The sequence below is a fragment of the Bubalus kerabau genome, chromosome 10, assembly GCF_029407905.1.
Source record: "Bubalus kerabau isolate K-KA32 ecotype Philippines breed swamp buffalo chromosome 10, PCC_UOA_SB_1v2, whole genome shotgun sequence".
Lineage (NCBI taxonomy): Eukaryota > Metazoa > Chordata > Mammalia > Artiodactyla > Bovidae > Bubalus > Bubalus kerabau.
In genome coordinates, this window is record NC_073633.1 from 90,012,070 (window position 1) to 90,221,401 (window position 209,332).

At 43.9% G+C, this 209,332-nt stretch overlaps 6 protein-coding genes across 10 annotated transcripts; 4 read left to right on the forward strand and 2 right to left on the reverse strand.

Moving 5' to 3' along the window:
• Positions 1 to 32,847: 32,847 nt before the first annotated feature.
• On the forward strand, positions 32,848 to 46,166 carry LOC129620663 (acyl-coenzyme A thioesterase 1-like). The gene is made up of 3 exons (XM_055536437.1): positions 32,848 to 33,310; positions 42,980 to 43,182; positions 44,655 to 46,166. Exons 1-3 carry the CDS (start codon positions 32,854 to 32,856, stop codon positions 45,258 to 45,260), a joined length of 1,266 nt encoding a protein of 421 aa, XP_055392412.1. The 5' UTR covers positions 32,848 to 32,853; the 3' UTR covers positions 45,261 to 46,166.
• A 9,018-nt stretch (positions 46,167 to 55,184) lies between these two features.
• On the forward strand, positions 55,185 to 58,767 carry ACOT4 (acyl-CoA thioesterase 4). The gene is made up of 3 exons (XM_055536438.1): positions 55,185 to 55,938; positions 57,049 to 57,251; positions 58,058 to 58,767. Exons 1-3 carry the CDS (start codon positions 55,482 to 55,484, stop codon positions 58,646 to 58,648), a joined length of 1,251 nt encoding a protein of 416 aa, XP_055392413.1. The 5' UTR covers positions 55,185 to 55,481; the 3' UTR covers positions 58,649 to 58,767.
• Positions 58,768 to 68,110: 9,343 nt separating this feature from the next.
• On the forward strand, positions 68,111 to 73,172 carry ACOT6 (acyl-CoA thioesterase 6). Of its 2 annotated transcripts, none has more exons than XM_055538602.1 (3): positions 68,111 to 68,752; positions 70,685 to 70,887; positions 72,523 to 73,172. In XM_055538602.1, exons 1-3 carry the CDS (start codon positions 68,296 to 68,298, stop codon positions 73,126 to 73,128), a joined length of 1,266 nt encoding a protein of 421 aa, XP_055394577.1. In that variant the 5' UTR covers positions 68,111 to 68,295; the 3' UTR covers positions 73,129 to 73,172. The 2 variants fall into 2 exon arrangements, with proteins under 2 accessions (XP_055394577.1, XP_055394578.1); XM_055538603.1 differs by having other exon boundaries at positions 68,620 to 68,752; positions 70,803 to 70,887.
• Positions 73,173 to 87,310: 14,138 nt separating this feature from the next.
• Positions 87,311 to 122,854, forward strand: DNAL1 (dynein axonemal light chain 1). The gene is made up of 8 exons (XM_055538609.1): positions 87,311 to 87,559; positions 94,858 to 94,896; positions 99,674 to 99,783; positions 102,704 to 102,759; positions 110,754 to 110,809; positions 118,399 to 118,525; positions 119,359 to 119,499; positions 122,556 to 122,854. The coding sequence occupies exons 1-8, from the start codon at positions 87,557 to 87,559 to the stop codon at positions 122,594 to 122,596; spliced, it is 573 nt and encodes a 190-aa protein (XP_055394584.1). The 5' UTR covers positions 87,311 to 87,556; the 3' UTR covers positions 122,597 to 122,854.
• Positions 122,855 to 128,288: 5,434 nt separating this feature from the next.
• On the reverse strand, positions 128,289 to 132,546 carry PNMA1 (PNMA family member 1). Of its 2 annotated transcripts, XR_008699679.1 has the most exons (2): positions 130,599 to 132,546; positions 128,289 to 128,598 (listed from the first exon to the last, which is right to left on the reverse strand). XR_008699679.1 is itself a non-coding variant. In XM_055538608.1 (1 exon), exon 1 carries the CDS (start codon positions 131,729 to 131,731, stop codon positions 130,670 to 130,672), a length of 1,062 nt encoding a protein of 353 aa, XP_055394583.1. In that variant the 5' UTR covers positions 131,732 to 132,546; the 3' UTR covers positions 129,892 to 130,669. The 2 variants fall into 2 exon arrangements, 1 of the variants encoding a protein (XP_055394583.1); XM_055538608.1 differs by lacking the exon at positions 128,289 to 128,598 and having other exon boundaries at positions 129,892 to 132,546.
• A 1,160-nt stretch (positions 132,547 to 133,706) lies between these two features.
• Positions 133,707 to 205,878, reverse strand: MIDEAS (mitotic deacetylase associated SANT domain protein). 3 transcript variants are annotated; one of them, XM_055538604.1, is made up of 13 exons: positions 205,651 to 205,861; positions 153,482 to 155,170; positions 151,996 to 152,292; positions 146,834 to 147,179; positions 144,814 to 144,880; positions 144,205 to 144,347; positions 143,984 to 144,087; positions 143,451 to 143,526; positions 142,687 to 142,775; positions 140,264 to 140,413; positions 138,847 to 139,059; positions 137,160 to 137,356; positions 133,707 to 136,777 (listed from the first exon to the last, which is right to left on the reverse strand). In XM_055538604.1, the coding sequence occupies exons 2-13, from the start codon at positions 154,928 to 154,930 to the stop codon at positions 136,600 to 136,602; spliced, it is 3,309 nt and encodes a 1,102-aa protein (XP_055394579.1). In that variant the 5' UTR covers positions 154,931 to 155,170; positions 205,651 to 205,861; the 3' UTR covers positions 133,707 to 136,599. The 3 variants fall into 3 exon arrangements, with proteins under 3 accessions (XP_055394579.1, XP_055394580.1, XP_055394581.1); XM_055538605.1 differs by lacking the exon at positions 205,651 to 205,861 and adding an exon at positions 173,964 to 174,337; XM_055538606.1 differs by lacking the exon at positions 138,847 to 139,059 and having other exon boundaries at positions 205,651 to 205,878.
• Between the last annotated feature and the right edge of the window lie 3,454 nt (positions 205,879 to 209,332).

Consider the following 209,332-nt stretch of genomic DNA (forward strand, 5'->3'; position numbering starts at 1 on the left):
ATAAGCAGGGTGACAATATATGGCCTTGACGTACTCCTTTTCCTATTTGGAATCAGTCTGTTGTTCCATGTTCAGTTCTAACTGTTGCTTCCTGACCTGCATATAGGTTTCTCAATAGGCAGGTCAGGTGGTCTGGTATTCCCATCTCTTTCAGAATTTTCCACAGTTTATTGTGATCTACACAGTCAAAGGCTATGGCATAGTCAATAAAGCAGAAATAGATGTTTTTCTGGAACTCTCTCTTCCTTTTTCCATGATCCAGCGGATGTTGGCAATTTGATCTCTGGTTCCTCTGCCTTCCTATGGACTGTAGCCACTGATTTTCTCTATCCAGGGGATTCTTCAGGCAAGCCTACTGGAGTGGGTTACCATGCCCTTCTCCAGTGATCTTCCTGAACCAGGGATCAAACCCGTGTCTCTTAGGTCTCCTGCATTGGCAAGCAGTTTCTTTACCACTAGTGCCACTTGTGAAGCCCCAATTCTTAGACATTCCCATTCAAAAACATGGCATCTGAGACACACAACAATTGCTGGCCCCACCTACCTCTTCTGAAATCCAACTGAGAATGTGTTGCCAATTCTTTCATTGCTGCTCAGATTACCCTCTGAGTTGTTCTCTGTATCTCTTGGTTCTATCCTCTGAGTTGAAACCTGTGTTTCCCATAAAAATAATTAAATTAGGAAAAAAGCCTCCAGGGTCTGTTTTCTGGGCAAAATATATGAAGCATCTAAAGGTCTCTGGGAGAGTTGGACTATAAAGAAAGCTGAGCACGGAAGAATTGATGCTTTTGAACTGTGGTGTTGGAGAAGACTCTTGAGAGCCCCTTGGACTGCAAGGAGATCCAACCAGTCCATTCTAAAGGAGATCAGTCCTGGGTGTTCATTGGAGGGACTGATGTTGAAGCTGAAACTGCAATACTTTGGCCACCTGATGCAGAGAGCTGACTCATTTGAAAAGACCCTGATGCTGGGAAAGATTGAGGGCAGGAGGAGAAGGGGATGACGGAGGATGAAATGGTTGGATGGCATCACCGACACAATGGACATGGGTTTGGGTGAACTCCGGGAGTTGGTGATGCACAAGGAGGCCTGGCGTGCTGCGGTTCATGGGGTCGCAAAGAGTCGGGTACGACTGAGTGACTGAACTGAACTGAAAGGTCTGTTTTTAGACACAAATGTAAAGAACAGACTTTTGGACTCTGAGGGGGAAAAGGCGAGAGTGGGATGATTTGAGAGAATAGCATTGAAACATGTATATTACCATATGTGAAACAGATCATCAGTCCAGGCTTGATGCATGAGACAGGGTGCTCAGGGCCAGTGCACTTGGATGACCCTGAGGGATGGGATGGGGAGGGAGGTAGGAGGAGGGTTCAGGATGGGGAACACATGTATACCCATGGTGATTCATGTGAATCTATGGCCAAAACCACTATAATATTGTAATTAGCCTCCAATTAAAATAAGTTAAAATAAAAACGGGCAAAACTAATATATGGATATAGAAGTCAGGGTAGTGTAGTGGATGGTCTACAAGGCAGGAGTTTTGTTTTTGTTTTATGATATTGGTGCGTTCACTGTGAAAATACATAGAGATGCACTTTAAAAAAATAAATAAATAAAGGTCTCCTTTTGTTTTGCACTCTTTCTCTTTTAAACTTACTGTGCTTCCATCAGAACCATTTTAAAAACTATGTGGGTTTTCTAAAAATATTAGTGGAGTTCACTGTATTAGGCAATACACCAGTATAAACCTGTTTGAGATAAGAATGTCTCTATCTGGGGCTTTCTGGGAGAATGCTGCAGGAAAACATCCTTAAGATTCTCATAAATTCTCTTATTTAATAGGATTTTTTAGGCATACCTTAAAATGTTTAGAGGGACTTTTGTCATCCTGAAATAGTCTGTGAAGCACTACCTTGAATCTTTGAGGTCTTTACAAAGGATCTTCCATAGACTCACTCTGGGCTTGACTTTGCTTTGAGATTCTGTCTTACTTATAGAATAATTTACTATCTGGAGAAGGTGGAAAGGAGAAACAGTATTACTGTCAAACTTGGCAAGTCCTGGTTGCTTTCTATTTAGAAGTTCATTAAAAAATTATTTTATATTGGAGTACAGTTGTGTTAATTTCAGGTGTACAGCAAAGCGGTTCAGTTACACACATATCTATTCTTTTTCATATTCTTTCCCATACAGGTTATCACAGAATATTGAGTAGGTTCTCTGTACTGCTCAGTAAGTCCTTGTTGATAACAGCCGATTCTTTAGTTCACCTTCTCTTCTTGTATGTTTTATAATAGGCAGCAAGAAGAAGCCAGATGGCACTATCAGTACTCTGCCGGGAAATCATTTTAGCTAGAGGATTGAATTAATTAGGTATATTTTCCTTTTTTCATATTATTACAGATGTCAGTGTTTCCTCTGGCTTCCAGTGAATTTATTTTGCTTTCCTTTAGGCCTTCATAAGTCTCTGTGACTTTAACTAATGGTCTCCCTGGAGCCCTTCCAGCTTCCACCTGCCATTCAGTCCTAAAGCCAGTTGTGATTCTCATGCGCGTGAATTTCTGCATGGACTGCTGAGCTTCCTCACAGTGTGATATATGGATTTCAAAAATGTGAGACCAGACCCTACAAAACTATTAGAGGAAAAACATAGGCAGAACACTCTCTGACATAAATCACAGCATTAACCTTTTCAGTCTGTCTTCCAGAGTAATGGAAATAAAAACAAAAATAAACAAATGAGACTTAATTAAACTCAAAAGCTTTTGCACAGCAGAGGAAACCATAAACAAAACAAAAAGACAACCCATTGAATGGGAGAAAATATTTGCAAATGATGTGACTGGCAAAGATTGGGCTCCAAAATGTACCAACAGCTTGTATGGCTTAATATCAAACGAACAACCCAATAAATAAACAGGCAGAAAACCTCAATAGACATTTCTCTAAAGATGACAAACACATGGCCAGTGAGTGAAAAACTGAAAGTCGCTCAGTCATGCCCAACTCTTTGTGACCCCATGGACTGTATAGTGAATTCTCTAGGCAAGAATACTGGAGTGGGTAGCTGTTCCCTTCTCCAGGGGATCTTCCCAACCAGGGATCGAGCCCAGGTCTCCTGCATTGCAGGTGGATTGATTACCAGTTGAGCCACGTGGGAAGCCCAAGAATATTTGAGTGGGTAGCCTACCCTTCTCCAGCAGATCTTCCCAATCCAGGAATTGAATTAGTCTCCTGCATTGCAGGCAGATTCTTTACCAACTGATCTATCAGGGAATTCCAATATGGCCCAGAGGCACATAAAAAGATGTTCAGTATTGCTAATAGAGAAATGCAAATCAAAACTACAATGAAATATCATATCAGTCAGAATTGCTATCAGAAAATCCACAGATGGGCTTCCTTTGTCGCTCAGTGGTAAAGAATCCACTTGCCAATGCAGGAGACACAGGTTTGACCCCTGATCCAGAAAGATTCCATGAGCCATGGAGCAACTAAGACTGTTCACCACAAATATTGAACCTGGCCTCTATAGCCCAGGAGCTGCAACTACTGAGCCTATATGCTACAGCTACTGAAGCCCACCTAGAGCCTGTATTCTGCAACCAGAGAAGCCACTGCAAAAATAAACCTCATACTGTAAGTGAAGAGTAGTTCCTACTCATTACAACTAGAGAAAAGCTCAAGTGACAATGAAGATCTAGCACAGCCAGAAAAGAGAAACCCACAGATAATAAATACTGGAGAAGGGAACCTTCCTACACGGTTGATGAGAATGTAAATTGGTGTGGAGAGGTTCCTAAGAGAACTGAAAATAGAGTTACCATATAATCCAGCAATCCCATTCCTGGGCATATATCTGGAGAAAAACCAAAATTTAAAAAGATACATGCACCCCAATATTCCTTGCACCACTGTTTACAATAGCCAGGACATGGAAGCGAACTAAATGTCTATCAACAGAAGAATGGATAAAGATGTGGTACATGTACATAATGAAATATTGCTGTTGTTCAGTTACTAAGTTCTGTCCAACTCTTTGCAACCCCATAGACTGTAGCATGCCAGGCTCCTCTGTCCACTGTCTCCCAAATTTTGCTCAAATTCATGTCTACTGAGTTACCATCTCATCCTCTGTTGCCCCTTCTCCTATTTCCTACAGCCTTTCCCAGCATCAGGGTCTCTTCCAGTAAGTTTGCTCTTCACATCAGATGGCCAAAATATTGGAGCTTCAGCTTCAGCCAACACTCCTTCCAATGAAATTTCAGAGTCGATTTCCTTTAGGATTGATTGGCTTGATCTACTTGCAGTCCACGGGACTCTCAGGAGTCTTATCCAACACCACAGTTTGAAGGCATCAGTTCTTCAGCACTCAGCCTTCTTTATGATCCAACTCTCACATCCATACATGACTACTGGAAAAACTGTAGCTTTGACTATACAGACCTTTGTCGGCAAAGTGATGTGCCTACTTTTTAATATGCTGTCTAGGTTTGTCATAGCTTTCCTTCCAGGGAGCAAGCATCTTTTTAATTTCATGGCTGCAGGCACAGTTTGCAGTGAGTTTGGAGCCCAGGAAAATAAAATCTGCTGCTGCTTCCATTTTTTCCTCTTCTATTTGCCATGAAGTGATGGGACCGGATGCTATGATCATAGTTTTGATTTTTTTTTAATGTTGAGTTTCAAGCTAACTTTTTCACTCTTCTCTTTCACCCTCATCTAGAGGCTCTTTAGTTCCTCTTCACTTTCTGCCATTAGAGTGGTATCATCTACAAATCTGAGGTTGTTCATATTTCGCCAGGCAATCTTGATTCTAGTTTGTGAGTCATCTGGCACAGCATTTTGCATGATGTACTCTGGCAAGGTGACAATATACAGCCTTGACATACTCCTTTCCCAATTTGGAACCAGTCCATTTTTCCATGTCCAGTTCTAACTGTTGCTTCTTGACCTACATATAGGTTTCCCAGGAGGCAGGAAAAGTGGTCTGATATCCCCATCTCTTTAATAATCTTCCACAGTTTGTTGTGATCCACACAGTCAAAGGCTTTAGTGTAGTCAATGATGCAGAAGTAGATGTTTTTCTGGAACTCCCTTGCCTTCTCCATGACCCAACAAATGTTGACAATTTGGTCTGTGGTTCCTCTGCCTCTTCAAAACACAGCTTGTACATCTGGAAGTTCTTTGTTCATGTACTGCTGAAGCCTAGCATGTGAAATGAGTGCAATTATATGGTAGTTTCAACGTCCTTTGGCATTGCCCTTCTTTGGGATTGGAATGAAAACTGACCTTTTCCAGTCCTGTGGCCACTGCTGAGTTTTCCAAATTTGCTGACATGTTGAGTGCAGCACTTTAACAGCGTCATCTTTTAGGATTTTAAATAGCTCAGCTGGAATTCTGTCACCATATTTAGTTCAGTTCAGTCAGTCAGTCGCGTCTGACTCTTTGCGACCCCATGAATCACAGCACACCAGGCCTCCCTGTCCATCACCAACTCCCGGAGTTCACTCAGACTCACGTCCATCGAGTCAGTGATGCCATCCAGCCATTTCATCCTCTGTCGTCCCCTTCTCCTCCTGCCCCCAAGCCCTCCCAACATCAGAGTCTTTTCCAATGAGTCAACTCTTCGCATGAGGTGGCCAAAGTACTGGAGTTTCACTTTAGCATCATTCCTTTCCTTCCAAAGAAATCCCAGGACTGATCTCCTTCAGAATGGACTGGTTGGATCTCCTTGCAGTCCAAGGGACTCTCAAGAGTCTTCTCCAACACCACAGTTCAAAAGCATCAATTCTTCGGCGCTCAGCTTTCTTCACAGTCCAACTCTCACATCCATACATGACCACAGGAAAAACCATAACCTTGACTAGACAGACCTTTGTTGGCAAAGAAATGTCTCTGCTTTTGAATATGCTATCTAGGTTGGACATAACTTTCCTTCTAAGGAGTAAGCATCTTTTAATTTCATGGCTGCAGTCACCATCTGCAGTGATTTTGGAGCCCCCAAAAATAAAGTCTGACACTGTTTCCACTATTTCCCCATCTATTTCCCATGAAGTGATGGGACTGCATGCCATCATCTTCGTTTTCTGAATGTTGAGCTTTAAGCCAACTTTTTCACTCTCCACTTTCACTTTCATCAAGAGGCTTTTTAGTTCCTCTTCACTCAGCCATAAAAGAAAAACGAAATAATGCCATTTGCAGCAACGTGGATGGACCTAGAGATTGTCATACTGACTGAAGTAAGTCAGACAGAGAAAGACAAATATATTGCTTAGTTGTGGAATCTTAAAAAGCAACAACAACAGAAAGCTGATGAGAGAAATTGAAGATGATACAAACAGACCAAAAGATATACTGAATTTGTGGATTTTAACCCTTGTCCAATGTTCGTGGGAATGTAAATTGGTGTAGCCTCTATAGAAAACAGTATGGAGGCTCATCAAAAAATTAAAACTAGTTCTAGTAGATGATTCAGCAATTACTCTCTGGGATACATACCTGAAAAAACAAAAACACTGATTTGAAAAGATACATGCACCCTAATGTCCACAGCAGTATTATTTACAATAGCCAAGATACTGAAGCAACTCAGTTTTCCATCAATAGACAAATGGATAAAGAAGAGGGTGGTATATATTTATAAAGGAATACTACTCGATTCTAAAAAGAATCAAATTTTGCCATTTGCAACACCATGGATGAACCTGGAGGATATTACTTAGTAAAATAAGTCAGACAGAAAGACAAATACTATATGTTACCACTTATCTGTGGAATACAAAAAAATAAATATAACAAAACAAAAACAGACTCACAGATACAGAGAACAAACTAGTGGTTACCAGTGGGGAAAGGGTATGGGAGAGGGGCAAGATAGAGGTAGGAGATTAAGAGGTATAAAGTACTATGAATAAAGTATAAGAATTTATTTACAGCCAGAGAAATACATGCAATATTTTCTTTTCTTTTTTTGGCTGTGCTGTGCAGCGTACGGTATCTTAGTTCCCTTGGACCAGGGATCAAACCCATGCCCCCTGCAGTGGAAGCATGGAGTCTTAACCACTGGACTACCAGGAAGTCCCTCCAATATATTATAATAATTTCATATGGAATATAGTCTTTTCAAATTTTGTATCAGTGTATTATATACTTGAAATTCATAATATTGTAAATCAACTATACCTCAATTAAGAAAATATATGTGTATGTCTAAATTAATTCTAAAGACCGAATTCAGAGAGGTAGTGGCTTTTGATATATGTCTTTTTTTTTTTTTGATATGTGTCTTAACTGATAGGATTTCTTTTTTATGAATCTAAAGTAATATAAATTCATAAAAAATTTGGAAAACAGAGAAAATTATTCATTAAAAAATGAGTTTCATATAATCCATTCACTTTTTTAACATGATTTTTTAAAAATTATTTATTTTAGTTTTGGTTGTGCTGGGTCTTTGTTGCTACAACTGGGGACTACTCTTTGTTGTGGCTCACAGGCTTCTGACTGTGGTGTTTCTCTTATTGTGCAGCACAGGCTCAAGGCACAAGGGCTTCAGTAGTTGCAGCACATGAGCTCAGTAGATGTGGGTCCCAGCCAGAGTAGGGGCTTAGTAGTTGTTGTATATGGGCTTAGTTGACCCATGGCATGTGGAATCTTCCTGGACCAGGGATTGAACTCATCAACTCTGTATTGGCAGGTGGCTTCTTATCCACTATACCACTAGGGAAGTCCAGAAACTAGCACTCTTAACATTTTAGTATATATCTCTTTTCCTTCAGACTTTGATTTTCTATTTATGTATGACTATTTTAGGAAACTGGGATTTTTGTGTATACTGAGATTTTAATCAATTAAGTGTACATCCTTGTTACCTTAACATTATATGATGATTATTTTACCATATTTACATTCTTCAAATGCATGATTTTTAAAAACAGTAGCTTATACTCTATTGGTGCCACTATCCTTCATCTAAACAATCCCTGATGATTTTTCATTATGAAGTCTGGTGCTGGGGTAATGGGACATGTACATGTATTAAGTCTGTGTGTCACTGATTTTCTTCTTAATTTTTAAATTTGGCTGTGCTAGATCTTAGCTGAGGCAATGGGATCTTCAGTGTCGCATAAGAGATTTTTGTTGTCGCATGCAGGATCTAGTTACCTAAACAAGGATCAAACCCATGCTTCCTGCATTGGGAGCACAGAGTCTTAACCACTGGACCACCAGAAAAGTTCCCTGGTTATGTCTTGAAGACAGATTCTTTGAAAAGAAATTATGGGGTCAAACTTGTAAACAGGATTCTTTACTATACATACCAGAAACTGTCAATTACACCATCAAGGACACTGTGAGACAGCCAGCCATGCTGCATTGCTAACACTGGTGCAATGTGGGTATGCATGTGTGCCCGTGTATCTGATTTTTATAATTTTATAAATTTTATGGTTTGAAAAGAGAATCTCATATTGTTGTGCTTTTCTGTTCTTGTTGTTACTGAGGTTGAATATTTTCCTCTCTTATCAGGAAAATATTTGTTTCCTTTTAAACTACATTTCCCATTCCTTCAGAATGTTCATCTATGTCTTCATGACCTATAGCAGCATTTCATTATGTATTACAGAAGTAAATAATTCTAATATATTTTGGCCACATTATATCAGCTTGTTATTTGCCATTTAAACTATGTGTATGTGTGTGAATATATATATATATATATGTGTGTGTGTGTGTGTGTGTGTGTGTTAGTTTTGCAAGATGAGGTGAAGATGGATGGTGGAAATGATAAGAAATATGTATATTGATCTCTGCCTGTATCTTTCTCCTAACTTCCAGCACAGAGCTCCTAAAACCCTAAATTCCTATGTTTATACATTCCTAATATACAAGCACTAGTAGCATCTTTTGTTCTATTAAGGTGACTCTGGGTGGGCTCCTTGGATGGGGACTAGTAACCAGAAAGACCAATCCATGATTAGAAGCTTGGAATTGTCAGCCTGCTTGCACTATTCTCCAGAGGAGAGAGGGGCCAGAAACTAGTAAATAATTCATCACGCCTATGTGAGGAAGCCTCCATAAAAATCCCAATAGAATGGGGTTTGTATAGCTTTCAGGTTCAGATCAGATCAGATCAGTCGCACAGTCGTGTCTGACTCTTTGCGACCCCATGAATCACAGCACGCCAGGCCTCCCTGTCCATCACCAACTCCCAAAGTTCACTCAGACTCACGTCCATCGAGTCAGTGATGCCATCCAGCCATTTCATCCTCTGTCGTCCCCTTCTCCTCTTGCCCCCAATCCCTCCCAACATCAGAGTCTTTTCCAATGAGTCAACTCTTCTCATGAGGTGGCCAAAGTACTGGAGTTTCAGCTTTAGCATCCTTCCTTCCAAAGAAATCCCAGGGCAGATCTCCTTCAGAATGGACTGGTTGGATCTCCTTGCAGTCCAAGGGACTCTCAAGAGTCTTCTCCAACACCACAGTTCAAAACCATCAATTCTTTGGCACTCAACCTTCTTCACAGTGCAACTCTCACATCCATACATGACCACAGGAAAAACCATAGCCTTGACTTGACGAAACTTTGTTGGCAAAGTAATGTCTCTGCTTTTGAATATGCTATCTAGGTTGGTCATAACTTTCCTTCCAAGGAGTAAGCGTCTTTTAATTTCATGGCTGCAGTCACCATCTGCAGTGATTTTGGAGCCCAGAAAAATAAAGTCTGACACTGTTTCCCCCATCTATTTACCATGAAGTGATGGGACCGGATGCCATGATCTTCATTTTCTGAATGTTGAGCTTTAAGCCAACTTTTTCACTCTCCACTTTCACCTTCATCAAGAGGCTTTTTAGTTCCTCTTCACTTTCTGCCATAAGGGTGGTGTCATCTGCATATCTGAGGTTATTGATATTTCTCCCGGAATTCTTGATTCCAGCTTGTGCTTCTTCCAGCCCAGCGTTTCTCATGATGTACTCTGCATATAAGTTAAATAAACAGGGTGACAATATACAGCCTTGACGTACTCCTTTTCCTACCACACAATTTGCACTCATCTCACACGCTAGTAAAGTAATGCTTAAAATTCTCCAAGCCAGGCTTCAGCAATATGTGAACCGTGAACTTCCTCATGTTCAAGCTGGTTTTAGAAAAGGCAGAGGAACCAGAGATCAAATTGCCAACATCTATTGGATCATGGAAAAAGCAAGAGAGTTCCAGAAAAACATCTATTTCTGCTTTATTGACTATGCCAAAGCCTTTGACTGTGTGGATCACAATAAACTGGAAAATTCTTCAAGAAATGGGAATACCAGACCACCTGATCTGCCTCTTGAGAAATTTGTATGCAGGTCAAGAAGTAACAGTTAGAACTGGACATGGAACAACAGGCTGGTTCCAAATAGGAAAAGGAGTACGTCAAGGCTGTATATTGTCACCCTGCTTATTTAACTTCTATGCAGAGTACATCATGAGTAACGCTGGGCTGGAAGAAGCACAAGCTTTCAGGTTAGAAAGTCACAAAACAAGTTTATTAATTTAAAATTACTGAAATTATACCAAGCATTTTTTTACTACAATGTTGTGAGACTAGAATTCAATTAAAGGAAAAAAAATTACAAAAAAACACAAACACATGAAATCTAAACAATATGCTACTAAGCAACCAATGGGTCATGGAAAAAATCAAAGGTGATATAAAAATAAATACCTGGATACAAGTAAAAATGGAAACAACAACCCAAAATCTATAGAATGCAGCAAAAGCAGTTTTATGAGGCAAGCTCAGCTGGATATAAACCTACCTCAAGGAACAAGAAAAATCTTAAATAAATAACCTAATCCTTTCACCTAAAGGAAATTTTTTTAAAAGGCCAAACAAAACTGAAAATTAGTAGAAGGAAAGACATAATAAAGATCACAAGAGAAATAAATTTAAAAGAGAACAAAAAAAAGGTGGGGGGGAAGGTCAATGAAACACATTGCTGCTTCTTTGAAAAATAAATAAAATTGATAAATCAGACTCTTCAAGAAAAATAATTTAAATGACCCCCAAAAAATCAGAAAACAAAAAATAAAGAAGTTATACTGACACCACAAAAATACAAAGATCATAAGCAACTACTACAAATAATTAATGTCAATAAAATGTACAACCTAGAAGAACTGGATAAATTATTAGAAACATACACTCTATCAAGGCTGAATCAAGAAGAAATAGAAATAGAAAAACACAGATTACCATAATGAAATGAATCAGTAGTAAAAATTCTACCAAACATTTAAAGAGTTAATACTTCACCTTTTAAAACTGTCCCCAAAATTTGAGAAGTACAAAGTGAAGGCTTATGAACTCATTCTATAAAAACAGCATCACCCTAATACCAAAATCTGGCAAAGACACTACAAAAATACAAAAGAAACAAACAAAAAATACCTAAAACCAATGTCATTGATGAAAGTAGATATAAAAATCCTCAACAAAATACTAACAAACTCAGTTTAATAATACATTAAAAAGAAAATACACCATGATTAAGAAGGATTTATCCCCAGGATGCAAGGATAGTTCAATATTCAGAAATCAATGTGATTAATTAACTGAAGAATAAAAACACAATCATCTCAACATATGCACAAAAAACTTTTAACAAATTTGACATCCATTTATAATAAGAACTCTCAACAAAGTGAGAAGAGAAGAAATAGACCTCAACATACTAACAAGCACATATAACAAGCCTATAGCTAGCATCATACTCAATGGTCAAAAGCTGTGAGCGTTTCCTTTAAGATCAGGAATAAGACAAGGATTCCCACTCTCTCCACTTTTATTCAACCGTGTATTGGAAGTCCTAGCCATAGCAATCAGACAAGAAAAAGAAAACAATGCATCCAAACTGGAAAGGTAGAAATAAAACTCAGTGTAGGTGACATGATACTATATATAGGTAACCCTAATGACTCCCCTAAAAGCTCTGGGAGTTGGTGATGGACTGGCATGCTACAGTCCATGGGGTTGCAAAGAGTCAGACATGACTGAGTGACCCAATTAAACTGAACGACTCTGCCAAGAAATTATTAGAACTAATAAATGAATTCAGTAAAGTTTCAGGATACAAAGGTAATACAGAGAAATCTGTTTCTTCTCTACATACAAACTATCAGAAAGAGAAATGAAGAAAACGATTCCATTTACAATGCATCAAATAGAATAAAATATCTAGGAATAAATATAACTAAGGAGGTCAGTATCTGTACTCTGAAAACTATAAACCATTGGTGAAAGAAACTAAAGACAAAAAAAAAACAAATGAAATGATATGCCATGCTCATGGGTTGGAATATTTAATATTATTAAAATGAATGTACAACCAAGGAAATCTACTGATTTGGTACAATCCCTATCAAAATCCAATGGCATGTTCACATAACTAGAATAAATAATCCTGAAGTTTATATGGAAGCCCAAAGGACCTTATATATCCATAGCATTCTTGAACAAGTATAACAAAACTGGAGGTATCACACTCTCTGATTTCAAACTATACTACAAAGCTGCAGTCATTAAAACAGTATGGTACTAGTATAAAAACAGATATATAGATCAATGGAACATAACATACAGTCCAGGAATAATCCCATGCTTATGTGGTCTACTGATTTATGATAAAAGATGCAAAAATATGCAAGGAGGAAAAGATAGTCTCCTCAATAAATGGTGTTGAGAAAACTGGTCAGCTACATGCAAAAGAATCAAAATGGGTTACTTTCTCACACCATATACAAAAATAAACTCAAAATGGAGTAAAGACTTAACTATGAGACCTGAAACCATAAAACTCCTGGAAGAAAACCTAGACAGTATGCTCTTTGACATGGTCTGAGCAATGCATTTTTGGATATGACTCGTCAGGCAAGGGAAAACAAAAACAAAAATAAAAAATTCTAAGTACATCAAACTGAAAAGCTTATTAATGGAAGATGGCGGAGGAGTAGGACGGGGAGAACACTTTCTCCCCCACAAATTCATCAAAAGAGCATATAAACGTCGAGTAAATTCCACAAAACAACTTCTGAATGCCGGCAGAGGACATCAGACACCCAGAAAAGCAACCCAACTCTTCGAAAGGAGGTAGGAAAAAATATAAAAGACAAAAAAAGAGACAAAAGAGGGAGGGACGGAGTTCCGTCCCGGGAAGGGAGTCTTAAAAAGAGAGAAGTTTCCAAACACCAGGAAACCTTCTCACTGCCGAATCTGTGCCGAGCTTTGGAAGCACAGAGGGCAACATAACAGGGAGAAAAAAAATAAATAAACAATTAAAAATCTCAGATTGTGAGCCCTACGGTAACTCCCCCAGCGGAGAAGCAGCGCAGACGCCTGCACACGGCATTAGCAAGCGGGGGCTGGGCAGGGAAGCGCGGCGCGGGCTGTGTCCCTTAGAGTAAGAATCGGCCCGAATGTCCTGAGCGCTATCTGAGCGAAATAATTTGGGCTAGCAAACCAGACTGTGGGATATCTACCACGCGAAAAGCCAGCCCTAACCTAAGACACCACCAGGTTCGCGCACAGAACAAAGGACTGAACAGAGATAGCCGGCTGCAGACCCCCCCCTCTGGTGACAGGCAGCCAGAGCTGGAAGGGGGCAATCGCAGCCCCAGAGAGACACTAACTATAAAACTGTAAGCAGGCTTCTTTGCTAACTAAAACTTCTTGGGGGTCTGGACGGTCAACATCTGCCTGAGAAGGTGCGCAGGTTTTACACCCAGATAACCAAGTGGCGGGGAGGCGATAAGTCGCAGCATTGGCGCTCGCCAAACACCTCATCACCTGAGCTGCTTGGATCTGGGAAGAGCACAAAACGCAGGCCCAACCGAGTCTGCGCCTCTGAGGACTACCCGAGTGCCTGAACCTGAGCGGCTTGGACCTGGGAGCTCAGCCCAAGGCCGGCCTCTGATTGTTCCCGGCGGAACAACCTAGAGCCCGAGCAGTGTGGGCAGGGAGGCTACACGCGCCGTGAGCGGGGGCAGACCCAGTGTGGCTGAGGCACTGCGAGCGCACGCCAGTGTTATCTGTTTGCAGCATCCCTCCATCCCTCCCCACAGCGCGGCTGAACAAGTGAGCCTAAAAAAAAAAAATAGTGTCCTCCACCGCCCCCTTTGTGTCAGGGCGGGAACCAGACACTGAAGAGACCAGCAAACAGAAGAAGCTATAACAGAGGGAAACGCCTTGGAAGCTACAGGCCATAGATTAAAACCCTGTGGTTACTACGGATTACATAGGAAGGGGCCTATAGATCTTGAGAAATGTAAGTCGGACCAAGGAACTAGCCAAAAATGAACTGAACCCACAGTACTCACAACAAAACCAGAGAAAGACCTAGATATGTTTTTACTATTTTTACAATCAATCTTTCTTTCTTTTTTTTAATTTAAAAAAAAATTTTAAGTCCTCTATTGTCCTTTAATTTTCACTTTTATAACTATTACTTTGCAAAAAAAAAAAGACCCTATTTTTTTTTCTTCTTCAGAAAACTTCATATATATATTTTATAATTTATTGACCTTGTTTTGCTTTTTTTTTTCTTTTTCTTCTTTTCTTTAACATTGTATTTTTGAAATTCCAAACTCGACTCTAGATTTTTAATTTTAGCCTTTTGGTATATGTTATCAATTTTGTACCTATAGTTTTTTTCATAATTTCTGTGACGTTTTTTTTTTCCTCTGTTTCTTTCTCTTCTTCTTTTATATAACATCATATATCTGCAATTCCAAACTCTACTCAAGATTTTTAATTTATGCTTTTTGGTATTTGATATCAATTTTGTACCTGTATTTTCTTTATAATTTTTGCGACATTGTTTTTGTTGGTTTGTTTGTTTTCTCTCTTTATTTTTCTTCTTCTTCTTTTTTTTTAACATTGTATTTTTGAAAATCCAAACTCTACTCTAGATTTTTAATTTTTGCTTTTTGGTATTAGTTATCAATTCTGTACCTGTAGTTTCTTTATAATTTTCGTGACCTTGTTTGTTTTTCTTTGTTCGTTTTTTCTCTTTCTTTTCCTTCTTCTTTTCTTTAACATCGTATTTTTGAAATTCCAAACTCTACTCTAGATTTTTAATTTTAGCCTTTTGGTATATGTTATCAATTTTGTACCTATAGTTTTTTTTTAATAATTTCTGTGACTTTTTTTTTCTTTTTTTCCCCTCTGTTTCTTTCTCTTCTTCTTTTATATAACATCGTATATCTGCAATTCCAAACTCTACTCAAGATTTTTAATTTATGCTTTTTGGTATTTGATATCAATTTTGTACCTGTATTTTCTTTATAATTTTTGCGACATTGTTTTTGTTGGTTTGTTTGTTTTCTCTCTTTATTTTTCTTCTTCTTTTTTTTTTTTTTAACATTGTATTTTTGAAATTCCAAACTCTACTCTAGATTTTTAATTTTTGCTTTTTGGTATTAGTTATCAATTTTGTACCTGTAGTTTCTTTATAATTTTCACGACCTTGTTTGTTTTTCTTTGTTCGTTTTTTCTCTCTTTCTTTTCCTTCTTCTTTTCATTAACATCGCATTTTTGAAATTCCAAACTCTACTCTAGATTTTTAATTTTTGCTTTTATGTATTTGTTACCAATTGTGTACCTTTAAGAACCCAATCTTCAGGACCCATTTTTCACTAGGGAACGAGATTACTGGCTTGACTGCTCTCTCTCCCTTTGGACTCTCCATTTTCTCCACCAGGTCGCCTGTATCTCCTCCCTAACCCCTCTCTACTCTACCCAACTCTGTGAATTTCTGTGTGTTCCAGACGGTGGAGAACACTTAGGGAACTGATTACTGGCTGGATCTGTCTCCCTCCTTTTCATTTCCCCCTTTTATCCTTCTGGCCACCTCTGTCTCCTGCCTCCTTCTTCTCTTCCCTGTATAACTCCGTGAACATCTCTGAGCGGTCCAGTTGTGGAGAGCACATAAGGAAGTGACTACTAGCTAGCCCACTCTCTCCACTATTGATTCCACCTCATCTCATTTGGGTCACCTCTAACTCCCTCCTCCCTCTTTTCTTCTCCATGTAATGCTGTGAACCTCTCTGAGTGACCCTCACAGTAGAGAAACTTTTCATCTTTAACGTAGATGTTTTATCAATGGTGCTGTATAGAAGGAGAAGTTTTGAAACTACTGTAAAAATAAGACCAATAACTGGAAGTAGGAGGCTTAAGTCCAAACCCTGACTCCAGGGAACTCCTGACTCCAAGGAACATTAATTGACAGGAGCTCATCAAATGCCTTCATACCGACACTGAAACCAAGCACCACACAAGGGCCAACAAGTTCCAGGGCAAGACATACCAAGCAAATTCTCCAGCAACAAAGGAACACAGCCCTGAGCTTCAAGATACAGGATGCCCAAAGTCACCCCAAAACCATAGACATCTCATAACTCATTACTGGACATTTCATTACACTCCAGAGAGAAGAAATACAGCTCCATCCACCAGAACATCGACACAAGCTTCCCTAACCAGGAAACCTTGACAAGCCACCTGTACAAACCCCCACACAGAGAGGAAATGCCACAATAAAGAGAACTCCACAAACTGCCAGAATACAGAAAGGACACCCCAAACTCAGCTATTTAAACAAGATGAAGAGACAGAGGAATACCCAGCAGATAAAGGAACAGGATAAATGCCCACCAAACCAAACAAAAGAGGAAGAGATAGGGAATCTACCTGATAAAGAATTCCGAATAATGATAGTGAAATTGATCCAAAATCTTGAAATTAAAATGGAATCACAGATAAATAGCCTGGAAGCAAGGATTGAGAAGATGCAAGAAAGGTTTAACGAGGACTTAGAAGAAATAAAAAAGAGTCAATATATAATGAATAATGCAATAAGTGAAATTAAAAACACTCTGGAGGCAACAAATAGTAGAATAACAGAGGCAGAAGATAGGATTAGTGAATTAGAAGATAGAATGGTAGAAATAAATGAATCAGAGAGGATAAAAGAAAAATGAATTAGAAGAAATGAGGACAATCTCAGAGACCTCCAGGACAATATTAAACGCTACAACATTCGAATCATAGGGGTCCCAGAAGAAGAAGACAAAAAGAAAGACCATGAGAAAATACTTGAGGAGATAATAGTTGAAAACTTCCCTAAAATGGGGAAGGAAATAATCACCCAAGTCCAAGAAACCCAGAGAGTCCCAAACAGGATAAACCCAAGGCGAAACACCCCAAGACATATATTAATCAAATTAACAAAGATCAAACACAAAGAACAAATATTAAAAGCAGCAAGGGAAAAACAACAAATAACACACAAGGGAATACCCATAAGGATAACAGCTGATCTTTCAATAGAAACTCTTCAAGCCAGGAGGGAATGGCAAGACATACTTAAAATGATGAAAGAAAATAACCTACAGCCCAGATTATTGTACCCAGCAAGGATCTCATTCAAGTATGAAGGAGAAATCAAAAGCTTTTCAGACAAGCAAAAGCTGAGAGAATTCTGCACCACCAAACCAGCTCTCCAACAAATACTAAAGGATATTCTCTAGACAGGAAACACAAAAATGGTGTATAAATTCGAACCCAAAACAATAAAGTAAATGGCAACGGGATCATACATATCAGTAATTACCTTAAACGTAAATGGGTTGAATGCCCCAACCAAAAGACAAAGACTGGCTGAATGGATACAAAAACAAGACCCCTACATATGTTGTCTACAAGAGACCCACCTCAAAACAGGGGACACATACAGACTGAAAGTGAAGGGCTGGAAAAAGATTTTCCATGCAAATAGGGACCAAAAGAAAGCAGGAGTAGCAATACTCATATCAGATAAAATAGACTTTAAAACAAAGACTGTGAAAAGAGACAAAGATGGTCACTACATAATGATCAAAGGATCAATCCAAGAAGAAGATATAACAATTATAAATATATATGCACCCAACACGGGAGCACCGCAGTATGTAAGACAAATGCTAACAAGTATGAAAGGAGAAATTAACAATAACACAATAATAGCGGGAGACTTTAATACCCCACTCACACCTATGGATAGATCAACTAAACAGAAAATTAACAAGGAAACACAAACTTTAAACAATACAATAGACCAGTTAGACCTAATTGATATCTATAGGACATTTCATCCCAAAACAATGAATTTCACCTTTTTCTCAAGCGCACATGGAACCTTCTCCAGGATAGATCACATCCTGGGCCATAAAGCTAGCCTTGGTAAATTCAAAAAAATAGAAATCATTCCAAGCATCGTTTCTGACCACAATGCAGTAAGATTAGATCTCAATTACAAGAGAAAAACTATTAAAAATTCCAACATATGGAGGCTGAACAACACGCTGCTGAATAACCAACAAATCACAGAAGAAATCAAAAAAGAAATCAAAATTTGCATAGAAACGAATGAAAATGAAAACACAACAACCCAAAACCTGTAGGACACGGTAAAAGCAGTCCTCAGGGGAAAGTTCATAGCAATACAGGCACACCTCAAGAAACAAGAAAAAGGTCAAATAAATAACCTAACTCTACACCTAAAGCAACTAGAAAAGGAAGAAATGAAGAACCCCTGGGTTAGTAGAAGGAAAGAAATCTTAAAACTTAGAGCAGAAATAAATGCAAAAGAAACAAAAGAGATCATAGCAAAAATCAACAAAACCAAAAGCTGGTTTTTTGAAAGGATAAATAAAATTGACAAACCATTAGCCAGACTCATCAAGAAACAAAGGGAGAAAAATCAAATCAATAAAATTAGAAATGAAAATGGAGAGATTACAATAGACAACACAGAAATACAAAGGATCATAAGAGAGTACTATCAACAATTATATGCCAATAAAATGGACAACGTGGAAGAAATGGACAAATTCTTAGAAAAGTACAACTTTCCAAAACTTGACCAGGAAGAAATAGAAAATCTTAACAGACCCATCACAAGCACGGAAATTGAAACTGTAATCAAAAATCTTCCAGCAAACAAAAGCCCAGGTCCAGATGGCTTCACAGCTGAATTCTACCAAAAATTTAGAGAAGAGCTAACACCTATCCTGCTCAAACTCTTCCAGAAAATTGCAGAGGATGGTAAACTTCCAAACTCATTCTATGAGGCCACCATCACCCTAATACCAAAACCTGACAAAGATCCCACAAAAAAAGAAAACTACAGGCCAATATCACTGATGAACATAGATGCAAAAATCCTTAACAAAATTCTAGCAATCAGAATCCAACAACACATTAAAAAGATCATACACCATGACCAAGTGGGCTTTATCCCAGGGATGCAAGGATTCTTCAATATCCGCAAATCAATCAATGTAATACACCACATTAACAAATTGAAAAATAAAAACCATATGATTATCTCAATAGATACAGAGAAAGCCTTTGACAAAATTCAACATCCATTTATGATCAAAACTCTCCAGAAAGCAGGAATAGAAGGAACATACCTCAACATAATAAAAGCTATATATGACAAACCCACAGCAAACATTATCCTCAATGGCAAAAAATTGAAAGCATTTCCTCTAAAGTCAGGAACAAGACAAGGGTGCCCACTTTCACCATTACTATTCAACATAGTATTGGAAGTTTTGGCCACAGCAATCAGAGCAGAAAAAGAAATAAAAGGAATCCAAATTGGAAAAGAAGAAGTAAAGCTCTCACTGTTTGCAGATGACATGATCCTCTACATAGAAAACCCTAAAGACTCCACCAGAAAATTACTAGAACTAATCAATGACTACAGTAAAGTTGCAGGATATAAAATCAACACCCAGAAATTCCTTGCATTCCTATACACTAATAATGAGAAAACAGAAAGGGAAATTAAGGAAACAATTCCATTCACCATTGCAATGGAAAGAATAAAATACTTAGGAATATATCTACCTAAAGAAACTAAAGACCTATATATAGAAAACTATAAAACACTGGTGAAAGAAATCAAAGAGGACACTAACAGATGGAGAAATATACCATGTTCATGGATTGGAAGAATCAATATAGTGAAAATGAGTATACTACCCAAAGCAATCTATAGATTCAATGCAATCCCTATCAAGCTACCAACAGCATTCTTCACAGAGCTAGAACAAATAATTTCACAATTTGTATGGAAATACAAAAAACCTCGAATAGCCAAAGCGATCTTGAGAAAGAAGAATGGAACTGGAGGAATCAACCTACCTGACTTCAGGCTCTACTACAAAGCCACAGTTATCAAGACAGTATGGTACTGGCACAAAGACAGAAATATAGATCAATGGAACAAAATAGAAAGCCCAGAGATAAATCCACCCACACATGGACACCTTATCTTTGACAAAGGAGGCATGAATATACAATGGATTAAAGACAATCTCTTTAACAAGTGGTGCTGGGATATCTGGTCAACAACTTGTAAAAGAATGAAACTAGAACACTTTCTAACACCATACACAAAAATAAACTCAAAATGGATTAAAGATCTAAACGTAAGACCAGAAACTATAAAACTCCTAGAGGAGAACATAGGCAAAACACTCTCCGACATACATCACAGCAGGATCCTCTATGACTCACCTCCCAGAATATTGGAAATAAAAGCAAAAATAAACAAATGGGACTTAATTAACCTTAAAAGCTTCTGCACATCAAAGGAAACTATTAGCAAGGTGAAAAGACAGCCTTCAGAATGGGAGAAGATAATAGCAAATGAAGCAACTGACAAACAACTAATCTCGAGAATATACAAGCAACTCCTACAGCTCAACTCCAGAAAAATAAATGACCCAATCAAAAAATGGGCCAAAGAACTAAATAGACATTTCTCCAAAGAAGACATACAGATGGCTCACAAACACATGAAAAGATGCTCAACATCACTCATTATCAGAAAAATGCAAATCAAAACCACTATGAGGTACCATTTCACGCCAGTCAGAATGGCTGCGATCCAAAGTCTACAAGTAATAAATGCTGGAGAGGGTGTGGAGAAAAGGGAACCCTCTTACACTGTTGGTGGGAATGCAAACTAGTACAGCCACTATGGAGAACAGTGTGGAGATTCCTTAAAAAACTGGAAATAGACCTGCCTTATGATCCAGCAATCCCACTGCTGGGCATACACACTGAGGAAACCAGAAGGGAAAGAGACACGTGTACCCCAATGTTCATCGCAGCACTGTTTATAATAGCCAGGACATGGAAGCAACCTAGATGTCCATCAGCAGATGAATGGATAAGAAAGCTTTGGTACATATACACAATGGAGTATTACTCAGCCATTAAAAAGAATACATTTGAATCAGTTCTAATGAGGTGGATGAAACTGGAGCCTATTATACAGAGTGAAGTAAGCCAGAAAGAAAAACACCAATACAGTATACTAACGCATATATATGGAATTTAGAAAGATGGTAACAATAACCCTGTGTACGAGACAGCAAAAGAGACACTGATGTATAGAACAGTCTTATGGACTCTGTGAGAGAGGGAGAGGGTGGGAAGATTTGGGAGAATGGCATTGAAACATGTAAAATATCATGTATGAAACGAGTCACCAGTCCAGGTTCGATGCACGATACTGGATGCTTGGGGCTGGTGCACTGGGACGACCCAGAGGGATGGAATGGGGAGGGAGGAGGGAGGAGGGTTCAGGATGGGAAACACATGTATACCTGTGGCAGATTCATTTTGATATTTGGCAAAACTAATACAATTATGTAAAGTTTAACAATAAAATAAAATTAAAAAAAAAGCTTATTAATGATAAAGGAAACTATGGACAAAATGAAAAGGCAGCCTATTGAATGGAGAAGATATCTGCAATCCATATGTCTGATAGTGGTTAACATCCAAAATATACAAAGAACTCAAAACTCCCTTATGATTATACAGTGGAGGTGACAAATAGATTCAAGGGATTAGATCTGGTAGACAGAGTACCTGAAGAACTTTGGATGGAAGTTTGTAACATTGTATAGGAGGCAGTGGCCAAAACCATCCTCAAGAAAAAGAAATGCAAGAAGGTATAAAGTGGTTGTCTAATGAGGCTTTACAAATACCTGAGGAAAGAAGAGAAGAAGACAAGGGAGAAAGAGTAAGATATACCCAACTAAATGCAGAGTTCCACAGAATAGCAAGGAGAGAGAACAAGGTCTTCTGAAATGAACAATGCAAAGAAATAGAGGAAAACAATAGAATGGGAAAGACTAGAGATCTCTTCAAGAAAACTGGAGATACCAGAGAACATTTCATGCAAGGATAAGCACAAGATAGAATAAAGGATAGAAATAAAGGGTATAAACGGTAAGGACCTAATAGAGCGGGAGAGACTTAGAAGAGGTAGCAAGAATACACAGAAGAACTATACAAAAAAGGTCTTATGACCCAGATAACAATGATGGCGTGGTCACTCACTTAGAGCCAGACATCCTGGAGTATGAAGTCAAGTGGGCCTTAGGAAGCATTACTACGAACAAAGCCATAAGAGGTGATGAAATTCCAGCTGAGCTATTTCAAATCCTAAAAGATGATGCTGTTAAATCCTAAAAGATTATGCTGTTAAAGTGCAAGGTCAGCCATTCTGGAAAACTCAGCAGTGGCCATAGGACTAGAAAAGGTCAGTTTTCATTCCAGTCCCAAAGAAGGGCAATGCCCAAGAATGTTCAAACTACCATACAATTGCACTCATTTCACATGCTAGTAAGGTTATGTTCAAAGTCCTTCAGGATAGACTTCAGTGGTATATGAATGGAGAACTTCAGACGTACAAGCTGGGCTTAGAAAAAGTAGAGGAACCAGAGATCAAATTGCCAACATTTGTTGAATCATAGAGAAAGCAAGGAAATTCCAGAATAAAACATCTACTTCACTGACTATGCTAAAGCCTTTGACTGTGTGTATCACAACAAACTGTGGAAAACTCTTAAAGAGATAGGAGTACCAGCCACCTTACCTGTCTCCTGAGCAACCTGTATTTGAGTCAAGAAGCAACGCTTAGAACCAGACATGGAACAACTGGTTCAAAACTGGGAAAGGGATATGTCAAGCCTGTATATTATCACCCTGCTTATTTAGCGTACATGCAAAGTATATCATGAGAAATGCTAGACTGGATGAATCACAAGCTGGAATCAAGACTGTCAGGAAAAATATCAAACTTCAGATATGCATCACCCTGCTTATTTAACTTATATGCAGAGTACATCATGAGAAACGCTGGACTGGAAGAAACACAAGCTGGAATCAAGATTGCAGGGAGAAACATCAATAACCTCAGATATGCAGATGACACCACCCTTATGGCAGAAAGTGAAGAGGAACTCAAAAGCCTCTTGATGAAAGTGAAAGTGGAGAGTGAAAAAGTTGGCTTAAAGCTCAACATTCAGGAAATGAAGATCATGGCATCCGGTCCAGTCACTTCATGGGAAGTAGATGGGGAAATAGTGGAAACAGTGTCAGACTTTATTTTTTTGGGCTCCAAAATCACTGCAGATGGTGACTGCAGCCATGAAATTAAAAGATGCTTACTCCTTGGAAGGAAAGTTATGTCCAACCTAGATAGCATATTCAAAAGCAGAGACATCACTTTGCCAACAAAGGTCCGTCTAGTCAAGGCTATGGTTTTTCCTGTGGTCATGTATGGATGTGAGAGTTGGACTGTGAAGAAGGCTGAGCATCAAAGAATTGATGCTTTTGTACTGTGGTGTTGGAGAAGACTCTTGAGAGTCCCTTGGACTGCAAGGAGATCCAACCAGTCCATTCTGAAGCAGATCAGCCCTGGGATTTCTTTGGAGGGAATGATGCTAAAGCTGAAACTCCAGTACTTTGGCCACCTCATGCGAACAGTTGACTCATTGGAAAAGACTCTGATTCTGGGAGGGCTTGGGGGCAGGAGGAGAAGGGGACGACAGAGGATGAGATGGCTGGATGGCATCACTGACTTGATGGACGTGAGTCTGAGTGAACTCCGGGAGTTGGTGATGGACAGGGAGGCCTGGCGTGCTGTGATTCATGGGGTCGCAAAGAGTCAGACACGATTGAGCGACTGAACTGAACTGAATGGCAGAAAGTGAAGAGGACCTAAAGAGCCTCTAGATGAGGGTGAAAGAGAAGAGTGAAAAAGCTGGCTTAAAACTCAACATTCAAAAAACTGAGATCATGGCATCCAGTACCATCACTTCATGGTGAATAGAAGGGGGAAGAGTGGAAGCTGTAACAGATTTTATTTTCTTAGCCTCCCAAATCACTGCAAATGGTGACTGCAGCCATGAAATTAAAAGATGCTTGCTCCTTGGAAGGAAAGCTATGACAAACCTAGACAGTGTATTAAAAAGCAGAGACATCACTTTGCCAGCAAAGGTCTGTCTAGTCAAAGCTACGATTTTTCCAGTAGTCATATATGGATGTGAGAGTTGGATCATAAAGAAGGCTGAGTGCTGAAGAATTGATGCCTTCAAACTGTGGTGTTGGAAAAGGCTCCTGAGAGTCCTGTGGACTGCAAGTAGATCAAGCCCGTCAATCCTAATGGATCAACTCTGAATATTCATTGGAAGAACTGAAGCTGAAGCTCCAATACTTTGGCCACCTGAGGCAAAGAGTGGACTTATTAGAAAAGACCCTGATGCTGGGAAAGATTGAAGGCAAAAGGAGAAGGGTGCAATAGAGGATGAGATGGTTGGATGACATCACCAACTCAATGCACATGAATTTGAGCAAGTTCCAGGAGATAGTGGAGGACAGAGGAGCCTGGCATGCTGCTGTCTATGAGGTCAGCTAGAGTTGGACAGGACTTGTTGACTGAACAACATAAAACTCAACATCAAAAAAATAAATAAACAACACAATAAAAATTAGGCAGAGGAACTGAATAGATATTTCCCAAAGAAGACATAATAGATGGCCAACTGGCACATGAAAAGATGCTTAACATCACTAATCATTAGGGAAACAAAAGTCGAAGCCACAATGAGATAGCACCTCACATTTGTCAGAATGGCTATTATCAAAAAGACAACAAATAACAAGTGTTTGGGAAAATGTGGAGAAAAGGAAACCCTCTTGTACTGCTGGTGTGAATGTAAATTGGTGTAGCCACTCTTGGAAAACCATACGGAGGTTTTTCAAAAACTTAAATATAGAACACTCATATGATCCAGTAATTCTACTTCTGGGTACTTTTCCAAAGAAAACAAAAACACTAATTCAAAAAGATATATGCACCCCAACATTCATAGCAGCATTATTTACAACAGCCAAAATATGGAAGCAACCTAAATGTCCATCAATAAGTGAACGGCTAAAGAAGATGTGTTACATATGTACAGTGGAGTATTGTGTGCTCAGTCACTCAGTCATGTCCGACTCTCGCGACCTCATGGACTGTAGCCTGCCAGCCTCCTCTGTCCATGGGATTCTCCAGGTAAGAATATTGGAGTGGGTTGCCATTTCCTTCTCCAGGAGATCTTCCTGGCCCAGGGATTGAATTCAGGTCTCCTGAATTGCAGGCAGAGTCCTTACCAACTGAGCTATGAGGGAAGCCCTACAGTGGAGTGTTACTCATATATAAAAAAAGTGAAATATTGCCACTTGTGAGAACACAGATGGATCTTAAAAATTCATTTAAAAAAGTTAAAAAGTTTTAAGTGGTTGAAACTGAAAATAGTACAAAAACATATGACATGTTTTTAAACTTAAGAAAATCAAAGATTAGCAGTATAGCACGTTCATACTGGTATATACTTACCTACTGTAAACATTCAAAAGAAAAATTTAGTTGGATGCTCCCATCCTTGGGGGAAAGTGGTCACTGGAGGGAATATAAATTCTATCACATCACATCATAAACTTTTAAGTATTGCTTACATCTGTTTTTGGAAAATACATAGTTTTCCTTTAAGGAACCTATGATTTTTCCTTATAAAGAAATCTAAAAAGCAATATGCATACCTGGAGACCATGAGAAACAAAACATATCAGCTCACTCTCTATTATGAAATCAATCATTACATTTTGCTTTCCAGTATTTTTCTAAGACTTCCAGATACACTATCATGTTTGATCCCTATATGGGGGGTCTTCTGTCATGTTACACACAAGAACTGTTTACATCCAGGGAATTAACTTTCTTAAGGCTATAGAACTACTGAGTGCTGAGGCCAGAACTAGAACTCTGATTATGGTTCACCAGCGTGGCTGCTCACGGTTGAGTTCCACATTTGGAGTTAGTCAGGGTTCTGACAGGTAGGGGTTGATCTTCAGCAGCTTACCATTCACTACATCTCAGGATTCTCCTTTTCAATATTTGAAAAATATTGCCAGTGTTTTATGAACTTGTTAAATAGTGTATGTAACACAGATGGCACATTGCTAAACAGTAGCTGTTACTATACTATATATCTAATAAAATGCTAGACATCCCTGACATTATACATTAACATTGCTTTCAGGATCACATTCAAAAGGTTGACATTTAGTATCTACTAAGGCTGAACATTCTTATTCCCTGAAAGTGAGGTGAAAGGGTTAATTGCTCAGTCGTGTCCAACTCTTTGCGACCCTATGAACTGTGTAACCCGCCAAGCTGCTCTGTCCATGGAATTCTCCAGGCAAGAATACTGGAGTGTGTTGCCATTCCCTTCTCCAGGGATGAGAGGTCCCTTCTTCTCGACCCAGGGATGGAACCTGGGTCTCCTGCACTGCAGGCAGATTCTTTACCGATTCCTTATGACACAGCAATTCCACTCCCAAGCATTCACTCCACTGAAACACACATATATATCCATCAAAATGGACATTAGTTTATTGAATTTTCAGAGCACTAAACCTAAGAGTCCCAAACTGGGAACTACAAAATGCCCAGACTCAGTAAAATTTGACAAATACTTCTATGATCACAAAATGGAATACTATTTGGCAGTGATAATGAGAACTCTACAACTACTCCCAACAATAGCAATGAGAAAAATCAAACAGACACTTTAGTTTGCCTTCTTTAGAAGGCACAGCGATGATTCATCACCATAAAATGCAGAGTTGGGAAAAATGAACCCATTTTAATGGAATAAGAATGGAGTATCTTAAGGAAGGGAAAAGTGCCTGTGAAACCAAACAAAGGTTGTTTGCCCTATGGGCAGCCACCCAACCACTGAGAGACCTAGGTTTGCGGCTGAGAAATTGTTCATTAACAAAGCAACCAAATGAGGAGACTGGAGAGCAAGTCTCAGATCAGTCTTCCCATAGATGAGGGCATTGGGATAGCAGTGGTGCAAAGTGATTGGAGACAGGGAAAAGGTGAGGTAATGGATGCTCTCTGCAGCCATACCTGGATTACATGCTTCTGCATATTCAAAAGTGGAGGCCCTTAGGATAGGCTGAGTTTGGATTTTCCTGGCCCTCTGACATCAAAAAGGACTGGAAAAGGTCAGTTTTCATTCCAATCCCAAAGAAAGGCAATGCCAAAAAATGCTCAAACTACTGCACAATTGCACTCATCTTACACGCTAGCAAAGTAATGCTTAAAATTCTCCAAGCCAGGCTTCAACAGTACATGAACCATGAACTTCCAGATGTTCAAGCTGGTTTTAGAAAAGGCAGAGGAACCAGACATCAAATTGTCAACATCTGTTGGATCATCAAAAAAGCAAGAGAGTTCCAGAAAAACATCTATTTCTGCTGTATTGATTATGCCAAATCCTTTGACTGTGTGGATCACAACAAACTGTGGAAAATTCTGAAAGAGATGGGAATACCAGACCACCTGACCTGCCTCTTGAGAAACCTGTAGGCAGGTCAGGAAGCAACAGTTAGAACTGGACATGGAACAACAGACTGGTTCCAAATAGGAAAAGGAGTACGTCAAGGCCGTATATTGTCACCCTGCTTATTTAACTTATGCATCATGAGAAACGCTGGGCTGGATGAAGCACAAGCTGGAATCAAGATTGCCAGGAGAAATATCAATAACCTCAGATATGCAGATGACACCATTCTTATGCTAGAAAGCAAAGAACTACACAGCCTCTTGATGAAAGTGAAAGAGGAGAGTGAAAAAGTTGGCTTAAAGCTCAACATTCAGAAAGCTAAGATCATGGCATCTGGTCCCATCACTTCATGGCAAATAGATGGAAAAACAGTGGAAACAGTGTCAGATTTTATTTTTTGGGGCTCCAAAATCACTGCAGATGGTGATTGCAGCCATGAAATTAAAAGACGCTTACTCCTTGGAAGGAAAGTTATGACCAACCTAGACAGCATATTCAAAAGCAGAGACATTACTTTGCCAACAAAGGTCTGTCTAGTCAAGGCTATGGTTTTTCCAGTGGTCATGTATGGATGTGAGAGTTGGACCAATCCAAAGCTGAGCGCCAAACAATTGATGCTTTTAAACCGTGGTGTTGGAGAAGACTCTTGAGAGTCGCTTGGACAGCAAGGATCCAAGCAGTCCATCCTAAAGGAAATCAGTCCTGAATATTTATTGGAAGGACTGATGTTGAAGTTGAAACTCCAATACTTTGGCGACCTGATATGAAGAACTGATTTATTTGAAAAAACCCTGATGCTGGAAAAGATTGAAGGCGGGAGGAGAAGGGGACAACAGAGGAAGAGATGGTTGGATGGCATCACCGACTCAATGGACATGAGCTTGTGTAAACTCCAGGAATTGGTGATGGATAGGGAGCCTGGCCTGCTGCAGTCCATGGGGTCCCAAAGAGTCAGATATGACTGAGTGACTGAACTGAACTGAACAGACCTCAAACATCCATTCATCAGACACCTGTGCAGGCTCAGTTTTAGGGGTGATGGATGGTCCCAACCAGCCTGAGCCATCCCCCACTGGACAAAAGCTGCCTTCAAGTTCCTATGAAACAACTAGACCTGGGAAGATACGCAATTAGAGTGGCAGAAAAAAAGAAAAAAACAACTAGAGCAGCTTAATTAGTGAAGGCAGTTTACAAGTACACTGGTTTTAACAAGCTGTTCCCCAATCTGTTGCTCTATGAGATAAACTCAAGAACTCCTGCTAGCCATCACATTCTGTTAATACTATTGGGCCACTGCTTCACTTCATTCATTTGGAACTGGAATGAGCACGGCTTCCAGAATGCTTGTAATGATGTTTCTGCATTCCTCTGCTCAAGTGTATACTTTGATGAATTTCCAACCTGTATGTTCTGGTTGTGAAATTCATCAAACTATATATACATAAGATGTATGCAATATTTTATAAAGATTTTTTTCAGTGTGGACCATTTTTAAAGTCTTTATTGAATCCATTACAATATAGTTTCTCTTTTTATGTTTTTGGTTTTTTTGGCCCCAAGGCATATGGGATCTTACCTCTCCCAATAAGGGATCAAACCTGCACCCCCCTCATTAGAAGGTAAAGTCTTAATATTGGACCACCAAAGAAGCCACTTTTTTGTATATACATTCAGTTCAGCTCAGTTGCTCAGTCATGTCTGACTCTTGGTGACCCCATGGACTGCAGCATGCCAGGCTCCCTGTCCATCACCGACTTCTGGAGCTTACTCAAACTCATGTCCAACAAGTCAGTGATGCCAACCATCTTATCCCTCTGTCACCCCTTCTCCTCCCACCTTCAATCTTTCAGCATCAGGGTCTTTTCCAATGAGTCAGTTCTTTGCATCAGGTCGTCAAAGTATTGGAGTTTCAGCTTCAGCATCAGTCCTTCCAATGAATATTCAGGACTGATTTCCTTTAGAATGGACTGGTTGGATCTCCTTGCTGTCCAAGGGACTCTCAAGAGTCTCCTCCAACACCACAGTTCAAAAGCATCATTCTTCGGCACTCAGCTTTGGATTGGTCCAACTCTCAAATCCATACGTGACTACTGGAAAAACCAAAATCACTGCAGATGGAGATTGCAGCTTTGACTAGATGGGCCTTTGTTGGCAAAGTAATATCTCTGCTTTTTAATATGCCATCTAGGTTGGTCATAGCTTTTTTTCCAAGGAGCAAATGTCTTTTAATTTCATGGCTGCAGTTACCATCTGCAATGATTTTGAAGCTCCCCAAAAATAAAGTCTCTCACTGTTTCCAGTGTTTCCCTATCTATTTGTCATGAAGTGATGGGACCGGATGACATTATCTTAGTTTTCTGAATGTTGGAACTTTAAGCCAACTTTTTCACTCTCCTCTTTCACTTTCATTCAAAGGCTCTTTAGTTCTTCACTTTCTCTCATAAGGGTGGTGTCACCTGCGTATCTGAGGTTATTGATATTTCTCCTGGCAATCTTGATTCCAGTTTGTGCTTCATCCAGCCCAGTGTTTCTCATGACTTACTCTTCATAGAAGTTAAATAAGCAGGTAACAATATACACCCTTGATATACTCCTTTTCTGATTTGGAACCAGTCTGTTGTTTCATGTCCAGTTCTAGCTGTTGCTCCCTGACCTGAATACAGATTTCTCAGGAGGCAGGTGAGGTGGTCTGGTATTCCCATCTTTTGAAGAATTTTCCAGTTTGTTGTGATCCAGCTTATTTAACTTATATGCAGAGTACATCATGAGAAACGCTGGGCTGGAAGAAGCACAAGCTGGAATCAAGATTGCCAGGAGAAATATCAATAACCTCAGATATACAGATGACACCACCCTTATGGCAGAAAGTGAAGAGGAACTCAAAAGCCTCTTGATGAAAGTGAAAGAGGAGAGTGAAAAAGTGGGCTTAACGTTCAACATTCAGAAAATGAAGATCATGGCATCTCGTCCCATCACTTCATGGGAAATAGATGGGGAAACAGTGTCAGACTTTATTTTTGGGGGCTCCAAAATCACTGCAGATGGAGAGTGCAGCTATGAAATTAAATGACGCTTACTCCTTGGAAGGAAAGTTATGACCAACCTAGACAGCATATTCAAAAGCAGAGACATTACTTTGCCAACAAAGGTCTGTCTAGTCAAGGCTATGGTTTTTCCAGTGGTCAAGTATGGATGTGAGAGTTGGACTGTGAAGAAAGCTGAGTGCCGAAGAATTGATGCTTTTGAGCTGTGGTGTTGGAGAAGACTTGAGAGTCCCTTGGACTGCAAGAAGATCAAACCAGTCCATCCTAAAGGAGATCAGTCCTGGGTGTTCAATGGAAGGACTGATGCTGAAGCTGAAACTCCAATACTTTGGCCACCTCATGTGAAGAGTTGACTCATTGGAAAAGACCCTGATGCTGGGAGGGATTGGGGGCAGGAGGAGAAGGGGATGGCAGAGGATGAGATGGCTGGATGGCATCACCGACTTGATGGACATAAGTCTGGGTAAACTCCGGGAGTTGGTGATGGACAGGGAGGCCTGGTGTGCTGAGATTCATGGGGTCGCAAAGAGTCAGACACGACTGAGGGACTGAACTGAACATAGTCAAAGACTTTGGCATAGTCAATAAAGCAGAAGTAGATGTTTTTCTGGAACTCTCTTGCTTTTTTGATTATCCAACAGATGTTGGCAATTTGATCTCTGGTTGCACTGGCTTTTCTAAATCCAACTTGAACATCTGGAATTTCACAGTTCTTGTACTATTGAAGTCTGGCTAGAATTTTGAGCATTACTTTGCTAGTGTGTGAGATGAGTGCAATTGTGCGGTAGTTTGAACATTCTTTGGCATTGCCTTTCTTTGGGATTAGAATGACAACTGACCTTTTTCAGTCCTGTGGCCACTGCTGAGTTTTCCAAATTTGCTGGCATATTGAGTACAGCACCTTAACAGCATCATCTTTTAGGATTTGAAATAGCTCAACTGGAATTCCATCACCTCCACTAGCTTTGTTCGTAGTGATGCTTCCTAAGGCCCACTTGACTTTCCATTCCAGGATGTCTGGCTTTAGGTGAGTGATCACAGCATCGTGGTTATCTGGGTCATGAAGATCTTTTTTGTACAGTTCTTCTGTGTATTCTTGCCACCTCTTCTTGATATCTTCTGCTTCTATTAGGTCCATACCATTTCTGTCCTTTATTGTGCCCATCTTTGCATGAAATGTTCCCTTGGTATCTCTAATTTTCTTGAAGAGATCTCTAGTCTTTCCCATTCTATTGTTTTCCTCTATTTCTTTGCATTGATCACTGAGGAAGGCTTTCTTAGCTCTCCTTGCTATTCTTTGGAACTCTGCATTCAAATGGGTATATTTTTCCTTTTCTCTTTTGCCTTTAGCTTATCTTCTTTTCTCAGCTATTTGTAAGGCCTTCTCAGACAACTATTTTGCCTTTTTGCATTTCTTTTCTTGGGGATGGTCTTGATCCCTGCCTCCTGTACAATGTCAGGAACCTCCATCCATAGTTCTAGGCAGAACTACGAACTAAAGTCAGCTCTAATCCCTGGAATCTATTTGTCACTTCCACTGTATAATGGTAAAAGATTTGATTTAGGTCATACCTGAATGGTCTAGTGGTTTTCCCTACTTTCTTCAATTTAATTCAATGATTGATTGTTTTTTAAAGCTGTCCTTTCCCTTTTGTTGGAATTTTGCCTAAATCCACTAATCTCTGATTTCACAAACGAACCAGTTTAAGGCAGAGAAGAGGCGTCGGTGGGCGGGCAGATTCGTGTTCTGGACAGCAAGACATCCCTGTGGGTCCTGTCCTGGCCCGGGTGAACGATCTGGTGCTTTTAACCTCAGACGACTTGGGCGCACAAGGTCCACAGACCCGACGCCCCGGGACGTTCCAAAGGCGGCTCAGTCACGAAACTTAACTTGGCTCCAGACCACGCCTGATCTCGTCGTGTCTCCGGGCGCGCTCCAGTCGCCCTGAGACAAAACTCCAGCAGCCGTCCGCACGTCCCCATTTAGAGTACGGACCGAGGCTGTGCGTCTGGAATGACAGTGACCGTGATGCTGGAGCCGGCCGGCCGCTGCCGCTGGGACGAGCCAGTGCATATCACCGTGAGGGGCCTGGCGCCGGGGCAGCCGGTCACGCTGCGCGCGTCCCTGCGCGACGAGAAGGGCGCGCTCTTCAGGGCCCACGCGCGTTACTGCGCCGACGCCGCCGGCCTGCTGGACCTGGAGCGCGCGCCCGCGCTGGGCGGCAGCTTCGCGGGGCTCGAGCCCATGGGGCTCTTCTGGGCTCTGGAGCCCGAGAAGCCCTTGCTGCGCCTGGTGAAGCGGGACGTACAGACGCCCTTCGCCATGGAGCTGGAGGTGCTCGACGGCCACGAGCCCGGGGCCCAGCGGCTCCTGGGCCGGGCGGTGCACGAGCGCGACTTCCTGGCGCCCGGGGTGCGGCGCGAGCCGCTGCGCGCGGGCCGGGTGCGCGCCACGCTCTTCCTGCCGCCAGGTAAGCCGTCAGTATCCCTAACTGTTGATCTGTCCCTGTGCGAGAGGAAGGCAATAAGTAGGTAGCTCCCAGCATTCCAAAAGTACGTGGGGCCTGAAACTTTGCAGGAGACAGGACTGGACCGTTCGTTCGCTGTGGAGGTGATTCCGCTGTTCCAGAACAGAGTCAGGAAAGAGATCACAAGGAAAGGGAGAAAAGATAGTTGTGATGAAAAAAAAATTTTTTATATACGTAATTCCCAGTTTTTAAAGTTTTCTTTAACCAAATCTCTCAATTTTACAACTTTGCTTCTTAACTCCCACCATATATTAAAAGATTTAAGAAAATTAGGGGCCTTTCCTGGTGGCTCAGTGGTAAAGAATCCACCTGGGGTCACAAGTTCGATCCCTGATCGGGGAAGATTCCATATGCCTCCAGAGCAGCTGGTTCTGTGTACTACATCTATTGAGCCTGTGTTTCACAAGAGAAGCCACCACAATGAGGGGCCAGCGTACTAGAGATTAGACCCCACTCACCACAACTAAAGAAAAACCCACCCATCAACAAGGACCCAGCACAGTCCAAAAAAAAAAAAAAAGATTTAAGAAAATTAGCATGAAGGAGGAAAGCCTCTTGTTATCCACTGGAGATCTTTTTATATTGTTTAATTTGACCATTACATAAAAACAACCAGTGAAACTGTTAAAAGATGGTTATCTTCATTAAGAATCAGGCAAATGCATAATAAAACTGATCTCAGTGGGAGGGCAGTGAGCTTTCTTGAAGAGAGATCTTAGTGCCCTGCCCAGGAACTGACCCTGGGTAACTTGGATGAAAGCCAAGAGTCCTAACCACTAGACTACCAGGGGCTAGAGGCAAAGTGGCCCTCCCTGGCTCTTGCCACTGTTTGAAAGCAAGAATGTTTCAAGGAGACAAAAACTGTAAAGACAGGTACAAAGGTTATTAGAGACACAGCACAAAGTATGGAAGAGCACAGGGAGAAACAGATTGTTTATTTAAGACAGAATCAAGGCAGAAATGCACACTCGAAGAGGAGTGTGGGCATCCTGAGTGAGGTGCACACTAAGTCAAAAACTAGGCAGAAATGTACACCTGGAGAGAATCGGTATCGGTGTCCTCTCTAAAGAGGAAGCACGCAGTGAGTCAGAAGTCAGAAGCTCAGCAGAGATACACACCAAGAGAGGAATGTAGACGTCCTGAGTAAGGAGAAGCACAGTAAGTTACAATTTAGGTAGAGATGTACACCCAAAGAAAAAAGGGTATGGGCATCCTGAGTGAGGAGCATAGTATAGAGCTGATGTAAATCACTTATGTAAGACAGTCCTTCCTGTTCATTGTTTCCCTTTGGTCAATTGTCTCTTCGCTTTAGTAGAGCTCACCTTCTGCCACTTGCTTTGTCTGTGGAGTGTCTGGTGAGAACAAAGCTCGAATTTTACTCCACTTGACAAACACCAGGTGTCCAGTCCAGAGACCCTCTGTCTCCTACCTCAGAACTGCACACTACATTTCACACCCTCATAATTTAGAAGTCTAACATTACCAATATTTGACCAGTATGTGGAGGAAAAGGAACTTCCATGTACTGGTAAGAGAAATACAGTTACTTATCTACTCTGGAAAAAAATTGCTTTTACTTAGTAAGTTGACTATGTCATTCTACTCCTGGTACACCAGTAGGGATTTATGTTTCTAAGAGCAAATTCAACAGAAACAGCCCAAATGTCCATCAATAATAAAACTGATGCATAAATTGAGATATATTTATAGCACAAAAGTGACTGAACTAGAGTCACAGGAACCAACAGGATGAATCTCAAAAACAGTGCTGAATGAAACGTCAAGTTCCCGAAGAACACATTCAGTAGCATTACATTCAGATAACATTTTTTAAAGGGCAAACCAAACAAACTGCCACTTAAAATGTGCTTCCAAGTGGTAAGAATGTAAAAAAATCAAGAGACTGATAAATTTAGAATAGTGGAAAGTGAGGGAAGAGAAACGGGAACTCACAGGGCTTTGATGGTTAGAACTGAATTATTTCTTAAAGTTCTGGGTATAAACTACTTGCTTTATAATTATTCCTTAAAAATTGCACATTACATACAAACTTTTATGTAAATAATTAAAATGTGAAATAACTAGAAGCATACACAGTAGGTAGCTTTTTGAGTCTAACATAACACACTTGAGATTCATTTATGTTGCTCCATGCGTTTGCTAGTTCCTTCTTGTATCTTACACGTTTCCATTATATGGATATGCCACAGTTTGTTAATTCATTAGCCAGGTGGAGGACGTTTGAGTTTTGAGTCTTTGGAGATTATGAATAAAGTCACTGCAAACACTTGAATCCATGTTTCTGTGTGAACACAAGCTTTCATTTTTGGGGGTAAATACCTGGAAGTGAAGTTATACTGGGTCATAACCTAAGTGTATGTTTAAATTTATAAGAACTTGGTCAGTTGTTTTCCAGGGTGATTGTTTCATTTTGCATCCTCACTGTCGCCCTTAAAAATAAAAGTTAGTTACTGGACTAGCAAAAACTGGGTTAACTTGGGAATAACAGAGAATTGTAATTTGGAAGAAGCATGCTATGGCAAAAACTGTAGGCAAGTCCAACAGAACAAGGAGAGGAATTGTATTTTACAGAGAAAAAGAAGGAAGTTGGGAGCTGTTGTTTTGAACAAAAATCCATCAAAGAAGAGTTTGGGGTGTCGACAATTTTTCATTGCTGAATTGCTGGGGTAGTCAATTTCTTGGAGGGGAGGCAATATACATCTTTTTCTGTTGGGGCCTGTAATTGATGATTCTTTCCTGTTGATGATCCTTCTGTTGTGATCTATAAGGGACAGTTATTCCTACAATTGATGTGGAGTGGTACTGCATGGCAGTTCTCCAGTTCTGTCCTCCTGACTCCATTTTGGTGAGGTTTCCCTTTATTAATTTTCACATTTCTCCCTTTTAATTAAGATTTTTCTCCAAAAACACCACCGATCAAGAGTCAGTGGTCTTTTGTCCTTCAACGTCTGGAAGAACCTTTCCTAGCTGTCACGTCCCTTGTTAGAAACTGCACAAATTAGAAACTTACTGAGGTCACATTTGAGTAACAAGGAGGTGTAGAAGGGAGAACTTTCCAGCACTTTGCATCTATAGTCCATATTTATCAAGACCCTAAGCAATAGGGTACATACACCATTTGGGGTACATTGTTTTTACAAAGGTCTAGTGGGCAACAAGTACAGAATCAAAAATAACAGGACAATTCCAAACTGTAGGCTGAAGGTAGCCAGCTGAACAAATACTTGTCTTTGTTCAGTTACTAAATCATGTCTGACTCTTTTGCAACCCCATGAACTATAGTCTGCTAGGCTCCTCCGTTTATGGGATTTCTCAGGCAAGAATACTGGAGTCAGTTGCCATTTCTTTCTCCAGGGGAATCTTCCCAACCCAGGGATCACACCCGGGTCTCTTGCATTGATTCGCAAGTGGGTTCTTTACCACTGAGCCGCTAGGGAAGCCCCAGGCACTTATTCTGATTTCGAGGCAAAAAGTTCTCCCTATGGAAGTGAACCTAGAATCATAGAGGTCTCCTGGAAGTCCCCATTTAAAACAGCCATGAGAGCAAAATAGAATAGTGAATACAATAAGAGCACACAAAATCTAAAAGAATTAACCCAGTGCATTTGGGAAGATATACTGCAGGTATAAACACAAAGCAATAGCTAATGAACTCTTCATGAAGACAGCAAAACTTCAAAGATATTTTAAAAACAGTAGTGTAATCTCAAAAGAACTCTTTGGAAACAAATATGTTATCAGTAAGTAGCATGGTATGTAAGGTTGCAAGTTCAGTTATCCTGAATTCGGATAAGAATCCAGTCAGTTATCAGTCCAGATAAAAAAAAAGACATGTGAATCTTGAACTTTCTAATAGTCTTGTCCCTGACATTTTGGCAAAGATGTCTGGTTAGATGGTATCTGCTTCGGTTCTGGGAAGTCTTTGCTTTCAGGTCATCCTCTGGTGTAAGGTTCAGTCAGGGTTTGGTGCCCTCTTGAGATGTGTCATGTGAAATGAAGAGCCTGTTCCCTGGAGTTTGGCAGCACAAGGATTGGTTAGCAGAACCTGAAAGTGGCCTTTCCAGTGAGATTAAATGAGACTTTTTGGAGGTATCTTTTCCAGTAAATGAAATCTCTAAAGTACAAGATATGATGCTTAAGGTTTTCATCTCCTGGGAGGGTTCTGTGACAAGACTGCTCTATCAAAGCATGTTTATTTTTAATGGAAGCAACTAGGCCTTTACACTACGATGTATACTTTTTTTATCAGCTGTGAATCAAAAGATGCAGGGGTCAGGTATATTGGATGTCTTGTGACTTTCTCAAAGGGTGAGAGTTTTTGAGTTCCAAAGGGGATGGAACTGAGATTTAGAAGGACCAACAGCAATGCTTTTGGCCAAGGTATTTGGAGGGTTTTACAAATTTTGCCAATTGAGTCTTAAAGTGCCCTTAGTTTGTTTGACTTACCCTGAGGATTGAGAATAAGCACAGTGAAAGTGTTGTGAAACCAGCCAAACAGCACAGACTTATTGAAGTACTTGATCAGTTAAACAGGTTCCCTGATCTCTAGGCAGTTCAAGAGGGCTTCCTCAGGAAGGGATAATCTTTTACTAACAGAATTTTAGGAATTTTCCGACAAAGGTCCATCTAGTCAAAGCTATGGTTTTTCCAGTAGTCATGTATGGATGTGAGAGTTGGACTATAAAGAAAGCTGAGCACCGAAGAATTGATGCCTTTGAACCGTGGTGTTGGAGAAGAGTCTTGAGAGTCCCTTGGACTGCAAGGAGATCAAACCAGTCAATTCTAAAGGAAACCAATCTGGAATATTCATTAGAAGGACTGATGCTAAAGCTGAAACTCCAATACTTTGGCCACCTGATGGGAAGAACTGACTCATTAGAAAAGACCCTGATGCTGGGAAAGATTGAAGGCAGGAGAAGGGACGACAGAGGATGAGATGGTTGGATGGCATCACTGACTCAATGGACATGAGTTTGAGCAAACTCTGGGAGTTGGTGATGGGTAGGGAAGCCTGGCGTGCTGCAGTCCATGGGGTCGCAAACAGTTGGACATGACCGAATGACTGAACTGAACAGAATTTTAGCTATAGAAGAAGCAGTGACCTGTCTACAGGGGAAAGTTTCACTCCAGTGAGAAGAATACAAACCATGACTAAAACATATTTAGTTTCGTGAGACAGAGGAAGCTGAATGAAATCCATTTGCAAAACTCCCATGTTCCATCAGACAATTCAGTGGCCAGGAGTTGTGCAAACAGGTTTTCCTGGATTCTAGCTTGAACAGGTTGGACAAGTGAGGTGCAGGCACTTTTTGTGGCCTTATATTTCCCCACTGATATTTGCTTGTGAATGCTATCATTTTGCCAGTAGACTAATGGTTTAATGTGTGCACAGAGGTAAGTAGTGGCAATTTTTGAATTTCTGGTAAGACCAGATTGTTGGCTTTTTTTAAAGTTAAGTATGTAGAGACTGGGCCATAAGAGAAGTATTTGGAATCCATTTTTGACAGTGGGCAGCTAGCTCAAGAAAACCTCATAATTGGCACTTAATTATAGATTTCCAGATGTACAGGATGCCCCAGATCTACCTAGAACCAAAAGGAATCTGTTTTCCATAATCAGATGCCCTAAATACCCAACTTGCATTAGAGGAACCTGTAGTTTTTTTTAGAGACTTTCTGTCCTTTGAAGACTGAAAGTTTTAAAAGGTGGATGCTCTCTTGCCATGAAGAGTTTTACAGAGAGCAGAGAAGCAAATCATTCATGTACTGTGACAAAGTAAAGCCTGGAGAAAGGTTTATATCACCCAAATCAGCTTTTAAGACTTGTAAAAAGTAAGAAGAACTGTCTGTGAAAGCCTGGGACATTGCTGTCCAGGTGAATTGCCTTTTTTCCTACATGAAAGCAAACATGCATTCACTCACCTCATCAATTAAAATACTAAAGAACGCACTGTATAAATCAGTTATGGTGAAAAAGTTGCTTTCATTGGGACTAGATATCACTCGTGTTTGGGGCGTAGGAACAACAAGGCGACAAAGGATAACCATGTTTTTTTGCTTATAACTCTTGGACAAACTTCTCGCCCGATGTATTAGGTTTTCTCATAGCGTAAATGGGCTTCTCAGGTGGCACAGTGGTAAGGAACCTTCCTGCCAATGCAGGAGACCTGAGTTCAATCCCTGGGTCAGGAAGATCCCCTGGAGAAGGAGATGGCAACCCACTCCAGTATTCTTGCCTGGGAAATGCCATGGACAGAGGAGCCTGGCAGGCTACAGTCCATGAGGCTGCAAAGAGTCAGAAGCAACTGAGCACACACAATCTAAATAGCAGTGTTCCAGGGACTAGTACAGGTGATAATGAGGCCCTGAGAATTTTAATCCTCTATTATAGGTTTGATGCCTTGCAGGAATTCTTTATTTCTAGGATACTGATTGACTTAGGGAGAAGTTTGAACGTTGTTTGAATTCAACATTCAACATCTGTTTGAATGTTGATAGAAGTTGCATTGTGGATTCCTCTAATATCAGCTGCAGATTTTGCCTGTAAAGAGGATGATGGTAGCTGTCAAACAGGGACAATTATCAGTGTTCTCCAGATTCAGCTACAGTGCCATCAAAAATGGAGCTAATAAAATATGTCAAAGTGAAACTATTAATTGCTCAGTCATGTCCAACTCTTTGTGACTTCATGGACTATAGCTCACCAGGCTCCTCTGTCCATGGAATTCTTCAGGCAAGAATACTGGAGTGGGTTGCCATTCCCTTCTCTAGGGGATCTTCCCAACCCAGGGGCAAACCCACATTGCAGGCAGATTCTTTACTGTCAGAGCCACCAGGAAAACCATCAGAAATGGAGTCAATAAAAGATGTCAAAGGGTTACTTAATTTACTTGGTTGGCTATTCTGATTGCTACTGTCAGATTCCAGAATTATCTCTCTGTTTGGGGAGAGAGAAATTCCAGCATGATATTTTTCTAAGTCTCAGTCTAATAAATGAATAGGGGCAGAGGAACTCAGGAGAAAAGGGTGTATTCTGTGAAGGAAACAAAAGGAAATAGGTTCAGAGACAGGAACTTCTTGAGATTCATTAGAGATTCCAACTAATTGAACTATTTTAGAACTCCAAAGCAGGGGCTGCTTTACAGAAGTGGGGTTGAGTACTAGGAGTGTAGCTCTGGTGTCATTAAGGATAGAAAGAGCTTCATCCTTAATCTGGAGAAATGTTTCCGCAGGTGGATCAAGACGGAGGATTGGGAAGAGCCCCTGTAGTTCCTTGAAGCTCCATCATTCGAAATTAAGAGGACACTGGAAAGGCTGGCTAGAAGGCTGAAGGCACCTTGAGTGCTAAAATTCTTCAGTGTCCTGTGTCTTCCCAATAATAGGAGCAACTAGAAGGTTTGGGGCTCTATACCTTCATTTGCCAGAATTGAAAATTAAGAAATCTAGTGATCTTTCTTATCAGTTGACTCATCTACCTTGCAAGTGAACTGATGTGCCAAATTAAATCTGGAGTGGACACAGTTTTCTCATTCCACCCTGCTTATTTCAAATAAAGAGGAACCTCCTGGCTCAGCACATAAACAGAGTTAAAGGTTACCAGAGTGGATTCACCACCTGAGGGAAAACAGGAACTTCCTTTGCAAACAAATGAGAATTTGTCTGCTTTGCAAACATTCCGAGAACAATTCTAATTGTCATGAACAGGTTCATCAGATTTTTGTGTCCAAGTCTGAATTTTGTTTCAATCAATAGTTTTAGGAAAAGCTACTGTAACTGCTCAGTAGAGGTTTCCAGAAAATATTCTAGCATTTGGCCAAAAGTTAGGGGTTTTTCTAAATTCTGTTTGGGCTGTTCCCATCAGACAGCCTTAATCACATATTTGGGTTGACCCTCACCAATAAGCAGGTGGGCTAACTGATAAAACTCTAAGCAACCAGGTTGGGAAGTTTGAATAAAATGTGTTAGACTCTTCAGCAAACCTGTGAGGGTTCTCGGTTACTCTGGGAAACTCTTCAACTATGACTCCCAATTCAGCCTTAGTCTAGGGAACATAAGAAAGAAAAGGTTTATCTGGGTGCTCGGAAGACATAATTTTAGAAAGGCAGGTTCTAACAAGTTCAGAGGAGTAGGGAGTGGAGAGAAGTGCCAAGAGAAACAGAAAGTCAGTGAGAGCATTGGACTGGGGAAACTGAGGGTATAGAGGAGACGGAGACAGTGCAGCAAGGGAGGAGGCGGTGGCACTGGAGGGGGTGCCCGAGTACAGTAAGTGGCTGAAGGGAGAGGGAAAGAGAGGCCTCAGAAGCATTTTGACTCCTTCAGTTGTTCGTTTACCTCAGTTAATTTCGAAAGTGTAATTTGCAGAGAAGTAATTCAAGATTGCCAGTAATGATCGGAAGCCTCAGAATGCCAGTTAAACAGATGTCTAATTCAATTTTAAGAAAAGTAAGTTTGGGGAGCTCAAATGTTCCTCATAATGTTGATTGGTGTTCTCAAATATTTTTCAGTCCATTTAATTAGAAATGCACATGAGAAAAAAAAAAAAAAAAGAAATGCACATGAGGAGGGACCAAAGTTTTTAAACGTAAAACCAGCCGGGGTCCCAGAAAGGAGGGGGGCATTGTCAAAGCATTTTGATGACAGGGATCCCATTTCTTAAAGATTTTTCTCTAGAGCAAAAAGAAAAATTCCTAGACAGCAGAGTTCCAACAGGCACAGCCCAGTACCTAAAGAAATCAGACCAAAGACCAAAGGAATACTCTCAGAAAGGACAAAGCCTTTAAATAGTCGCAAATAAAGATTGGAGAACTCAAAATGCAGGCAGTGGAGCTTGAAATCAGGACAGACTTACCCTCAAACTCCAGGCTTGGCTAGAAGGCAGTGAGCACATGGACTCTGTGGGGATGAGCACCTGTGTCCTCACCAACCTGGGAGTTTGGAGGAGATCTCTTAGGATCCCACTTCTGAGCACCAAGTAATGCTGACCTTAAAACAGTTGTTTTACCAGCAGAAATGGGTTAATTCTAGAACACCAGAGAAGTGCAATTCAGGACAAGCAAGCCATGGCAAAAACCATAGGCAAGTTCAACAAATCAAAGAAGGGAATGTTACTTTATAGAGAAAAAGGAGGAAGGTGGGAGGGGTTGCTTCCAGTAGAAGTCTATAGGAGGTAAGTGACAGTTTAGGGCCATGATGGTTTCTCATTGGCTGAATTCCTGGGGTAGTCAATTTCTTGGAAGGGATGCAATGTACATCCTTTTTGTTGTTGTTGTTGAGGCCTGTGATTGATGATTCTTTCCTGTTGATTCTTCTGTTGTGATTTGTAATTGAAAATTCTTCCTATAATTGATGTGGAGTGGTACTCATAAAAGTAGTACATGTTCTTTGCAAAAATCTGTGGGGCTTTGAGGCCCTGGGTGTAGAGGGGAATGTGGGTTTAAACTATGCCACAGTCTGGACCTTTGAAGACCAGAGTTGTTTAGCATTTCTGATCATCAACGGAAAACTGTGACATCACCAAAGAGGCAAAAATGGCTTTTGACACCACGGCAAAGAGTTTCAAGTATAGTTTAACTCTATGTTTTTTCTTCCCAAGAACCTGCTCCCTTTCCTGGGATTGTGGACATTTCTGCAGCTGGAGGTGGCTTTCTGGAATATCGAGCTAGTCTGCTGGCTGGGAAGGGTTTTGCTGTGTTGGCGCTGGCTTATTATAACTATGAAGACCTCCCCAAAACCCTACGACATGTCCACCTGGAGTACTTTGAAGAAGCTGTGAACTACTTGCTTAATCACCCTCAGGTTGGAACTTCTCTAGTTTCATGTTCTACATATCAGTTCTCCTTCTGAAATGCTCTTGGTTTTCACAGAACTTGACAAATTCATGACAGCCACTATCTGCCCCCAACACACACTACCTTTTCATAGTCACTTCTCCCAGACAGTTTCCATGCAATTAGATGTTATTGTTAGATTTCCTGCTGGTAAAAGTCCTAGTTGAAATTATGGAATTTTAAACTCCAGTATTTTATCATATTTCATTAAGAGCTCAACACATTGAGAACCCTCGGTTTGACCCAGGAAGTAAGAGGGGAAGGGGAAGTAATCACTCCCTCCAGAAGGCTGTCTCATTTAAATGTTTGTGTTTTACAATCCTCTGTTCCATGTGACCATCTGAGAGCAGAGTACTCACTTTTAACAAATCACCTAGTGGTAAAGGACCTGGGTAGTAGGAAATGTTTGAGGGTTCAGTACATCAGAGGATTAGAACATATACCTTGCTCAGGATATTAGAGGATTAATAGGATTGTTTATTTTATAATTCAATCAGAGCTCAAGGTAGATGAAAGCCTTGGAGCTCCTAAAGAAGGTGATGGGGTGTAGTGGAACCACTATAATAGTGTATTTGATAGAGAAAAGTTAAATTTGAGGTTTGATTTTGCCAGTTACTAGCTCCTTGACCTTGGGGCTTCTGTATCATACTCTCAAAAATTGGGATCACTATAATATCCCATTCCTAGTACCTTTATAAGGAATAAATAGTTGAAATCAGTCAAGAGTGCTATTGTAGAAACCATGATCCAAAAAAATAGCTGTTGATAGGTCAATCAAAAGGCCATTTACAGCAGAAGAATTCGGTAATTGACGAGAACAATCTTTCTGGAATAGGGCAAACTCAAACTACACTGGAGGGGACTGAGCAGAGAATTAAGACAAGAAAGTGAATAACTACAGACAAAATTTCCCACAAGTTTTGCTGTGAAAAGGAGTATAGACTAGGGCAGAGTGGATTTGAGGTCAAGGGATTGTTATTAAGGGCTTCCCAGGTGGTGCTTTTGGTAAAGAACCTGCCTGCCAATGCAAGAGATATGAGATGGGGCGGGGGGGGTGGGGAGCGGCTGGGGGGCTCAGTTCCTGGGTCGGGAAGATCCCCTGGAGGAGGACATGGCAACCCACTCCAGTATTCTTGCCTGGAGAGTCCCATGGACAGGGAGAGAGGAAAAGACCATTGGAGGTTTGGTGGTCAAGGAACTTCAAGGCCAAAGTATTTCGTTGTCCTCCACTTGGCTGTTGAAGACACTAGGAATGGTGATGGAGAAATTGTGGGAAGCAAGGTACAACGAAAGGTTAAGTCAATATCCCAAGGCTGCAGACCTTGATAACTGGGAGAGCCCAGATTCAGGCACAGTTCCCCGACTCTCAAGTCCAGGCACTACTGGCCACACTGCACTGTTCATGGACTCATTCTCCTTCTCCCTTTGACCTTTTCTCAGGTGAAGGGTCCAGGAGTTGGGCTGCTTGGGATTTCAAAAGGAGGCGAGCTCTGCCTCTCCATGGCTTCCTTCCTGAAGGGCATCTCTGCGGCCGTCATAATCAACAGCTCTGTGCACAATGTCTGGGGAACCTTACACTACAAAGGTGAGACTCTGCCGCCTGTGGGTTTCAACCAAAATCGAATCAAGATGACCAAAGATGGCTTTGTAGACATTGTGGAAGTCCTGAACAGCCCTTTGGAAGGACCTGACCAGAAGAGCTTCATTCCTGTGGAAAGGGCTGAGTGCCCCTTCCTGTTTCTTGTGGGTCAGGATGACCACAACTGGAAGAGTGAATTCTATGCTAACGAGGCCTCTAAACGCTTGCAGGTCCATGGGAAGGCAAAACCCCAGGTCATCTGTTACCCAGGCACGGGGCACTACATTGAGCCTCCTTACTTCCCCCTGTGCCTGGCTTCCCTGCACACCATAGTGGGCACTCCTGTCATCTGGGGAGGGGAGCCCAGGGCTCATGCCAGGGCCCAGGTAGATGCTTGGCAGCAGCTCCAGACTTTCTTCCATAAACACCTGGGTGGGGCAAAGGGGACAATTCCAGCCAAGCTGTGATCAAGGGAAGGACAGAACAGCTAGGAACAGCTGCCACAGTTAGTGTATACCAGTGTAGGTTTCTTCTGTTCAATAATTACTTAGAGTTCTTCCTCTTCAGTGTTAAAGTGAACTTACCAAGAAGCTTTTTAGATTTTTATAAATTACATACATTTTCAGTTGTTTGAGTGGAGAGTGATTCTACAGAAAATGAAACAAATGGCCAAAAAAACATAATTGACAAGGCTTTAGCTCTGAAAGGGAAAGGTATAATACCCAGTTAATAGTACCTAGTACACAATTAGTGCTCCATAATTATTTGAATTATTTATTATTATAATTTAGTTTTTAATGAATAAATGATTACCTATTGTGGAAAAAAGAATACAAAATATCAAAAACATTATCAGATTTGAGTTTCTAATTTAAGAATGGAAGTGAACATCATAGCTGTAAATTAGTATACTAGTTAGATAACTACTTAGATGAAAACTACTAAAAATTTTCAAAGCAAATATGTTTTTAGTTCTTGAATCTTCTTGAATGAGGAAGAAGTCTCCTAGTGCAAATGTATTTTAATTACTTTTTTCATTTTCACATATGGACTTTATGATTTAGTTGTTTTGAAAGCTGGTATAACATCATTTAGATGAATTTCATAAGTGACTTTAATATTGATTAGCATACAAATGAATGATTTGGTTTTGTATTACTTGATATAAATACACATTAAACTTACTAAACTTTTCTAAAGCTGAATGTGTTTAAAATAAAAGATACTTTAATTTATGATCATGGTATTTTGGTTTCTCAACTTTCTTTTTCAATAAAGCATCTTCTGACAGATGTTTTCTCTTGAAACTCAAAAACAGTGCTCCTTTTGCTTAGTCAGAGTTTTCTTCTGTCCCACTGTGAGGCAGGTGTCATCTCCATTTTACAGATGAAGAAACCAAAACTCAGAAAAATTTTTGCATGGTACCTGTAGAGCTGGGGCTCAGTCTCCCCACATCCAGTTTCTTCTCTCTTTGTTAAGCTCATCCATGCTCTCTGCAGGATAACAGCCCCAGCCACAGGGAAAGGAAGTGGCTCTTCTTCTACCTAAGTTTTCAGTGGATTTCCTGAACTTGTAGTGTGAGGGTAGGGGTGGTTTCAGGGCACTAATGTTAAAAGTATAGTTCTGGAACCATGTTTAAATCCTTGCCTTTACTTAGTAGTATGGTTTTGCCGGAGCTGACAGGCAACTTAAAATGCCTACACCCCCTTCCCTTGATTATTAACAATGTGTATGTGATTTGCCCTCCTCCCTTCCTCTTTCCATATTTCTCTTTCCACCACTTTTTGTAAATAGTTGATGGAATCTCCCATCAATCAAGCTGGAGAGTCAGGCTTCTCTAGAGATTCTGGGGCTGATCTTGAGGGATAAAAGGCAGCAGCAGCAGAAATTTGGGGGCCAATAAATGACCAAGTGAAACTGCAAACCATATGTTTCAAAAGACACAAAGATGATTTCCTCTTTAAATTCTTGTTAGTAGGAGAATCTAACAAAAGGGGACTAGAGATGCCATAGGCTTATGTTCTGGAGGGAGATGTGAAATACTATGATGTGAAGATTAGAAAAGAATTCAGATAGTGGCGTTTGATATGGGTCTTAACAGATAGGATCTCTCTTTTTCTAAATCTAAAGTAATAAAAATTCATAGAAAACTTGGAAAATAGAGAAAATTATTCAGCAGAAAAGGAATTGCATATAATCCATTCGCTAGAAACTAACATACTTAACATGTCAGAATATTTCCATTTCCCTCTAGGCTTTTTGTTGTATGTATTGAGTTTTTACTCAAGTGTGCATCCTTTTTACTTTAATATCATATGGTGATTATTTTACCATGTTAGTATTATATTCTTCAAACACATGACTTTTTAAAAACAGTGATGTGTATTCTACTGATTGGTGCTACTACCCTTCATTTAATCAATCCTCTGTTGTTAGCTCTTGACATTGTTGATAGTTTTTCTTTATAAATTCTGTTCTGAGATGAAGGGACATACACATGTATAAGTCTGTGTGTGTCACTGAGTATTTCTTTAAGAAAGATTCTTTGAAAGGAAATTACTATGCATACCAGAAATGACCAACCACACCATCAAGGACACTGTATGAAACAGCCGTGTTGCCAACATTGGTGCAATATGTGTGTATGTGTGCCTTTGTGTCTAATCCTTTATAACTTTATAAATTTTATGGTTTGAAAAGATAATCTTGTATTACTGTACTTTTTTTGTTGTTGCTGTTAGTAAAGTTGAATATCTCCCCCTCTTATTGGGAAAATATCTGTATTCCTTTTAAACTACATTTCCCATTCCTTCAGAATGTTCTCCTATTTCTTTATGACCTACAGCAGCATTTGATTATGTATTACAGAAGTAAATAATTCTCATATATGTTGACCACATTACATCATCTTGTTAGCTGCCATTTAAATTATGTGTACGTGTGTTAATATATGTATGTGTTAAATTTTGCAAGATGAGTTGATGATGGAAGGTGGAAATGATAAGAAATATGTACCTGCCTGCACCTTTCTCCCAACCTCCAGCACAGAGTTCCTAAAACTCTTATAAATACCTAAGTGATAGCAGCACTCGCTGCATCTTCTGTTCTATTGAGGTGACTCTAAGTGGGCTCCGGGAGGCGGGACTGCGTGGGCACCCGTAACCAGAAAGACCAATCCATGATTAGAAGCTTGGAATTTTCAGCTGTCTCTCCCAATTTTCCAGAGAGACAAGGGGCCAGAAACTGAGTTAATAATTGAGCATGCCTATGTGAGGAAAGGGCTTCCCTGGTAGCTCAGCTAGTAAAGAATCCTCCTGCAATGCAGGAGACCCTGGTTTGATTCCTGGGTCGAGAAGTGCTCCTGGAGAAGGGATAGGCTACCCACTCCAGTATTCTTGGGCTTCCAAGGTGGCTCAGACAATAAATAATCTGACCCCTATGTGGGAGACCTGGGTTAGATCCCTGGTTTGGGAAGATCCCCTAGAAAAGGGCATGGCAACCCAGTTCAGTATTCTTGCCTGAAGAATCTCCATGGACAGAGGGGCCTGGCAAGCCACAGTCCATGGGGTCGCAAAGAGCTGGACATGATTTAGCAACTAAGCATATGTGAGGAAGCCTCCACAGAAATCCCAATAGTACAGGGTTTGGAGAGCTTTCAGTTTGGTGAACACATCCACACTGCTAGGGAGACATACCTCAGCTCCACAGGGACAAAAGCTCCTGCACTGGGACTCTCCCAGACCTCGCCCAGTGGAACTCTTCATCTGGCTGTTCCTCTGTATCCTTTATCATATTCTTCAATAAGGTAGTTGATGTACGGGTTTCCCTGAGTTCAGCAAGCTGCTCTGGCAAATCAGTAGAACCTGAAGAAGGGATTGTAGAAACCTCGGATTTATAGCCTAATCACACAGAGATTGTGGGTAACCTGAGGACCTACTACTTGCAATTGGCACCTGGGGTGGGGTGAGAGCAGTGATGTGGGACTGAGACCTTAACCTCAGGGAACTGACACCATCTCCAGGTAGACAGTGTTAGAACTGAATTAAATTCTAGGACATCAGATGGTTGTCTCAAAGATTTACACCACACATATGGTGACCAGAAGTGTCAGAAATGCAGTGTTCTGAGTAGTAAAGGAGTCACACAGAAAAGAGACACAGGAGGAGAACAGTAGGTTTTTCCTAATATACACAAGGCATTTTAGGAAGCGGAAATGATTGCTGAGATACACAATTCAGTTGATGAGCTCAAAAACAAAATAGACATGGCTAGCAGTCAAATTAGGATTCATAAGAAGACTTAAGAAATCTCTCACAATTTCCAGAAATAAGAGGTAGGATATGTATGAGAAAAAAATTAAGGCATAGAAGACTGTAAACCACAATCTGTTCTACTAGCAGCAATGGTCTTGGTTTTGAATTAACAAATAACAGAATAGGCTTCACCAAGCACCAAGTTTACTTAGATTTAAAAATTCAGGATAAGAGAAAACACAACCACAGTATAAAGTCATCATGCTCTCAGGAAGCATGTGCTCACACAAGATGAGGCTGAATATTGTGTAGGCAACTTTTGGCTTCAGATTAAAAGGCTCTATACAGAAGTGAATAGAAAGTCATTAAAAATTTCCAACGGTGTACTGAAGAATTAATACTAACAAACAAGAGCCTGGCTTTTACTCTTGGCCACCAGAGGGCTTCCCGGTGGCTCAATGGTAAAGAATCTGCCCGTCAGTGTAGGAGACTCTGGTTCAATAGTGGATCAGGAAGATCTCCTGGAGGAGGGCATAGCAACTCACTCCAGTATTCTTGCTGGGAAAACCCAGGGACAGAGGATCCTGGCAGGTTAGAGTCCATGGGGTCGCAAAGAGTCAGGCACGACTGAGCAGCCCTGGCAAACTAACGTACTGCAAATTGATCTACAGATTCAATCTAACCTCCATCAAAATTCCACCAAGTTTCTTTGCAGAGACCGGTATGTTGGTCTTAAAATTCCTATGGAAACTCAAGAAACCCATAATCTTGACAAAGAATAATAAAACTGGAAAACTCACAATGACCAATTTTAAAACTTGCTAGAAAGCAACACTAATTAAAACAATGCGGTACATGGCAAAAGAATAGACAAAAAGATCAATGGAATAGAAATGAGATTCCAGAAATAAATCCTGACATTTACCACACTTACAGTCAATTGATTTTTGACAAGAAAATTCAAGGGAGAAAGAATGGTCTTTTCAACAAATTGTGTTGACACAATAGAATATCCATATGAAAAGAATGAATTGCAATCCTACCTCACAGCAAACACAACTCAAAATTGATTAAAAGTGTAAATGTAAGAGATATAGACACAAATCTTTGTAACTCTGGATTAGATAATGGTTTGACATCAAAGCATAAGCAAAAACAGAAAAAATAAATGAATTGGACATCAAATTTATGCACCAAAGGATACTGTTAGGTAGTGAGAATATGAAAAAGGAGTCCAAAATGATGGCGGCTAAAAGACAAGGAAGGGAAAAGCCCGCGAAAATAAAATAAAGGAAGGTCCGAGGAGAGGACCAGAGGACCTCAGGTAGAACAAACAGCACTCCCGGCTAGCCCAATTTACATAGGGCAGGCCCAGGGGGAGGAAAAAACATAAAAAGAGGAGCCAAAGTGCCTGGGCTCTCTCTCCCGCGTGCGTGCGCGCACTCTCTCTCTCTCTTTCTTCACGTCTTTTGGGTCAGCATGCCCTCACGCCTCGAGGATGTATTTTCCTTTTATTTTCTAAATAAAACTGACCTGTAACATGGAGCTGTAACACTGATCTATCTGAGAGCTGTGACACAGTCTGTCCGAGAGCTGAGATATGTTCTGTCCTAGGGCTTTAACGTCCATCACTTCAAATTTTTGTTGTGATGAGACAGAACCGAGGAAATTACACACTCCCCTGACAATACCATTAAAAACCTGAAAAGACATCTCACACAGTGGTAAGAAATATTTCCAAATCACATATATGTTAGAGACTTGGGCCTAGAACATATAAAGAACTCTTTCAATTCAATGGTAAAAAGCAGCAAGAGAAAAGCAACTAGAAACATACATAAGAATTCCCATAAAAATTTCAGCTGAGGAACTTCCCTGGTGTCCAGTGGTAACGAATCCACCTACCACTGCAGGGGACATGACTTGGATCCCTGGTTCAGGAAGATGTCACATGCCAAGGGGTAATTAAGCCCCTGAGCCACAGCTGCTGAAACCTATGTTCCCTAGAACCAGTGCTCCCCAACAAGAGAAGCCACCACAATAAGAAGCCTGCACACCTCAACTAAAAAAGCCCACACAAGCAGCAACAGAAGATCCAGAGCAGACAAAAATAAAGATACAAAAATTATTTTTTTTTAACTGCCAGCTGACTTGCAGCAGAAATGGCTTACCTGGTAGCTCAGACAGTCAAGAATCCACCAAAATGCAGGAGACCCAGGTAGATGTGGGTTTGATCCCTGGGTTGTGAAGATCCCCTGGAGAAGGGAATGGCAACAATGCATTCCAGTATTATTATCTGGGAAATCCCATGGGCAGAGGAGCCTGGTGGACTACAGTCTATGGGGTTGCAAAGAGCCAACACGACTGAATGACTAAGCACAGCAGATAAGAAGGGAACAGCATGATATATTTTAAATGATGAAAGGAAAAAATCTACAACCAACAACACTGTACTCAGGAAGGCTATCACTCAGATTTGAAGGACAAATAAAGAATTTTAAAGATAAGCAAAAACTGAAAAAAGTTCAGTATCACTAAACTACCTGAGAAGAAACGCTTTAAAAAATTCTCTAAGTAGAAAAGAATAGGCCACAACTAGAAATATTAAAAGTATGAAAAAAAAAATCTCACTGGTTAAAGGCACAAAAAAGGTAGTATAGTTCAACCATTTACAAAGCAAGGTTAAAAGACAAAGTAATCAAATCATCTATATCCACAATAAATAGGTTAAGATATACATAAAAGGATGTAAAATATGATGTCACAAACAGTAAACGGTGGGGTGGGGTGGTGAGGGTAGAAATGCAGGGTGGTTAAAATGTGTCTGACATTAAGAGATCAGAAACTTAAAATAATCAAATATATATCCATAAATAAACCTCCTGGCCAGCACAAACAGAATCACATAACAGACAAACAGGAAAGAAAGGAATCTAAATATTAGACTAAATATAGTCATCAAGTCACAAGGGAAGAAAGAAACAAAGAAGAAAAGAAAAGTACAAAGACAACCAGAATATGGCCAAAAAAATGGCAATAAGTACACACCTATCAACATTACTTCATTTTTGTTTTCCTGGCAGCACTATAAGATTTGCAGGACCTTACTTTCCTTATCACAGATCAAACCTGGGGCCACATGGGTAAAAAAGCCCCAAGTCCTAACCACAGCACCACCAGGGAATTCCCTCAATAATTACTTTAAATGTAAACAGATTAAATACTTCAATCAGAAGACACAGAGTAGCTGAATGGGTCAATAAACAAGACCCATCTAGAGGTTGCCGACAAGAGGTTAACCTCAGATCTAAAAAGACACACAGACTGAAAGTGAGGAGATGAAAAAGGCATGCCATACAAATAGAAAATAAAAGAAAACTGAAGCAAAAATAAATGTATCAAATACATTTAAAAATAAAGCCTACAAATATTTTAAAAATTAAAATTTATATTAAACAAAGTGGTTGAAGAGAGAAAATAATACAAAAAATATGTAACATGTTTTTAATTTTAAAAACCAAAGAACAAAAAAGACTAGTACCATAGTGTGTTTACTACTTTAAATATTTATCAAAATCTAGATGGATGTATTCATCTTTGAGAGAAAGTGGCAAAAGGACAGAGAAAAGACTCATAATTTACCACTGTAAACTTGTCATTATTGCTTATGTATGTGCTTAGTCACTGACTCATGTCCAACTCTTTGCAACCCCATGGACTGTAGCCTGCCAGGCTTCTCTGTCCATGGGGATTCTCCAGGCAAGAATACTGGAGTGGGTTGTCATGCCTTCCTCCAGGGAAGCTACCCAAACCAGAGATCTAACCCATGTCTCCTGCATTGCTGGTGGATTCTTTAAGGTCTGAGCCACCAGGGAAGCTGAAGAATACTGGAGTGAGTAGTCTATCCCTTCTTCAGGGTTACTTCCTGACCCAGGAATCCAATCGGGGTCTCCTGCATTGCAGGCAGATTCTTTACCAGCTGAGCCACTGGGGAAGCCCTTGCTTACGTATGCTTTGGAAAAAAAATTTTTTTTCCTTTAAGAAGAATTTGAAAAGCAGTATGCAAACCTATAGCAAATATCTGGAGACCATGAGAAAAAAAAACACACATAGGCTCAATGTCTATTACAAAATGAAGCATGAATTTTGCTTCCTAGTCTTCTAAGAGTTTCATACACACTGTCACCTTGGATCCCCTTATAGCAGACTTCCATCATGCTACACACAAGAACTCTTAAACCCCAAAAGATATAAACTTATTTGAGCCTGCAGAACTAGTCAGTGATGGAGCCAGAGCTAGAACTTTAATTACATTTCACTGCAATGCTGCGGCTCACTGTTGAGTTCCACATTGGAGCTGGTCAAGGCTCTGACAGTTATTAGAGGCTACTCCTTAGCAGTTCTACATTTGCCAAGCCTCACGTTTCTCCTTTCCAATATTTGAAAATTATTCCCAGTGTTTTATGGACTTGTTAAATTGTGTATGTATAATAGATGGGACATCGCTAAAGAGTAGCTATTACTATACTATATGCAAAATGCTGGGTATCCTTAAACACTATACCTACATTGCTTCTAGGATCACATTCAAAAGGCTGACATTTAGTATCTACGAAGGCTGAACATTCTCATTCTCTAAGTGAAGTGAAGTCGCTCAATCGTGTCTGACTCTTTGCAGCCCCATGGACTGTAGCCTACCAGGCTCCTCTGTCCATGGGATTTTCCAGGCAATAGTACTGGAGTGGATTGCCATTTCCTTCTCCAGCGGATCTTCCCGACCCAGGGATCGAACCCAGGTCTCCCGCATTGTAGACAGACGCTTTACCGTCTGAGCCACCAGGGAAGTCTCATTCTCTACGATACAGCAATTCCACTCCCAGGTATTCACTTCACTGAAAGGCACATATATGTCAATCAAAAGATATAGTCTTGAATATTCAGAGCACTATACCTAGGAGTCCCAAACTGGGAACTAACAAAAGCCTATAGTCAGTAATATTTGACCAATACTTTAATGATCACAGAATAAAATACTATTTGGCAGAGATAAAGAACAATCTACAACTACACTAAAAAACAGAAATGAAGCTCACAAATGTAATGTTGAGCCAAATTAGACAATAAAAACGGCACATTGGAGGATTCATCACCGTAAAATACAGAGTTGGGAAAAACTAACCTGTTTTGTTCATTGGAAGGACTGATGCTAAAGCTGAAACTCCAATACTTTGGCCACCTCATGCGAAGAGTTGATTCACTGGAAAAGACCCTGATGCTGGGAGGGATTGCGGGGAGGAGGAGAAGGGGACGACAGAGGATGAGATGGTTGGATGGCATCATCAACTCGATGGACATGAGTTTGGGTAAACTCCGGGAGTCGGTGTGGACAGGGAGGCCTGGCGTGCTGCAGTCCATGGGGTCGCAAAAAGTCGGACACGACTGAACGACTGAACTGAACTGAACCCGTTTTGTTGGACTCAGGATAGAGTAAGTTGGGCAAGGGAACGTGCTACTGGGGTGCTGGCAATGATGTTTCTAGACCCTAGAGCTCGGATGCCCAAGTACATTCGGGTTACGAAATACATTGAAATATACACTTTGGATTTATGCAGGGTTTTGTGTGTGTTGTGTGTGGTGTTGGAGAAGACTCTTGAGAGTCCCTTGGACTGCAAGGAGATCCAACCAGTCCATTCTGAAGATCAGCCCTGGGATTTCTTTGGAAGGAATGATGCTAAAGCTGAAACTCCAGAGTACTTTGGCCACCTCATGCGAAGAGCTGACTCATTGGAAAAGACTCATGCTGGGAGGGATTGTGGGCAGGAGAAGGGGACGACAGAGGATGAGATGGCCGGATAGCATAACCGACTCGATGGACGTTGAGTCTGAGTGAACTCCGGGAGTTGGTGATGGACAGGGAGGCCTGGCGTGCTGCGATTCATGGGGTCGCGAAGAGTCGGACACGACTGAGCCACTGAACTTGTGTGTGTGTGCGTATTTGTCTATAACTCATTAAAAGTTTTAGAAAAAAAAAGTTGGGAGAGGCTAGAATTCTTGGAATTCTGCCTAAAGGCATTCAGCTCCGGTTTCACCACGAATCCATATCCAACACGCTTCACTCCCAACAAGCGAGGGATGTTTGAGGCAAAAAAGAGGCGTCGGCGGGGCGGCTTCCGCTCCACATTATAGACAGCAGAAAATCCCTGTGCGCCCCACCCTGGGCCAGAAGAAAGACCCGGTGCTTTAACCACCAACGAGCAGGGGTCCGAGACCTAAAGGGACGCCTCCAGAGGCGGCTCAGCTACAGATCTCTCTCGGCTCCAGGCGACGCCTGACACCCTCGGACGTCCGAGCGCCCTCCACCCGGCCTGAGACGAAAACTCCAGTAGCCGCCCGCGCTTTCACGCTCAGGGTCCAGACTGCAGCTGTGGGCCCGGGATGGTGGCGACAGTGACGCTGGAGCCCGCGGGCCGCTGCCGCTGGGACGAGCCCGTGCGCATCACTGTGCGCGGCCTGGCGCCGGGGCAGCCGGTCACGCTGCGCGCGTCCCTGCGCGACGAGAAGGGCGCGCTCTTCAGGGCCCACGCGCGCTACTGCGCCGACGCCGCCGGTCTGCTGGACCTGGAGCGCGCGCCCGCGCTGGGCGGCAGCTTCGCGGGGCTCGAGCCCATGGGGCTCTTTTGGGCTCTGGAGCCCGAGAAGCCTTTTTGGCGATTTCTGAAGCGGGATGTACAGACGCCCTTCGCCGTGGAGCTGGAGGTGCTCGACGGTCACGAGCCCGAGACCCAGCGGCTTCTGGGCCGGGCGGTGCACCAGCGCGACTTCCTTGCCCCCGGGGTGCGGCGCGAGCCGGTGCGCGCCGGCCGGGTGCGCGCCACGCTCTTCCTGCCGCCAGGTGAGCCCGGGGTGCTGGGGCTGGCGATCGTGTTCTCTAGGCCGTCTCGGTTTGTGATACCGCTTCCTGGGAAAGGTGGCTTGGGATCAGGGTCAGAGAAGAGGATGTTGACTAAATCAGTGGCCTCACAGCCGCAATGGAGGCTTTTGATTTGTTCTGCACTCTGTTACGCGGTTTGCTTGCATTATCTCATTTAACCTCTGTATCCCAAAGAGGTGGATACTGTTATTATGAAGATTAAAAAAAAAAAAGGACTGGATGGGGTCCGTAGGTTCACTTTGCTATGAATAACTTCAGCTCTGACACAGTATGATGCTGCTAAGTCACTTCAGTCGTGTCTGACTGTGTGCGACCCCAAGACGGCAGCCCACCAGGCTCCCCCGTCCCTGGGATTCTCAAGGCAAGAACACTGGAGTGGGTTGCCATTTCCTTCTCCAATGAGTGAAAGTGAAAAGTGAAAGTGAAGTCGCTCAGTCGTATCCGACTCTTAGCGACCCCATGGACTGCAGCCTACCAGGCTCCTCCGTCCATGGGATTTTCCAGGCAAGAGTACTGGAGTGGGGTGCCATTGCGACACAGTATGATGGCCTTACACGATATGATGACAGCGGAGGAATCTAGTGCCTCGTCACTCTTCTCGAGTGTCCTGCGTACACTGGGCCCCTTACCTACTTTTTCATGCTCCTCTCTACCACAGATCACTTTTCAGACTTCACGGCCTTCCTCACCTAAAGCCTCACAGGATCTCTCTTTTTTTCCCTCTAAGCAGACATCTGAACCAAAGGTATCGCCAAGGATTTTGATTTGCTTTTGAAAGCTTCGTTTTGATTCTCAATTCTGTGCCCAATCCTATAAAAGAAGACTGCAAATCAACTGTCTAAAATCCTCCTTCCATGATATAGTATTAGACTCCTTCACAACTAAAGATTCTCCAAATACCTTGGAAATAATTTGGAATTTGTATCCCTTGTTCAATAATGACTCAGAGAGCTCTTTTCTTTCCTCTGATTCACAGGCACCCACTAAATACTTTAGAAAGATTTCTAAAAGGAAATAAAATTCTTTAATAAATTATATAATACATTCTCTTTATAATATTGACTTCTTTAGGATCTGGACCTTTCCCAGGGATCATTGACATCTACGGTATTGGAGGAGGCCTGTTGGAATATCGGGCCAGCCTTCTGGCTGGCCATGGCTTTGCCATATTGGCTCTAGCTTATTATAGCTTTGAAGATCTCCCCAAGAAATTCGATACCATAGACCTGGACTACTTTGAAGAAGCCCTGTGCTACATGCTTCAACACACCCAGGTTCTCCTAATGTCCTTTATCATTCTCTCTAGAATCTGCAGAGAGGGTGTCACTTTGCACTCACCTATGCCAAGTGCACTGATGCTGCTCTACTCTTCTTTCACAGACATTTCTTTTGGAGACTTCCTTGGTTTTAGGTACCTTTAGGTACACTTTCTCTGTCAGATGGGTTAAAATTGCCGACTTCATTGTAAAATTCATGTGAGCTTTTATTTCAGGGAATTATGTAGTAATATTAAAATTTCTTCAAGTGGAGTTTCTAATTTTTTTAGCTTTGCATGCTTTTTAATCTTTATATTTCTGATAGCAGAATATGTTCTCAGACTTGATCGAAACTTGTCCACCCATTTCAGAAGCTAAGAACTACTTAATTGGACTCTGAAGTCTTACTTTGTTTCTATAAAGCTAAGCATTTTTCAGTATATATTTAGATGTGGTCTGATAATGATTCACTTCTTGGGACAGACTTTCCTTTCACAAGTTAGATACCCAAGAACATTGATGCTATAATTCCACCTGAGTGAGGCTCTGAACTCAACAGGCTCCATGGCTCAGCATTCTCTAGTGCATGACTCTCTGGAAGTTTGCAACCAGTTCCCAAATTTACCAGTGAGGTGAGTTTTTAAGATTTGTTTGCCACGTGTCCAGGAAGATAGTCTTTACAAGGAAAGAATCTCCTCTGTCAGCTGAGGTTGAATGTCTTGTGAGCAGTTCACAAGTCAAAGCTAGCAGCATCTCTAGTTGCATTTAGAAAAATGTTTTTCTCTGGAGTAGGTTTTTGACTTTTGTCTCTTCTTTTCTTGCAGATAAAAGGCCCAGGCATTGGCCTTCTGGGCATTTCTTTAGGGGCTGATATTTGTCTCTCCATGGCCTCATTTTTGAAGAATGTATCAGCCACAGTGTCCATCAATGGATCTGGATTCAATGGAAACAAAACTATGTACTACAAAGAGAACTGCATTCCACCACTGGGCCATGACCTGAGGCGAGTGAAGGTAGCTTTCTCTGGCCTCGTAGACATTGTGGATATAAGGAATGATATTGTAGGGGGATGTGAGAACCCCTGCATGATTCCAATAGAGAAGGCCCAGGGGCCCATCCTCTTCATTGTTGGTCAGGATGACCATAACTGGAGGAGTGAGTTTTGTGCCCAGATAGCCTCTGAACGGTTACAGGCCCATGGAAAGGAAAAACCCCAGATCATCTCTTATCCTGGGACCGGGCACTACATTGAGCCTCCTTATTTTCCCATGTGCCCAGCTTCTTTGCACAAATTATTGGACAAACCCGTGATGTGGGGTGGGGAGCCCAGGGCCCATTCTAAGGCCCAGGTAGATGCGTGGAAGCAAATTCTAACCTTCTTCACCAAACACCTTGGACCTTCCCCCAAATTGTAATGCACTGCTCTGCTACTGACAGGAGAGAGAGATTCAAGGTTGGATTTTAGTGTTTAATAATCTTATGTGAATCATTTGTACCCTGGGTAACATTAAATTCATGTCATTGTTATTAATGATATATTGTAGGAAACTTTTTGGAGTTTTATTTTGTAATGAATTTTTCTAATGTAACACATAGCTCTTGTAGAAGATTGGATTAAAAGTATACAATACAAAATAGTAAAAAGTATCCCCACTATTAAAATTTGTGTTTTCATGTAGGTGTTTTTACTTAACACTTGGAGGCACAGATGAAATTTAAAGCTGAACAAATACTAGGTTACTTTTTCCATCATTGGGAGAGAATGACCATTCAGCATTTGCTACTGGTTCAACTACTACTGACAGAAGAATTTTCATTGGCTAAAATATACACAGAGGTGTTGATAGAAGGATAGCCAGACTGACCTTTTTCTCATAGAGATTAGAGAAGAATCCCCTGGGAGGAGGAGTGATGGTAAGAAGGGGAGCATCTGGCTCTAGAACGGTTTAGTCAAAACTCTGATACAAAGGAGCGTGACTATGACCTATTTTCCTTCTTGCTTCCTGGTTCTAAGAACAAACTTTGGAAACTCATATTGTGACATTCCTAGAGGCATCATCTCTTTCCCTAGCAACAAAGCTACAAAGCATTACGTAGGTATATTTAAGAGATAATGGTTGAGAATTTTCTAAAACTGACAAAGACATCAACCACATAGTCTGGAAGGACTATGTCTTAGCTCAGGCTTCTCTAACAAAATACCATAGATAGAGTGGCTTAAACAACACACATTTCTCACAGTTGTGGAGTCTGAGAAGTCCAAGATCAAGGTTCTGGCAGATTCAGTTCCTGGTGGGGGCATTTTCTGGCCTAGAGACAGCTGCCTTCTCCCTGTCTCCTCACCTGGCAGGGAGAGGAGAAACCACCTCTGGTTTCTCTTCCTCGGTTCATAAGGACACTAATCCCTTCATGGGGGCCTCATTTGAACCTGACAAACTCCTAAAAGCCCTACCTGCAAATACCATTACACTGAGGTTTCAGATGTCAACATTTGAGTTTTGAGGGGACATAACACCCATAAACTTCAAGTCAGTTAATACAAAGAAAATCATATTTAACATATCAGAGAAAAGTTGGTTCTTAAAAAACATTTATTTATTTGGCTATGTTGGGTCTTAGTTGCAGCATGCAGGCTCTTTCTTGTACCATGTGGGCTTCTCTCTAGTTGTGGCATGTAGGCTCAGTAAGTTGCAGTACATGGGCTTAGAGGCCCCATGGCGTATGGGATCCTAGTTCCCTGACCAGGGATCAAACCTGCATTCCCTGCACTGGAAGGTATACTCTTAAGGACTGGATCACCAGGGAAGTCCCAGAAAAATTGTTCGTAACATTAATTCTTTGCTACTTCTGGCACCAAGAGGCGGGAGGTCTACGCCCTCTCCCCTCAATATGGATGGGTTTCTGACTGCTTCAGTTAGTACAGGAGGGCTGAACTGATGCTTTGTGACTTTGGTCATAAAGGCCATGATGATTCTGCCTTGTTTGCTGGGAACACTTGCTCTTGGAGGGCTGAGCCACCCGATGAAGCTTGACAAACTTGAGGCTGTGATGCTGTGAGGAAGCCCCAAATACACGGAGAAGCCAACTGTAAGCACTTCCTGTGATCGTCCCAAATGACTGTGAGTCATCTCAGCTCAGGTAATAGATACATGAGTGAACAAACCTCTAGATGATCCTAGCCCTAGCCATTGAATCTTCCCAGTGAAGGTCTTAGATATCCTGAAACAGAAGAGTTGTCCCAGTCAAGCGCTGTCCAAATTGTGGATCTATGAACAAAATATTGTTTTATGCGACTATATTTGGGGTGTATTTCAGTTATCTATTGCTGTGTAACAAACTACCCTAAAACATAGCAGCTTAAAACATAGACCATTCTATTTTTGTCACTCACCAGGCAGGGAAGTTGGTATTGGCTGTCAGCTAAGATCTCAGGCAGGGCTGTGGGTTCACAGGGTCTCAGTTCTCTCCATGTGGGCCTTTACAGTGGCTAATTTGGCTGGCTTCCAAGAGTGAGCATCCCAGCATATCAGGGCCGAATTGCATGGCCTTATCTTTGACCTAGTCTTGGAAGCTACATAGTGTATCACTCCTGCCATACACTATTGGTCAAGGTAGGCTTCCCTGGTGGCTCAAATGGTAAAGTATCTGCCTGCAATGGAGTAGACCTGGGTTCAATTTCTGGGTTGGGAAGATCCCCTGGAGAAGGGAATGGCTACCCACTCCAGTATTCTTGCCTGGAGAATTCCATGGACAGAGGAGCCTGGTGGGCTACTGTCCATGGGGTCATAAAGAGTCAGACACGACTGAGTGACTAACACTTTCACTGACCAAGACAATCACAAAGACCCACAAACTTTAAGGAGAACATAGTAGTCTACCTCTCAAAAGGAGAGTGCAAAGTCTCTAGAAAAGCATGTGGAATGGGAAACACTGTAATCACCTTTTAAAATCTGCCTTCTAAGCCACACTATTCACATTCCTCCCACATGTAAAATACACCCATCCCTCCTTTGAGGCCCCCCCTCCCCACTCCTGACAAGCCAGCCTGGACTTCCCTGGTGGCTCAGATGGTAAAGTGTCTGTCTACAATGTGAGAGACCTGGGTTCAATCCCTGGGTTGGGAAGATTCCCTGGAGAAGGAAATGGCAACCCACTCCGGTACTCTTGCCTTGAAAATCCCATGGACGGAGGAGCTTGGTGCAGGCTACTATCCATGCGGTTGCAAAGAGTCCGGCATTACTGAGCGACTTCACTTTCTTTCTTTCACTTTCTTTCTCCCCACCAGAGTTTCATTCTAGAATAGCACCACGCTCAGGCTCAAAGTCCAACACTGCATCAATTATATCAGGTTCAGGTACAGAGGAAGCTCCTCAGGTATAGTTCCTTGGGTATAGCTCCTTAAGCATCTTCTCAATCTTAAGACCTGTGAACTAAATAAGGAAGTTAACTGTACGTACACATACATCAGGATATAGTGGTGGTAGTATAATTCTTAGACATTCCTGTTCAAAAATGGGGAATGTGGGAGGCACATAACAGCCCCTGCTGCTGCTGCTTAGTCACTTCAGTCATGTCTGACTCTGTGCAACCCCATAGACGGCAGCCCTGAAATCCAGCTGAGAACATGTTGCCAATTCTTCCATTGCTGCTCAATTTATACTCTGAATTGTTCTCTGTAGCTCCTAAATGAGCGAAAAAACCCTCCTGGATCTGTTTTCTGGACAAAATGGATGAGACATCCGTCTCTTTTTATTTCGCTCTGTCTTTTGTTCAGTTGCTAAGTCATGTCTGACTTTTGGTGAAGCCATGGACTGCAGCACACCAGGTTTCCCTGTCCTTCACCATCTCCCAGAGTGTGCTCAAACTCATGTCCATTGAGTTGGTGATGCCATCCAACCATCTCACCCTCTGCTGCCCGCTTCTCCTCCTGCCCTCAATCTTTCCCTACTCAGGGTCTCTTCCAATGATTCGGCTCTTCTTATATTCTCTCTTTTAGTATACTTCATATACTGTCTCTTTAGTTCAGACTCTGCTTCCACCAGAACAATTCTCTTAAGAATTATGCAGGTTTTCTGAAAATTATTAGTGGGTTTCACTTTCTTAGATAATACACCACTGCAAATCTGTTTGAGATAATAACTTCTCTATCTGGGGGTCCTTGGAACGATGCTGCAGGCAAGCATCCTTAAGGTTCCCATAAATTCTAATATTTAATAGACAGGATATGCTAGGTACACCTTAAAATCTTTAGAGGACCTTTTGCCATTCTGAAATGTTTTATGAAGGACTACCTTGAATCTTTTCTTCACAAAGTCTCTCACACAGATCCACCCTGGGTTTGAGTTTGTTCTGAATTCCTGTCTTAATTATGGAGTAATTTACCATCTGGAGAAGTTGTAAGAAGAAACAGTATTATTGTTATATCTGGCAAGCCCTGGTTGCTTCCTATTTAGCAGTTCGTTCTTTAGCTCACCTCTTCCTCTTCCATTTTGTCATAGTTAGCAAGGAGAAGCATAGCTGATGATGTTCTTTAGTAGTGTGCCTGTGTTGCTTTTAGTTTTTGTGTGTCTATTGTAGGTTTTTTATTTCTGGTTACCACAGGTTTCATATATGATGACCTATATCTATATCTACTTGTTTTTAACTAGTAATCATTTAGTCCTTTAAGTTCAAACACATTCTAAAAGATCTGCATTTTTTATTCCCCTCACCTACATTTTGTATTTTTGATGTCAGATTTTACATTTTCATGTTTACCCTTAACTGTTTATTGTTGTTATAGTTGCTTTTTTGTCTTTGAATCTTACTAGCTTCTTTAAGTGGTTAATCTTCAACCCTTACTACACATTTTCCTTTCTTAGTGCAATTTTCCCTTTCCTAATGAATCTTCTTTTCCACTTAGAGAGGATCCTTTAACATTTAACCAGGGAAATGAAGCACCTATACTCTAAAAACTATAAAAACACTGATGAAGAAAACTGAAGACTACAAAAAAAAAGGAAAGATATCTTGAGTTCTTGGATTGAAAGAATTAATAGTTAAAATGGCCATAGAACCCAAATAAATCTAGAGATGTACTGCAATCCCTATTAAAATACCCATGACATTTTTCACAGAAGTAAAATAAATCCTAAAATTTATATGGAAATACAACAGGTCCTAAACTGCCAAAACAATCTTGAGAAAAAAAAAAAAAGAGAGAGAGAGAACAAAGTTGGAGGTATTATGTACCCTATCTTCAGACTATATTACCAAGTTATAGTCATCAAAGCAGCATGGTACTGGCACAAAAACAAGTACATAGGTCAATGGAACTGAATAGGGAGCCCAGAAATAAATCCATACACCTTTGGTCAGTTAACCTATGACAAAGAATATGCAATGGCAAAATCATAGTCTCTTCAACAAGCTGTGCTGGAAAAACTGGATAGCTACATGTAAAACAATGAAATTAGAATATTTTCTCATACCATATACAAAAATGAACCAAAGATAGATTAAAGACCTAAATGTAGGACTTAAAGCCATAAAACTCCTACAAGAATATATAGGCAGAACACTCTTTGACATGAATCATAGCAACATTTTTTTTTTAATCAGTCCCCTAAGGCAAAAAAAACATGAGCAAAAAAAATCAAATGGCACCTAAGTAAACTTAACAGATTTTGCACAAAGGAAACCATCAACAAAACAAAAAGACAACCTACTGAACTGGGTAAAATATTTGCAAATGATATGACCAATAAGGGGATTATATCCAAAATAACAACTCATACAACTAAATATCAAAAAGAACAGAACAATTAAAAAATGGGCAGAAGACCTGAATAGGTATTTTTCCAAAGATGGTGTATAGATGGCTAACAGCCATATGAAAAGATGCTCAACACTGCTCATCAATGCAAATCAAAACCACAGTGAGATATCACCTCACAGAGTAGGGTGCTAACAATGCAGGGGATGAAAAGTGGTCAGATGCAGGATACATTCCAAAGTACAGCAGCAGAGTTTGATGATGGGATGGAAAAAGAGAACACAAGAATGACTCCAAGCTGTCTTTTTTTTTTTTTTTTTTTTGGATTCCTTAAACTAATGGATGAATTGTTGTTTGTTTGTTATTGAGTTGCTAAATCCTGTCTGAGTCTTTTGCAACCCCATGGACTGTAGCCCTCCAGGCTCCTCTGTTTCCCAGGCAAGAAAACTGGAGTGGGATTACTCCCTTCTCCAGAAGATCTTTCTAACCCAGGGATCAAACCCATATCTCCTGCATTGCAGGCAGATCCTTTACCACTGAGCCATCTGGGAAGCCAATGGATGAACACTGATGCCATTTACTGAAACAGAACCCTGAGGAAAGAACAGTCTGGAGAAAAAAGCCAAGATTTCTATTTCTGTTATGTTTTCCTATTGGACATCCAACTTAAGATGCCAAATACGAAATTAGACCAACAAGTTTGAATCTCAGAGGAGACATGAGAGCTGGAAATATAAATGTGAGAATCGACAATCAGGAAACTGAAAGATGAGTGATAACAAAAAACTGGGACGTAAGAGAATAAATGTTGACTTTACATTAAAATCCACCATGAATTTTGACATAACAGACTACATTAAATACTGATATATTAAAATGTGTGGGCCTTTTTTTTTTCCATGTGAGGTATCTGAATTAATTTTCCCACTGTAAACAACTAATGATCCTCGATAAAATTACTTCTAAAAGCATTTGTCCTCCTGATAAGAAAGAAAAAGTCTCAGATCAGCAACTGAATAAGGATGGTAAGATAAGCAGAGCAATGCAACCAGCTTCTTTCCTGAGAGCATCTGCTGAATCTCCATAACCCAGAGACAACTGAGCCCAATTATCTGACACTAGCTGTGACTGTTTTGAAATAAAGAGGAAGAAGAATGCAAGACTTTGATTACTTTGAGCCTTAACACCTACCCTAGACCAGGAGCCCAGGGAGTCTATATAACCTCTCGCAGTTTCCCTGGGTTGGGAGGGTCTGGGGTCACAGTTCTTAAAGTGTTAGACTGTTGTGTTTTCCACCTTTGCCTTGCAAAGGAATAAAGTCATCTCTTCCCTCCAGGGCTTCCCTAATAGCTTAGTTGGTAAAGAATCTGCCTGCAATGCAGGAGACCCCGGTTCGATTCCTGGGTCAGGAACATCTGTTGAAGAAAGAATAGGCTACCCACTCCAGCCAGAATTCTTGGGCTTTCCTTGTGGCTCAGCTGGTAAAGAGTCTGTCCACAATGCAGGAGACCTGGGTTCAATCCGTGGGTTGGAAAGATCCCCTGGAGAAGGGAAAGGCTACCCACTCCAGTTCAGAGGAGCCACTGGAGAAGGGAAAGGTTACAGACTCCAGTATTCGGCCTGGAGAATTACTTGGCCTGTATATAGTCCATGGGGTCCCAAAGAGTTAGACACAACTGAGCAACTTTCACCTTCACTTCTCTTTCCTCCAAATCTCTGTCTCTATATGTGTTTGGTATGGGTACACAAGGCGCCGAGATTTTTGGCACCAAATCGAAGAACAAAACTCTCACTGAGGATCTACTATAGTATCAGTGCAGCGTCAAGCCTGTGTTTGCCTATTTCAGTTCAGTTTAGTCGCTCAGTTGTGTCCGCCTCTTTGTGACCCCATGAACTGCAGCACGCCAGGCCTCCCGTCCATCACCAACTGCCGGAGTTCACTCAAACTCATGTCCATTGAGTCGGTGATGCCATCCAGCCATCTCATCCTATTTGAATAAATAGGTTAAACAGTCGTCCCCTATTTAACCATCACAATAAATCCTTTACAGATAAGGAAACTGGATTCAGAGGCTTAATTATGTACTTTGCTAAGGATCACTATTAAGGAGTCAGTCAGACTGGAATCCAGGAAGGTCGCACTCCATAAACACCTACCTGCTCTGGAAGCCGCTATGGGTTCTTGGTAACAGGACTGAGGGACAAGGGTAGGATTAGGACTATGTTTCCAACAGATCCCCTAAGTTACAATCACCTGGGACGCTTTTTAATACTTAAATGCTTCTTGGAACTGCCAGTATCTTTCCCAGTCCCTTAACTCTTGGCAGTCTTTCTTCCTCTATTTTGGCACTCACCACCCTGGACTGCTTCAAGAAAAGTAGAGATACCAAAGGAACATTTTATGCAAAGATGGGCTCAATAAAGGACAGAAATAGTAGGGACCTAACAGAAGCAGAAGATATTAAGAGGTGGCAAGAATACACAAAAGAACTACACAAAAAAGATCTTCACGACCCAGATAATCACGATGGTGTGATCACTCACCTAGAACCAGACATCCTGGAATGTGAAGTCAAGTGGGCCTTAGGAAGCATCACTACGAACAAAGCTAGTGGAGGTGATGGAATTCCAGTTGAGCTATTTCAAATGCTGAAAGATGATGCTGTGAAAGTGCTGCACTCAATATGTCAGCAAATCTGGAAAACTCAGCAGTGGCCACAGGACTGGAAAAGGTCAGTTTTCATTCCAATCCCAAAGAAAGGCAATGCCAAAAAATGCTAAACTACTGCACAACTGCACTCATCTCACACACTAGTAAAGTAATGCTCAAAATTCTCCAAGCCAGACTTCAGCAATATGTCAACCGTGAACTTCCAGATGTTCAAGCTGGATTTAGAAAAGGCAGAGGAACCAGAGATCAAATTGCCAACATCTGCTGGATCAACATAAAAGCAAGAGAGTTCCAGAAAAACATCTATTTCTGCTTTATTGACTATGCCAAAAACCTTTGACTGTGTGGATCACAATAAACTGTGGAAAATTCTGAAAGAGATGGGAATACCAGACCACCTGACCTGCCTCTTGAGAAATCTGTATGCAGGTCAGGAAGCAACAGTTGGAACTGGACATGGAACAACAGACTGGTTCCAAATAGGAAAAGGAGTACGTCAAGGCTGTATATTGTCACCCTGCTTATTTAACTTCTATGCAGAGTACATCATGAGAAATGCTGGGCTGAAAGAAGTACAAGCTGGAATCAAGATTGCTAGGAGAAATATCAGTAACCTCAGATATGCAGATGATACCACCCTTATGGCAGAAAGTGAACTAAAGAGCCTCTTGATGAAAGTGAAAGAGGAGAGTGAAAAATTGGCTTAAAGTTCAACATTCAGAAAACTAAGATCATGGCATCTGGTCCCATCACTTCATGGCAAATGGATAGGGAAACAGTGGAAACAGTGGCTGACTTTATTTTTCTGGGCTCCAAAATCACTGCAGATTGTGATTGCAGCCATGAAATTAAAAGACGCTTACTCCTTGGAAGGAAAGTTATGACCGACCTAGATAGCATATTCAAAAGCAGAGACATTACTTTGCCAACAAAGGTCCATCTAGTCAAGGCTATGGTTTTTTCAGTGGTCATGGATGGATGTGAGAGTTGGACTGTCAAGAAAGCTGAGCACTGAAGAATTGATGCTTTTGAACTGTGGTGTTGGAGAAGACTCTTGAGAGTCCCTTGGACTGCAAGGAGGTCCAACCAGTCCATCCTAAAGGAGATCAGTCCTGGGTGTTCATTGGAAGGACTGATGTTGAAGCTGAAACTCCAATACTTTGTCCACCTGATGCAAAGAACTGACTCATTGGAAAAGACCCTGATGCTGGGAAAGATTGAGGGCAGGAAGAGAAGGGGACTACAGAGGATGAGATGGTTGGATGGTATCATCGACTCAATGGACATGGGTTTGGGTGTATGCCGGGAGTTGGTGATGGACAGGGAGGCCTGGCGTGGGGCGGTTCATGGGGTCACAAAGAGTCGGACACGACTGAGCAACTGAACTGAACTGAACCCTGGACTGCAGGATTAATAATTAACGATAACTTTTGCTTTAGCAGACACTTTCTTCCACTCAAGCAATAGCAGACTGCACATACTCCAGGAGACCTCACAAAGCAGTTTAGCGAGTGTCCCTACCACAACCCAGGGGAGTAGCTCTAAAGTTCCAACTGCGACGGCCTTTTAGGGAGGTGGAGAGACGCCAAGCCCTGGCCTTGACTCTGACGGGCCACGCCTTTTCCGTCGGGATCCCGATGGCAGTGACAGTGACGCTGGAGCCCGCGGGCCGCTGCCGCTGGGACGAGCCCGTGCGCATCGCTGTCCGCGGCCTGGCGCCGGGGCAGCCGGTCACGCTGCGCGCGTCCCTGCGCGACGAGAAGGGCGCGCTCTTCAGGGCCCACGCGCGCTACTGCGCCGACGCGGCCGGCCTGCTGGACCTGGAGCGCGCGCCCGCGCTGGGCGGCAGCTTCGCAGGGCTCGAGCCCATGGGGCTGTTCTGGGCGCTGGAGCCTGAGGAGCCCTTAACGCGGCTGGTGAAGCGGGACGTACAGACGCCCTTCGTCGTGGAGCTGGAGGTGCTCGACGGTCACGAGCCCGAGGCCCAGCGGCTCCTGGGCCGGGCGGTGCACGAGCGCGACTTCCTGGCGCCCGGGGTGCGACGCGAGCCAGTGCGCGCGGGCCGGGTGCGCGCCACGCTCTTCCTGCCTCCAGGTGAGCCGCCCCCTTCCCAGGCTGTTGTGGAAAGCTGGGTATAGTCCCGAGACCCTGGGTGGCCCCTTGTCTGCCTACGGAACCCTGTGGTTGAGGAACTTCTTCAAACTAGCCCCCAAGCTCCAGAGTCTACCAGGAATTTTGGGTGGCAGTTTCTCCTCTAAATTTCAGTGCACTGCCTGGAGGTACTGCCACTCCCTTAGCTGTATGCTAAAAGTGCATTCAGCCGACTCAAAAAGAACATTTATGCTGCTTATGTGCCAGCCACGCAGCTGTATCTCAGATATTAATACTAATATTAGGCAATGACTTCTGCTGACGTGCAAGAATGATTTTTGCCTTCTTTCACATAAAACTTACTGAAAAACAAACTGCTTGCAGGTCCCCTCCTCCTGTCATAAACCGTCTGTCAGTGGTTCTCAACCTGGATGATTTTCCCTTCTCCAAGGGTATTTGGCAATATCTGGAGACATTTTTGCTTATCACAACTGGGGGAGGGAGTGCTATTGGCACCTAGTGGGTAGTGGGTAGAGGCCAGAGATGGTGCAAAAAACCCACAATGCACAGGACAACCCCACAACAAAGAATTATTTTGCTCAAAGTTATCTATAGTGCTAAGGTTAGAAACCCTAGTCTAAGTAAAAACAAGATGCTTGCTAGGTAAAAGTGGTCTGCAAACCGGACAGGTGACCCACCCCTTCCAACCAAATTCCTGACTGAAACCCCTACTATATACAAATGCTGGTGCTGCCATTGTTCACAGAATCCCTAAACTGAATCCTGTGATTATTCTCCAAAACAGGAAGCCCTACTTTATTCTTACAGTTCTTTAGCAATTTACAACCTTAACTGGTCGCTGCCCACTCAACTATGAACTCCTGGGGCTGGAATTGTGACTTACATATCTCCATATCTCTATATTCCTAGAGGCTTACACAGGGATATAATAGGAGCTCAATAAATCATGCTGACTCAGTAAGAATCTCCTAAAGACTTTCAGTTAAAAAAAATTTTTTTTCACTGCCCAACCGTATTTCAATTAAGTCAACTGTTAACTATTTTAGTACTACTGTGGCCCACTTAAAATTTATTGTGTTCTGACTCAAAGACTTTATGTAAACAATGTAGAAAAGTTCAATCACTTAACAAATATATATTAAATCAAGGATTATGCTACTTACAGTAGCTAGCAAAGTCAGACGTGGGCTTCATTGTACCTCCCGCCTATTAGAGTATATAGGCAACTATACTTGGATCGATGAATGGTAAGTGATATGATATGGGAATTGTAGGCCCAGGGTGCTGGTGGGAACAAATAAAATACTACCTAATTCAGCTCAGCCTGAGGGGGTTGGTGGGGGAGGTTGGGAAAGCTACCAGGAATGGAGATCTAAACTTAAATATGAAGACTGATGAATCAACCAGGTCAAAAAAGGTGGCGAGGGGAGGAGAATAGTGTACACCATTTTCAGGGGCCAATGAGAACAGGGCACATTTAGGGATGGCATTCTTTAAGGCTGGAGCAGAGAGTGTAAGGAGTTAGGGAGTATATTCTAATAATCCCCTGTATTTGTAGAGTGTTTTATAGCTGTCAAAGCATTCTCAGGTTTTTTTGTTTTTTGTTTTTTTTTAGGAAAATTTGGTAGAAATGTATATTTCATGCTGTTATTTCTAACTTGGTTCATATATCATTATTGTTTTTTGCAAATATGTGAAAATTTCTGGAGAATATAAGGCATTTTGTTCCCCCTCCCTTCTCCCCAAAGTTTATTTAAAAAAAAAAAAAAGTAAAAAGAGTTCTCCTCTACCTTAACACCCCCACTTCATCCCCAACCTTCCTTGCTTTAAAAACTCCTTTTTGCTGACCAAATTCTGAAACTCAAGAATGTCTTCTTAGTGCTTAAAACCCTTATGATTTGTGGTGCTCTCCAGGCAGCAAACCCTTCCCTGGAATCCTCGACCTGTTTGGAAGTAGTGGTGGCCTTTGTGAATACAGGGCCAGCCTTCTGGCCGGACATGGTTTTGCTGTGCTTGCCCTGGCTTATTTCAGATTTGAAGACCTCCCTGAACATCTGAATGATATGTGCCTGGAGTATTTTGAAGAAGCCGTGAACTTCATGCTACAGCATCCAAAGGTGGGTTCTGGCGCTTGCCTGAATGCAGAGCAGAGCGGGTGAAGCCAACACAGGGCTGGATCCAAAAGCTCTACCAGGACACCCAGGGCTGGAAATATGGCATGAGACACAAAGGCTTATTCAAAAGTTGTTAGGATTATTGTTTTCATTTCTGCCTATCTCTCTTCAATCCCCTGTGACTCAACTGTTTAGTTCCCTTTAGTTCTTGATCAGAATTCAAAGAGTTGGACTTAAAAGTCACTAACCTTGCGTTCTGGTTCTGGGTCTACTACCAAGTGGCCTTATAATCCTGAATAAAGGAGGTGCCCTTTCTGGGATTCAATTTTTCTCATTTATAAGATTAATGTAGGTTCTTCCCTGGTGGTCCAGTAGTGGTCCACTTGCATCTACACTGCAGGGGGCAGAGGTGTGATCTCTGGTCAGGGAACTAAGATCCTGCATGTGCACCACCCCACCCCCCAAAAAAATTAATGTAAATGTGTAGAGGAGAAAAGTTTGCCTATAAAGAGATTTTTGAAGGAATAGGTGACATTTGATTAAAGGCATTTGTATTTTATGATGTGAAGGAATCATTAATTTTGTTAAGTGTATTAACAGCATTATGGTTTTGTAGATAAAGTTCTTATCTGAGACTGAAAAAGTTAATTAAAACATTTTGGAATTATTATAAATGGAATGGAATACATACTCTTTGCTACTATCTAGACTTAAAGAAACCCAAACATTCTAATGTTAAGGAGTAAGATGTACTGCAAAGTCTAATTCTGTTAGAATTCAGGGACTAGTCTCAACAAAGCTGCTAAACCTAGATGATCTTGAACTGATGATTTACTTATGGGTTATAAGGCCCCAGGAACAAGAAAAGACTAATATATACTATCAGGCTGGGAGCCTTTTGTTTTAGATGACCATTCTCTGGCCTTCCTTTGGTTGCATTCCTGCCCACAAGGTGTGGAGTTTGAGGGACCAAGGGAATATGTCTACCTGGAAACCATGTGCCCCTCCCACCATGCCCTTTAGACCTGGAACCCCAGAATTATCTGCCAACCAGCTCTGATCTTGCTTCCAGGCCCTATGCCACTTCTCTGGGTCCATTAATGGGAATATACCTAGGCCTTAAACATATAGGCTGGGGTGTCCATGTGTAAGGGGGCTCTTAAGGTACATGATGGAGCCAGGGATGGGAAGAGAAAGAGAGTTGGCTAAAAACCAGAGACTAGGGCAGGGGCTGGTGCTCCCCCCATGCCATGTTCCAGTACAGAACTCCAAGGAGTCCCAAGATATAAAATTTGAACCTGACCTTATAAGTTGTTATGGAGGCGTATTTATGAAGGTTACAGGAAAAATATTTTTTATTTAACTTTTAAATATTTGTAACTTTTAAAAGTATTTAGGTATAGGGTATATGGGCCTCTGTGTGTACTCTTGACCCAGTTACCATAAATGTTAGTGGAGGCCCTGTGTACTAAGAAATTAATTGATTTGCTCATTAGAAAATATATTTGAACTTTGTGGACTGTTGCATAAGGACGGAAAGCAAATGATATTTCAGAAAGCTGCCTAGAGAATGTAAAATCACAGTTAAATTCTCCATTTATGAATTCTAAACTTGTTCTCGCTCTCTCTTTTCATCAGGTGAAAGGCCCTGGTGTTGGGCTTCTTGGCTATTCCAAAGGAGGTGACCTGTGTCTCTCAATGGCCTCTTTCTTGAAGGGCATCACAGCCACTGTAGTTATTAATGCCTGTGTGGCCAACACACTAGCTCCTCTGCGTTACAAAGATATGATTATTCCTGAGCTCAGCTATGACCTAGAAAAATATACAATCACTGAGTCAGGCTTTTTAAATTTTGTGGATATTTGGGGCAACCCACTGGAGAAAACCAACCACCAAAGTCTTATTCCATTGGAAAAGGCCCAGGGGCCCTTCCTGTTTATTGTTAGCATGGATGATCATAACTGGAAGAGTGAAGTCTATGCTCGTATAGCCTCTGAACGGTTACAAGCCCATGGGAAAGACAGACCCCAGATAATCTACTATCCAGGAACTGGCCATTGTATTGACCCACCTTATTTTCCTCTTTGTAGAGGCTCTGTGCATGCAGTTTTGGGCCAACCAATATTCCATGGAGGTGAGCCAAAGGCTCACTCAAATGCACAAGCAGATGCCTGGCAGCAAATTCAAACTTTCTTCCATAAACATCTCAATGGTAAAAAATCTGTCAGGCCCAGCAAATTGTAACACTGTAATCATAGACCATATATTAATAAAAATCCTGGACTTCCCTGGTAGTCTGTTGTTAAGACTCTGCAGGGCACATGGTTTCAATCTCTGGTCCAGGAAGATTCCACATACTACATATGGTACAGCTAAGCCCACGTGCCACAACTCCTGAAGCCCAAACACTCTAGAGCCCATGCTCTGCAATAAGAGAAAGTACCATAAATGAGAAGCCTGTGCACCCCAACCAGACAGTAGCCCCCACTTGCCACAACTAGAGAAAGCCTGTGTACAGCAATGAAGACCCAGCACAGCCAAAAATAAGAATATAAATTAAAAATAAATAAAACCAACTGTATTAAAAAAAAAAAAATCCTATCCATACAACATGTGGTGGGTTTTCTAGAGCACCCAGCAAACATTTTGTAACAAAACAACCATCTCCGACTCCTTGTCAGGTCCTATCAGCCCTAGCAACCCTACTTTGTTCATTGGTGGGTCCGTCCCTTTCTCCCCTGAACTTTTCCCAGTGTATTTAGGCTAAACCCTGATCTTATCTGTAGGACCAATCTTAACCTTAAGCAGGATAAATATAAGAAGTGCCTGCCCAAGTCTCAACTGCTGGCCTAGATTTGGCCTTGAGTTCTGCTTCTGAAGACTGAGCTTTTGTTCCACTGAGAGTCCCATACACTCTTTGGGCCCTAACTGACCATATCTGACTCCCTGGTGATTCAGACAGTAAAGAGTCTGCCTGCAATGTGAGAGACCCAAGTTCGATCCCTGGATCAGATATATTCCCTGGAGAAGGAAAGGGCAACCCACTCCAGTATTCTTGCCTGGACAATCCATAGACAGAGGAGCCTAGTGGGCTACAGTGGATGGGGTCACAAAGAGTTGGACATGACTGAGCGACTTAACACTTTTTGACCATATCTGAAGCTTGGGAACCTGCCCACTGAAGTCCTTTAAGGAATGGACTGTGCTTCATTCTTGTCTCTGAGCCCCACTCTGAAGTTTGGGAGCATCGACATACTTAATATCTTAAGCTTTGCTTTTATTTTATGAACGCAGAGCTTTGCTTTTATGACCGAGAACCTGGACTTCAATCTCTTCCTTACTGAGAAAGTATCCTTTACAAATTTTGAATTTAAAATTCAAAGGATACTTTACAAAATAAAATTGAATCCTTTATCAAAAAAGCATTTGTTGTAAGCAAAACAGTTTACTGATATATACTGTTGATATGTTAATACTTACTCTTATTATTTATTGTCTAAATTTTCAATCTTGGAACTTGGCTACCTAGAGGAATGCCTTGACACCAGCAGATTTTGGGGACTTAATCTTTGGATGTCAGATTATACCTGACAAATCAGATTTCCTCTCTGCACCATCTGTTCCTATTAACTTTCTACTGGGAAGGACTGGGATCAGTCTCTCTCAATCCATTGCCTTGTATTGGGCACTATCTAGAGTTATGAGACCAAAGCAAAGGGTCTTCTGTGAGTGCAAGAAAATTTTTCTGAGACACATCACTTGGTTTGCTGAGTGCACACTAAGTCTTTCACCAATTTGAGTCTATTCAAGCAAATGCCCATTAGACCTTAACTAATGAAAAGAAGCCCAGCGTGCTGCAGTTCGTGGAGTCGCAAAGAGTCAGACACAACTTAGCAACTGAACAACAACAATGAAAAGAAGGGTTTCTTAGAAGTTACCTAGTTTTGACCGGTTGTCTAAAAATGTGTTGAGTGTATTTATTTATTGTGTAGTATAATTTTCTTTAATTTGAATTGTTGAAGCCTCTGCTTTAACTCACTCCTGGGTGGTTCTACTACCCTAGAGATGCCTTTGGGATGGGACACCATAGAAAGAAGTTATAAAGAAGGTGGGGGGGAGGGTAAGGGCCAAGGTAACACCAGAAGCTAAATATGAGGATGATGACTTAACATCTCTGCAGACTAAAGGAATTAGGTGTAGGGACAGCCCTCCACCTCCGTTTATTTCTTACTGATAAAGTAGCCTTGAAATGCCTACACTGACTAAAGATATTTGGTGACTTTCCCCTGAGAGTTGATTATATGTGACCACTTAGCTTCAAGAATATGAAAAGACAAAAAGATATGATGTTGAAAGACAAATCCCCTAGGTTGGTAGGTGTCCAGTATGCTACTAGAGAAGAGTGGAGAAATAGCTCTGGAAGGCATGAAGAGGCTAAGCCACAACGCCCAGTTGTGGATGTGACTGGTAGTGAAAAGTAAAGTCCATTGCTGTAAAGAACAATACTCCATAGGAACCTGGAATGTTAGCTCCATGAATCAAGGTAAATTGGAAGTGGTCAAACAGAAGATGGCAAGAGTGAACATTGGCATTTTAAAAATCAGTGAACTAAAATGGACAGGAATGGGCAAATTTAATTCAGATGACCATTATATCTACTACTGTGGGCAAGAACCCCTTAGAAGAAATGCTGTAGCCCTCATAGTCAACAAAAAAGTCTAAAGTGCAGTACTTGGGTGCAGTCTCAAAAACAACAGAATGATCTCGGGTCACTTCCAAGGCAAACATTCACTATCACAGTAATCCAAATCTATGCCCCAACCACTAATGCCAAAGAAGCTGAAGTTGAATGGATCTATGAAGACCTACAAGACCTAGAACTAACACTGAAAAAAAAAAAAAAAAAAGAAGATATCCTTTCCATCATGCTGCTGCTGCTGCTAAGTCGCTCCTCTGTTCATGGGAACTTTCCAGGCAAGAGTACTGGAGTGGGTTGCCATTGCCTTCTCTGCCTTTCCATCATAGGGACTGGAATGCAAATTAGAAAGTCAAGAGATACCTGGAGTAACAGGCAAGTTTGGCCTTGGAGTACAAAATGAAGCAAGGCAAAGGTTAAGAGAGTTTTGCCAAGAGAATGCACTAGTCATAGCAAACATCCTCTTCCAATAACACAAGAGACGACTCTACACATGGACATCACCAGATGGTCAATAGATTGATTATATTCCTTGTAGCCAAAGATGGAGAAGCTTTCTACCATCAGCAAAAATAAGACTGGGAGCTGACTGTGGCTCAGATCGTGAACTCCTTATTGCAAAATTCAGACTTAAATTGAAGAAAGTAGGGAAAACCACTAGGCCATTCAGGTATGACCTAAATCAATCTCTTATGATTATACAGTGGAAGTTGTAGGGAATATGCTATGCACAGGCCTGTACTATAATTAACAGGGCCTCTTTGAAAAATAAAAATGACTCTCTCATCACCCCCAGGCAAAGGTCTGGGAGTAGTAAAAAGTACATCCTGGAAAGATATCTTTTTTTTTTTGAAGATGAGGTAGAAGTTTTATTATTGATGGTAAATATATTATGATAAAAAGCTTAAAAATAAGACAAATTTAAAGGAAAGTGATTTTCAATTCCATTATTTTGGAGGAAAGATATCTTGAAAACAAGATGTTGAAGTCCTGATGTGACTGATGGAAAACCATTAGTGACTGTTCCCATAACCAGAGCCTTGAGGGAGTTGCTGAGAAAGGGCTAAACAAAGTCATGAAAGGCCTGAAGGTTTGACACTGAGGACTGTGCATCATATATCTTTATCCCCAATCTGAGATTATAAAGAACAGATATCTCTAGAGCACAACTAAGGAAGTAGACATTAACAATAAAAGGCAGGCAAGGATTAGGATCTGAGTCTTATTTTTCCTTATTTTTCTGCAGCACTGCTCCCTCAAGTCAGTTCGTTCGGCTGGTCCCAACAGAAGTGACAAATAGATTCAAAGGATTAGATCTGATAGAGTGCCTAAAGAACTATGGATAGAGGTTTGTAACATTGTACATGAGGCGGTGATCAAAACCATCCCCAAGAAATGCAAGAGGGCAAAATGGTTGTTTGAGGAGGCCTTACAAATAGCTGAGAAAAGAAGAGAAGCTAAAGGCAAAGGAGAAAGGGAAAAATATACCCATCTGAAAGCAGAGTTCCAGAGAATAGCAAGGAGAGCTAAGAAAGCCTTCCTCAGTGATCAGTGCAGAGAAATAGAGGAAAACAATAGAATGGAAAAGACTAGAGATCTCTTCAAAAAAATTAGTGATACCAAGGGAACATTTCATGCAAAGATGGGCTCGATAAAGGACAGAAATGGTATGGACCTAATAGAGACAGAAGATAGTAAGAAGAGGTGGCAAGAATACACAGAAGAACTATACAAAAAGGATATTCATGGCCCAGATAACCATGATGGTATGATCACTCACCTGGAGCCAGACATCCTGGAGTCCGAAGTCAAGTGGGCCTTAGGAAGCATCACTACAAACAAAGCTAGTGGAGGTGATGGAATTCCAGCTGAGCTATTTCAAATCCTAAAAGATGATGCTGTGAAAGTGCTGCACTCGATATGCCAGCAAATTTTGAAAACTCAGCAGTGGCCACAGGACTGGAAGAGATCAGTTTTCATTCCAATCCCAAAGAAGGGCAATGCAATAAAATGTTCAAATTACTGCACAATTGCACTCATTTCATTCACATGGTAGCAAAGTAATCCTCAAAATTCTTCAAGTTAGGCATCAACAGTATGAGAACCAAGAAATTCCAGATGTACAAGGTGGATTTAGAAAAGGCAGAAGAACCAGAGATCAAATTGTCAACATCCACTGGATCATAGAAGAAGCAAGAGAATTCCAGAAGAATATCTACTTCTGCTTCAATGACTATGCCAAAGCCTTTGACTGTGTGGATCACAACAAAGTGTGGAAAATTCTTAGATGAGAATACTGGACCACCTTACCTGCCTCCTGTGAAACTGGTATGCAGGTCAAGAAGCAACAGTTAGAACCAGACATGGAACAATGGACTGGTTCCAAACTGGGAAAGGAGTACATCAAGGCTGTATATTGTCACCTTGCTTATTTAACTTATATGCAGAGCACATCATGCAAAATGCCAGGATGGATGGAGCACAAGCTGGAATGAAGATTTTGGGAGAAATATCAATAACCTCAGATATGCAGATGACACTACCTTTATGATAGAAAGCAAAGAGGAATTAAAGATACTCTTGATGAAGGTGAAAAGTGAAAGTGTTCGTCGCTCAGCCATGTCCGACTCTTTGTGACCCTGTGGACTGTAGCCTGCCAAGCTCCTTTGTCCATGGGATTTTTCCGGGCAAGAATACTGGAGTGCATTGCCATTTCTTTCTCCAGGGGATCTTCCCGACCCAGGGATAGAACCTAGGTTTCCTGCATTGCAGACAGAGTCTTTACCATCTGAGCCCCCAGGGAAGCCCTAGAGAGTGAAAAAGCTGGCTCAAAACTCAACATTCCAAAAACAAAGATCATGGATTCAGTCGCATTACTTCATGACAAATGGGTGGGAAAACGATGGAAACAGTGAAAGACTTTATTTTCTTGGGCTCCAAAATCACTTCGGACAGTGACTTCAGCCATGAAATTAAAAGATGTCTGCTCCTTGGAAGAAAAGCAATGATAAACCTAGACAGCATATTAAAAAGCAGACACTACTTTGCCAACAAAGGTCTATCTAGTCAAAGCTATGGTTTTTCCAGTAGTAATGTATGGATGTCAGAGCTGGACAATAAAAAAGACTGAGTGCTGAAGAATTGATGTCTTCAAACCATGGTGCTGGAGAAGACTCTTGAGAGTCCCTTGGACTGCAAGGAAATCAAACCAGTCAATCCTAAAGGAAATCAACCCTGAATATTCATTGGAAAGACTCATGGTGAAGCTGAAGCTCCAATACTTTGGCCACCTGATGTGAAGAACTGATTCATTGGAAAAGACCCTGATGCTGGAAAAGATTGAAGGCAGGAGGAGAAGGGGATGACAGAGGATGAGATGGTTGGATGGCATCACTGACTCAATGGACATGAGTTTGAGTAACCTCAGGAGATAAGGAAGGAAAGGGAAGCCTGTCATGCTGTAGTCCACTGGGTCGCAAAGAATAGGACACAACTGAGCGACTGAACAACAAGCTCTAAGATTTCAAGATTTCAAAAAGTTTTCTTGGTGTTAAAAAGTTACCTAAAATATGGCAAATGTTAATTAAAAGGGAGAAAGGGAAAAGGTATGCATAAAATGGAGCCAGAAATGAGGCCCATACAATAATGCTTATTATGAAGTTCTATATACCTGCTTTGATTGGGCCACTCATTCAGCTGTTTGTTTTCTAATTGTCTATGCAAAGAAGGAAACAACCAGTTACACAAAATTTACAGCACTCATAAAATAAAAGTAGAGCTTAGAAATCAATTCCTCCCAAAGGCTTTCTTACTAAGAAGCATTAAATGATTAAAAGGTAGTACCCTCAAGATTGCCTCTAACAGTAGATATAAATTCCAGGCTCCACCACTTTCTGTGTGACCATGGGTAAGTTATTAACTTCTCTAAGCCTCCATGTCCTTATATATAAAGTGGGGATAATTATAATGATAATAATAGAAACTACTTCACTGGGCTATTATGATTAAATTAAATTGTCTAAGTAAAGCATGGAACATATTTAAACTCAAATATTAGGGTTTCCCTGATGGCTCAGACAGTGAAGAATCTGTCTGTAATGTGCAATGCAGGAGACTCAGGTTCAGTCCCTGGGTCAGGAAGATCCCTTGGAGGAGGGCATGGCAATCCACTCCAGTATTCTAGCCTGGAGAATTCCATGGACAGAGAGAGGAGCCTGATGGGCTACAGTCCATGGGGTCACAAAGAGACGGATACAACTGAGTGATATTTAAACTCTCAAATGTTAGCTCTTATTATTTCAGATGAGGAAATTTGAGACCTGGGAGGATTAAGAAATATATTCAGTTGATAGGAGAACAGGGTCAGCCCAACTCCAAAGCCCAAGCCTTCACACAGCTTTCAAGCTGGATGAGATAAGCTCAAATAGTGTAGATCTGACTGATGAGGATTACTGGGAAGTTAAAGGTCTATTAGGGTCACATATTGGAGGCTCCATAAACCAAATGGACAGTTAAGATTTAAAATGATAAGAAATAAGGAACCATTTATAACATACTGATTTTTATTTTTTAATGACTGCCAATAATTTTCCCTTATGCTTAGTGGCTCAAAAAAGTTGAAGTCAAAAAGAAAAGCTTAATTAGAAACACACACAAAAAGTAATAAAAACAAAAAACAAATCAGAAAATAGAGCCAAATTTAGCCCATTGTTCTGCTTTCCTTTGTATATCTATTGCCCTTGGATGTACTTCCATCAGGGTGAGACAGACCAGTGAACCATTTTGAAAGCAAATATATGTTTTTGTCAACCACTGATCATTTAAAAATTGTATAAACCTGTTACAAATATCAGCCAACTGAAAGCCTCAAACACATCTTAAGTCCTTTGGAGTATCATGATTAAGCTATTGTGTACATTCATTTTAAATGGTCTTTGAACACTGGGAAGGTAAAAGCTTGTCAAAGGGATTCTCTTCCTTCGGGTGGTACATGCTGAGGTGTATAAAATCCATCATTCATGTCACTTTAATGATGAATGTGGGGAGCAGAAGTCAAAATTACTTGAGTTGTTTTCTAAAACTGGGAGTCAGCTATATGTTGTCCAAAGACAGACTTTAAACAAAGTACTTTTCAAAAAGACAGGATTGTTGGTCCAGTAACTATGTACTTTCAGTGGCAAATATTTTCCATCCATGAATCAGAATACATGATAATTACTATCTTATTTATGGAATAAGTGGGATAAGATGCATATTTGAAAATGAGGTTGTTTCAAAAAGAATTCAAGATTACACATCCACACATCTTTCATGACACAGCAATTTAATAGAATGTTTTTACTTGGGTTAATTTAAGGGACTAGATCTGATAGAGTGCCTGATGAACTATGGACGGAGGTTCGTGACATTGTACAGGAGATAGGGATTAAGACCATCCCCAAGAAAAAGAAATGCAAAAAAGCAAAATGGCTGTCTGAGGAGGCCTTACAAATAGCTGTGAAAAGAAAAGAAATGAAAAGCAAAGGAGAAAAGGAAAAATATACCCATTTGAATGCAGAGTTCCAAAGCCACTTATGTTTCGCTGCGGTCAAAGCCGGGAAGATCTGGGCACCCAGTGGCTGGCTGCACTTCGAACCCCCGAGACCCCGTCCAGCTTCGGAGGTCTATGTCCACGTCATCCCCTTCCTTTCAAAAGGCCGCGACGCCTAAGACTGGGCTAACCAATGAGTTTCTGGATATTAAAGTGGAAGGCTTAGGCTCCAGGAAGGGGGCACTTTGTAGCGGGCAGGTGGGGGGCGGGCCGCGGAGCGGGGGTCAGTGACCAAGGCTGCCTCGTCCTCTCGCCTGCCCACTATAAAGCAGACGGCCGAGGGAGCGGGGGTGTGTTGGGCTCGGATAGGGACCAAGCTCCAAGCTCTGGGCGGCGACTTCACAGGCCTGCAGGCCAGGGGGCTTGTGTGGAGCCTCATGCCAACCGGCTTGAAGGATCCCTGCCTTCCCAAGGATGCCGAGAGCAGTGAATGAAAACTCTCCTCCCTGTGGAGGCGACAGTCCACCCCGCGCCGTGGTGGCTGGCAGTGCAGCTGGCCCTGGCGCTCGCCTCTTCCAGCAAGCAGCACCGGTTCTCCAGCCGCAGCCGCGTGGCCCTAGGGGGTGGGGGTGGGGTGCCCGCCACCTATACGGCTTCCTGCTGCCCCCTGGTGTGTAGGGCTTTTTACGCACAGGGCCTTGCAGTGGATTTAAGGACTGGACTTGGAAACTAGCTTGCTTTGCTACTTAATTTGTCGTCTGAAAATAACCCGAGTGCCTTAATTCCTTTGTTTTGCCACCTAGATATCAGGTGGGACATTCATTCCTCTAAACCGTGGTCGGGATTTAAATTTAATCTGCTTGGATATTTCTGCCAGGTGCCCATCTTCCTAACTTCTAGTGAGGCAGAAGTTATTCCTTGTGAGCATACATCTTGCAGGTTTGTTCTTCAGTTCAGTTCAGTCGCTCAGTCGTGTCCGACTCTTTGCGACCCCATGAATCGCAGCACGCCAGGCCTCCCTGTCTATCAACTCCCGGAGTTCACTCAAACTGTTGTCCATCGAGTCGGTGATGCCATCCAGCCATCTCATCCTCTGTCGTCCCCTTCTCCTCCTGCCCCCAATCCCTCCCAGCATCAGGGTCTTTTCCAGTGAGTCAACTCTTCGCATGAGGTGGCCAAAGTATTGGAGTTTCAGCTTTAGCATCAGTCTTTCCAATGAACACCCAGGACTGATCTCCTTTAGAATGGACTGGTTGGACCTCCTTGCAGTCCAAGGGACTCTCAAGAGTCTTCTCCAACACCACCGTTCAAAAGCATCAATTCTTTGGCACTCAGCTTTCTTCACAGTCCAACTCTCACATCCATACATGACCACTGGAAAAACCATAGCCTTGACTAGATGGACCTTTGCTGGCAAAGAAATGTCTCTGCTTTTGAATATGCTATCTAGGTTGGTCATAACTTTCCTTCCAAGGAGTAAGCGTCTTTTAATTTCATGGCTGCAATCACCATTTGCAGTGATTTTGGAGCCCCCCAAAATAAAGACTGACACTGTTTCCACTGTTTCCCCATCTATTTGCCATGAAGTGATGGGACCAGATGCCATGATCTTAGTTTTCTGAATGTGAGCTTTAAGCCAACTTTTTCACTCTCCTCTTTCACTTTGTTCTTACCAAATCTAAAATTGCTTTAGTTTCTAGCATGAAATGCTTGTCTGCCTATCTCTGCTAGGCGGAGCTTTGTGTAAATTTAACTTTTTTCCTTATCATTTCTTGTTAAAATGGTGAGAGTAGTGGATACAAATATTGTCTGTCGGTGGTATCTGTTCAAGACCCAAAGTGACTGAGGTCACAGTATATCGTTCACACTTTCACACTGCCTTCACATTAAGGTAAAGATGACCTTTTTGTTGTTTCTGACATTAATATCGTGGAGACCTTCACCAGGATGAGAAAACTGTTTTGTTATTCATTTCATAGGTCAAAGAACAGTTTGTTTATAGTATAAACAGTTTATTTATAGTATAAATGAGGAAGCAAGGCCTAAAGTGTTTTAATCAAATCAAATTAATCAAATCAGACAGTTAGGTGATGTTAAAATCAGGGTACAGTCAAATTCTTTGAGCTCTAACTCTGACCTTTATAAACACAGCCTGGGTGAGTGAATCAGTGAGTGAAATAATTGGGTTTTTAAGAGCCCAGTATGGCATATCCCCTCCTCTCACCCTCAGGATCCTTAGGAACAACTAAGAATCATTTAAATGAGAGATTTAACATTTTCACAGCTAGGGGATGGGAGAGGTTAGGATTTTTTGGAAATAGCCTATAAAGTCCTCACAGATTTCCATAATGGGAATTAATGCAATAAAATTCTCAGTTTTCTTTAATGTGATAATCACATTAGAATTTTGAAACCTGTGGCTGGAAAATTCCATTGCCAGAATGATTTGAGGGTCTGTAGTTATGTCTTTTTCATGATTTGCGTTAGTCTTTCTGGACCTAATCTTGAATCTAGAAGTGCTTGAGATTTATCTGATTTTAAACAGAGCAGATCAAGATATGCTGAGATATCTGAATGTTGAGAAAACCTCCTTGTAAAAGCACTACCTTAATATGTATACTCTACAACTTGTTTCTAGATTTGAGAATTTAGCAATGGTCTCTGGCACTGGAATTTTTAGGCCTTTTAGTTTGGTTTGTATCCTAATGCTCTTGTTTCTTCTGTACTTATATGGATTTATTTGGCACTTTTAATTGGAATAACACAGAAGTATATATCAGAAAAATAGTAGGAGGCAATTGGCTGGGAAGTTCTCTTAAAAGTGGTGATTGAATAACATAATCTCCAGTAGGGGTGTTGAAAGAGAAATAGCAGGCCAACATTAGGAGGATATTAATTTGATATTTTACTACCTTTCCACCCATACTGTTCACTTTATATTACACCTTCATTAGACCTTTAAAATAATTTAAACCTTGCTTAATTACGGATTTTGGTCAGTAATTTTGACTGAATCTTAAGTTTATTGAGAAGTCAAAGGGCCTTTTAAAGCTTAATGTCTTATTTTTTAAATGAAATATTATTCTTTTATAACTCGAAACCTGCAGAAACTTTTTTAAGATTTACCAGGACTTAAGACTTCAAACCAAATCATTTCCATTTCTTTGGTGCTAGTTTTCATAATTTTTTCCCATTTCCTAGTGATTTACTCCGGAGAAGGCTATGGCACCCCACTCCAGTAATCTTGCCTGGAAAATCCCATGGATGGAGGAGCCTGGTAGGCTGCAGTCCATGAGGTCGGTAAGAGTCGGACACGACTGAACGACTTTGCTTTGACTTTTCACTTTCATGAATTGGAGAAGGAAATGGCAACCCACTCCAGTGTTCTAGCCTGGAGAATCCCAGGGACGGGGCAGCCTGGTGGGCTGCCATCTATGGGGTCGCACAGAGTCGGACACGACTGAAGCGACTTAGCAGCAGCAGCAGCAGTGATTTCCTCATGGATGGAGGGGGGGTTGGAATATAAAACCATTGGTATATATGCAGCTTTAAAGTAGCCTGTTGTCTGGCAGAAAACTCTCTGACATAAATCACAGCAAGCCCCTCTATGACCAACCTCCTCAGTTCAGTTCAGTTCAGTAGCTCAGTCGCGTCCGACTCTTTGCGACCCCATGAATTGCAGCACGCCAAGCCTCCCTGTCCATTACCATCTCCCGGAGTTTACTCAAACTCACGTCCATCAAGTCGGTGATGCCATCCAGCCATCTCATCCTCTGTTGTCCCCTTCTCCTCCTGCCCCCAATCCCTCCCAGCATCAGAGTCTTTTCCAATGAGTCAACTGTTCGCATGAGGTGGCCAAAGTACTGGAGTTTCAGCTTTAGCATCAGTCCTTCCAAAGAACACCCAAGGTTGATCTCCTTTAGAATGGACTGGTTGGACCTCCTTGCAGTCCAAGGGACTCTCAAGAGTCTTCTCCAACACCACCGTTCAAAAGCATCAATTCTTTGGCACTCAGCTTTCTTCACAGTCCAACTCTCACATCCATTCATGACCGCTGGAAAAACCATAGCCTTGACTAGATGGACCTTTGCTGGCAAAGAAATGTCTCTGCTTTTGAATATGCTATCTAGGTTGGTCATAACTTTTCAGAAGCAGAAGATATTAAGAAGAGGTGGCAAGAATACACAGAAGAACTGTACAAAAAAGATCTTCACGACCAAGATAATCACGATGGTATGATCACTCACCTAGAGCCAGACATCATGGAATGTGAAGTCAAGTGGGCCTTAGAAAGCATCACTACAAACAAAGCTAGTGGAGGTGATGGAATTCCAGTTGAGCTATTTCAAATCCTGAAAGATGATGCTGTGAAAGTGCTGTACTCGATATGCCAGCAAATTTGGAAAACTCAGCAGTGGCCACAGGACTGGAAAAGGTCAGTTTTCATTCCAATCCCAAAGAAAGGCAATGCCAAAGAATGCTCAAACTACTGCACAATTGCTCTCATCTCACACACTAGTAAAGTAATGCTCAAAATTCTCCAAGCCAGGCTTCAGCAATACGTGAACCGTGAACTTCCAGATGTTCAAGCTGGTTTTAGAAAAGGCAGAGGAACCAGAGATCAAATTGCCGACATCCGCTGGATCATCAAAAAAGCAAGAGAGTTCCAGAAAAACATCTATTTCTGCTTTATTGACCCACCTCCTAGAGTAATGGAAATAAAAACAAAAATAAACAAATGGGACCTAATTAAACTTAAAAGCTTTTGCACAATGAAAGAAACTATAAGCAAGGTGAAAACAGCCCTCAGAATGGGAGAAAGTAATAGTAAATGAAACAACTGACAAAGAATTAAGCTCCAAATATATATAAGCAGCTCAATACCAGAAAAATGAATAGCCCTATCAAAAACAGCAAAAGACCTCAACAGACATTTCTCCAAAGACATACAGATGGCTAATAAACATATGGAAAGATACTCAACATCACTCATTATTAGAGAAATGCAAATCAAAACCACAATGAGGTATCATCTCACTCCAGTCAGTATGTGAAGTGAGTGAAGTGAAGTCGCTCAGTCGTGTCCCACTCTTTGCAACCATGTGGACTGTAGCCTACCAGTCTTCTCCGTCCATGGGATTCTCCAAAGAATACTGGAGTGGGTTGCCATTTCCTTCTCCAATACTGTTGCTGGGAATGCAAACTGGTACAGCCACTATGGTGAACAGTGTGGAGATTCCTTAAAAAACTGGGAATAGAATTTCTGTATGACCCAGCAATCCCCCAGAATAAGAGAAATACATGTGCCCTTAATGTTCATTTCACCACTATTTACAATAGCGATATGGAAGCAACCTAGATGTCCATCAGCAGATGAATGGATAAAGACGCTGTTACATATACACAATGGAATATTCAGTTCAGTTCAGTTCAGCTCAGTCACTCAGTCGTGTCCGACTCTTTGCGACCCCATGAATCGCAGCACGCCAGGCCTCCCTGTCCATCACCAACTCCCAGAGTTCACTCAGACTCACGTCCATCGAGTCAGTGATGCCATCCAGTCATCTCATACTCTGTCGTCCTCTTCTCCTCCTGCCCCCAATCCCTCCCAGCATCAGAGTCTTTTCCAATGAGTCAACTCTTCGCATGAGGTGGCCAAAGTACTGGAGTTTCAGCTTTAGCATCATTCCTTCCAAAGTATTACTCAGCTATAAAAAGGAATGCATTTGAGTCAGTTCTAATGAGGTGGATGAAACTAGAACCTATTATATAAAGTGAAGTCAGAAAGAGAAAAACAAATACTGCATATTAACATATATATATATGGAACTTAGAAAGACGGTACTGGCAATCCTACATGCAAGGCAGCAAAGCAGCCACAGATGTAAAGAACAGGCTTTTGGATTCAGTGGGAGAAGGTAAGGGTGGGATGATTTGAGACAACAGCATTGAAATATGTACATTACAATACGGAAAGGGGACGGCCAGTGAAAGTTCAATGCACAAACCAGGGCACCTAAAGCCTGTCCTCTGGGACAACCCTGAGAGGGGTGGGGTGGGGTGGGGATGGGCTGGGGAGGGGGAGGAACTGTTACAGGGAAGTTTAAAAGCTTTAAACTCTAAGCACCTACGTCACTCCAGATTAGCCTGAAACTACTTTCACAAGAGAAAAAGATATCTCCCCCACCTCTCTACGAGGTTAAGCTGCCGAGCTCCCTAAATCACTCTCAGCTGCGCTGCAGTCCCTGGGAAGAGACCGCCACAGAGCCAGACGACCCGGGCGAACGCTCGCACGGTCCCACAATGCCCCGCTCGCGCCACCGTGAGGGCGGAGAAAAAAGACGACTGCCCGTGTAGGGAATCCGAGACGAGCTCCGAGAAGTGCGCGTGCGCACTGACCCCGGCGGACCCTAGCAACCAGAGCAGTGACAGTAGCAACCGCCGGAATGGTAAGTACCCTCTAGGCCTCGCAGCCAAAGCTGCAAGTAGATTGGAAGTGAAAAGGGTAACTGTGGAGGGTTGAGGGTGGGGGACATCGTCCATCACCGGAAGGGAGCGAGTAGCGGACGCTTGCTGGGTGGATTCAGAGGCCTGGGGCGAAAGAGAAGCCCTGGCATTGGGTTGTCTGGGGGTGAGGACAGCCCGGGCAGAGAAAAGGCAGGGCAAAGAGCAGAAAATTCTCGAAAAAGAGCGGATTAGAGTGGGACAAGTGATGGAAGGCAGAGTGTGAATAAGGATATCATTTTAATATAAGTAATTTACCCTCCCACCCCCAAGCGAGATGGAGGGTGGGGTTGGTTAGGAGAGATTGTGTGTAACACTGGTTGCTGCAATGTTTATAAACCTGTGATGTGCCCATGTTCCACTCTGAACAACTCTCAGTTCAGTTGTTAGTAAACACTGTAAAACCCTCTCTGATAGAACATACTAGGATAGTGTTTCTCAAATTTAAGTATGCATAAGTATGATTTTGGACTAAACTGGAGTGCTGATTATGAATTTTTAACATAAGTAGGGGTTTTCAGAATGTGCATTTCAAGTGACTCTAAAACTAGAGAGCTCCGCCTGACACTCTGAGAAATATTGCTCTCTTAGGCTTTAAATCTGTCGGTGATCTATCCAATCAAATCTCTTTATGAAGTAATGATTTTACCTAGTGATGCTCATTTCCTACTTAAAGTGAGCACTGTCTTGCTTACAAACTTGGTAGATCCAACTAGTAGTTTAAGTTGTTGTTTGGCTAAAGACCAAACCAAAGCTATTTAGCAAAGTATGTGATTGTCCTGCCTAATGGAAATATTTATTGTTGTTCAGTTGCTAAATCGTCTCCTACTTTTTGCAATCCCATGGATTGCAGCAGGCCAGACTTCCCTGTCCTTCACTATCTCCAGAATTTGCTCAAACTCATGTCCATTGAGTCCGTGATGCTATCTGTCTTATCCTCTGCCATCTCCTCCTTTTGTCTTTAGTCTTTCCCAGCATCAGGGTCTTTTCCAATGTGAAATATTTATAAAGAATAAGTTTAATTAGTTTTCTGCTATCGAAATGAGCAGAAATTGAACCCTGAAAATTCAAATGATGAGGAAAATATGCCTGCCCTCAGCCACCAGGTTAAATTCTACTCTTAAAAGTAGTTTCCCTTCTACATTTCTTACTATATTCCACAGGCATTTAGCTGAAGAAAAAAAAAAAGGAAAGTTTAAAAATTCTGGAACATAAATTTGTATTTAGGTGAAGAAATAACTGGCCCTAAATAATTTTGAAAGTAGGAACCATAAGAATTATTGAAAATCTTCGAATAGAGAATCAGAACGAGTAGTTAAGTGAAGCTCACTGAAGCTGCAAGCTTGTAGTTTTGGGGCCTTCTAGAAATACTGTCCCACATAGTTTTTTATTTAAGAAAATTAGCTTCTAATGTCTTAAAATGATCATATTTTATACCAAAATGCAGATTTCTGGCTTCTCTGAAAAATCCGAAATACCATATTTTTCTATCAGACACATCTTTTTTCATATTTTTGTATTACTGAAATATGGTGTGATATAATTGGGTGCATATTTTCTTTCCTGATGGTATATAAAGTAAGGGTGTTACTTTCAATTAACAAGAGTTTTCATATTTGAAGAAATGTGATGTTAGGGTAACTCTGGTCCCAAGTCCCACCTGCCAGTGGTTTTCTAGAACCAAATAGTGGTTATCCTCTTTACATGGCCAGCTTTACCCATTAATGATGTCCACTGGTTATTTAGACATTTCAGGTTTTAACTCCTGCTACCTATAGGGGAACTAGTCACTTTATAGACCAGTTTATGGATAACTTGATTGCTTCCAACTTGAAAGTGTTCCTATAAGTGTCTTTTTTTTGGATCCATCCATGGATTTCTCTATGGGCTTCCCTGGTGGCTCAGAGATTAAAGCGTCTGCCTGCAATGCGGGAGACCTGGGTTCAATCCCTGGGTTGGGAAGATCCCCTGGAGAAGGAAATGGCAATCCAGTCCAGTATTCTTGCCTGGGAAATCCCAGGGACAGAGGAGCCTGGCAGGCTACAGTCCATGAGGTTGTAAAGAATCGGACATGACTTAATGACTAAAGCAACAACAACAAAGATTTCCCTGGAAAATATACCCGGGAGTGAGATTGTGGGATCATAGGGTCTCTGCATACTTAATTTCCCTAGGCACTGTCAGATTGGGTTCCAGAACAGCTATACTATTTCTTACTTCCTTCAGTGATGGATGAAAGTTTCTATTTCTACATTCTCACCAATTTTCTGACTTTTGCCTATATGAGGATGTATTTTAGTATCCCATTGTTTTACTGCATTTCTCTGATTTTCAGTGAGTTCAAATATCTCATTGTTAGTCATCATCTGTATTTCAGTTTCTGTAAATTTTCTGTATATATTTTTTGCCAACTTTTCCCTTTTTTTAATTTGTTTTTTTTTTTTTAAATTTCAGGAGTTCCTTGTATATTCTAGATATTAGTCCTTTGTTGGTTTTATTTTGAAAATATCTCTCAATTTTTCTAACTTGTCAACAGTGTCCTGCATTTGCTGTATTCTAGTATTTATTAGTTTATTCTATTGCATTTTATACACAGATGATCATCTACACATAGTTTTATTTTTTAGTGTAATATTGATAAAGATCTTTTGTACCATGTTAAACAGTAGCAATGATAGGAGATAGGCATCCTTGATGTGTCTGGAATCTTAGAATACTTTTTTCTTTTCTATTGAAGTATAGTTGATTTACAATGTTGTGTTGTTTTCTGGTATATAGCAAAGTGATTCAGTTACACATGTTTATATATATATATATTCTTTTTCATTATAGTTTATTTCAAGACATTGAATATAGTTCCCTGTGCTAAACAGATACTTTGTTGTTTATCTATTTTATAAATAATAGTGTGTATTTGTTGCTCCTAAATTCCTAATTTCTCTCTCCTCTATTTTTTCCCTTTGGTAACCGAAAGTTTGTTTTCTATGTCGGGAGTCTACCTCTGTTTTGTAAATAAGTTAATTTGTAACTTTTTTTTTAGATCCCACATATAAGTGATATCATATGATATTTGTTTTTCTCTGTCTGGCTTACTTCACTTAGTATGATAATCTCTAGGTCCATCCATATTGCTGCAAATGGCATTATTTCATTCTTTTATGGCTGAGTAGTATTCCATTGTACATATATATATATAACACATCTTTTTTATCCATTCATTTGTCAATGGACATTTAGCCATGTCTTGGCGATTGTAAAATAGTGCTTCAGTGAACACTGGAAAGCATATATCTTTTCAAATTATGGTTTTCTCCAGATATATGCCCAGGAGTAGGGCTGCTGGATCATATAGTAGTTCACTTTCTAGTTTTTTTAAGGAACTTCCATTCCGTTTTCTGTACTGGCTGCACCAGTTTACAGTCCCACCAAAAGGGCAGGAGTGTTCTGTTTTCTCCACACCCTTACCAACATTTATTATTTGTGGAGTTAAATTAAAAATTATTTTTTGTTGAAGTATAGTTGATGGTTTTGAAATTATGGTGCTGGAGAAGACTCTTAAGAGTCCCTTGCACTTCGAGGACATCAAACCAGTCAATCCTAAAGGAAATCAACCCTGAATATTCATTGGAAGGACTGTTGCTGAAGTTCCAATACTCTGGCCACCTGATATGAAGAACCAACTCATTGGAAAAGGCCCTGATGCTGGGAAAGAGTGAAGGCAAAACAAACTCCAAGAGATAGTGGATGACAGAGGAGCCAAGCATGCTGCAGTCTGGGGTCACAAAGAGTCAGACACAACTTAGCAACTGAGTAACAATGACCACAACAACAGCATAGCTGGTTTACAGTGTTGTGTTAGTATCAGGTGACAGCAGAGTGAATCAGTATAGACTTTTTAATGATGGCTGTTCTGACCCGTGTGAGGTGATACCTCTTTGTAGTTTTGATTTGCATTTCTCTAATAATTAGTGATGCTGAAAATCTTTCATGTGCCTATTGGCCATCTGTATGTCTTCTTTGAAGAAATGTCTGTTTAGGTTTTCTGCTCATTTTTTCGGTGGGCTGTGTGTTTGTTTTTTACCATACCATGCAGCATGTGGGATCCTGTTTCCCAACCAGGGATTGAACCTGTGCCCCCTGTAGTGGAAGCATAGAGTCCTAACTGCTGGACCACCAGGGAAGTCCCTGAATTTTTGTTGTTGTTGTTGTTACTGACTTATATGAGCTGTTTGTATATTTTGGAAATTAAGCCCTTCATCAGTCACATCATTTACAAATATTTTCTTCCAGCCCACAGGTTGTTTTGTTTATGGTGATTTTGCTGTGCAAAACTTTTGAGTTTCATTAGGTCCCATTTGTTTATTTTTGTTTTTGTTTCTATTACCTGTTTTGCCTATGTTGTCTTCTAGGAGTTTGAGGATACTTTAATGTTACCTTCCCAATTTGGCCCACCCTTGACCACCTTATTTAAAGTAAATATCCACCATAGACATATACACACATCCTGATACTCTTTACTGAGCTCAGCTTTTTCTTTTTCCTTAGTAATTATCACCTTCTAATATACTATATGACTTATCTATTTATTTATTATATCAGTTACCATCGGTCTCCCAGCGATAGATATAGATTCCCGTAAGGCAGGAATCTTTGTTCTGTTCATTGATATATCTGAAGCAAGTGGAAGAATGTTTGGTATATAGGAAGTAATCAGTGAATATTTGTTCAAATGAATGAATTTATTCATTAAGCTGGTATTGGTTAGAGCTTTTTGATATATGCATGTGTGCGTGCTAAGTTGCTTCAGTCGTGTCCAACTCTCTATGACCTATGGACTGTAGCCTGCTAGGCTCCTCTGTCCATGGGATTCTCCAGGCAAAAATACTGGAATGGGTTGCCATTTCCTTCTCCATTTTGATATATAGCTTTTATCAAATAAGGAATTTTGCTTTAACCCTTAGTTAAAAGTTTTTAATATCAGAGGTAGAACTTTATCAAATGCTCTTTCTGCACTTACTGAAATAAATGTAATTTGCCCCTTTTAATCCATTAATAAATGATTTACATTTGTAATAGATTTTTATGTTGTTAAACAATCTTTATGCCCCTGGCATAAGCCATTTTTGATCATGATCATTATACACCATTGGCTTTGGAAATCTAATATTGTGCATCTAAGATTTTTCAAATCTGTTTTGAGAAGTAAAAAGGGCCCCTTATCTAGTTATGGCATCAAGATTATTCTAGTCTCATAAAATAAGTTGGCAGCTTTCCCTCTTTTTTTTCTGGTTTCTGAAACAACTTGCATAACAAGGAATATCTGCTCCTTGAAAGGTTGGTAGAACTTATTTGCAATTTATCTAGATTTGGGGCTTTAGGGGAGGAGGGTGTGAGTAAATTTCTTGGATTATCTTTTTAATTTTCCAGTAGTTATTGGTCTATTCATATTTTCTGATTCTTGTGAGTTTTGGCTTTTTTTTTTCCCTAGAAATGTATACTTTAGGTTTTCAAAATTATAATATTTTATTTTAAAAATCTCTGTGGTATCTGTGTCATCTCTCTTTATTCTATATTTTTAATTTGTATATCTCTCTGTTTTGCTCAGTCAGGCTTGCCAGAAACTTAAGAACCAGCTTTTAGTTTTGTTCGTCTTTTTTCCTCTCAGTCTGTTTTTCATTGACTTCTTCCTTTCTGTTTCCTTCTGCATTCATGATGTACTTTTCCAAATATTTTGAATGCCTAATTTATTTGTTTTCTATCTCTTGCTTTCTCTTATTTTTTAAAATTTATTTTATTCATATAGTTGATTTGCAATGTTGTGTTTACTCCTCCTAAACAGCAAAGTGATTCAGTTATACATATATATATGTATATATATTCCTTTTCATATTATTTTCCATTATGGTTTATCACAGAATATTGAGTATAGTTCCCTGTTCTCTTATTTTTAAATTAATGTATTTTAAGCATAAGTTTCCTTTTAAGTGTTATATTCCTCCAATTTTTACGTTCTTTGTCTTTAATTTTATTATTTTACTTAAGTTAATAGTTTTATTTTTAACTTGTGTTATTTATTAGTGCATCTTTACTTCAGAGACTTAATTCCTTTTGTTATTCTTTAGGGTTCTCTCTTTTATAAAATAAGCTCCAGCAAAGATTCAAAGGATGTCTTCCTTTTCTTACCTTTAAAGTTTTTAATATCATATTAAATTGAATCTAAGATACTATTGATTATAAGGTACAACGTTATTTTATCTTCTTCTAAGAAAGAAAAGTAATGATTCGTGTTGTTGTACACCAGGAACCAGCACAACCGTGTAAAGCAATTATCTTCCAGTTAAAAAGAAGAAAAATAAGAAGTTGGAATTAAACTGTGACAGAATTTCCTATCATTTAGAAATTTTATTTTGTATTTATTGACAGAGTTATTTTAAATGTATTTAGGCATATAGATTTTTATCATGTGTTATCCTTTGATAATGGAGAAGGCAGTGGCACCCCACTCCAGTACTCTTGCCTGGAAAATCCCACGGACGGAGGAGCCTGGTAGGCTGCAGTTCATGGGGTCGCTAAGAGTCGGACACGACTGAGCGACTTCACTTTCACTTTTCACTTTCGTGCATTGGAGAAGGAAATGGCAACCCACTCCAGTGTTCTTACCTGGAGAGTCCCAGGGATGGGGGAGCCTGGTGGGCTGCCTTCCATGGGGTCGCACAGAGTTGGACACGACTGAAGCAACTTAGCAGCAGCAGCAGCATCCTTTGATAAACATAAAAATGAATATATATGGTATGTATATTAAATAAGATGGTTAATATTTTTCTAAATCTTCATCAGTGCTACCTGGCTACAGCAATTATAAATTTTTCCTGGTTGTAAGATGTATCCAGACTTCAAAGATATTAAAATGTAAAGGAAGATATAAATCTTAGAATAATAAAATAAGATATATTTTATTTTTTTTGAAATAAGATATATTTTAATATCAATGTTGACAGCTCTGTTTTTTGTAAACCATGTGAGAGTAAAGCATATGATATGATACATCATGATTTCCTTAATTTCTCTGAGAGGTATTTAAGTATTTCTGATTTTAGGAAATTAAAACATTCTCTTTTCATATAAAGTCTCAAAAAAAGAAATCTTTTTAATGGTAGATGCCAGGGCTAATAATTGTTGCATGAAAATTGAGTCAACAAATCACACCAATAAAGATAACCTTGTTTTTTCTTCTCTTTTTAAGGCGAAAGCAACAACAATCAAAGAAGCCCTAGCCAGATGGGTGAGTTTATGAGTTCTTACTTCTAGAAACCATATTAGGATAAGTTTTGGACAGTTATTTAAATCTGATCATTCGATACAAGGAATCTTTTGGTATTGAAAGTGTTTAGTTATCTTGATGGTGTTAGTGGATACATGAGCCTACACAAGTGATAAAATTATATAGACCTTAATACACACATGCAGACACATTCACACTCACATGTACAAATGAGTATAAGTAAAATTGGGAAAATCTGATTAAAGTTAGTGGATTGTATCAATATCAATATCTTGGTTGTGATACTATAATTTTGAAAAATCTTACCATTAGGGCAAAGTGTGTAAAGGCTCTCTCTGTATTATTTCTTATAACTGCACATGACTCTTCAAATATCTCAATAAAAATTTCAGTTAAAAAGTCTGACCATTGGAAAATTTAAATCTGGAAAGGCTAATTTGTTACTGTGATAGCTGGAATCTCCATGTTCTTTTTCAACTTTATCATTATTAAACCACATATCATTTTTAGGTGATAGAGTGATATGTGCTATGGGTGATCTAGGTTTTAGATAAATGATGGTTTTAATCTCTTGGAGGTTAGAACAGAGACAGTCAATGTGAACAAATGAAAATCATGCATAGACAAATGAAAAAACCTTGAATAAAAATTCTAAAATGATACTCAACATGACTGATTGTCAGGGAAATGCAAATCAAAACCCCAAAGAGATATTACCTTACACCTGTTAAAATGGCTGTCATTAAAAATATGAGAGAAAAAAATAGAAAAATGAGAGAAAAGTGTTGGTGAGGATGTGGAAAAAAGGGAACTCTTTTGCACTTTGGTGGGAATGTAAGTTGGTATAGTGTTACAGTGGAGTGGTTAATATAAACACGGTGGAGATTCCTCAAAAATTAAAAGTAGAACTACCATATAATCCAGGAGTTCCACTTCTGGATGTATATCTGAAGGAAATGAAATTGCCATCTCAAAGAGTGATTATCCCCAGGTTCATTGCAGCATTATTCAGAATAGCCAAGCCATGAAAACAGCCTAAATGGCTATCAGTGGATGAATGGATAAAGAAAATGTGTATTTGTATACAATGGAATATTACTCAGCCATAAAAAGAAGAAAGTCCTGCCATTTATGACAACATTATGCTAAATGATGTAGTCAGATAGGTAAAGACAATTCAAGGTTTTTTCATTTGTGATCTCACTTATATGTGAAATCTAAAAAAGCCAACTCATAGAAACAGATTATAATGGTGGTTTACCAAAGTTGAGGAATGGAGGAAATGGGTAAAAGTTGGTCAAAGGGTAGAAGCTTCCAGTTATAAGATCAATAAGTTCTGGGAATCTGTGTATAGCATAGTTAATAATACTGTATTATATACTCGAAAGTTGCTAAGAGAGTAATCTTAAATGTTTTCAACACACAAAAAATTTATTGTATGAGGAGCTGGATGTGTTAACCTTATGCTGGTAATCATCTTGCAATATGTACATATATCAAAGTATCACATTGCATACCTTAAACATAAATAATGTTATATGTCAGTTATATCTCAATAAATCTGTAAAAAGTAGTGATAATTTTGTACTGTATAAAAGTATTGAATCACTGTGTTGTACACCAGAAACTAACATAGCACTGTAAGTCATTTATGTTTCAACAAACAGACAAATTCGTAGAAAAAGACACTAGATTTGTGGTAACCAGAGGCAAGGGGTTAGGGGAAATTGGATGAAGATAGTCAATAGGTACAAGCTTCCAGTTACAAGATAAGTAAGTACTAGGGATGCAGTGTACAAAATGATTAATATAATTAACGTCGGTCCCATCATGTCATGGCAAATAGATGTGGGAAAGCGGAAAGATTTTATTTTCTTGGGCTCCAAAATCACTTCAGACGGTGATTGTAACCTTGAAATTAAAAGACGCTTGCTCCTTGGAAGAAAAGCTATGACAAACCCAGACAGCGTTTTAAAAAGTGGAGACATCACTTTGCCAACAAAGGTCCATATAATCAAAGCTATGGTTTTTACAGTAGTCATGTATGGCTGAATACCAGAGAATTGATGCTTTTGAATTGTGGTGCTGAAGAAGATGCTTGAGAATCCCTTGGACCGCAAAGAGATCAAATCGGTCAGTCCTACAGGAAATCAACCTTCCTATTCATTGGAAGGACTGATGCAGAAGCTGAAGCTCCAATACTTTGGCCGCCTGATGTGAAGAGCTGACTCACTGGAAAAGACCCTGATGCTGGGAAAGATTGAGGGCAAGAGGAGAAGAGGGCAACACAGGATGAGATCATTGGATGGCATCACTGACTCAATGGACATGAATTTGAGCAAACTCCAGGAGATGGTGAAGGACAGGGAAGCCTGGCAAGCTGTAGTCCATGGGGTGGCGAAGAGTCGGACAGAACTTAGCAACTGAAGAACAACAACACTGCTGTATGTTATATACAAAAGTTAAGAGAGTAAGTCCCAAGAGTTTTTATCACAAGGAAAAATAATTTTATTTCTTTTATTTTGTATCTTCTTGAGATGATGGATGTTCACTAAACTTACTGTGGTCATCATTTCATGATTATGTAAGTCAAATCAGTATGTTGTATGTTTTAAACTTATTCAGTGCTGTATATCAATTATATCTGGAAAAATACACAAGATACATTTTTTAAAAGCACATAGTAATGTTAGGAAATGGCATTGTAAAAAATGTGCATTAAATTTAAACAAACATTTTGAATATAAAATTCTATAAAGTTTGAATGGTTGTATTTCAGCATTATGGATAGAATTTCCAGAGAGAATAGAGATGGCTCCTCAATTTCTATCCCCAGTGATAGCTTATTTGACTGTGTTATCAGTTTTTTGTATAATAATGTATCTTTGCTATTGTAGCTGGGCTTTAAATAAAAAGTCTTTCAAGAAACTTAGTGTCTATGGAAAATAGACAGAGTAGCTAGGATAATGAAATATTTGAATTCTTGTTTTTAGTGCTTGTAAGTTTCTTTATACCCTAATTGGAATTTAAAAATTCCTTTCTGTTTAGCTACTGAAAAATCTGTTTTAATAAAAAAAAGTATGGAGTAGGTTTAGTATTCAATAAAGTTGCCTTGAAGCAGATTTTAGAATAATATAATAATATTTATATTAACAAGTGGTTAATGACACTTGGTTTATAATAATAAGTGGTTGGCTATTTGGTTTGGTTTGTACATTTTATTTCTAGATTATATGATGGCCGTAAGTCTTTAACTTTAAGATTATTTGAAGATATCATGCTCATTCTTACTCTCATTAACACAACATTTATTAAAGATGTCAGTCTCCCATCTCCTAACCTATGGCACACAAAAAAATACCAAGTGGATGTGTATTAGTTGTCTTTCAACTGATTATATATTTTCTATTATTGATGTGTTATTATTTGATTAAAAAAAAAACAACAACAAGCCTCTTTTGTGTCTTATATCACACTAGCTATAGAAAACATGAGTTTGAGCATGCTCCAGGAGATAGTGAAGAACAGGGAAGCCTGGAGTGCTGCAGTCCATGGGGTCACAAAGGGTTAGACATAACTTAGCAACTAAACAACAACAATAGAAAACAGAGGAAAGCAAAAAAAAATGGTTCCCAAGCTGCAGTATCTTCTTGTTTTGTTGGAGAGATGGAACTAAGTACTGAGGTACTTAGGAAACATTATTAGGCAGCATATCCTGGTAATTAAAATTTAAATAGGTACTGAAATTAAACCGTAACATAGAATGTAGTAGTAAGTTATTGTATAACAAATAAATTTGACCTTCAATTCAGTTCAGTTCAGTCGCTCAGTCAGGTCCGACTCTTTGCGACCCCATGAATTGCAGTATGCCAGGCCTCCCTGTCCATCACCATCTCCCAGAGTTCACACAAACTGACATCCATCATGTTGGTGATGCCATCCAGCCGTCTCATCCTCTGTTGTCCCCTTCTCCTCCTGCCCCCAATCCCTCCCAGCATCAGTCTTTTCCAATGAGTCAGCTCTTCGCATGAGGTGGCCAAAGTACTGGAGTTTCAGCTTTAGCATCATTCCTTCCAAAGAACACCCAGGACTGATCTCCTTTAGAATGGACTGGTTGGATCTCCTTGCAGTCCAAGGGACTCTCAAGAGTCTTCTCCAACACCACCGTTCAAAAGCATCAATTCTTTGGCGCTCAGCTTTCTTCACAGTGCAACTCTCACATCCATACGTGACCACAGGAAAAACCATAGCCTTGACTAGATGGACCTTTGTTGGCAAAGTAATGTTTGTCATAAAGAAAATACCTTCCCAAATTCTTGGTATTTGGTGGTTGTAGCTCAGACTAAATTGTATATAGGAACTGAAAGATGAGATGCCAAAAACAGCTCATCTTATAGATCTAAATCTGATACTTAAGTTTGTTTAGGGACAAGGAATCCTTCCCAGAAAAATGTTTTTGTTGTTGTGTTTTATTTTTGTCTATTAATTGATAGACTCTTAAAAGATTTTAAAAACTACAGAAATAAAAGTTATTTTCTTTCCTCTTTTCCATTTGGCTGAGACCTGACAGGGAATTATCTGAACCAGCCATGTATAAGCTAGTTATCAGGTTCAGTAAGTAAGTGTTGTCAATAAGTGTTCTGTCAAGAATGTACAGAAATACTGAATTTTAATAGCTATTTTGAAATAAATATTGAAAAGCCTTGAGAAAATCTGACCTTTTTAGTTCAACATTATAATCTGGGATTCTTTTCTTCCACATTAATTTTCATTATAGGAAGAGAAAACCAGCCAGAAGCCATCTGAAGCCAGAGAGATAAAGCTGTATGCCCAGATCCCCCCTATAGAGAAGATGGATGCATCCTTGTCCACGCTTTCTAATTGCGAGTAGGTGCTTGTCTTTTTTCATCCTTTCTAGTATTGCTGTTAAGTTTCCCTTCCTTTTCTAAATACACAGACTAAAAAAATGTATTTATTTTCTTGGTTTTCATTTCCCTTCCTCCCTCCCTTCCTTCCTTCCTGTGATTCTCCCTTTGGCAAGGCCAAACATAAAAGATTATTGGTTTATAGGGTCGTTAATAGAGTAATCCTAAACTATCCTGTGTCATATTTTTTTTACAGTATGATTTTTTGTTTTGATTGTGCTGGGCCTTTGTTGCCGTGCATGGGCTCTTGGTTGCAGCACAGAGGCTTCTCTAGTTTTGGTGCACGGGCTTAGTTGCTCTGTGGTTCTTAGTTCCCCAACCAGGGATTGCATCTGTGTCCCCTGCATTAGAAGGTGGATTCTTTACACAAATTTCCTTGTCTCTTAGGAGAAGCTAAATAACACAATAAAACTATTTCTCTGTCATAAAATCTAGTAGTTTCTCTTGTAAAATTATCCATCAAAGTCAATACTATACTTACTCAGAAGCATAGAAGTAACCGCTTTTGAAAAATTTCTCAGATTATTAAAATACATTGTAAACCATCTAGAAAATATTAAAAACACAAAGAAAAGGAAATATCAACCAAAATTGCACCAGTTTTTGAGTACCAGGGTTAGCATTTTTAAAAATTTCATTTTATTATTATTATTATTGGTTGCTCCACACAGCATGTAAGATCTTAGTTCCCTGACCAGGGATTGAACCCATGCAATGGGAGCATGAAGTTTTAACTACTGGACCACCAGGTAAGTCCTAGCATTCTCATGTAGAGCCTTTTTATTTTATTTTTTTCTCATTGGCACTAAGTTACACTTACTTGCAATCCTATTTTCCCAAGACTTTTAAGTATCAGATATATGTTTATTATTTTAACTGATTTCCTGAATATTCTGCATGCTTTTTAGCAGGGTTCTGTGACTAATTTGAGGCAATTATACCATGACACCTTGTAACCATGCTCTTAAGCTGCAGTGTCTTGTCAGGGCTATAGAATGTTATAGAATCACTTGTTATAGAATATTGGAAAATCCTGTATTTTCCTAAGTGTGGTTCCCTGACTGCCTACATAAGAACCTCCTTGTGCAGCAGATAAGCCCTACTTCAAATTTGTAGAAAAAGAACCTACTGATGAAACTAGGTATCTGTATTTACAATAAGTGATCTGAATGACTCTTAAGCACATATTTGTGAATGCATGCATTAGACTAATATCTATCTTTGGAATTAAAGGAAAAAACAAACATAATTTAGTTATTGTATGCAGCTTGTCCTTTATGATGAGAACACAGTGTAGCACATAAAAATCCACCTTAAATGTGTTTTTGGCTTCAAAATCATGATTTCAAAGAGCATTATTTCAAAGTGGTCAAATATCTTTTTATCAAACCTTGAGAAGGTTCTATACCTCATACCAAAGTACCCTAGAAACTGCTTAAGAGTCATCCTGTTCATATTTTTGCTGACAATCTTTGGGCAGGTTGCCTATACAACAATTACAGAATTATTCCCCAACTGTAGTCCTGCTTTTCCACTCCGTTTTTCACTTTCATTGGTAATTCTTGGGAGTGGAGAATGACTAGAAAATACACACATATGACCAGTAATTTACAGTGTACAGTAATTGCTTTTACTGTTTTAAGCAAAAAAAAAAAAGAATAATTCCTCTTCAAATCAGATCTGAAGGATAAGATCACATGTTCTGGGGTCAGTTTTGGGGGGTTTTAAATTTGGATTTGCTACTTTCTGGCTGTGTAATAGTAGGCAAATTGCTTAACATCTTTGTGTCTCAGTTTCCTCATTTATAAAATATGGTTACTAATATGTAGCTCATAGGATCATTCTGATGGTTAAAATAGTTAATACATGTATTTAGAAGAATACTAGGCACATATGAAGCGTTCAATAAAATTAGCTTTTATTATATTCTTTGCATGAAGTTTGCTAAGATATTAAACATTTTTGTCAAGAGAAGATTAATAGTGTATAATTTAGTTCCGTTCAGTTCAGTTCATTCGAGTCCGACTCTTTGCGACCCCGTGAATCGCATCACGCCGGGTCTCCCTGTCCATCACCAACTCCCAGAGTTCACTCAAACTCATGTTCGTTGAGTCGGTGATGCCATCCAGCCATCTCATTCTCTGTCGTCCCCTTTTCCTCCTGCCCCCAATCCTTCCCAGCATCAGAGTCTTTTCCAATGAGTCAACTCTTCGCATGAGGTGGCCAAAGTACTGGAGTATATAACTATACTCCCTTTAAAATTTTGTTTTTATACGATTAAAGTATATATAGGGAAAAAATATAGAAAATATATATATAAACTGGTGAAAGTATTTATTTCTGGGGAAATGTCTGGGGTGGTTAGGACTATGTTGACTTTTTATAATATACGTATCATGGACATTTTCCAAAGTTGGTATGTATGGCCCGATCTTGTTTGTTTTAGTGGCTGCATAGTATTTTGTTATCTGTATTCCTCAGCTGATGGGTGTTTATAAATTTTTTTCCCATTTTTTTGCTATTATAATAATACAGTAAATAGTTTAATTCATATATATTTGGCATTACTATTTCCATAGGATATGTTCCTATAAATGAATTAGTGGGTCAAAGAAAATATGCATTTAAAAAATTTAATAGAAAACACCAAAATGTCCACAAAAAGGTTTTTTTAATTTTATACAGTGAATGTTTATTAACTTTTGTAATCAAGGAAACAGTATGACGATTTCAAAATGAAAGAACACGTGCCACGTCTGAGAGGGGAAAAAAGGGTTCAGTGTGAAAAGGAAACGTCTGAGAGAACTTGAGGAGTAATTTGTATTATACTATTAAATTTTTTTCTTATTAATTCTAGTATTCTTTTTTTTTTTCTCCTTTAGGAAGCTTTCACTGTCTACAAACTGCATTGAAAAAATTGCAAACCTGAATGGCTTAAGTAAGTGATCCACAGTAACAGATGGTTCTAGAATTTTTTTAGTTATTTGGAAGAAACATTCCAGAGACACTGCATAATCCTAGAAGCTGGCACCTGTTTCAACCACAGTAATTGTCAGATGATGGAAAGAATATATAAACTATGTGTTTTGTTTGACTATCCAAAGAAGATTAGAGATAACATGAAACCTGAATAGTTTAAGGACATTTTAAAGCTAGTAGAGTTAGAATTGAAATATATGAACTAGAAAATCAAATTTTTTTAATCTGTTTTTGTCCAGATTTCTCTTGTATTTCATACTTGTTGTATTTAAAATTTTGTTCGTCACATCCTTGTTTTTCCTATGCGCCTTATCTTTTTTAATGGCATTAACTCCTTCCCAGTTGTCAGGGTTCCTTATGCAAGTTGCCTCTGGGCTGCAAACACTTGTTGGCTTAAAGCTTCAGAAATTTATTCCCTCACAATTCTAGAGGCCAGAAGTCTGAAATCAGTTTCACTGGGCCAATATCAGTGTTTTAAGAGGGCCATGGTTTCTCTGGAGACTTTAGGGGAGAGTCTTTTCCTTGCCTTTTCTGGGTTCGAATGACTGCCACATTCCTTGGCTTGTGACTGTGTCGCTCTAGTGTCTGCCTCTGTGATCATATTTCCTTCTACTGTTTTGTCTCTGTCATATCTTTTTCTGTCACCCTCTTATAAGGACATACATGATTGCATTTAGGAAACACTTGGATAATCAAGGATATTTTCCCCATCTTAAGATTCCTAACTTACTCTTATCTGCAGAATATTTTTTCCCATATATGATAACATTTACATCCAGGGATTAGGATGTAGGTATCTTTTGGTGAGCCATCATTTATCTTATAATATTTCCCCTTTATTTCCCTCAAGCCATACATCCAGGTTTATCTCTGAGTCCTGTTAAATTTATTCTTTGAAAGAGCTCTCAAATAATTTGTTGCGTTTCCATTTCCAGGAGCTACAGCTTTAATTTAGACCCTCATCATTTCCCTGTTAGATCATCTTTTTCAAACGTTTTTTTTACCACTTCCCACAGTAAGAAATACAGTTGAATTAATAACTCAGTACATATGTTCATAGGGCTTCCCAGGTGGCTCAGTGGTAAAGAATCCATCTGCCAATGCAGGAGATGTGACTTTAATCCCTGAGTTGAGAAGATCCACTGAAGGAGAAAATGGCAACCACCTCCAGTATTGGTTGGAAAATCCCATGGACAGAGGAGCCTGGCAGGCTACAGTCCATGGAGTAGCAAAGAGTCAGACCCGACTTAGTGACTGTGCACGCACACACATGAATATACATATCAAATATACACATACTCATATGAACCGGATTAAAATTTGTAAAACCGTATTTACCCTTATAGCATTGGTTCCATTTTTAAAAAATTTTAGTGTGATTTCCTGGTTTTTTAAATGTTTGTCACAATCCACTAAGGTTTTTCTGTTTGTTTTATTGGAGTATAGTTGATTCACAACGTTATGTGACTTTCAGGTGTACAGCAAAGTGATTCAGTTATACATGTGCATATATTCATTCTTTTTTAGATTCTTTTCTCATGTAGGTTATCACAGGATATTGAGTAGATTTTCCTGTTATTAACATATAGTAGGTCCTTGCTGACAACCCATGAAGTTGATTTCACATGATCCACAATTTGAAAAAACACTGCCTTACAACTTATGTGATAGCCACCCAATTGATCTCCTTATCTCCTATCTTTCTGCTCTTCAGTTGACCTTCAGCACTGACACCAGAGTTTTCTTTATGAAAATATTGTTCTATTTATCATTCCTCCAAGCCAGAGACCTTCAATGACTCCCCTTTGCCTAGTTAAGACTAAATGCCTTAAGGTTGCATTCAGAGTCATTTAAAAGCTTGTAACATCCTCTTTATACCCAAACATTTCATTCTTTTTTATGACTTTGTACACTTGTTAATGCAGTGCTTTTCATTGAGAACAGCCCCATCCTGTAACAGGAAAACCCTACAAGAAAAAAAACTAACATTAAGAATGCAAAGTTTAAATCTTATTTAGAGGAAGATCTTTAAAGACTTCTCTGATTTCCATCATCATAATTACTCTTTCTTGGAAACATTTCCTGACCCAGGGATTCAACCTGGGTCTCCCGCACTGCAAGCAGATTCTTTACCATCCAAGCCACCAAGGAAGCCCTTATAACAGTCTAACTTGGATTATAATCCAGAAAGTGAAGAGGAACTAAAGAACCTCTTGATGAAGGTGAAAGAGGAGAGTGAAAAAGCTGGCTTGAAACTCAGCATTCAAAAAACAGAGATCATGGCTTCTGGTCCTATCATTTCATGTCAAACAGATGGGGTAAATGTGGAAACAGTGTCAGATGGGCTCCAATATCAATGTGGACAGTGACTGCAGCCATGAAATTAAAAGACACTTGCTCCTTGAATAAAAGCTATGACAAACCTAGACAGTGTATTAAAAAGCAGACACATCACTTTGCCGACAAAGATCCATATAGTCAAAGCTATGGTTTTTGCAGGAGTCATGTATGGATGTGAGAGTAGGACCATAAAGAAGACTGAGAGCCAAAGAATTGATGTTTTCTAACTGTGGTGTTGGAGAAGACTCTTGAGAGTCCCTTGGACTGCAAGGAGATCAAACATGTCAGTCCTAAAGGAAATCAACCCTGAATATTCATTGGAAGGACTGGTGCTGAAGCTGAAGCTCCAGTACTTTGGCCACCTAATGTATAGAACAGACTCATTGGAAAAGACCCTGATGCTGGGAAAGATTGAGGACAGGAGGAGAAGGGGTCGACAGAGGATGAGATGGTTGGATGCCATCACAACTCAATGGACGTGAGCAGACTCAGGGAGATAGTGAAGGACAGGGAAGCCTTGCATGCTGCAGTTCATGGGTCTCAAAGAGTCAGACACGACTTAGCAACTGAACAACAGCTTCATATATTTATTTTGAATATTAAATGAGTCAGTGTGTATAAAGTGCTTAGAATAGTGCCTGGTGCATATAAATGCTCAAGAAATAGTAGCTATTATTATAGTTAGAAGTATGTTCTGTCTCTTTAGATAATGAGCCCCTTAGGGCAAGAACCATATTTTATTAATCTTTTAATCTTCTATTCCTAATCTCTGTTTCCCCCTGCCCCTGCCTAGTGCCTTACTCAAAGTTGCATTCAGTATTTATATAGTGCTGGAGAGGAAGTGTTTACTATTAGAGTTGTATTTAAAATGATTCAGTGTATTCCAATTTTCACAGACTCATTAAACAATTTGAGATACTTCATTTTCTTCTCTTTTGGTTTCTTTGTAATTGAAATAACTTGCTTACATGAGGCTAAATTCGTAACATTTATCAGTATGAACAACATGCTTTTCTTTCATAAAAACATGACTATGACATATGAAATTGGGTAAACTTCTATAAAGGGCTGGTAACTCATATTCTCTTTGATCACTTGGTAGTGACTCTCAGGAAAATCACGTTAAAAAGAGTTCCAGAAATTCAGTACCTTGATCAATTATTGATGTCTAATGTAGACATGGAAAGAGAGAGGATAGGACTTTGTATCATGTATTTGCTATACTAGACACATCTCATTTTAGTTCTGCTTGTAACATGGTATTTCTGCAGTCCACAGAGAATACACTTTGTCTGTGACTGTGAAGCAAAATGAAGCCAACTGATCCATATAAAATACTGAATATATGACTCTAGCTTGCCTCTTACGCCTTTCCTTTCATGAGCACTATGTCTTACCTACTATGCTAATATGAGAAGATCTGAAATAAACAAGTATTGCTATTTAACAGGGGGGTTTTAAGGCAGATTAACCCTAACAGCTGTGATGAGAAAACAGTATGACATGAGTATGTTCAAACTGTGGCTAAAAAGCCGTACAATATAAATAATACTCTCATTTAAAGATTAGAAAGTAAATATTGTTGTTAAAACAGTATACTCCTTCAGTTTAGTAAATAAATAAATATAACTTTACGATAATGTTTTGATTTTCCTCAAGACCTGAAAAGTGTTTTCCATATAGTGGTGTTCTACATATGCAGCATATTAAAATATGGAAAATATGTAATTGTGTAATGTAAGAACAGTTAATCTATTAACTTTGATATCATAACTTACCTCCCTGGACAGCAATAAATAATATCATTTTAGCCCTCTCATTGCATTTCATGTACATTTTTTAAAAAGAGTTGTATATATTAAGCTAGATATTATCTTTGAAAGATCTGCATATATCGTTATCTCTGATCTGAGGTCATTTCTCAGTTCTTATCTTAGTTGACCTAAGTGCATTTTGACATGATTTCTTTTTCTTTGCAGCAATTTCTTTATTGGGTTTGTAGGATACTGTACCCTTTTAATTTCCTCCTGTCTTTCTGGCCGCTTCCTCCCAGTCTCATGTCCTCAAATTCTTTAATGTTGGGGTATCCCTGGCCTCAGTTCTTGGATCTTTTTTCTGTCTTTACTTACTCCACATTCTCATCCAGTTCACAGCTTTACCATCTGTATGCTGATGGTTCCCACATTTATAGCTCAAGTCCATGCATCTCCTCTGAACTCGACTTACACATTCAGTTGCCTGACATTTCCATTGAATGTCTACTGGACATTTCATACTTAACAGGTTCAAAACTGAGTCCTGCTATCCTTCCCCAGCCTTTGTTAACCCAGCTTCTTGTGTGTCTGTATCAGGCAGTGACAACTGGATTCTTCTAGCTGCTCAGGCCAAATTCCTTGGTAATTTCTTGACTCCTCTGTCATATCGCCTATAAGGCCTGTTTGTTTGTTTTTTCTAATGTCATCTCCTATTGCTCTCCTCTCATTTTCTCAGCTAGGCTGTGTTTTGTGAATACTTCTGCTATGGCCCTGCTTTGAAGCCTTTACTGCTGAAGTTCCCTCCGCATGTTTTTCCTCCAGATAGCCTCATGTCTAGCTGTTTCACTTCCTTTGAATCTTTACTTCGAAGTCACCTTCTATCTAACATGTTGGATGCTTCTACCCCCTGCTGTTTCATTCTTTTTGCCTGCTTTTCTTTATGCTTTACACTTGTCACTATCTAATACCCTTAATTGTTTTGCTTACTGTCTGCCAGAAATTAGCTCCATGACAGCAAGAATTTACATCTGTGCTATTCACTGTTATATTGCAAGTGCTTATAGGTATGCCTGGCACATAGTAGATGCTCATAAATTATGTATTGAATGAATAACTTTTTGAATAAGGTTTTTATTCTGCATTAAATAGAAAAAGATAGTGTTTTTCCATATTAAGAAGCTTTAAAGAATAATTGATTATGTGATTTTCTTATATATTTAATTTCTACATATTTATAGTTATATATAAAGTATATTAGTTTGCTAGGGCTGCCATAACAAATCCCACATACTGGATGACTTACACAACAGAAATTTACTTTCTCATAGTTGTACAGGTTAGAAGTCCAAAATCAAGGTGTAGGTACAATTGATTTCTTCTGAAGCCTCTCTCCTTGGCTTGTGTATAGCCATCTTTTCCTTTTGTCTTTGTTTCTGTTTGTGTCCTAATCTCCTCTCTTATAAGGGCACCAGTCATATTGGATTTTACCTAAAATGTCATCTTACTTTAATTGCCTCTTTAAAGGTTCTGTCAACAAATAGAGTCACATTCTGAGTTACTGGGGGTTAGGATCTCAACATACGGATTTGTGGGGGACAATTCAGCCTATAACATGGGGTTTTATTTCAACTATTTTGCAAGAATTAGATTGCTTTTAAAATATTAATACCTTGTTCTGAAAACTAAATGTTTCTCATAAGATAATTTGAAAATTTTATTAAATAAAACCAAAGCTTGCTGCTGCTGCTGCTCCTAAGTCGCTTCAGTCGTGTCCGACTCTGTGCGACCCCATAGACGGCAGCCCACCAGGCTCTGCCGTCCCTGGGATTCTCCAGGTAAGAACACTGGAGTGGGTTGCCATTTCCTTCCCCAGTGGATGAAAGTGAAAAGCGAAAGTGAAGTTGCTCAGTTGTGTCCGACTCTTAGCGACCCTATGGACTGCAGCCTACCAGGCTCCTCCATCCATGGGATTTTCCAGGCAAGAGTACTGGAGTGGGTTGCCATTGCCTTCTCTGAAACCAAAGCTTACATAACTATAAATGCCTGATACCTATACACACATACATCATTTATTGTGGACTTACTGTGGATTAGACATTATGCTGAATATTTTAGACAATTATCTCATTTAGTCCTTATATTCCTATAAGATAGAGCCTATACTTCCTCATTTTACATAAAAGAAAACAGATTCTGAGAGGTTTGGTTACTTCCTTGGAGAGCTTGGATTGGATTTTGTTCTTAACCATTGAATTATGGATGTTATAGAACAGTGTTATCCAATAGAATTATCTGTATTGTCCCAATATAGTTACCACTAGCCATTTATAGCTATTAAGCACTTGAAATGTGGTTAATGTGACTGAGAAACTTAATTTATGTATAATTTTAATTAAATTAATATGGTCCTATCACTTTATGGCAAATAGATGGGTAAAAAGTGGATACAGTGTCAGATTTCATTTTCTTGGGCTCCAAAGTCAATGCAGATGGTGGATGCGGTCATGAAATTAAAAGACACGTGCTCCTGGGAAGAAGTTATGACAAACCTAGACAAAGCAGAGACATCACTTTGCTGACAAAGATCCATATAGTCAAAGCTGTGGTTTTTACAGTAGTCGTGTATGGATGTGAGAGTTGGACCATAAAGAAGGCTGAGCACCAAAGAATTGATGCTTTTGAACTGTGGTGCTGGAGAAGACTCTTGAGAGTCCCTTGGACAGCAAGGAGATCAAACCAGTCAATCCCAAAGGAAATCAACCCTGAATATTCATTGGAAGGACTAATGCTGAGGCTGAAGCTCCAATACTTTGACTACCTGATGCAAAGAGCCGACTCATTGGAAAAGACCCTGATGCTGGGAAAGATTGAGGGCAAAAGGAGAAGAGAGCAACACAGGATGAGATGGTTGGATGGCATCACTGACTCAGTGGACATGAGTTTGAGCAAACTCAGGGAGGTAGTGAAGGACAGGGAAGCCTGGAGTGCTGCAGTTCATGGGGTTGCAGAGTCGGACTCGACTTAGCTACTAAATAACAATGTGGTTAGTAACTACCATATTGGATAGCAGAGTTATAAAAGTTTAAGTTGTGAAAATTAAATATATAACTTATGCATAAGTAATCACAGTAGATTTTTAGCACAGAAGTGAGATTGCATGTTTTACTAGAAATCTTTTAATTTTGAAAAATAATATGTGTACATGGTGTTATGCAAATAAGTTCAGAAGAAGCTAAATTAAAAATATCTTCCTCTGCCCTTATACTGACTTTCAGTTCCTCCCCCAAATCAACCACTGTTTCTACTTTTTTCTTCCAGAAGTAACCTTATAGACAAAAGAAACATCCTTTTAAAAAATACAGATAGACTTCTTTTGAAACCAAATTACAATCTAATTATCCTAAAAAATACAACAAAAGATTTTTAAAATGCTAATTCACTTGATTTCACTTCTTTTGTGGAGTTAGGTGGGGACTGTACATGAGAATGTTTCTATTTTCTAGTGTAAGTCCTCATACTACAAGAGGTTTGAAATGTATATGCTCCCAAATTTAAAGTTCAAATCTTTTTTACTCTTATTTTATCTGTGTAATATTTCTTACAGCCAGTAATTTAAAACCATGCATTTGAAATAGCTAAACATATAAAATTTAATATTGATGTGATGTGCAGTTGTAGAGTTTACCTTAGTGATAGGTCAGTGTTATTTCCTACTTGATCACCACCTTTTATTAGTACAGCCTTTCTTATTATATAAGGATATTTATTATATAAATGTATTAAAGCTTTATTATATTAGATTTATAACAATTGTGTGATATGATTCTAATAAAGCAAAATTGCTTTCTTTCCTCTACAGAAAATTTGAGAATATTGTCTTTAGGAAGAAACAACATAAAGAACTTAAATGGACTGGTAGGTTGTTATTTACTACTTAAAAAAGCATACACTCTTTTTCTTGAGTATATAAGTAATACTTGTCTGTTGCAGAAACTTTTTAAAATAGAAAAGCAAATATAAAAAGTACCTATATAAAAAAAATACCTATATAAAGAAGATGTGGCACATATATGCAATGAAATAATATTCAGCTATAAAAAAGAATGAATTTGAGTCAGTTCTAGTGAGGTGGATGAGCCTAGAGCCTGTTATACAGAGTGAGGTAAGTCAGAGAAAACCAAATTTAGAATATTAATATATATATGGAATCTAGAAAAATGGTATTAATGAACCTATTTGCAGGGAAGGAATAGAGATGCAGAAGTAGAGAATGGACTTGTAGACACACTGAGAGAGAGTGGGATGAATGGAGAAAGTAGCATCAGCATATCTACACTGTCATGTGTAAAATGGATAGCTGGTAAGAAGTTGCTGTATAACGCGGAGCCCAGCCTGGTGCTTTGATGACCTCAAGGGGTGAGATGGGGGAAGGGGAGGGAGGCTCAACAGGGAGGGGATATATGTATAATTATGGCTGATTTGCATTGCTGTGTGGCAGAAACCAACAGAACATTGTAAAAATTAAAAAAAAAAAAAAAAGAAAAATTACTTTTTGTAAACAGGGGTATTCAGAGGTGAATCGAAGGGTTCTGTGCTGTTCACTTTCAGCAAACAACAAACTTCATCTATTCAGTCTTTAAAAGGAAGCATTACCCAGCAAGCTAACTTCCAAAAAGCAGCTTTGTAACTGCTCCCATTTGCAAGCACTGAGATTATTGACAGTAAAACAGAAATCCTGTGGGCTGGTTTAAAAAAAAAAAGTACCCATAAACCACTGTTAACATTTTGATTGACATCTTTCTTGCCTTTTTTCCCTTTGCTTTGGTGAGAATATAGAAAATGGAATCATACTATACATTTTGTTTTCCATCTCTTTATTTTTTTTACTTAGTATACAAAGATAATGTTTCCATGTCATTCATTCATTCAGCGAATCCATACAGTATATTTCCTGAATGCCTTTTAGCCAAGCACTGTTCTAGGCACTAGAGATACAGCAGAATATAAAATAAAGTCCTTGTTCTCATTGAACTTATATTGTAGTGGAGGGAGACAGACTAGAAAATAATTGTATAATAATATATCAAGTGGTGAATTCAATGAAGAAAAACAAGGCATATAAGAGAACGTGGATTGATGGGAAGTCCTCTCTGTAGGCTTATAGAGCTGCCAAGGGACCAGCACTCCGGACTGGAGAGGGAGAGCAAGTGCAAATGTCCTGAAACTGAAGCTGCTTGGCTACCTGAGTGAGAGCAAAACTGTTGAATGAGGAACTGCCCTCATTGAGGCTGATGCAGCCAAGAACCTGCCCTCATAGGACATGAAACAATTTTAGATTTTTTTCCCAAGTGGCTTGCAAAGCCATTGGAGGTTTTTGATCAGAGGATATTACTTAAGTTTTTAAAATAATTTGTAACCATATTCTTTTTTAATGACAACATAATATTCTATTTTATTGATATACCATAATTTATTTAAATAAGTTACTCATTATTCATAATCAATGCTATTATGAGTCTCCTTTTAGTTATATTATTGCATACATCTATGAATAATTCCTTGGATAGATTCCTTGAAATGGAATTGCAGGGTCAAAAGGTATGAATTTCTTTTAAGGCTTTTGTGACGTATTATCAAGTTACACTTTGGAAAGGTTGTACGAATTTATACCACCACCAGTAATGTAAGAGGGTTCCCATTTCCCCTTACCAAACATGGATTTGTTAAAATTTTTGACAGTGTATTTTCTTTGCATATTTATTGGCCATCTCAATTTCCTTGCAAAGAGGTTGAAATGAAAGAATATTGTAAAACTAGGAAATTCAGAAAAGATGAAGTTAATTTCTTTTTCTTGTGTATGTTCCCCCAAAGACAATAATTTTTAAAAAGTGCATATTGTTAAATACTTCATAAAAACTCTGAAATATTTTGTGTCTCCTGTTCCCCCACCTCACCTCAGTAAGTCTAGCTTGTGCTTCATCAGAGTCATTGAAGTCATTTGAAACTGTTTTGCTTCTGAAACTGGTATACTACAGAAGAGTAACTGCCCATGACCAGACAGGCGACAATGGCCACCACCATTCCACCCCTTTACAGAAACAGCCAAAACACCTGAATAGGAATCAGTGTTCAGAGGAGCAATTTTGGAATTATCTTGAATTATCTGGTAATATCCCCACATCTGCATGTCTGCTTACCCACATAAATTCATAAAATGTTGGAAATTCTTAGAGATTACATTCTGAAGTTAATAAAAGGAAGTTTTTTCCCCAACACAGTAGCCAGTAGATGAATTGTTTGCTTTCTAGCTAGATATAATGAATAAAATCCTGCTGCTGCTGCTGCTGCTAAGTTGCTTCAGTCATGTCCGACTCTGTGCGACCCCATAGATGGCAGCCCACCAGGCTCCGCCATCTCTGGGATTCTCCAGGCAAGAACACTGGAGTGGGTTGCCATTTCCTTCTCCAATGCATGAAAGTGAAAAGTGAGAGTGAAATTGCTCAGTGTGTCTGACTCTTCAAGACCCCATGGACTGAAGCCTGCCAGGCTCCTCCATCCATGGGATTTTCCAGGCAAAAGAGTACCAGAGTGGGGTGCCATTGCCTTCTCCGAATAAAATCCTAATGATATATAAATTATTTTTATATTCTAAATGATTGGTAAATTTAGAGACATTTTGCCTTCTCCTCATTCTATGAGCTTTAGATGGTAAAATGTCATATATAGGGGGACATTATTCATAATGGGCAAAGTATTAAATTGTAGTACAAAATTTCAGAATTTATTATACTTAAGGCTAATCATTACTTTGAATTTTCTATAAAGGAAGAATTTGCAAATAAGTACACCCCCAAATTTTTAGGACAAATATGATAGATGCTGGATGTCCCCCCAGGGATTTACTGAACACTAACTAGATTCTTAAATATTGATATGGTGTATAAGTTCTCCCGTGAAATGTAATATATACCTAGAAACCAATAAGAAATGGTAAATATAGGATTAAAGGCATGAATGGAGATATTATCTAGCTGAACCATCACTTAGATCTCTTACTTTCTATAAACTACTATCAGTAACCCCCAAGTTTTTTGTGTTGCTTTTCCTCCCCTCAGTTTGTGTGTGTGTGTATGTGTGTGTATATATACCAAAAACAACATTTAATCCATCTAAAAGCTTTATACTTATGCACAGACTGAAGGAAAATAAGTCTGCATATGGATACAGATGCTGGACTTCAGACAGTTTCACATACTAACTGATTTATTCATCTAGACACATTAGCCTCATAGCATGATTTGAATAGCTGCCTCAGTAACTTAAAAATAACTACTCTAATATATGAGACATGGAATGTTAAATTGAAGGAAGGGAGTCTATATAAAACTACTTAGGAGAACTATTTGTTGTTGTTGGATTTCCACATTGCTGCTGCTGCTGCTAAGTTGCTTCAGTCGTGTCCGACTCTGTGCAACCCCATAGATGGCAGCCCACCAGGCTCCCCTGTCCCTGGGATACTGGAGTGGGTTGCCATTTCCTTCTCCAATGCATGAAAGTGAAAAGTGAAAGTGAAGTCACTCAGTTGTGTCCGACTTTTCATGACCCCATGGACTGCAGCCTACCAGGCTCCTCCGTCCATGGGATTTTCCAGGCAGGACTACTGGAGTGGTGTGCCATTGCCTTCTCCGGATTTCCACATTACTGGCTCCTTAACTTTCACACTTCAGTTCAGATGTCACTTCCTCAGAAGAGATCCAACTATCCTAACCTAAAACAGAACTCTAGTCAATAACTCTTACCACTCTTAATTTTTCCCATTTTTCTTATTTGTTTATTCTCGTTCCCTCTCTCTCTCCCTCTCTTTCTCTCTGTGTCACACACAAATCCTGATAAGTGTATCAGTTTCGTCCATCAGCGTCTACACTGGTGCTTGATACATGTAGTAGGCACTCTGTAAATATTTATTGTGATTCCAAATATTTTATTGCTACTTATAAAAACTATTAGGTTAAATTTTTAATTCTAAGAGTAATACATGTTATTGTAAAAAACAAATCAAACAACTCATAAATAAATGAAATACACTGTGAAAGTCTTTCCTCTTTCTACATTAGCTCCATGAATAACAGAAATAACATTTGTATACTTTAAATTTTTTTCTGTGTAGAAACAGACATCTGCGTATGTGTATGTGCATGCAAGTGTGAGTGTGTGTATGTTATATTTGTACTGATAATATATTGTGCATATTTTTCCTGTTTTTTTTAATCAGGAATATCCTTCCATGTAAAAACAGGCAGATTTAATGCATTCTTTTCCATGCTATGCTATGCTAAGTCACTTCAGTCGTGTCTGACTCTGTGCGACCCCATAAACGGCAGCCCACCAGGCTCCCCTGTCCCTGGGATTCTCCAGGCAAGAACACTGGAGTGGGTTGCCATTTCCTTCTCCAATGCATAAAAGTGAAAAGTGAAAGTGAAGTCGCTTAGTCGTGTCCGACTCTTAGCGACCCCATGGACTGCAGCCTGGGCTCCTCCGTCCATGGGATTTTCCAAGCAAGAGTACTGGAGTGGGGTGCCATTGCCTTCTCCGATTCTTTTCCATAGCTGTTGTTTTCTACTTTATCAGTATATACGGCAATGTGTTTAACTATTCCAATACAGCTGAGCATGTAGAGTATTTCCATATATTTTATTAAGGGAGAGGGTCTTTCTCTCTCTCTCTTTTTTTTTTTGCTATTACATATCATACTGTAGTGAACACCTTTTTACATATATCCTTTAGCAATTGTTTGAATATTTACATAGGCTAGATTCCTAAAAATAGAAAAGCTGAGGTTATTTTTGTGCATTTAAATTTTGACAAGTACCTCAGATTGCTCCCATGGTGCTTATGCCAGTCTCCACTTGCATCAGTGGTATAAAAATGAGGATTACCCCCTCTACCCTCAATATCCCTGAGTATTATCCATATTTTTAATATCTGTCAATATGTTAGAAACAATATGTTGTTTTAATCTGTATAATTTTGAACATCTTTTTATATATTTATTTGTTAGCTATGTTTCTTCTTTTGGAAATTGACCTAACATATTTTTTTACCCAGTTTCTGCTTTATCTTTTTCTTCTTAAATTCTAGGCACTCTCCAATATTCCTAATAATTATCCAGTATTGATAATTATGTAACAGACTCTTTACATGCATTATCTCACTTGAAACTCATAAGTAGATAATATCCTCATTTTAAGATAAAGAATCCTCAATCTTCATTTTCAGATAAGAAACTGAGGCTCAGATAGTTATGTAAAGTGTCCAAGTATAGTGAGCAGACACTATTAAACCCTGTTGCCGAGATAAGTAGTCTGTAAATAGTTATCGCAGTCTTCAATGTATATTTACTTTGTCCCAACTATTCTATATCAGTAAAAGAGTAAATTCAGCAAATTGGCTATTTGGAGAATTGATCAAGTTGGCGATGTGAAAACTGACCAAGAGTCCTCACCTGCACATGTAAAATGACACTAAATAAGTGGAAGAACCCTAGAATTGAGCCTAAATTTTCTAATTAGTATTTAATCACTATTTTTTTCTGCTGCCTCACACATTCTAAACTGGAGATAGGAGATGGATGGGGACGCAGTGCAATGAAAATGTATGTAACAAAGTTTAAATTATCTGAAGACTCATGCTATATATGATATACTAATTAGATCCTTTGAGAGAAGGTATCAGAATTTACCTGAGAGAGGCTGGTTAAATCACAAAGTTCTAATATAAACTGCTAAGTCGCTTCAGTCGTGTCCGACTCTGTGTGACCCCATAGACGGCAGCGTACCAGGCTTCCCTGTCCCTGGGATTCTCCAGGCAAGAACACTGGAGTGGGTTGCCATTTCTTTCTCCAGTGCATGAAAGTGAAAAGTGAAAGTGAAGTCGCTCAGTCATGTCCGACTCTAGCGACCCCATGGACTACAGCCTACCAGGCTTCTCTATCCATGGGATTTTCCAGGCAAAAGTACTGGAGTGGGGTACCATCGAGTTCTAATAAAGTGCTGGAATGGACTGATTTAAAAGTTTTACTTTGAAACTGTTGTTTCTTCTACTTAGAAAGTTGAAATTAAGATAAACTGTGGGCCCTGGGATAACACACAGAACTAACTCAGGCCACTCCATTCTCAGCTTTTCCCCTTGGTTCCATCTGTATGGAAAATGCATTAATGATCTTTATCCAGAGTACAGTTATTCTCTTATAGTCTTTGAATTGACAAGTACCAGAACATAGACCTGGGTCCTACATTCTAGACATTACCATGCAGATGTAGGTAAATTCTTTTGGGTTAAGAGGGGATTGAGGGAGTACCCTGGCAGTCCAATGGTTAAGACTCCACTCTGTCACTGCAGAGTGCACAGGTTCAATCCCTGGTTAGGAAACTAAGATCTTGCATGCTCAGCCAAAAGGAGAAAAAAAAAAAAAAAGAGGACCTTGAACATTGAATTGATTCTGCCTAGTAATTTTTGTTTTTTAAGGAACAAATAATCATTACATTTTGTCTTTTGTATATGAAAGAAAAGATTTTGTGCTACCATCAATTATATCTAGCATTTAAGAGTCAGTATGATATAATCTTTATATTGTAATGATGGGTTTTGAGTTTTATACATCAAAAAAAAGAAAAAGAGAGAGGTGAATTGATGGAGAGGTAGCAGGATGGATAGATGGACAGATATGTGATAGGAAAAGATAGTAAAATGTTACAGTAGAAACTGGGTAATGGATATATGGATATTTACAATAATATTCTTTCAACTTTTTTATGTTTGAAAGTTTTCATAACAAATATTGGGGGGAAAAAACCACCCTGAAATTTAGACCTGGGTCTACTTTTTCTCTTTTTCTGCTGCACCCTGTGACATGTGAGGTCTTAGTCTCATATGCTGCACCCTCTGCCTTAAAGCACAGAGTCGTAACCACTGGACCACCAGGGACGTCTCCTAGGTCTACTATCTAATAGCATTGTTGGGAATTTCCTGGCGGTCCAGTGGTGAGGACTCTGAGCTTTCACTGCTGTGGGCCCAAGTTCCATCCCTGGTTGGAGAACCAAGATCCCACAAGCTGTGTGGTGTGGTCAAAAACAAAATAGCATTGTGATCTTAGAAAAAGCCCTTAATCTATGTTAGAAATTAAATAACATGATTTTCCTATTTTAAATAAGGATCAAATAATACCATGTATAGGGAAGTAATTTGAAAAGTATACTGTTCAATAAAAGTGATAAAATAGTACTATTATTCCCCCTCTTGATGATTTCAGTAGCTATTCTTAGTTCAGATTAGTTTGAAGAAAGGAAGAAAATGTTCTACATGGCTTTCTTAATGAGAAAAAACTCCCATACAGCCTTCAGCTCTCCTGCCAGTGGACAGGAGGGTCTCAGTTCTCTCTGAAGGCCATTGTCTTTATATTTTTATATTTTAAAAATGCATGTAAATCAAATTGCTTTCTATTTCAGGAAGCAGTAGGGGACACACTAGAAGAACTGTGGATCTCCTACAATTTTATTGAGAAGTTGAAAGGGATCCATGTAATGAAGAAATTGAAGATTCTCTACATGTCTAATAACCTGGTGAAAGACTGGGGTGAGGCTGGCTCTTTGCTAATCTTCCACCTCATGTTTATAGAAAATAACCCAGTAGGGAACAAGATACAATTGAGGACATTTCTTTCTCAGCACAGAGAAATAGCTATATGAGTTCCTATATTTCATCTAAACACTTGACATTTGCATTTAAATGGTTACTTAGAAATGATTGTAAGGTCCTAGTCCTATTAATCATGGAAAAAAATTTCAATTGTCCAAAGGCTAAAAGGAATCAGTTTAATAATTCTTAGATGGAAGACTTATTTAACATGTAATTGCTTTTCTTTTTTGTTGTACACTATCCATTTAGCATTTTTAAAGCCCTGCTGTGTGCCTTGAACCATGCCAAGCTCTTGAGATACATAACTGAACAGGACACTATCCCTGCCCTCAAGGAGTTCACAGCTTAGTGGGCAAGATTAGTTTATGAGTTAATAATTCGAAAACTGTGTGATACGTTCTACAGTAGAGACTTGAAGTATTCAGAGATGAAGGGATGGGCAGAGACAAAGGCAGTTTAATTTAGCTGATACTGATGCATACAGTATAGAGAAGACCTATCACTGGAGGTTGATTTGTTGATTCTGAACCTCATTTCTTCTTTGTATCCCATCCTTAGGCTAACACAAAGGTAGAAGAGGTATGTCACCCTTTCTATAATGTCTTCAGAGAATGGCTTCCTATGGTATAATTTCCCCTGCTTCCTTCAAAACCTAACAAGTTGTTCTGAATAGTCACAAACTAAGAGCTAGTGGTATTGGAATTCAACCCCTAAAATCATAATGGTAAAACTTGCCATTTTAATATGTAATGTATTCTTTGCACTTGTAGCTGAATTTGTGAAGCTGGCAGAACTGCCATGCCTAGAAGACCTGGTGTTTGTAGGCAATCCCTTGGAAGAGAAACATTCTGCTGAGGGGAACTGGGTTGAAGAGGCAACCAAGAGAGTGCCCAAACTGAAAAAGCTAGATGGTGAGTGACTGTGGGCCAGCTTGGAAATATTTTTTGGGTATAAGAATTGAATTTGTATCATGGAATCATGAAAAGCAGCAAAACTAAAGAAAATGATAGGTTATTTCTCTTCTCCAAGACCATTTCTGTCCATAGGAAATTTTATGGTCCCAGTTTGGGCCAGAATGAGATGAAACACTTCTAGGATCATCCCTAAACCAAAAGCTTATGAGAAATCTGGGTTTATTCTCAAGTCCCAAAGATATTATATTGCAAAATAATTAGACATAAATGGTAAACAGTTGCTTTTTCACAATTGGATCAAAATTGTAGTGTTTTCTCTCCTTCTCCTCCCTAATTTTAGTTTCCCAATACCTAAAATTGGAGAAGGAAATGGCAACCCACTCCAGTATTCTTGCCTGGAAATTTCCATGGACAGAGGAGCCTGGCGGGCTACAGTCTATGGGGTCACAAATAGTTGGACACAACTGAGCGACTGAGCACATGCACTCAATACCTAAGATAGGTGACAATGTCAAGAAAAATCCTTGACTGATTGGGTTCAAGTCCCAGTTCCACCACTTATTAGCTTTTTTGTCATGGGTTCAAGTCCCAGTTCTACCACTTAATAGCTTTTTTTTTGTCATTTTACTGATTAATAATTCACCTTACCAAACTTTCTTCTTTTGTCATCTAAAAGCTAGAAATGATAAAAGTCACAGACCTCTCTGGGTCGCTCCTCCTCCCAGTGGTGCTATCAGGAAGCCATTCCTGCAGTATGTTCCCTTTTTTCCCTCTGGTTACTTATCAAAGGGTAAAATAACAAAGACTGTAGACTGCCTCTTGTGGGAGGTATAGGAATAAACACGAAGAGGCAAACAGGTTTCTTAGGTGATGTTCTATTTCTTAAATTGGATGATGGGTATATAAAAATTGGTTCTGTTATTCTTTAAATTATTTATATTGTACCTATATTAAAGAATGTTCATAATTTAAAATAAAATAGCAGAAAAGACAGGGTATATTAGAGTCTTGGACTTTAGCCTTTTTATGTTCGACTTTGGTTAGACTCCAAAACTATTTGAAATCATTTGTCTTCCTTTCTGAATGTGTACAGAAAGTGAATCCCTTCCATTAAGAATAGAAAAGAATCTCTTACGTAGACCCTGAATAGACCATGCCATATTTAGCCTTTTGGACCAAGTATTGCCTTCAGGCCGGTATGAGGAGCCCCTGGAAGAATGACCTCAGTCTACCTTAAACCAGTGAGATAGAACATACATGGCCACGGCTGCTAACAAGCCTATTTTTGCTCCTCTTCAGTTGCTTGTAAGAAAAACTGAGAGATGTTAAAGAGCTAAAATGAAAAAGACAGACTATACCAAATGTTAGTAGAAAATGGAGCAACTAGAACTCTCATAACCTGCTGGACGGCAACATAACTTGGCATAACTTTGGAAAACTAGCATTATCTACAAAAGCACTACATACACACCCCTTATGACCCAGCAAATTTTCTCCTAGTTACATACCCAAAAGAAAAGAGTGTGGATGTTTACCAAAAGGCATGTACGACAATGCTTATAGCACCACTATTTTAATAACTGTAAATTGGAAACAACCCAAATGCCCACCCAACAATAGATAAATAAATTATGACATATTCGTACAATGGAACATTAAACAACAATGAGAATGAATGAACTATAATTTCACACAGTGTACATGAATGATACAAACATATTGTTGAGCAAAAGAAGCCAAACATAGAGTATATGCAATATTGTTCTATTCATACCAATTTCAAAATCAGGCAACATAATCTATGGTGTTAGACATTAGGATAGAATATACCTTTTGTTGGGGGACAATGACTAGAAGGGGGCTTGAGGAAGTTTAGGGGTTCTGATAATGTTCTCTTCCTAATCTGGGTGCTGGTTACCAGATATGTCCATTTTGGGTACAGTTATCAATCTGCATACTTACAATTTGTGTACTTTGTATTTCAACAAGACATTCACTAGCCCCCATAAACAGATGCTGTGGGAAGTACAGAGAGGTAAAACTCTGCTCAATGCCATAAAGAAGAATCACACAGGAAGAGGCACTGCAGTTGGTTCTTAATTAAAGCTAGGGCTTAGATGGGAGGTGTGTTGTGAAGGCCATTCCAAAATGGAGGAACTTTGTTAACCAAGAGTCCAGAGGTGTAGTGGTTTTCAAGATAAGTTTGGGAAACAGTTGAGTTGATCAGTTTATCTGGAGTGGAGGGTGACTGATTGAAGAGGTAAGACAGAATAGTTGACTAAGGTCAAATTATGCTGCTGCTGCTACGTCACTTCAGTCGTGTCCGACTCTGTGCGACCCCATAGACGGCAGCCCACCAGGCTCCCCCATCCCTGGGATTCTCCAGGCAAGAACACTGGAGTGGGTTGCCATTTCCTTCTCCAGTGCATGAAAGTGAAAAGTGAAGGTGAAGTCGCTCGGTCATGTCCGACTCTTTGCGACCACATGGACTGCAGCTTACCAGGCTCCTCCGTCCATGGGATTTTCCAGGCAAGAGTACTGGAGTGGGGTGCCATATGGGCATGCTTCAAATGCCAGAGCTCAGAAATGGGTTTGCCCAGTGAGAGCTGAGGATGTATTTTGGTTTTTGTTCCTTGGTTCTTTTTATTTTTTTCCAATTTATCCTCAATGTTTAATATCTGGGGGAGTAACATGGAAATTCAGATTCTGGCAATACTGGGATTGCATATCTTATTGTGAAAAATGAGTATTTCTTTGTGTTTAATGTACAGACTTTTTCTTGTGTTATAGGGCCTTATTTTTCTGCCTGGTACCTGTAGGTGTTTTTATTTGCAGCTCTTCATTTGGGGAGCTGAATATTTATAATTAGCTAATCAGCTTGGAAATTCTTCTTAGAGGTTTTTTAGATAACTTGAAATATAAAAGATTATTTTGTTATATCATTTTATTATAGCACACTTCACAGCATCCTCAGGTTTACAAAAAAATATTTTCATTTAGAATTTCACAATCTCTTGAGAACGACCAGAAATAATTTTCTATTTCATTTTTAGGTACCCCCGTAATTAAAGAAGATGAGGAAGAAGATAACTAACACTACATTTTCCACTTTGTGTTAACTTATTTAAATGTCATAAGAATAGATAAGTTTTGTATAGTTGTTTATTTTAAAGATTCTGTGTGGGGCAAATGGTTCTTAAACCTCTCATTCCTATCTTTTATTCTCTTAAACCTATTCAGTATCTCTCCCCCACAACAACACCAACCTTATATATTCTAGTTCTCTTTTTAGAAACTACACATTTTCAGTTTTTGTCTTCAGTCCCAGTTACATACTGTGTGGCCCCATCTACTGAAACCTTTATAGACCAGTCATTTTTAATAACAAAAGAAATATGTTGCTTTATTCAGTTTGTTTAGATTTGTTTTAGGCCAGACATTTAAATATATATACTTAACTATTGAATCTGTAGGCCATCTTTCCTGAAGGTCCATCTGTTTATGACTCAGAAGCACAAATATGTCATGCCTTTGGTTCGGGAAGAGTTCCTGTTAGAATTACAGCAGCAGCCCTAGAATCAAGACACCAAAGTCGAATTGGAAAAGTTAGGGTGAGAAAAGGAAAAATTAGAACCTTGGAGGCCTTATAAGCCCATGTTGTATTTACTTATCTTTTGTTCCACAAGTGTGCGCATTGTCAACTGGAATTTACGTTGTGTTGACCTGCATGTCCACTCAAGTCCTGTACACAATCAGCCAGTTGTTCTGTGATCCGGGTCAGTGGTTAAAATGACTGTCATGATCACTCCTTTGACCTGTACTTTGGCCTTATTACACATGTGGACCTAATCTTAGGCACACTTTTTTGGTTTATAGTTCCTTATTTGTTAGATAAGGAAATGTATATAAGCAGTAGTTATATTTGAATTCCTAGCTTAAATGTTGGCCATTCATATTTTTTAAAATTTGCCCTAATAACTTCAGACTGTTGACTGTCACGTTGAAAGAAGTAATTGTTGTAAAGGTAAAGAACTTAAAAGACTGGATTTGGTATCTTTCAATAAGTCAAATTTAGTATTTCAAAGTATATTTTTAGAAATGTTTAAGTTAAACAGCTCTAAAAATAAATTATGTAAATGGTTGTGGAAGGAAAAGATGTTTCATTATGGAATCCTAGGCAAATGGCAATATTTTTAAGGATTGCCTCTTCTGTGAAGGATACTAGGTGATTTAACCTCAGAACTGCAAAGCAATAGCTGGATGCAGAGTTTAGAATTTATCATATAAGAAAAATTTGTTTTTGGAAAATGCAAGATATGGTAGTCAGTAATCCAGATGAAGTCCATAGTAGGCTGTGACTGAGTCACTGATAGATTGCAAAAAAGAAGTTGAGGCCCTCTGCCAAATTGTGCCTGAAGTCCCTCAGCCAGAGATTATTAATGGTTGCTATTAATATTTCCCCATTTACATGTGTAAAACCAGTCAAAGAAACAAAAGTAGTCCTGGCTTTCAGAAGTTTGCAGCTATTTTAGTAGGAACTACATGATTTCTCTGAATCACTCTGATCAAAAGGGACCCACTGCTTTGACAATCAATTCTAAATAAAAATCCAGTACTTTTTTAGCTTCCTTATGCTCTTCCTTAGTTTGATAGGAAGAAATCTTTGCTCTGACTGGCTTATACATTCAGAGCCTTTGAGTATTTTTTTCCAAACCATAGGCAATGAGAATTACCCTTGGTGATACTTAAGGCCCATAAACTAAGAGGGAAGATGATCTTCTTTTCTTGTACTTTGCACTTCATCTAGTAGGTAAGCTTGAAGCCATATTGCTATGCATGGATGTATTTCAAAAGTTACGCTGGAAGTGAATATAATAGGGAATGAATGAATGACTTCATATTGAATTTATTTATAAAATGGCTTACACTGTTGATTGATTTTTTTGAATTCTGTAGTATAGAAACTAATTTTCTGTTTCTCCTTTTTTTAAAAAAAGTTTTAATTGGAGGATAATTGCTTTATCTCCTTGTTTCTTAATGTCTTTTAATCACTGGTAGTTCTCAGAGAAGTGTAAGGTGCTTTTCTGTGTTAATTTCACACACAATTTATAGTTCAGTTTCACTCAACAAATATTTGAATGACTTCTGTGCATCCTTTTCTTAGAATTAGAGCAAGAATTCATGTCATTAGAAAATGAAAGATAAGGTATATGAAGAAGTTCAGAATATTCTTTCAACTAATTCTTTATGTCATCCTTTACTGCTGCAAATTTAGCTGATAGTAAATGCCTTTGGTTTATGCTTCTAGGATTAGATATTTGACCTACTTGAATTGGATTCTGTATTCCTTGCTTAAGGCATAATGCCATTTTAGTGGATCATTCAATTTCTTCTATTCCTGTAGTGATGGAATCAGTGAAAGTGAAAAGTGAAGGTCACAGTTGTGTCTGACTCTTTGTGATCCTGTGGACTGTAGCCCACCAGGCTCCTCTGTCCCTGGAATTCTCCAGGCCAGAATACTGGAGTGGGTAGCTGTTCCCTTCTCCAGGGAATCTTCCTGACCCAGGGATTGAACCAGGGTCTCCTGCATTGCAGGCAGATTCTTTACCAGCTGAGCTACCAGGGAATCAGTACAGTATTTTAATTTTTCACAGCAAATTTTATTATAGCCTACCGAGGAATTCAGCTTTCCTATGCTCCCTAACTCTAAGCTTATATTGTATTACCTAGTCAGGTTTTGAAAGATTTTTGTGTTCTTTGTAAATAGGAGTGTGTTCCTTTAAACCAGAGTTTCTCAACCTGGCACTATTAATATTTTACGCTGGACAGTGTTGCAGGGTATGGCTGGCTGTTCCTTGTAGTATGGGATGTTTAGCAGCATCTCTGGCTTTTACACACTAGATGCCAGTAGAACACTCTCCCATGTTGTGACAACCAAAAGTGTCTATAGACATCGCCATCTGCCCTGTGGGGCATAAGGGTGGGAACAGATTCGCCCCTGGTTAAGAACCAGTGCTTTGTAGAAACATTCCTTTTTCCAAGGTCCATTTATTTTCATTCTGTAGTCATACGCTCGGAGAAGGCAATGGCACCCCACTCCAGTACTCTCGCCTGGAAAATCCCATGGATGAAGGAGCCTGGTGGGCTGCAGTCCATGGGGTCGCTAAGTCGGACACGGCTAAGCGACTTCACTTTCACGCATTGGAGAAGGAAATGGCAACCCACTCCAGTGTTCTTGCCTGGAGAATCCCAGGGACGGGGGAGCCTGGTGGGCTGCTGTCTGTGGGGTCGCACAGAATCGGACATGACTGAAGCGACTTAGCAGCAGCAGCAGTCATATGCTACCGGAGTTGTTTCAGAGAAGGTGATATATTTGATAATCATGGATAGAAGGAAATGGTCACTGGTGTTTTCCTTGTAATGCTGTTTTTAATAATTTTCATGTAACATTAGAAACTCAGGGCTGGAAGGCTCAACTTATGTTTTTCAGCAGGGTCTCTACTTTTATTGTTTAGCATTCTTACTTAGGACAATAAGTGTTAACCTACCTCTCCTTACTATGAACAGAATCCAACTTTATGATAGATTTTGCTTTGTCTCTGAAGTTTAACATTTTGAGTATAGAAAATGGATCATCATTCTTTAGGTGTTCATTCTTTATTCATTGTCCAATAATGCACAAATTTTGTAGACTGTAGCAGTCATTAAATATAGAAAAATATTGTATAAAATTTGGTAATTATATATGAAAGTAGCTGGCATAGACACTAACTTTGCATGTGATCAGAAGAATGTCCGGTCAGAATTGCCCAGTAACTTGGCATGGTTACTGGATCTATTCCACAAATAGAGGTGGTATAAGACATGTTAATGTGGTTCCTGTGTAAAGAGAAAATTTGACTTGAATAGACGCTTCTGATACCTCTTACCAGTTGGCCTCAAGTAGAATAAGGAGGAGTAAGAAATGAATCTTAACAGTTAACTTATCCTCAGAGTTGGTGATGTGTAAGTTGAGTTGAAGGTAGTTGTCTATGTGACCCAGAATCTTCCAGCTGGATTTTTCTTAGGACTAAATGGAAAATGCGTAGGGCCTGGAAAGGTTGGATTAAGTGACTAACTTAAAAAAAAGAACTGGGGGGAAGTGTCAAAGCATTGATCATGAGTAGTCTGATTGTCTAAACTGCAATCTGATTGTCTGTTTACAAAGACCTTACATTGTAAATATTGGCAAAGGGAGAAAAATAACTGTTAAATTGGAAGTTATCCTTTAGCAGAAATCAGTTCCTTTGGCATGCATTTTATTTATTTGGCCTGCTTAATATGTCTGTAAATAACTGAATATAAAACAAATTCAGTGCAGCAGAGCTGGTGCTTCTGACACAGCTAACTTGACCATATTCCTTTATCTTCACTTTAGCATGAGTGTTTTTAACTATAAAGTAAGTGCAATAAAAAAAAAAAAAAAACTAAGAGTATGTTTTTTTAAAAAATCACTGAACTTTTAGAAATCCCTCATTTACATCTCCATTCCTGCCTTATTATCAACCAGCGACTACAAAGAAAGAAAATGAACAAGTAGACTGAGTCTTACCTTTTTTTAACCTAAGATAAATTTTCACTTGACATTTGGAGGAGTCATAACTGGATTCTAGTTAATTTCCCATATTGGGCCGGTTAGAAGGAACCAGCCAACCAAATTATGATCTAGCAAATTTAACAAGGAGGTGAGGGAGAGGAAGCTATTTTACAGTAGATTTGCACTTTAAAATGAACTGGATGTTGGTGAAAAGTACTCTCAAAGGGCAGATGGGTAAATTCCCAGCCTGCATGTGGATATTAGAGAATTAAAGTTCATCCTTGCTTGTTCTGAGCCCACCGGAGCAGTAGTTCTGTGTCATCAGAATCAGAGTCAGGATTTCCTTATTTCCCTAGTTGGTGTCATCTTCCATGTCTGCTACATGAAGTCATCCCTCTGGGGGATTTATTAAGTAGAATTCTTCTACTCAGAATGGAAACTTTGTGAGTTATCTTTCCTACATCTAGATTTAAAAAATTAATTTAGATGTTGGCTAGATTAAGTTGTGGCTAATGTTACAACGGTGGGATGTTCTTTGCTTTTTTGATCAGCAGGGTACCTGCCTCTGAGGTGCTATTGCCTAGAGGGATCAATATCAAAAGACCAGTGAGTTGGTAGCTGTAGAGAATATACATACAGGCAGCTCCTTCTCCCAGGGTGTCAGTCATGGTCATGAGCATCATTCCAGAATCTTTGGCTTCTAGAACCAGCTCCATTCTGAAGAACATTTTAGCATGTATTAATACTTTGGTAATAATCTTTTATATGCAGGAATTTTGTAGCATGACTTTATGACTAAACTTATCGTGTTAAATTATTTAGAAATGTTGAGTTTCCGAATGTTATTTTGTGAGACTTGTTTTAAAACAGTAATAAATTGTGTTATTTTATAGAAAATCTATTTGTATCTTTTTTGGTTACTGTCCATTAGTTTTAACTAATATACAGCAATTATGTGAACTCTCAATGATATTCAGTTCCAAAGAAATTCAGTCTTTGGATGAAATTCCACACAGCTTGTGTGTGAGTGAGAGGGAGAAAAAGAAGGGGGGATTGACTCATTTCTTTGTGCTAAAATTATTTTTCAGTAGTTTACTACCAATGATAATCATCTCCTCTCTCAGGTTTGTAAGTCTTACCCAGTTCTCTGGGCACCATTTCAAATGACTTAAGATCCTGGAAGAAGCACTTCCAGAGACAGCAAGTACTACCGCCTTTGGCCATTGCTAGTCCTCTTCTCATCTCCAGAAGTGTACAAGGTTAAGCTTGGCAGATGGGCCCTTGATTTGTTGCCTGAAATGGCCTGGCGTTGGCTAGCTCTTTTCTGATACACGAGAAACAGGAAGAACCCAGCAATAGCAATAATATTACACATTTTCCCAGCACATATTCTGTGCTGTCAAATATAACTCTGGTCACAGAATGGAACTGTATTGCAGTTTCTGCTTCTTTATTCCAGTTCTTTGATTATGAGGATATGTTTCTTGCTGTTGTCCTCCTTTATAAAACAGATTTTGAGCCTATGAAGAGAAAACCTTAATTCAGATCATAAATAACACGTTATTTTCAGTTGTTTTCTAGAATAAAGTGTGAACATCTAGAATTCTGACATTGTTTTCTGCCATATATATGTATTGCATTAGTATGTGTGTATGTATATGTAGATATATGCAATTATTATATATAGTGAGAGAATCCTAAGTGATGACCTTCCCTCCTAAAATGCAATCAACTCTGCAGCCATAAAAAGATATGGTGTATCCCTATATATGGATAAAGTATGTCCATATTGGGTAAAAAACATGAAGAACCTATTACTTCTTTTTGTTATGAGTGTAATATGTGTATATGTGTATGGTGGGAAGAGGGAGTATGTTTATGATGGCATGTTGGTGAGAAGGTGGGAGTGAGTGTGTGAAGACAGGATTGTGAGAGGTGAGGAGAGTGTGTACCAGTGCCAAGCCTGTGGGAGTGGAGGAGGAAGTTATGAGTGGGGAAGAGGGGGAATGCAGACATGCTTGTGGAGGTAAGTTAAGGTCTGCAAATGTGTTGTGGGGGTCAAAGATGTGTGTGTTGAGAGAAGAAAGGAAGATGGAGGAACAGACATGGTAAGTGACATGAATGAGTGTACAGAAAAATATACCCATATAAAAATATACCATATACCAATTATCAGCCTTTATAAATGTTTACCTTGTGATCATTACACAGACCAGCTATAAATTTAAAGCCTTGTTACTATGGGAAAACTCCACTGAACTCTTATGTTCATTTAATCACTTCTGGATTTACTAGAATTTCAAAAGATGGAAAACTTCAGTCACTGCATCTCTGGAACCAAATAAACATGTTTTAAGTTGTATTTCTCTTTTTATATCCTCTTGATATAAGTGACTGCTGTGATACTGAACCGTCAATTTTATACAAGTATGATGAGTTATTATTCCTGCAGTGAAACAGTTTTAGCTGAAAAAAAATTTACAAGGGAGGCAGGGAGTGGGGGGTGTGGGGGGTGCGGGGGAAGCATTGCTAGATAACCTCCTGAACTCCATTTCAGGATTTTCTAACATTTTATAGTAAGTTAATATTTAGTTATGTCTATTTTGCCTTCAAACACTTGTCTGGTAGAAAACATGCAAAGATTGAATATATTGAAAGGTACTGCAACTTCAAATTACATAGTATGATATAAAGCTTAAAAGAACTGAGGTTTGGGGTTTTTTTCAGTGACATGGTGAAGTCTTCCTAAGAAGATCATAGAGCTTAATTACACTGAAATTTTTCATACATGTCAGAAAAACAAGACAACAGAATTTAAAAAATATTTTTATTAATAAACATGTATTTGATAACTTCAAACTTAGAACCAGCATGAACAAGGTAAACTACTCTTCAATGATAAAGATTTGAAATGGGGGAATAGATACTGAGCTGGTTCATATTAACCTCCCTGTTCTAGTCCTGTCTTGTTCAGTGAAGACTTGATACACAACTCTGTAAGGGCAGTATTTCTAACACCTCCTTTTGCAGCCTCAGAACATGTCTCAGTTAAACTGATCTAGATGTTTAAAGATGAAAAATGAGAAATTTGCACTGTAAAGTTGAATAATATCTAATTCACATTTCTTTCCATTAATATAAATCAGGAACAATTTACAGTAAACACAAAAACTACTCACAAGAGTAGTAATAACAACAGTTCACATTTTTACTCAACACTTCTTGTGTGAGCCAGGCCATGCACTAAACTTCTGAACATGCAATTTCATATTCAGTTACCTCTGGGAAGTGTCACGAGTTCCCATGGTTGTCACAACTGACGATGATGCCATGATGACAGCTTGCAGCACTGACAACTTGCACTGTCCAAGCCTTTCCCTGGCACTGTGGCTGACACGACTCACTTGTACTGCAGCCGCTCTGGTGCTCGCTTGCAAGGTTTTACCAATGTTAACGTGAATATGCAGGCCTGACTTACCCCAGAAAAACCACACTAAGTCTTTACCACTAGGTGACATACCTGCAGCACAGCACAGAGACACGAAAAGCAGCTGTGATCTAGGTCTGCACTAAAGTCCGTTTTCTCGAGACTCAGAAGTGCCCCTCCAGGCCTAACTGCAAGAGGGCGGCTTCAGCCGCCTCCTCCTCTTCCTTGGCCTCCTCCTCACGGATCTGCACTAGCAACTGGAAGAGGTTAGGGGCTGGCCCTTCCGCAGCCCCGGTCAGCCACAGCTGCCTTCGGATGGCCCCACTGTGGTTGGCCCCCGCAATGACTTGTTCCAGGCGAGCTTGGTTCACGTTCTCTTTATCTATGGCTCCCTTCTCCACCACCTTCTGCAGCAGGGGCTCCAGACGAATGACATAAGCAGATAATTTTTCTCCCGGGTTCTGGTAAGTGTTCAGAAATCTGACCTGCACATCCCTGGAGCTCTCCACGCTTCCAAACACCTGCTCAAGCGCCTTCAGGCATTCGGCGGTGGTAATATCTGGGTTATTGGTCTTGAGGATGCGGATGACATCAGCGGCAGGGCCTCGAAGACTCTCCATCAACCGCCGCCTCTTTTCTATATCAGACACCTGCCACTCCTCAATGACCTCATTAGCGTGCTCCAGCCAGGGCTCAAATGTCTCCTCCCCAGGCCCCGGGATGTCCCTCCCCGAGAACAACGTCAGCTTCTTGTACCATATGGACTCTATAAGAGGCTTAATAACATTATCCAAAATATAGTTTAGCATCTCTGCTGGCATATCTGGGCCTGGGGCTGGAGAGGGGTTCTCAAACCCAAGGACACGGGCAACATCTTGCACAGTCCATCCCTCTCGGGCTAGGAAGAGATGCAACCTTTCTAGAAATTCAGCGTCGGAAGTCGGAGGCTTAAAGACTACTTTCCAGACCCCTCCTTTACCCGGCATCTCCCTGGGGATGGCAGCGTAATCCACAGTGCCAGTGAGCTCTAACAAGGCTGCTTTGGCATTCTCTTCCCTCCAGAACATTCTCCCAAGCACTCGATAGTGCACCTGGGGCATTGCAGCCTGGAGGGTCTCTTCGATTTCAGCCTCATCGCAGTTCACCGGGATCCCCCAGACCAGCAGGGCTCTCTGAGAATTCACATCCATCCCTCTACACCAGTCTTCCAACAGTGTCATCGCCATTTTCCCCAACTATCAAGGGCCCCTGATAGTTGGGTTATCAGGGGGTTAGATACGAGTTAAGACTGTGGCTCCCTGTGCTAAAGGACTTAGGACGACAGCGGACACTCTCCTGCAATTTGCCCGAGGAGTCAAGCTTCACGCAATCACAATTAACCAACGACACCAGAGTCCGGCTCTCGTCCTTTCACTGCCCCCACCAACGTCCGTCCTCCACGTCCTCGGAGCGAAACTTGGGGGATGCTCAGTCACGCGCCCAACGCCATCTTGTGTCTCCGATCGGCGTCCGCGGGCCCGGTCCCGCACCTGCAGGCAGGATGTCGCGTCTCCAAGCAGAGGCCCGTAGGGAAGGCAGGCGGAGATGGCAGGAGACGTCGCGCTCTGAAGAGGTCGCCGGCGTGTGATCCCCAGGCGTGGTCGCCCGTTCTCCGCAGCCCAGGCGCCGGCCACTCGCTGCTGCCCCACCTGGCATCAACCCGGCTTCCGCGGTCAGAGCTCGGCCTTCAGGCGCGCGAGGAGCCGCACTTCTGCAGACTGCGAACTGTGCCGCCCCTGCAGGGGGAGACTGTCCAGAGGTCGCCGCGAGGCCAGCCCAAGAGCGGCTTCTTCACTGGCTCAGGTACACCCCTCTGGGCGGCGACGACAGTCGGATACCCTGAGCACCAGCAGCCGAGGCGCGGGAAGGAGGCGGAAGCGAGGCTAGAGGCGGCGCCGGCGAAGGCAGGGCGCAGCGGCTGCGCGTGGGCTGCGGTAAGGTGACCCGGAACGGAGTAGAGAGGCTGCCGGCCTGACTGACCCGCAGCCAGCCCAGGCGTTACTGCGGCAGCGAGGGGCGGGGCCGGCCGGCGAGTGGCTTTCGCCCCGCCCCCGCATCCGAAGCCTGCGCGAGCGTAGCCAAGGCAACGGCGGCCTGGAAGACTCCAGACCCTGACGCTCCGGCTGCCTGCGGTTGCCATGGTGCCAGCAAGGGACTCTCGGAGCGTTCTCTGATGGCGCATTTCCTTTTTCACACTTTCCAGATTTTTTTTTTCCTTTTTAAACAAAGCACTGTGTTTAAAAGTTTAATATAATGCTGGAGTGCATTGAAGATTATATGAGTCTGTCAAGGAAGACTTAACTCACGTCGCTCCTTCAACCAGTCCAGTTCAGTCGCTCAGTCATGTCCGACTCTTTGCGACCCCATGGACTGCAGCACGCCAGGTCTCCTTGTCCATCACTAACTCCCGGAGTTTGCTGTTCAGAAACAGATGCGGTACCAGCCGATCGATCGCACTGTGCCCCCTCCGCGAACTTCATCCCAATAAGACGAAAACGCTGGAAGTGTGCAGTGTTTTCCTGTTAGACACTGAGTTGAGCCTTTTTCGTCTAAAAATTTCTAAGATCTAGATCTATTAAGTAACCTTTGTAGCCAAGCAAACGCTAGTGTGTTATTTCCCCTGTCCTGGCATCATGGACAATGGACTGATAAAACAGAATGCTTATGGTTCAAAAATTTCAAGTAATCCCTTGCAAGCAAACCAAGGCCGATTTACGTCAATCCCAGATGGTTGAAAATCTCCCCTAAAGGACAAAGCATTCAACTATGAATTTTTAAAACCTTATTTAATAAAAGGTTTAAAGATACAGAAGAACATTCAAAAGTAAATAAGTTACATAGGTACATTACAATCACATCAGCAAGATTTTCTTTAGTGTGTTAATTTTTTTTTTTATAAAAAGCACACAAAAAATAAAATCTTCAGTCTGGTCTATCACAACTGTACAGCAAGAGGTAATATTTATATATATGTACACTATTTTAATATGTAACAGTCTTTTTAAAAAAGGGTGCCACAGGCAGCAAACACACAGAAGGCAGTGTCTGATTTTTTTTTTTTCAAAATAAAAGGAATATACTTATTTATATGCTATTAAAATATTTGTACAATAATTACAGACTGTCAAGGCTGTTCCTGTGCTCTGTCCCCTCCAACAAGGCCTTCGACTGAGAGACAAATGAGGAAAAGGTGAAACAGCTGCAAATTGTTAGAGGCAAATATTAACACAGCAAAAATATGGGGAGGACATACAATTGTTTTATAAAAATATGCATACTTCCTGTAAACCTAAGAAGTTAGGCTTGCCGGTCTGGTAATAAATACCATCCAAGAAAAGTGAGCCTCAATAAAAACATTTAAATAGCTGAGGCTTGAATATGCGTTGTATTCCTCCTTCATCTTAACATCTGGCACGTGAGAAGAGGTTAGGTCACTGAGGCAGTTAAATATATGGGATCCCTTTAGACATAAGCAGCACACGACCTCTGTGCCAGGGTGGAAGTGGGCAGCAGAAAGGATGGGTGTGTACCTTAGCTGTGAGGGGGGTGGCTGAAGGCATGGAGGACAGTGCCAAAGCACTGTCTCCGTGGGTGGGTAAGAGACCTCAGAGATGGTCTAGAACACAGGCACTAGGTTAGTTTCATGCCCTTAGCTGAGTGTAGATGGAGGCTGAGAGATGGATATGTGAGATGGTGTGGGGAGAACCTTATAAAGCTAAAGGTGTTTATTGTTTAACTTCTTAAAGCAAAGAGTTTTGAGTAGAAGAAAAAAAAAATACAAGCCGAACATGTTCACAGGCAGAAAGCACCATAAAGGATATACCTATGCCAGCTTCTGTGGCTGCACCTACTTTATGGCAGGTCATGTGCCACAACTTCATCTGTTCGCTAAACATTTCACCTTTTACACTGCGTTCTAGATATAAATTCATTCTGGAACATAAACCCTTCTAAAATACGATGTTGGGTGGGGTTAATACGGAGAGGTACCATCTTGATTTTCTCCATCTATATTCACCTGCTTTTGTCTCTGTGAGCTTAGAAGAGGAAAATCACTCTAGACAAAGGAGGTTTCTGTTACCACATGTCCAAAAAGTGGCCTGAAACTAAATGCGGTTTAAATAGAAAAAAACCTTGGGGAACGTAAGTAGCACTTTGGGGCAAAGCTGCGAAGGCACTCATATTACACGTGATTTAGAAAAGAGCCTAAATTTGCTACCTTCCTGTTTTGGGAGGGTATAGGAGATTTTTGCAATCTTGGGCTATTGAGCATGTAGAAACCTATGGAAGAAACTCACTGGGAAGTTAGAGGTCTAGGTAGTCATCAGGAGTTGAGGAAGGAGGAGAATTTTGTTACTCCCAGAGCTGGGCTCCTGTATAACCATATTAATACAGAAATGAATGCAAAACAAAAAAAAAAACCAAACCTGATAGTGCATAGTTTAGAACAAAACTCCCCACTCCCAGCTACCAATATGATGCCTTTAGGCTATCTCAGAAGAATAGCAGAATGAATACTTTTTGGCTCCTTCTTAACATGTAGACCTGTCATATACTTGCATTCACTTGGAACTTCTTTTTACACAACTAAAGTTGAATAGAAAGATCAGAGAAATAACTCAGCCCTCCTATGGGGCTGGCAAGTGAAGGGGCCTCCTGAATCTTCTAGCCCTTTCACTTCAGTGACTCCATGCCAAATATGGCTTATTCAAGCCAGAAACAAAACCAGAATTCTGGCTTCCAGCCAATCCCCTCAGGCAACTTGAATGTTCAGCAGGGAGAAGAGGTAGCAATAAGAACTGCGTTTGATCTCCCTTCACCCTGCTAGCCTGTGGTTTGGTGACACCTTCCACCTGCTTTCAGTGCTACTATCATTCCTGTTGGCAAAACTTCCAGAGCAATGGGGCAAGGGACTTTAAGGGTCTTGGAAATACGAGGTTGGGGAGGGGGTGGGGGTGCCAAGAAGGTGCCTTGTTTTGGGATAAATGCACTTGGGCCTCTGGAAAGAAGGAAGCCCCTGGTCCCTGAGAGGATGTTAAAAATTAAATATTAAGAATAAATAAATAGCTCCCAAATGACACAAGTCAAGGAATGAAGGCTCCTGTCCAATCTGGCTAGGAGACCTCCCCCTCCCAGGGAAGGATCCAGAAATCTCCAGCATGCACAACTGAGGGCTGAGCTGTGGATATCAGCTAGACCAGGTACGGTGGGGTTAAGGTGGCAGCTGCCAAGGGCAGAACAAAGGCAAGCAGGAAACTTGCACCAAGGAGGAGCAGGCTAGGCTTAGGCTAAGCTCCCTTATCAGCCTCCAGGGTCTAAAGGTATTTGGCAAAATGGTGGGAAACCAGAAAAGCCAAGGCCTGTCAGAAGCTCCCTCAGGCCTAGCCCTGGAGCAACTCTGCAAATTCCATCCTGTGCAGTCCCTTCCCTTCAGCAGGCTGAGAGCATGCAAGGAGCACTGGCTCCTTCCCCGAACATCCGAGAAAACCTTCCCGCCCCGGCAGGCTGACCAGGAATGGGTACCAGTCCTGGTCTCTCTCCCTGCCGCCCTCCCCGTTCTGGCAGCCTCCCTCCTGGGGAGGAGGTGGCCCCTCTAAGGACACAGTTACCGGAGCAGCCAGGCTGAGCTCCCTCGGAGATAGCCACCACACTCCTTCCCAGGGAATCCCTTTCTGGGACTTCGGGCAGGGAGGGCCTGGGCAGGTCCCCTGGGGCGGGGGAGGTGAATGCTGCCAAGGGGGTGCACTTGTGCTTTGCTCTCCATGGTGACCGAGGGGAGCAGGGGGAACAAAGACTGAAGCGGCTGCGTGCTGAGATTGTGGCGCTGGGGCCCCTCCCCAGGGGTAGCCCGGGCGAGCAGGGACTCTCTTAGTTTCTGGAAAGCGGGGAGGAAAACTTCCGACAGACCAAATGCAAGAGAACTGGATCCTACAGCCCTTTACACTGCTCCTTGGACCTTTATAAATAAAAAGGGCCATTTATTGAATTGTCGTATTCGTTTTGCAGAGACAAGTCCGCGCCATCTCTCCCTCCGCAGGCTCCGGAGCTCCAGGCCTCAGCCTCTCTCGCCTGCACCGCTCTCCTCCCGCAGGGCCTGCTGGTGCGGGGAGGCGGTCGCAGTGGCTGCAGCGGCCGCGGCCTCTTTCTCCTTCTGCCTCAGGGCAGCTGCCTTCTTCTCCTGCTCCGCGTGGCTCTTCATGTGGGCGCTGCGACTCTTCACCTTGAAAAACACCCTGTAGCCGAACAGGAGGGGCTCCAGTCAGGTCTGTCTCCCCTGCTGGGACCACGGGGCTAGAGCACTTGCACGTGTGTGTTTGAGTGTGTATGTGTGTGTGTGTGTTTCTGAGTCTGCAGTTGGGGCTCCCCGGCCCTTCTGGCTTGCCAGGAGCCACGTGGCCTAGCCCCACCCTCCAACAAAGGCTCCCGATTCAGTGCCATCATTCCTCTTCTAAAACCTGCCAAGGGACGTCACTGCCCTGGAAACCCCCTGAGCCAATCAGGAGACGAGGCGCAAGCTGTGACTCCTCCTACTTCTCCCTAGGAATGGCCGCCCACCCCTCCCCCAACCTCAGCCACCCTGCCAGGTTCCGGTGGAGATTGGGCCTGCAGTCTTACCTGCCGCATTTTTTACAAGGGAAAGTGTTCTCCTGATTCTGGGTCTTATTAAAAGTCTCTGTTTTTTTCTTCTTCTCTGAAAAAGGTAGTGCCCTTCGTGACTTTCCTGGCCCCTCCCTTGGCTTCTCTGAGGCCTGGCCACCCGCAGATCCAGGGGCGTTGGACTCGTGGCTTCGGAGGATGAGGATGTCATTGGCCTGGAGAGGGTCAAACGAGGAGAGGTGAGAGATTTAGGGAAATGAGAATCCCAAATTCTGGAACATCAGCAAACAGCAGGCTTGTAAAGATCACGCACTCCTGCCCAATGGCCCCCTAGCATCCTCTTGAATCTTTCCAATGACAAGGCACTCAGTGCCTTTTTGGAAGCCCAATCCATCTTTGACCAGCTCCGTTTTTACAAATTGCTGGTACAGTAATTTGGTGGGACAGCCCTAGCTCTATAAGATAGGACTTCTTGCTTAATGACATGGCTTCACGTTTTCAGTATTTCGTCTGTGACATTATTCCATAAATGATCTTCACATCTATGTAACATGCCAGGTCACTCAGAGGGTATAGAGGGGACAGAAGGCCCTGCCACCAGAGAACTCAGTCTGAAGGGACAGACACACAGGCAGCTAGCTCATGACAATAGGGGCCACCATGGGAAATGCCAAGCAGGTAACACAGAGCACAGGACTCCTGCTGTAGACCTGGAGAGGTGCTGCTCAGGGTATGTGAACCATGGACCTTGGGATATGGGAGACCCAGATGGCCATGAGAAGTCACACGTGCGTGCACTGGATCAAACCCCATAGAAAAGCATTCATAAAAGTTCAGCAGAACTCAGTGGAGTGTGTATATAAAGAACAGCTCTTAGAGGAGTGCTACTGAGGCTCAGAAGGGAGCAAACCACTGTGTCTACAGTTTGGGAGCAGGGTTTCCTGCAAGTGTGTAAGTATACAATACAAGTTAAACTAACAAAGACTCTCATACTAGTTTGCCAGCAGAGCCTTCCCAGGGGTCTGTCTCTTGTGGGGCCCTCTCTCTGTCTTTTGTGGGCCCAGGACAGCTCTGGCCAGTGTGTCTTGCTTCTGAGCCTGTGATGTTGTGGACAAAACACTGTACTAAAGTCACTTAGCATCTCTGAACCCAGTTTCCTCCATCTGCAAGGTGGGCGTCAACTGTATGGGGTTATTATGAGGAATGAATGAGATGATAAACAGGAAAGCACTTTGCAGACATGAATGAGGCACCATTATTGTTATTCCCGTTGTCTCAGCTCCATTTCAGACACTTTTGTCAAGGACGCAGCTCTCTTAGGGGGAGCCCTGTTTGAACTATAAGTCAGGAGTGCTTCCCAACCCTCCCACACACCTTCTGGATTTTCACAGTCTCTTTCCTCTGTGTCTCAGATACAGAAGCAGAATAGTGTAAAATTAGTAGCAGATTCTGGAGTCAGGCTGCCTACTGGCTATCTTATCTTGGGCCTCAATCTCCTCATCTGTAAAATGGGAATGATGACAGTACCTACTACCTGGGTTTATGAGGATTAAACGAGTTAACAGCGTAAAATATTTAGTGCACTTCCTGCCACGATGATGACAATCATCGTCATGTTCCTGTTCTGCCCTCCCTCCCACACCCCCAGGCCCAGCTCCAGCCATCCTCCTTGGTCCTGGGCTCCCCCAGGGAAGGCCACACTTACCGACTCATTGGCCTGTAGTGTCTGTGTGGCTTTGACAGCTGCTGCCCGCCGGCTTCGCTCTCGCCCCTCTTCCTGCTCCCCCTTGTCCTGGGTCTCTGGCATCTCCTCCTCCCCCTCCTTTCTGGTCTCTTTTTCTTCCTTCTTGGGCTCTAGCCTCTCTTCATTTGGGGACTCTCTTCTGGGAGGAGGCACCCTTGGGAACTTCTGGGAAGTCTATGGGGGACGAGAACAGGGCAGTGAGCCCACAGTGCGGTCACACAGTCATATACACTAATTCTGATCCAGCAAGGGGCTCACCAGCCCCAGCTAATCCTGCCTGCCTTGCTTGGCCCAACACAGCCTCCTGTGCTATGACCTTGCACCCTTCCACAACTAGTCTGCCTGTAAGAGGAGAGGCTTGAGGGTCATGGAGCCCTCAGAATGAGACCAAGCACTTGAGGTGGGGCTGGGGCATGGAGGAAACCTGCCCGTCCCACCCCACAGGCCACCTGTCTTCTTGGATATATCCAAGAGGGATTCTTGGGGTAGGGTGGCCTGGTGGGTCCAGGCGCCACTTTGAGCTCCATTCTAAACTATCTTTGTAATGTTTTCTATCTCTCTACCCTCTTCCCATCTGCAAAAATGGGAACTAAATCACTCCCTGTCTTAAAGCAGCATGTCACTAAGTGTGGACTTATGACCCCAAGATGATATTAGGTGGATGCATGGACACAGGATTAAATAACATTCTCTTTTTACAGAATTGAATAACATTCTCTTTTCAGTTCTCTTTCAACCCTGATTATGTCAAGGACAAAGCCTCAAATTGGCGTTAATGTGTCTTTTATACTTCTTTGGACTTAACAAGGAGAGGTCAGGCCTCATCTCAGAGGTTTGGCAGGTGGTAATACCTGGCTAGAATTTCATAACATTGTTTGGTTTTCATATATATAAATATTTTTACCAGTACCTTCTGTGACAAAGAGCACTGGTTTTCTATTTATGGTTGTGATATAAAGCTTCCCTTTAGAGTTGATTTAAAGAAAAATAAGTACTAGCACAAATGGTGTGTGGACATGACAAAAGTGTTAATGGTGACATGTGGCAGGATGCAGATAGAGCAGAATTCATACAGGCGACACAGAATGATTCAAGTTGAGGAAACGGTGTCAGAGGTCTGTTAAGACAGGACAAGAAACTGATGCTGGTATGAACAGTGGGAAATATCCCCAGTGTTCTGCATCAACACAGTGTATCATTACAACGACACTGGCAGGTAGAGAGGGCAACCCAAAGGTCCAGGGCCAGTGCCTAGGACGTCAACTCCCTGGGCTGTCAGGGGCACTGCCTTCCTCTCTCTCCCCTCCAGGGAGTCCTGGAGAGCTTGGGCTCAGGCTCCCAGCTCAGCCTAAGCAGCTGAAGCTGGGAAGGGAGTCACCTTAATATCCACTTCAACCTCTTCCTGGGCCGACTTTTCATCACTCGTATCCACATCCCCGAATGTTAGCGTCCCATTGCGGCCGATCTTCACCTGCTTCTTGTAGGTGTAGTAGAACTCCACGCACTGGGCCACGGTCTTGGTCTGGATCTGGTTTGAAGCCAAAACTGAGGTCAGAACTCCTGGCTCAGCTCACCTGCCCAGTGGCACTGCAGCCTTTCTCATTCCTGCATGGCCCCCCTTAACTTTAGTGAACACTAAATCCAGTAAACCCAGGAAATACGAGCATGTCTCCAATGTCTGCTGTGCACAAACCACTGACCAAGTCAATTAACCAACACTTTACCATTTTTTTTTACATAAAGCTAAAAAAGGACAACCTGGAGCCACTGGGGAGATTTGAATACGGATGACGTATTAGAGAGTAGTATTATGTCAGTTTAAATTTCTTGGGTGTGATAATAGTACTTTGGTTTTGCAGGAGAATACATTTCAGGAAATATTTAGGTCAAATGTCATGCTGTAATTTTTAATGATTAGTTAAAACAGAGAACACATGTGTATGTGAGTTTATCTATGGACACAGAGAGAGAGCAAGTGTGGCGAAGGTTAACAACTGGTAAATCTGACATATATGGCTGGTCATCATACTGTTCTTTCCATTTTTCTGTAAGCTTGAGATTTTTCAAAATGTAAAGTTAAAGGGGAAAAAGTCTGGGCACCATTCACATTCAAAGCCAGGCTAGGCCCAGTAACAGGGCCTCTCTAATTAATCCAGGCTTAGGGTTTCATTCTTCTTCAGGGAGCAGTGAGAACAGAACCGTCAAACTCCCTGATGTCGGGGAGGAACTCGGGGAGGAACTCAGGGGAGACTGACACGAAAGCCCTGGAAAACCTGCAGAGGAAGCAGGAGGTTAAGTCTTGTTCTAACTCTGCCACTGAATGGCTATGTGGCCTGAGGCAAGTCTCTTGGCAGGTAGTGAGTGGGGTGAGACCAAATGATCCTCCCAAGCTCTGAAACCCTAGCCCTCCCATTTCACAAATCCCTTCGGCCACTGGGTTTGGTTTCTGGACTACTTCCCTCACCCCTGCTGCCCAGAGCAGAGTGTTTTCTCTGAGTCTCCCCTTTCTCCCCAGGCTTTCAGACAGCTCAGCCAGTTTCTGGGCTGCACTGGGAACTGGGGGGTTCTACCCACAGAGCCCAAGGGGTCAGTGAGGGCCCTTTGTGCATAAGCAGGGAAAAGACATGACTCATCTCCCAGGAATAGGCAAGTCACAGATTCATTAATTAGATCCTGTTTACACTTTTACTACCAATTCCCTCTGATCATCTGTTTGCCTGCCTAATGGTCTGTTCTGTTCATTAAGGCATTAGGGGCGCCTCAGCCAGCTTCCCAGGCATGCACTTCCCAGCAATACTGCCCAGGCAGGGAGCCCAGCAGATGACTGTCCTCGCAACAGGGCCCTTGGAGGAGAACTCGTCAGCACTTGGTCCAGGCCCCAGGGCGTCCCTGGCACAACCTACAATCCCAGGAGGAAAAGCATACTCTGGGAAGTTGTCTTCCCTCAGCTGTCTCAGGCTTTGTGACATAGAGCTGGTGGGAAGGCGCAAGTCCTCTGATTAGCAGAACACTCTCCCCAAGAACACAGGGCCGGGAGGACAAGAGAAATCTAGGAAAATTAGGCCTGGGTCTCCTCTACTCCGTCAGCTGAGTTCCTAGAAGGAAGCCCCAGGCTGCCCCAGCCTGACAGGAAGTGGGCAGAGGCCCCCAGTCACTTGTAGCTCTCGGTGCCCCTGCTCTCAGGGTGACCTCTCCTCCCACATACTAACTGCGGCCTTTGAAGTACTCCAGCGCCTCAGGACGGCTCTCCTCTGCCTGCAACCCTCCTCCTCTTCCTCTTTCCCCTTAGGCAAGTCACTATTTTAAGTTCGGTGCTACTGGGTCTGGTGCCCACTCAGGCCACTCTGGAGTGAGACTTCAGGGTGTGGCTACACTACCCTAAGATGAGGGAAGGGGCTTAGAACCAAGGGGGGAAAAGGCCTGATCATATCCCTTCTTGTTTTGTTTAGAAAAATGTCTCTGAAGCTATTAAGTGGCATTGACCTAACTGTTTTTTAAGAGGGCTTGGGAAGTAATTGCAGGCTGCTCCTCCCCCAACAGATGGTGGTGGTGGTTTAGTCACTAAATCGTGTCCGACTCTGTGACCCCATGGGCTGTAGCCTGCCAAGCTCCTCTGTCCATGGGGATTCTCCAGGCAAGAATACTGAAGTGGGTTGCCATTTCCTTCTCCAGGGGATCTTCCCACCCAGGGATCGAACCCTGGCCTCCTGCACTGCAGGCAGATTCTTTAGCAGAGGGAGCCCCCAAATCCTGCAGGGGCTCCTGCCCTTCTCTTGCCCCTGAAACAGAGCCCCAGCTCACCAGTTTCTGCACAAGAAAGAAGTCCTTCTTGTAGATGGCAATGCCCTTGTTGAATAGCTTCCTCTCAGCCATCTTCCACTGGTCGGAGCCTGCAGGGCAAGGAGGGAGCCGCGTTAGGAGGGCGGGATGGGCCTGGGAGCACTGCGGGGCACTGTTCTGAGCAGCCGGAAAGCGTGAGGTCGTCCACCCACCGTCTCTGCAGGCACTCAGAGCTGGCTGCCTGTCCTGCTTCTGCCACTTCCCAGCCATGCTGCTTAGCCTCTGAGCCGCACTTTCCCCACTTGTGAAAGTGTGAAATGGGATCTAATAATAGAAATCACCTAACAGCCAGTCTGTGGTGCAGACTGAGTAAAACCATGCATGCAGAAGCTTCTAGGTGCTCTGCCTGGCATAAACGGGATGCACCAGCAGACGGGGCTCGATACCAGCGGCTACTATTGGTTATGCCACTTGGTTAATGTCCTTCTAAAAGCACAGTGCCCAGTATAAGACATGGCAGTCCCCGGGCTCCTGCTTCTGATACCCACACCTCCTGGGCTTTTTTGCCCAAATGGGCTCCCACATGCTCAAGCCCTTCTCCCTTCCCCTGCAGGGCACAGAAGTCCCTTGAGAGCCACTCCGGCCCTGGGGTTCCCTCACACTGGATCTTGGCTTATCTGCGCCCCCACCTCTCCACCCCCGCTCCACCCCGGGTTGTGACTCAGCACTGAGCCCCACTGATGCTGGAGACCCCTGGAGGCCCCCGGCCCACCCCACCAACCCACCTGTGTAGTGATAAGTTGCCAGCGGGTGGTTATGGGGCCGCAGGGGCTTCTTCAGTAGCAGCTTATTCAGCGTTTCCTGAAAGGGAAGTGAGGAAAATGTTAGGGCCCTGACAGGTTCTCAGTGGCCAAAATCCAGGACTCTCTGAGTAGGGTGATTACTTAACTCTTAACTGCGAAGGGGCAAGAGGTCTGGCAGGAGGGCAAGGTCCCTGGGGTTGGGTCACTTGGGGTGTCTCAAGAAAGAACACCTGGTCCCCAGGGGAGGCAGTCACAGATGGAGAAGGTCCTCAGTGGACAGCCCTGTCTGAGGGGTGGGGGACCCACTACCCAGAGACTGGAGTGGACTCTGCACAGTGAAGTCTCGAGTCCAGGACCAGGGCTCCCTTGGGCCGACCCCCTACCATCCCCACCTTGGTCAGACCCTCCCGCCTGCCTCCAATCAGCTCGCTGACAGGCCTGGCTCCTGGACCAGAGATACGGCTCCCTGCCAGCCTCCCCAAGGGGCCCTCCTCCACCGGGGGGCAGGGTCTCACCAGGATGTCTCCCCTGGACTCGTGCAGACAGTGCAGGGCCAGCTCCTGGTTGGTGCCGGCTCCAGGGAAAATGCTGGAGCAGGCAGCTGTCAGCAGGTCTTCCACTGGGGGAGGGAGGAGAGAAAAGCACTTGTAGAGCTGAGCAGGGCCGGGTGGGGTTGGGGCCTACTCCACCCATGGCCCAATAGCAGGCCCTTGCCTGCTGGCTCGTGCCTGCTCACCTTGCCTCTGCTTCTCCCGGCTGCTCTCCAGGACTTCCCATGGCTGCCACACCAAGTCAGCCTTGTGGGGGTCTGCAGCAGCCAGGGCACGGTCCCTCATCGAGGGGATTTCCGCTTGGAACCGGGAGCCCACATTGATCCGTCTGCAGGGGTAGAAAGGACAGGGAGTGAGGTCTCACTGTGTGGGGATGGGGAACCTGACTTTCTCCCTGGGGAATGGCGAAGGGGTCGGGGGTGGGGAGTGGCTGAGCACAGCAAGGCTTCAGCTGGGTGTGAGGGAATCCAGCTTCTGTGAGGACAGCCTAGCAAGCAGCACCTGGTGCTGCCAGAAAAGCAAGGCCCAGAAGTTGCCAAGAGGAGAAGCTCCAGGTTTACAGCCAAGGAAAGAGCTGCTTGGATGGCCCTTCTGATTTTCTTCAGAGGCAAATTCAAACTGGTCTGGTCCCTTTGCCTTCCCTGTGACTTCCACACGGAAGCTGGGGTGGGAGGGGGCGGTCAGTGAAGACCCTCAGCACACAGAACCCTCCTCTTCCTTGAGGGCCTGCCTGCGTGCACTGGGCCCCAGCTGGCCACCCTCACCCCCTGGGCCAGAGGCTGGGCTGCACTTACGGCTCGATGCTCACTGGGGTGGCCTCCCCCATCACAGAGAGCACAGGCGGGGTGACTTCGGCGCTATCTATGGGACAAAAGTTAGGTTAGGAGACGGCACCCTCCTCCCTTGAACACGGCCACCCTCCCCAATCGGGGGTGGCTGCTCTGTATGCACAGGAGCCACAGCGGTGACTCAGAGGTTCACACTGGGCAAGCAGGCACCCTGAGTCCTGGCTCTGCAGACTGCAACTGTGACAACTAGCTGTGACTTTTACCAAATACGTGGGTCCCTCCCTGTTCACACCTGCTACAAGGGGCTATTACTACCTATCTCCCTAAGATGATGTCAGGGTTCAATGAAATCATGCACAAAGCCCAGGCCTCAACCAATACTAGCTACTGTTATTACTACTACTACCAGTCACACTACTAGAGCTGCCCCGGGAGCTCCCACACGACAGCATCAAGTCCAACGTACAACTACGGTTGCTCTAGTACAAGAGGCAGACACTTCCGCTACAGGAGCGAGTTGGTGAAGGAGACCACTGTTTCGTAATTATCGCTTCACTTCCTGGCCAGGTTCTCTGCCTCAGTTTCTCCGAGCTGATCTTAATGCCCTATGCGATCAAGACACTCCCCCTTGCCTTCACAAACAAAATCTGCTGACTCCTCTCTGCAACCTGAGAGGAAATCTCAACTCCTCAGCTCAAGCGTCTAAGGCAGTTCCCCTGCCAACTCTGCCTCCCACCACAGCCTTGCCTGGACCGTCCATCCCTCGTGGCCCCTCGCGCTCCCTGCACGTTCCACCTCCCAGCCTCTGCACTTCTCCTTTCGTCAGCCCAGTGCGCCCTCCCCACCCGCTTCCTAGTTCAAGTTCAGCTCTAGCCCCACCCTCTCTTCAGTAAATGCTTTCCTCACCACCAGGGCTAGCAGCCTCTGCAGGCTCCCAAGCTTAAGGTCCGCTTCACTCACTGACCACTGATTCCCACCCTGCCTGGACGCTTGCTTCCCTGTCTCCCAGGCCTCCATGTCAACTCCCCAGTGACCCAGCACTCTCTCTGAACACACCACAGCGTCCCCCATGTTACTTGGTGCCCTCACAGGATCCGCTTCAGGCTTTACATCTAAGTGCAAGAAAAATACTCATGGATGGATAGGACCTCTTCTCTGTCGCCAAGCTGGTCTCTACAGTGACTTTCTTCTTGCACCACCGAGGCAGGGAGAGAAGCTTCCAAGCTTCCAGTTAAAAGTGGAAGAGCCAAAGGCGCATCAGCTCAGGGGCGAGTCATTTCTCACCCAGACACCAGGGGGCACCAGAGAGCCATGTCATGATGAGGTCAGGGTCAGAGGTTAATGCAGTGACTCACCCCTGTCCTATCTCTGGATAGGTTTACTTTTTCTTAATCCTCTCTATCACCCTGATAGGATTATCCCCTTTTCCCAGGGGAAATGTTGTGGAGTGGACAACATTTTTTTAGCTATTCACCACCTAGGCCAGCCAAAATGTCTGCTCTGGGCCAAAATGACTGTTGAAGAGACCCAGGAGACAGAATCTGCCACATAATATTAAGAACGAATGTGACACATCAGAGACGATGTGAAGTGCTTTACGTGTCTTAATGCATCTGAACCTCACCACAACCCTCTGAGGCAAGCTATCAGGCTGAACCATAGGAAACTGCTGTTTGTGATTCTAAAAATAGCTGAATACATATTGGCATTTCATCATTAACCAAATACTACAAACGTCCTCACTTAAATACAGAAGAAACTGAGACCCAGGGAGTTCAAATGCCTTCCACAGAGGATGTAACAGTAAATGGTGGAATTGGGGTTTAAGCCTACCCCTATATGTACTTGTACCAGGACAACCTCCTTCTCTCTCAGAAGACAGACAGCAGAGCCCCTTTCCCCACAGCATTCCGGCTCAGTCCCCAGCAGCCCTAAGCCCAAGTCTTCCCTGTCCACCACCCTCCTCCCCTCCACACTGCCTTCTCCCGATGGCTGCCAGGGGTGGGGTTGGCGGGGTATCACTCACTAGACCGGAGCAGGGTGCGATGGGCACTCTTTGGCGTGATGGGAGGAGGGGCTGGGATGCTGCTGGTCGACATGATGGCATTGAAATAGAGTCCGGAGCCTTCCCGCACGGGGCTGAGGATGGGGGGTGGTGTGTAGGGGGGCAGCTCAAAGCTCCGCTCGGACGGGTGGTCGGCAAGGCGGACAGGGGAGCGCAGGTGGCTCTGGTAGGGGGTGATGTTGGAGTAGACGGGAGGGGCGATGAAAGTGCCCGCCTTGGTGGGAATGATCAGGGGCTCAGGTCTCGGCCGCTGCTTTGGTTTCCGCACTGAAGGCTCCCCCTCCAACTTAACGTTCATGTCCTCAGGCTGGAGAAGGAAACAGAACCAAGATGGCTCAGCGCCCCGCATCCTGGGAACACTGACGTCTTGACCACTGCTTGCCAGTCTCACCTCCGGAACTCAGTCTGCCTACCACACCTTCGTGGCCAAGGCAAGCCTGAGACAGGGAGCGGGGGTCAGCACATTGTCAAGGGCTAAAGAGTAAATATTTTAGGCTTTGTGGGCCACATACACACATTCGTGATGCATAGTCTTCAGTCTTCTCCTGACCCCACTCCTACCCCCGCTCTTTTTAAATAATCCTTTGAAAAGTATAAAAACCAGTCTTAGGGCTGGATTTAGCACACAGGCCACAGTTGCCAACAGCTTTTGTGAAGTATGCTACAGGGCAGGGAACTACTGTGGTTAAGGGCCCAGGCACTGAGACTGGATCACTTGAACTGGGAGCTACTTCCTTTCCTTACCACTTAAAATTACTTAACTCTGTGCATTCTCGTTTTTAACATGGGGATAACAAATACCTACCTAAGGGGGTAGCTAAGAGGACTAAATGAATCAATACACGGGGATCACTGAGAACAGCACCTGGTACATAGTAGCTAATCAGTACTGGCTGCTATCACTACTTAAACCCCAAGCTCTCCATTAGATGGAGGCCCGTATCATGTGCCAAGACCCAAGCTGGGCATGTGCCCACATAGTGAACAGGACAGTCGTGTCCTTGAAGAACTTTGATTCTCATAGTCTTAGTCCTATGATCACAGGCTAGCCTACCTGTGCTGTCAAAAGTTAGCCCTCTTGGCTTACACTTCTGCCTGTTTGGTATCCCTCATGGGCCTCCACACAGAACAGAGGGCAGGGCTGTACAGGAATACAGGCCTCTCTTCCCTGCATCCCTACCCTCTCAAGAGAGAATGAAGTCCGACAGGAGTGAGCAAGTGACCTTGATCACTTCCCTGGGTGCACAGGTGAGACTGGCCACACTGACTGAGTGGGCCCAGGAACCACAGGCTTTCTGCCCCTTCCAGCAGAGGGCCCTGAGTCCCCATGAGGTCTTGGCCTTGTCTTTTAGCCATTTGCACCCTCTCTGCTGTTCCACAGACTAGGAAGAAAGGACACTGTTCATTTCCCCCCTACTTAGGGGTACAATATTGAGTGCACAGAAAGAAAAAAAAAATGCAGTAGAGCCCAAAGCCCCCAAACTTGCTAGACAAGAAATGCAACATAAACTCAGTTAGCAGTAATGTTTTGTGATTTTATAAGGAAAATGGATTTAAACTCTTCTATTAATAAATTATCTGACTGCATTTTTCATATTGATTTTTTCAGTGTGATAATGATGTTATGGAAGGAAGGAAAGAAACAAAACAAAAGAATTCTTATGTATAATATGATGTACTTCAAATACAAAAACAAAGTATTTATGGTTAGAATAATGTGATGTTTGGGATTTGCTTCAAAAAAAAAAAAAAAATCCAGTGGCAGGAAGAAGTGGAAGTACAAATGAAAGAAGATTGGTTGCATTTTGAAAAATGTAAAAGAGGGTGATGGGTAGATATTAGGATTCATTATACCACTCTAATTTTTGCACATGATCCAAAAGGTCCATAAAGAGAGACAGACAGACCTCCCCAAGAGCCTGGTATAGACAGAGTCCTCAGGCAGGATATAAGAGATCCAAATTCCAGGGCTAACTCTGCCACTACTTGGCTGTATGATCTTAGGTAAGCTCCCGGCCTTTTGGGGACCTATTTCCTCATCTACGAAATAGGCATGTTGAACAGTGTAGTTGCTTAGGCTCTGTCCTGCCATCCTCAGAACAAGCTGCCCAGGCCTCCAGCCTCCACCACAAGCTTTCCCCTAACCAGAGAACAAGATTCCAAAGAGCAGAGACTATGCTGCTGATGAAAATCTTGGAGCTCTCTTTTGTGTTACAGACACTAGGCATGCAGGCCAACTCTCCAGCTGAGAATGACTAAAAAATCCAGATTCAATACAAAGCCACATTTCTGTGGGTATCAAGAGAGTGAAGGAGTTGGCAAAGAATTAAAGTGTCAAGGTCCAGGGAAAAGAGGAAAGCCAAAAAGGTAAGTCCAGCATTTGCAATTGTGTTTTCCTGAGATAGATGCTGTTATGGAAGAGACAACTGAGAGGCTGAAAAACTGAGCAGAGCTTTTAATAACTTCAAGGATCCATCAGAATAAAAACTGGAGTTTAGAGCTTGCCAAAGAAGGAGGACCTGGTAAACCTGTAGGCTTTCAGCTTGGGACTCCAAAGGGCAACATCCTTGGAATAAAAGTGAATCAGAAATAGACTAGTTCTCAAATGGAATAATGCCTAGCTTCAAATTATCTGATTACGTTAAAGCAATCCACTATTGCTTGTGCTCTTTGCTACCTGTCAGATGCAAAGACAGATCCTCTCCAGGAGAGGAGAACATCATCCAGAGTCTTTAATTATCTCAACAGCTTTTCATATATAATGTCTTACATTCAATTAAAAATAACCAGATATACAAGAGAGCAAGAAGGGGTTTAAAAACAAGAAATAGCAGATAATAGACACAGATCCACAGGGATCTCATTAATGGAGCTATCAGATATAAACTTTAAGAAAACTATGCTTGGGAATTCCCTAGTGGTTCAGTGTCTAGGACTCAGCACTTTGACTGCTGGGGCCCAGGTCAATCTCTGGTCAAGGAGCTAAGATCCCATAAGCCACGCAGTGCACCGCACCACCCCCCTCAAAAAAAAAAAAGAGGAGAAAAGAAATACATGCTTAAGTTATGCAATAGACTAAAAGGCATGGTTGAGAGTCTCATCAAAGAACTAGAAACTCTAAAAATGAACCAAATGAAAATTCAATAACTGAAAACTAAAAACAAGAGTGCAATGAATGGGTTTAACAACCTATTATACATATCTAAAGAGAGAACGGGTGGACTGAAACAGGTCAGACTAAGGAAAAAAAAAATAACAGAAAACATAGAACACTGAATGACAGACAAAATATGGGATACAGTGAAAAATTCTAACAAAATGTGTAACTGAAGTCCCATAGGAGAGGAGAGAGGAAATGGAGCAGAAGAAATATTCAAGAAGCACTCTAAACAGGATAAATACAAAGAGAATAATATTTAGGTATTACAGCAAAACTGCTGAAAACCAATGACCAAAAAAAAAAAAATCTTAAAGCAACAGGGATAAAAAGATACTTTACATTCAAAGGAGCAACAATAAGGGTTATAGTGACTTCTCAACACTGTAACTATAATAGAAGCCTGAAAACAATGGAATGATATCTCTAAAATGCCAAAAAAAAACTCACCAAAAACCTACCAACACAGACTTCTCTACCCAGCAAAGTTATTTTTCAAAAATGAACATGAAATAAAAACATTTTCAGAAAATCAAAGACTAGTAAGATTTATTACTAACAGACTCACACTAAAGGAAATACTAAGGGATGTTCTTCAAACAGCATATAAATGATTTGAGATGGAAACTTGCAGATACAAGAAATAAAAAACAATAAAACAATCTACATATATGAATAAATCTAAAATAAACAACTGAACAAAACAGTAATGTTATAATGTCCTGATAATGTTAAAATATATAGAGAAAGAAAATTCATGTCAACAATTCTACAAGTTAGGGATTAGGGGAAAATGGAGTTAAAAGGGTTATAAGAACTCTGCATTGTCCAAGAAGAGGTAAAGCACTAACTTATATTAGATTTCAATAAGCCAAGAATGCATTCTCTAGGAAACAGAGAATTAAGCTCTAATGTCATAAGGCATTCACTGTGTAATAAGTTAACCTCTCTCCAATGCATCTAGAATGGTACTAGCTATGTAACATCCTCCAGATAATTGAGAAAATGGTCACTCAAATCCCTTTCTGTAGGGCTTAGTTCTCTCATAGAACTCCAGGTTAAAAAAAGGCTCCTACGGTAATCACTAAAGGAGTAATACATCAAGTATATAACTAATAAATTAATAAAGAGGGGAAATGGAATAACAAACTCAATCAATCCAAAGGAAAACAAAAAAGAGGCGGGGGATTGGGGGGTGGGGGGTGGCTGGAGAAAGAAAATGTACCTGGCAGATTTAAACTGAAGTTTATCAGTAATTACATTAAATGTAAACCATATCAATGCTCTAACAAAAAGGCAAAGATTGTCAGAACAGATAATAACAAATCTTAATTGCATGCCACTTGAAAGATACACCTTAAGTAGAATGATATGGAAAGGCCGACAGTAAAAGATAGAAAAAGTACAGATCCCATCCTCCCACCCACACTAACCAAAAGAAAGTGAAGTACCTGACAAAGCGAACTTCAAAAGGCAAAAAAACTACTAAAGATATAACATTTCATGGTAGTTTCTATGCCAGTTCTAAATGAGCATGCAACAAACACTGCATCAAAATGTATAAAACAAGTACTGACAAAACTAAGAAATAGACAAAACCTCAATCTTAGGAGGAGGTTGCAACACACGTTTGTACTGACAGAACAAGTAAACATTTCTAGGTGCCAGCGCTCAGCACAGGACCTGACCCATGTAAGAGGCCCAATCAAAATTTGTTGATCTGAAATAAAAGACTCACACACCCTGGATTTTCCTAAACAGTCCACATTTCAAGTATAAAACTGTTTCTTTGTTCTCTCTAAGTGCCATGTATCCAAAAGTTCCGTTTGGAAAATATAAATAATATCCCCACGGGGGCCTGAATCCCTCCTATACTGCCATGGTCTGCTTTTTCCCATATAATGTCACTACTAAGGCATCAGGAGCACTCAGGTACGGAGCTGTTTGCACGGGGCACCTCTCATACCTGAGCTGGGGCATCAGTCCCAGGGATACGGGTGGACCGCCGGCGGGTGACAATGACTGACGGCTTGTGTTCAGCGGGGTTCTGCTCGGGACCCTTTCCATCCTCATCAACACCTCCAGCTTGAGCTGCCTCAGTTGGGTCCACTGCCCGCACAGGCACAGACACTGGGATGATGAGGGGTACCATCCCACTGTCTTCTCGTGCTCGCTTGGCTAAGGCAGGCTCAGAAAACTCCACCCCACACTTCGTAGTTGAAGCCAACACACTTTTCCTCTTCTCCTCAGAGCCACTGGCATCCTGGAGAAGGGGAGTGAGAGGAAATGAAAACGCAGATGGTTAGAAGGTAAGTCCTGATCTGCTGGTCCGGGACCCCTAGTCCCATTGGACTCAGGCTCAAACACCTAGGATGGTTCCCAATGGTCCATGGCAACGTGGCCTTTCCCTGACCACCTTTCCCCCATCGTATTCCCAAATATTCTCCATCACCTCCCTTTTGCCAGGTTCTCCCATCTTGGCCTGAAGCAGGAGTCCCCAGATGGCCATCTCAGGCCACAAATGGCTCACAGACATGTTTTGTTTGGCCTAGACAGTGAGTGGCATGTGAAATAGCATCTGCATACTTAAAACATATCTCTGCAAAAGAAAATAAGCAAGGAACCTGTGGCAAAGTAAGGGTGGTTTTCATTATCTATTTCCCCACTGGCAGCTGGCTGAAGTCAATGCTACAGCCTCCTATACAAAAGTCTGGCTATACATATTTTGGGGATTGAGACCTCTTGTGAAGGAAGGGGCAAACACCGGCTTTGGAGTCAGATACTAGCTTCTATCGTACCTTTATGACCCTGGGAAATCCCAGCTGGGCTTTAGTTTCTTTAGCAATAAAATGGGGTAAATGCCAGCATCCCAGCATCCCTCCCATAAGGTTTGATGAGAAACTACTGTGATCAGGGATAAGAAACTCCGAGTACAACACAGGTGCTCAAATTCTATTCATTCTTTTTCCCTGTTTAGACTGTCTTTTCTTTCAAATCAACTTTCTTGCAAGATAATTAACGTGCAACAAATTGCACCTATTTTTAATTATAGTTTGATGCAGTTTGACAAGTATAACCGCCTGTGTAACCATGACCACATTCTTGTCTTTTAGCATACTGGATCTGGAAATGGTTTCACCTCCCCCTACTCCCAACCCTGCAAGACCCAAATGAAGAAGGCAACCCACCGCAAGGGGCACTACATTGCCCTGCCTGCAAGCCTGCATGTGAATAAAACCCGTCTTTCCGTCAAGTATGGATACACCTACATATCCATAGAGACTCTGTGCATGCGGGAAATTCAAAACTCTCTGAAATAGATGGGTTCTTTCATTTCCTTCAATGAAGGAAGAAAACTGCCCTTGTGGACCTGGAGTCCCTTGCTCTCCCCTGGCCCTAGACACGGCTCACCCTGCCCTCTGCCGGGTCTGCCCGCAGCCCCTGCCACTCACCTTTGTGTTCTGCAGCGAGGCCAGCTCCACTGCCTTCTGGGCCAGGGTCAGCAAATTGGCCTCCTGGGATGCCCGGCGCCTCCGTCGGGTGCTCTGGATCACCCCACTCCGTAGCACCTGCCCACAGTCCCCTGTGCCCACTGCCCGCATGCCCTCCTCACCACCCATGGCGGGAGTCTCCCGCTCCCGACCATTGGGTGCCAGTCTCTCCCCGTCAGACAACAACTGCGACTCCCTCAGCTCCAGCGGGAACCCCAGAGCTTCAGGATGGGGCTGCCCCAGCGGGCCGGGTGGCGGCTGCTGTGGGACCCAGTGATGTAGGAACAGGTTGCTGGCGGGCTCCTGCCCGGGCTGGGTGCCGGCCCCATCCAGGGCGGTGGAAGGCAAGACGCCCTCCTTAGAGAGGCGGCGGGAACGGCGGGGGAAGGCGATCTGCGCCTGAGGTAGCACAGGCTGCGGGGCTGACTCCTGCAGGAGGGCCTTGCGCAGTTCCGGGTTCATGTCAGGGTTGGGGGGGAAGTGGTAGGGTGCCATGCTGTGGTGGGCCAGGTGGGACTGCCCCAGCGGCCCGGCCGGCTGCAGGCCGAAGTCCTGGGGCTGCTGAGAGGGTGGTGGCTGCTGCATGGAGTAGAAGTTCTCCAAGAGCTGTATCTGGGGCAGGGCCGCCTGCTGCTGCTGCTGCTGCTGCTGCTGCTTCTGCGGCGGGAAGGCCGTGACGGGGTTAGGGGGCGGCGGGCCCTGCCGGAAGACCTGCCGGTTCACCTGGTGGCCGAACGCCTGCCGGAAGGATTCCAGGGGCAGCGTCTGGTTTGGGGGCTTCTTGGCCATGTGGAAAGAGTTAAGGGGCGCCTGGGACCGCCCCACCTCCAGCTGCACCTTGGGCGGCACCATGGGCCGCACAGCGTTTCCGTAGCGGTCCAGTTGTGGCCCCCCCACCTTCTCTAGCTTCAGAGGCTCCGGGTGGTTGTAGTAGGTAGCGACCCCCATGCCAGGATGAGAGCTCCCCTTGGGTCCGCTGTAGAGGGGCAGGCTGTGGCGGTTCCACGTCGAGTTGGGGGGAGGCTGGCCTGGCTGCTGCTGCCAGCCACTGTCGCTGACACCCCCGCCCCCTCCCCGCTCCGGGCCCCGCCCTGGAGCCATCACGGAGTTGGGCCACTTGACCGAGCCCACCTGCTGGGACAGCATGGTCCGCTCAGACCCGTACACCACTGAGTTGAGTAGGGCCAGGCTGTTGGAAGGGGGCAGTTCCACCGGCTGGGAGTGGGGAGCAGCCCCTGCTGAACCCTCGTGGGCAAAGTAAGGCTCCTCTTTCACTCTGGACTGCGGAGGGGCCGGGGGCTGCTGGGGGGCTTGCAGGGGCTGAGGCTGCTCCTTGGGAGTTGGTTCTTGGTCCCCAAAGAGGCAACGCTTCCGCTTGTTCTGAGCCTTGGGCTGGGCCTGGAGGTTCATGGTGTGGCCAACGGTGGCCCCGGCAGTGAGACCTACTTCACCAGTCGCCCATCCCCTGGGGGATGGTCCTGCTGGAAGCCTGGCCCTAATCCAGCAGCCAGAGGGGGGACCAGCGGAAATGCTGGATGATGCGGTCAGGCACAGGGAGAAAGAACAGCGGGCTCTTCCTTCCTTTCTGCAGAGAGGCTCTCGGGCTCCTCTACTCGTCCTGGGTCATGATGCTCCGCAGGGCCCTGGAGCCTGCAGACAGAAGAACAGCAACAGTGTCAGCCGCAGCCTCCCAAGGATGCCCCCAGAGGTCAGTACGCGTGTGAGGGGAGGGCCTTGAGGGTCCTGCAGTTCCACTGCCTCCTGGGGACAAGCTCGAGGCCACAGACTGACCATGGCGAGGCAGCAGCTAGGGCCTTGGGGGAGCTACCAGGAGGCAGCAACATCTCCCAGGGTGCTCTGGGACTCTCCCCTAGTCCCACTACCTCGCCCTACTGGTTAGCGTTCAAGACGGCTCATTTGGTTGTGTAACTTCCAAACTTGGCACACAGGCACCTGCCAAGGGGGCAAGCTGGGGCTGAGATCCAGCCCAAGCCCCTGCAGTCAAGTTGGGATAAGGGGTGACAAAGGCCATATGGGGTTCCCTTCTCCTCTGAAGCCAGGCCTCAGCCCACTGGGCAGCCAAGCAGGTCCTCTCACATCTCGGTCCAGGTAGTGGCCTCCCCAACAGAGCCAGCGGAGTTTTTTTTCAGCCAGTGCCTCCTCTGACACTCCACGCACATCTCAGACAGGAAATGGAGAAAACAGCAGCCGCTCCCAACTGTGCAGCTACAGGGTCGGGAGCCCCATCAGGCCCTTGCAGAGTTGAGGCCCAAGGGTAGGCTGCCGTCCTCTGCATATAGGTGAGGCCCCAGAAGGGTGTGTGTGCAGTCCTAACCCCACCCCTGGGAGGAGCTGCTGGGTGGGACTGTGGCAGCCACAGTCTTCCCCAAAGGAGCACGGAACCTGTTTTGCAACCTGGGCTGGCAGGAGACAGGATGCAGCCCAGTAGCTGGTCAGTCCCCGCCCACCCTCTTCCACCGCCAAAGAGCTCCTGGCATCTTGAGCAAAGAACAGCATAGCTGTGATACTGAGGGGAGGCAGATTTCTAGAACACAAGTCCTAAAGGCTTCTCCCTGACAAGGCATGACCAACGTGCTCACAGTGTTCCTATGTTTGCTTTGTAACTTGATTTAAAATCAACAATAGCATCGAAACATGTATAATATCCTATATGAAACGAATCGCCAGCCCAGGTTCGATGCATGATACAGGATGCTTGGGGCTGGTGCACTGGGATGACCTAGAGGGATGGTATGGGGCGGGAGGTGAGAGGGGGGTTCAGGATGGGGAACACATGTACACCCGTGGCGGACTCATGTTGATGTATGGCAAAACCAATACAATATTGTAAAGTAAAAAAATAAAATAAAATAAAAGCAACAACAAACAACCCAGCTCATTCTTTTTATCCTGCTACTGAAGAGAAGGCATCCAGACCAGTATTTTATAATTTAGGTATGTTTTTACTACTTGCATGCAAGTTATAACTTACACCTAGACTGTGCATGTATTTTTGAAGGCTTTTTCTTTCTTCGGAGAGGGTTGGTTTCATTTTATTTTGTTTTGTTTGCCTCTCTGGGGAGTTGGTGAGGGTGAGAGCTACATGGCCCACCTCTTGCCCACAATAAGATTCAGATCCAGAGTCACTCAAGTCTAGAAGGATCGGGAGGGGAGGAAGCTCGGGAAGCACCGCCCCCCCCGGCCCCGCCCCCGCCATGAATATATCTGCAGGTCCTGGCTGACCTCGGCATCAGAACCTAGACGCCCCAGGTCACCGTGAGCAGCCTGGGGAGTTCTCAGGAAACCAGCAGAGGGGCGCAGAGGCGGGCTGGCTGGGGTAGGGGCAGGCTCCGGTGTGAAGCCCTGGCTACACCCAGCGATGGCCCGGGCCGCGGGGAGGCGGCAGTGCTATCGCTCCTCTGCAGGCTTCCGCAGCTCCCTTCCCCTCCCAGAGCGGCTGTGACTCACTCCAGCCCCCCTGCTGCCTTTCACTTTCACCCAGCACCCAGAAGGGGAGGAACTTCCTCCTCCATTTCCTTCCCCAGCTCCCGGCCCTGCTGTGAGTGAGAGCGGCTCTCCGAGCGGCATCCCCTTTGTCTCGCCTGTGGAAGCTGGGGGAGGGCGAGAGTCACCCAGGCGCCCCTTCACCCACCCCCTGCCACACCCCGGGAGGATTTAGGAGGCAGAGAGCGCCGAGGCCACAGAAACCACCTTCTAAACAAACCCCTTTCTCTTGCTTTTAAACTCTCACGCCCCGACAGCCAAGCCAACACATGGAGCAGAGAGAGAGAGACCCAAAAGTCAGCCCCCAGACCGAAAACAAGCCTGGGAGCCACGGTGAAGCTGCAGGGTGGGACTGTCCCGGCCACAGGAGTTGGCTCTGCCTCTCCAATCAGAATGAAGCACTACGAGACAGAGGAAGGAAGGACATGTGTGTGTGTGTGTGTGTGTGTGTGCGTGCGAGTATGTGCATGTGTGTGTCTAAGGGGGGGGTACGAGGGGGAGTTAGCAGGTCCATGTACAAGACAGAGGAAGGAAGGACATGCTGTGTGTGTGCGCGTGCGCACATGCGCGCATATGTGTGTGCGTGTACGTGTGAATGTGTGTGTAAGGGGGGGTACGAGGGGGAGTTGGCAGGTCCACGTACAAGACAGAGGAAGGAAGGACATGCTGTGTGTGTGCGCGCGCATGTGTGTGCGTGTACGTGTGAGTGTGTGCGTAAGGGAGGGTACCATGGAGAGTTGGCAGGTCCACGTGCCTCCAGGGAGCAGGGAGTCTCCCCTCCCCTGACAGAGCAGACACACAACACCCCCCACCCCATCCCAGCCCTACGGCCTGGTGAGCTGCAGCACAGGCTTGGGGCTTGGAGGAAGGGAAAGCCCACGTGGCCCACGGGCCCGGGTGCACGTGCGAGTGTGTGCCTGATGGAGGTGCCCAAGCACGGCCGCTCAGTGCAGAGGGGTTGGAATTGGGGCTGGGGAGGTCAGGGCAGAGTCTGAGAAAGGGCATCCGAGGCAGGGCTGCTTCTGCCCCAGTCCCACACTGGCTCAGCCGCAGCTGTTTGGTCAGGCCTGGTCTGCCGCCCACCCCTTACCCTGCCCATCAGGGAGGGCCTTGGCTCCTCACACCACAGCAGGTTTCCAAAGCTGCTGGGCCAGGGACTGGTTGAGAAAAAAATCAAAGGGGCCAACTCTGGGGAGGCTGAAGCTTCTGCAGAGGCCTCCCTGTCACCCCCCCCACACACACACACACTGGAACACTGCTAATAATGCTAAGAGCACAGATACCCAAGACTGCGACCCTCAAAAGAAGATTATTGTCTGGGGGGATGGGGAAAAGAGTGGAAGCCTGGAGGTAGGAGGGGAAGACACACCAAGACAGGAGGGCAAGGAGAAGTAACAGTCGAGGCAGTAGTCAGTATTTATAATAAGAACGAGAGTGCACCGTGCCAGGCAGATCCTAAGTACTCTGCACATGTTTAATTCCCACAACAGCTTTATAAAGCAGCATGAAGCCAAAGTATGAAGCACTGTTATTTAAACCTCTATTTTACAGGTGAGTTAGGCTCTGAAGGGCTAAATAACTTGCCAAAGGTCACACGGTAATGATCCTGCAGAGCCAGGGCTTGAACTCCAAGACCAAACTCTCATTCCTCATTCCTAAGACATACTACTGGGCTTCCCTCATAACAGTTGGTAAATCATCTGCCTGCAATGCAGGAGAGCCGGGTTCAATTCCTGGGTCGGGAAGATCCCCTGGAGAAGGAAGTGGCAACCCACTCCAATATTCTTGCCTGGAGAATTCCATGGACAGAGAGGAGTCTGGCAGGCTACAGTCCATGGGATGGCAAGCGTCGATCCCAAGAGTCACATGACTTAGTGACTAAACCACCACCACCAAGGCATGCTGCTAAGACACCGGGGCCCTCTCTGCATACCACCCTCCCAGAGCACAGCAAGAATTGTCTGGATACGGATCTCCCTCCTCACTGGTGCTGGGAAGCCCCTTAACTGAACAGCTGCCGGGTAAACCTCTCCTATTTTGCCCCAGTACAGCTGAGGCCCTCAGACCTGCAGGCAGAGAAGGAAGAGGGGTGGAGGGGCCCACACCACAGAGGTGCCAGCAGCCGTGGGAGGTCCACTCACAGGGAGGACCTGAGACTGCACTGGTCACTTCCACCTCAGTCTCAGAGCTGGACCCTCCAGCCCCTGCACCCCTGCCTCAGTTCTGGGGGCTGCTGGTGGGGCTTCCAGCTCTGAGCCCACTCATACCTCACAGCCTGCAGCTCTGCCCAGGCCCAAGCCACATCCTCCCTTTTCCTGTGCCCCAGCCCTCCTCCTCTGTCCCTCCTGTGGAAGTCAGCCTGGCCTTCCTCACAGTGAGGGAGAGGTAGGAAGCCATCCTTTCTGAAGGTTCCCGGCCGATGCAACCCTGAGGTTGCAGGGAACAGGGTATAAGGAGGAACTCCTGCAGGCAGCTCGCCCTTGGGACCAGCTGCAGGGCCTCTGACAAACAGATGCAGAAACACGGCAAAAGGAAACCCACAGACATCATGGGGCCCCAGACACTCACACCCGCTCTATCAGTCTGTCAAGGCTCTATGCACTCTTGCCTTCCTCCGGGAGCCTCGCTGCTGCAACCCGTCCCTGACCACACCACAGACAGCCCTGGGCAGAAGACACAGCCAGCATCTGATCTCAACAGCCAGGGACGTCTGGGGCTTTCAGGAGGACCTACAGTGAGAAACACTTTCTCTCTACAGAGAAAAGCAGTGTGCACGAAGAAAAGAAAACAGCACTGAACCTACACGTGTTCTGCAGACACGGGACAGAAGGTGCCCAAAAGGCTCTTGGGTGTTCTGTGCTGGTGGTGACACCATGCCCTCCAAGGACGGCAACTCGAACACACACTGCTCCCCACGTGCCATCAGCAGCCCAGCTGCATGTGGACATTGACTGGGAGAGGCCAGTGAGCCCTCAGTGGCCATGGGGCTAGACCATGGCCACTAAGGGGACAACCCTCAAGCTTGGGGAATTCGGTGCAGTCATCCGAAAGACAAGACTGCTGTGAGTCAAGGTTACAGAGGCCAGGAAAGGGGTGCCCAGCCCAGTCCCAGTGGCCTCAGGGCCTCAGCTCTGGCCTGGGGATGATGGAAGGATTCCTCCACCCCAGGATGCTAATGCTCCAAGTTCCTGCTCTTACCTCCGCCACCCCTAGCCCCACAAACTCAGCACCGGGAAGAAGGGGAGTCAGAGCTCATGCGTCTCCAATGTGAGGCAAACAGACCTAAATACGGCACCCAACAAGGACCCAGATCCCTAGGCCAGCCAGCTCCATATCTAGCTATCTTAGGACAAAGTCTAAACTCCCTACCCGGCCCACAAGTCCCTGCAGACTTGGGCTTCTGCCATTTGTGTCAACACTCCATGCTGGAGCCATCATTCAGAGCGGCTCCTGCTCCAAAACGCCATTCCCGCTTTGTTCCAGGTCTCTGACCAGGCGTTTCCCCTGCCCAGAACACCTTTCCACCCTTCTCATCTGACCAAATCCTGCTCATCCTGCAGATCCGACAGACACTGCTTCCTCTGGGAAGTCTTTCCTCATCCCAAGTCGGAGCCAGGGACTATACTCTGAGCCCATAATACCTCCTAAACGCCATGGCTGGGCTCAGCCCACTGAATTCCAGATGCCTATTTCTTTGTCCCCCAGCAGACCACAAGCTCCAGGGGGCCAGAGTCAACAGATCATTGTACCTTGGTTCTCGGCTTGTACCTGCCTCTTAGGTTGCTCATTCAAGACTGCGCCCAAAGTGAGTCAGAGCCCTGCCTAGGCAGGGCCACTGTTCATGCCTGTGTGTCCACCCTGGGCTCCTGCCCAGCTCTGAGTTCCGGTCCCTCTCCCTGATGTACATCAGAGCTCCTGAGCACATCACCCTGCAATGAAGTGAAGTCCAGCCTTATAACCCCATCAGTGGCCCCAGACCCCATCCACTAAGCTAAACACAAATCCTTTTCCAACTGTAGGCCCCTAAGCTACCTGTCCCCTGACTATCACTCACTGCCCCACATGCAGGTCAGAACGACTGAGAAAGTGCTAGCCCCCCACTGTTGTCCCCTGGCCCATTCTTTTTTCCTGCAAGGCTTCCCACTCCTGCCTAGACCAAGGCCAGGGACATGAGCCTGTGGATCTGTTTACCTCGTGCCCTGACATGGCTGGGCAGAGCCAACATGTCTGGCTACAATGCCCAGGGCAGTGACGAGAGGCCCTTTCCAGAGGAGCCTGGCACGGCCCTGCTGGCCCTCCAGCCCAGGCTCATATCCTGAAAAGTTCTCGCTCAGATATTCTGGGCCCATTGGCTGCAGGCAGACGGCAAATGGCCCACAGCTGCCATCTTGGGCCAGCTAGAGTTGCCCAGGCCCTAGGTAGACCTTGCCTCTGGGCACAGTGTAATCATTTGCAGTGCTGTGTGCCCCTCTCTAACTGGAAGTTCACACCCAGGCTGAAGGGCCCCATTTTTCCAAGCCACTGGACACACAAGTCCTGTTCTCAGGAGGCATGCAAAACCAATAAGGAAGGAGATGCCAGCCACAGAGATGAGGACCTGCCTCCCACAAGTGTCAGTTCCCCTGGGGGTGTAAGAGAGCAGACCCATGATCTGCCTGTTCCCAGCCCAGAGAGAGTCCTCGGATTATCACTTCTCCAGACTGAACCTCAGCCTTGAAATGCAGAGGTCAGGCTGACAGGCCAGGGTGTCACGAGTCCCAGGGGTCCCAGCTGTGAAGCTGGACAGGCTCAGAGGCTTGGCCAGGGTTCGAGCTGCCTGCAGTTTGAGCTTGGACTGTAACAATGCCAACACAGAGATGCTTTTAAAGGGATACAAGTGAGAGGAAATCCTCTGCCATAGGAGGCACCCACTATGGGGCTTCATTCAGGCATCTCCCTTTATCATCCCGTCCCCTACTGTCCCTACAAACACCCCCAGGATATCTGAGAAAGTCGGAACACCCAGATCGTTTTACAGCAGGGAAGCTGAGGCAGAGAGAAAACTTCGAGGTCGAGGCAGAGCCTGGAAAGGACTGAGCTCCTGGTCCACCTTTTGTCCACACTCGGAGGGGGGATTGGCCTGCTTTCCTCCTGGGCAAGGGCCACCGAGGACCACAGGCAGCTCAGGAAATCCCCTTCTACAGCACTCGGGACTTCCGGGGGGGAGGGGGAAAGTAGAAGCTGGCAGGCTTGGGCTGTCTCCAGAAGAGACAAAGCAAGTGTCCCTGCGGCCAGCCCTTCAGTGACTGAGCCTCTGGAGACGGCTTCATGGGGACTTCACAACTGTCTCTAGGCCCTACAGCGTTCACACCACCAGAGGCTGCTCCAACTCCACCCTCCCCTTCTGGAAGGGCCTGGCTCCTCTTCTGGAAGGGCCTGGCTTGCTGGCAGGTCTAGGGCAGGGCTCCCTGGAGTCTGTGCCTGAGCCCCAGTGCCAGATTCTGCCCCAGACTAACATACAGAGAAGGCCACTCGCAGGGACCTCCCTCATCGTGGCCCTGCCCTGCCTGCTCCCCTTCTCTCTCATACACACACCCTTCTGTAGCCCTGCAGGTTTGCCCACGGTCCCTTCATCCACTCAACAAGCATTTGGTGAAAACTGGCTATAAGCCAGGCTCTGAGGAGACACAGGAGATGAGGTACAGTCCCTACCCACACAGAGCTACCAGTCCAGTGCGGGAGAAGAACAGAAACACAAATATATTATAATGCAAGGTAGCCCGTCCTGGGGCTCGAGATACATGCAGAGAACAGGTGACCCTGGGAAGAATTCCCTGACTTTGAACCTTGGCTGGAGCAGTTCGCTCTGCCTGGAAGCCCTGCTGCCACTCTGACAACCTGCCTCCCTTCAAAGCCTACCTCCTCCAGGCAGCCCTCCAGCACACACTGTTCGCACCCTTTCTGAATCTGCATGCTTTTACTCGGTGTTAACCACGTGACCACAAGGCTTCTTCAGTTCCCTTCCATTTCTGCAGCAAGGCGGGGAGAAGCAGGGCCTGGAGGCAACGTGGCCCAATGGAAAGGAAACAGTGAACTGGTTGTCAGGTAAACATGTCTGCTCTAGAACCCACCACTCATTGGTTTCTTCTGCCTTTGAGGAATTTAGGAGCAAGGGAGAGGGGGACCAAGGCCTGCGTCCAGGAATCACTTTTGTGACAAGCAACTGCCACAATACAGAGTAGCCACTAGCTCTGCTCATGTGTCCAATGAGTGTGAGTATTGCTTACTTGTACAACCACTTATTCCCACCTGAGAAAGGAGGAAAGGTTAGCTCTGAAAAGTAACTTCTACCAGGTCACAGCCTGAGGTCCCAAGGGAAGAGCCAGGATTCTAACCCAAGCCTGCCATCAGGTCTCTATCACACTCTACTACCTGTCAGTGCTGAGCAGTGGTTCTCAAACCCACCCTGAGAGATTGGTTCACGGGTCTGGTAACGGGTCTGGTAACGGGGTACAGGCTCCAGGTGGGGAAATCTGCAGTGCTTTCTGAGCAGCCCAGGGGCTGCCTGGGTGCTGGAGCAGAGGAAAGAATAGAGGTCAGATCCTGGCCCGGGGCAGTTTCCAAGGACCTACTGCATCTCACTCCCCTGGGAGCCACCAGCCAGATCACCGTACCCTGCCCAGGAGGCATGAGGGGTCCCAGGAGCCCTAGGGCTGACTGTGGCTCTTACAGGGCCTAAGCCCCACCTGAGCTTTTACTACCTGGCAGACACTGTGCTGAGCACACCGCAGGCAACATCTTATTTAACCCTTATTCTTCTTTGTCCCATTTTACAGGTCTGGAGTGATATCTATTTAACACAAAACAAAATAATATAGTAATAGAGGAACAAAAAAAAAAGACATCAGACACGGTAATCAAACAGCAAAAATGGCAGACATATAATCCAATCTTTTCAATAATTATTTTAAAGGTAAACAGATTAAACACCCCAATTAAAAGGCACAGGTTGGGGAAATAGATTAAAAACAAAACCAAACCATGATCCAACTGTTAACAAGAGCCACACACTTTATATTCAAAGACACACATAGGTTGAAAGTAAAAGGAGGGGAAAAAAAGTATACCGTGCTAACAGTAACCAAAAGAGAGCTGGAATGGTTCAGCTAATATTAGACTTTAAGACAAAAACTCTTAGAGACAAAGGAGGATGTTTCATAATGGTAAAAGTGTCTATTCATCAACAGGATATTATAAACGTATTTGTGCCTAACAACAGAGCCCCCAAAACACATGAATCAAAAACTTTCAAAACTGAATGGGAAAACAGACAGTTCAACAATAATATCTGAAGCCTTCACTTTCAAGAGTGGATAGAACAGTTAAACAAAAGATCAACAAAGAAACGGAAGACTTGAACACTATTAAGCAAAGAGACCTAACAGATATCCATAGAACATTTCACCCAACAACAGGAGAATACACATTCTTCTCGAGGGGACACAGAATATTCTCCTGGAAGGATCATAAATTAGGCCATGAAACAAGCCGCAGTAAATCTGAAAGCACTGAAGTCATACAAAGTGTGTTCTCCAATTGAAATGAGATAAAATCAGAAACCAAAAATAGAAGGAAATTTGGGGAATTTACAGGAAATGAAGCTTAGAAGTAACTTGTCAAGTTCTCACAGCTCAGAAGGGCCATTCCCTTACTGAGACCATGTTCCCCACACCTTCTGCACAGCCCTAGGAAGCCAGAGATCTCAGACTTTTGCAAATGCTTGGGTAGCCCCTCTCCCAGCCACCACCCCAGACACACACTGAAAGTGACCCCAGCCCCAGGCTTGATCCCAGAATCAAACAAGCTGGGGAGGGACAGCCCTTTAGGGCTATCACAACTTGTTAACCAGCCCCGCTTCTCCCTGGGAAAATGGTCACAAGCAAATATTTCACTCCCCCCAGCCAATCTACCGAATGTCCAAAAGGCAGATGTTTCCCCCAAAGAAGGAAGCTAACATTTACCGAGGACTTCCCCCATGCCAGGCAGTTGACATATCCTAATCTACAAACACAATCTCCCTACCCAGGCATCTTCTCACTGTCCCCATGCTACAGAAGGAAACTGAGGCTCTGTTATTAAGGTGGCAGAAGCAAGATTCAAAATCTTGTCGTCTGCCTTTAAAGTACCTGGTCTTTTATCATAATTCCACGAAAAAGTCTCAAATCATGTTGTGGGAAGTTAGGAGAGCCCATAATGCTTTGAGGTGGGAGGACTATGAGGATGAGTTGGGAGCTGCAGAGTCAGCAGGATCACCCTCCGGAATAAGGGTCTCCACAACACATGGAGAAAGACGGCTTGTGCCTCTCTTCAGAGCCAACCACCAAAGCAGAGCAACAGCTGGAGAAGCTAAACAGATTTCAAATCTCAAGGGATGTCACAGTTCACTCAATTCAATTCCACAAAGAGCCCAGAGAAGGAAAGAAACTTGCCTGCAGATACACAGCCAGGAGCAAGAATCAAGGATGCCAATAACAATACTTCATGCCACCATTTAGGAGGCCCCACCTTTTGGCAAGATACGAGGCAGGGCTTGGAGCCCAACATCGCAAAAATAAGGTTTCTATTTCACCATCATCACTACCTCCGACATTTCTAGAGGGCACTACTGTGTGCTAAGCATGGTGCTGAGCACCCTACACCAGGATCCCGTTAAATCCTCAAGATAAGGTGGGTATGACGACACTCTCCCTTCTCAGAGAGGCACCCGAAGAGTTGAGGTCACGGCAGTACAGAGGCCACGCCAGGACTGGAACCCAGAGCCCCATCTGCAGGGCCGCAGGCTCAGTCTCCTGCTGGGGTGCACCTCAGGCTCTTTGGGATGGATGGCAGCAGCCTCTGGGCTGTTTCCATCTTCTCCCTGGCTTCAGCTGGCCTGAAAACCACTGTCATGTCCTGGAAGCGTGGCTGGTCAGGAAAGGTGAGTGAGCCAGGCCTGGGAGGCCAGTGGCTTTTGAAGATGAAGACGCTACTACTGGTGATCACCATCACTGGGCCGACGTGTAAAGCTCAACATCTTCAGTTTAAGAGGAAGCCACATCCCTCCCACACGCTCCAGCCCCACACCCACGGTCGGCCAACAGCTCTTTAAAAATAAAGCCGTGACTTGCCTCAAATCCCCATGGGGGCTCGGGGTTCCTGCCCCCTCCCCCGGGCACCCTGAAATCTGGGTCAAGTCAGTCCATGCTTGGGTTCCTTACTAGTGCCAATGGCCCCCACCCAGGGCGCTGAGCATCAGCCCCAGCACCTCTCTGCACGGGACTCTCAGAAGGGTTTCTTCGCAAGAAGTGAAATCTCCAAATAAAGGTTGTTCCCCGTGCAAACTGAGTAAAGGAGACAGATGCCCAAGGCCACCCCAAAAACCATTGGTCCGAATCTTGATTTCATGGCTGATGGGACTGAAATCCTGAGAGGTAACATGACTTGGCCAAGAACACACGGTCAGGGTCTCCAGGGGATGTTCTCAGACTCAGCGCTCTCTCAGACCTGCCACTGCAGCCTCTCCATCTTGGGAGGAAGGGGAGGCGGGTGTCTAGGTGTGTGTCTAATCAGCTCCGGCTCTCCCGCCTGGTCCGCCCTAGAAGGAACCAACACCTACCTGATGGCCTGGGGGCAGGGAGGAAAGGGAGGTTGTTTTTTTTTTTTGTAGGGGGCACCCTGCTGGTTTGGAGGATAAGAATGGGGACAATACGGCTCTCCAATACCTGTCAGCGATCAAGAAGCACAAAACCTTGCTGCCAGCAAGCATGCGGGCTCTCAGCACGGCTGCCTGGGGCCTCCCAGGTGGGCTGCGGAGCGGGCACGGTGCCAGCCGCCTGCCTCACTCGTCCAGCCGTCCAGTCAGCGCCACGGCCTTTCTCAGGCCCCGGTCAAGATGCAGGGCCTCTGCCAAAAGCTCACACATTCCTTGCGTTTCTCCGGGTCTCTGAGCAGCTGCTGCAGGCCCTTTTCTCCTGTGTTGATTTATTCTTTATTGTTCCTGAAATACACCCAGAGGCTTTTGGCACCCAGCACAGGCAGAGCATCCAGCCCAAGCCCCAAGTACACACCAACCGGGCTCTCTGGGACCTGGGCCAAGTCAGTTGGAACGATGGGCCCTGGGGTCACACTCAGTAGCCAGGAAGGGAGGCCCAAGATCCCACCTAACCCCAGCCTGTGGCCCCAGAGCTGTTCTCAGGACAAACAGTGGCTGGGATATTTGGGGAGGAGGAGATGCTTGGAAGGTCTCTGGGAGGCCTAAACTTACTTGCCACTCCTCTCATGCATGAGTGACTTCCCAGCAATCCACCACTGCACACCCCACCCCCCCAACACACACACACACACACAGCTAACCCCTATGTATCTATCGACCTCCGCAGCAGGGCCTGGTGGCTCAGGCTGGGCTTCTGGCTGGCCTGTAAAGTTTGGAGAGAAAGGCCTCAGAGGGGTCTTCCCCACCCTTCCCTGCCCAAAATATTTCCCCTATCAGCCAGTCTAATGGTGCCTGAATTCCTACCATCAACACTTCATTCCAAGGGTCAAAGCATTGTTCCCTGTGCACGTGAAAACAGCCTGGAGAGGTATGGGAGCTGCCTGATAAAAAGGCAGGGCTTTGGGGTCAAACAGAAGGTGTCCCGGCTTCTCCAATCACCTGCCTCTCTGTGGGCCTCAGTTTCCCTACCAGTAAGTGGGCATAATATCTTTACCACGTATTACTGCAGGATTAAATGAGGATTATACATATATATACATGTATGTATATATATGAAGTGTCTGGCACAAAGTAAGAGCTCAATAAGTATGATTTCATTCGCCCTTGCTGGGCAGGGGCAGATCATTCATGATTCATCTTCAACACCTGGAGGGCAACAAAATGGCCTGACCCTTCCAGTTCCCCAGTCAGCTGAGAGCAGGACTGGCCAGGCAGGAAGAAGATGGGGGACCAGGAGTCCTGGCAACAGCACTGGGCTCTGCAGGCATCTGGCCCAGGGCCCCAGGGGCCCAGGAGGAGCACTCAGCACAGGCCTCCCCAGACGTCCCCAGCTGTGTCAACAGGGCCTGCAGGGACATGGTGGGACAAGAGCCCCTGGATGAAACCTGGCAGGGCTTCCAAGCACGTAATGGTGCCTCCACTCTCCTGGGCTCCCTCTCACAGCAATAAAAGGGAAAGTGCAATCACTTGAGGGAGTCTTGTGGCTGGGGTGCGGGGGGTGGGGGGGGGGGGTGCTGCAGTCAGCCACAGACAGTCTGGGCAGGGATACCGGAGGCCCTGGGGCCTGCAGGGAGCAAGGAGGCCTGCCCCGAGGCCACCACAGTGAGTGTCCCACAAGTAGAAGTGCCCGCCTGGTTATTTTTGGCAGCTCTTCTGCCCAAAGCCAGCAAGGAAAGGCAGCTGCTAGCAACATGGAAGGGCTGTTTACGCTCAAGTGTGCAAGCGCTGAGCAGGGATTAAAAAGAGCAGCAGCAGCCACTGAGCAGAGGGGCCTCTGCCCATGTCTTCCTCTCCTGACTGTCCTGTTCTGGCCAATCTGCATGCTGCAGAGCGCACAGAGCGTGGGTACTTCTGCTTTCAGTCAGATCTAGTCTCCCAACCGCAAAACTCACTCACACATACACACACACAGACAAATAAATAACTATGGAGCCAGCCGAAGACGGGGCCACACCCAGGAGCCGAGACAGTATTCCTCTGGGCTCTTCCTGCACTGAAGCAGCCCTGGGAGGGGCAGGGTAGGGGACCAGGGACAGGACACGGGAGCCTATCCCCCTTCCTAAAGTGAAAGTGGGGACAGTCTGTGGAACCTCAAGGAACTCGCTGCTTTCCAGCTTCCCTCTCTGAACGTGAAGGACTGTCTCAAAGTGTTTTTCCAGCTCTGGGATGACTCCTGGAAGCTGGGGAGCCCAGAACGATGATCCAGGGCTGGCTGAAGGGGTCAGACAGAGCCAGGTCAGGTGGGAAAGAGGATCTGAGGCCAGCCAGGTGTGCCCCAAGAGCTGCCAGCAGGCTGGGAAGAAGAAGAGAAGGTGGAGGAAAAGCAGGAGGAAGGCGGAAGGAGGCCAGCCCACACGCACTCTTGGGACTCTTTGAGTTATCACTCTGACTGTTTCTAAGCTCCTTTCTGAGCTCCAGGGCCTTCCCCTCCAAACAGCTGGCAAAATCTGGCAACAGAAGGCTGGCTTAGGGCCTCTGTCCACCCGGCTGCTGGAAAAAGCTAGGAATCGAAATCCCTCACCATTTGCCTTTCTCTCTTGACCCCACCTCCCCGGAGGAGATGGGTGGCCTTCCAGAGGGAACCCCCTTTTGGCTGCAAGCCTATTTATTGTACTTCCCTCTCTCCAAGCTTAGACCTGGACAAACCTGCCCTGGCTGCTCCCCTCCTCCATTCCTGAGACTCCTGGAGGAAGAAGCATTGCCTGGAAAAAAATAGCTCTCACCGCGAGCTCCCTGTGGCTGGAGAGAAAGGCAGAGGGTACAGGGAGCGCCTTCCGCCTGGCCATAGTACCAGGCTCTGTTCCAGGAAGAGCACAATCAACAACCACTGCCAGGGACGCCTCCGGCCTCCAGCTCCCTGTCCTCCCCACCCGTCCCCGAAAACCACAGCTAGCAAGTCCAGTCCCTCAGGGAGCCCCTGACCCTCACCCCTGCAGAACCCCAGCTCTCTTCCCACACGTGGCAACTTTCTTCTTATATAATACCTTGGTGGCCCTCCCACACATACCCTCCCACTCTGCCTCTGTTACTTCAATTGCTGAAAGAGCCAAGGTGCTCTTAGGAGCAACTCCCACCCTAGGCTCCACCCCAAACCTCCACTGAGGTCACACTGAGAGGCTTCAGGTGAAGCAAAGACAAGGGGACTTTTTCCCTGACTGAGAAAGCAGCCTTCCTCCCACCCACGTGAGCAGTTCAGCCTGAGGCCTGGGCGGGTAGGTTCCTGAGAGCACAGTCTGATCTCTGGGAAGTTGAGCCCTTAACCATCGGCTGCAGGGACACAACACCTTGCAAAAGGACCCAGGCAGCAGGGTCTGGGCTGGTCTAGGCAGGAGTGTATCATGCAGTTCCGCCCAAGGCTTAGGAAGTTCGAATAGGAGCTTCATTTCCACAAGCCCCAGTGGCCTGGAATCCTGGCACCCTATCACAAGCAGCACACCTTTCCTGTCCCCTTCCCTGGAAGGAGCAAAAGGCACACAGGAGCTGGCTGCGGCAGGAACTGGTGAGATGCTGGCCGTCATCTGTTGAGTACCTGCTACAGGTCAGTCACTTTGCATGCATGATCTTGTTCAACCTTCACAGCAACCCCATGAGGAATTATTATTCTTCCCATTTTATAGGTGGGGAAACTGAGGTTCAGGAAGGTAATCAACGCTGAGCCTCACGGCAAGCGGGGAAGCTGAAGAACAAACCCAGGTAGGCCGGGGCCTCGTTCACTTGTGCCTGCCAGGCTTCCTTCAGAATCACTGTCCAGCTACTGTCCACATGCCATCCAGGAGTGGTGCTCGGAGTGTGTGGACGGAAGTAGGTGTGGACAAGTTTTGCTTGATGGCTCTGGAATCTAAACTGCTGCTGCCCTGCTAACTGTTATTGTTCCCAGGTATGTGACCGTGAGGGCCCTATAAGTGTGCATGTTGTTGGGGGTGGAGGGAGGGTGATCTGGATTCCAAAGAGCAGTTTCCAACACCGAACTTATGCTGTAATGCTTCTGATTCATAAAATGAGCTCACAGTCTCACGGTATCCTGAATGTTGCTTTGAATGCAAATGCAGATCCCGTAAGTAAGAACTGGGGATTTCAGCACACTCCACCCAGCTCCAGCCCAACTGGAAGAGTTTAGTTCAGCCCCATCCAGGCAGGGTGATCCCATGCAAAAGCTAGTCTTCCAATGGAACTCAACCCCTGGCTGCATTTTCTGGAGCCTCTGGAGTGTCCGGGAAGAGTGGAGGCCCCAGGCTGCTTCTATACTAATGCATGCACACACAGGAAGGGTGCCAACTGTCCTGGCCAAAGGAAATGCCCAGGTTAGCAGATTCTCAGGCAGGAGGCTCCAGTACCCTTTCATTCTGAGGTCCCTTTGGGGTCAGAATTACTGGGACACACTCTCCAGAAGGCCAGCCATTCGGCAGTGCCAGAAGACTGGGTTCACCAGTATCCAAATCACACATGGACCAACTCCTTTGAAACCAATGGCACAGTATGAACTCCAGCAGCCAGACTCACTGGGCCCTCCACATGCTAAGTTTACAGTTTTTGGACGGAGATCTTTCATTCCCTTGTTTAGCTAAATACTAGATGTCGGACACTATGGGAACAACATATAGCATATACTAGAGCGAGCTATGGCAATGCTGAAACGAGCTTTCAACATTTGATGTATAGATACTAAACTGCAAAATCCTCACTGCAATTCTATGAAGGTATAGAAACTCTAGCTCCCAGTCTGTGTTTGGACCATGGCCCTACAGTAGGTACACAAATGACTATATAAGGAGTATTCAGAAGAAGGCTGAAGCTTTTCCAAAGAAATGGCATTTGAAACAGGATTACAAGGATAAGCCGGAGTCTCTCCACTACTTGTGGTCATCCTCATTGCACCAGGAGCAAGGGCTCCTTCTGTGAGACCAAACTGCATCAGAAGGGTTGTCAAAGCCAAGATTCCTGGACTGATCCCACTCCCCATTCCAGTATACTCTGCTCTGTGTATCCTCCTCCCCCAATCCTTCTCCCACTCAGCGGGCCCAAAGGCCTTGGCTCCACTGGGCAGCCCTTCCCTGAGTTCCCCTACCACAGGAGGCCTTCAGCTGAAATCCGTAACTGCATATTGCCTTTTTATTTTTCTCCATTTATTAAAAACAGTGGCCCACAGGGCTAAACACTCAAGCTATTTTTAAATTCCACATTTAAAAGCTGAATTCTTATCCCCACGAGCACTCCAGGGCACTCTTTCCAGTTGAGGGGGATGGGAGGGTGGAAGGTGAGGGGCTGACAGAGCCAGAAAGAGAGTGGGTTCTCCCTGATGCTTGGAGAGGCCACACTGGCAGCAGTCAGGTCTTCCCAGAGCGAGCTGCGTGGCTGGTAGAGTGGGAAGAGAAGGAACCCTCCAGGTTCTTCACCCCCCTGGCCCCTGGGAGCTACTCAGACCAGAGTAACCTGCCAGAGGCCAATCCAATTAGAGAGGAGACTGGGCCAGAGACATGCGATGAGATGGTTTATCACAGTAATTGAATGTTTACACTCCTATTATTCACTGTCCAGAGCCGTAGGAAAAAAAAAGGATCCATGAATTTCCAACCAGGGATGGCTTCTCCTTTCCCCTTCCTCCTGAAGCCTTCTAACCACCTATGAAAATGGTACATTTCTCTGACTCGAAAGCGGCATGTGCACACCATCACTGGGGGGTTCTGGAGCAAGACAGATGATTTCCTTGCCTCAGCCGGCCCCCACAAGGAAAGAGAGGCTTCTCCGCAGAGCTGCGGTTCATCCTCCTCCATCAAGGCTCCAGCCTCAGTCCTGGAGCTGCAGGGCCCAGCAGAGGCCAGACCTCCAGGAGGCCACCAGGCAGGCTCCCCCTGCTGGAGCAAGCCAGACCTCCCCTCCCCCCTCTTCCCCGCCCGGGTCACCACTGCCAACAGGGATCCTCTGCACACACGTGCCTAGGTGGCCTCCATAGTCAATCAAGGCCAGCCAGCTCTCGCCCAGCCCACCGTCCCCTGAGCAAGGCTCCACAGGCTGGCACCTAGGTCCCGGTGGGATGGTGGAAGCAGGAAGTAGCCACTAAAGTTTGTGACCGACAAAGTTTTAAATGGGGGAGAGGAACTTCCCCTTTCATCCTTCCAGCAGCTCACTCTCGAGGCTGGGCTGGAATACCCAGGCTACCCGCGCCCCCCCCCTCCCCCGCCCCAACCCCGAGCCCCGCTTAGGCTGGCAGGCACCTCCTCCAGGCCTGGCTTCCTGAGGCTTCCTTGGGGTTGAGGCTTGAAAGCCCCAGGTCCTTAAATCCAGAAGCCTGGGTGGGGGGCCCTGGAGGTGCAAGCGCTCCTGCATGAGTTAAGTGAAAGACTCGTGTGACCACCTCCACCAAGCCGGCCATACGCAGGGTCCAGAAAAAGACCCGGGCTCCCGAGCTCCGCACGGGAACCACCAAACGCACCACCACCAGGTGAGGCGGCGGGAGGGCTCCGCAGGCCCGAGCGGCGCGGGGCGCACGGGGGCGACCACGGGGTAACAGGTCCGAGGTGCGCCAGCAGGGCCGGGGTGAGGCCGCTCCGCCTGCCCGCAACGCTCCAGCTTAGGCCTCTGCTGCACTAGCTCCGGTTCCCCACCACCTCCGTCCCCAAAACTCCGAGCGCGGGCGCAGTTTCCACGTCCACTCTCCGGTGCAAGGGGAAAGGCTCCCGCGCCAAGTTCCCGCAGCTCGCGAGCCACCCCCACCCCGCCCCGCGCCTCCTGGAACCCGGCTAGGTCATGCAAGCGAGTCCCGTAGGACACCACGTTTCGCTCAGGCAGAGGAGCAGCCGTATTCCTGAGCCTGCCGCGGCCGCCACCGTGTGCCCGGCGGCTTGGGAGGGTTTTCCTGTCGGGGCCGCGCCTGGGTGGGCGGGGGCCGCGCGCGAACTGCGTAGCTGCACAAACACGGCGGGTCGGCGCTGCACACGCCGCTGCGGGCCCAGGGGCGCGGGCCGCGGAGGGGCGCGCGGCGGGGCGGCAAACGCACGTACACGCGCGCGCTTCCCCCGCCGCCCGGGCCGCAGAAGTTGCCGCCGCCCGGCGACCCCGCTCCGGGCCGCGCCTGCAAACCTGCAGCCCGCGCGCCCAGCAGCCGCCTCTCCTCGCGCGAGCCCGGGATCCCTTGGCTGTCGCCGCCGCCAGGGCGGGCTCTGCGCCGAGCCGCGTGCAGGCCTCGGCCGCCGGCCTGGCAGCCCCACTTACCCCGCTCCTGCCCGAGCTCCCGCATCGGCTGTCCTTTTTCCGCCGCGGGCCGCCGCCTTCGGTCGCCTCCCAGGCTCCAGCCGCCTGCACGCACTCCCGATTTTAAAAACAAACAGGCGCCTCCGCCGCCGCCCCGCGGCGCTCTCAGCGTTTCCGCCAGCCCGCGCCTCCCAAGGCTGGGAAGTTTGCTGGAGGGGCCCGGGCGGGACGCGCGGGTTGTCACCCCTTGCTTGCGGCGCAGGAGCCTCGACGCACTCCGCGCCCGTGGTTTCCGCCTCGCGATCGCTCTCCCTCCCTCCGTGTCACCCCCAGTCCTGCGATGCAGTGTCAGGATTGCACTGCTCTGACTCATCGGTTGAGCTCACAGCTTGAAAAAAAAAAAAAAAAAAGAGAGAGAGAGAGGGCGAGAGGCAACAGCGAAGGAGGAGGACTCTCTGGCGTGCTACAAAGGATTGCACAACTCCGGGCTGGGAGCGCGGAGCGCCCAGCGGCCGGCCGGCGCGCGCGGCACGGCGGCGAGCAGGAACCAGCTCTACCACTTCATCAGCACAACTGTCTCGGGTCGGCCTCTCTGCCAGCAGGCCCGGCACCGCCTACTTCCTGAGACCAAATAAGGCAGGGGAAGGCGTCTTTAAACCTCCGGCGGCTGCCCCGGCTGGGGATTTCCAGCAGACCTCACCTCCACTCCAGAGACTGTCGCCACCCTCCCCCAGCCCAGGAACGGTGCCCCCCGATGGCTTTGCTGGAACCAACAGGCCACGCGGCTCGTTCCTTTCACACCAAGGTCAGGAGGAGACGGTGACGAAATGTTTGGAAACCCATCGGGCCTGCCAGGAAAGTCTGTGTGTGATGCTGGGGGAGGACACAAGTCGCTTTCTTCCACAAAGAAAACTCTGGTTTTGGATACGGTAGGGCACGCGCAGTCCTCTCCAAGGCACTTTATTAACACTCTCCCCCAGCTTCCCTTTTTGGCTAGCGGTGTTAAAGTTATTGAGAGACTGGTCCCAGCTCCTAAAAGACCCATGTCTCGATTACCTAGATGTAAAAAGCGCCTCGGTTTAATTCTAGCAACTGAGGCCAGAGTTGGACAGCTTTGGGCTGCCTGCCTGTAGTTCCCCTACCTTTCCTGCCATCACCTGATGCCATCCCGCGATGCCTCCTCAACTGGTGAGGAAGATGGGAAACATTTCTGCTACTCAGGTGGTTCTTGCTGGCCCCCAAGTATCCTTACAGTGAGGCTCCAGGGCCAGGAGTAAGTCCTGGGGAGGGAGCCCATTTTCCCTGGCTCTTTTCATTTGTTTTTGTTTTTACCAAGGAGATGGGTCAGAAGGAGATTTTTCTTTGAAGGAAAAGCCACTGAATAATATACTGTGTCCTGGCAGCAGCCGCTGCTCCCCTGTGGCCAGTCCTGAGAGGCAGGTGCATCCTTTGCTTTCTCAAGGGGAAGGGGAGGGGCAGCAGAATGCGATTCTCACCGCCCTTCTGAGCCTGCAGGGCAAGGCCCTTCCCCACCCTGGCCCTCCCCCTGCCCCCAGTGGATGACAGAGACAGTGGTGTCATCTGCATATCTGAGGTTATTGATATTTCTCCCAGCAGTCTTGAGTCTAGCTTGTGCTTCTTCCAGCCCAGCGTTTTTCATGTTGTACTCTGCATAGAAGTTAAATAAGCAGGGGGACAATATACAGCCTTGACATACTCGTACGTTCTGCCTAGAAACCTTCAAAACCCCACTCTTGCTTCTAAGAGGCATGACCTTCCTGTCTTCTTCCACCCTTTCGCTGGTGGGAGCCCCTGTGTGCAACTGGAGCTCACACCTTACCCAGGAGGAAAAGGGCTTATTTACACATATGTCACAGTAATGACAACTTAGTTTTATCTGCAAAATAAAGATAATTATGTCAGGGGACTGGACCCGATGACCTCTTAAAATTCCTTCCAGTTTAAAATCCGTGATTCTGTGATTGCCAAAAAATGAATAGAGGAGCCAGGGAAACCACCTCCAACAAAGAAAAGCCCAGGCTCTCAGATTTAGCATCTGCTCTGACAGTATTGTTCCTGGCAATTCTCAAAGCATGTCCCCCCACACAGCCTACTTAACAACCCTGTGTGTATGAGAAGTTTCAACTCACTCAGTTTATGGATGAGAACACTGAGGTTCAGAGAGGTCGAGTGACTTACACAAGATCACAAGGCAAGCCAATAGTTTGTCACCTCTCTTCCTCTTCCCATCTCACCCAGAGAAAGGCAGTGAGTCACTGAAGGACTGAGGTGCTCAGGCATGCAGGCCCCCAAGTAGAGGCTGGACTCCCGGGACTCCTGGCAGAGGTTCTGTGCAAAATCTTTTTTGTTTTTTCCATTTGTCTGATGTTTTCCTTCCCACTGACACCTCAGCCAAGTGAGGGAACCAAAGCAAACCCACCTGGTCTCTGGTGCTCACTGCTGCCAGGTTCCTCTGCAAACCTGCAGCCATCCTGACCTCCCCCTTGGGCCTGGTCCCCAGAAGTGGGCTTGGGCCAGCCCAGAGCCAGCCCTTCAAAGAGCTAGTGCAGACCAGCCCAGGGATGTTCCCCTCCAGAACCCTGGCTGGGGAGCACATTCCTAAAAGAGCCTGCCACCACGGAGCCAGAGCCCAGCCTCCAGGGAACAAGTGGGAGCCATTCCAAAGGGCACTCCTCAGCCTTGTCCCGCCAGGACTCCCTCCCTATCCCATGCCGGGCTGCTGGGCTGGGCCCAGGAAGCAGCACAGGGAGCAGGGGTGGATGGCAGGATGCATCAGAAACAGGAGTCAGTGACCTGGAACAGCCCTGCTCATCTTGGAGTAGCTCTCACTCACAAAGGAAGAGAGGGAGAAGGGGCATGTGCGCATGGAGGGGAGGAGGGCCCAAGACTGTCCCAGATGGCGCCTGCCTGGCAGAAGTCTCCCTCCCAAAGGCCGGCAGATGAGAATGTGTAAAGAAAGCTGCAGCTCTTCCAGGAAGGCCCTGGAGGTCAGTTTTGCTGCAGATATGACAGTGCAGAATCACTGACATGTGAAGTGAAAGTTTTGGTTCTAGAAGCTCTAACCCTTCCTACAGGTGCAACTAAAAAGGGTGCCGATTGCGGAAGAAAAGAAAAAAAGAGACAGATGGTCCAGGGACCTTACCCAGAGAGCAGGCTCTTCTTCACCAGCAAGCTATAAACTACAGCAAAGAGCACAGAGCTCCAGGTCCCAGGGAGTGCATCTGCTGAGAAACACTCCAGGAAGCAAAGCACCCTTGACAGGATCTCAAACTCATAGAATATGGCATTCAAGAGGCTTCCAGGAACAGCATCGGCTCTCTGGACTCTGCACCGAGTTATCCCTCACTGCCCTGAGTGGTCATCATTCGTATCCTCTTCTGGGACAACCTGAGACCATGAAGAAGCTTGCATGGGGGAATACTGTGGTATGTGAATTCTATCCCAATAAAACTCTTACTAAAAGATAAAAAGAAGCTTCCATGGAAGCTAGGTTCTCACCACCCGTCCCCCTGCCTCCATTAACCTTGTTTCCATCATTCATTTAAAACAGTTTTCTTCACCCCAAACCCCATGCCTGCTTTCCAGTCCTTTTTCCACTGTGCTTTCTCTATCAGGACTTTCCATCCAGGCCAGCACACATAGTGTGTTTAAGTGAATAACCAACCTTTGCGGGAATGTGGGGAGTTGAGAGTACAAATACCTTTGAGGAAATCTCAAGTCCACCTTATGTCCCTAACATGCCTTGTGTCCTGTTGTTACTTCCCTTTTCAGAATAAAGGGACTACCTACCTCTGGGACCTCATGACCTACAGTTACAACAGAAGAAAGACAAGGCTGTATGTAGAAAGAACCAGGACTGAGTCTGGATCCTGCCTAACTAAAGCCAATCCACTGTGTGATCTTAGGGAAGTTGACACTTAGTTCTGGGTCCCTGTGAGATACACTGTAAAGTATTTGCGACACAACCATAAAAGAATGCCACCTTCTAGGGATTTAGAGAATCACAAAGACAAAAATGGTTTTATAGCTGTATCATGCCGTGTACCTATACGAGGTTACAATTTTTTTTTTTACTATTGTATCCTAGATCCTCTTCTCCCAAAATTAGCTTTTCCCTTTTGAGAACCTCGCCAAGATTCTGTTTCCTCTGAAAAGACCCCAGGTCCACCCCATCAGCCTGGGGTGCCCAGAGACACTCTGCAGCGCTGACTCAGTGTCCCTTCCAGGTGTCTCTCCAAGGCTTCTGCCCAGCTCCTTTGGGTCCTTCCCTCCAAACTTTTCCACTGCATGCCCACCCGTCCCCAGCAGGGACACTCCTTTGACGCCTGTGCCTTCTCTTCACACCCTTTTTTGGCCACATCCTTTCCGAGGGAGCAGAGGGCTCGAAACCCCAGCTGTGAAGTTAAGGGGCTGTATGCTGACAAGTCCCTGCACGGCCTTCTCTTCTGCCCTTGAGAACCCAGGGGGCCCTCCACCTGAGTTCACACTGACCTCACCTGTTCCGGGCAGGGCCGCGTCGGCCCCAGCAGCCTGTCCTCACACTGGGGCCCATCCACTGACCCCCGCCTCCACCTCCCTCTCTTGCAGGCCTGGGCCAGGTTCTGAGTGCCTTTGTCAGGCCCAAGAGGGAGCTTCTGCAGATGTCCCCAGTTGCTGCTGTCGCTCTGGGACAGACGTCTGGCCGGGGATAGGGAGAAAGACAAAACAGGTGTGGCCGCCAGGGAGGGCGGTCTGGCAGGGCCACAAACAGAAACGCCCTTTCTTCACAGAACCAGAGCTGCCAGCTTCCCAAAGGCTTCGTTTCAGCACAGTCCAACGCCCCCTGCAAAACCAGCCCCAGAACAGACTCCTTGATGGGCTGTTCTCTGGAACTCGGCTTCCCTACCTTATGGCTGTGGGTCAGGAGGAACAGGACCCCTGAGATCCAGTGTATGCACTGGGCAGTTTTCTAAAGCCTTATTTTTAAATGTAAACAAATACAAATGATGCATCTTGGACTAGAAGCCAAAATTCATATTCATGAGAATGTACAGGTTAAGAGCACAGGCTGAGACCTGAGTCCAATTCTTGGCTCATACTAGCTTGATGACCTTGAGCAACTTACTTAACCCCTTGGTTTTTCTCATGTGCAAAATGGGGATGATAAGAGCTTAAAACAATGGTATACATTAAGTCTTTCCTAAGTATTGGCTACCATTTTTTCTCCTCTCCTAGTCTAGGATATTTATCACCCATACTGCCATCAGAGTGATCACATCCCTTTTCAATAGCTCCCACCAGACTTCCCTGATGATCCAATGATTAAGAATCTTCCTGGTAATGCAGGCAACGCGAGTTCACTCCCTGGTCGGGGGAAAAAGGATTCCACGTGCCACGTGGTGCAGCCAAAAAAAAAGCTCCCATGACCTGCTGCAAAAAGCTGTTAGCCAGTCACCTGCGGTTCTGGAACGATCTGGCTCTGCCCGACTTCCCAGCCCCAGGCCCACCCAGTCAAACAACCTAGTTCCCCAAGACATCTGCTTTCTCCCATATGCTTCTCCTCCTTGTATCCACAGGTAAACTTTACCCTGCTCTTGACTTGAGCTTAATGGTAGTTCTTCTAGGAAGCCTTCCTTGACTCCTTCAAGCAGAGGACGGCCACTGCAGTGAACACTGCTGGAGGCCCCCCAACCCCAGATCCCCTTTTATCAGGCTGGTACACCATTCCCCAGCTACTGTTGAGTGTCGGCTGCTAAGGGCTCACAGTTGCTCCCTTCTCAAAGGGAACCCTTCCTGGGAGAGAGCACTGCAGGCAATGATTGACTGGGGGTGGGGGTGGGGTGGTGTCAGAGAGGGGTGGGTCCAAAAGATGGGCCCCCCTTCCCTCAAGGTGGGAGCATATCTGTGCTAGTGCAATGCCAACTGCAGGCCTCCCTGTGGCATCTGGCTGAAGCTAGTTCCAGCTGCAACACATCCTTCCTTGCTTAGCTTCTTCCTCAGCCAAGATCCGCTTTGCTCACTCCCTTCCTCCTCCGCGTGCGTGCTCAGTCGCTTCAGTCGTGTCTGGCTCTTTGTGACCCCATGAACTGCAGCCAGCCAGGCTCCTCTGTCCATGGGATTCTCCAGGCAAGAATACTGGAGTGGGTTGCCGTGCCCTCCTTCAGGGGATCTTCCTGACCCAGGGATCGAACCCACATCTGCCTGAGTCTGGTGCACTGCAGGTGGATTCTTTATCCACTGAGCTACCTGGGAAGCCCTCAGAGAACTTCCTGTCAATCCCAGGCACTTCCAATTGTCTCGGTCTCTGCCCCTAAGGATCAAAACAGCCGCGCTCAATCCTAACTCCCATGGCATTCTCTGTTTTTCTTGCCTCCGTCCCTTACACATTGTTCTACAGCTGCTTCCTGTACCATCTCCCTACTAGGATCAGAGCTTCTGAAGTGCACAGCCCAGGCCTGAGTCACCGCGTATCCCTGGTGCCTATACATGGTGGGTGCTTAGTAAATTAAATGCCTGTTGATAAATGCACAAATAAAATAATATTTGTGAAAATTTGAGGTAAGCAATAAGATGTAACTTACTATCACTACTTTATTACCATTCTGTTTCTTCCACTCTAAGATGCACATTTCCCCCATTTTAATATCTCTGAAATCAGGATGCATCTTACAATTGACAGCACATCATGGTTTAACTAGCAGCATTTTCTTTTTCATAGTTTGCATAAAATAATGGTTGTTTCACAATCATTGGCTTCTTAGGGTCAATGGTATATGGTATTATTTATTATTATTATTTGCCACACAGCTTGCAAGATCTTACTTCCCCAACCAGGGATCGAACCCAGCCCCTGGCAGTGAAAATATTGGGCCTTAACCACTGGACTGCCAGGGAATTCCCTGTATGTTATTATTATTATTATTATTATTACTACTGCTACTGAGAGTGGATCTCCTGGGTTCTGGGGACTGCAAGGCAAAGCCCACAGAACTAAGTCCCATTACATGAGCTCAGTAACTGTCAGGCAAGCTCTTATAAAGTGACTTGTATTTTCCCAGAGGTCAGAAGGACCCCTGTGTCTGGACATCTCTGAAAATTCCCATGAAAGCAGGCCAATGTGATGTGAAACAAGCTCTGAACAAGGAGTCAGGAGAGCAACGTTCTGGGCCTAGCTCTTCCCTTAATTTTCCAGATGACCCCATGCAGGACCTATCAACACATTAACTGAGCATATACTAAATGCTTGACATGATGCAACCCCAACGGGTCCACCCAGCACCCCGAGGAAGCCATTATCCTCTTTTTTATAGATAAAGTTAAACAGCTCTTCCAAGGTCAGACAGATGGTACTTGACGGCCGGGCTTTCTGAGTCCTGATCTCTGATATATGAGGATGCCTCCCTGGGTCTGTTTTCCCAGAAAAACCATCAAGTAATGAGGGGCCACAGGTTGGAGGCTCACAAGCCAGGCTCATTCCCAGATACACTGCATTTGACCTATATAATGTATTTTATTTTTATTGAATTAAATGTATTTCTAAACATTTATTTAAATCAGGAGATTTAAGTTAAAAATCGGGATTTCTGGTTTATCATTAAAAAAAAACAAAAACAAAAAAGGAACATTGCTTACATTGGGCCCTCCTTCTCCGGGGTGGAGTCAAGTAGCTGTGCCAGGCACTGTGATGGGAGGTACACGTTCCAATTTTCCAGATTCCACCCCTTCCTAGGCCACGGGTCACTGTCATTTATCATCTAGCCTGTGCTGTTCTCTTGCACCCAGCCGTCCTGTTATTGAGATCCCCCTACTCCCTACCAGCCTTTCAGTGGGTGATCCTTAAACCAGATGCACTCAGGTGCCCTCTGCAGCCCTTACCTGCCTTTGGCTCCTCCCAGAATCTCCCAGCACAGCCTCCCTCCAAGGAGGTCACTTTAATGAACCTATTTCAGAACCAGCAGGCAAGCCCCTGCCTGGCACCTACCTCCCCTCTGCTTCCATCACAGGCACAGCACCCCCTTCGTTGGTACCTCCCACCCCCACCCAGAGCCTCAGTCCAGGCAGATGTGGAGAGGAGTTATCCCAGGTCGAGGGGCGGGGCCCCATCCAGGAGGCAGGGAGGAAGGCAGGACTTTGTATTTCCCAACAGGAAAGTGGTTCTGAGGAGATAAATTGTAAGCAGGGGAGGCTCTGCAGTCACAGAAGAGCACAGTTTGACACATAAGGAAAGACAAACAGTAAATCATCAGGAGGAAAAATGCCGGGTCTCAGCAGCAATTTGAGATATGCAAATTACAACACCATTAAGGAGCCATTATGACCCGAGTCAACGTGAAAATAAGTAAATAAATTAACAAGAAAGCTGCTGTTGGCAGGTCATCAGGAAACAGCTGCAGATACACTGAGGTGCTGCTGTAAACTGCTCAGATCCTTCTAGAATGTGATTCCGCATTGTGTTGCAAGAGTTGAAGACTTGATCAGGTTATTACAGTCAGGAGACCAGATCCCATGAAAACAACTCAAACTACCATCTCAAAGGAGTTTTTATAAAAGAGGCTCATAGGAGCCTGTATTTAGACTCCCCCCAAATGGAACTCCATTCAGATTACAGTATGGTATGGTAACAGAATGAAATACAAAAGGTTGACACGAGGAAACAATCTGATGAAACCATTCGATGAACTCATGTTAAGTGACAGAATCAGAACAAAAAATAGTAGAGGGGGACTTTTTAACTATGTTAAAACTCCGTAGGAACATTTTGCAGCCATCAGAAAATTCCAAACAGTGCAAATTGCCAAGGTGTAATGTTTATTCTGTTAAGTTGATCAAGATGGTTTAAATAATGATGATGATGATAATGATGATGATGGTAATGATGATATTGATGATGTAAAGGCCTTTGGACAGAATTCCCTCATTATAAACATACCCCAGCCCATGTCCCAGGCACAGGTAGGTCCTGCCCCCTGCCTTGATGAGGAAGGAAGAAGGAATGTAAACTGGGAGAGGAAGGGTTATGACTGTGGGCAGGAGGAGGGCTCTGAAAGACACTTCTGCCCAAGAAACAAAGTGACACAAATAAACCCGCACCATTTAACCTCCAGAGTCCTGGGTGCTAGCTCTTAATACTGCTGCATTTGCGCTCTCAATTTTACTAATACCTTATTTCAGCAACTTCGTAGGTGACACTGGGGCTCTTTGCGGGCTAGCCTAGGAACCAGCTCAACCACCATTTTTAGCATGTTTCTATGGAAATGTGTTTCAAGCTACAAGAAATTGAGCTGCTGACAACCCTGGGGCACGCACGTGGTCTCTAAATTAGGGAACTGAGACGAGCAGTTAGTGCTGGGTCCTGGGCTCAGGAAGATAGCCTGTTACTTAGATTCTGTATCAGTTAGTACACCAACCAGCAATGGTCCCTTTGGAGTTGGCTCGAGATCACTGTAGGGGATGGGAATGGGACCACAGCATTGAAGAATGAACACGATATTCAAGAGAAGCACGTAGATATTCCTCATCTCTGCTTCCACACCAACGCACAACCTGAGTGACACCCACATACAAGCCTGTGTGACAGGAAGGACATGAAACTGGCCTGAGTACCCTCGTGAGTATCCAGGTAAGCCCTGGGCCCACACGCTCTCCAGTTTCCCTCTGACCCCGACAAACCTCCAGCCACAAGGCCCTATTTCAGTCTGATCATGGAAGAACAAACTCCAAATCTTTGAGAGTTCTGGAATTTGGCTTGAGCGCATGTAGGCTTGTGATAAACCCATCTCTCCACACATTCTGTTGCAGTGGCTTCTGTGTCCGCAGGCTCCAACCTGCCCACTCGAGCGAGGTCTGCCCAGGGCTCTCCCGGCTCCACCCACCCCGGGACTCCAAACAACACAAGGAGTCTCCATTTCCTGCCTTGGACTGTGCTAGTCGCAGGGAAAGAATGATCGTGGGCCCTCCAGACACTCCACGTGACAAGAAAGTTCCCCACTGAGAAGGCTACCTAGAGTCTGTCGTACAGAGTGAGGTAAGTCAGAAAGAGAAAAACAAACATCATGTCTTAACACGTAGACGAGGAATCTAGAAAAATGGCAAAGATGATCTTATTTGCAAAGCAGAAATAGAGACACAGATGTAGAGAACAAATGCATAGTTACTGAGACAGAAAGCTGGGGAGAGGGGCGGTGGTTGGGGATAAATTGGAGATTGGGACTGACATATATACACTATTGTATATAAAACAGATAACTAATGAGAACTTACTGTATAGCACAGGGAACTCTACTCAGAGCTCTGTGGTGACCTAAACGGGCGGGCACGTGTGCTCAGTCACTTCAGTCATGTCTGGCTCTTTGCAACCCCATGGTAGGGAGACCACCAGGCTCCTCTGTCCATGGGATTTTCCCGGCAAGAATACTGGAGTGGGTTGCCATGCCCTCCTGCAGGGGATTTTCCTGACTCAGGGATCAAACCCACATCTCCTGCATCTCCTGCACTGCAGGTGGATTCTTTACCATTGAGCCACCAGGGAAGCCCAACCTAAATGGGAAAGGAATCCAAAAAAGAGGGGATAGATGGCCATTTCATTTTGCTATACAGCAGAAACTGACAGCAGTGTAAAGCAACTATACTCCAATTAAAAAAAAAGAAAAGACAAGGAGAAGGCTCCACACAGGGAGGCAAATCCAAGGGGGAGTGGTGGGTAAGAAGGCCGTTCACTAGGCGTCTCAAGGTTCTGAGATGCCAGAGACACAAGGTGGTCAGAGATGGTCAGAAGACAGTAAGCTGCTCAGCCACAGGCCACACCTGCAGCTGCAAGTCCCAGCAGAGCTCTTGGCAAGATGGGAGGGGTCAGAGGGCCCTGCCAGCCAAGCCAGAGAGAGAGACTGGATGAATGTGGGGGCTTCCTTCCTGAGCTTGGTTAAAGTGAAGTGAAAGTCACTCAGTCGTGTCCAATTCTTTGCATACAGTCCATGGAATTCTCTAGGCCAGAATACTGGAGTATTCTGGTAGCCTTTCCCTTCTCCAGGGGATCTTCCCAACCCAGGGATGGAACCCAAGTTTCCCGCATTGCAGGAGGATTCTTTACCAGCTGAGCCACAAAGGAAGCCCCCCCGAGGTTGGTTAAAGGGCAACTCTAATTTTCTAAGTTTCAATACTATAATGAATATGTGCAACCCTGCAAACACCCAAGACACAAAGTCACTGGGGCTCCACCTGGGTCAGGCAGGGCCACAGGAGGTCAGTTTGCAAATCACACCCTCTCTGCTGCCTGTGTGAACTGCAGAAGAGAGAATCTGCCTCCCGCTGTGGCTAGGCCTGCGGGACCAGGCAGAGGTGAGTGGGCAGCTCAGAGCCAGAGTCTCAACTTCAAGGCCACATGTGCTCACTGGGCTGGAGCCCTGGAAACCCAGGTGCGAACAATCATCTGGGACTCTGAGGCCACTGGGGATCGCCTGCACCAGGCAGAGTCCATGCTGGGAGCCCCAAAGTTATGTAGTTAGTCAGCCTATGAAGTCAGGCCTCCTGTTACTAAAAGACTCAGTTAGCCAATCTGAATTATCCAGCCCCTGCAGTGCAGCGTGCTGATAAGACATACCAATTCTTTCTTTCAGGTGGTAGCAGATGGGAGGTTTGGAGTTCCTCCCCTGGGGCCTCCTTCCCACCCAGATTCAAAGACATTGATACCTTAAGTCTTTTATTAAAGAAAAGTATATAATTATGTAATACAAGTAAAATATATATAAGCTTATACATTGATATGTTATATAAGTATAATATATATTAAAGTAGGACAGCAAGGAGATCAAACCAGTCAATCCTAAAGAACACCTGTGCTGTGTGCTGTGCTTAGTCGCTCAGTTGTGTCTGACTCTTTGTGACCCCATGGACTGTAGCCCACCAGGCTCCTCTGTCCATGGGGATTCTCCAGGCAAGAATACCGGAATGAGTTGCCATGCTCTCCTCCTGGGCATCTTCCCAACCCAGGGACCGAACCCAGGCCTCTTGCATTGCAGGCGGATTCTTTACCATCTGAGCCACCACGGGAGCCCAAATATCCATTGGAAGGACTGAAGATGAAGCTCTAATACTTTGGCCACCTGATGTGAAGAATCAACCATTAGAAAAGACCCTGATGCTGGGAACGACTGAGGACAGGAGGAAAAGGAAGTGATAGAGGATGAGATGGTTGGATGCCATCATCGACTCAGTAGACATGAGTTTAAGCAAACTCCAGGAGATAGTGAAGGTCAAGGAAGCCTGGTGTGCTGCAGTCCATGGGGTCATAAAGTCAGACATGACTTAGGGACTGAACAACAACAACAAATATAAATGCTGTATAAATATAATATATATTAAAGTATGTGGATATAATGTTATATAAGTATAATATAAGTCACTCAGTCATGTCTGACTCTTTGTGACCCCGTTTGACTGTAGCCCACCAAGCTCCTCCGTCCATGGGATTCTCCAGGCAAGAATACTGGAGTGGGTTGCCATTTCCTTCTCCAGGGGATCTTCCTGACCCAGGGATCAAACCCAGCTCTCCTGCATTGCAGGCAGAAGCTTTAACCTCTGAGCCACCAGGGAATCCCAAGTATAATATAGTAAAGTGTATTAATATATAACGTGTTATATTGATATAAGTATTGTTGTTATTTAGTCTCTAAGTCATGTCTGACACTTTTGTGACCCCATGAACTGTAGCCCACCAGGCTCCTCTGTCCATGGGATTTCCCAGGCAAGAATACTAAATGAGATATTGATATAAGCATAATATATATTAAAGTATTATATAAATGTATATATATATATAAAGCAATTTTAAACACACAAATACTCCATTCATGACCACTTCACCTAAATGTTGTTTTCAGATCAGATCAGTCGCTCAGTCGTGTCCGACTCTTCTCGACCCCATGAATCGCAGCACGCCAGGCCTCCCTGTCCATCACCAACTCCTGGAGTTCACTCAGACTCATGTCCATCAAGTCGGTGATGCCATCCAGCCATCTCATCTTCTGTCATCCCCTTCTCCTCTTGCCCCCAATCCCTCCCAGCATCAGAGTCTTTTCCAATGAGTCAACTCTTCACATGAGGTGGCCAAAGTACTGGAGTTTCAGCTTTAGCATCATTCCTTCCAAAGAAATCCCAGGGCTGATCTCCTTGAGAATGGACTGGTTGGACCTCCTTGCAGTCCAAGGGACTCTCAAGAGTCTTCTCCAACACCACAGTTCAAAAGCATCAATTCTTTGGCGCTCAGCCTTCTTCACAGTCCAACTCTCACATCCATACATGACCACAGGAAAAACCATAGCCTTGACTAGACGAACCTTTGTTGGCAAAGTAATGTCTCTGCTTTTCAATATGCTATCTACGTTGGTCATAACTTTCCTTCCAAGGAGTAAGCGTCTTTTAATTTCATGGCTGCAGTCACCATCTGCAGTGATTTTGGAGCCCCCCAAAATAAAGTCTGCCACTGTTTCCACTGTTTCCCCATCTATTTCCCATGAAGTGATAGGACCAGATGCCATGATCTTCGTTTTCTGAATGTTGAGCTTTAAGCCAACTTTTTCACTCTCTACTTTCACTTTCATCAAGAGGCTTTTGAGTTCCTCTTCACTTTCTGCCATAAGGGTGGTGTCATCTGCATATCTGAGGTTATTGATATTTCTCCCAGCAATCTTGATTCCAGCTTGTGTTTCTTCCAGTCCAGCGTTTCTCATGATGTACTCTGCATATAAGTTAAATAAGCAGGGTGACAATATACAGCCTTGACGTACTCCTTTTCCTATCTGGAACTAGTCTGTTGTTCCATGTCCAGTCCTAACTGTTGCTTCCTGACCTGCACACAAATTTCTCAAGAGGCAGATCAGGTGTTCTGGTATTCCCATCTCTTTCAGAATTTTCCACAGTTTATTGTGATCCACACAGTCAAAGGCTTTGGCATAGTCAATAAAGCAGAAATAGATGTTTTTCTGGAACTCTCTTGCTTTTTCCATGATCCAGCGGATGTTGGCAATTTGATCTCTGGTTCCTCTGCCTTTTCTAAAACCAGCTTGAACATCTGGAAGTTCACGGTTCACATATTGCTGAAGCCCGGCTTGGAGAATTTTGAGCATTACTTTACTAGCGGGTGAGATGAGTGCAATTGTGCGGTAGTTTGAGCATTCTTTGGCATTGTCTTTCTTTGGGATTGGAATGAAAACTGACCTTTTCCAGTCCTGTGGCCACTGCTGAGTTTTCCAAATTTGCTGGCATATTGAGCGCAGCACTTTCATAGCATCATCTTTCAGGATTTGGAATAGATCAGCTGGAATTCTATCACCTCCACTAGCTTTGTTCGTAGTGATGCTTTCTAAGGCCCACTTGACTTCACATTCCAGGATGTCTGGCTCTAGGTCAGTGATCACACCATCGTGATTATCTGGGTCGTGAAGATCTTTTTTGTACAGTTCTTCTGTGTATTCTTGCCATCTCTTCTTAATATCTTCTGCTTCTGTTAGGTCCATACCATTTCTGTCCTTTATCGAGCCCATCTTTGCATGAAATGTTCCTTTGGTATCTCTGATTTTCTTGAAGAGATCTCTAGTCTTTCCCATTCTGTTGTTTTCCTCGATTTCTTTGCATTGATTGCTGAGGAAGGCTTTCTTATCTCTTCTTGATATTCTTTGGAACTCTGCATTCAGATGCTTATATCTTTCCTTTTCTCCTTTGCTTTTCGCTTCTCTTCTTTTCACAGCTATTTGTAAGGCCTCCCCAGACAGCCATTTTGCCTTTTTGCATTTCTTTTCCATGGGGATGGTCTTGATCCCTGTCTCCTGTACAGTGTCATGAACCTCCGTCCATAGTTCATCAGGCACTCTATCTATCAGATCTAGGCCCTTAAATCTATTTCTCACTTCCACTGTATAATCATAAGGGATTTGATTTAGGTCATACCTGAATGGTCTAGTGGCTTTCCCTACTTTCTTCAATTTAAGTCTGAATTTGGCAATAAGGAGTTCATGGTCTGAGCCACAGTCAGCTCCTGGTCTTGTTTTTGCTGACTGTATAGAGCTTCTCCATCTTTGGCTGCAAAGAATATAATCAATCTGATTTCGGTGTTTGACCATCTGGTGATGTCCATGTATAGAGTCTTCTCTTGTGTTGTTGGAAGAGGGTGTGTGTTATGACCAGTGCATTTTCTTGGCAAAACTCTGTTAGTCTTTGCCCTGCTTCATTCCGTATTCCAAGGACAAAAACACCTGTTACTCCAGGTGTTTCTTGACTTCTTACTTTTGCATTCCAGTCCCCTATAATGAAAAGGACATCTTTTTTGGGTGTTAGTTCTAAAAGGTCTTGTAGGTCTTCATAGAACCGTTCAACTTCAGCTTCTTCAGCATTACTGGTTGGGGCATAGACTTGGATTACTGTGATATTGAATGGTTTGCCTTGGTAAACGAACAGAGATCATTCTATAGTTTTTGAGATTGCATCCAAGTACTGCATTTTGGACTCTTTTGTTGACCATGATGGCTACTCCATTTCTTCTGAGGGATTCCTGCCCGCAGTAGTAGATATAATGGTCATCTGAGTTAAATTCACCCATTCCAGTCCATTTCAGTTTGCTAATTCCTAGAATGTTGACATTCACTCTTGCCATCTCTTGTTTGACCACTTCCAATTTGCCTTGATTCATGGACCTGACATTCCAGGTTCCTATGCAATATTGCTCTTTACAGCATCGGACCTTGCTTCTATCACCAGTCACATCCACAGCTGGGTATTCTTTTTTCTTTGGCTCCATCCCTTCATTCTTTCTGGAGTTATTTCTCCACTGATCTCCAGTAGCATATTGGGCACCTACTGACCTGGGGAGTTTCTCTTTCAGTATCCTATCATCTTGCCTTTTCATACTGTTCATGGGGTTCTCAAGGCAAGAATACTGAAGTGCTTTGCCATTCTCTTCTCCAGTGGACCACATTCTGTCAGATCTCTCCACCATGACCTGCCCATCTTGGGTTGCCCCACGGGCATGGCCTAGTTTCATTGAGTTAGACAAGGCTGTGGTCCTCGTGTGATTAGATTGACTAGTTTTCTGTGAGTATGGTTTCAATGTGTTTGCCCTCTGATGCCCTCTTGCAACACCTACTGTCTTACTTGGGTTTCTCTTACCTTGGGCGTGGGGTATCTCTTCACGGCTGCTCCAGCAAAGCGCAGCCATTGCTCCTTACCTTGGACGAGGGGTATTTCCTCACTGCCGCCCTGTCCATGGAATCCTCCAGGTAAAATCTTGTTTTACCTTATCCCAATTTATACCACAGCCAATGTGATCAGTTTTTATGCCCTCATTAAATAAGTATATGTGCAGTTTTGCCTGTTAAAGCAGAAGCCATTTTTTCCACAATTCTTCAACATTTTCCCATGAATTAATATCATCTTCATACTAGTCTAACAGACTATTCATACTACTTCATACTAGACTATTGTTGGCACAATAGTCCACTGAGTCTAAGTATCACAAATTATGTAGCCATGTGGAACACTCAGGCTGTTTACAGTTTTTTGCTATTTCAAATGATGTTGTTACAAATATCTTGGTGTGTATAGCTCTTTTCTTATCTAGAATTATTTCCTTAGAATAAATTCCCAGTAGTAATACTAATACATAAAAGGAAATTAACATTCTTTATAGCTTCAAGTTCTACATTTTAAAGATATATTTCTCTGTGTGAGTTATCTGGATTATCTATTTTCCAAAGTAGTTTTCTTGACAACACCTTCCAATCCTGCCAATCAACATCTACCCTTAAAGTCAGTCCACTTTTCCCAGCTCCCCCTGTGGGTTAGGCATCTGGAGCATAAACCCTACAACTGAATGGATGTTAGAGGGAGCTCCACTGAATTTGCTGGGGAGGGATGAGGAAGGAGGCCAGAGATGTGGGTGGGAAGGTAGAGGACTGAGATGGACAGGAAGAGGGAGCTGGTCCCAAGGAGGCAGAAACAAAAGCAGATCTGAAAAGAAATCTGCAAGTGGGCCAACACCTCCCCAGGACATCAACCCCACCCCTCCACCCAAGCTTCCTCTGGGCTGATCTTCCAGGTGCCAAGAACAAAGACACACTTCAGTGGGTTCCTAAAGGAGCTTTTAGAAATACTATGTGCTTTCGGGTTCTGCAAACATATTTTGCAAACAACAGAGGCCACGCACTCACCTGCAGTCAAGTAGACTATGTGTGTATGGGCTCAGCCGCTAAGGGAGGCTGACTTGGAGAAAGAAAATCTTTTCAGAAAGAAAGTCTACCCCATCAGCCATGGCAGGAAAGATGCTTCTCCACGGCTCTCTCTTTAAGTGGCATGCAGACCCCTGATAACTGTTCCACACCAGGAGGGCCCCTGAAAGGTAACACGGGTCCCACTGTGAGGCATCATAAATTACACTGCCTGCCAGGCTCCGTTCACAGGCTTGGGGAATTTCTGAGCAGGAAAAGAACCACATGTGTCTAAGTATCTCATTTTATAGACAGAAGGAGACCCCAAGTGCCTGCTTTGGGGCTCCTGCGGCACCCTGCTGCAGTCGTCATCAGGGGGTGCTCGTCCGCCCCCTCCGACAGGAAAAGCTGCCGTGCAGCCTGTCCTGACCACCACTCGGCTCAACAGGGCTTTCATTTTAAAACCTCAAGGTCTCCTCTCTCAGTCGGCTGACTCGTTCTCCCCAGTTCCTTCTCTGTGCAAAGCCGGCAGACAGTGCCGGGCACTTCCTCTGAGGGCAGCTTGTGTTTCTCCTTCTTCAGGGGTTGGGCTGATGGGGGAGGGAAGTCTCTGCCACCTTCAAACCAGCTCCTCACCGCCACCGCCTCCTCAGAGTCCTCTCCAGGATGAGGGGGACCCAGGTGCTGGCTCTCTGTGGCCCTAAATCCCCTTCTTCCCCTCACCTGGGTCTCCCTCAGGCTCAGAGCAGCAGCAAAGCCCCCAGGGTATTGGCTCCATCCGCAGATGCCAAGGGAGACTATCAGCTCACCCACCACAAGTGCCCCGGACCTAGGCCAGGTCCTGGGCTTGTCCCCCGCCTCCCCCTGCATCCTCACATCCTCTCAGGCCACCCTTCCAGTCATATCACCGACACCTACCTGTGCCAGGCCAGGGAGGAGCCAGGCACACCTGCGGCTGATGCCAGCCTCCTCCTATGGGGAAGTGCGACTGCAGAAATGCTAGGGTGGAGGCTCAGGAAGGCAGCAAGGAAGCAGGTGACTTCTGGCCGGCTCTGTGGGCATCTGCCAGCCAACGGACAGGGAGGACGCTCCAGGCAGGGGGCCAGCACCGCACAAAGCACAGGGGCTTGACCGCCGTGCTGAGGAGCAGAGACAACATGAAGGGCGGCTCGAGGGAAGTGTGTGTGGCAGGAGAGGTGGGCTGGGGCTCCCAGGCCCTCGGGTGCCTTTCTGAGGATGGGGAGCTTCCTCCTGCAGGACTTGGGCAGCCCTGAAAGGTTTTTAAGAGGGGTGACATGATCTTGCCTGGAGGATTCCATGGACAGACAAGCCAGGCGGGCTACAGTCCATGGGGTCGCAAAGAGTCGGATATGACTGAACAACTAACACTTTCACTTTCACGATCAAAGCTGTGTTTCAGTAACATAACTCAGATCCCTCAAGACTTCTTTTTCTGCTTCAGTGTTGTTTTTAATGCAATTCCGTTTCATCTGGACAGAAATGGGCCAAAGGGGGCAAATTTTGCCGGAGCCAACACTGGCCTGGAACACTCCTGCTCGTCCCTCTTGGGGATCACCCTGACCCCACATTGGTGAGCAGGCCTCAGGCTCAGGCCGCACCTCCAGTCCAGGATGCAAGAACTCGGCCCTTAACACACTCAGCTGCGTGGAGGCAGCAGCTCCCCACCAACAGGCACCAGGGGAAAAAATCTGAAACACTGGCAGCCACCACAGCCATGAGTCCAAAAGTTCAAAACTGCATTTTTCTCTTTAAAGCAAATGAACTGCTTCATCTAAGTTTACTGGAACTGAATGACCAAGATTTCATGCAAGATGCCCTTACTTCAAAGAGTTATCACCAGAGGGCCTGGGGGCAGGAAGGGAGCTGGTGCTCACCTAATCAACACCTTGTCTGGATGAAGAAACTGGGCAGGGATGTGACTGGCAATGCTGACAGTCCCAGGTAGATGAAGCCCTAGTTCCTTTAGTTCTTTCTCAGCCAGGATATTGGCTAAAACGCCTCCACCAGGTTGACATCATCAGAACTTGAGAAGGGCCCCGTCCTGTTGCTTTGGACAGCTTGGGCACCAGGGACCGCAATCATTCCACACACCAAGCGAAAGTGAAAGTGTTAGTCTCTGTGACCCCACAGACCATAGCCTGCCAGGCTTCTTTGTCCATGAAATTCTCTAGGCAAGAATACTGGAGTGGGTAGCCATTCCCCTCCCCAGGGTATCTTTCCAACCCAGGGATCGAACCTAAGAATTGCACAGAATCAAACAGCAGGAGATTCTTTACTGGCAGAACCAGATTCTTTACCATCTGAACCACCAGGGAAGCCCTCCACAAACCAAGCCTGAAGCCAAAACTCCAACCTCCAGTGGAAAGCAAGACAGCACCTCCCAAACACCTCATGGCCCCGTGGGTCTTGCCCAATCCAGAGGAGAAACAGAATTCACGCTGTAGCTGCCTGTTAGGCAGAGAGAGCCAAGCCTTGGCCTCGGTCCTTACAAGGCAGCACTGAAGTTTTCCAAATGTTTAGGGAGGATCCAGATGCTGGGATGAGCTCTCTTTTCCACTGGAATCATTCAGATTCCAGAGGAAAAACCCAACTGCTAATAAAACACTCAAAAGCACAAAAGGATCCTAAAGTTTAGCTGGAAACTAAAGGATTCAGAAAGAAATCAAAATGTGGATATTTTCAGTGGCCTAAGGGGGATGCTCTGTCTCCACTTCCTATGAACTGCACTGTCCAATATTCCCAGTTTGAGGGTTAGGATGGGCTCTGGCTTCCATGATGGACATCGGTTCACCGGGCCTGTGCACCCATCCTCAGGTTTCAGGAACCTGGTGCTGTGAGTCCTTGTGGAAGGAAGAGTTTCACTTGCCACTGGGGAAGCTGTAACTCCAGAATGTATGAGAACATGGGCATGTGGCCTAAGCCAGCCAACCAGATGCTCCACCTGGGCTCTGCCTCTGGATTGAGTGACACCACAAAGAATCAAGGAGAGTTCAAAACATTCCAGACGTGGTGGCAGCATTCAGGTTAGCTGGCAGCCAGGCCAGAGGCATCATCATTTTGTCTTCAGTTCCAGCTACCCAGCTTCACACAGATCCTGATAGATTTCTGAGCCTCCTTCTCCAGATTTCCAGGACATTCAGTGAGTCACCAGATATCCTTCCAATACATTCCTTTTCTCATTAATTTAGCCAGAGTCAGCTTCTGCTTTTGCAGACCAAAGACCTAGACTACCCCAGCATGTCCTTCGACCTCTACAGACTCCTCTGGCCCCCCAAGACAACACCTTTGCTCAAGCTTCTATCCTTCCCTCTGAGAAAAGTCTCATTTAAATACTCGTACATAGGAGAGGATTATAGCCACCTTATAATCACAGATATGAACAAAAAGACATAAATGCTGAATATAGCAATCCATCCTACCCAGGTTCTAAGTAGATGCCCCAATTTGGGCAATTAACACCAGAAATTAAAAGCATTACCACTCTTTTGGACTCTTCTCTGTTTCCCCATCAGTTCAGGGCAGGGTGGACTGGGAGTCAAGAAACCTGAGTTCGAGAACTTGCACATGTCATTCCAACCCTGGGGCAGATGGTACCTGTACCACCTATTTCTCTGAGAGGTTAAATCAAATGAGAAGACCCTACTCATGGCAAAACTCCAGGAACTTTTAAATTCCTAAGTCAATCATTCCTTTCAGTCCTCTCTTTCTTGATGTCCCCAGGGATGAATAGGTGATCAATTTCAACTCAATAAAAGACATATGAAAATATGTACCATGTGCTGTACTTGGTGAACAAAATAATGATCTCTGTTGTCATAAAATGCAACGCTTCCTCCTCCTTTGGCATCTGTGGCACCAAGCTCTCCTGATGTCCTTCCTTTCTTCTTGGTCTCCATTGCTGACTCCCCTTGTACTGTACCCATTAAATGGGGATCCCCTCACCTCCAACTGCATGCTCTCCATGGGTGATGCCATCAGGTCCCCTAGCTCCAACTGTGTCCTGGTGATTCCCAAGTGTCTGTTTCAGAATGTCTGACAAACAGGGGGCTAATGGGAGGTAATCGGATTTGTCTGGAACTTGTCTAGAAGCTGTAGCTGCACAGTGAGGAATCATTTTTACTTAAATGATATGTTTATTGGTTACTTAAATGATACATTTATTGATAGCTTGCTTAGAGTCCATGGGGGAAGCAATGCTCCCCACTGCCATCCTCCAGTGGTATATCTTGCCCCCAGACCCACGTGTCCAACTGCCCACTAGAACTGCTTTCTCGAATGTCCTGCAGTTGTCTCCAGAGATTAGACTCAGTGTCCCTCCCCTAAAACCTGCTCCTTCCCCCTTATGTTTCAAGTAGAAAGCTAAGCAAACACTCTAACTTCTTCCTTGCTCTGTTCATTTGGTTGGGCCTCCAGGCCTGTCAACCCAACTCCCATGACACCTTCCTAATCCAGCTTTTCCCTCCCGCACCGCTCTGGCTCCGACTCTTTTTCATCTCGCCCCAGGGACCACACTGACCTCCTGCAGTGACCTCCTCACTGGTCCCTTTGCTGCCCAACTTCCCCGTCTCCGGTCAATCCTCCATATCACAGTGAGTGATCTTTAAAAAGACAATCTGATCCTCTCTCTCCCTCATACACACACACACACACACACACACACACCCATGGGACCCTAGGGGCTCCCACTGCCCTCAGAGTAAGGTCCAAATCTCTCTGCTGACACCAATGGCTGGCCCATGACCTGGCCCCCGCCCGCCCCTTTCTGCACCGCCTCCCACCAGCACTCCACCACACCCACTGCTGTCGCTCCCAGAGCAAACCGTGTTGTGTCACACCTCCACGCCAGGCCCTGCCTGAGTTGCTCCCTGTGCCTTGAATGCCCTGACCCCCTTTGCCACCTGGTGGACGCCTACTCCTTTCTCAGGACTTGGCTCAAACACCAGCTCCTCCAGAAAGCCTCGTCCTCATTAATTCCATAGCCTTCATTGGGTACAGGTATGGGACAAGGCACTGGGGCCGTGCTAGACCTTGCCCAATCGTCCCACTCTCCTCTGGCCTGGACGAAGTGACCCCATCCTGCTTCTGAGCCCTGCACACCCCTGAATCCTTTCACCCTGACATCCGTGGCACTAGTGGCTCTTAGCTTTTGTGCGTGTCTGTCTCCCTCAGAGACTGTGAACGCATTGAAGCAGGAGGCTGACTCTTCTTTATCTTTGCATCCCCAGTACCTTGCATATGGCGTGAGTGACTGAATGAAGAATGGGAAGGGGAATCATTCTATAAACCATGACAGGCAGCATTCCACTGCTACTGGGTATTCACATCCGAAATGCTAGCTGGATACATCAGCACAGGCTCTTTGAAGGAAAATCCTGAGCCCTCCCCCACCTCCAGTGCAAGTGGAAATGAGGATCCAAGAGTGGCTTTGACCCCTAAGTTGTCCCAAGCACATGCTGTTGGGAGGCCACAGAGGAAGCGGACACAGGCTCATGGGGTAGATTCCTCGCAGGCCTCTTACAATTGCCAGCAGTAGGGAGGCTGGGGAGGGGAGACAGGGGAAGGAGAGAGAAGGAGAGCAGATGGGGAGGACTACGGCCTTAGAGCAAAGTGTCTGCCATGCATGGCACTGCCCTCTCCCAGCCCCACAGCAATGACAGGTCACCCAAAGCTTAAGTCCTTCCTCTGCAATCTTGAAGTTTAAAACCCACTCCATGGATCTCTGTATCACACCCTACTCACCTGTTCAAAGAACCTTTCTTGCTTAGTCGCCTATGGTTATTTCCTAAATTATAAACCTGCCGTCTGTTCAAGGGTGAGCCTGGGCAAAGAGCCCCGAGCCTGCTGCCTGCAGGATGTCACAGTACTAGCGTTCAGCATGCTGGGTGAGACTGTACTGTTTGAACACACACATATTTCATACTACAGAGGCCCCAAGTTCAAGCCAACCACTTTATCTGCTGCCTGACCTTAGAAACAACACCTTCTTCCAGAACTAGAGGAACCGCCTAAGATGAAGTATCAAGAGCCTGTGTGTCTGCCAGCTGCCTGCTGCCCTACTAAGGGACTTTCAAGGTTAACCCTGATTGCATTCTTATTTTTCACTTTTCACACTGACTTTATTTTATTGTTATTTATTAGCTGCAGCACAAAGGATCTTGATCTTCACTGAGGCATGCGAACTCTTAGTTGCGGCATGTGGGATCTAGTTCCCTGATCAGGGATCAAACCAAGGCCCCCTGCACTGGGAGCTCCAGGTCTTAGCCACTGGACCACCACGGAAGTCCCGACACACTGTTTAGAATCTGATCCTCAGAAAATGCAACTCCACCAAACTGCATTTTCTTAGCTGACAGGTCCCTCTGGCTATAAACCTCAGAAGCTGACTGCCAGCCTCCTGGAGAGAAGGGGCAGGTGGGATCTCTGATTGGGCCACATGCAGTGTTCGCAAAACTGCAGCTGTTCTACATATGCCCAGTGAGAACAGTCAGTCTTGCATCCATGGGCTTTCCCAGAGGGTGCTAGAACAGTGCTCCTGGGCCTTCTAGCACCCCACTGTCTTCCTAAAGACCTCGCTTTCACCCTGGGTTTTAGTTTTGTTTTTCTTTCAAGTTTCTTCTTTTTAAATCTTTGTGTACTGCCTGAAGGAAACTAAAGAGAACACTGTAAACAAAACCCTTGGTTTACAAATACTGGAACTGCTGATTATGATGACTAAGACGATCGATGCAGGATGGTGAAAGAAAATGGAACGTGGGGGTTGCGCCTGACTGAGTTCCACTGAGCAGCTGTGTAGCCTCAGAGAAGTCACTTATCCTCTCTGAACCTTTTAGTTAAATCTGAGTTACCTCAGGTACCCTTTCCAGCTTTAAATTCTCTGAGATGCTGTTACTACGGTTACTATAAAACAGGATGATAACAGTCTCTAAGGTCCTAAAGCTAGAAAAGGCTCATCAGTTCTAAAAACTGATTATTTTGTGAAACAGCAGACTCTAGACAATGTGGGTTTATTAAGTGCAGTTTATGCACAATTTTTCAGAAATAGTTTTCTAGGAAAATCCCAGTTTCACCCTTATAAGTGCATCAAGAAACTTCAGTTAAAAGTTGAATTCAACATACTGACTGCAACATTCCATGTAACAGCAAAACACTGGAAACAACCCACACATGCTCTTCAACAACAGACTAAAGAACTTCCCTGAGGGTCCAGTGGTTAAGAATCTGCCTTGCAATGTAGGGGACCTAAGTTCGATCCTTAGTCGGAGAACTATGATCCCACATGCCACGGGGCTACCAGAGGGCCACAGCTAGAGAGCCTGTGGGCCATATGATGCTGTGAAGGTCCTGCGTGCTACAACTAAGACCTGATACAATCAAATAAATAAATAAATAAATATTTTTTTAAAAAACAGTTAAATAAATGATGGTATTTTCAGACAGTGGAATATAATTTAGCCAACGGAAAATATGAAGCAGCTCTATGGGCACTAATATAGAACAATCTCCAAGACACATTAAAAGTGAAAACCGCAGAATGCAGAACGCTCTGTAGAGTATGCCAGCATTTGTTTATATATTCATATTTTCTTCTATGTGCAGAAGCCACATCTGGAAGCATGGCTGAAAAATGACAAATTGTAGTTGCCTAAGACTGAGACACTTAAGGATTGAAGAAATGGGCAACATTAGAGGATGGGAAATTTACTTTTTCAAAATATTATGTTATCAAATTTATCAATATTTTCTTATGGGTTCTGTTTTGTCCTTTTCTTAAGAAGGTCTTCTTAAAATAAAAATTTTAAAAAGGTCTTCCTTCTCTCAAGGTTAAAATACATAATCATTTTTCTAATTCTATTGCCCATTTATATATGTTTATATCCGTATCAGCTTCCCTGGTGGCTCAGCAGTAAAGAATCCACCCACCAAGCAGATCTGAATTTGACCCCTTGGTCAGGAAGATCCCCTGGAGAAGGAAATGGCAACCCACTCCAATATTCTTGCCTGGGAAATCCCATGGACAGAGGAGCCTGGTGGGCTACCGTCCATGGGGTAGCAAAGAGACAAGACTTAGCAATTAAACAGCAGCAGCTGTTTAGAATATATATATATATCTGTATAGTAATCTATTGTCTATATTGAAACTATTACACTGTATGGACTTTTCTGGTGGCTAAAATGGTAAACAATCTGCCTGCAACGCAGGAAACCCGAGTTTGATCCCTGAGTCGGGAAGATTCCCTGGAGAAGGAAATGGCAACCCACTTCAGTATTCTTGTCTGGAGAATTCCATGGACAGAGAAGCCTGGCAGGCTACAGTCCACAGGGTTGTAAGGAGTTGGACATGACTGAGAAACTAACACTTATACTGTATAACTTACCCCTATTGAATTTTGAACTATATGTATGTATTACCTGTTTTTTAAAAATCCAAGTATAGTTGATATACAATATTATATTATTTCAGGTGTATAACACAGTGATTCAGTATTTTTATAGGTTATATTCCATTAAAAATTATTACAAGATCACAGCTATAATTTCCTGTGCTATATATAATATATGCCTGCTGCTTATCTATTTTATACATAGAGGTTTGTGTCTCTTAATCCTATACCCCAGATTTGTCTCTTTCACTTTCCTTTCCCCTTTGGTAAGCACCGGTTTGTTTTCTATGAGTCTGTTTCTATTTTGCATATACATTCATCTGTATTACCTTTCAGATTACACATATAAGTGGTATCATACAGTTTTATCTTTCTCTGAGTTAGTTCACGAAGCATAATATTCTCTAGGTCCATCCATGATGCTGCAAATGGCAGAATTTTAGTCTTTTAACGTCTGGATAATATTCCATTCTGTATATATCTTCCCTATATATATATATGGGCTTCCCTGATGGCTCAGATGGTAAAGTGTCTGCCTGCAAAGCAGAAGACCTCGGTTCGATCCCTGAATCAGGAAGATCCCCTGGAGAAGGAAATGGCAACCCTCTCCAGTATTTTTGCCTGGAAAATTTCATGGACAGAGGAGCCTGGTAGGCTACAGTCCATGGGGTGGCAAAGAGTCAGAATGACTGAGCAACTTCACATTATATATCTTAATCCATTCATTTGCTGATGGGCAACTTGGGTTGTATATTATCTTTTGGAGAATAAAAACTGAGGGGAAAAAAAAAAGAACCTATCAGATTTTTTAAATTTATTTATTTTCTTTTTGGTCTCACCACTTGGCATGTGGGATGTTAGTTACTCAACCAGGAATCAAACCCACAGCCCTGCACTGGAAGCAGAGTCTTAACCACTGGATTTCCATGGAAGTCCCAACCAGATTTTATTTTTAAATAAAAATTTTAAAGAATCTAGCATATGGGGTGCATTTTATGGTATGTGAATTATATCTCAATTAAAAAAGAAAGACTCTAGCTTATACGGCAAGGTTGAGATTAATAGCACGAGAACTGAGTGGAGTCAACAGAATCCTCCCAGTTAAGACTGATGTTAGGGTTCAGCCAGGATCTCCCCAAGACTCAGCTTTATAGTATAGTCTAGTTTTATAGGTCAATACCTGTTTGGGCAAATCAAAGCTGCAGTCAACCAGGAAGCATCTCTTTGCCTTCCTCATAATTCTTGTCTGAGAGTTCCCCAGTTCTTTGTATCAGTTGGTTCCCTTGGAGGACCAGGCCAACCCAGGAAATGAAGGTCTCCCCCTCCTCAGCCAGTGCTCAGGCTTAGGACATCCTGGGGCAGGTCAGCTAGGTTCAAATCAAGACAAGGAGGAGCCCATGCTGAAGCTGGACAGATCTGTCTAGCACCCAGGGGGAAGAGGCACTGGAAAAGAAGCCGAACAATGAGGTGCAAAGCCAGGGGGTACCAGAGAGAGTCTAACAGGCTCAAGGAGGAAGGTGGCTAGATGTTCAGAATAAAGACTGGGAACCATGGTTCTTGGTGCTTGGCTCGGGTGTGTGTGCCTATGCACAGCCAACAATATCTGAAGACCACTGCACTGCCGCAACCTCACCATCACACCATCATCCTCCTCATCAGACATCCCCTGGGAATACCAGGGAGGACAAAGATATATAAAACAGGGACTTCCAGTATAGTTAAAAGTGATAATACTGATCCACCCAAAAGCACATTTATGAAGCCAAATGAAAGATGTTATTGGAGCTATAATCCAAAGCTGAAAGTCCTCTAGACCAAGTTTTAAGGTTCCTCCATTAGGGGGCCCCAGTGGATGTTACTGGAATCTCAGGGAGAGGCCCACAGGGTGGAACAGAGGAAATCCTTAAAGAGAGAAACAAGAACAAGGCTAAAAAGGACAGCAAGACTAAGCCAAGTGGGAGAGAGGAAAGAGAAGGCATTCCAGACTTCCGGGAAAGCATGGAAGGTAGGAACGCTTGCCACCAGCAGTTTGGACAGACACACAGAGCGGGTCACAGGGTCAGAGAAGAGGGTTAGGGCAGGAGAGTAGTGGAGGCCAGACCCCTGTGTGGGAAGCCCCGACTGCCAGCTTAGAAGTTTGATCCTTACCGTGCAGACAGTGGGGAGCCATTGAAGGTTGCTGAGCAGGAGGGTGACCCTTGCAAACAGGCATTTTTAAATGAGATTACAGAGGAGCCCTTTATCCCAGGCTCATTCAAAGACCTGTGTATATTTCAAGTGGCACTTGAGACAGAAAGTCGTAAAGCAGTGCCCTGTGTCATGTAGAAGAAGAAGAAAAGAAAAAGGTTTAAGGGTCTCACAAAGAGATGCTTCAGTGAGAATGAGAAAAGAAGGGGGGCACATTTTAAAGAAGGAAACAAATTTGCAGGACAGAACCACCAGTCATCTGGAAAACTGCAGCACTTTCTTCAGAGTCTGGAATGCCCTCTTTTGGCTGGAGTGGTTCTGCCTCCTTTTTTGGAGGTTAGTTGTGATGTCAAAACACAGGCTTGTGGTGCAGGGAGGCGGCTGGGAGGAGGCAGATGAACAGAAATATAAATACTGGGCCCGAGAGCGTAAAAGGCCTCCACACTAAGACCACTGTCTTGCAGGGGGACTTCTCCATCTGCCCCTCTCAAGTGGAGGCTCAGAGTTTTTGTCAAAGCTACTGGGAGCTTCCTAATTACCCAAACAGCTTCTCCTCTTAAAACAATAAAGTGATTTTTTAAAAATCTGTCAAGTTTTGATGCAGAGCTTTGTCGGTATTGTTCCTACACATGCATAGTGAGGCAGGAGGCAGGGCTGTTCTGGGGCCACAAACTGGGCAGTCACTTTAGGCCATAAATCAGCATTTACGTAAAATGGGAGAGGAAGTCAGGATTAAGTTTCCGGTCTTAACCTGGGCTGTGTATAACTGAAAATTCTGTAAATAAAGAGGCAAAGCTGAGCAAGCCAGGGAAGGGCCTGAGTTAGGCACAAAAATCACCCAGGCTGAACTGATGACAAGGGCAGGCGACTGCTCCAGGCGGCTCTACAGTTCCAGGGGTGGGGAGTGTCTGATTCCTTTTTTTTTTTTAATAGTTTCATTTATTTATTTTATTTATTTACTTTATTTTTTTTTATTTTTTATTTTTTTGGCTGCGTTGGGTCTTCACTGCTGCACAGGTTTTTATCTAGTTGTGGCAAGCGGGGGCTACTCTCTGGTTGCGGTGCTCAGGCTTCTCGATGTGGTGGTTTCTCGTGTTTCGGAGCACAGGCTCTAGAGCACTGGCTCAGCAGTTGTGGCACTCGGGCTCGGTTGCTCCTCAGCATGTGGGATCCTCCTGGACCAGGGACAGAACCCAAGTCCTCCGCCTTGGCAGGCGGATTCTCATCCACTGAACCACCAGGGAAGCCCTGAGTCCTTCTTTCTTTGGCCTCTGCTAGAGGTTCATCTTCCCCGCTCTCCTCCCACAATCCCAGGGGGCCTTTGGGCACTTTTAGTCTCTGCACGGTCTATACGAAGACAAAAAATTGCAAACTCAAAGCTGTCTTTCCTCTGGAGTCAGAAGGGAATGCTCCCCTCCCCTCCCCTCTAGACTAGTGCTGTGTACCAGTGGGCTCTTACTAAAGTAGCCCTGGTCAGGTGATGCAGCTAACAGGACCTTGACGGTCAAGTTCAGTAAAAACCCAAATGTACACAACACTGCAACTCGTGGGAACTCCCACCTTTGCAGTGTTTTTGCTCTAGCCCTCCTTCTCCTGTGGCAACTGTGTCTGGATGTCCCAGACTTTCCAGAAATGTCCCGATTTCACGTGCTTTTCCTTGAGTCTCTGGAAGCACATAGGTGTCTGCCAGGGATTATGCCCTAATGTTTTAGTTGGACAAATGGTCACTGTGCCCGTGACATGCAGCCGGCATGAGGTTGCAAAACAGCGTTTTCCCTCTGGGTGAAACTCCATTCCTTGATTGGGGAGAAGGCCAGGCATGGGGAAGCTCCAGGGTGCCGGGCCATGGGTACCCATCACCGCGTCACACAGTTCCCTCAGCAGGGCCGAGTGTTGCCCTGGCAGAACCTTCTGCCTAGGGCATGGAAAGAGTGGGCTGAGATTTGGCATGTTGGAAGAAAGGCCCAGCATGCAGCCTGTCCATGTTTGTGACTCTGTTTTAAATCCCTCTGCTACAGTTAGCCACCTCTGAGGCCCTCAAAGAAAACCTGTTTGCCTTCTTTCCACACTTGAAGGCTTAGCTCCCTTCCTGCCGCACGGTGGCTCAAAAGGTGTGAGGACCCCCTCAACCCTGGTCTGTGTAGCCGGGCTTGCTCAGGAAGGAGGGAGGGGTTCCTCTGGAGAAAAAGAATATGAGTCACTCCTCCACCCCCACCCCAGACACTGGCCACAGACAACAGTCTCAAAGACCCAGCACTTTTCCCTTTGCCCAGAACACAATAAAGGAATTAGGGACCCACCTACTAAGTTTCTACATCTGACACTTGACGGCTCAAAGTCTAGCTCACCAGCACTGTCACACATGTCTGACGTGTCCTCTTTGCAGCCAGGCCCCAGGCCAGTCACCATACAATTTTGCTAATTCAAACTGCTTTCCCGTTTAGGGAGGTCGATAGCCATCTCCCATCTCCTTTTCCTGCTGACGTCATCCCACATTTTCTACAGGCACAAATAAGGGTACAATTCCTGGGACAGTTTTCAGGCTGCCTGAGGTTGGGAGTGGAAGGATCCTGCCCTCCCGGGCCCACTCTACTTCTCTGGCCATTTGGCAAATTATCTGAGGTGAAGGGAGAGGCGAGGAAATAAATCACCTCGCTAAGGTGAAAGGCCGAAAAGAACTCGGCGACTGCAGCTCAGACCTAGATCTGTCCTGGGCATTTGCAATGCAAATGCGCGTTTTGTTCGCTGCCACCGAGGTCTTGCACAATAGCCTGTGTATAAACATCCAGGCCAACAATGCCTGACTGTGCAATCACGCTGTAATTACAGGCCGGCAGGAAGCTGCTGCTAGGAACTGTTCCATTCAACTTCTAGACATCCCATGTCGGAGTCTCCACCGCACCGACGAACATTCCTGCACACACCAACGCGTCCCCGACGCGGCCGCTGCCGCTCCAGTTCCAGACTTCCAAGCCCCGGAGCCCGGGCGCCACCCGCCCGGCCCGCCAGTCCCAAGTTACTTTGCAGAGATGTCATAAACTTCTCAGCTGTTCTTTAAAAAAAAAAAAAAAAAAAACACCCTACGCCACGAGGCTACCGAAGGCGGCGCGAACCACCATCGAAGTTCCCAAGCACATTCCTGCAAGCCTTAGCAGTTTTGGAAGAATAGAAAAAGAGAGAGATGCCTCAGAGTCCACTGGAAGCGGGTTTGGGAGTTTTATATAGAAAACACTCACATATGTATGTGGGTGTGCTGACAGTTTTTATGGCTAAATTGCAAAGTGTTAGGCCTTAGTGATTACTGTCGGGCTTGGGACGTGGTGTAGGAGGAGAAGGGGGTGGGGGAGTCAGAGGAATTCGTTCAAAGAGGACTTTGGGGCCGTTCTGGGTTTTGCCTTTTGGAAATGCGTAGGGGTGTTTCCCAAACTTCCAAGTGGCTGTGCTCTTCCTCACTGTCGGGCCAAGCAAAGAAAAGTGGGGGGGAAAGTTCCTTTAACTTCCTTCCAGCAACCTCAGCGAGGGCTGCGAAGAATCAGAGCGCGCGTCCCTGGGAAGCCGGGCGGAGGCTGGGGGACGGCTGCGCCCAGCCTGTCGGGATGGCCTCCCCCACCCCCACCCGGAGCGGAGTACTAGACCGGGACGCCGGCCATGGGAAGCCCCTTCCCTGCGCCCCTGCGCTAGCCAATGGTGCCTGGAGAGGCCCGGCTGCAGCCCCGGGCTGCTCTGAAATCCCGCGGCCAAACAGGGTCGCAGCCCGGGGCCCGGATCCCGGCTGCAGAGCTCGCTCCCTGCAGCGGCCCCCGCACGCCACCCCAGCGCCGCCGGCCCTCCCCGCCCGCGCCGCCGAGCCCGGACCCCGAGCGTTTCGGGGGCCCCCACGGCGACGCCGCGGCTGCGGAGGGGGGGGCGCCGAGCCCCGCGACTCACCTGCGCGCTGGATCCCGGGGCCGCTCGGAGGGGCGCGGGGCTCGGGGCGCAGGCGAGCAGGGCTCGCAGACTCAAACTTTGTTGCTCTCGGGACGGCGCAGTCGTCACTTCCTCGCGGAGCGGGTGGCGCGGCCCGGGCGGTGACCCAGCAGCTCGCGCGGTGGCGCGCCGGGCCCTGCAGCCGCCCGCGTCCCCGGCTTTGCGCGCCCTCGGCCGCGGAGGGAAGAGGGCTACGGTCCGCCTGCGTCCCTCCGGGGGAGGCTCTCTCCAGCCTGGTCGTTTCCGCGCGAAGATGTGCTGGATCCAGGAAGATGGAGTTGGGGTTCAGGGGCCCAGAACTGGAGTTCCAAGGAAAACAAAGGATGGGAAAGGAGGAAGAGAAAGTTCTTCTGTTTGATGTTGAGGCTAGAAAATCATGTTAGAAAACACGGGGCTCTGTGTTCGTTTTTGCTTTGCTTTTGTTTTGTTTGCACCAAATAATGCCTAAGCTGAGCCTTAAAACTCGGGTCTCCTCTTCCCACATCCCCTCAAATGATCGGCACTCTTGTCCTTCGTCATTTCCAGGGATTATAAGGGCGCAGGACGTATAGCGTTTATGACTGACTTCAGGGGGCAATCTCAGCACCCAAGTTGGGGCTGCAAAATAGTTTTTGTTCTAATCCTCCCTCGCGATTTCCACCTCCTCCTTTATACTCAACTCACAGACCTCTTCGGGGCCTGACACAGTCTGTGTTTCATCATGGACCAAAAGTGACTTGGAGAGTAGGGTGGTGTCCTGACAAAAGGAGCTTCAGGCAGTAGTAACTCCGAAATCTATAATCGCCCAAAGTACATTAGCTCACGTTATTAAAAACTACAACAACAAAAAGCCATTTTTTAAGTTTCCGATAAGTAGCAGCAAAGTAGTTTAAACGGCAGAGGCAGTCTTTCGGGAGGCAGTCTTTCAGGAAGAACTCTTGATCCGGTAAAGCTGGAGAGAAAACCGGTTAGCCTTTGCTGTGGTTTAAAAAAAAAAAAAAAAAAAAAAAGCAGACATTTGAAACAGCAGTGGAGGGCTTTCATAACAGAAACATTAGCTTCATTGTAACTTGTGAAAACAGGGACCTTTTCAAAGGTGGTTCAAAAGCATCAGTTAGGACTCAACAATTTCCCCTTTTCCCCCAAATACTGCGGCTACTAGCACATTGGCCAGATCACAGAACCGCCTGTTCCAAGGCTTCATCTTTTTACTAAGGCACAGGAAACCGCAGAGTTGAGTGAAGGCTTTGTCCAGAAAGGTGGATGTAAAACTGATAGAAAGTGACACCTGAGAAATGATCCTCAGGTCTGCATTAATACCGAGTGGGAAACCACAAAGGCAGGCTCACCCAAAGGTTAGGAGTATGAAGACAGACGGTCTCCTAGCAACATGTAAGCCCCTACATGGTAGCCCTGTATGCACTGCTCTCATTTCTACTGAGACATTATTAATTCAGTTCAGTTCAGTTCAGTCGCTCAGTCGTGTCCAACTCTTCGCGACCCCATGAATCGCAGCACGCCAGGCCTCCCTGTCCATCACCAACTCCCAGAGTTCACTCAGACTCACGTCCATCGAGTCAGTGGTGCCATCCAGCCATCTCATCCTCTGTCGTCCCCTTCTCCTGCCCCCAATCCCTCCCAGCATCAGAGTCTTTTCCAATGAGTCAACTCTTTGCATTATTTAATGGCATATTTTAAATAACCACATGTATCAGGTGAGAAAAGCAATCTTGCTTTGAGAAATAAGTTCATTACTAGACTCTCAATCATTATAAATTCTCTGAAACTTTCCTAACACGCTATTTGGGGGTGGTGGTGGTGGAGGGATTGTCCATTTCAATTGTGAAATAGAAGTTAATTTCTCAATGTGCTCTGCTTAAAGCAGGCGATGATGATAATCTAGGCATAGAGAGAATATGCTTCTGAAAATCTTGTTGTACTCCATCTTCGCTAGAACAAGAGCAGAATATTTCTTTGTTCAGTATTGTGATTCTGAATTCTCAGTCACAGTTTCATGAATATTCAGTATTACTGCACGCCCAGGAATAATTAGCAGACAGTGTAAATGTCTGAAGGATACTTATGCATGCACGGACATGCATCGCTTTTTCTCTGTATAGGGTGACATATTTGCTGGAGTATCACCAAGTGCAGAAGCTGTTGCAGGCACCCTCGAAAACAGCCCCCTGCTAACAGGGGTCCCCTCCCTCTGGGTATTCATGCCCTATACAATCTCCTCTTCTTGAAAGTGGGCTAGACTAATCGACTCAATTCTAACAAATCACGTGTGGCAGAAGTCATGTGATGTCACTGCTGAGACTAGGTTATAAAAAAAAACCTAATGTGGCTTCCATCTTTGGTGCTCTGTTTCTTTTCTTGCTCTTTCTTGGATCACTCACTGTAGGGGAAGCTAGTTGCCATGTTGTAAGGCAACCCTGTAGATGAGGCTCAAGGCTGCCCAACAACCACAGGAGTTAGCTTGACAAGGGATACCTCCCTTTGGCCCCCTCCCAATCAAGCCTTCAGGTGAGGCCTTCAACCCCAGGCAGCAGCTGCCTCATGAAAGCCCTTGTGGCAGAGATATCCAGCTAAGCTGCCTGGATTCCTGACCCACAGAGATTGTAAGATAGTTAATATTTGTTGTCTCAAGCTGCTGTGTTTTGGAGTAATTTGTTACACAGGCACAGATGACTAATGCACAGGGAAAAGAGAAGTAAATCATTAGGGGTCCAATAACAAGCTCATACACATTTCCTGGTCCCTCACCTGGAAAGCAGGGCATAGAAAAAGAGGCAGGGTCCTAGACTAGTCCTAAGTGTAACAAGCAAATCCTAAGAACAGAAGACCCAGTCCTTACCCTTTTTTACAGAACAGGGGTCATCCTTAACTTTAAAATAGGTGAGAGAGCATGTGTTGCTGCTCAGTCCCTGGCAGCCCTGGTATTGAGTGTCATCAACCTGCTAGTGAGTGCAGATGTCTTTGTGTCACAAGAATTGACGTCTGTCCAGGTGTCCTCTTCCTCCTCCTCAGGGCATCTGCTCTGATCCCCAAGACCTTGGCACACCCAGTGACTGTGGAGTCAGACCGTGGTCCTGGAAGGGAGCTCAAAAGACAGGCCTTCAACCCTGGCATCCAGAAGAGATAGGTCCAAATGTGGGAACACAGAAGGGATAGGGGATTTCAGCGGGGGATCCAAAAGAAAGGCATGTGGTCCGGCTGTCAAAGAGCAAGCTGTGAACTATCTCTGATAAGAATCGTCTCCACACTGCTTCCAGGACTACAAAGAACTTTCTGTCCATGTGATGGTTATTTTTCTCTCAGCATCACTTCCTCTCTGACTGGAGCTAATCATTTGAAAACACAAAACAAAATTTTAGGAAGCAGGACAGATGTTCTACTCCTTTGCCCCTTTCCATGGCATCTACTTAGGGCTGCTCCCCGCCCTCCATGTTCCCCTCCCCTCAGCCAGTCCCACAGAAGCTGGCAATTGTAGAAGCTGTTTCTGTTTCCCTTCCAGAGACACTAAGCTCTGCTTCTTCTCATGTGCAGTGGCCACAGCTGCTGTGTTGCCATGCCGTCATCTGGTTGCTATGACTTATGAGGTTGTGGATGTGCCAGAACGTGAATCTATTAATTTAACAGGAACTAGGCTCAGCACATACAT

Excerpts from the sequence above, each read along its gene's own strand:
- LOC129620663 (XM_055536437.1), top strand. The coding sequence starts at position 32,854 with ATGACAGTGACCGTGATGCTGGAGCCGGCCGGCCGCTGCCGCTGGGAC. Across the intron at positions 33,311-42,979 it reads CACGCTCTTCCTGCCGCCAG|AACCTGCTCCCTTTCCTGGG; the intron begins GTAAGCCGTCAG and ends TTTCTTCCCAAG. Across the intron at positions 43,183-44,654 it reads ACTTGCTTAATCACCCTCAG|GTGAAGGGTCCAGGAGTTGG; the intron begins GTTGGAACTTCT and ends ACCTTTTCTCAG.
- ACOT4 (XM_055536438.1), top strand. The coding sequence starts at position 55,482 with ATGGTGGCGACAGTGACGCTGGAGCCCGCGGGCCGCTGCCGCTGGGAC. Across the intron at positions 55,939-57,048 it reads CACGCTCTTCCTGCCGCCAG|GATCTGGACCTTTCCCAGGG; the intron begins GTGAGCCCGGGG and ends TGACTTCTTTAG. Across the intron at positions 57,252-58,057 it reads ACATGCTTCAACACACCCAG|ATAAAAGGCCCAGGCATTGG; the intron begins GTTCTCCTAATG and ends CTTTTCTTGCAG.
- ACOT6 (XM_055538602.1), top strand. The coding sequence starts at position 68,296 with ATGGCAGTGACAGTGACGCTGGAGCCCGCGGGCCGCTGCCGCTGGGAC. Across the intron at positions 68,753-70,684 it reads CACGCTCTTCCTGCCTCCAG|GCAGCAAACCCTTCCCTGGA; the intron begins GTGAGCCGCCCC and ends GGTGCTCTCCAG. Across the intron at positions 70,888-72,522 it reads TCATGCTACAGCATCCAAAG|GTGAAAGGCCCTGGTGTTGG; the intron begins GTGGGTTCTGGC and ends TCTTTTCATCAG.
- DNAL1 (XM_055538609.1), top strand. Across the intron at positions 94,897-99,673 it reads AAGAAGCCCTAGCCAGATGG|GAAGAGAAAACCAGCCAGAA; the intron begins GTGAGTTTATGA and ends TTTTCATTATAG. Across the intron at positions 99,784-102,703 it reads TCCACGCTTTCTAATTGCGA|GAAGCTTTCACTGTCTACAA; the intron begins GTAGGTGCTTGT and ends TTTCTCCTTTAG.
- PNMA1 (XM_055538608.1), bottom strand. The coding sequence starts at position 131,731 with ATGGCGATGACACTGTTGGAAGACTGGTGTAGAGGGATGGATGTGAAT.
- MIDEAS (XM_055538604.1), bottom strand. The coding sequence starts at position 154,930 with ATGAACCTCCAGGCCCAGCCCAAGGCTCAGAACAAGCGGAAGCGTTGC. Across the intron at positions 144,088-144,204 it reads CCGGGAGAAGCAGAGGCAAG|TGGAAGACCTGCTGACAGCT; the intron begins GTGAGCAGGCAC and ends TCCCTCCCCCAG. Across the intron at positions 139,060-140,263 it reads AGGTTGAAGTGGATATTAAG|ACTTCCCAGAAGTTCCCAAG; the intron begins GTGACTCCCTTC and ends CGTCCCCCATAG.